Genomic DNA, 288,358 nt, shown 5'->3' on the forward strand with positions numbered 1-288,358 from the left:
GTAGAAAGCTGAAACTGGATCCTTTCCTTACTCCTTATATGAAAATTAATTCAAGATGGATTAGAGTCCTGACACAGTTCTAGTTTTGAATGTATCCTGACAGTGCCTGATGAATTCAGTCCATGCCACTGACATATAGGTTAAAAAGTATAAGAAGAACAAACATCATCATACATTGCAAAGAAATAATTTTGGATACCTACTATGCAATAGCTGCCGTATTTGGCAGTAAAAATAAATGGAGAAAGAAGACAAAGTTTTAGCACTAAATTAGAAATGTAAATACTACTTACAATAAAATTTGGTGAGTGCTAAACTCACTCATTGTATGCTCAGATGCAGTGGAAATCTTCACACTTTGTCCTGAGATATGCTGAAGACAACTGATAAATACATTTTTTTTTAAGGATCTGTCAAAGTGCTAAAATATATTTTGTATTTTTAAGATAAACATTATAAAGTTGTGATAGTTTCCCTATCTATAAAACATCTGATTGCTGATACAGAAGTACCCCATTAAATTGTTATAAAAACAATTAATGAAAATAATGGATATGATACAGTATCAATTAGGAAGAGATGCAATCAAAACATTTCTTATCAAAAGGTTTTTTTTTGCATTTGCACTGCTAACAGGTATTGCTATGGCAGCTCAATTATTTTGAAATATTCAGAGATTACACTCAAACGTCATACTATTGAAAATCAACATTTTCACTTTTATTATTTATCATACTTTTAATATAAAAATAACCCTTGAGATTCCTTTGTTCAATTTTTCCAAAAGATAATATTAGAAATTGTTGTCTATAGGTAAACAGAATATTCAAGAACAATGAGTTTAGGGAAAAAAATAAGGAAAACCATCCCCAAACCTCACCATCCTATACAGACAGTTCTTATCCCCATGTGTATATGTTGACTGGGTAAGGGTGAAGGGCAGAAAGAGGCTGGGGAAAGTAATTACAAAGTATATATTATAATACAAAAAATGAGATGTGGCTTCTAGAAATTTGAAATTTGAAAGCAAGTAAAAGTAAATCACTGTAGAGTCTTTAATATGAACTTTACATTTCAAACATGAAAGCTTCAAGAGGAGGATTCAAAATAACAACATTGAATCATAATAGTGTAAGGTTTTTTTAAACAAATTCTATAACCATTTATGATGGTGGTTCACTCACCTTCTCATAGGTTCTTCAGGGTGCAGGAAACTGACAAACAGGTAAGAGATAGTCATGCAAGTGATATGAGAAGAAAAAAGGGGTGGCACAAATGCTGATATAAATGTGTATAATTAAATGACTCACAGCAGGAAAAATGAGTAAACAATTTCCCAAAAAAGTACAAGAACAAAATATTCTAGACTCAGAGTGATAATTAGAAGTTTCACTGATTTACATACAGGTTGAAGCTGAGCATATTATAAACCTACCAAACAAAACTTTTATCTGTTCAGGGATCAAAGAATTCATTAGTCATGGTAAGACTCATGTTTAGAGAGTTTATAAACATTGGGTATCTTTCAAATGATTCAAACTGTTCAGTCTTCCTAAGAACATAAGAATATTTTGACTTACCATATATTTTAAACTATAAATAGCTCAGCAATCAATTTTTCAAATCAATATGTCTTGGGATTTAAGCACAGAATATTTGAGATTGAAGGAATACTGAGTAAAGCACTATATGGTAACACATTTTTGCACCTTTAATGTGGGAAATGGAGAATTTAAGGCAACTAACATTCCCGCCTTTGACAAAAATCCGTCTTAAAGTGGAAATTCCAGTTGAAAATTGCGGGCCAGGCGCGGTGGCTCAAGCCTGTAATCCCAGCACTTTGGGAGGCCGAGACAGGCGGATCACAAGGTCAGGAGATCGAGACCATCCTGGCTAACACGGTGAAACCCCGTCTCTACTAAAAACTACAAAAAAATAGCCGGGCGCCTGTAGTCCCAGCTACTCCAGAGGCTGAGCCAGGAGAATGGCATGAACCCAGGAGGCGGAGCTTGCAGTGAGCTGAGATGGAGCCGCTGCACTCCAGCCTGGGTGAAAGAGCGAGACTCCGTCTCAAAAAAAAAAAAAAAAAAAAAAAAAAAAAATTGGGTGTGCCTACAATTTTTTTTAATACTGAAGATAAAGATCTTTCAAAGAGTAGCTTTTCCTAGCCCAGCACATGTTTAATTATTATCAACAATAATTAAAGAGATTTTCCTCAAATATTGGCTTAGGGAAATCAGGATAGTGTTCAGAATGTTTAAACTCTCTGATATCACAACCTCAATATTTCAGTGACTTTATATAATCATAATGTTGTTTTTCTGTTTCCCACGTCTCACTCAGAGTAATCCAACAGTTATCTTTACTTAAACCATTTTCTTCCAAATGACAAGGATCCAATCTCTCTCCACTTTGTGACTCTACCTTCCTCATGCTCCTCAGTGTCCTGTCCAATTAGTCAGTAGACAGAAAAAGAATGGAAGATGGAATGTGGGAGGATTTCATGAGCTGGAGTTGAAAGTGGTATATATCATTTCTTCCCACACTCTTTTAGCTATAATCCAGTCATATGGTTTCATCTAATCCCAAAGGAGGATAGGGACTGTCACTGAGCTCTGTGTTTGGTGAACAGCCAGTAAATTGGGCAATTTATCTTTTCATAGATAAGGATTTCTATTTTCTGAGTTTATTTCTTATGGGAACAAAACAAGATTTTATACTCACTTTATCTAATGTCATCTGCTTTTCAGGCCCGTGTGTGTGTGCGCTGCGCGCGCGCACATGTGCGAGTTTAATAAAAACATTACTTTGCTAAAACACTCTAAAGCAGAAGTTTGTTTTCACTCTACCATTACTATCTTTTCAGCATCATCTTTCTGCTCAGGGTGCACATCTTTTTTGACTTCAGTACTTAGGCCAGAACACAGTGCTCCCATCACTATATCATACCCAGCTCTTCCTAGTATAAGAGTACTTTAAACTTCTTTCTGGATGTCTAGTCCTATTCAGAATGTACATGTCTGTTGTTGCATAGTTTTAAGTATCATCTTGTGAGTTGTTAATATGCTAAAGTATTAATGAGAAATAGTATAGGGTTTCTCAGAAAATGGTCCCTAAATCCACTACATCAGAATCACCTGAGGCATTTGTTAACTTTTGAAAATCTAAACCAGGAATTGAGAATTGCAATCTCCCAGAGATGACTGAAACCTGCGTTTAAAAAAACCACTTGCAAGTGGCTCTATTGCACGTCAAATTTTAAGAACTAAAAGCTCAGTGGTACTATCTTCCAAGATAACACATTTTGATTATTACAGTGACCTTCATATAATTTCATATAACCACATAACAAATGTTATATAGACCTCAACTGAGATCAAGTAAAACAAGTACACTGTTCTCCTCACAAAACTTAAATATTATTCAACTAAGACAAACACCCAAGAGACAAACATCTCTTGAATTCAAAGACAGCACGAAATGTGAATGCTGCTCCTAATACAAAATTTAAAAATGAACCAGGCTGTCATTTAGATTCTTTACAAATAAACAGGAAACTCAGGTAAAAAATAGCAAACAGCTGATAGCAATCAGAATTGCAACTAAGTTAGATGAGTTTCCTGTAGCTTCCAGGTGTCTTTTTAATGGAAATAAATGACTCCTTAAAAAATAAAGCAAAATAAATTAAATTACGAAGAGAAGGATGCCTGACAACAGTTTAGAATACATGTAAATGAATATATATTTTTAATATATTTGACACTTCAAGGTACCTAGCTAGATAAACTAAACCAAGTCATCAAACAGCTTTATAATCTATGTTTATAAGATAAAAATTAAGTTAACATTTTTACAGACAGTATTATTTTATTGAAAAGAACTTTAATTAAGATGTTTTTCTTAAATAACACCTTTCTTATCGGAGACTAAGTTTTCCAGAAATACATAAAATGCAATGCAAAGGCCCAAATCATTTCATTATTTAAATAGAAAACAAAAGGTATGCCTCGAGGGGCATGGAACCTCATGGTTTCAGTTTGTGTACTATACAAAATATATGCAGTACGTAATGATGATTGTTAGAATTACCTGAATATTTATTAGCCCTTCCTTTTTGTTGTGATAACATTTCTTTAACTACTTCTACTCTTTCATATCACCACTACCACCACCACCACTACTCTTCTGAGTCACCACAAATTCTGATGACTAAGGGAAGGAAGACGGCCCGTTTCTGGAGATTATTAGGAGGAGAGTTAAATTGTAAGGTGAATTCAGCCACTTCTGCTTTGCTATATAGAGTTAAGCTAGGTACTAGGGACACTGGGACGCAGAGGGATTGCGTCCCAGTGTCTTTTCTTAAGAGAAGAATGTTGCTATTACATAAATAAGTCAGGCCTAGTTGACACTAATATCCAAACCCTAAACCAGATTAAAACAGAACTAAAGAACTACAACACTCCCTTAACCCCAGGTCCACCTATATGGTTATTACCGGTAATGCAACAGATGCTCCCATTCCTCATCCCTATACTAATTCTCTGTCTTATCCTATGTTTTGCCCCCATTTTAATCAAATTTCTCCGAGCCAAAGTTCAAGAGATCACCCTTGTCGCCTTCAACCAGATGCTCCTACATCCCTACATCCAGGTGCCAACCATAGACCCTCATGACAACGCCCCCTGACAGCAGGAAGCAGCCGGACAGACGACACCCCCAATCATCATAATCAATAAAAGGTTGGACTGTCTGGACGGAGGGAGAGGGAAACAAAGAACAAAGATGGCTAAGATGGCGTACTTCCAGGTTCTTCATCACCAACTTTTCCCCGCGCTAGCGAAAATGTAGCCGGCGCCCAGGAAGGTGCAGATCAACTGGACATGCGCCAGGTGACATCAATCCGAAGAGACCGAGATTTACCTGGCCGCACCTACCTAATGCCCCTCGACCCGCTCGCATCACGCCTACCGCCCTCGCACTCCCAGGCCGACACAAAAGCTGCTCCCGGCAGGCGCAGGGCGGGAACTTCCTGGGCCCTCTTCCTACGCGGACCCAGGAACCTTCGCGGGAGAACGCCGGAGCAACTTCCTCGGCCTCCGCTGCCAGACACCGGTGAACCTCACTTCCTCTTTCTTTACATTGGCTATGTAATAAAGTTTCTTTTTACCTTGCCTACTTGCCTTTTCTCTGGCGCCTGCTAGGTGGTCGCATAAAACAAATCAATTATGATAACTGTATTTTTAAGTAGTGACTTATGTTTAACTAGAGGCATTTAAGCATTGAGAAATAGAAGCTCCATTCTGGTGCCACTCCAATGTTCCTTTAGTGTATCTAATTGCCTAAATGGATTTCAGCTCTTTAGCTGCTGTCATTATAGCAAGTTCCAATAATAAGCAATGGTTACTCAGGGAAATGTGTTTACTTTGGGAGGATGGAAGCATTTGCACTGCTTTCTAAATGTGAATTCTGCCCAGAACTCATAAATGTGCTCAGCGATGGTGTGACTTCTTTGATAGCTCTATTTCAATATACTAAATTGCACCTGGAGATTATTTGACAACGTAGGAAAGAAAACTTCAACAGGTTTCCATGGCTTCAGGGTGAAGACTCTGAATCCCTATAGTCATCAGGGTAAAGATAAAAAGTCCTTATGAACTCACTATTCCCATTTCCTCCTTTCCATCTTCTGCTCCAAACTCTGCTTGGCCACTTGCATTCCTGATTCTATCAGTCTCTCACTTCCTTTATTTCACTTATGTTTCCCCTGCTTAGTATTACAGATTACCCTTGGTGCTGCCAAAACATCCTGCTTCTTAGTCTTTGAAAATAATAAACATTGTTTTAATAGAATTATTTTTCATATTTTTTTTCCTTTCCTGACTCCAAGTTTAAACTCAGAGAAGGTAGGACTAGAGTTTTTTCTTTTTAAAAGATTGTTAGAACTTATGTTCAGCACATAGCTGACATTCAATAAATGTTTGATGAAATCTGCCTCTGGATAATTTCATCTATTTGAAGCTAAGCTTAAGAGGCAGCTCTTTGTAAAATATTCCCTAATACTATACAATGAACATTTACTAAGTAAGTATATTTAATGTTGAAGGTACTGATATATGTTCATTTGTGGATGCAAAGATGTTATGTCCCTGTGTACAGGAATTAGGAGAGCAAGTGGTTAATGGCAGGGTCTGAATCTGAAAAATACCATAATATCCTTCAAATAGTCACTTACTTCTTCCATCTTATTTCCATTCTCCCTGGCTACGTTATGTATGTATATATGTACAAAGTCATACTGAGAGACAGGACTAGCTGGATTTCCTAGGCTAACAATTTTTAAGTCTAGCTGGGGAAGGTGACTGCACCACCCTTTAAACACGAGGCTTGTAACTCAGCTCACACCCAACCAATTAGGTAGTAGAGAGCTCACTAAAATACCAATTAGGCTAAAAACAGGAGATAAAGAAATAATCAAATCATCTATCGCCTGAGAGCACAGAGGGAGGGACAGTGGGATATAAACCCCAGGTATTCGAGCTGGGAGTGGGCAGTCCCATTTGAGTCCCCTTCCATTGTATGGGAGCTGTTTTCACTCTATTAAATCTTGCAACTGCACACTCTTCTGGTTCCTGTTTGTTCCGGCTCCAGCTGAGCTTTGCTCACTGTCTACCACTGCTGAATGTGGCTGTTGCAGACTTGACGCTAACTTATACCCCTTGGGATCTGGCAGGGTGTCTGCTGCCCTCCTGATCCAGCGAGGCACCCATTGCTGCTCCTGATCGGGCTAAAGGCTCACCATTGTTCCTGCACAGCTAAGTGCCTGGGTTTGTCCTAATTGAGCCGGGTTCCACGGTTCTCTTCCGTGACCCACAGCTTCTAATAGAGTTATAACACTCACCACAAGCCCCAAGGTACCATTCCTTGGACTCCCTGAGGCCAAGAACCCCACGTCAGAGAACAAAAGGCCCACCACCATCTTGGGAGCCGCCAGCCACCATCTTGGGAGCTTGAAGAACAAAGACCCCCTGTAACAATACCATATACACAGACATGTTCTATATTTTTACGTTTGAATTTCTCTAGTGAATTTATCATTTCTTTCATTTTCCTCTTATTTCCCTGTTGAAAACATACTGAAACGAAGTTATGCTTTGTAATTATTAACAGAATTTTCAAGCTACAAATCCGCGTATCTTCCCCCAGTCTGTTATCTTTATGAAGTAAAAGAATGAACCTACCAGAGATAATGCTATATTTCAGTAAATAAATTATTTCAAATTACTTTTATCCATCCCTCATACATATGGAGACTGTGGACAGGCTTCTATCCCCAAAGAGAAGTATTTTTCCTCAAATGCCCATATAAAAATAAATTATTGTTCAATGATTAAGTATGAATATTTAATATTACTGCTTTTTAACTAGACTAATCAAATTGATATTTACTGTTTGGTTATTAAGATTAGACCCAGTTTTACAATAAAATTTCATATATTGGATAACCTGGAGAATCTACAGAATATTTTAAACAATTCATTTTTTCAGAAAACAAATTATTTCACTTCATATTATTTTTTATAGTACATATAAACAGAATATGTTTGCACTAAAGTATACTTTTTACATTTATTTTAAAGATTTTAGTGATAACCTTATCTAATAGTCCTATCACTTTCTGAAAGCAGGATCCTGAATTTCCTCTGGTTTCATCAAACATGATTTTAGGTGTATAGTAATCTACCCACGTAAACAATCAACTTCTACATTTGGGTATAATTACTACATAATGCATGATGAAATGAATTACACACACCTTGGATAGTGTTTCCTAAAGTTCATCTGACAATTTAAAATTTAGAAATGCATACAAACATGGCATCCAAAATCTAGTCTTTGTATACTACAGAGGTCTATGAAGGTTTTTTGCTTTTTCATAATTTTGATAAGTTATAAATTTAAGGACATAATGAATTTATGACAGTTTTAAATGGGTCTCAAAACAATCTAGGATAGTCAGGGTTTCAAGAGCAAATTGTATCAGTGGGGCATGTTTGTTAATTAATGAATTACAAACCCAAATAGGCAGTTCCTCACAGTCCAATGTTCTATCTATAAAAAGGGTCATTTAAAAACTGGACTGGGAATAATAATGAAATAAAATTATTTAATTTCACACTCTATTCATATCTCAGAACTTATACATAAAAGATACAAATAAAGAGGCTCAAAGAAGAGACATAAACATTCAATACAAGTTATGGAAATTCTATAAGACAGGAATGTGGTGTATTAACCTCAGAAAGGCTCTACAGTAGAAGAAAATTAACATTGTGTGAAAATAGTTATGGCATTTTCAGAGTTAGCAGAAACTTCTCAGAAGTTATCACTAACACACTTTGTAGATATTTTATTCCCTTTTGGAAAAACAAGCTCATAAAAACAATACTTCAATACAATACATACGCCTAGTATTGTAAGACTATATACTGGTAGCACAGGGAAGAAAGCCATTTATGTTTAGAGATGTTCAAAACCCTCACTGATCACTGCTGCAAAAAGTACAAGTTTAGCACTATAAGAGATAAAGAGCAGTGGAAAATCCCCATCTTGTTATGGCAGGGGAGAATATTAGAAATGAAACCTTAGTTTTATAAATTTCAAAACTGTACAGACAGAATGTGCAGTATTAGCTTTGTTGACACTATCCAGGATAATAAGAATATTTACCTGATAGGAATAAGTCACATAAATATAGAAGACCTTAATAATTTTAGGGGGGTACCTTTGAGCAAGTTTTATCTCACTCATGTTGTTTTTTAGAAACTCATCCTAGTAACCGGTTAGGTAAAAATGGTCAGAAATACTGAATGCAATGTGTTAAATGATTTTCAATGTTCAGAACTCCATCAGAAAAAAATAGTATTTTGGAAAAAATGGATGTAGTAGAAGTCATAATATAGAAGTAAAACGTTTTTTTGAGTGTTACCTCTGTGAAATCTCATACAAACCTCCAAGACACACTAAAAATCTGGAATACCTCATGTATGCATTGTGTTCCTTTTTCATTTTTGTCAACCATTTGCATTTTCACCAATGTCTGTGGATCTACCCTCTATCAGGATTTTTCTTGAACCTGTGGGTTTAGTGATGAACAAAAATGATAAAGTCTCTTTCCTGTAAGAACATATATAATGACTACGCATATACATAAGCCCTAATGTAACTAGTAAATTTTAAGGAACAATATTCACAAGTGTCATACCATTTGAAGCAAATGGAATAAAAGCACAGTAAAATTACAAAATTTGGTGCATTAAAAATAACAGAAAATTATCTTAAATCCATTGAGGAACTAAACACCATTCCCAATACGTTTGAGAGGCAACAGCAACAAAAGGGACCTCCTTGATTTAAAATAAAATCAATACTAAAATTATAATCTATTTAGAAATAATGAATGGCCTATGTATTAAAATATATGAATTATTCTCAGAGTGGTGGTCAAATTAAAATGTGAATATGTAAATGCATTTGTTGGAATATAAGAACATATATGTATTATCAAATATTAATTTTTAAAAATCCTACAAATATTAAAAAATAAAGCAGAAGGGAATAATAAAGACAAAAAATAATTAAAAGAACGTATTAAAAGCAACATTAAAGAAAATAATGCCAACACCTGTACTTTTGAAAGACATATATAGTAGAAAAGCCACCTCTGGGAAATACTAATAAGAAAAATAACAAACAACAGGAATGAAAAATGGGATAGCACATAGACATAAAAAACATTAAAAACATTCATTTTAACATTTCTAAGCGTTATATAGGTAATGCCCACAAGCTATTGACAGAAGTGAACACAAATTCTCTTGATGTTTGTATCAGGCCATAACGGTATAATTCAGGAAATATAGGCAGCTTGAAGTAAAACTACATGAACTATATTAAACAGGGAGTATGAGATAGGCCAAAAAAGTTATATATTAAGAACCTTTCCAAAAAAGAAAACGAAGTGTCCATATATTAAGATAATAAAAAATAAGCTCATATGTATACCTACTATATAGTCAAATACATTAAAAATTAAAAAAAAACAAATTTTAAAGCTCAAAATGTAAGCCAGAAGAAAATATCCAAAAGCGGTAGTAAATTGAGATCTAATACAACTTAATGAAATGAAAATCAAAGATCAAAAATTAAGAAATGGATGAAAAAACAATAGCTTGGGTATATAAAGTTAAAATAGACTTAGGAAAAGTATCTAGAATGCAATCTAAAGAGAAAGAGCAATGGTAACTACAAAAGAAAATTTGCATGACATGAAAAGTTAGAAAATTTAATTGATGTCTAACTGGCATCTTAGAAGAAGCTAATACAAAAGAGGTGTCTTTTTAAACAGATAAAGCTGAAAATATTCCAGAATTGTTGAAAGAGTGGCAATTTAGAAAGCGCAATTAATTGCAAGCCAAATGAATGAATAAATAAGAAAACCAGAGTCCCAAACTATTCACAATATAGTAAAAGTATAGAGCACTAAATACAGGTGTTATAAGCACCAAGTTCGTAAAAAAAATTTATAGGAAGGGCTTTTAAACTGACATTTGACTTCTCATCAAGGACCAAAACCAGATGACCAGAGAATCAGTGAGTTAATCTTCAGTGTGTTAAGTCAAATTACCTACCAAGTATTCTCTACACAATAAAAACATTGCTCAAGAATGAGGATGAAATAAAAATATTTTCATAGTAAAATTTAAAGCATTATACAGTTTACAAACTCTAAGGGAAATTCTGAGACATTTATTTCAGCTGGAAAAAGTATTCCACATGAAAGCTCTGAAATGTAAAAATAATGTGGGCAAAAATAGTAAATAAATTAGTAATAAAGCATTGACTGGATAAAATAATTTATGAATATACAGACAGGCTAGAAGTAATAAACTGGACAAAAATACCTCAATAGTTTAGAGTGGGATGATCTATCAATGGTTACAGCTGTTTAGGCTTCATTTATTAAGAAAAGGATCAAGAGTCTTTAATTCTTTACCTTACTTGAGACATTGCTAACTATGAAAGCTAAACTAGCAGGTCTAAATTAGACCTCTAAACAAAACAAACAACAAAACAAAGCATGAAAAAACAATAAAAAAAAAAAAGGCATGAAAGGGATAAAAAACCAAGAAAAAGCAAATAAAAAATCGACGCAACTAGAAAATCATAAAGACAAATGTGAAACTGAGTTTTTTTTTTTTAAATAACCCTTTAAATGCTGTATACAAGTGGTAAATATAAAGAAAGGTTGAAACTAAAAAAGGATTGAAATTCAAGAGAAAGGATGTCAAGCAAAGGGTAACCAAAAGAAGTGACAAAGATATATTAATATTAAAACTATTAGTCTTCAAGGCTAAACACGTTAGCCTATAGATGAAGTAGGCTACCACACAAAGGTAAGAGTTCAGTTCAGAAGAAAAATATAAATGTAAATTTACATATACCTTAATAAAGGAGCTGCAAAATATGTAAGAAAATGGAACTATAAAGAGAAATGAACAAATCCACTATCATAGTTGGAGACTTGAACACACCTCTCTCAGGTGATACTCAGACAACAAAAAATTAAGTATATAGAAGATATAAATTGAAACAAAATTACAAACGTAATCTCATAGAAAATACTATATACAATCTAAAATGCATTCTTTCCAAACCTATGTAAAATATTAAAAAAGATCACTACATCCAGGCTATAATTCACTCACCAAATTTCAAAGTTTGTTAAATAGATGACATTCTCTGACCAAATTAAACTTAGATTATCTTCCCACAATCAATAGAAGACCAAATTATTTTTCAAAGAAATTTATGAATCAACGAAATAATTATAACAGAATATAGAAAATGCTATGAATTGAATGATTGTGAAAATAAAGGAAGTCAGAATAAATGTATAGCTTTAAATATTTATTTGAGAAAACAAATATTCAAGTACATGAGTTGATCATCTGATAAAAATAAGAGTTTACAAAATAAGGGTTTACAAAAAAGGTACATCTTTTCCATCTGAAAACAGAAAGTAGGAAACGATCTATCACTAGAGGTCAATGAAACAAAACATACAATAGTGGATGACAAAAGGCAATCTCTGAATCTTTGAAAAGAATATAATTAATGAACATCTGAAACCAGTGATCAAGAAATGTTTTAGATAAGGCACAAAAAGACACTAAGAATGTTAACACCAGGCTATACAACCTAAAACAGTCAGATGAGCTCACTGTTACAGCTCTGGTTCACAGCAAGAACCTTAGCACAAAGAAAGGACTCAACAAACATTTGGATCCATGAATAAAATTTGGATTAGTGAATAAATTATCTTCCCACATATAACCACCTGGCTAAAGCAATCTCCTCCTCCTTGAATTAAATTCAGCATGTCTGCATCATAGGGGGAAACAACCCCTGAGGCCCAAGGCCAGTACCCCCTCCCCATCTGCACACCCTGTGTTCAAACCAGTCCCAGCTCCTGTCATGTTACTGGCTTCTGAGTATCTGTACTGATAGTTCTTCCTGCCAGCACATGAAGATGAACAAATATGCAACTGAGAGAGATCTAGGGCTTTTAATCCACAGATGCCAGTTCAGCAATCAGGCTGAACTCAGGAGTTCACAGTCTTTCCTGGAATGATGGTTAGGGGTGGTGAGGGAAGTCAGAGGCCTGGGGAAGAAGACAAGGGTTAGCTCTGGGTGGGCTGAGCAAGGGAATGAGGTGTTAAACTGTAACATAAGCGCTTTCCTGTTCCCACCATCCATCTGCTCCATGGGTAGCAGAGCTCAGATGCAGAGAGAAGCTTTCCCTCTTTCACACCTGCAGTCCAGGGACACCAAGGCCTAAGTTGGGTCTGACCTATTCTAGGATCTTTCTCCATGCTGTTGTCCTCCGGGAAGTCATGGCAAATTTGCATCTCCAGCAGGTTGTAGACTGAGAGCCTTGGAGAAATACAGTATAGACACTGGGTAAGACCAGTCTCCCAGCTTCTGTCTCCACCTGCCTGCCCATGCCCACCTGTTCCATCTCTCACTTACCTTGAAGGACACACCAGCATCTCTCCCCATAGTGTCTCCTGTACTCTGCTCCTGGGGTCGAGTCGGCTGCTGGGGTTTATCATCTGGAAGATTCTCTGCCTCAGCTTCAGCCTCAGGGAACAACAGCTTACCCTGCAGGGTATACAGAAGCTGGAGGAAGGTCTGGTACCTGTAAAGAGGAGGTAAGTGTGAAGGAAAGGAATCTCAGCTGGACCATTCTGAATCTGCAACCCATGCTCCCAACCTTACCTCTGCAGCTTGTCCTGCTCCTGTTCTGCCTGCTGCTTCAGGTTTCCAAGTTTCTGAAACACCCCCTCAAGCTCCTGCTGAGTCCCTGTCTTACGCTCCCTCACCTCTGCAGAAACCTTTGCCAGATGCTGCAGATGCTTCTCCTGCCAGGAGTGAGTGTGCAGACATTATGCATCAGATGTTGGGGTCTTAGAACCATCCCTCCAACCCCTCCAGCCTACACCCAGCTCAGGGCTCAGGCTCAATGATGAAAAAAGGGACTCTATTCACTTCAGAGTGGAGTAGGGGCCTAGAGAAAAGGAAAGATCAGAATGAGCTGTTCTAGGGTGAGGCATTCTTGGAGGGAAGGGGCACAAAGATGGTAACACTTATTTAACTTGCTATGTGCCAGGTAGTATTTTAAGCCCTTGCTGTAATGATCATTTAATCATCTTAATAACTCTCTAGAGTAGGTGGTATTATTGCCCCCATTTTAGATAAAGAAACAGAAAGTTAGGTGACTTGCCCAAGGTCATGCAGTGGTAAGTGGTGATACTGAGATTCAAGCCCATGTTGGTATTTATATTATAGTGCCTCAAAGAAGGAAGCAAAATGAAGGTTTTCTAGACAGGGGACACAGTCTATACGATGGCATGGTGGTGGAAGGGATATTCTCCTAGGAGGATGAACCTACCTGTTGTAGCTGCCACTGGTTCTGGGCTGCTCTGCGTTTCTCCATGGCCACTTGTTTCTGCAGATAAGCAAGGGAAAGGGACCAGGAGAAGAAGTCTATTTTTTCTGGCTGGAATTTTGGGAGATTGCAAGCTGGCACAACTCAGCTTGCTCACTCTTTCCCTCTTCCTATCTGACTGCCCTTCCCTCCCTGTACTCAGGACCCCTGGGTGTACCTTGGCCTGGAGCTGCTCAAAGGCTTCCTGGAGTTGTGTCCGCTTCCTCTGGGCTTCCTCCATCTGAGTCAGGGCCTTGGTGAGGCCAATTTTGATGGCCTCTACATGCTCCCTGTAGGTGGCCTTCAGCTCTTTCCATTGTTCCTTAGCTGCAATTGCCTTCTGTCCTGAGATGAGCCACCAGGAATGAGAACTTGAGTGAGGGTGGCCTGCTAGCCTGCCTCCTTGCAACACTGGGCCTCCTTCCCATCAGTCAAATAGGAGACCTATCTGAAATCCTCCTTCCTTCCCCACTCAGGCCAGATGCTACTCCAATCCCCTGCCTACTCACGGCTCGTGTCTTCAGAAGCCAAGGGGTCCAGACCCTTAGCAGTGTCCTTCTGAGCCAGGATGTTCTGCAGGAAGTCCACTACCTGAAGCTGACTGCAGAGCAGCTTGTCTTTCTTCTGGGAGTCCTGCTCAGGGGGAGGGCAGAGACAGGGAACGTCCTTACCTCCTTACAGGTTTCCTTAAAGTCTGCTCTCTGCTAATGCTGCCCTGTATCTCAATAAGAGAAGCCAGGACCAGATCCTGGCTTCTGAAAGGCTCGCTCTCATCTTATACATACCACCACAAACTCAACCAGGATCTTGGCTGGCAGTTCTGCCTCCTCCTGCAGGCCTACAGGTTCCAGGATGCCTGCCACCTCAGTCAGGACCCTGGAGGGGCAAGGAAACACAGGAAATGGCAGTTTCTTGTGATGCTAGTTCTACAGTTCTTGTGTGTACACAAATGTGGATGTGTATATCAGTATATATACTATTGAGAGTCTTGCCTTGACCAGAGTTTACACAAGGGCCTGAAGGGCCTACAGCCTGCAACCAGAATGGTGTGCACGGAGGGCATACAGTGGTAATACGTGCCCAAAGGAAAATCAGCAGGGTTAGTAGATAAGGAGTTTGAGAAAAATGCTGAGATTTTAAAAGGGAGTGTCTCACCGAAGAGAAACCATTTGAGTCAAGATGTGAAGGAAGCCAGGGAGATATGCATGGAAGGGTAAGAATGCTGGGCCTTGGGATCCCTTCTGGCAGTGAGCACCAGCCTTGGGGCAGGGTCTTGGAAAAGCTGAGAAAGGACTCAGGGCAGAGGGCTGGATGCCTGGCTCTACTCTAGGATTTTTCATTATTAGGGACTCGAGAAGTCTACGAGGGGCCAGGGAGGGGGATGAGAAGTGATTGGGAATGTGTCGTGTTGGGACAAGAAGACAGAAGTGAAACAGTCTCCTAGAGCATATCCTGTGGAGTATGTGGATGTGGGGAGCGGCGAACGGTCCCCCAAAGGCCGTACTCCTGGAGCAGGCAACAGTCACCTCAGGAACCTAAGACGGGACTGCTTAGGTTGGGTGAGGATCAATTCACGGCAGGGTCGAACCTCAAAAGCTGTATAGGGTCGAGGGCAGCAATCATTACATATAGGGGCCCACAAGGTCCTCCCAGGCCCGCCCCCAGCTGCCACTTGGCCGCAAACACTTACTCTAGGGCTACAGCTTCCGCCTCTGTCTCCGCCGCCTCCATCTTTCTAGGTGCCGCGTTCAGCCGCCTTCCCACAATCCCTAGGTATACTTTGAATTCACAGTAGACTTCGCGCCGGGGTAGGCGATTGGCTGCAGGGGTTAGTGGGCGGGCATTAACGACCATTCTGCGCTCTAATTGGCAGACGCAGATTCGCACGTTGGCGTGCCTCGCTGCTTGACGCAAGCGCGGTTATGGCTAGGCGCGCTCGGGTTCTGCGCCTGCGCGCTAGACCGTACGCAGTGCCAGAGACTGTAAGTGGGGTTTGAACTCGGCCGCGCGCTGTGAAGTTCTTGCTCTGCTCGAAAGAGGGAAAGCATTTCCTTGAGTTTGCGTTTTAGGGGACACTTACAGCATTGACACTTTATTTAAAATATTTACTACTGCTGTAGAAAAGAAAACCCCGAAAAACAGTGGGGCTGTTTCTAAGACGCTGGGAATCAGTAAAGAAGAATAGTGATCCGGGAGATACAGGAAGCAAGTGATCTGAGCTCAAAAAGCGAGCTGCTTTCAGAGATATTAACGTTTTATAGATGAGATGCAGGAGAGTGAACTCAAGCAGAGCCCAGCGGATTGCCTGCGTTGGCAAAATAGAACTGATATTCTTGGGAAACCAAGGTAGGTAATGTTCTTTGCAGAGTACGGGAGAAAGAGAATTGCTCAGAGAGAACTCGGTATTCATTCAGCTGAGTACTGAGCAGTATGTGTCTCAATAAACTAGCCAAAAGATTTTTAAAGGTATCAGGACATGGCCGGGCGCAGTGGCTCACGCCTGTAGTCCCAGCACTTTGGGAGGCCGAGGCAGGTGAATTACGAGGTCAGGAGTTCGAGACTAGCCTGGCCAACATAGTGAAACACCGTCTCTACTAAAAGTACAAAAAAAAATCAGCTGGGCTTGGTGGCGGGCGCCTGTAATCCCGGCTACTCGAGAGACCGAGGCAGGAGAATTGCTTGAACCCGGGAGGCTGAGGTTGCAGTTAGCCGAAATTGCGCCACTGCACTACAGCCCTGGTGACAGTGTGAGACTCCTTCTCAAAAAAAAAAAAAAAAAAAAAAAAGAAAAGAAAAAGAAAAATCTGGACATTACAGAGGGTCAGAAATAGTCACTATTTCCACTAACCAGGCTGGAAAACTTCATAGTCCATTGGACGTTGGATAGAGTACACAAAAAAAGTCTTAATTTGGTAGTTGTTTAGTAATTATTTAGTAGGCAGTAATTAGTCCTAGCTGATCAGTGCTCTAGTGCCATCTAACTCTTAAAAGTAAGACCCAAATGGATCAAACTTAACAAACCATGACAGATGACAAGACCAAACTTCAGTAGTATTTATAGAAATAGAAAAATGTTCACCAACCAGTTAAAGTGCAATTTACATATGTCATGCAATGAAAAATTACCAAGCTTGCAAAAAGAAAAAAAAAAAAAACACATAATGAGGAGAAAAATCAATTGCTGATCAGAACTGAAGTAATGTTAGAATCAACAGGCAAGGACATTAAAACAGTTATTGTAACTATATCCCCTATCTTCAAAAAGATTATCAGAACTATAATAAAAAAGATTAAGTGGTGGTAAAGATGTAAAGAAAGTGGAATTCTCATGTTGATGATGGGAATGTGAAATGGTGCATAGGCTTTGAACATAGGGTTACCATATGAGTCGAAGTTTCACTCCTAGTGATATATCTAAGACAAATAAAAACATGGAGACACAAAGTACACAAACATCCATAGCAGCATTATTCACAAAAGCTGAAAGGTAAAAACAACCCAAAGGCCCATTAACTGGTGAGTGAAAACACATACTTTCATTCAATGAATTATTAATCAGTAATAAAGAGAACTTTATTACATGCTAAATAACGGTTACTGCATGCTAAAATATGAATGAACATTGAAAATATAATAAGTGAAAGAAGCTAATTATAAAAGGACCACATAATATATTATTTCATTTATGTTAAATGTCTGGATTTGACAAATCTATAGCAACAGAAAGTGAATTTATATAGTGCTTGTCCAGGGCTGGGAATTGGTGGGAATAAGAGGTTGAGAGAGTATGGGGAGGGACTGCAAATGGATATAGTATTTCTTTTAAAGGGGTAAATAAAATGTTCTACAATTAGGTTATGGTGAAGGTTGCACAATTCTATACAGAAAACCACTAAATTTACACTTTACTGCTGTCATAAAAGCTGTTAAAAAAAAGTTAACCAAAGACACAAAGCTTGTAATAAAGACCTAAATCAAACTTGTAGAGATGAAAACTACAATGTGATAGATGGAATTAGATGGTGATAATAGTAGGTTACACATTGCAGAATGAAAGTGAAACATAGCTCTAGAGAAACTACCCAAAATGAATCACAGAATATTAAAAAATGAAAATAAAGTAACACGAACATATCAATGGTGAGCTGTGAGACAACTTCTAATAGCCTAATATACTTGAAAGTGAAGTCTCTGAGAGAGAGGCAAGGGGAGAGGACAAGAAAACATAAGTAATAAAGACCAAAAAGTTTGAAATGTGATGAAAAATGTAATTCATATATTCAAGAAGCTTCACAAATCTCAAAGAAATATTAAGAAAATGACATCAAGTTACACCATAATTCATAACCCAAAACCATTGATAAAAAATTCTAAAGTAATTAGGGGTGTTGGGGCACATGTTACATAGAAAGAAAGATCAGGATTACAGGAAATTTCTTTTTGGAACAATGCAAGCAAGACAATAGAGTAACATCTTTCAAGTACTGTAAGAATCAAAAAAGTCAACCTTGACTTCTATTTCTAGCAAACAGCTTTCAAAAATGAAGGCTAACTAGGTCGGGCGTGGTGACTCACGCTTATAATCCCAGCACTTTGGAAAGCCAAGGTGGGCGGATCACGAGGTCAGGAGATCGGAGATAGAGACTATTCTGGCTAACACAGTGAAACTGCACCCCCCTCCCCCGCCCATCTCCACTAAAAATACAACAGTTATCCAGGCGTGGTGGCGGGCACCTGTAGTCCCAGCTACTCAGGAGGCTGACTCAGTAGAATGGCATGAACCCCAACCCGGGAGGCGGAGGTTGCAGTGAGCCGAGATCATGCCACAGCACTCTAGCCTGGGCGACACAGCAAGACTTCGCCTCAAAAATAAAGAAATAAATAGAAATAAAAATAAAAATAAAAAGGCTAACTAAAGACATTCTTAAACACACAAGCATGGAAGGCAATTTTCAGCATAAGATCCCACACTACAAGAAACATGGAAGAAGTTTTTCAGGCAGAATGAAAATGGCATTAGCTTCAAATCTGAATGTATACAAAAGAGTGAAATGTGGTCCTGGCTACTTAGGAGTCTGAGGTGGGAAGATCACTTGAGCCCAGTTCAAAGCTGTGATGAGTTGGTCATGCCATTGCACTTCAGCCTGGGTAACAGAATGAGACCCTATCTTTAAAGAAAAAAAAATTGTGATGTGGGTTTTATAGCATATGTAAAAGTAAAATGGAGCACAAAGTGTGGGAGAGAAGAAATAAAAGTAAATTTATATGCTTGTACAGTTTCTCTGAAGGTTGTGTATCAGTTGAAGGTGAACTGATGAGTTAAAACTGTGCAGTAGACTCTGAAGCAATAGTGCCAACACACCTTAGAGGGGCTGCCAATGAGTCATTTCCTTGTGTGATTTCTTTCTAGTGCAGATAGAAATTGTGACCAATAGAATACAATAAAGGTGATGGGATGTCATTCTATTGATTAGGTTGTTTATTAGGCAGAGGGGATATCATTCCACTCATGCCTCCATTTTCATGTATAGCAGAAGCTTAGCAGACTGCATAAAAAAAGAGAGATTCTCCTTCTGGCCTGGAAGAAGCATGCAACCATGTTGTAAATTGCCTGTGGTAAGTATCACATGGCAAGGAACTGTGAGTGGCCTCTAGGACCTGTAAATAGACCTGAGCTGATAGCAATGAGTAGATGGGGCCCTCAGTCAAACAGCCCTGAGCAGATTACGTTTCTACAAACAATCATAAAATAACGCTACTCAGTTAACATCTTTATTGAAAACTTATGAGACCTTGAGCAGAATGCAAAACCTTGACCCAGTGAAACTGTCTTAAAATGTTGACTTATAGAAACTGTGAGATAATAAATGTGTTTTTTAAGATTCTAAATTGTGATTAATTTGTTACACAGCAATAGAAAACTATTATAAACTTATAAAACAAAGAATTGTAGCTAACAAATCAATAAAGGAGATAAAATAGAATATAAACAACTAATCCGAAAGAAGGCAGAAAAAGTGAAGACGAACAAAGAAAAAAATGAAGGGAATAGAAAACAAATAGCAAAATGATAGGGGTAAGCCTAAGCATATTTGTTATCACCATTAAATATAAATATCTTAACTATACCATTGAAAGAAAGAGATTATTAGATTGGATACAACAGCAAAATTATGTTAAGTACACTAAATATAAAGAAATAAAAGGATGGAAAAAATATTCCATGCTAATATTAGTTAGATGAATGCTGAATAATTATATATATTTATATAATATATATTTATCTATAGTATTTATATATTTATATAATACATATTTATATATAGTATTTATACATAGTTATATAAGGTATTTATATATGTATATGTATTTATATATGATATTTATATATGTATTTATATATAATATTTATATATATTTATATATAATATTTACTTTTTTTTTACGCAAAAGGCTATCACCAGAAGAAAGTGATATTATGATAAAGGGGTCAATTAATCATGTGAACTTAATCATAAGTGTTTTTGTACACCTAATATGAGACCATGAAAATACATGAATCAAAAACTGAACTGCAAGGAGAAATAGATAAATCCATAGTCATTGTTGAGATTTCAATAAGCCATTTACAATAATTTATAGAACACTGAACCTAACAGCAGAATATTCATGCTTTTCCAGTGTACACCCAACAGTGAAGTCCATATTATGGGTCATAAAATTAGCCTGAACAATTATAAATGAATAGTACAATACAAAATATTTAGGGTTTTTGTTTGTAAATGATCTAAATAGCCTCCTATATGCATTAAATGTGATGATGTATGCTAATATTGCAGTCTTTTTCTTTGACTTAATTAACTCCTAATTTATCTTTAGATTTCTGCTCAGATTTTTCAGACACGGTCTAGGTTTTTGCTCAGATTTTTCAGACACGATCAAACCTTCCTTCACCTATATGCCTATATCAGAACTCCTTACTATAGGCTCACAGAGCTCTACAGACTTTTTCTGTTGTCACGGTTGCATTTTACATCTGCTTGTAGAATTATTTGAGTGATATCTCTTCTTTTCTAATAAGCTTATTGAGGATAAAAGTTATTTTTTGTTAATAGTTGATAGTAATAATAATTTGTTCTATGCATATCAGGGACAATTTATGCAAGGCTACAGTAGGCCATTTTAAGGATATTGGTTTTATATAAACGTAGTAGAAATCTATTGAAAGTTTATTCATAATTAGATGGCAAGCCAGGTTTTAGTATTGCAAAGTTAAGCCTCAATCATGGGTGGAAAAATAAAAGGTTGAAAAATGTTATTATTCCAGTGGCCTTAGTAAAAGGTGAAAACATTTTTGGATTCTGTAGTAAGTAACTTGGCACTAAAGATACAAATAGCTCAATATATTTAGGTGAAATAATTCATAGGTTTTATCATTCATTGGATACGTTGGAGTTACTAAACTATGTATAAAATATGTTACTTCAGTTTCTGATAGTGCAACTGGATGAATTGTGATACAATTTATTTAAATAGTGATTTCTGGAAGATAATTCTATATAACAAATGACAGGAAGATCTTCAACTTGATTTTGTTGACTTACCTATTAGAAGTGTTTTAGCTGTTCATGTGTATATTTTTAAAAGACACTTGAATGTGTCTTGAATGGACAAGGAGGTTTAGGGCTTGGAAAAACGTGAGAACTGGAAATATATATTTGATCAACATAAATATATAGGCAATTGAAACTGTGGCCATCAGTGGCATTCTCTATGCTGACTATAGAGTGAAAAAGAAAAGAATGCTGGAATCGATATAGTTGAGTAACTGACATATTGTGGATTTGTAGAAAACAGATGAGTTTCTAGTATCAGAGAAGTACCTACAGTGACAGAAACATTAAATAAATTGAGATGTGTAATACAGAAAATTCTTAGAAGAATTTTCAGCAATTTTTCATTTGCCAACGTTTCAATGCTCTCCATTGCAATTTGTATTGTATGCATACTTCTGATTTAATGAAAAATATTTTTCCTATGCATTCCATAAAGAATCTTCTTGCTTGACTAGTAAGAGTTCTTTCTGCTTGATGTGTCTATTTTTTAACACTGTCTACCTGTTTTACATTTATGATACAGTAGAGAAATGACACTTGCTAAAATGCACATTTTGATTAAAGTGGCAGGGATTGGCTTTATGTGTGAGAGTTTAGATCCCTTTGATCTATTTATCACAAATTCCTATGAAGATACTATACTGCCTTTTGAATAGGATACTTTCCAAATATATCAATAACATCACTATTAACATCTAAATTTAAATAGTGTTTGGTTAAACTGAAGACCACACCGTTCAAGGATAACACAACAAATTGCAAGTCAAAATGACATGCTACAAGGTGAAGTTGGAAAATAGTACTTTAAACATACTGCATAAATTTGCCAACTCTGTTTCCCCCTCCACTTGGCTCTGATTGGGAGAGATCTGGCCTAAAATTCTAGTGAAAATAACAGTAGATCAATTAAAAAGTTTGAATCTAAGTCTTACTTCTTTCTGTGTCGTCCAATATGCAGCTTTTATTGTTTAGCACATACGAAATGACTCTGAAAATAGTTGTATTATCACTTAAATAGAATATCAACTATATTATTAAAATATATGAAGTGAGCATGGAGGCAAATTCATGTGAGATTTATAGAACATTAAGCAAATATAAATAAGCAGATAAAACATATCTTTGCATTTGTCTATAGGCAGAACTCCTCCAGTACTTAATGAAACATCAAAACCGACATCATACTTTTGGAATCTATTTCTATTGCATAGAAACTTCTGTTTGCTGTGTTTATCTTTCTCAGGATTGTTTTAGGAATCGAAGCTATATTTCCAGATCATCACTTCCCTGAGGCAAGATCATCTAAACGAGTCATGGAAACCCAATAAATAAAACATTATATAAAAATACATATGTATGTTAATATATACATATGTTCCCTCCCTCTCTCTCTCTACCCAATCTATATATATCTTTGCATGCATGTGAATATCTTACATTGTGAACATTATCTAAAATAATATCTTGAAATTCACTTAATTATCTCCTTGAATTTTAACACTAGCCTTTTTTTCTGAATAGAATCTCTGTTTGCTTCCTATGTCACATTTATTCACAGGTAGCTAAAATGTAATTTTATTGTGATGTTTATTAACTTAGAGGCTTAAACAATAATGGCTTAAATAAAGCACATGTGCTATAATGATTTCAAAGGATGCCTAAAAATGCACCTGTAGAAATCAGTTCACTTTGTATATGTATAGCAAAACATTATATTGTACACCTTAAATATATACAGTAAAATATTCCATGTGCTGTGTGTTATAATTGTCAAAAATATTTCTTCTACCTTCCTAAATGGAATATTTCTACATTTATATCACATCCATTAACTGATGGATGTTTTTCCACTATTTCTTAAATATTCTCCAAGCAGTCTTAAAACTTACATAATTTAACCTGCTGAATTTTTTTTAAAAGATAGTTTTGGTAATAGTAACTTTTGAAAACCATTTTTCCATAACTAGACAAAATGATAAAAATTTTATTTACAAAACAAACTTGGGCCAGGTGCGGTGACTCAGGCCTTTAATCCCAGCACTTTGGGAGGCCAAGGTAGGCGGATCACAAGGTCAGGAAATCGAGACCATCCTGGCGAACACAGTGAAACCCCGTCTCTACTAAAAATACAAAAAAATTAGCCAGGCGTGGTGGCGGGTGCCTGTAGTCCCAGCTACTTGGGAGGCTGAGGCAGGAAAATGGCATGAACCCAGGGGGTGGAGCTTGCAGTGAACGGAGATCACGTCACTGCACTCCAGCCTTGGTGACAGAGTGAGACTCATCTCAAAAAACAAACAAACAAACTTGATAAATATTTCTTTGGTTTGGGTGTTTGAATGCATTAAAGCAAGTTTTATATTTGATCACAACCTCTACACAGTAAACTTATATGGCAGATAATAAAAAAAGTGTTCATTAGGGACTCAGACTCTTGATGAGCAAAATACTTTTGCTTTAATAAACCAATGAATATTTTTTCTGATTTTATTGTGTGTTTTCAGTGTTGCTTTGGGAATAAGGAATCCCCATTATTTTACCTACATTTTAAAACAGTTTTATAAAAGTAGAAATTACATGCCTAAAATGTGTTGATTATAAGTATGAAATTTAGTGATTTATTACACTGATAGAATTTTGCAATCAGTTGTAAGACATTTCTAGCACCCTGGAGAGATCCATTTTGTCTCTTTGCAGTGAATTGCAGTTCCTACTCCCCGGTCCAGAAAAAACAATGATACAGTTTTTGTCTTTATAGACTGGCCTCTTATGCACATTCAGGAAGTAAACAATATGTAGGTTTTTGCATCTTTCTTCTTTCCCTTAGCACAATGTTTTTGAGGATCATCTATGTTGTAGTATACATCAATAATTTGTTCCTGTCTATTGATGAATATATTCCATTATGTGGATATACCAGATACAGTTTACTTGTTCACCAGTTGATAGAAATTGTATTGTTCCAGTTATTGACTTTTATAAATAATGCTGCTATGAACTTTCCCTTAAAAGTTTTTATGTGGGCTAGGAGCATGACTTATGACTGTAATCCCAGCTCTTTTGGAGGCTGAGACCAGAAGAGGCCAGGAGTTCAAGACCAGCCTGAGCAACATAGCAAGACTCTGTCTTTACAAAAAATACAACACTTAGCTGTGTGTGCTGGCATGCACCTGTAGTCCAAGCTACTTGGGAGGCTGATGCAGGAGGTTTGCTTGAGCCTAGAAATTCAAGGTTGCAGTGACCCCGATTGTGTGAGGTGGAAATTAAAGCAAGAAAGGAGAATGAAATTAGAAAGAATAAGGTTTCTGTATTCAGCTGACTCATCTGCAAGGCAGTGACAGGCAAAAGCTAGACCTAGGCAAAAGTTCTGATAACATTATCTAAGAAGCCAGGGCTCAAAGGAATGTGCTTTGGAGACTCTCCCAACACTCCCTTAACATAAGGAGAAGAAAAACAAATTTTCTCTAATGATATGAGTCAACCTATGAGTTTATGGATTCCTATTCTCTGTAACTAGTAACATCAAGTATTCTGTTGTATCTAAGTGGCAGAGAAGGTCATAGGAAGCCTGAGCAGGCCTGAACTACAGCCACCTAGGTGCCATAGCAAAAGTTATGAGATAAGCCCCTACAAGGCACTTGAGTAAAACCTGGATAACAGTCATCTAGGCCACATAGCAAGATGTCATATATAATCCTGAGTTATGCACCAGGCGCAATTTGATTAACTGTCTTTGTTCTGCTTCTACACACTTCTTTCATGCCACTACACTTCACACTACTGTAAGCTTGCTTCAAACTAGCCAACCTTTTTTAAGTGTGTATAAAAGCCAAGACCTGACTTTGTTCTTAGTCCAGTTTTTAGATGTTAAGTACACTAGGTCTGAGTGCACTCACTATAGCTCCTCCTTTATTCATCCCGTAATCTCTCTAGTCCTGATTCCTGCAACAGTGCACTGCCCTCCAACCTGGGTGACAAAACAAGTGCCTGTATGAAAAAGAAAAAAAAAAAAAGAGTGAACAGATGTTGACATTTCCCTTGAGTAGATAACTAGATATGGTATAGCTGAGTTGAAAGATAAATGTATGTTTTGACTTTTCACGGAAGTGCCAAGGTATTTTCTAAAGTGCTACCATTTTACAGCCCCACCTACTATATACGAGGGTTTCAATTTGTTCACGTCTTTACATGGTATGTTCAGTAATTTCGATTGTAAACATTCTAGTGGGTCTAAGGTGGTATTTCATTGTGATTTTATTGTGGATTTCCCCCCTGACTAATTATATTGGCCATATTTTCATATGTTTATTATCATCTGCCTATCCTCTTGAATGAAATATCCATTCAGATACTTTGCCCATTTTGCAAAAGGGGGGTTGTTTTCTTACTATTGAGTTGTAAGAGTTATTTCTACTCTACATAGAAGTATTTTTTAATCAGATACATCATTTGCAAAATGTTTTTCCCAGTCTGTGACTTGTTTTTTCATTTTCTGAAATGTCTTTTGGGCTATTAAGAACATTTTGCCAAACTGAAGTTATGGAATGTTTTTTCAGTATTTTCTTCTCAATTTTTTTTTTTTTTTTTTTTTTTTTAGTTTTAACTCTGACATTTAATATCTTTGAACTAATATTTGTGTATGGTATAAGGTGAAAGCCTAAATTCATCATTGTGTATGTGGATATTCAATTTCTGCAGCATACTTGTTGAAAGACTATTCTTTCCTCACTTAATTGCCTTGACCCTGGTTTTCAAAAATCAATGGGCCATATAAGTTACTGCAATTTCAAATCTTCTCTTCTAGACAGTTGTTTCCAACACAAAGAAATATCAAATGTTATAGGTGATGAATATCCTAAATATCCTGATTTCATTGTTACACATGTATCAGAATATCACAACCCCATACATATGTACAATTATTATGTATCAATAAAAATAAAATTTTAAAAATCAGTTGTCCATAAATGTATTTTGGTGTCTATAGTCTCAACTCTGATTCACTGATTAGTATTCCTCTTCTTTAGGCAGCACTGCATTGTTTTGATTATTGTTCCTTTACAGTACATTAAGAAATTGGGAAATGGGAGTTTTCCAACTTTTCCATTGACAAAAATATCTGGGTTATTCTGAGTAATTTGCATTTTCATATACATTTTAGGAAGGACTTGTCAATTTCTGCTAAAAGTCCTGCTGGGACTTTTTTTTTAGAGATTAAATTTAATTAGATTGGAAGATGTAAGTTACGGTTCTTTGTTTTTAAAATTTTTAATTTGCATTTTCACTTCTATATGTTATTTAAAAGCTTGGCTGCCAATAATTTTCAGATAATATTTAACATTCTTACTGCATAAGACACTGAACTAGTGTTACCCCCAAGTGTCCCCAGGAATTGTCTGGAATTGGTGAGACTGAATGCTAGGTTGTTAAGCTCTTCTTTATCCACATAAGTATCTAAAATACACATATACACATGGAAAAGTTAGACTTTTAGAAAAAAATGCATACTCAGATAACAATTTGACACAATAACCTCACTTTGTTTAAAAGGAAGTAGGCACAAAGTATAAATACTTTATTCTCAGTAAGATTATATTGACAGAACTAGATATTTTGCTATGAAACAATTAGGTGATTTTTTTTTCCTTAATACAAGTTTAAACAAAACTCTGTTCTGCAGATTTCAAGTACTAATTATCACAGTGCTTTGAAAAAGGCAACAGCAAGTACAAAACTGAGATGCATATTTTGTAAGTTCAGAAAAGGACCAGTTTCTCCTTTAACCTGGCATCTTATGGATTGCATGACCAAAATTCACATGTATCAATCCAACAGCACTATATTAGGCTTTCAAAAATGCATATTTTCTCATTTAGTTGCCGCAAAGAAAACTCTCTCAATTGACTTTTATTATTCCAAATCAATAGAAAGGAAACAGAAGCTCACTAAAGCTAACTTACTAAAGCCACAGAGCTGGGAAGTGGCAAGTATAAATCTGAGTCAAATCTGTGTCACATCAAAGTCTGCTGTATTACATGTGCCGATTGGAGTTAGACCCGAGAGGTTTTAGTAAAAATAGTCTGAAATACCCTTCCTCACAGCACTCCAATTACCAGTGTTTTCAATATTTTTTATTTTCAACCATATTTTCTAAACTTGTAGGAAATTTGACTGGGACAAAGAATGACCAAAGGCCAACCTTAGCTAAAGGAGGCATTTATTTATTTATTTATTTATTTATTTATTTATGTATGTATGTATGTATGTATGTATGTATGTATTTATTTTGATCAGAGAAAATGAACTTTCCCCTGAAGATGCTTATTGTCAGATTTCTTACAGCACAATTCATGGCAAAATGCAAAGAGCCTTGTCTTTGGAACAAGAGATTGAAGTTCAAATACCTAGCACATTTGTAACCTTGGATAATTTACTTAGTAATTCAGTTTTATTATTTATTACATCATGATTATAATGATGATAATTTTTTTTTTTTTTTGAGATGAAGTTTCACTCTTGTCATCCAGGCTGGAATGCAATGGCGCAATCTCGGCTTACTACAACCTCCACCTCCCAGATTCAAGCAATTTTCCTGCCTCAGCCTTCCAAGTAACTGGGATTACAGGCCCCTGTCACCAAACCTGGCAATTTTTTGTATTTTTAATATAGATGAGGTTTTGCCATGTTGGCCAGGCTGGTCTTGAAGTCCTGACCTCAGGTAATCCGCCTGCTTTGGCCTCCCAAACTGCTGGGATTACAGGTGTCAGCCCCCACACCCAGACTAGAATATTTCTTACGAGAAACCATAAAAGTTAATTTTTGAAAATGCCTCAACTTAAGTTTGACACATAGTGGATGTTATTAACATTTTTGTTTCTGTTTTCATCAGTTTCTTTTGCAGGTCATATTTACATAAAGCCAGAACATTAAAAACTACAGAAATCATTTGGGAATATGTTTTCATGTAAGAACTTAATAAATGCTAAAAAGTATACAAGGATTAGTTTTCCAATACACTATCTCTTTCAAATGCATTTTTACTATAATTTACAATCTTTACCTTTCACCGTTTCCTATTCATTTTTCGATGTCAACTTCCTTAGTAAACTTAAAACTCTAATTTATAGTTTCAGTAAAATAATAATTAAGAAATACCATTCTAGAAGCTTAAAATTTAGCTTAGAAAGCTGGTACTGCTCTTCTGTGAACTATGATTCTGAGAGTCACCAGTGGTGTTAGCTACTGCTGTACTTGCTGGAATTTTCAGATCAAGATACTGCATTTTGTTTTAGGAGGGATCTTCATGTTTAGCATTTAAATTGCAGATCACAAGGTAATTCTTGCCTTGGCTTGCTAGTTCCAGATGGATAGATTCTGACTTACACACTGTTCAATTCCCTATTTTAGTCTGTCATTTCTCTAACAATGCTCAGCATCCATGCAATTTGGACACAGACCATCAGAACTAAATTGCAATGCCCTCATGAGAAAGGGTTTCTCACTAGGAGCAAATGCACATGAAACCTTTTGGATTTTTTTCTAATCATGATTTAGCCCTACAGCTTCTTCCTTTTTGTTTTATGTTAGTAATAAACCAAAACACCATGAAAAATGCCTGAAAGCTAAAGGGATTATTTTAAAGTCGCAAACTTATTTTTACATACTTGTTGCACTTACAATCATGTTTGGATTGTTTCTATTGCCTCAGCCTGATTTTCAAGGGAGATCATTTCACCCTATCTATATAAACTCTTTCCATTTAAGAAGAGTTATCTATTATTCAGAGCTCAGGCTGAACACAAAGTTGATTTGGTTTGCCACTCAATAGCTATCAAGATTCACCCCAGGACAGCCAGTATTTCATAGGTGCACAAAGTGAGTGGTTTGGAAAAATCACTAAAATAACAAGGACAATCTGAGGATTATTCCCGATTTTACTCAAATCCATCTATTCTACAATATTGCAATGTTGCTATAGATGTTACTAATCCATTCGAAATTTTTTGTTTAAAAATGTTTATGAGGAAATGTCATAAATCCTTAGGTAACTTTGTATTGCCATTGAAGAAAATACATTAAAAAACAAATTATTTGTTGCCTTTTCCCCCATTCATATATCTCTCTATCTTATTAATACCATATGTCCAAAACCAATATAATTTGAACAATTAGTTTTCCAGGTAATTAAAATTTGTAAAATCATGGTGATTACAGTATTGGTTTTCATTATTTCATTGTCACAATGTGCTGTGCCATTTAAAAGTAGTGATATACTAGCATTTTTCTCAGTTCTTTTGTTGATTTTTAATATCTAGATACGAATTTTTATTGAGATATAGAAAGATATTTATTCCCTATGTTAAGATTTTAAATCAAAGATGCATTACAAATCCTCTACTCGTTAAAATTCTTCCAAGTATTATACTTTTACAATTATATTTGTCTGGGTTTCTATTGAAATTAAGCATTTTTTCTTAATTATGTTAATGATTTGTGTTTTTCTAGGAGCTAATAGGTCATCTATCTGGATATAGGCCTTCCTTAGGGAACAGTCTTAGCAGGAGAATTTAGGGACTATTAAAGATATCTGAAGTACATAAATAAAACCTTCTTTGTGAAATGTCTGATTAAATCTTTGCCAATTTTTTAAAATGGGGTTTGACTTTCTATTGTAATTATTATAATACCTACATGTATTTTTTATGTATTCTGGACACAAGACTGTTGTCAGATATACAGTTTGCAAAAATTTTTTCTTTGTCACAAACATTTTAATTTTCTTAATGATATCTTACCAAAAGAAAAATTTAAAAAAGTAGTTGTAGTCCATTATATCAAATATTCATTTTATGATTTTTACTTTTATGCATATCATCTTAGAAATATTTGTCTAAGCCAAGGCCACAAACATTTTTCTTAAATATTTCTGGCAGAAAGTTTATGTTTTTCACTCAAATATTTATATTTATGATCAATATCAAGTAAATTTTTGATGTAGCATGAGATAGATGTTGAGGCTCATTTTTAATATTACTATACAATTGTTTGAGCACCATTTTCTGAAATATATTTCACTTTTAGTTTGACATTTTAGTCAAAAATAACATTGACTATAAGTAGATGTATTTTTGGAGTTTCTCTTTTGTTTCATTTATGTATATATTCTTATGCTAATACTAGAGTCTTAATTACTGTATTTTTATATTAATTCTTGTAGTGGGTAAGTTTGTATCCTCTAGCTTTGTTCATTTTTCAAAATAGTTTTGGCTTTTTTTGTCATTTCCATTTCCATTTACAGTTTATAATTAACATAACATTTTACAACAGATTTCCTTAGTTTTGGTTTGAGTTTCCATTAAATCTATAAAGGTGGTGAGAATGGTCACCTTAACAGTTTTGAATTATCTAATTTATGAACATAGATAACTCTCAAATCATAAATATGTTCGTTGCCTTTTGTCTGCAACATGTTGTAGATAAAGTTGTACAGATTTATTTATATTTTATTTCTCTTTTAACTAGTTTTAATAATTCATATCCTTCAACACTTTTCTTTATTTTCTTTAAATTGTCAAAATTGTTAGAATAAAGTGTTCACAAGGGTTAAATTATAATCTTTCCATTTATTTTCTTATTAATTGATTGATTGAAATGGAGTTAGCACTTGTTGTCCAAGGTGGAGTACAATGGCACTATCTCAGCTCACTGCAACCTCCGCCTCCAGCTTCAAGTGATTCTCCTTCCTTAGCCTCCCGAGTAGCTGGGATTGCAGGCATGCACCACCAGGCCCGGCTAATTTTGTATTTTTGGTAGAGATATTTTCTCCATGTTGGTCAGGCTGGTCTCGAAGTCCCGACCTCCGGTGATCTGCCCGCCTTAGCCTCCCAAAGTGCTGGGATTACAGCACTGGACTTCGATTTCTTGAGTATCTGTAGTAATTTATCCTGGCCTTCAATTTCTTGAGTATCTGTAGTAATTTATCCTCTCTTATTTCTGGTATTCTCTTTCTCTGTCTCTCTGTCTCTGTCTCTGTATATATCTCTCTCTCTCCTTCTTTTTTTCTCTCTCTTTCTCCTTTCTTTCCTCTCTCTTTTTCTCTTAACTAGTTCAGCTTGAATTGTATTCATTTGTAGACTTTCTTTTTCAGAAATAACTTTGGGCTTATTGTTTCTCTATAAATGTTCTCTGTTTTCAATAACACTGATTTATGTTTGTATCTTTATTATTAATATTTCCTGGCATGTTTTATAAGTGCAAAATCGAAACTATTGGTTGATGATGTCATTCTATCATCCATATTTTATGTCATGTCATTCTACCAATTGTTGAAAACAGAATGGTGAAACTTCCCACTCTATTTGTGGATTTGTGTATTTCTCATTTCAGTTCTATCTGTATTTTTGTCACATAGGTTGAAGCCCTAGAGTTTGGTTCATTACACGTATAATATTGCTATATATTCTTATTGGTTTTTTTATTTTTAATTATAATGTAATGCCCATATTTTCTCCTAGTAATTTTTTTTGGTTCCAAGGCCTAACTTTATAATGCTAATGTAGGCACTGCTTCAATTTTTATTAATGTATGCAGAATATATTCTTTTTGCATAATTTTTCTTTTAATCTTTGTGTTGCTATTTTGAGTTTCTTAAAAAGAACATATAGTTGGTTATGGTTTTTTTAAATCTACTCTGTCAAATATTGTCTGTTAATGTGCATGTTTAGACACTTTAACATTTAGAGTATATTATGTGTATGTATTTGTTATATATCAGTTTACATAAATGAGGTTTGTTGATGTCTATGTATTATCAGTGATGGAATTTTGAGCTACATAATTCCATTTAGTTATTTTGTATAACTTGTATATTTGCTGAGATCTTCTGTTTTCATATGTTTCAAGAGAATTTGTAGTTGGTTTCTAAAGCAGTTTTATGATAGTGGTTTTAAAATTCTCCCCCAAATGACTCCAATTCATCTCCATATTGTCATTCCTTATCTTTCTCACTAAATTTTCGTTATCTTGCTTCTTAGTATAATGAGTGATGTTTTATTGTATCCTGGACATTTTGGTTATTCTGTTAGGTAATCCTTTTTTCTATCTAAGTCTTCTATTTTATCAGGAAGTTAGTTTAAGTTTAATGAAGTGTCAGTTCTGTTCTACTTCTGTGAGCTTTCATTCTCATAAAGTTTAGCTCCCAAACCCTTTCAATCTTATTCTTGGCTGCTCTATTTTCTCATGCTGCTGGAGCTCCTCCTGCTGAATACCCCCAACCAGTGCTATCTGCAGGATCACTGGGCAGTCTTCTGGGGTGAAGCTAGAAGCTACTGAATCTTGTCCTTTTATGCTACTGGGTGGAAGCCAAGGAGACACAGGGCTTTGCTATTGTTGTAGCTGTGAGCAGATGGGGCCACTCTCAGGGCCCTGGATCCAGAATAGGGATTGAATAACTTGGGCTTTACTTCTGCAGCTGCTGGGAGACCGTAACACCCACCTGGCCTGAGTCATGGAGCAAAGGCTGAGATGGCTGAGGATTCACTGTTTCACTGCTGTTAATGAATTTGATCATTAACAGAGGCCTCCTTTGTGGAAAATTCTTAGCAATCCCCATTAAGTCTCTTGGCTTCTACTCTGCCTGGCCTTTGGTCAGAAAGAGCAAGTTTTTCCCCTTTTTTATTCTATGCCTATTGGTTGTTCCTTGCTGCAGGCCTTTCCAATACCCGCAATATAGAGAAAATAAAAAGAAATCTCAGGGAACTCATCACATTATTATTTCTCAAGTCCTGTAGTCTCTAGCCTGTCTGCCTTCTTTTCAGCTTTCAGAATCCTTTTATTGTTGTCTATTAAATAATTTGCAGAGTATAGAATTATACTTAGAGAAGAGGAACAGAAAAAAGTGAATCAACACCGTCTTCTTTCTGAAACTTTATTTATAGCTGTCATTATAGCATATTTTTATATCATTCAAAATTAGCAGTTATCCTAGAACATAATAAGTGCTTGGAAAGTAAAATTATAAGTAAATGAATTAACAAGTTAAGTGGTTGCCTAAATAAAAGGAAAGAGGAAAGAAAGGACAGAAGAAGAAGTCATGAATGAAGAAAATAGAAAAGGAAAGGAAAGAAAGATTGCTGTTGTCAATGGACTATTCTAATAATATTATATACTGGAAAAGATACCAGCCTTACTTGTGTTACTAGCCAATTCATAATTTTGGTAACGAATTTAAGTTTTATAAACACATTTTTTAATTTATAAAAGAAAAGGCTCTGATGAAAATTTGTTGTCCCTTTCAGTCACGTATGTTCTGGGTCTTAAACAGTCTCTCTGAAAGCCGTAATTGATGCTCCATTTAAAAGTGGTTTGCTATTAAGCTTATGGTTGTAGCTTCTGAGGCAGCATGCAAGCCCTGTGACACAGCTGTGCACACTAGTAGGAAACAGCAGCAAGTCAATTGAATTGGTGTAAAACAATAGGGAATTCTGTACATTTTTTTCAAGAAATGGCACAGGTAGGGCATGAGTCAAAGAGGTTGAGCTGCCAAAAAATGAAAGGCTCAACAGAGCTTTCACCTGTGAGCAGCTGATCACACACTTTTGGTTTGCCAAATATGTTCACACATTGAGAGAAACCCACCCAGTGGCTATTATCTTTGAAAATCAAGGACAAATGTGTCATGGTTAATGCCTATCCAACTGTTAATGCAGTCTGTGCTTTTATTGGAACTTCTGTTCCCAGTTTAAAGGATATAACTAATACACTCTGCCTTGTTGATATTCCATTAGCACCTAACCTTTTTATGTTAGAAGTCACTAGGGATATGCTGAGGGTGCATATGTTTATTCTCTTGACCCCCAAACTTAACTAATGAACTTATATAAAGAGTGTTAAATTTTGGAATTTAGAATAAAATTGTCAGTAAAGAAAATGTATAAATGTGTCATTAAAACATTTTGCTACAGGCATAGCTATGTACACCGTCCTTCATAGATATATAGTATACTTCATGAGTATATATGACACCATGGTTGCTCTTCAGATGCAAGCTGGAAGACTGTTCAGGGTTAATATTTTGAGAGCTTTCTGTAATCCCTTCCCCAAACATAAGTAGAGCTTTCTAAAATGTAAATCTGATTTTATATTTTTATTGCTTTATTAAGTCTTTCCATGCATATTTATTAAACATCTGTTGTGTGCAACACACTATACTAATGTGGAGAATATGGTACAGAGTTTGAATAAAACAGATATAAAAGTTAGTCTATTAGGTGAATGCTTGAGAGACCAAACTCTCTAAACATTTTTTTAGTCCCTACATGATAATGACTGTTTATGCCTTTTAAAAATATTTTCCTATTTATTTTCCCCTCCTCACTTTCCCATTTTTCTCTACCTATATCCCCCTACCCTAAAGTAAAATTTGCTTTTGTTTGCCCTTAACCTTTCTCATATGCTCTTCCTTTTGACTGAAATATCATGTCATCAAAACCTGCATACTTATGTGAAAAATACCACTCATTTTCCATCCCTTGCTTTGATATCAGTTCTTCTGAAAGTTCTTTCCTGGTGATCCTGACAGCAATTGGACATGCTACTTCTCTATTTTCCCATACCACTCTCTATATACTGTCTTACAGTGGCTCTTATTATGCAGTTGTAAACAATATTATATGGACATATTTAGGTTTTCATGGATTTAGAACATTTTAAAACATGTCAATTGTGGTAAAATATGTAACATGAAATCTACCTTTTAAACTGTTTACATGTACAGTATATAATTGTTAACTATATGAACATGGTTGTATAGCAGGTCTGTAGATATTTTTCATCTTTCAGGACTCAAGCTCTATACTCACTGAACAGCAAATTCTCATTTCCCCTCTCCCCCTAACCCTAGGCAACCACAATCCCACTTTCTGTTTCTAAGAGTTTGAGACTTTAGATACCTTACATAAATGGAATCATTAAATATTTGTGTTTCTGTGACCATTTTATTTCACGTAGTATTATGTGTCAATGTTTATTCATATGATGATACATGAAAAGATTCAGTTTTTAAAAAGTAGATAATATACCACTGTGTGTCATTTTCTTTATCCATTCATCCATCAATAGACATTTAGATCCTTTTTAACTCTTGGCTACTGTGAATAATGCTGCAATGAACATGAAAGTGCAGATATATTCCATTCAAGGTTCTGATTTCAATTCTTTTGAACAAATATCTGGAAGTATGAAGGCTAAATCATATGGTAGCTCTACTTTTTAATTTCTTTGGAGAAACTCCATAATGTTTTCTATAGCTGCTGGACCAGTATGAATTCCCACTGACAGACTTCTAATTTCTCCACATCCTCATCAGCACTTGTTATTTATGACATTTTCCCTTTTGTATTTTATTTTTATAATGACCATACCTGTTAAGGTATGAGGTGATAAATTATTATGGTTTTATTTAGATTTCCATGATGATTAATGGTACTGAGCATCTTTTTATATGCTGATTGGCCATTTGTATTTCTTCTTTGGAGAAGTGTCTATTGAAATTCTTTGCCCATTTTTTAATTGAATCATTTGTTTTTGTGTTGGGTTATTGCAGCACTTCATGTATTTTGGTATTAATCCCTATATCAGATATTTGCATTCCATACATTGGCTTTTCACTCTGCTGACTGTTCTCTTATCAGTGCAGAAAACTTTTAAGTTTAATTTATTCCCAATTGTCTGTTTTGCTTTAGTTAATTGTGTTTTTGGTGTTATATCTAATAAATTATTGACATAACCAATGTTATAAAGATTTTCCCTTCCATTTTCTTCTAGCAATTTTAAAATTCCAGATCTTACACTTAAGTCTTTAATCCATTTTCATTTGACTTTTGTGTAGTTTTTAAGATAGTGGTCCACTTTTATTTTGCATGCGGATATCTAGTTTTTCCAACACCATTTGTTAAAGAGGCTATCATTTCCTCATCGTGTAGTTTTGGCACCTTTGTCCAGGATCATTTGATTGTATAGACTTGGGGTTATTTCTAGGAACTCTATTCTGTTTCATTGGTCTAAATTTCTGTCCTTATGCCAGTTTCACGTTGACTTGGTTACTTTAGTTTTGTAATAGGTTTTGAAGCCACAGACTGTGAGGCCTCCAGCTTAGTTCTTTCTCAAGATTTTTTTTTTTTTTTTTTGACTATTCAGGAACTTTTCTGGTTGCATATGAATTATAGAATTATTTTCTCTATTTCTGAAGAAAAAATGCTGTTGAGATTTTTATTGGGATAACATTCAATCTGTAGAAGACTTTGGGTTGTATGAAAATATTAACAAGATTAGATTTTGCAGTCCAAGAACATGAGGTGCCTTTCCATTTACTTGCATCTTCTATAATTTATTTTAGCAAAGTTTTGTAGTTTTCAGTGTACAAGTCTTTTACCTCCTTGGTTAAATTTATTCCAAAGTATTTTATAAATCTTGATACAATTATAAATGGAATTATTTCCTGAATTTTCTTTTCAAATTGTTTAGTTGGTGTAAATAAACACCACTCATTTTTGTGTTATTTTTACACTGTAGCTTTGCTGAATTTATTAGTTGTAACAATTTTTGTGTGGAATCATTAGGAATTTCTTCATATATGATTATGTTTTCTGTGAACAGAGATAATTTTATTCTTACTTTCTGATTTGGGTTTATTTATTTTTCTTGCCACATTTTTCTTCCAGTACTACGTTAAATAGAAGTGGTGATAGAGGGCACCCTTGTCTTATTCCCAACCTTAGAGGAAGAGCTGTATGTTTTGCACCGTTGAAGATGATGTTACTGTAGGATTTTCATATATGGCTTTTATTATGTTGAGGTTTTTCCTCATCTATTGATATAATCATGTGTTTTCATTTTTAATTCTGTTCATGTGCTAAATCACATTTATTGATTTGTGTACATTAAACTAAACTTGCATCCCAAGAATGAAGCCTACTTGGTCACAGCAAATTAACTTTTTCATGTGCAGTTTAATTTGGTTGGCTAATATTTTGTTAAGGATTTTTACATCTATGTTCATCAGGAATATTGGCCTATAGTTTCTATTGTTGTTGTTTGTGTCTTTGCCAGGTTTTTGTATCAGGGTGATGATGGCTTCATAGAATGAGTTAGGCAGTAGTCCCTCCATCTTGATTTTTGGGTAATAGTTTCAGTAGAATTGGTACCAGCTCTTCTTTGTATGTCTAACAGAATTTGACTGTGAATCCTTCTGATCTAGTACTTTTTTTTGGCCTGTAGAGTTTTTATTACTAGTTCAATTCCAGGCTTGATATTGGTCTGTTCTTTGGTTCAATTTTTTCCTGATTTAATCTTGGGAGATTGCACATTTCCAAAATTTATTCATTTTCTCTAGTTTTTCTAGTTTGTGTTCATAGAGGTGTTCATAATAGTCTCTGAGAAACTTTTGTATTTCTGTAGGATCAGTTGTAATGTCACCTTTGTCATTTCTGATTGTTCTTATTTGTATCTTCTCTTTTTTGTTAATCTAGCTAGAGGTCTATCAATCTTGTTTATCCTTTGAAAAATACAACTTTTGGTTTCATTGACTCTGTATGGATTTTCATTGACTCTTTGTATGGATAAAATCAGTTCTGCTCTGATTTTAATTATTGCTTTTTTTTTCCTAGCTTAGGGGTGAGTTTGTTGTTGTTTTTATAGTTCTTCTAGGTTTGATGTTAGATTGTTAATGTGACATCTTTCTACTTTTTGAGGTTAGCGTTAGTGCTATAAACATTCCTCTTAACACTGCTTCTCTGCATCCCAGAGATTTTGGTGTGTTGTGTCTCTGTTTTCATTTATTTCAAATATTTTTTTATTTCTGCTTTGATGTTATTTGTTGGCCTAAAAGTCACTCAGGAGCAAGTTGTTTAATTTCCATGTATTTGTGTGGTTTTGAGCCATCTTGATATTGATCACTATTTTTATTCCACTGTGGTTCCAGCGTATGGTTGGTATGATTTTCTTTTTTTCTAATTTACTGAGACTTGATTTATTGTCAAGCATGTGGTTGATCTTGGAGTAGGTTCTGTGTGCAGATGATAAAAATCTGTATAATGTGGTTGAGGAGCAGAACATTCTGTACATGTCTACTAGATCCAGTTTGTCAAGTTTCAATTTTGAGTCTAGAAATTTTGGTAGTTTCAGCCTCAATAATCTGTCTAACGCTGTCAGCAGGGTGTTAAAGTCCCTGATTATTATTGTGTGGCTACCTAATTCCTTTCATGGGCCTAGAAGTACATGTTTTATGAATCTGGGTACTCCAACATTGGGTACATATATATATTTATGATAATTAAGTCTTCTTATTCAATTGAAGTATTTTTCGTTATGTAATACCATTCTTTGTCCTTTTTTACTGTAGTTGATTTAAAGTCTGTTTTTTTCTGATACGAGAATAGTGACTCCTGCTCTTTTTTTTTTTTTTTTTTTTTTTTTCATTTGCATGGTAAATCTTTCTCCAATGCTTTACTTTCAGCCCATGTGTGTCATTACCTGTGAGATGGGTCTCTTGAAGAGAGCAATTAGATAGGTTTTGTTTTTTAATTCACCTTGCCACTCTGTGGCTTTTAAGTGGGGCATTTAGATTGTTCACATATTAGGTAATACTGATATGTGAGGTTTTAATCCTATCATAAAGTTGTTAGCTTGCTGCTTTGCAGTTTCTACTGTGTGGTGGCTTTACAGGGTCTTCAGGCTATGTACCTAGGTTTGTTTTTGTGGTAGTGGTTATTGTTCTTTTGTTTCCATGTTTAGAACTCCCTTAAGATTGTCCTGTAATACTCGACTTGGCATTGAAAACCTTTAGCACTTGCTTTTCTGGAAAAGATTTTTATTTCACCTTCTCCTATGAAGCTTACTTTGGCAGGATATGAAATTTTTGGTTGGAATTTCTTTTCTTTAAGAAGACTGAAAATAGGTCCCCAATTTTTCCTGGCCTGTAAGGTTTCTGCTGAGTTGGCCACTTTTAGCTTGATGGGATTCCTTTTGTATGTGATCTGAAATGTTTCCCTAGCTTCCTTTTAACAATTTTTCTATGTCAGCGACCTTGGATAGTCCAGTGACCATATGCCTTGATGGTGTTCCTTTTGTATAGTATCTCACAAAGTTTCTCTAGATTTCTTATATATGGATGTCTAACTCTGGCCAGATTAACGAAGTTTCCTTGAATTATTTCCTCAAATATGTTTTCTAGGTTGTTTAATTTTTCTCCTTCTCTCTTAGGAATGCCAATAATTTGTAGGTTTGGTCACTTTACTTGATCTCATGTTTCTCAGAAACCTTGTTCATTTTTAAAAATTCTTTTGAAGTATTAGCATATACCACTGAAAACTTACATATTTTACTACTTTTACTTTCGCTGCATCTCATGTATTTTGGTGTTCTGTTTCCAATTGGTTATCCCAAAATATTTTCTAATTTCACTTTTGATTTCTTCCTTGTCCCGTTGGTTGTTTGAGAGTGTGTTATTTAATTTCCACGTATGTGGCTTTTTTAGGATGATTTTTTGCTATCGATTTGTAGTTTCACTCGATTCTGGTTGGAAGATACATCTAGTATAATTTAAAACTTTTAAAATTTGTTAGAACTTGTTTCGTGACCTATCAAATAATTAATCCTGTAAAACGTTCTGTGTATGCTTGACAAGACTGTGTACTGTCTTGCTTTTCGGTAAAGTATTCTCTATATGTTCATAAGATTCATTTAGTCTATATTTTATTAATGTCCTCTGTTTCCTTATTGAATTTTTATCTATATGTTCATCAGTTTTTTAAAGTAGGGTTTAGAAATTGTCTATTATTTTTGTGTTGCTCTCTATTTCTCCCTTTAGTTCTGTCACTATTTAAAAATGCATATTTGGGTTCTCTGAGATTGGATACATATATATTTATAATTATTTTATTTTGCTAGTGAATGGACCATTTCATGATTATATAATGTTATTATTTGTGTTTTATGACAGTTTTTATTTAAGGTCTATTTTATCTGATATTAGTGTGCTCACTCACCCCGTACTCTTTTTGTTACTATTTTCATGGAATATTTTGTACCATTTTAATAGACTCCTTCTAAGTCTTTCATAATGCACATATTGTTCCACTTGATGGTATACCAGAAGTCCCACTTTGTATATGTGTATGTGTATATGTATGTATGTATTTATTTATTTTTGTACCTGTGACTGGATAATTTCAAATGACCTTTCTTTTAGCTTGCAGGTTTTTTCTTCTGCTTGATTAAGTCTGGGGTTGAAGCTCTCTATGAAATTTTTTATTTCAGTTATTGTGTTCTTAGGCTTTAAAATTTGTGATTTTTCAAAAACAAAATTTGTCTCTTGTTTGATATTCTCATTCATTGTTTGTTTGCTAAGCCCATTGGGCATCTCTACAACAGTTACTTTGAATTCTTTGTCAGGTAATTAATATGTCTCAATTTTTCTTAGGATCAGTTTCTGGAGATTCATTTCATTCCTTTAATTAGATCATGTTTTCTCTTTTACTGTATGCCTTGTAATTTTGTGTTGGGACCCACACATTTGAAATAACAGCCACCTCTTCCATTCTTTCTGGTTTCATACTAGGAAACACGTATGCAATCAGACTGGCTAAAGATGCTAGCAGCCTTTCCAGTCTTTTCTGGGAAGGTGTCTTCTCTGGGATTGTGCATGCAAATTAACAATTAGAAGTTTTCCTTTTTTCTTTTACAGGAGATTGTATTATCTTGGACCTCCTGGTGTCTATCTCTGGTATTGCAGGTTGTTTGACTAAGTCCAGCTGCTGAGCTGTTTTATACTCAGCATACCCCTAGGTATCTAAGGTATGCTTGTTCTGTCAGTGCTCTGAGTCAGGTGAGGCTGAAATCAGTCCCTCTCACAGCTCACTGTAAAACTATGCAATTAGATACATATTCCACTCTTTTCTTTCCCTCCCAGGGGAGAAGTCATTACTTAGTCTCTTAATCCTGAAGTAGTGAATTATGCTGGTTTTTGTCTGTGGTTTTTGTGTTGTTTTGTGTGGTTTTCATTGTGTTCTCATGCTATCTATCACAAGCCACTGAGCTCTCTTGTTCTGTATGGCCCAAGGCATTCAAGGTATGATGGTTATCCATCAGTGTTCTGAATCACATGAGACAGAAATTAGTCCCTCAGACAGCACACCAAAATCTGGAACATTCTACTCTTCCTTTTACTTTCTGAGAGAAGCCAGAAGTTGGTCTCTTTCTCCCAGTTATGCCAGACTTGGAGAGAAGCTGACATGGTCAAAATGGCTTTTCGTACCCATTTCGATGTGTTTGTTTTTGGTTTGGAGCTTGCATCACCCTGATTTCAAGAATTCTTATAAAGACTTTTTGGACCATATGTTGTTTTAAGTTGGAGTTTTGGTGGAGAAACAAGATTTATGGATTACTATTCAGCTATCTTGCTGACATCACTTCTGGGTTTTGATCATCTTGTGTAGCATAGGTATCATAGAGTTGGTATTCAACAAATATCTATAGAATCTGAATAAACTACTATCAGTTCAGGCTTATAATATTAAACTTGCTTCAAAATGTCATCAAAATGCTTAGCTTTGTGAAGACATCCATGGCCTTGGCAGAGTTGTTCATTTGTCTTCAAGACTGTGGGCTTCAGGGCATAGTGTCCATGTATATTCAACTAATAAAACAACAAAGCCGTAAGTGTAATGCTAATAGAATTTTCTCCAATGATGGACATGTTTATTTCTGCTATCCAAAAAGATTGCCAGAAGCCATATGTGGCTTGTGAGCACTTGAAATGTGGCTAGTGTGACTGATAGAATTTTAAATTTAACTTAAATCTAATTTTTTGAAAACCGAATTTTAAATAAGTACATGTGTCTAATCATTACCATGCTGGACAGTGCAACTCTAAAAAACTTGAAAGCCGTTATGTCTCTAAAAATGTATTTTGAAAGTACTTATGCTACAGCATTCTCTCTTTTCTCATTGTGAGAAGGAACCTACAGTCATGCCATATCATTGTATTGACTTGTCGATAGGTTTCTGCCTGCTACCAGACCCAGTTTTTCTTTTGTTTTGTTTTGTTTTCTTTATTCTTTTTTCTTTTTTTAATTTTGGACATTTTCTTGGCTGTATTTATGCATCCATAAAACAGGTAATGACTCAATTGTTAATGTTATTACTTCATGGTATTTAAAAATTATGTCAAACAAATAGTATGCATTTATTTAGATCAAATAATACTACAGATTTTAAAAAAGAAGTGAGATATTTTTCTAGCTACCACTTTATCCCACTCCTGAGTTATCCTCCTTTGAAACAACTACTTTGAACTTTTACAGCTATTTCTCCTAATATATTTTCCTTCGTACATGTAAAATATGATTAAACCTATTTTTCAGATTTAAAGAATATTCTGTATCCATGTATGGCAGATAAGGATCCAAATCTCTTTTATTACCCCACTGTCCACATACACACACACACACACACACACACTCTCTCTCTCTCTCTCTCTCTCTCTCTCACACACACACTCACATAATATAGTCATGTTGTAATGTTAGTCAAACTAAATTTTGGTAATGTACATGCATAAATTTATACAAATAATTTTTACAACTGAGGCAGGATTTGAGGGAGAAAATGCCTATCATTTACACTTGATTTTCTCCTTCATGTGAGCACTCCTGCTTCCTTTTTGCCTCTTCTTCCTGTTTTCCTAATCCAGAGAAGTTGGGGTTATCAATCTAATTAATGAATTTGGTAGAAACAACAGGAAGATCTGACTTATGCCTGTTTCTCTCATGTCTTCCCATTAAAAATTAACTTGCTTATGAATTACTAATTCTATAGAATTCAGCATTGGATCTTGATCAATTAAATGGGGGTCACACGCTTTGGCAAAGTTTTAGGATCTGGAAAACTTCTAACAGCTATACAGTGATATAATTTGGCTCTGTGTCCCCATCCAGACCTCATCTCAAATTGTAATCCCTGTATTTCCAGGGAGGGACCTGGTGGGAAGTGATTGATCATGGGGGCAGTTTCCCCCATGATAGTCTCATGATAGTGAGTAAGTTCTCATGAGATCTGATGGTATAAAAGTGTGTGGCTTTCTTCTCTCTCTCCCTCTCTCTCTCTCTCTGTCTCTCTCCTGTTGCCATGTAAGACATGCCTTGTTTATCCCTTTGCCCTCTGCCATGATTTTAAGTTTCTTGAGGCCTTTCCAGAAGCAGAAGCCTGTGCAGCCCACAGAATAGTGAGTTAATTAAACTTCTTTTCTTAATTTATAACCCTGTCTCAGGTATGTCTTTATAGAAGTGTGAGAATGAACCAATACACTGGCACACAGTGAGTTCCTAATATAAGTTACTAATGTTATTATCTGTGTATAAATTATACAATAAGAAGAACAGTTCAGATTTCTTTACATTATACTCTTCATGTTACTCAAAATGCCATGATAATTTTGGGCAGAAATGTATTAACATCATCCATTAAAATGGCTAGGATAAAAGATATGAACAGACACTTCTAAAAAGAAGACATTTATGCAGCCAACAAATATACGAAAAAATGCTCATCATCACTGGTCATTAGAGAACTGCAAATCAAAACCACTATGAGATACCATCTCATGCCAGTCAGAATGGTGATCATTAAAAAGTAAGGAAACAACAGATGCTGGAGAAGATGTAGAGAAATAGGAATGCTTTTACACTGTTGGGAGTGTAAATTAGTTCAACCATTGTGGAAGACAGTGTGGCAATTCCTCAAGGATCTAGAACTAGAAATACCATTTTACCCAGCCATCCCATTACTGGGTATATACCCAAAGGATTATAAGTCATGCTACTATAATGACACATGCACACATATGTTTATTGTGGCACTATTCACAATAGCAAAGACTTGGAACCACCCAAATGTTCATCCATGATAGACTGCATAAAGAAAATGTGGTATACACCATGGAATACTATGCGGCCATAAAAAAGGATGAGTTTATGTCCTTTGCGGGGACATGGATGAAGCTGGAAACCATAATTCTCAGCACACTAATGCAAGAACAGAAGACCAAATACTGCATGTTCTCACTTCTAAGTGGGAGTTGAACAATGAGAACACATAGACACAGGGAGGGGGACATCACACCCTGGGGTGGGCGGGCGGTTAAGGGAGGGATAGCATTAGGAGAAATACCTAATGTAGGTGATGGGTTGATGGTTGCAGCAAACCACCATGACACATGTATCCATATGTAACAAAATTGCACGTTCTGCACATGTACCCCATAACTTAAAGTATCATCATCATAATAATAAAACAATTTATACTGATTTAAAAAATGTTATCTCACACCAGATACAGAGAAAAAATGAGCAGCCTCCAATCCTATTTAGGAAGGAGGCAGGACATAAATAACAAAATATGGACTAAATGAAATATAACTTAAGCAATCTCCCTTGATACATTTTTCAACAAACCTGCAATCTATTAGGTAAAAAAAAATGACTGAGATGACTGATAGTAACATATATGTGGGTAGTCCAAGAGTACTGACCCTAAATTAGAGTTGTAGTCACTGCTATTATAAACAGTATTTTATAATAATTTTTTAAGTCCATACTGTTTTGGACTGAATTATCTCCCCCCAAAATGCATATGTTAAAGTCCTTAATCCCAAAATGACTGTACTTGGACATAGGGACTTTAAGGAGGTAATTGAGGTTAAATGGGTCCCTAATCCAGTAAGACTACTGTTCTTACAGTAATAATAATAAAAACTAGGAATACATGCACACAGAGAAAAGACCATGTGAAGACACAGCAAGAAGGTGGCAGTCTGCAAGCGTAGAAGAGTGATCCCAACAGAAAACAACTGTGGCAGCACCTTGATCTTGGACATTCAGGCTTCAGAAGAGTGGGAAAATAAATTTCTTTTGCTTAAGCCGCCCAAATCTGTGGCATTTTTTATCGCAGTCCAAGAAGATTAGTACACACATTTTATCAATTGGAAATATAACATGATTCCATAATTTTGAACCATCCAAAATTATTTAATCATTGTACTGGAGGTCACATTCCTTTATTTAATAATTGATTAGATCACTTTTACTCTTCCTAGACCATTTTTGTGTCATGCTTTATTTGTTCGTTGGGAATGAAATTTTGTTTCCTATTATAAATACTGGAATGCTTTTATCTCATTTCCCTGTCTAGAAAAATGAATCATGGACAGATATTAACACTAAACAATACTTTGGGCAAATAAAATCATTTGTGTTTTAAGAGTGAGGGCCATAAATTGCATTAATAACTTCACTCTATTAATCAGTGCCTCTTTTCATTATAAAATAAATACATGTACACACACATTAAATTACTCTCCTGAGGGAAGGAAAGACATTTGGATATGTGTTTGTGCATGTGGGGTAGTTATTAAACAAATTAAAAGAAGTATAACATTTTTAAATTTTAAAAATATATAATGCCATATTTAACAGTTATGAAACAATGCTATGTTTCTCATGAAAAATATATGTAAGTATACAAAAATGAATATAATAATTGCAGAATGAATAAAAAGGGAGAATAAGAAATGTATGTGAGCATTTCTCTTTCCTAAAAAGTTACACACAGAAATTCATTGTGTAATTAACCATTGCTGAATGACTGGATTTGTAATCCAGGGGATGTTCTCTGTATCACTAGTGAAAGTAAGTGGAGCTCGAACAATGTGAAACAAATTTGAAAAACCATAAGACTTAGTTTTTGGTTGCTATAACAAATTACTATAAACTGGGTAGTTTATAAACAACAACTTCTCACATTTCAAGAGGTTGACAAGTCCAAGATGAAGATGCAGTAGATTAGGTATCTGGTGAGGGCCTGCTTACTGGTTCTTGGACAGTGATCTTTTTGCCCCTGTTTTCACATGTTGGAAACTGGGAATGTGCTCCTTTAGTCCTTTTTTATAAAGGCACTAGTTCCATTCATGAGGCTCAGCTCTCATGACCTAATCATCTCCCAAAGGCCCCAAATTCCAAAGGAAATTCAATTTCCATTTCAGAGGCAAGAACCGGAGCTGTCAAGTGACTTAGATATGGGAACACAGCTAACAAGTCATCACTTAGGATTTAGAATGCCTGTTTTCTTTTTCCATGTTGCTGCTTATTTAGTGAGTGGTTTTTCCCACTTTATACTGTATTCATATGTAGTAACCCTATTTGTGAGCTTCGGGGAATAATTATGTGCTGAATAAACACTTATGCAAGTTTACATTAATCACATTATTTTTCAACTGTGTGTTCCATTCTTTCTCAAAAAAATAAAGATGGTACATTTTTATCAAATCTAAGTGACATGGTCAGTCATTAATTAGTAAAAAAAAAAATTCCCAAATGTACAAAATCCTTCCTTTTTAAAAATAGGATATTATTTCTACTTTACAAAGCTAATAGCTATAGCTTCTCTAGCGACAACTCCAACTGCCCAACATGCGGCAAAGTTATAATGAAAAGATAACTTTTAAAATGTACCTCATTAGTCTTTAGTATATATCTATGAAGGAGGTAACTGTTGGCTTAAAATGTGTATAGGATGAGAACTTGAAAAAATTAGAGGTAAAGTTAATATTCAAAATGTGACAGTTTATACATTAAATAGAGATTTGGGCTGGAAATAATCATTTGGAAATTATGTAGATTAAATTAAAAATATTTTATACAAAACATCTTTGCCAACATTCTCAGGTTTTTCATTTGTAATATTTTCTGAAAGAAACAAAATGAAGTAAAATGACTATAAATACTGGAGTAAAATAATTTTTTAGAAACATTGTAATAATTTCCATTATATTATACTAATTACTACCATAGTAATATCCACACTTTAAAAATTTTCCCATTTTGATAACTGAAAAATATTTTATTTTTGAAATTTACATTTACTTGAGGTAAATTACTTTCAACATATGATTTAATGCCCAAACTAGCATGAAAAGGAAAAGTAGAAAAAACATTTGCAAAGTTTCAAATATTTTTTTCTAATGCTTCAGTTTTTAGGAAGCTAACGGAAAATACATCCCACAAAAATGAGAAAGCAAATTACAAGAGAAGAAAAATTCTTAAAATATGAATCTCAACAAAAGATATTTGAATGGCAAATTTGGATAAATAAATAGACGATCTTCAGAAAAATGTCCAAGTCATAGTTGTCTCTCCTGTGCTATCACTCTTTCACTGTGAAAAGCCCCTGGGATTTAGAATCTTTCTAGAGTGGAAAGAGTTAGAGAAAAATCTTCAGTTGGCTGCAGAAATTTACAAATAAATGGGATTAATCCAAACTGTCAGATTTTTTTATGTTTGACAGAATGAAAATGTATTGTAAAAGCAATGCAGTTATAGTAATAAAGTTACATATTTCAATATTTGTGTTTATTTTCTAGAAAAATATATATCAGGTCCTATATTAGTGTTCTCCTGAGGAACAGAACTGTTTATATATATATACAAAGAGATTTATTATAAGAAACTAGACCACATGATTATGGAGGCTGGAAAGTCCAAAATCTGAAGTGTGAGCTGAACCAGCAGGCTTGAGACCTGGAAGAGCTGATGTTTCAGTTTCATCTGAAAACTGGCAAGCGGAAACCCAGGAAAGCTGATGTGTAGATGAAGCCTGAAGGCAGTCTGAGAAGCTAGTCTTTGTGTTCCATTTAAGCCTTTAGCTGATTGGATGAGGCCCATCCAAATTATGGAGGCCAGTCTGCTTACTCAAAGATCACCAAATTAAATGTTAATCTCTACCATCTCACACCAGTCAGAATGGCTATTATTAAAAAGTAAAAAGACAACAGATGCTGGTGAGGCTGGGGAGAAAATGACATGCTCATACACTGTTGGTTTAAATATTAGTTAATTCAGCCATTGTGGAAAGCAATGTGGAGATTTCTCAAAGAACTTAAACTAGAACTACCATTCGACTTAGCAATCCCATTGTTGGCTATAAACCCAAAGAAAACTAAATTGTTATACCATTAAGATACATACACTCATATGTTTATCACTACCCCATTCATAGTAGCAAAGACATGGAATTAAACTAAGTGCCCATCAATGGATATATTGGATAAAGAAAATGGGGTACATATACACCATGGAATACTATTCAGTCTTAAAAAGAATGATATCATGTCCTTTGCATTAAACGAATAGAGCTGGAGGCCATAATCCTAGGAGAATTAACACAGGAAAAGAAAATTACACAGTGCATGTTTTTATTTATAAATGAGAGTTAAACATTGAGCACTCATGGACATAAACATGAGAATAATAGACACTGCTGATTACCAGTGGGGAGAAGGAAGGAGGGAGATGGGGGTTGTAAAACTACCTATTTTACTATATGCACCATCTGGGTGCAATATACCTGTATAACAAACCTGCATGTGTACTCTGTGTATCTAAAATAATAGTTCAAATTTAAAAATTTATAAAAACATGAATAAATAAATAAATGTTTATCTCATCCAAATACACCCTCCGAATTGACAACTAAAATTATCATTGGTCCTTTGTTCAAATAATTGCATGGAATGTTTTCAGAGATGAAACATGGGTGATGCTAAAGCTGAGTCTTTTTTGTTGTTGTTTTTCTTTTTTTTTTTTTTGGTGCAGTGATGCAATCTTGGCTCAGTGCAACCTCCATCTCCTGGGCTCAAGGGATCCTCCTGTCTCAGCCTCTTCAGTAGCTGGGACTACAGGTGTGTGCCACCACATCCAGCTAAGTTTTGTATCTTTTTGTAGAGATAGGGTTTTGCCATGTTGCCCAGGCTGGTGTCAAACTCCTGGGCTCAAGCCTATACTGAAAGGTAGAAATTTATAAAGAAAGGGATAAGCATGAAAACACAGATCCTTTTAACTTCTAGGTTTGTGTTAGAACTACTTGTTAATGACAGTAACATTTCAGATTACATTGTGGGCTAGGCTCTTATTCTGGAATTATCCATATCCATTTTCAGTCACCAGGCTTGAGAGTCTGTAAGCAAAACTAACTTCATATGCAGTGAATATGAGGCACATGTTCCATCTTCTATTACCATAAAATTAATCTCTTTAGATTTGCCACAGTGGAGTTTCAAATCCTAAAATTGCACTCAGTAATACATAAAATTCTGCTTATAATTTCACCATCTTACATTTAGCTACAATTGGAAATGAGGCCTACTAGAAGTACATGATCAATTTAGTAAATTTATCTTTGCTTCCTTAGACAATTTCCTTTGAAATCAAACACTTGTGGAAATGTTGATTACTTGAATGGCATAAGAATGGCACATTTTTTTGAGTGCTTCATTTTTCTATTTCTCTCATTTTCACACAAAATACTTTAATCTTTCCTCAAGGGGGGAAAACTTTTATGCAATAAATGAGACAGGCTTTGAAACTTCAAAGCACTCATACATGTTTTCAGTGATTTTATGAAAAGCCTAATAGGTTTTCTTGATGCAGAATACAATTTTAAGAAACAAATAAAAATAAAATAAATAGCTAAATAAAATGAGAGAGTGAGAGAGCGAGAGAGAGAGAGAGAGGAAATTCTGCATCCCAGGAAACCCCACAGAGTTATCACCTTCTTGCCATGATATAAGATAACTTAGTAAGTGTCACATTGCAAGATAAAATTGAGCCATCATATATGGAACATCTTACTGATGTGACACCTGTCTCTTCACCTTGGGTGATTTGGCCCAAAAAAATCCATGTACAGAGCATTAAGACTGTACAGTAATTTCCTGTACTTGAGATCTGCATGTACTCAAAAGTATTAAACATGACCAATTTCTCTTTTCACCCTCTCAGTATCTTCTACTTTATAGTCTTATGTAAAGCTTCACAGTAAAGATAGCTAAAAGGTCATGCTCTGAGGAAGTGAGATCTGTGATAGAGACCTGAAAGACTCCCCAACATACCCTCCCTATACAAACACAGCCATGCAATGCCACTAATAGAGCTGAGCTATACTAGCAAATAGGAAGTTCAAATGTCACGTTCCCCCTGCCAGGAACACTCTTCTCATTTCTCACTTGACTTGTTCCTTTTTATCTTTCCAATCTCAAGACCTTCAAAAAAGGGCCTTTCTAGCTATTTTCATAGCATCTATAGGATGGTTAATTTTATATGTCAACCTGAATGGGCTACATGATGCCCAAATATTTGGTTAAACATTACTCTGGGTGTAAGTGTGAGGGTGATTCTGGATGAGATTAACATTTGAATCAGTAGACTGAATGAAGCAGATTGTCTTCTCCAATGTGAGTGGGCTTTACTTACCCAATCTGTTGCAGGCCTGAATGGAACAAAAGACGAGATAAGGGATAATTCATTCTCTCTGCCTGATTGTTTATGAGTTGAGACATCATCCTCACTTGTACTTGGACAGGAACTATGCTACTGGCTTGCTCTCCTGGGTCTACAGCTTATAGAGGGCAGATTGTGGGACCTCTCAGCCTTCATTACTGCATGAGCCCATTCCTGATAATCTCTCTCTCTCTCTACCCCAGTGAATGTGTGTGTGTGCACATATGTGTGTATACATACATATATATATAAAAAATTGTGTATATGTGTGTGTGTATGTGTGTGTGTGTATTGTCTCTGTGTATACACGTGTGTGTGTGTGTGTGTGTGTGTGTATATATATATATATATGGAGAACCCTGAGTAATATAACTTAGTTCTTTCATTCATAACACTTTTTGCAGATTATGACTATACATTTATTTGCATACATTTGTTTTGTTGATGTCTCTTTTTAGAATGTAAAATAAATCCAGTGAAGGCAAATATCTTGGCTCTTTAGCTTGCTACTGAATACCTAACATCCAGCACATTGCCTGGAACATAAAAGGTGCCAAATAAATTTGTGCTTATTACATAAATATATAAATAAATGAAATAAATGAAAAATGTGAAATATAGCTTTGTTTCCTCACATGTAGAGAAAGTAAATTGTATTTTTTTGGTATGTATTTAGCAAGCTTATATGGGGATCATCTTTAGAAATGCATAAAAAATAATATTTAAACCTCTAAACTCCATATAGATACTGGAGATTTTTCACATATGATTTCATCTACCAGGTTATTAAATCCAAACTGTAGCAGTGCAGTTTTAATGTCTAGGTATCACTTTCCTATTAATTTTTAGGCCGTCCAGTGGTTTTCTTTAATTGATTTAATATAATTTAAATTTCTCCTCACATTATTCTCTTCTAGTTTTTTTATAATTTCAAACATAGAGGGTGGCCATGAATTCATTTGCTTTCTTAGAGGGAACTGTGTCTCAGAGAAGTTGCAACCTGCCCGATACTACCTGTGTTAAATAACTGACAGAAAGAGTTCAATTTATGTGTCATGACTTCAGATCATTCTGTTAAATCATAGGTGGAATGCATAGCAAACAGGAGGGTCAATCATATTCCTTGAAAGTAAAATAGAATGGTTAGAACAATTTGATTTAAATGACTTTTTAAATTTACTTATTTAGTAATAGAAAACTCAGTGTCAGGTCGGGCGCAGTGGCTCACGCCTGTAATCCCAATACTTTAGGAGGCCGAGGTGGGCTGATCACCTGAGGTCAGGAATTCGAGATCACCCTGGCCAACAGGGCAAAACCCCGTCTCCATGAAACATACAAAAAAGGCGTGTTGGTGGGCACCTGTAATCCCAGCTACTTAGGAGGCCTGAGGCAGGAGAATCGCTTGAACTGGGAGGTGGAGGTTGCAGTGAGCCAAGATCATGCCACTGTACTGCAGCTTGGGTAACAGAGCGAGACTCCATCTCAAAACAAAACAAAACAAAAAAACTCATCAGTTTAATATATTATGCTTGTAGTGGAGTGAGAGGATAAAGACATATTTTATATATATATATATATATATATATAAAAGCATATATATATATAATATGTATAATTTATGCATATATAATTTCTTTATATATATAATTAAATTACCTTTACATAGAGTTTTTTCTGCCTCTGGGTTTCTGTGTAATCTAATGGTGCCTGGTCAATCTTTCACAGACAGTAATCTTAAGCAGAAGTGAGCTGCTTAGAGTACTTTGATACTCTTAGTGAAGCAGTTCATTATTTGTATTAAAGTAAATGTACCATAGACAGAATAATAACCTCCCAAAGATGTTCAAGTCTTAACCCAGAGCCTGTGAATATGTTTCCTTACATGGCAAAATGATTTTTCATATGTGATTACATTAAGGATCTTGAAATGAGAGACTACTCTGGATTACCCATGTGAGTCTAATGTAATCATAAGGATTTTTATAAGAGAAGCCCCAGAAGAAGACCATAGTCGGAGAGAAAATGTAAAGATGAAAGCAGAGGTCAGATATTTGAAGGTGCTATACTGCTGACATTGCACATGGAATATGGGATCATGAGCCAAGGAGTGCAGGCAACCTCCAGAAGCAGGAAGAAGAAAGAGTATGTATTTTCCTTGAAAGCCTCAGAAGGAACCCAACCTTGTTAACACCTTGATTTTATCTCTTTGAAACCCATTTAGGATGTCTGACCTCCAGAACCATAGAATAAGTTTGTGTTCTTTTAACCCATAATGTTAGTCATAATTGTCTTACAGCAATTTCATATGTCTCAGTCTATTTGGGTTGCTCTAACAAAATACCCTAAACTAGGCAATTTATAAACATGAGAAATGTATTTCTCACAGTTGAGAAATGTATTTCGCACAGTGTTGGATGGGAGGTCCAAGATCAAGGCACCAACAGATTCAGTGTCTGGTAATGACCTGCTCGCTGCTTCATAAATGGTGGCTTCTGTCTGTCTCCTTACATGGTGGAAGGGGGCAAGGCAGCTTTATGGTACCTCTTTCATAAGGACATTGATAAAACACAGTACATCCTCATGACCCAATTATCTCCCAAAGGCACACCTCCTAATATCATCACATTCATGATTATGTTTCAACATTATAAATTTTGGGGGAACATAAACATTTCATGTCATTGCAAGCAGCAACAGGACTCTTATACAAAGAGTCACCCTGCATTTCATGATACTTGAATTATGAGCTATGAACACTTTACAATGTGTTTCTTTACTTCCTCTAATCACTTCTCATAAAAATAGCAAGTACATAAACTGAAATCAAAAGAATAAGAAAACATTTATCAAACATTCAATAAATATTTACTGAGCAAAAACTAAATTTCAGGGACTTAAAGGTTGTGGAAATAAATGTAAGGGTAAACGATATTAAAACTATAAGGCTCTTTCAGAGCAGAGGCTGGAGAATGCAATTCATTATGGCTCTTTAGACACAACAGAGCTAAGAGTTATGGGATCAGATTCATGTGTTTCACATGGTGAAATCTGTGAAAGAGCTCAGAAGAGGTTATCTTTAGAAGTATCTATAATTCAAGTTAACAGCCTTCAAAGGTTTCAATAGCAGCTAAACCTCATTCATCATTTCAGGGAGAAATAAATCTACTTCAGTTCGTCTCACACAATTATTCCAAGGATTGCCTGTGAGTTGTCAATTTTTTCTTTGTGTGTATTAGCAAAGTTTTCTCTTTAGTTTTAGGATGGGTTATACAAAAGCATCCAAGAATGCCACTGCTTCTAGTTGGCCATCTTGGCTCCGCCCCTTCCTTGCACTTACACAAAAACTAACTCAAACTACTAGTTTGAATCACCAGCAAAATAGTGAAATAACTGATTTTATACAAGTCACATCAAGATCAGGCCAATTTTTAAAATAAGCAATCAGTTGTACAGTTTTAAAACCTTCATTGTTTGCTCATTGCTATATAGGTGTGTACTCTTGGAATATATACAAGTGTGTACTCTTAGGATATATCTGTCTCCTCATTGTGTCTCCAAAATTATTCATATGCTACTTGCAATAGTGCCTAACTTTAAAATGGCATGTATGATTATTTAGAAGATACACTTTGTTATTTGATTCTCTCAGTTTTTTTACAGAAATTATGAAAATAATTGTAATTTTTAAAACTTTTTCATCAGGGTACACTTCAAACTCATAAAAAAGTTGTTTCATCACCTTAAGAATTGTCAACTCAGGGCCAATCTTAATGCATCTGTACTTCTGTACTGATTCATTTTAAAGCAAATGTCTGCCATTTTTATCTGTAATTTACAATGATGAAAGTATGTAGCATGTATCTTCTAAAAGACAAGAATGTTTTAAATAGACATAGGAATAATCTAATATCTGAAAAAAGTTACTTAACTTCAAGTAATTTGTCAATAGAGATCTCAGAATTTGTGTATTACATGTAACCTTACCTAAGTGCTGAACGTTAGATTGTCTTCTATATTTATGAGAAAAATATTTTTAAAGAGATGGATCAGTTTTTTGGAAAGAATATTTCTTAGATGGTATACATTTCCATCAGAAAACACATAACATCTGGTTGTCTCTATTTATGTGTTGTTGACAGCCATTGATGATATTTCTAGGGGCCAATATGTTGTTGGAAGTTGGATTATGGAGATACTCTCTTTCTACCATTTCTCATAAAGTAATTGGCATAATTTTATAATTTTTTCTTATCAATTATTTATTTGAATTGAGGTACAGTTTTTATAGTAAGGAGAGATAACATCTTTGATTCTTTTCTTTTTTTACCCAGTATTTAATATCATGAGTTAGTTACCTATTACTCTCTAATTATAACCATTGATTATTTTTTGTTTGGTTTTGGTTTGTTCGGTTGGTGTTGGCTTTTGATATCATTATGTATGATCATATCACTGCACTACAGCCTGGGTGACAGAATTATGCTCTGTCTCAAAAAAAAAAAAAAAAAAAGAAAAAGAAAAAGAAAATTAAAATAATTTAATGTAGAGAATTAAATTGTAATAAGATACAACATAGTATTTTATTATGAATTTATTTTGATGACATTTTGTTATCATTTGAATTCATTTTGTTGAGGTACATTTATTATTCAGCTAGATTGAAAATATAAATTAATAAATATAAATAAAAATTACTAAAATACTAAATCTATTTTCTGATTTGTGAAAAGTCGAATAATATTAATTTTTTTCATGAATTTCTTTGTGGACTTCATTGTAATGGTTACTTCTGTTCATGATCTAGAAAACTGACTTCATCTTATAATTGCCATGGTTATCCTCTTTCCTCTGTTGAGACTTTATCCCTACATGGAACTCAGCATATTGTCTTGGATCCTCCCTTGCCATAATCAAAACCAAACCAAATCATTTGCCAGTCATGTAAGTTCTTTTCAGCCTTTACCTCTCCTTCCTCACTTTGATTTAACTCTGAAGGACTCAGAGGTGTTTCTGTACCTGCAGCTTTTAATGAAGAATTCAAAAACAGCAGGAGGTGTACTCATCATGTGTTGGAATGCCATATGACGTAGCTTGATGCCTGTACTCAAGTTAGACACTTACTCACGCATCCCTTAATATCTACCAACATATTTATTTTTTCTGACTTCATTAATTTCTTTATGTTCTTCAAAACTCAATTCCATCATTTTACTCTGCTGGAGAAGTTTATTCTCGGTTTTCTGCTAAGCTTAGAGCTTTTATTTATATATTTGCTCTCATTAATGCCTCTCATAAAAGAAAGACCTATCTATCTATACTTGTTTTATTGATTTGAATAATTAGAAAGACTATAAAGAACTTCCAAATTTGGGGTTTTATTTTCTTTTTCCCCTTCCATCTATTTGTACATATAGAGCAGACAGGTTTATAAGTTTATTTTTATGTAGATATGAATTTTAGCCACCCACACTTTAAAATTAGTTTGAAAGGTTGTACACCTGAGGGATGCAGTGGTTCATGGATGATGACTACAGTTTGTGTATGTTACTTTGTTTATGAGTGTGTGTATTTTGTCTTCTTTAGTGACTATTGCTTTGTGAAAACATAAATATTGTAAACAAAAGTTAAAAACATAAAATTATCTAGAATTTTGTAAGATTTTTATTTTGGAGCTTCTTTTCTGAATTCTCCTTTTGTTCTCTAAAGCTAAATGTAATATTCTGTTTTTCTAAGTTTTTAAATTAGGAGTTCTTAGAAGATATATTTTCAATAATTAATACACTTTAACTTTTTGTATACTAAACATACTATTTTGTAATCTATCACTATTCAGCAATTTTGTATATTTATATTTATGTTACTTATTTTGTTTAGCAACTTTTGCTAAATACTTATTGTTTTATATTGAGATTATCTCCAGATTTTTATTTATTATTATAATGGTGCATAGAATTCTTGCTTAAATATGAACTCATAATACAATAAAGAAGAGGAAAAATGAAGGAAAAAAATCTACCTGAAAAAAATTTAAGAGAGATAACCAACATTGAACACATTGTCGTTTTTTGGCCATTTGGGGTGGCATCATCACACAAGAGGCAAAGCCAAAGAATAGGATGAAAGTTCAGGTAAGCCATCCAGAGAAATGGACTACATAGAATTCAGGGGCTACAGCAAGACAGTGATTCAAGTCAGTTAAAAGGAAGAAAAACAATACAGGAGGTACAATGAAAATTTCAAAGGGCAGGCAGCAGAGCCTGTGCTGAATGGTTATATTCTTCATTTCATCAAAAACAAATGAGCTGCTTCTTAGAGAATAGGCTTCCCAAGTTCGAAAACCACAGCCTGCTATTCTCCCTCAAATCGCTACAAAAGGCAAATCCCAGTTAAGACTGTTGGGACCTAATTTGTTTCCTGATGTTTAAAGATGGTTCATAGATATCTGATATAATAAATGTGAGTGGAAATTTGAGTAAGATAGGAGGATGATTTCCTAACTGCTAAAGGAAAAAGAAAACAGTATTCCTTTTTCTTTTCTGTATTCTAAAAAAAAAAAAAGAAAAAGAAAAAAAATGGGATACATGTGCAAAACATGCAGGTTTGTTACCTAGGTCTACATGTGCCATGTGGTTTGCTGCATGTATTGACCCATCCTCTAAGTTCCCTCCATTCAACCCCAGCCTGCAACGGGCACTGGTACGTGTTTTTCCCCTCTGTGTGTCCATGTGTTCTCAACATTCAACTCCCACTTATGAGTGAGAACATGTGATGTTTGATTTTCTGTTCCTGTGTTAGTTTGCTGAGGATGATGGCTTCCAGCTTCATCTATGTCCCTGAAAAGTTCAGGATCTCATTCCTTCTCTCATTCCTTTTTATGACTGCATAGTATTCCATGCTGTGTATCTACCACTTTTTCTTTATCCAGTCTATCATTAATGGGCACTTGGATTGGTTCCAAGTCCTTGCTATTGTAAATAGTGCTGCAATAAACATACATGTGCATGTGTCTTTATAGTAAAATGATTTATATTCCTTTGGTTATATACCCAGTAATGGGATTGCTGGGTCAAATGGTATTTCTGGTTCTAGATCCTTGAGGAATCACCATACTGTCTTCCACAATGGTTGAACTAATTTTCATTCCCACCAACAGTGTAAAAGTATTCCTATTTCTCCACAGCCTCGCCAGCATCTGTTGTTTCCTAATTTTTTAATAATTGCCATTCTGACTGGCGTGAGATGGTATCTCACTGTGGTTTTGATTTGCATTTCTCTGATGAACAGTGATGTTGAGCTTTTTTCATATGTTTGTTGACTGTGTAAATGTCTTCTTTTGAGAAGCGTCTGTTCATATCCTTTGCCCATTTTTGGTGGGGTTGTTTGATTTTTTTCTTGTAAACATGTTTAAGTTTCTTGTAAATTCTGGATATCAGACCTGTGTCAGATGGGTAGATTGCAAAAATTTTCTCCCATTCTGTAGGTTGCCTATTCACTCTGATGATAGTTTCTTTTGCTGTGCAGAAACTCTTTAGTTTAATTAGATCTCATTTGTCAGTTTGGCTTTTGTTGCAATTGCTTTTGGCATTTTTGTCATGAAGTCTTTGCCCATTCCTGTGTCCTGAATGGTATTGCCTAGGTTTTCTTCTAGGGTTTATATGGTTTTGGGTTTTACATTTAGGTCTTTAAACCATCTTGAGTTAATTTTTGTGTAAGTGTAAGGAAGGGGCAGAGCCAAGATGGCCGACTAGAAGCAGTGGCATTCGGAGGCTCCCATGAAAAAAAAAACAAAAAACATAATAAACGTGTGAATCCTTCACCAGCAACGAAGGTGTCCAGGTTCTCTTATCAAAATTGACTAGGAAGCTGGCGTGACTCACGGAGAGAAGGAAGAACAGTGTGGTGCAGGGGCCCACTTGAGAGCGACAGGAGGAAGGGGAACCCCCTCCCCCCAGCCAAAGGAGGCAATGAGTGAGCATGCCACCCAGTTGGAGAAACTGTGTTTTTCACATAACTGTGCAACTCATGGATCGGAAGATCCCACTCTCAAACCCACGTCACCGGGGCCTAGTGTCCCAACCCTGGAATGTGCAGATTCTTACAGCCTCTTAGCTGGAATCTGCTTATGCCTAGGGAACTTCTGGCCAGGTGGGGTGACCAGTACCAGCAGCAGCTGCCTGCTGTCTAACCCATTTGAACTACTTGGGGGAGAGGCAGCAGTCAGCACTGGGACTGGCAACTGCCTAATAAGCTAAACTCCCTGGGTGGGGGAAGGGCAGCACCCATTTCTATAGCTCCAGGCTGCACTTTTCCCCTGGTGGAATCAGGGAGGCTGGATGGCTGGGTCCCAAGACTTTTCCCTACAGCCCAACACACTGGCTGTGGCAGTCTGCAGCCAGAATGCCTCTTCAGGCCTAAACCTGACCCATTCTTCCTCATTGTGTGTTGCTTCCCTGCAGTATCTCCAATAACTGCAGCTAGAGGCTCAGGGACAGAATTCAGATCTCCCTGGGCCTAAGCCCCTAGTGGAAGTGGTGGCTGCAGTCTCTACGGACCAGCAGATTTAGGCTCTCCTCCTGGTAGTTCTGAGGAATCCGGGCAGCCCAGACAAGTGAGTTTCTGCCTAGCAAAGCACAACCCCTCCACCAAGGAACAAAGGGTCCTGTTCTCCATGCCACCCTACTGGGTGAGACCTCCAACAGGATCTGCCAGACACCCTATGTGAGAGTGATCCTACTGGCATCAGGTGGGTGCCCCTTGAGGTCAGAGGTCCCCAAAAAAGGATCAGGCACCCATCTTTGCTGTTCTCCAGCCTCCTTGAGTGACATCTCCAGGGACTGGAGCAAATCAGATGAATAGGCCCTGAAGTGAACCCACAGCAAACTGCAGCAGCCCTACAGAAGAGGGACCTGACTATTGAAAGAAAAACGAGCAGAAAGCGGCAACAATGGCACCACCAGCAATAACAAAAAAGGCCTCCACAAAAAACCCATCCAAGGGTCAGCAGCCTCAAAGACCAAAACTAGACAAACTCATGAAAATGAGAAAGAATCAATGAAAAAATGCTGAAAACCCAAAAGGCTAGAATGTGTCTTTTTCTCCAAATGATCGCAATGTCTTTCCATCAAGGGAACAGAACTGGACAGGGGATCAGATGGGCGAATTGACAGAAGTAGGCTTCAGACAATGGGTATTCCTCAAAAAATTAGCCGGGCATGGTGGCACACGCCTGTGGTCCCAGCTACTTGGGAGGCTGAGGCAGGAAAATCACCTGAACTGGGGAGGCAGAGGTTGCAGTGATGAGATCACGCCACTGCACTCCAGCCTGGGCAACAGAGCGAGACTCCGTCTCAAAAAAAAAAAAAAAATTCCTTTTTCTTATTCAAAAATACAGCATAGTAAGAGTAAGAGGGACATTTTTTCTGTGTGTTTCAATTTTAATTGGGGCCCAAAAGCTAAAAGCAATTTTTCATGTAGTCTAAAGAGAAGTGTCTGATTATGCAAATAATTCATGCAAAGGAATTCAAAACAGGGTATGCAAAACAGTCCATATAGTACATCCCTAGATAAGTAAGATAGTTGGACAAGATTAGAGAGAAAGGGGAGCTTTCAGCTCCCACCATACCCCACATCCAAGCCATGAGAAAGCAGCTTCAAAAGAGCTATTTGGTGAACCTGATATGAGTCCTCTGGAGCTAGTAGAAGCTACAGGTTTGTGCCTGACTCTTGCCTTGAAAAGCTAAAGGGTATGAGGGTGGATGGAGTTGCCTCTGGTGGGGGATTGAGAAGAAAGGACGGTGGTGATCTGCACTTCCAAGTTGGATGAGTAAAAGTGCAAAGTTCCTGAGGGGACAGAAGAAAGCTGTGAGGCTTAAAGCATATTCAAAGTGACCCCAGCCAAGGGGATGACTGGCAGGGTATCATGTCTCCCCAAAATAGAGCTATTTTGAAACATATTGAAATAGAAATTGAGAGGGAAATCTAACAAGGTCAGTATAAGTTTGCACTTTGGCCTGTCTCATGGAAGTACTGAGAGGGGTCCTGAAGAACACATAGCACTAGTACTAGAATACAAAGTTATAGTCTTATAAGCCCTTTACACTTGTTACCTCTCCTCCCCTGCTTTGGTTCAACCCAAACAGTGCCAGAAGCAAGACAGGGAGTGGAGAAGAAGGATGCAGGAAGGAGGCAGAGTGTAGGCAGAAATATTATGCGACTGAGCGGCTCCTTCATCTTCAAGGTTTCCATATCAGGTTAATTAGCCAAATTCAATCTTGAACATTAAATCAACAAAGGTGTTAAAATTTTATTCGTATACCAAACGAGGCTTTTGAAAATGCCAAAAAATAAAAGGGGGAATGATTGTTCACCCCGAGAGCAAGATTGATACTCATGATACTCATTTCTTTTGTGTTATTAGTAGCAGTATAGGCTTTTTTTTTTTTTTTTTTTTTTTAATGAAGTCTTCTGTAGTGGCTGAAAAGTGCTCTACTATTCTAGCCACACCAGGAACTTCTCTGATATATTCTGGGTACCCCATACCCGAACCACGATTTTGCAACTACTGTTTTAGTGGTTGGTGTAGGAGGGACTCCCCAGCATCACAGTCCTGTTGATTGACTGGTTAGTGCCCTTGTTGAACATGTTATTAAATATTTAACTATTACCCAGACCAGAAAAATTGCCTGAAAAGCTGTAGGATCATGTGATAGAATGAAGAGAAACAATATTTATTTTGCTGATTGCATGACAGCAAATCCAGCTCATCTAAAAAATGGCTTTAACAGTAAAAATTACACATTATTGATTCTACATTATATCACCTGCTTTTAGGCATTAGGTAATATGTTTCCTAGCAGTTTTCTGGAGTAAGCATTTTCAAACCTATTTTACACATGAGAAAACTGGGGCTCAGAAAGTAAATTTTTCCAAGTTAACAAAACTAGTAAGTGGGTGAGCTTGATTTTCAAACACAAGTGTGCCTCCAAAGCCCATTCTTTGACTTTTCATATATTGCCACTGATTCAGTCTGCTGGATTTTTTGCTTCCATTTTTATTACTTGTGCATAATGAATTTTTTTCCTCTGGTTTGCTTTCCTTTACACTAATAAGAACTGCAAGAAAAGTGTTTCTTTTTACTTGATTGTGCTTTTTTTTTTTTTTTTTTTTTCCAATCTCAGCATTACTTTTAGGCAAACATGTATTGGAAATTAGTCTGGGAAAATCTGATGTGAAGGAAGTAAAACATTCTCCTTTTGTAAGTTTGTTTTTTCAAAGTGAACTTCTGTAGGGGTGGTTTTAATTTAACTTCATAGTAACCTACTTTTTTTGCAGAAACTAAGAAAGTTGAGAACATCATTAACAACCACATTATGAGGCTTATCAACCCTCAGTGTAAAATATGTAATAGGGTAGACATGAAATGTATGCTAATTATTATAGTTATAGCTATTCATTCTTGATATTGCTGAGAAAATGAGTTTCAAGTTTCCATTTTCAAATATTTCCTATTGCACAGAATGTTAAAAATATTTTCGTAGGTTACTATCTACTAAAATAATTTAGTTAAAATTATATTTCTTATTCTTGATTCACAAAATAAATATATTTTTAAAATAAGTGAACAAGCAAAGAAGCAATTATTGGCAACAATGAATGTAAAAAAATTTGCTTGTTCATTCTGTGTATAAAATCCTATCATCTGAAGGTGAAGAGACACATTTGGAAGCTACAAACACCAAGAACAAGGCTGGGGCAGTTGAAAATTAAAACCACACAGAAGGCCCAGTATGACATTTTAGATGTTAAATGGAATGCAATTCATTTTAGATTGGATGGCCATTGTAAATCCAGGTCACTGTGTGATCTGCTATTTATATTGAGATGAAGCAGAAATAATTTTTCTGCCTCAGCTTCTTGGTTTTTAATATAATGTTTCACAGATGTCTGACCTTTGCTTTTAATATGATAATGTGGCTTCCTCCCAACTAAGACCTAAAAGCTGATTGTCACAACAGAATTTGTTTTTAAAAGGAGAATTATACCAGATTGTGTACCAAAAGAAATGCTACGATTTTTCTTTTTAAATTCTTGATATATCAAATTTAGTTGTTCTCAGAGGTATTTCAAGATTAGTAGGCAAATATAAAAGATAGGTTTTGTCAAAGCAGAAATTATTATTATTAGCTTTTAGTTAGTTGATTGAGAGAAATGTTCAATTCTCCTTTGGAGGTACATTCATTCTTTATTACAGTTGTCACTTTGTCTTAGAGCTTTGTTGTATACACCATTGTTGTCACATGATGTCATTACTCCTTTTTTGTCAATGCTATTTCTATGTACCATCATTTGTATTCAAATTAAATGTTTTTTCTTGTTTTTAATATTTTTTTAAAAATTTACTTTTAAGTTATGTCGGTGCATAGTAGCTGTACATGTGTATGGGGTACATGAGATAGTTTGATAAAGGCATACAATGTGTAATAACCACATCAGGGTAAATGAGGTAACAATCACCTTAAACGTTTATCTTTTCTTTGTGTTAAAAACAATCTAATTATGCTCTTTTAGTTATTTTATAATGTACAATAAATTATTATTCACTATAGTCACCCTGTTATACTATCAAATACTAGATCTTGTTCATTCTATCTAACTATGTTTTTGTACTCATTCACTTTCACTTCTCCCTTTCGGAAACCCTTCCCAGTCTCCGGTAACCATCATTCTACTTTCTCTCTCCATGAGTTTAATTGTATTAATTTTTAACTCCCACAAATAAGTGATTAAATGAAAAGTTTGTATTTCTGTGCCAGACTCATTTCACTTTTTTCCTGTTTTCCTTTTAGTGAAGGTGTTTTTCTCTGGTGATGTATTTTAATTTCTTGCTTTTTATTGTTTGTGTATCTGTTACATGTTTTTTAATTTGAGGTTACCACGAGGCTTTCTAATAATGTCTTACAACCCATTATTTTATTTTATTATTTTATTTTTATTTTTTATTATACTTTAAGTTCTAGGGTACATGTGCATAATAACATGCGGGTTTGTTACATATGTATACTTGTGCCATGTTGGTGTGCTGCACCCATCAACTCATCAGCACCCATCAACTCGTCATTTACATCAGGTATAACTCCCAACGCAATCCCTCCCCCCTCCCCCCTCTCCATAATAGGCCCCGGCCCCAGGTGGGTTCCGAGATGCTGTCTGATAGCCAGAGTCTGGAATTGGAAACCCTAGGAATCTAACTGGTGCTATATTCTACTGTGGCTCAGTTGGCACCCAAGCCACAAGACAAAATTCTCCCCACTCTTTCCTACCCTTTTCACAAGTAGAGGAGTCTCTCTCCATGGCCAACACTGCCCCAGGCCCACAATGAGTACTGCCTAGATACCACCAATGTTCACTCAAGGCCCAAGGGCTCTTCAGTCAGCTTGTTGTAAATGCTGCCATGCCTGGGATTCTCCCTTCAGGGCAGTGGGCTCCCCTCTCACTCAGGGCAGGTCTAGAAATGCTGTCCACGAGGCAGGGATCCCAAGTGCCCTCTGGTTGCCTTAGCCTACTGTGGCCAAGCTGGTATCTAAACTGATTTTTGAAGGTGCTGTTTTGTTGGATTTTGTGTTCTTGTGAAGGTACTGTTGTTCAATTTGTTGTTTCTGTAGGGAGAATGATCAGTGAAAGCTTCCATTTTGGTCATCTTGCTCCACCTCCTCTCCTAATTGTTACTAGTTGTTTTCACACTCTTATCTACATCTCTAATTCAGATGACATTCTCTAATTCACTCTCTAATTCTACTCTCTAATTCAGATGACATTCTGAGCTTCATTGATATTTTTTCTAGCCTTTTCCTTATAAATTTCTGAATTTATGACAGCAGGAAGATGGACAAAGCCATTTTCTATTAGTTTGATGCTTTTTTCCAACTGGAACTAACCACTATCCTCACACAAATGAGTGAGAAGTTTTTGGAGTATCTTGAAATCTTTAAGAACATTTTTATTGTTGATAATTATATATTTGAACACTTACAGTGTTACTTACAGTATTACTTTTTGAGTGTGGTTCAATTATCTATTCTTGTTTCTCCATAATTACTTGTTAAATGTTTCTGGGCTGGGCATGGTGGCTCATGCTTATAATCTCAGCACTTTGAAGGCTGATGCAGAAGGATTGTTTGAGCTTAAAAGTTTGAGAGCAGCCTGGGAAACATGGCAAAACCCTGTCTCTACAAAAAATACAAAAATTAGTCGAGAATGGTGGTATGTGCCTGTAGTCCCAGCTACTTGGGAGGCTGAGGTTGAAGGATCTCTTGATCCTTCCTTGAGCCCAGGAGATCACGGCTGCAGTGAACTATGATTATGCCATTGCACTCCAGCCTGAGTGACAGAGTGAGAACCTGTCTCCAAAAGGAAAATAAATAAATAAGTTTCTGGTGCTAGGCAAGGATTGCAAGTCTTTACACTAGTTCTACAACTGTTAAGTCATCGTTTGCCATAAGTCAAAATTCTCGCCTTGATATTTGTTTTCCCATCCATTATTTTATGGGCAATTTCCTCTAAACCCATTATTGGTTATTTTAATCCCTTTCTTATCTATTCAGATGTATTTTGCCTTGACACTAGAAAATGTTTCCTTGCCTATAAAGATCTCTTCTTTTTCTTTTTATCCAATAGCGATTATAAAACTCAAAAGCCAGCTGTCATTGAAAAGTGGCCAGATCATACAGTTTTTCATTTTTCCTGCAGCCAGATGCTCTCAATTGACTCTTCCTAGAAGCCTGGATCTGCCAGTTCTTCAAGTCATTTGACTAAGTGGCCATTTCTGCACATCTCTCCTAGGACTTGGATTAACTGCCTCTTGTGTGCCCACCTTCTCCATTTCTAACTGGCTTCACACTTTTTCCTCCTGTCTGATATCTTAATGCTACCCTTCCCTTCTCCTGTAGTACCTGAATAGCTTTGATCTGCAAGATGCTCTGACATTTCTTCTGGCATAAATTCCAATCCTTATTTATGCTGATGTGTATGTCTTCCCCCTCCAATCTTACTCTTAGGAACTCTCTATTATTTCAGAACCCAAACAATATGTTGTACTAGCTATTCTGTTTCTTTTATCACAGATCCTCTTGACTGTCTTTTGTCCAGAATTTACTTAAATATATAAATGAAAGGTGCTGTTCCTTTTCAATATCTTCCTCTTTTATATTCCTCAGCCAAACTCGTCTGCATATTTTCATTTAAGCACTTCTTATTCTTAATGTTCTGTACTAAATTATCGTCATTTTTCTCTCACTGACTGATGATACGTCACCGTTTCTCATCAGCATTCATCCATCCCGTAATACTTCATCTTCGTACTTTGAGTTGGTTCACTTAATAACTAGATTGTCCCTGTGGTTTACATTCCAATTATTTCATCTCCATTTACTTAATGTTGTCTACATTTCACATTATTTCTCTCTGATTTTTTTTTTTTTTTGGTGTATGACAGATTTCCTTACTGCAGTATTTCTCTTCTCAAATTTATTTTACTTGAGAAGTAAAATATTCTTACTCTTCAGTAAAGTTTTTTTTTTTCACATTTTATATCAATTCTGCCTTTTATGTGAAATCTTATTAGCTGTTGTTTTATAACTCGTACTTGTTATGCAGATGACAATTATCATTATATATCTTCAAAACACCATGTAGGCACTTCTCTTCTAAATTCAATACAATTTGTAGAATCATGACATATGTTGGGGATGAAGATGCAAATAATTTAGTACTCCCCTAAGGGAGCTCATGGTACATTGGGATTACAAGAGAATAAACAACATATTTTGCTATATTTTAATGAGCATTTAGACCAGGGTTGTCCAATCTTTTGGCATCCCTGGGTCACATTGGAAGAACTGTCTTGGGCCACACATAAAATAGACTAACATTAACAATAGCTGATGGGCTAAAAAAATGCAAAAAAAAAAAAAAAATCTCATAATGTTTTAAGAAATTTTACAAATTTGTGTTGAGCTGCATTCAAAGCCATCCTGGGCCACATGTGGCCAATAGGCCACAGGTTAGAAAAACTTGGTTTAGACAGAGGTATGCAGAGTAGGCTGTGGGAACCCAGAAGAAAAGCATTTAATCCAGTCAGAGGGAAAAGTGAATTAGTTGGTTCCCTGAGGACAGAGTCTGTAAGTGCCTTGTTCACTGTTCTTTTCCTGTTCTAGTACTTCTGTATGCATATGGAGGGCACATATAAAATATTTAGTGAGGAAATGAGGAAGTAAAATGGCACATATGTAGATTTCTGGAATATGCTTAAGATGGCTGCAACATTACCAAATCAGGGATAGAAAAACCACTGAGGACTCAGGAAACCACAAGGAGTTGACATGATAGGTTTGTAGATGCAGGCAGTTCATCTCAAGATGAAGGCAGTTTAAAACTCATAGGTGATCAGAGGCCACTTAATGCTTTGAAGTAGGAAAATGACATGATCTGACATATGTTTTAGAAAAATAATTCTGACTGGCAATATGAAAAATAGATTTGAGTGGTAGAGAGTACAGAGGCGGGTGTGAGGAAGTCCTTTAGGTGTCACAGCTAAGACAGTGGTGATCCAATGGACTGGATGCAAAATCAGCAACAATCTCCCTCATCCTGAGTGGCACAATGAACTAGTAGAAAGGAAATGAACTTCTAGATTCGTTGTCCCTCTAAGTGACTTTTTCTGAATCAAAGAAGGTTTGACATATTATTTGGGAAATATGCCAGATGGAGATTCTATTTCCTCTCCTCTGTTCCAGATACCCAGACACTCCAAATTTCCATTTTACATACCGTACAGGTAAAAGAGACAGTAGTTGCTGTATTCAAGGGTAGGATTACATGTCTCTGAGATTTTTCTTCCCACTTCTAACTTGGGTAAATGCTGGTGTTTCACTTTCTTTTTTTAGAGGTAATCATGTCTAATCCCCACCCATTGTCCAAGGGGTCTTTTCACCAAGGCCTTTCCCATTTCTATCCAGCCATTTGATCTCACCAAACTTCATCGGTAGATTTCTACAAGAGGTTTTCATTATACTTGTGTCAATTAATAGAATTCTGCTAATCAACATCAATTGCTAATTTAAAATGAAATGAATATATTCAGAATTATCTACTCTAACTTAAACGTATGTTTCAGATAGTTATTCTATGTATAGTTGTTGCCAGCTATCAATTAAATGTTAATTAACTTCCAATCCTTCCAGATATTTAACTCCCTAAATTTGGAAGGGGGTTAGAGTATTGTAATATCTACCTTCAACTCTAACGCAGTGAACTCTGGACTACAGCTACTGTATGTGAGTGTAATTCTTCTCTCACCATAGAGACTCTGATAAGGTTCATTTATTTTCTCTTTAAAACTGTAGTAAGGCCGGGCGCGGTGGCTCAAGCCTGTAATCCCAGCACTTTGGGAGGCCGAGACGGGTGGATCACGAGGTCAGGAGATCGAGACCATCCTGGCTAACATGGTGAAACCCCGTCTCTACTAAAAAATACAAAAAACTAGCCGGGCGAGGTGGCGGGCGCCTGTAGTCCCAGCTACTCGGCAGGCTGAGGCAGGAGAATGGCATAAACCCGGGAGGCAGAGCTTGCAGTGAGTTGAGATCCGGCCACTGCACTCCAGCCCGGGCAACCGAGCGAGACTCCATCTCAAAAAAAAAAAAAAAAAAAAAAAAAAAAAAAAAAAAAAAAACTGTAGTAAAAGGAGTGGGGTATTCTTCAAAGGAAATAAACGAATAAATATGATATTTGTTATTAACAAACTGATGTTTGAACAATTCATCCAGACTGTAAGAATTAACTACTAACATAGCAATAAATCTCTCTTGACTGAATACTATATTTGCAAGGAATAGAAAAATCTATTTTATCACTGAAAATACATTTGGATGTAAGATCAACATAATTTTTGAATCAGCCATTTCCTTACTCTATCTCCAGAGAAGCTGAGATCAAAATTTACATATTATTAACTATTTAAAATAAATAAACCAAAAGAAAACTTTTGAGATTTGCTTCTGGGAAGATGGTGACAGAATTTCAGATACTTGAAAATGTAAATATTTGCTTTTATCTTCTTATAGAAATCCTAAGAGTATTCCATTTCTAGCCTGTTGTAAATAAAAAAAAAATATGCCACCAAGTTTTTCTCAAGAAAATATGCAACCATGTCTCTCTGTTTTCAGTGTGTTTCTTTTCAGCAAGTATAAACAAACAAACTTACTCTGATAGAAAATGCATGTGTTTTCTAATCAAACAAAGAAAGAAAGCTGAAAGTGCTGATGGGTGCCATCCGTGAATGGTTGTTAGGATGCTATGATATGCCTACTTGCGGGGAAAAACACAGATAATAAGGACAGGGAGAAACGCTACTAAGTTACAAATAGATTTCAGATTAAGATGCCACTCAGAATAGTTCTCAACATGCCACAAGCATTAGGACAATAGAATAGGTATACAAAGAGGAGACAATTGCCTCTCTCAATGGTACCCTTATATTTACTTTGCTCTGTGCAGTTTTCATTTACTAATGTTGTCTTAATGTCCCAACATAACTAAGCAATTGTCCCTCCTCTTTTCTTCTTTAAAAAATCTCACATTTAGACAAGTTCTATGATCACCTTAATTATGTATAATAATGCAGTAAAGTTACTTGATAACTTTAGCTTTACATCAATAACTCTGATATTCTAACCCTAAAATTTGATACCTAGCATGAAAGATAGTCACTTCAACAAAGTATTTGGTTTGAGAGGGTTAAATATTGTGCTATTCTGGAATATTGACTATTTAAGAAAAGGCACTTGAAAAACAGCAGGTGTAAGAAAAACACTTTGATCTTCAGACTGTTTCTTAAAAGCAGAAGATGAAATTACTGTGTGAAAGAAACCCTTTCTATACTTGACATATGTAGCATCCATGTCCTCAAGGACAAGAAGTTGAAATTAAGAGAATTCAGCACAGACTTTGCTAGAATAACTTATCTTTTAAACTTCCACATATTTTAGTCATGTTTTCACTGTTTAGTATTCTTTGTCCAATTTAGTATATAAGTAACTGACTCTGGTTCTTCTGATCTTCATTTCTTTATGAGGGTTCCCGAGCTTTATAAAACCTTTCTTATGTCATTGTAATTCTTGGACCCAACTAGAAACTGAAGAGGATAGAAGTGGAAGTTATCTGCCCGTATAGCCTCTTTTTGACCTCTCATTCAAACATGCTCTGGCATTCAATACTCTCAAATAAGGAACTCAGAATTACACTATCCATCTCACTATGAAAGTCCTCATGAATATTACTGCAAAATCTGAAGAATATCTTGAAAAGAACACACTGGGAAACAGCATACTTCTATAGATTTCAAGACATAGAAGGAAGGATAGCCAAAATGCATTTCAATGATCTTTTCCTTGGTCAACTCAAAGTATATTTATTTATATCTATAGTACTGAAAAAAAAGTACGGATACTTTTTGCTAAAATCGAGAGCTCACTAGGCCATTTAGTCTGCCATCTTCTCTCTTAAAATTTTCTCTAGTCCTAATTAGTTCTTCCTTTCAAGTGTTTCAGACTTCTAATTATAAGAGATGGCTTTCACCTCATTGTTGGCACTTTAAGGTTTCTGCACTATGACTCAAGTTGCAATTCTTTAAAAAAAATCCAAAAGGAACTTGCTAGCCAAAATTTCCTTTTCTTCTCTGAATTTCTAATTCTATTTCTACAGTAGACCACGAATGACATCCTAATCCCAGAGTATTAAAATATTAAGAAAACAAATATCTTCTGTTGCATTTTTCATTATCATTATTTTTGGTCTTCTGGATTTTCAAATCTTTATTCCAGTAAATGATAAATATATAAACTGCAACCTTAGTCATACAGATTTCTAAGCCATTGCTTGTTCTTGAATACCAATATCCGAACAAGCTCCCACTCTACCTCAGTGTCCAGTAAGTACAAATCAATATTTGTAACCATTGTTCTGCACATATCCTAGTGATACTGATGAATAATTCAAGGCTGAAGAAACTGTTTTTATATTTTCTAATTATATAATTTTATGTTATCTGCTGTCAAATCTATCTGGAAATACATGGGCAGCCTTAAAAATACTTGTGCTAAGAAAAGTTTCTTAAATAATTTGGCAATTATGTTTTCTGTGTTTACTTGTCTATTTTCACGGGCTCAGTAAGTGCGGCTAACAGCTTTCTAAAAATCCTTGCTTTAATATGTTATTTTATAGTTACATTAATGAATCAATATACAATTGAAATATTATAAAATCCATGAACAACCACATGGTTACCCACACAATTAATGTTACTTAAATATGTATATACACACGTGTGTGTGTGTGTGTGTGTGTGTGTGTGTGTTTGTGTGTGCAGGAAGTAGAGAAAGCTGGTGCTGGCTAAACCAGAAGCTAATAATTTTAAAATAAGTAATGGCAAAGTGTGTATTCATCCTGTTATTTCCTTTTAAACTCTTGTAAAAATCTTTTCCATCACAGCTCCTTAATTTTCTGTGCTCTCTTCCAAATAGTAAATAATATTATTTATGGATTGAGGCTGTTTGTGAATAGAGCATTATGTTGTGGGTCTGATACTGGAAGTCTGATTATAATACCTAAGATCAGGAAAGATGCATATTTAAAATCCGAACAGTAAACGGTCAATCTTTTCTTTAGGGAAAATGCTTCTAGTGCACACATGCATAGATTTACGAATTATTACAAAAGAAACATTAAGATATCAATTCTAGAAATTTTCATTGTGATGTATTACTCATCCTAATTTTTATTTTTCAAAGTCTTGCATGTCAAGTCTAAACAGAAAACATACGTTGTTAGGATGTATCATTTGTAGGAATGGGTAGAATTAGTAAAGAATCTGATATAACCTATACAGTTGAATAAAATATTTATACCAGCGATAGCAGTACGACAAAAGATTAATATGCTTTGAGCTTCAGTGACTCTAAGGAGAAATATATCAAGTTAGACTCTAAGCAAACGATTTTATAGCAGAAAATAATTTTGGGGAGATCAAAATTGCTACTGAATTAAAATTGCAAATTTTGCTAAATTATCTACTCCAGTTTGTACTCTAGTGTAAAATACTTAGATTTTCTTCTTTATTTTAACTTCACATCCAAGACACATCTACACAGAAGAACTATATATGAAAGTTCTTTTTCTTCAGATATGCCAATGTCTTTTTCACTTCAGGGTCTTTGCACATACTGTTATTTATCTTGAACACTCAGACCATTACATTACTACCTCCTTTTCATCATTTAGCTCAAGTGACACCTCCTGAGGTAGACCTTTCCTCATTACTCTATTAAACATTACTCTATTAAACTCTATTCCTCTTCACTCCTGTCAGAGAATATTAAATCTGCATTGCCTGAGAAAACTATGATGGCTTCCCCTGAGGCAGTTGTTATGCAAGATCATGCTGATTTTCCTTAGGACTCACCCTCACCACCATTTTTCCTTTTAGAATTATAACTAGACTCACATCACAGCAGTCCCCTAGAGGTGAGGTACAAAGTGTGACCTAGGAGGTACATTACACTCAAAGATAACTACTTGAGTTTTCTAATTTATCCATAAATAGTGAATATGTTTGAGAATGGATAGTGAAAATGTGGGATAGTGGTGGAAGGAATATGAAGTTAGGTCTGGCTGAATTTACTGATATAGGCTCTCTAAGCAGAGAACCTGCCAATTTAACGTGGCAACTTGAAGAGATAGGAAGAACTCTAACAATTTGATTGGTTGACTGAAACATAGGTCAAAATGGGATTCACAAATGGTATATAGCAATTTGGAAATGCTGGATCTGCCTTGGTTTAATGTAGACAAGGGGTTTGAAATGCTTACGAAGATGGGAATGTTAGAGTGAATTTGTGATTCAAGATATATTCACCCACACTGGAAGCGGCCAGAAGACATACCTTTCATCATGACTGTGGAAAATATATTTTTGAGGGGAAACCTAGCATCCTTAAAGAGTTTAGCGGTCACTCTTGTCTGTAGGAATGCCTTATAATGGGAATCACAGTCACTGAATTGGAAAACCTAAATGCAGTGGAAGTAACTGGATCCTGGGGGCAGCAGGGGCCAAGTTATGGTGTTCAACCACAAAGGCAAGGTGGGCTTGGACAGCAGAGTCAAAGCAGCAGTTAAAATAATCTGACTTTTGCAGAACTGTGGTCTCAGCTAGTTGATTTTGGTGTTCCTAGAAGTGAAATAGTTAGGAATCCTACTAAATTACTACTTAATCTGTGTAAGCAGAAAAGTTGTAGGTCAGGTGCACAAAAATCTAACCTGAATCATAGGGAGGGAGAGTCATAATCCATCAATTAATTCCAGATTTGAGCCAGTTGGCAGACCCAGAAGCCCTTAAATGAAGGGTAGGCTGGTATTCTTAGAAGAAACCCAGGTACGCTGCTAAAATTAATCGTTCTCCAAGTCTTCCTCAATAAACCTATGGTCTTCTACCAGAGTAACTCTACATTTGGAAAAAGAAAGTAATCAGATCTTTCATGGACTACTGGACACTGGCTCTGAACTGTCACTAATTCCAGGAGACCCAAGCAGTCACTAAGGTCCACAGTCAGAGTAGGGGCTTTGGGAAGTCAGGTGAGCAAAGATTTAGCTCATGTTTATCTTACTAGTGGATCCAGTGGCTTCCCAAACCCATCCTTTGGTTATTTATCCAGTTCTGAAATGCATAATTGGAATACATATATTCAGCAGCTGGCCGAATCTCCATATTGGTTTTCTTACCTGTGGACTGAGGACTATTACGGTAAAAAGGGCCACGTGGAAGCCTCTATAACTGCTTAGGAAACTAGGAAAACAAAAATGAAAAGAAACACAAATACAAAAGAAAAACTGCAATTCCTAAGGAATTGTCTAGATTAGTGCCACCATCAAGGATTTGAAAAATGTAGGGGTTGTGATCCCCACTACATACCTATGAGGCCTGTGGAGAAAAAAAAATAGTGGATCTTGGAGAATAACAGTGATTTTTGAAAACTCCAAGTGATGACTTTAATTGCTGCTGGTATACCAAATGTGGTTTCATTGCTTGAGCAAACTAACACATCTCCTGATCTTGGTATGCAGGTATTGATATTGCAAATAAATTTTTATCCATCCTTGTCAATTATAACCACCTGAAGTATTTTGCTTTCAGGAGACAAGACCAGCAATACACCTTAATGTTCCACCTAGACGTATATCAACTCTCCATCACTATGTCATAATTTAGTTTTCAAGCATCTTGATTGTCTTTCCCTTCCACAAGATATCACACTTGTACATTACATTATGTTGATTGGACTTAGAGACCGGAATTAGCCACCAATCTAGACTTATTGTTAAGACATTTGTGTGTCAGAGGATGGAAAATAAATGTGAAAAATATTCGGGAGGCTTCTACCTCAGTGAAATTTTTAGGGCACAAGTGGTATGGGGTATGTCAAGATATTCCTTTTAAGGTAAAGGATCAACTGTACCTGGCCCCTAAAACCAAAAAAAAAAAAAAAAAAAAAAAAAAAAAAAAAAAAAAAAAAAAAAAAAAGCACAATGACTACTGTGTCTTTTTGGACACTAAAGATAAAGATAATGTTTTTCTCATTTGGGTGTGTTACAGTAACTTATTTACCAGATGTCACCAAAAGCTGCAAGTTTGGGATGAGGCTCAAAATAAGAGAAAGGTCTATAGCAGATCCAGGTTGCTGTGTAAGCTCCTCTGACACTTGGGCCATTTAATTCAGCAGATCCAATAATATTTGAAGTATCAGAGACGTCTGGAGCATTTGGAAGGCCCTTAGGATTTTGGTAAATCCTAAGGTAAACCACAGTGACGCCTCTTAGGATTTTGGAGCAAAGCCCTTCCATCCTCTATGGATAATTACTACCATTTCGAGAAACAGCTATTGGCCTGCTACTGTAACTTAGTAGAGATTGGACATTTAATCATGGGCAACCAAGTTACCATGTGACCTGAGATGCCTGTTATCAACTGGGCATTGTGTGACTCACCAAGTCAGAAAATTAAGTGTGCACTGCTTTATTTATTTATTTATTTATTTATTTATTTATTTATTTATTTTTTGAGACGGAATCTCGCTCTGTCGCCCAGGCTGGAGGCAGTGGCCGGATCTCAGCTCACTGCAAGCTCCGCCTCCCGGGTTCACGCCATTCTCCTGCCTCAGCCTCCTGAGTAGCTGGGACTACAGGCGCCTGCCACCGCGCCAGGCTAATTTTTTGTATTTTTAGTAGAGACGGGGTTTCACCGTGTTCTCAATCTTCTGACCTTGTGATCCGCCCGCCTCGGCCTCCCAAAGTGCTGGGATTACAGGCGTGAGCCACCGCGCCCGGCCACCTCTTTATTAAGTAGAAGTGATATATACATGATTGGGTCCAAACAAGCCCTGAAGTCTCTACTAAGTTACATGAAGTAGCCTAAATGCTCATAATTCCTGTGCCTGCTACTCGTCCTTCTCTCTCCAATCTTATACCTGTGGCTTCATATAATCAGTTGACAGAGGAAAATAAAACTTGGACTTAATTTACAGATGATTCTGCACTATGTGGTAGTGCACACTACATGTCTACCACTCAAAAGTAGATATTTGCACACTATACCCCTTTTCTGGTACAACCTTTTAGGACAGTAGTGAAGGGAAACTCTCCCAGTGGACAGAACTTTGAGAAGTGCATCTGGTTAGTTCCTTTGCTTGGAAGGAGAAATGGCCAGACTAGTGATTCTATACTACTTCATGACCTTTGCCAGTGGTTTGCCTGGATGGTCGACCGGCAAGTGTATGATAGAAAAGTTGGTGACAAGAAAATTTAGGGAACAAGTATGTAGACAGACCTCTGTGAATGGGAGAACAATGTAATGTTTTGTCCTATGTGTATATTCACCAAAAGGTAGCATCATCAAAGGAATATTTCACTAATCAAGTGGATAGGATGAACTGTTTGGTTGAAACCATTCAGCCTCTTTCCCCAGTCACTCCCTTCATTGTCCATGAACAAAGCGGCCGTAGTTGTAGAGGTGGGGGTTACACATGGAATCAGCAATATGAACTTCCACTCACCAAGCCTGACCTGATTGCTCAGTCTAGCAGTGGCAGAGGACACATTGAGCCCTTGATAGAGTGCCATTCCTTGGAGTAATCAGCTGGCTGCCTGGGGACAGGCTGATTACATTGGACAAATTTCATCATGGAAGTAGAATTTTGTTCTTATAGTAATAGACACTTACTATGAATATGGATTGCCTTCCCTGCATGCAGTGCTTCTTCCCAAATTACGATGACAGACTTACAAATGCCTTATACACTATCACAATATACCACACACCATTGCTTGTAATCAAATAACTCACTCCCTAGCAATAGATGTCAGCAATGGGCCCATGCTTATGGGATCCAATGGTCTTACCATATTCCCCATGACCCTGAAGCAATTGGATTCATAGAATGGTGTAATAGCCTATTAAAAACTCTGCTGCAGCACCAGCTAGGTGGCAATATCTTGCAGAACTGGGACAAATTCTCCATAAAGCTATATATGTTCTGAATCAGCATTCAATATATGGTGCTGTTTTTACCGTAGCAGAATTCTTGGCTCCAGGAATCAAGGAGTGTAAATGAGAGTGACAGAATTCACTATTACCTATCGTAGTGACTCTGTAGTGAGATGGTTGCTTCCTGTTTTCATGACTTTATCATATAATATGAGATGTACTGACTTTGTTTCACAGTATTTAATGCTAATTTTATATCATCATAGTATTTAAGTTAGAGGATATCGAGAAGAGTGAACATTATTCAAGGACTTTGCTTCCCCTTTCTGGGAAGGAATTAGTGCAATTTTTGGTTGTATACAGGATAGTTGTATCCTCTCAGGCAAAATTATGACCTTGCTATTGTCTTTATTTGAAAATTAAATATGGTTTTAAAAGATACATATCGGTGCCATATTGACAAGGAATAAACTTATAATAGCTAATTTTATGTGTTGACTTGACTAAGCCATGGGGTGCCCAAATATGCAGACAAATATTATTGGTGTATCTGCAAGGATGTTCTAGATAAGATTGATATTTAAATTCATAGAGTGAGTAAAGCAGATTGTTCTCTCTGAAGTAGGTAGTCCTTACTCAGTCAATTGAAGACCTGAATAGCACAAAAAAGTTGATTAAGGGAGGACTCCTCTTGCTTGGCTACCTGAGTTGGGCTATTGGTCTTTTCTTGCTTTTATTTTTATTTTTTTATTTTAATTTTTTTATTATACTTTAAGTTCTAGGGTACATGAGCACAACGTGCAGATTTGTTACATACGTATACATGTGCCATTTTGGTGTGCTGCACCCATTAACTCGTCACTTACATTAGGTATATCTCCTAATGCTGTCCCTCCCCCCTCCCCCCTCCCCACAATAGGACCCGGTGTGTGATGTTCCCCTTCCTGTGTCCAAGTGATCTCATTGTTGAATTCCTACCTATGAGTGAGAACATGTGGTATTTGGTTTTCTGTTCTTGCGATAGTTTGCTGAGAATGATGGTTTCTAGCTGCATCCATATCCCTACAAAGGACACGAACTCATGGTTTTTTATGGCTACATAATACTCCATGGTGTATATGTGCCACATTTTCTTAATCCAGTCTGTCACTGATGGACATTTGGGTCGATTCTAAGTCTTTGCTATCGTGAATAGTGCCGCAATACACATAAATTCAAGTGGAAACATGAGCTTTTCTTGGATATTGAGCTTGCCAGCTTTTGGGCTGAAGCTTACACTATCAGTTCTCCTGGTTCTCATGTCTTTGGACTCAAACTGGAACTAAACTTCAGCTTTTCTGTGTCTCCAGCTTGCCAACTGCAGATATTGACACTTATCAGCCTCCATAATAATGTGAGCCAATTTCTTGTAATCTCTTTCTCTCTCAATATTGACATTCCATATAATAATGCATCAGATGCCTAAGTGCTTTGGATAGTCATAAGGCTTTTCTCCTATAGCTTCCTAATTAGAAATGCCTGCTGTTAGGAGTTTTCTTAGGCTTTCCAACTTGCTCCTTCCATTTTATAAGAATAATAGTCTATTTAGGAAGACTATTATCAAATCCCTCAATATTGAGAGAGAGAGAGACACACACACAGAGAGAGAGAGAGAGAGAGAGAGAGAGAGAGAACTATATACAGCTAAGATCGTCATGGAATGGACATGATGACTCTATTACTCAACGTTATCTAGAGAAACATATGATGAGAGAAAAATGATAAGAAATTGGCTCACACCATCCTTATAGAGGCTGAGAAGTCTCAATATCTGCAGTTGGCAAACTGGAGACACAGGATGTGGCACTCAAAGGTTAGCTTGCTGGGAAACACAGGGTTTGGGATTTGAATATGTAACAAACCTGCACATTGTGCACATGTACCCTAGAACTTAAAGTATAATTTAAAAAATAATAATAATTTGGAATTATACATAAAAAAAGAAAATTTAGAAACTGAAGCAACTTTTATTCTAATAGTTACATGCTCTCATTACTGATTCTCTCTATATATTTCTGATAATAATTGATTTAAATATCTTCTTATTCTCACCATACAAGTTTTTCATATTTTACTATTGGTAATGATTTTAACTACTACAGAAGTGGTCTATTGATCTATCTGCCTATTTATCTATGTCTCTATAAGTGCATAAATGTGTGTGGGGGAAGTGTATGTATATGTGTGCTTGTAAGTTCATGGATGAATTACAAAGTTTTCATATGTGCATTGCAGTTTAATCAGGAATTAGCAAATTTAATTTTGGACCTTTTAACCCCTCTATTACTATGAAAAGATCCACATTTTCATTTTCATGTATTCTCTTTCTCCCTCTCTGTCACACATGTGCGCGCGCGCACACACACACACACACACCATACTCTTAACAATTCTTCATTTGTGTAGATTTGTGTATTGCCCCCTTCTTGGTTTTGTGTCTGTAAACTATGTACTTAAATATTGAATTAATTTAATTGTGTTCCCCCTCTATAATTTCCATATATACTTAACCTTTGAACAACATAGGTTTGAACTGCATGGGTTCACAGATACATGGATTTTCTTCTGCCTCTGCCATCCCTGAGACATCAAGATCAATCCCTCCTCTTCTTGTGCCTCAGCCTCTTCAAGATGAAGATGGTGAGGATGAAGACTTTTATGATGATCTATTTCCATTCGGTGAATAGTGAAGATCTTATAATTCTCTTAATAATATTTTCTCTAGCTTACTTTATTGTGAGAATGAAGTGTATAATACATATAACATGTACAACATATGTTAATTGTTTATGTTATTGGAAAGGCTTCTGATCAACAGTAGACTATTATTACATTAACAGCAGTTGAAGTCAAAAGTGATACAGTGATTTTTGACTTCATAGGGATCAGCACCCTAACCACTGTGTTGTTCAAGGGTTAACTGAAAATGCACTGGATTGCATGAGCATAAGATAACAATGAGACCTTATTGCTTTCCAATTGAGGTAGGTGAATTTAAATTCTTCATAATATCTGCTGTTAATAGATTTGCCCAGTAAAGTTTTATATCAAATAAGTTCTAAGTTTCATTTCACATTTTTATCTCAGTTTCTAAATGTGCCATTATTACATTGGATTTAGGAGCAAAATCCATTATAATCTGTTCTAACAAGATCGATTTTTGGTAGTCTCTTAAACTTCCTATTGGGAGATTATGCTCCTTGAGGATAAGACTCATATTGTAACAATTTTCTATATCCTCCACAATGTTTTGCAGATTCAATAAGTATTTAATAAATTGAATTAAATTTGCCTATACTCTTACAAATCATGCTCTCATACATCAAACTTCTAATTCTCAATTCCTCTAAAACATAGAAAAAATTGTCAATATAAAAACACAAGAAATAAGATTTTAACCATTTCTGTCATTCAAAATATGATTCATTCTTTCTTATACAACTACCTTTGTCAGCATTCTTGCCATTGGACTGTCTAGCCCTTGAGTCTGTTATATCATGGCTTGTTGTTACAGAAGGTAAAGTTTGGAAAAAAGAAGCAGTTATGTAAAGCAATATTAGAAAATCCTTGAGTTTCCCTTAAAATCTTGTGTCTTCTACATGTTTTTTATTTCATATAGATTAAGTTTGAGAGTTGTGTAATAATTTCATGAGTGTATCAGAGAGCCCTTTGAAGGCCTATTTAATCCAACTAAGACTATTTTTTCCTTGTTTTAATACTATTAAACTTATTCTCTCTTTGATAATAAGTGAGGAAAGAGAGAAAGACATTCCATATAATACATCAGATGCCTAAGTGCTTTGGATAGTCATAAGCCTTTTCTCCTATAGCTTCCTAATTAGAAATGCCTGCTCTTTGAAGTTTTCTTAAGCTTTCCAACTTTCTCCTTCCATTTTATAAGAATAATAGTCTATTTAGGAAGACTATTATCAAATAAAAATCAGAATGATCAGTGGATACCTATTTTAGCCTTGGGATTTATATCACAATTCCCTAAGACTTTATATTTCCAGAAAAGAAATTCAAACTAAAGGTCACAATTACAATTATTATGGTAATTCTGATAAGATGTATATTTTAACTAAAAGAAGTTCCTACTTTTTTTTTTTCTTCTTCCTACTTTTCAATAATCCTTGGGACTGTAGTAGGAGTGTGCAAGACTCTTATGGTGTATTTTTAGTTTAAAATCTGAGTATATCTAATTACTACTTGCTAGATATTGTCCAAATTCACTTTTGAATCCAAGTGTTTTTACCCTCATATAATTTTTTTAAAGCAGTATTTGCTTATTTCTATTATGCTGTAACTATTGGAGCTACTAGGAGGTCTTTTAAATTTCACCAACAAGTAGGCAGAATGGGGACTAACTGAAGGGTTGATGGGCTTAAAGAAAATAAATAACCTAACAAAGCCACCAGGTTAGTGGCAAAACCAACAGTAGGAACCAAATCACTTTACTTGGGATTAGTGGATACCAAAATGTGCTTTCTCTGAAGCAGTACTTTACAAGGAAATATGAAAATCCACCTTTGTTGTCCTTCATCTAAAGGGAATAAAATTGTGTACTTTCCGTAATTTTAACCTTGTTATAACAGATGCTACATGAACTCAAGTGGAACTCTGACTGCCTTGAGAGCTGAATAAAATGCATCCCACCATCCATTGCTGCTGCATCAGGGCATTAAAAAGAGAGACAGAAGGAAGAGGAGAGAGAGGCACAAGTTCAACAGTGTGAGGGACTCGGACACAATGGGAGGGAGAAAGAAATAAATGTCTGAATGTCATTGAAAGAACAGACAATGAAGGCATATGTAAGAGGCCTGCTAAAGCTATGGGACTGCAGAAGCCTATTTGTAAGAAATACAATTTAGAATAGGGAACTTGCAATACAGTGCCTGACCTTTATTTCCTTTCTTGCCTCAAACTTGTCAAAACCTTTGATCGATTTTTCTATGAACATGAATTACTGCTACAATATTTAGTTTAACTACATGAATTTCTTAAAGCAGTAATACAGTGCTACAGCATAGCTTAACATTGTTTATGTAATATTGCTTATATTTAAGTCATTTCTAAGGGACCTATGCAAACACGGTCTGGAGATCTATTTATGATGTATTTCCAAGGCTAAAAACAAAAACATGCTATTAATGTATAAACAGTCAAAAAACCATGCATCGTGGTTTTACAGGGACTTCTATTTCTAAAGATGACTGTTGCATGAGGGTCTCTGCCTTTATGAAGGGAAATGTGTAGATTTTAACTAACTCTGTGTTATAATGTTTGTGTTTTGAAAAAGAAAATCATGTTTCTGCACTAAAAAATAAATTCCCAATCAAACCTTTAAACTTAACATTTAGAACAGGGACAGACACTTCTTTTGTTTCCTAAGTGTTCTGTTGTTCTTGCTGTTTAGTTTTAAATAATTTTTTAGAATTTTTATTGATGTATAATTAATATAAAAATTGTATACCTTTAATATATTCACCTTGATGAGTTTGGACATGTGTGCATACACCAATACCATCATCACAAACAAGGTATTGAACATACTTATTCCCTTCCAAAAATTTTCTTCTGTTATTTTTTAGTGGTGGTAGTATATTTTTAAGAATTCAGCCTTTGAGCAGGGTACTAAGGACCTTCAACAGCAAATGAGAAAGTAAATGAACTAAGTCCATATAAAGGGTTAGATCTCAGTGAGATAGTCAAGTTATGACCAAATCCTCAAGAGGCTTGTAAACTGACTGTGGGTTTCCAGTTTGATTATCCATAGATAAGCCTTCATTTGCTCATTCACCTATTCATTTATATATCCACTCATTCATTCTCAAGAAGAGATATTTGTCCATATCTCACTATGTGGATGAACAGGTGGTCAGTTCTCACTTCTTTTGCCGTTAAGTGTACTAAAATGTTCACCCTTGAGCTCCAGGATGATATTTTCTCTCACTTTGCTTCATTACCAAGGTGGCTATCAAGATTCCCTCCCCTACCTTTTTTTTTTTCCTTTTTTTAATGTTTAAGAGCTGGAGTTAATTTCTTGACTCTTTAGTAGCGCATGAAGATATATACCACTCAGGGCCTGTTGGATTAAACTGTTAAATTTGTCAGCTAGCTAATGTTTTCTCAGAACCAGACAAATTAAACAGATTGAATTGTTGAAATTATTTCAAAGATAAACAATCATAGAATGGAAATAAACTACAGAAAGTAGGGAACTTGAGTAACTAAATCTCCTAGGAAATATTTACAGCAGATGGTAAAGTATCTAGTCTCGTTGTTACAAATGAATTTCAAAGAATCTCAGAGCAGCTTTACAAAATTTTACTGCACTAACAAATGGCAGCCAACCTCTGTAGTGAACATAAAATACTCTACCATCCTTTCTACCTCCTTAAATTAAGCCAATTTATGCTTACATAGAAAATGTGTCTGTGGAAAATACTGCTTAGAATATGCAAGCACATTAATCTGGAAGCCACAAGAGAAGCTTGCTTCAGAAAACTTCTTAATATTTTTCTTGTAAGTTATTCTTTTACTCTGATCACATTACAATATTACCAACTTATCATAATGTATTTTCTTTACTCCCAGAGCAAGATAAGACTCTAGTTGTTGCTAGGAACTATGCGTTGTCTAAATATGTGTTCACATTCTCCAACAGTGATTCTGGAATCGTACCCACAAATGAGATCACTGCTGTCAGATCACTGGGATTAAGACTCAACCTCTCTACTACTACTAATTCTATCATTATTTTCTGCAATATTGGGTCATAGAAACAACAAAGAATATATTACTGGGTTAGACGTATGTATTTACTTATGCAATTAGTAATACAATTCTTCACTCATTCCTAGATTTGAATCCCAGGTGCTCTTCATAGCAGCTGTATAGTCTTGGACAAGTTGCTTAATCTCTGTACCTTGATTTCCTCATTTGTACTTCAATGTTCTTATGTGGTAAATGTAAAATTACTTAACTCAGCGCTATGATGTCAGTTTTATCTGAGATAATCCAGAAAAAAATACTTAGCACACATTTCCTAGCATTCAACATGCATAATAGGTACTCAAGAAAATTTCAGATCTCTGTACGTGATTAATATTTGAGTATTTAATATATTAAACACTCAAACTGACTATAATATCTGAAAATGCATGTCTTTATGTGACTGTACCTCTCATTGCACTTGGTATAGTGTTGTGAATATATTTGTCATCTGTATGTTCTTTCTACCATGCAGTTCTGCCACTCCAATTAGCATACTGTATTGGAAAACAATTGAGTGCTTGCTTTATGTTTTACTAAATTTATACGGAACTACGTTGATACTTCCTTGCCTTCAGATGCTGGGACTCACTGGCTGCTTTCTAGTTCTCAGGAGTCTCTACGTAACTCTGTCCTTTACACTTGCCCTGCACCATCATCCTCAGCCCTAGACAAAGCCAACATCATTTTTAAAAACCTTCAAATATGTCTGCAATTCACTGTATGAATGTTCTCATTCTATCAAAACTCTGGACCTCACTAACTCAATGGAGCAATATAGGATGATAAAGTAGTTTATATGAAAGTTACAGCAAGCTTGCTTTGGTTATTCATCCAAACATATGTTTTTAAAGGATGAGGCTTTTATCTGAAACAAATAAAATTATAATTGAAATTTCAAATAATGTGACTAATAGGTTATGAATTCATTTCCAAATATAGAAATAATTAAAACACTGGGGCTATAGAAAAGTGAGTGCTGTATCTATTATTTTCTTACATTAATTTTACCCTAGCTGCCAGAATTTAGTATTTTTAATATCAACTAAGAGATTTAAGGCTATTATAATTTTCCTATTTTGATTTTCCTCTTCTATTTATAACTCACTTAAAGTAATTTGATAGTATACACTGTGATGTGTCCCCATATATCAAACATTTAAAAAATGTATTTGGAACCAAAGCAAAGATAGACTTTACTAATACCACAGAGGTATAATCTGCTGCTATTTCTTGATCAGAAGTAAACAAGTTGACTTCAAATCAGTTGATCTAATTTCCTTCACTGTTCATTCAATGGTATTTTTTGATTATTACAGAATATATTGAATTCAATAACAATAAGTCCTTTTCTTTTTTTTTTTTCAGAAATGGTTTCTCTCTGTTGCTGAGGCTAGAGTGCAGTAGCATAATCTCAATTCACTGCAGCCTCTGCCTCCTGGGCTCAAGAAATCCTTCTACCTCAGCCTCCTGAGTAGCTGGGACTACAGGTGAGCACCACCATGTCCACCTGTATAATTTTTGTATTTTTTTTTTTTTTTTTTGATGGGATTTCACTGCGTTGCCTAGACTGGTCTCAAACTCCTGGGCTTATACCATTCTCCCCCCTCAGCCTCCCAAAATTCTGGGATTATAGGTGTAAGCCACTGCACCCGGCTGAGAAGACTTTTTATTATAAGTTGTTCCTATTGTTTTATTTATTTGGTTTGCTTGTTGGTTTTCAAGGTAAGTTTGACATATAAGGTGGTATAATGTTTAAAAGTCAAGTTATAGAGATAGCTTGATTGAAGTTCAAATTCAGAGCCAAGTTACTTAGACTCTCTAATGACCTGCTTTTTCCCTTATAAAATTAAAATAAAGTGGATAGCCACTTCATAGGTTTGTAATAAGAATTAATATAATAATGCTGTCACACAGTTGCAAAGAGACACTAAAGCTTGGCCCTGTCAAAAAAATTAGCTATTGCCATTAGAATTGTTCTCCTTAATACCTAAGGCATTTGCTGACAATCAGGTTACTCATCATGTCCTTCCAGGAAAATAAATAAATAAATAAATGTTTAAAACTTAGGAACTACTTTTAAAATTTAATTTTCAGACCTGACATAACACAGCTGAGGATGAAAGATGGTAGCTGACTGGGGACAGATGTAGAGATAATTAATGGTATAATAGTGTGAGAATGTGAATGATAGGATATGATATTACTCATACAGATTGTAAATACATGTCAAAATTATATTTATCGTTCATTTAAGTAAAATTCAACCTTGTTTTCTTCAAAGAAGAAATTATACCTTTCACTCTACCTGTTTAACTCTGGAAAATTTTACAAATTGAGCATGCCATTTTTCAGTATGAATTCCTGTATTTCAGCTACCCTGCTAACTTTGCCTTTGGCATGATGAGCAGAAAAAAAAAAAAAAAAAAGAAAAAAAAGAAACAGAATAATTAGTTCTGGAATATGAAAAGTGTCCATGAAGAGGAGTAGTCTTGAGAAGTAGGGAACAGGATGAAGTCATTAGGGGACAGAAGGGTAGGAGGGAGTGTGACCAGACAAGCACTGAACTCTGCATGCACACATAGCAGTCTAAAATAGTCATCTAGCATACAGACTCTAGGTCAAGATAGCCAAGATGAATTGCAACTTCTCCACAAGCAACATGACTTTGGGTAAAATATTTAACTTTTCTGTGTCTTAGTTTCTTCAACTGATAAATAAAAATGATGGTCATATCTACTTCATAAAATTGTGATAACTAAACTGATTAATACATGTAATGAATAGTGTGTGGCATTTAGCTTAACAATAAGACATTTCATGAAAATATTAGCTACTTTTGTTAGCTAGCAGCTCACAATTGTGCCTAAAGCTGACCGCATATCTAGGATTAAGTTTTGAAAGAAATTCATCATCATCAGAAGTAGGTCTGGAAGTTATAAAGGAAAGCTTAAAGAAACAGAAATATGTGCAACACCTATTTTCAAAGAATCTATCTGAAAGCCAACACTGAGCCCAGGGAGATGACACATGTCCCCTTTGGGCATGTAATTCAGTTCCCTGATGGTCAGTATACTGTCGTTGTTACAAAGGTCCCAAGGCAAACTAATAATTGTGATCCCACTCAATAGTCATGTTCACTTACTTTATAGGTACATTTGTGGCATATTTTAAAATGTGAGGTTGAGTGCATTTCACTTAAAAACCAAAGGCATATAATGACAATATGTTATGGAGGAAAAATTGTTGGTTTTTGTAAATAGGCAGATCTTGTTTTTATTCTAGCTCCATCACTTACTAACTTTGTGATATGGACAATTTATATCCTATCTGAGCCTGTGTTTCCTCTACAGTATGAGATAATTTCTACTTTGAAGTATTGTTATGAGGGTGAAATATAAATTATTTTCTTGTTTATGATGTTGGTATATACTACTTCCATGCATGATAGTTAATTTTATGAATAAGATTTTAATAGTAAGCCATAGAAAAATATAATGTAAGACTGATTCTTAGAATCTATCAAAACAGGTTGTAAAAATGACTTAAAGAAACATCTAGCATGGCAGTGACTAACATTTTGAAAAGCTTTATTTTTCCATTGAGAACCATAGCCCAACACAATGTCTGTGCTTCAGTGTTCCTCTTGTCAGGAAGGATAATATCTGTGATGCATCGACTAACTCTAATGAAAATTTTTATTCTTAAGACACAAAATATTTCCCAGCACAGTACATAAGGTCTTTGTGCTCATGTCAGCATTGGAGATAAATTTCTGGGAAAGAAGTAGAGAAATTGCTCATTTCTATAGACATCAAAACACCAAAGTAAAAGTGAAAATAAAGGAACACAAAAGACTTTTTCTTTTTAAATGCCTAAGCTGAAAAGTATACCTACCAGGAAACATCCAACTCACGAATTACTTTAAATATGTTTTCGAAACAGTGTGCTTGTTTTATAACAACAGATTCATGCTATTTACCTGATATTCCCCAGTGGTTGCTCTGTGGAGCTCAGTACCATCCTTGGAGACCATAGGCAATAAAAAGCATTTCTTCTGCACCAGTAAGACAAAAACAAACTGACTACTTCTCACATAAGCCTTGGAGGGCTTCCCTCAGTGGGCTTAGTGATCAGCAAATCATGTCAAATAAGCCTGTTTGTTATTTTTGACATAATAGTGTTCCTGGCAGGCAGTACTTAAGAATTCCCAGGTTATTAGCCTTAACATAAATTCAATATACTCTCTTTTATTAAAAGTCAAGCTGTTTATTCACAGTAGTTCTTAGGTCTACATTTCATTTTACACATATATGTGGATGTAATAGCTTTTTCCTTAGAACTTTTAAGAAACAGAATGCAGTAAAAGTCCTATATTTATATTTTCTATGTGCCAAGAACAGATAACCATCATTAATGTGAACCAAATTTGAATTGAGGAGCTGAAATTAGGAGGAATTGCAAAACACCTGAAATAAATGTTCAAGTAATGAAGGGGAAAGTTTACTTTAGAATTAGTGTATCAAAAATGAGAAAATTGGCTGGGCACCCTGGCTCACACCTGTAATCCCAGCACTTTGGGAGGCTGAGGCATGTGGATCACCTGAGGTCAGGAGTTCGAGACCTGCCTGGCCAGCATGGTGAAACCCTGTCTCTACTAAAAATGCAAAAATTAGCTGGACATGGTGGCACATGCCTGTGGTTCCAGCTACTCGGGAGGCTGAGACAGGATAATTGCTTGAACCCAGAAGGCGGAGGTTGCAGTGAGCTGAGATCATGCCACTGCACTCCAACGTGGGCAGCAGAGTGGGACTCCATAAAAAGAAAAAAAGTAAAAAAATAAATAAATAAATAAAATTTTTAAAAAGTCATTACTGTGTTTATTTTTTAAAAAATAATAGTTTCAAAATGTATACATGTAAAATGTAACTGGGAATACTTTGTATCTATTTGTAGCCCAAGATTAAGTTTATTCTCAATTGCTAGGAGGTTTGCACAATAGAGTACATATTTACTTTAATCTGTATGACAAAAAGCCTCATTGTCATTGTGACTATGTCATCATTATCACATTCGAATCTCCTGATTATAACCTGCACAGATGGTTTATCTACAGGGCTCTGGGATAAGAAACTTGCTGTCAGTCTACAGAGGAAGCCGTTTTCACTTCCAGATAGTTCTGAATATTTGAAAGTATTGGTGATTTAGAGTCAAATTATGTCTTGCTGTAACATCCATAATTTCTGAACTTACATTTGAGATAAACCAAGATTAGACTAAACCATGCCTTCAAATGACAGACTATCAAAAATATGATGCAGTTTATGTACCAAAACTATCCTATCTTGCCATTTTCCTCCATTATTTAGGAAAAACATGGCCCTAGTTTTTTTAGCCACACTTGACAATATTATTTTAAACCACTATGTCATTTGGATGTCCTATATTTGAACACTCTTTAGTGTCTTCCTGTTAAAATATGGATAAAAACTGCATGTCCAGTATAGCATACCTGGAGAAAAACGTAGCTCTCATTAACCTTGTCCAGACATTAAACTTATAAGAGAAAATCTTTATTTTCCTTGTAGCCAAATTACTCCGCTAGATTGTTTTTAGGCATGATTAATAAACCTTTACTGTAAACAGAAAGAGTCTAAGATTTTAGGTTTTGTGGGCCATATAATCTCTATACAACTATTCGTCTCTGCTGTTGCAGTGAGACAACGTTTATAGACAATACACAAAAGAATGAGTGTGTCCATGCTGCAATAAAACTTTATTTCCAAAACCAGTCTGTTGGCTGGATAAGGATTGCAGGCCATAATTTGCCAACCCTTGGTTTACAGCCTAGCTAGATAAACACTGCTTGTTGTAGTAAAAGCTTGCTTTTTAAAGCATATATCTCTCATCCTAGTATTGTCATTATGTGTGTGTGTGGTTTATTGTTAAATATGTAATATTTAAGGGTCTTTCCTATTTAATTCTATTGACTAAAAGTTGCTTCATAATTATAATGCACAGACTCTATATAGGTTTTTATTTTGCCATTCAACCTATTAGATAATCTTTATAATTCTGTTTTATTTTTCATATGTTTGACAGATGAACATGTCTACAGCACTGATGAAAATGTTACCAGAATATAAACAAAAATGAAATTTTCAGGTTAAAACCATTTTATTTGTTAGTAATATATATCTATTAACCATTAAATAATTTACCAAATTATTCCATTACCTGATCCATATTGCTTCTTCTTGTCCAAAAGAATATAGTAAGGTACATTACCAAATACGTACTTCTGACTTTAGTGGGCATTTAATGTATTATTAGAGGATCCTGATATCTGTATTTTTTAAAGAAATTACATTCATTCCTAATGATTATACTTTCTTCATCTAACACTATAATATTAACAACATTTGGAAAAAAGTCTAATAATTAACAGTAGACTTACAGAGCATTTTTCAATAATTTTCTAAAATTATCTGCAAAATGTGGCCAGAATCACTGTAAAATTCACGTCTGAGCTTATGGAAGCCAACTTTATTCCACTCTAAAATGACAAAATTTTATATTTTTAATTTTATCTTTTAAAGTGTTTTGACATAAGGGTAGTGGAAGACCTTACTACAGGTAGCTTAGATAGTAACAGATTTGTCATCTCAGTTAACACAAAGGCCATAGATGGGGCAGATCTACAGGATGCAAAACCTTTCCTTTTTCTCACCTCATAGTAGCCATATGTCTACTGCAATTCTCTGGTTTCATGTGCTTACAAAATGCCCTTTAGTTAAAAATAAAAAGAAAGAGAAAGAGAGAAAGAAAGAGAAAGAAGAAGGAAAAACATAGAGAAAGAAAATAATTTATTCATGTGTTTATTTAAATTAAGAAAGACGTGCATTTTCCTAGACCTCCCTGTGATGACTAATTTCATGTGTCAGTTTTACTGGGCTAAGGGTTGCTCACATAGCTGATAAAACATTATTTCTGAGAGTATCTGTGTTTCCAGAGAAATTAGCATTTGAATGGGTAGACTGAGTAAAGAAGATCATCCTCACCAAAATCTGTGGGCATCCTTCAATCTATTCAGAGCCTAAATAGAACAAAAAGGCAGAGGAAGGTTGAATTTAATCTGTCTTCTTGAGCTGGTACGTCCATCTTCTCTTGTCCTCCAATATTGGAACACCTGTTTTTCAAGCTTTTTGGCTTAGGTTGAACTATATCATCAACTGGGCCTCCATCTTGCAGGCAGGAGATTGTGGAACTTCTCAGTCTCAACATCCTTGTGAGCCAATTCCTCCCAAGAATTATCTTCCTCTAGCTATCTCTGTCTCTATCTCATCTGCACCTATACCTGTCTCATCTATATCTATCTCTACTATCTGTATCTTTATCTCCTCTATCTCTATGTCTACCCCTATGTCTACATCTATCTTAGTTATCTATCTCAGTTATGGTTCTGTTTCTCCATAGAGCCTTAACAAATATAGTCCCCTAATAGGCCTTATCTTACAACTCACTTGTTAGCTTATCATGGTTATAACCAAGTTCATCACTTCAAAGGAATATTAAATTATATATATATATATAAATTATATATATATATATATATATATATATAATTACACTAAGATTTAGCTAGCCAGCCTCCTCAAGCCAAAGCTGGCCCCCCACCTCACTTAGTATAGCAAGCAAATTAAATGTAGATTATACATTTTTTATTCATTGAAAAAGACCCAAAGAATAACTTATCATGACATGCTAAAATTATATTAAATTTAAATTTTGATATACAAATAAAATTTTATTAGAATACAATTATATTTATTCATTTACTTTTACATTCTTTGTCTATGGCTACTTGTACACTAATGCAGTAGAGTTTGTTAGTTGAGACAGAAACTGGCTGACAAAGACCAACATTTTTACAATATGACCCTTTACAAAAAAAAAAAATTGACCCTTGGTTTAGACTGATCAATAATCCTATGGGAGGATTTTATTGATTTCCTTTGTAGCCAACCAAGCACTTTTTTTTTCTTGGCTAGGATAAATTTAGAACATCTATGTTTCCTTAAAATAGGCTCATATACTTGAAAGTCTGATTATCTCATAACTATATATTTTTTCTCTGCTGTTAAAATTTGAGGTCATTCTCTTCAGAAATAAAGAGAGTAATGAAATAGAAACTAAGCAGTCCCATTTTTCTTTTGTCATTTATGAGGGCCTATACCACCTAGTGGTGGTTTAGTATGTATTAACAACCATTTCACTAAGAAAAACTGCTGTATTTTTAGTTTGCTTAATTTAGTGATGTTGAATATTTCCTCCTATGACCAATTTTGGCCTATGAACATGATTTTCTTTTAATTCAAAGTTGGGAGGAGATGAGCACTGTGTGCTTCTATGAGGAGTTCCATCTGGTTCAAACATAAACACTATTAATATCACTTTGCTCTAGATATGTGATTCTCCTTGATAATGCTTCTTGCATTACCACAGTATAAAAGTTACAATCCTTATTATTTTTAAAAACTCAATTTGTATAGGACTCTTGATAATATTTTAATATATACACATTTTATAATGATTTTTATTGATACTATTGTTTCTTCTTTTATACATTTTTTGTTGTCCTTTTTGTTTATTTATATAGTCAGTTTTCACATTAAATGGGAGAAAAACTGGCATTGCTCAATTCACACCTAGGGAAATTCTGTGTGCCAGATATATTATATTTCTTTCAATGCTCTAAACAATGTTGTGAGGTAAGTGTTATCTCAGATTTGCACATGAAGAAACATATTCCCAGATTAATAAATTGTCCAGTTTCACACAGGGAATAAATTGGAGCACAGGAGTTCTATATAGATAGATTTGTATGACTTCACAGAGTGAAATGGACAGATAACAATTCACTTTCCAGGGCAAATCGCAGGACAATGGATATCAGAAGAAATGATGAGACCAGGATAACATTGGATGTTTTGTATATAAAAACCTAATTTGGGCAACAAAAAAGAATATAAAGCCACTGAAGCAAAATATATGTTACCAAATTTAAAAGAAAATATGCTATTGGTAGGTCATGGCTACATTATATAAAACATTTCATTTCACATAAAGTATTAACACTACACTATGACTATGAGTTAATATTAAAAAAATTGACCACATAGGAAATAGGAGAAAAAAGTAACAACACTGTGGAAAGCAAAGGAAATGACTGCAAGATGCAGCTATCACCACCATCTCTACAAGGAGGCCACATGGGGCCTCCTCAGAAACTTAGATGAACAAAAGGAAGAGACTGGAGTTTTCAAAATTTGTAAACTCAGAGTAAAAGCCTTCCTGAGCTGAGGCTAGACTTCTGAGGAAGAGATATATTCCAACTGCTGCTATTACCTCTGAAGAGGCACTTTCCGGGTCTCTGAAAAAACTGGTAAACTGAAACAGTTACTGCTTCTAGGGCAAGGGGATGTTCTTGGGAAAATATCGGCAAGGACAGCAACAAACTGGAAAAGGAGATATATTCTTCCATGCTCTTGCCTTTCTGTGTTTCTCTAGTACCTCCCAATAGCAGAACCTAGCAGGATCCCACTTGAAGGAACCTGGAAAACGTAGCTTGCTAATCCCCATCACAGCATCAGAGCAAATTTATTGCAGAGAATTGTGGCTAAAGATCAAGATTATTAGTAAATCAATTTTCTTACCTAATTTTTAATCTGTATTGATTTCTTATAACATAAATATCTGTGATTATAGAGATCTCAGTATTTTCTTTGTCTTCTGTAGCAGCATTTCAATCTTTTTTGAAGTTCTACCTCTCTTTCACACCATGTGAGAGCAATTGACCTAATCATCATGGGCAGTGGTTATAATATGTCTCAACCTGTCCAAAATAAAGATGCTACCCCATTAACCATATGGTTTATTTTGTAATATGGTCATGATTTAACCTAGTCTAATGAGAAACTTAACTAGAAAATTTGTTGAACTTATTGAGTAAAATAATGTTCATTTTCTGAAAAAGTAGCTTAGCTAGTAAGATACAAGCTCACTGCTACTAGTGGCCATCTTGATGTGGAACAATAATGAGAATATTTCTTCAGGTAATCCTGCAAGAAATGTATGCAAAACAGAAAAGAGAAAGTTACAATGAGAAATTTCTTACATACTGTATTCAGTAAAGCCTGAGGGTAGCTCTAAATCTAGATACTTAATAAGAATACTATTGACAATAAATAATACTCGTATAGCAAATACTATGTGCTAAGCATTATTTCATGTACTTTATAAGATTAATGTATCTAATACAAGGACTCTATGAGATAGATATTATTGTCCGATTTTATATATAAGAAAACTGAAGTAAAGATAAAGTGACTTGTCCAAAGTCACATAGCTAGTTAATAACATAACTAAAATAAATGCTCTTTCCCACATTAGTATATAGTCTGATATGCTTCAGTTATGAGAATCAATGCTTTTCATTTTAATTTATGACCACTGAGTTTTGTTGTATTTGTTTTTTACAACCTGCAAATAAAATGCCCTGACAAATTATATTCTCTCAGACAATCATCTTTCTTTTGTTTGCAATCAACATTTTATATGTATTCACTTATTATGTATCACTCCTTTGATTTCTCAAAATTTATTTAGGGGTATATAAATATTTTGCTACTACTGGAATTACCCAAAATTTAAGGTTAAATTTTCAAACATGCCATTGCCCTCATCATACTGTAGCAAGAATTAGTAATCAATGATACACTAAGGACTAAAGTCAAGTCCTAGAAAAATCTCATAGTTAAAATATCAAATAATATTAAGTGATACAATTTGGTCCCAAGTACATATTTCTAAAGAAAATATATTTTTCTTATGAAAAGTTCTACAATATTTGATAAATCGAGATATTCCATTTCCATCAGTTGAGAATATGGTTTCTTGTGTTTTACTATTCCTGGCACATCAAGTTTTTCCTCACATTAAGATAAGAAATGTTTCAGCATGTGCTTATTTTGTTTTTGAATAGAATGGTGCATGGCTGTTTCAGCTCTCATAATTTTTTAAGCCATTAATTTTATCTCAGGCCTTTTTTGCATTCCATACCTTCCTGCATACCAATTAGGCATGCAAATTTCTCTTAAAATCACATTTCCTTACCAGTCCAAATCAATTCATTCTTCCCCATCATACATATTCCTCTTCTATTACCTCAGAAACAAGTTAATAAAATACTTTACTTTTATCATTTATTTCTGATTGTAAAGTAAGGATACAATAGATTTAGATCCTCATTTTAGCCATCACTTAATCACGATCATGTAAACTCTAAGAGTTCAATGGTTTCAATGCCTATCTCTGTCACTTGCATGGATTCAAATAGAGGTAATTCAAAAGTATTCACGTAAACTATATCAAGCACAAACTTAGTTTTTTTTTCTATTATATTAGATTGTATGTCAACTATGAACATTTGGTGAGGACCAGTACTTTCATATCAAAGCTACCACTATGAAGAGATGAAATCTGAACCCCAGGGATGAGACAGGAAGATACCAGGATATGGTCACTCCATACTGTTCTCAAAATATTTACATCCCTACCCTGTATTCCATCATATACTTTATTCCCCATTGCTAAGAGTTTATAAATCAGTGAAAAGAGATGCCCTTTTCCCAGGATCACCCAAGGAATCTTGGGCTCCTCAGTCAAAAAGTACTTTGAAGTCTCAGTACAGATTAAAGACTGAATAAATGACTGTGCCTGTATTCCAAGATTCCACTAAAATGAAAGTAAATATACAAAAATGGTATAAATCTTCAATTCAGAAGAGAATGGAAGGGAATCATCAATACAGTAAGATACTGGTAAATATCTGATAGGCAGAAAGAATAGTGATACCCAATAAAGCGGTCCAGAGACATGCTTAGCCTAGAGTATATGTTAAGTAAGATATAACTAAAAAGGATCTAGTAAAAAAACCAGAGTGTCTTATCAGCCAATAGCTAGCTAATAAGGAGAGTAGAAATTAAAAATTTAAATTTGAGGCTGCACAAACCACTATGGCACATGTTTACTTATGTAACAAACCAGTACATCCTGCACATGTACCACTGAACTTAAAATTTGGAAAAAAATTAAAAATAAAAGTAAGTAAATATAGCTATATATAGAAGATATAAAGGAACACACAACACACACACACACACACACACACACACAAATACATACTAAAATGTTAGAATTTCTGTATACCTAGCTGGATAAAAAGAAGTACAGAGCTTTCCAGTTTCTGGCTGTTGGTAACCCTCATCATTAGTGAAGCTGAAACAATAAAAAGCTCCAGACTGAATATAGAGTTGTCAACTATCTTTTTTTTTCTCCATAAACAAAGAACAAAACTTGGTGGAAAAAAGTCTCTAAACTAAATTGTATACACAGAAACATCTGAATGTATATTCAATCTATAAAGCAAGAATTGGGTGTTAAGAAAAAAAAATAACTGAACACAAAGAACTTTCCAGAAACTGTAAAAATTGCCTTAAAATATTTCAAAAACAGTAGTAGATAACAGTATCGTTAAAAGGTAGAAAATCATATAAAATATAAATGAATGATCAATTCAGAAGGTTCAATGTAAAACTAAAACGTGTCATTTGGCAAAGAGAAAACATAAGTAGAAATCATAACAAAAATACATAAAATTACTAAAACCAAAGTGCATGAGTTTTCAGACTGAATATGTCCCTCAAATGATCAAGACAAAAACTCCTACCCAATCAAAAATTTGAGAAATTACAGAATATTAAGCATAAAAAGAAGCCCCCGAACAGTTCCAGAGAGAAAAACTGGGAATTTCACCTTGAGTAATTTTTGAATGAGTTTATATGGACCACACTTCTCATAAGAATAACTAAATAGTCTGGGTAGATTAAAATATACATGTATTCTGTGTGCTAAATGAATAGCAGGATATTAGATCAAATTTTAACATAAAATAAAACAAGTCAATAATGAAATGGCATACAACCCACAGAGATAGGTAAAACTTGAGGAGGCATTTTACAAAAGAAGAAACGCAGATGGCAATGAACATATAAAAAGAGGCTTCACTTCATAGATAATTAAGAACTCAATATTACAAATCCAGTAATTTTAAAGTATGCCTGCATATTCTTCAATATATCTCCCAGTGAGAGGGATCTATATTCCTACTTTTCCATCTGGGCTGGTTTGTGATTTATGCGATGGAATGTGACAAAAGTGATGCTATGTATTTTCTAGGCTAGGTAATAAAATGCCAGGAAGTTTTCACTTTGTTTACTGATACACTAGCTCTCAGTGTCTTTAGCTTTCATGTAAGAAGTTGGAGTAAACCTGAGAGTACCATGCTGTGAGGAATTCCAAGCTACACAAAGGAAAGAACACTCAAAGGAACCCTGGCCAACTCCCAACTGTGCCTAACATTTGTGTTATTTCAGCACAGATGCCTTACATATGTGTGAAGAAATGTTCACATGATTATAGCCCTAAGGTGTTCAATTCATGGTGGGCTCATTGAGTCTTTTCAACTAAGTTTTCAGCCATCGTGGAGCAGAGATAAGACATCCCCAGTGAGCTCTAAATTCCTGAACCCCAAATGTTTGAGCATAATAAAATACTTATTGATATATGATGCTAAACTTTGGAGTGGTTTGCTTTGAACTGATAAAGAGAACAGAATTTGGTAACTGAAAGAAGTTTGCTGCCAAAACAAAATGTAAAACATAGAGTGCTGATTATTGGACTGGGCCTTAGTGAAGCATAATGAAGTTTAAGGAGGCTGTTGGTAAAGTTCTGAAGTAAAATGTAGACAATAACTATGGAATTCTAAGGAAATGGGAGCCCTTGTCAAGTTGTGGAAGATATTTATTTGTGGTGATGTGGAAAATAAGAGAAAGTACAGTAGTCCGTTGGTATCCATGGGAGACTGTTTCAAGGTATCTCCCACCATGTGGATACCAAGAACCTGCTGATGCTAAAGTCCCTTAAATAAAATGGTGTAGTATTTGTGCATAATCTGTGCATATCCTCCATATACTTTAAATCATTTTTAGATTGCTTATAATACCTAACACATTAAATACTATGTAAATAGCTATTATACTATATTGTTTAGGGAATAATGAAAATAAAATATATGTACATGTTCAGTGCAGGCACAATCATCCACTTTTTCCTCAATATTTTTGTTCCATGTTTGGTTGAACCTATGGATGTGGAACCTATAAATATGGAGGGTCGACTGTACTTAATAATGTTGCCGACTTAGCTAAAGATATTTTTGAATAGAATGTTGATAATGCAATCTGGTTTATTCTATCTTTCTATAATAAAATGAAATAATACATAAATTAATTAAAGAAAAAAGTATTTATATTTCAGGTAGAATTTAGAGAAAAAATATATAGTACCCAGAACAGTTAGCCATTACAGGGTTCTCAAAGTAAGAAAGGACAGTAGAATTCTTAATTGCCATTAATGAGAGGATCAAAGACTGTATACTGCAGACTAGTTAATTGTAATTAAGTTTTCAAATGGCAATCAAAAAGTTAATTCTCAGTTTCAACACAAACTGAAAATTAATACTCAGTTTCACACAATGTTATATCGGGCTTTGCTTAATGTTATAATGTATTTTTTGAAAAATATTATAGCTCTAAGCCACTGGAGCAGGTTTCCATTTTGATAGCCCAGCCCACACCAGACTGCATCCTGCCCTGGGGCCCAATATCCTCTGAATCTCCACATTCCTGGAGTCCCACTGACATCATCCTCCTACAGCTGGCACCACTGCTGGCCACTGCCACTCAGGCCAAAGTACAAGCCAGTGGCAATGACTCTGCTGTTCCCAGTAGTGTAGCCACCACACATTTACAAGCACCCTGAGGACAGGCTACTTTGCCCACAGCTGCCATCTGGGAGCAAAGCACCCTATGCCTATGCTATGGCTGCTGTCACTGAAAGCTACCCCACCCTTCCTAGTAGCAGGACAAAAGCACAGCCACTGTATTCCCAACCTGAGAATTTCACCAGGATCCTAGGATTACCAGGTCCATAACTACACCATGGGTAGCACCTGCAAGGAGACCTGAGAACTGATCCAGCTGGCTCAGCTTTGCTCCCCAACACTGGTCCCCACACATGCTGTCTGAGGGACTGGGAATAGCCCAGCCATGTCTAGCTTCATTGGCACATGAAAAATCCTCCTGGATCCATAAGGTTGAGCCCATCCAACCTGGCAATACCACTACAGTTGGAACCAACCCAAATGTACCACATATGGGCCTGCATACTGGCCTAATCCTCTTGTTGCAGCCACCACTAACATCAGTTTGAATTGCATGGAAGCCAGAGGGTTGTCCCACCAGTGCTATTGCCAGCTTTTATACCATGCTCACTGCCCAAGGGTCCAAGTACCCACTCACTAGCCCAGCCCAACACTGCGACTACTGGCACCTACACAAACCTCCTTACAGTCCAAGAAAGGACCTACCTAATCCTATTACAACTGTGCCAGCATATGCCACCACACAGCACAAGGAAAGTCACATTTAACCTGCTGCTGCCATCACTGGGAACCAACGACTGGCCCATCTGGCATCCTCATCCCCAGGAAAACTTCACCACAGCTTCCACTAATAACCATAACCTAAGACGATGAATACATCACAAACACCACTAATGCTCTTTACAGCTGAAGAAATCATGCAGAGACTACGTTACTGCACACACAAAGACTCAAAACCAAAGGGCCCTAACCAACAAATGGTACATACAACTTCAGGGAAAAATGCTTCACAATGAAAGCATGTTCTGAAAATTGAAAAAGCGATTGTTACAACAGATATGCATATATCAACATAAGGACACAAGAAAAGTTAAAAAGCAAGGAAATACGACACCTCCAAAGAACACAATAATTTTCCAGCATAACAAAAATTCATAAGGTTCAGTGAAAATAAACCTTATGAAATCTTAGAATGAATATTCAAAATCATGATTTTTTAAGTGTAGTGAGATACAAGAGAACGAAGACAAACAATACAAACAAATGAGAAAAAACAATTCAGGTTACTGAAAAATTACCAAAGAGATAGATATCACACAAAAAAGAAGTAAACAGAACTTCCGGAGCTGAAGAATTCCTTGAATGAAATACAAAGTATATTCAAAAGCATTAATAATAGACTAAATCAAGCAGAAAACAAAATACCAGAATTTGAAGGCATGACTTTTGAAATAACTCGGTCATACAAAAATTTTTTAAAAAGGATAAAACAGTATGAACATAGCCTGTGGGATATATGTGGCACCAGAAAGTGGCCAAATGTTACAGGTTTTGGTGTCCCAAAAAGTGAAGCAAACATGGAAGGGATAGACAAGTTATTCAATGAAATAATCCCTGAAAACTTCCCAAGCCTAGCATTACATTTAGACATCCCACTTATATGTGGGAGCTAAAAAAGTTAATCTCATAAAGATAAAGAGGTTAATGATAGATGTCAGAGGTTGAGAAGGGTGTATGGGTGGAGGCGGTGATGAATAGAGATTATTTAGTGGGTATAAACATGTTGCTAGATAGAAGAAATAATTTCCAATGTTCAATATCACAGTAGGATGACTATAGTTAACAACAATGTATTGTATATTTCAAAATAGCTGTAAGAGGGAACTTGAAATGTTCCCAACACATAGAAATGATGCATACCCATGAAGTGATGGATACCCCAAATACTCTGACTCGATGATTATACATTCTACACATGTAACAAAATATCATATATGGGCATGCATACTTATAAGTATGCATACATATCATGTATCATGTAAAAATTTAAAAAATTATCACTGTTATAATATAGATGACCAAATACAAAATACATATAGATAAACTCTAAGAACTATATTTAAATATAAGAAAGCTAAAATAATTACATGTAGGTGAATATTCAGTTAAACAGTTAAAAAAAGAAGTAGGAGGCGGGGGAAAAGAAAAAGGTAAAGATGGTTGTAGAGGAGAAAGGAGGAGAAGGAGGACGTTTGCTTTACTTAAACAGGAAAATGATAAACTATCATGAAACTATCATAAATTGTGCACTTATTTCAATCAAGTGCTGTTTTAAGCATTTTAGCACATGGTATATTTAATATTCACATTAATTCAAACAGTGCATATTCTTAGTCAACATTTTAAGGAATTAATTTTTCCATGGCCATCTCTATAATAAGTGGTGAAGCCAATATTGGAATCTAAAACAAATACTGAGAGGTCTATAGGAGTCCATTTGCCTGGGATAGTGTGAATTTTTTCCTGAGAGCTGAAATTGCAAATACTAGTCATAATGGCTTGAGTAATAGCCCTTTGGAAGTAGTTTATTATAATAAAATAGGGCAATAGTTGGGTTGTATTTAAAATGTATATACTGTATTTGATTATATTTTAAATTACATAATTTGTGTTTTAAAGAAAATATGTATCTTAATGTAGTGTATGTAATTAGTTGATAGAAAATGTTTTGTCATGGACTAAGTAATATTTGTCATGGTTCAAAATGTATTGAGAAAAGCAACCAAAATACAGAGAAAAATGCTACAAATTATCAACAGTTGAATGGATCCATATACTCCAATTCACAACTCAGGAATTTAGGAATGGGTTGTGCATTAAAGAAAGGAAAAACTCAAAAAGGGAAGGACTAACATGTCTATCAAGGTGACTGTTAATAGCTTGCATGTGAATACTTTCTTAGGTAGCTCAGGAGTGTTTTCTAAGAGCAGTGTCTATAAACCAAGTACTCATGAGTCCATAAGGTACAAATTAGAATTCTCACATAAAAACATCCCTTGTTTATAAATAGAGAACCTCATTCTCTTAAGGGCCTTTATGAGTTGGCTTTGTTGCTACCAACAAGCCTACAAGTTGGATTACTTTTCCTGATCCTTCTATAAAAAAGCAAGATGGGACCCACTGACAAGGAGCAGAATGGGGCAATAGATATTTTAAGAAACCAAAAGAAGTAATCCCTGAGGTAATGAACCTTAGGTGGTGCACAATTGTTTTTGAACAGGTAGAATTATATTTAGCATAAATGGATTCTTCCTCTGTAAAGCAGAACCAGAAACGATGTGGAATAAATAATTGCAGGGATTCAATGCTAGAAATGGCTGCATTGAGTGTTATATTTTATTCATCATTGATGGAACTAAATGAAATGGAATGGTGCTAAGTCAGAAATATTTTTCAGGTATTTTCCCCTAGGGATAAGCTTGTATCAAATCATGTTGAAGTCTCTTTCAGGTCTAAATTATTTGATACTAATAGTTGTGGAAAAGAGCAGTAAAAAAAATTCAATAAATAATAATTAACTATTGAACAATGTGGTTGATAGAGAAACTGCCAGTTAGTTAAACATGTGTTCTAATGAAATAACTGCTTTATATAAATATATTGACAAGAGACCTTGTAACATTATTTGTAATACAGAAACAATTTCTCCTTTAGCTATGATTCAGTAGAGAACTATTAAGTAGAAAGAATTGAACAGCATGTAATGTTTCTGTAACAATAGGGGTAATTAGGGAAAACGAAAGACAGATGTACGAGATTAATCAAATTACCAAAACAATCACCTCAGGAAAACATGCACACAAACAACAAAGTTAGTGGATATTTACTAATAATAGCATTATACAGCTATTCTATATGTACATTCCAACTTTAATATAAAAAGAACAATTAAGTACGGTTCCCTCATCATTAAACAGCTTTAGCTTTATATATGCATCATATGATTTCTATTAAAGCTGTATCCGCTGTTTATCATTTCAACAAATTAGGACTTGGGATGGCAATCTGACTGGACAGGAGATTCAGAATTATCATTTTTATTGTTTTAATTTATTTTCTAATAATCAGTACTCTTTCTACCTCTTTTAAGATCAGTGTTGTTAATTATCATAACCTAGAAATCATTGTCACTTGAACTCTGATTTTCTGCATAGAGGTGAACAAAGAATATGTCAGTTTTGTATGCGCCTGTGGTTATTTTTACTACTTTATTTTTTATTTTTTTGCTTTATGGACTCTCCTCCAACTTTAAACATTTTTGTATCTATTTCCATGACTTCCAAGAATCAGTCCTTAAATTTATATGTTATGTCTGTATTTATTTCCTAAATTACTGATTTCTTCTTTTAAGTGTAGGTTTTTTCCCCAATATATTGGAATGCTTCTAAAATTAATTTATTTTCATTACATATACACATCTATATACATATAGATATATAAAGGACATTGTTATATAGCACATATGTGCACATAGCATAAAATTATGTTAAATTGAAATTTAACATAAATATGTTCTTATTATTACTATTACTATTTTGAGACGGAATCTTGCTCTATCGCCAAGGCTGGAGTGAAACGGCAAGATCTCAGCTCACTGCAGTCTCTGCCTCCTGAGTTCAAGTGATTCTCATGTCTCAGCCTCCCGAGTATCTGGGATTACAAGTGAGCAACAATACTCCCAGCTAATTTTGAATTTTTGGTAGAGACGGGGCTTCCCCATATTGTCCAGACTGGTCTCGAACTCCTGACCTCAAGTGATCCACCCACCTCAGCCTCCCAAAGTGCGGAGATTACAGTTGTGAGCCACTGTGCCCAACCACTATCTCATTATTTTGATACATTGATACAGCCCATTTACATTAATTGTTATTATAGGCATGTTATATCCTAGTTATACTTGAATATTTTACATTGTAGTTTTAAGTATTTTGTTTCACTTAAGTATGCTATTACATTTTATCTATTTCATGGCTTTTTTTTGTTTTTTAAAAATAATATGATACCCATTTTTGTTTTACTGGTTAGTTTGTAACTATAATTTGAATCTTTTATCTTCCTAATACTGTCTATATTAGAAAGTAGCTCTCTATACTTATGTCTTTTCTTTATGTTAAATAATTGCTTCTTTGAAAAACTTGCTACTATAAATTATTTAAGATTTATTTTGACAAATTATTTCCAAATTAATAATATTAATTTAAAAATAATCATATGTAATTGAGGTAGTTGGTCTATAATACCCATAGCTGCATTATGTATTACTGGTAGTATCCACTTTACAGTCTTATAAATTGCATTAATTTGGCTTTGTCAGGTTATTAATGGGGCATTTTTTTCCTTCACTTTAAGAGTAAAATGTGATATTAACTCAGAAGTAACACAAAAGTGGGGTTATAGCCTGGCTTGGTAATATGCTACCTCTGTGATCTTGAATTTGTCACACTAGTCACAACCTTCAATATTAGATGTGTTGAAAATAATATCAGCTACTTTATAGGGTTGTTAAAATTATAACATAATGCTGGTAAGTGATATGCATAGCTATGCATATGGTATATATTTTGTTCTCAGAGGATGGCTATTATTTTAATAACTTTACTGCTATTTTTATGCTATTGCCTTTATCACTATTATTTTTTATGTCATTCACTATTTGTCTTTCTTGTCTTGAGAAATATTATGCTCCTTATTCTGTCAGGCTATCATATTGGGATTCTTTTTATTGATTGCTACAATTTATTATAACATTATCAAAATTTTTACATTTACAACACACACTTTTTTCTCCTCCCTTTTAATTTCATTTGGCTATTGTCTGAACCACATGTTAAAATTTTATATAAGCTATTAGACTAATGTTTACATTTTTCTTTTTTATTATCTTAAGATCATATGCACATTTATAAAATCTCATCATTTAAACAGCCCGTAAAAATCTCCCACTCCATACACAAAAATCTGTTTCACTAGGTATATGTTGTCCGAGATAAAGAGACAGAGGGCAGGCAAGGTCGCTCACGCCTGTAATCCCAGCACTTTGGGAGGCTGAGATAGGGAGATCATTTGAGGTCAGGAGTTGAGACCAGCCTGACCAACATGGTAAAACCCTGTCTCTACTAAAAATACAAAAATTAGCCGGGCATGGTGGCAGGCAACTGTAATCCCAGCTACTCAGGAGGTTGAGGCAGGAGAATCGCTTGAAACAGGGAGGTGGAGGTTGAAGTGAGCCAAGATCACACCACTGCACTCCAGCCTGGATGACAAAGTTAGACTTCATCTAAATAAAATAAAATAAAATAAAATCCAAAAATTTAAAAAAGAGACTGTTCGAGCCTTCTTTACAGTAAGGTGGCTCTATGACTATGTTGTAACAAATGGTATATGTCTAGAAATTATATATCAGTATACAAATTATAACCACTTAAGAAAAAGAGTATGTTGTTCCTTCTCATCAATCACTGCCTTTTGGCTGAAAGGCAGATTTGAAGGTGGGAGCCTTATTGGGCTGCAAAATAAAACTGCATACTGAGAATGGGAGAGCAACAAAATAGGAACCCATGTCTCTGATGACCGTGGAGCTGACTTCTCCTAAATTTTACAGATAAAAATAAATATTTATCTTGTTTAACTACTTTCATTTGGGGGCTCTTTAAACAGAAACTACCACGGTCTAATGTAAGAATAGCTACATCTATTTAGGTGTTAAAGAGTTCATATAGGATTGTAAGGAATTATCTGCAGATAATTTTCTGCTAGCATAAGTTTGGGGGCCTAGGAGTTGATTTAGAAATGAAGAAATCATAGAATTTAGGGATAAGCCTTTGTTTTATTTATAAATAAAATCCCCTCAAGTCTTAGTAGGCTTCTTCTGGTTATTTTGCTTTAATCATTTCTGTGTTCAAGATCCCAAGCCAAACATCTCCTTTAGACATAGTTTAGACACTGAAAGTTCATTTTATTTTATTTGTTGCCTATTCTACTTTTTCCCTCAACTTAACAGACGTTAGCTCAAGGCCATCTGAAATAAAGAAAAAAGGTTGGAGTGGGAAGACACACATTTTTCCATATAATAAGCTGATCTCCTGGCTACAATTAGAGCTGTACTTCTTGCAAGCTCTCTTTCTATCTCTACATTATTATAGCCTCTCAAGAATTTATCAATTCTGAGAACACACTAATTTTTTGTATGTCCTGTTGTGTGTCATCCAATATGTCTAGAATTTCTTCTATTATACTTCAGATTGTCATTTCATAATTATCTAGCATGTCACCTCCTGAGAAGCCTGGTCTGAGTCCTCCAGAAGTATTAGGAGATGTTAACATACTATGTAAGGAAGTGAACTTTAGAGACAAGCAGCCTGAATTTTAATTCCAGTTCTGGCACATGTGTGACCAAGCTATAATCTCTGTATCTTACTTTCCTCTCTTACAAAATATGGTTGAATCTAATATTACCTATAGAAGAAGGCTGAATTAGATAATGCATGAAGTAAATTGTTGAACACAGATTGTGTATGTATATATGCGTGGGGGATACGTATACATGTGTGTGTATACATGTGTTTATATACATATGTGTGTTTATGTGTGTGTGTATTTCTCATGCTTAAAATGTTGGATATTTTGGGCAACTAATTAGAAACTCCAGTCTATGGACTTTCATAAATATACATATATATTATCTAGCAATTCTCAAATTATGTTATATATGTTGTAGTTATATGACTATATAGTTTTTTGCTCACTAGTCTATTAGAGTTGCACATGGTGATAGAAGGGAGACACTCAATAATTATTCAATTGTTGAATGTATGAAGGTAGCATAGCAATCAAAGTTAACTCTCAACTCATGGATTTTCCAATGCTGGGATAGGCATCCCTTTATGGTTGCATAAGCAGACATACATTTGTTTACTTTTCTTAGAGATTTATCTTTGGCTAGAGAATAGGGAGATAAAGTGAAAATAAAGCAAAGTAGTTAGATTTACTTATTCTTACATGAAAAATTCTCATTCTTCATATCATCATATTGAAAGTTATAAAATATTCATGAATTTGAATTTGGTTAGCAATACTTCATTGTATCTCTGCTACTCTTCGAAGACCACCTAGCTGGAGAAGCTGTCGGTTTATGTCAGCAGGGAGCAACCTCATCATACTGATCTGCTCAATGCATGTCAAGCAATTTGGCCTTTTATCAAATAAATATTCTAGAAAATAGCAAGCAATATTATTATAATCAGTTAAGGATGTAACCAACAAGGAAGGTGAAAACTATTCCTGAAGTTAACACCAATTATGACACAAAAATGCACTAATCTTAAAACAAAGTTAAATTTCATATTCTCATAATTAAAACCCCCACCCTTCAAAAACGTAATTAAATAAATAAGAAAACTCAAGCAAGATGGTCAACTAGACGCAGCCAGGAACAGCTTCTCTCACCTAAAGACACTAGACCATCAAGTAGACTGACACACACTGAACAGATCTTCAGAAAGGAGGCTTTAAGAGTGAAGAGAGGGGCCGGGTGCAGTGGCTCATGCCTGTAATCCCAGCACTTTGGGAGGCTGAGGCGGGCGGATCACGATGCTAGGAGATCGAGACCATCCTGGCTAACACGGTGAAACCCCATCTCTACTACAAATACAGAAATTAGCCGGGTGTGGTGGCAGGAGCCTGTAGTCCCAGCTACTGGCGAGGCTGAGACAGGAGAATGCCGTGAACCCGGGAGGCGGAGCTTGCAGTGAGCCGAGTTTCTGCCACTGCACTCCAGCCTGGGAGACAGAGCGAGACTCTGCCTCAAAAAAAAAAAAAAAAAAAAAAAAAAAAAAAAAAAAAAAAAAAAAAGGGTGAAGACAGGGAAGACACAGATCCTGGGCTTAAAGGAGAGGAAACTGGAAATCCTGCACAGAGTTGCTGAGTGCCAGGATTTGTTCCTGGCCCTGAGTTGCTTGTAGGAAAGGGGTGAGTGAAATAGGCATAGGAGTGGCAAACTCTTACTATGAACCTCCAGCATCCTAGCTGTGGGAGACCCCATGACCCAGACAAACATCTGAGTTAGCAGGGAGAACTGAATGGAGAGTGTGCAGAGACAGAACTCCAGACTGCATGGAGCCTGGAGGGTTTGGCATGGCATAATGGCTTCAGTGGAACATGGCCATGGGCGCCCAAACCTGAAAGTGCGCCATATTTCTCTAGGCAACTCCAACTTTTGTTGGCTGCTAGATCTGAACAGAGAAGGGTTGTCTTGGAAGTAGGATAGGGCCAGTCTTATCTGAGCACCCCAGTATCTGCTGGCGTCTCCCAGGGCCTCTATCTACCTGGCTGCACCTTCTTATAGTGCAGTGTCAGCTGCTCAACTGAAGCACTTGCTAAGGCCCATTGACATCTACAGTTCTTTCACCAGCAAATCTCACCTAATCCTCAGAGAGCTTTTGTTAATAGACCCCTGACAGTGCACACCCATCCACAGTCTCTGCCTGCTGGTGCGCACCTGCCCACAGTCTTTCCTTGCTGGCATGTAGTAACCAGCAGCCTCCCGCTTCCACCTCCCCGGCATGCATGCATATGTGAACTCCCCAGCACCCCACCAGCGCACACACAAGCTGGGCCCACTATTGCCCCACTAGAACACATTTACTAGGACCCCCCACTGAAATGTTGTTGTCAGCAGACTGGGAACACGTTGGCCCCAGCAGTGCTGCAGATGCTGAACCTCAAAGGGTCAGAACAAAAAGCTGCAGTCCTGTTTCTAGCTCACTAGGCACATTGCCCAGGAGTGCTGAGCTGAGCATTGGCCCACTGAAAGCATCCAGAAATGAAGCCAGTCAACTAAACCCAACTTATACCACAGTCAAATCCTCAAGGGCATCAAATAATATAAAAGCAAAAATCCCAATTCAAAAAACAACAGATTTAAATATTAAAGGAACATCAATCCACACAGATGAGAAAGGACCAGCACAAGAACTCTGGCAACTCTAAAAGATAGAGTGTCTTCTTTCCTCCAGATGACCACACTAGCTCCCCAGGAATGATTCTTAACAAAGCTGAAATAGCTGAAATGACTGACACAGAATTCAGAATCTGGATGGTAAGGAAGCCAAACCTACTGAAATTATTGCAAGAAATCAAAGAGGAAGGAGTCGTCCCTAAGTCATTCTATGAGGTCGGCATCATTCTAATACCAAAAGCTGTCAGAGATACAATAGCAAAAGAAAACTACAGGCCAGTATTCCTAATGCACATAGGTGCAAAAGTCCTCAATCAAATACTAGCAAAACAAATTCAGCAGTTCACCATGATCAAGTAGGTTTTATTCCTGGGAGTCAAGGTTGTTTCAACATAGGTAAGTCAATAAATGATTCATCACATAAACAGAACTGAAAACAAAAACCGTATGATAATCTCAATAGCCACAGAAAAGGCTTTCAATACAGTTCAACATCTTCAGGTTAAAAACCCTCAACAAACTAGGCATCAAAGGAATATACCTCAAAATATTAACATCTGTTAATGACAAATTCACAACCAATACTGTAATGAATGGGCAAAAGCTGGAAGCATTCACATTGAGAACTGGAACAAGACAAGATGCCCGCTGTCACTCCTCCTGTTTAACATAGTACTAGAAGTCCTAGCCAGAGCAATCAGGCAAGAGAAAGAAATAAAATGCATCCAAATTGGAAGAAAGAAAGTCAAACTCTCTTCCCAGATGATATGATTCCATACTTAGAAAATTCCATAGTCTCTGCCCAAAAGCTACTAGAACTGATAAACTCAGTAAAGGTTCAGGATGTGAAATCAATGTACAGATGTCAGTAGCATTTCTATACACCAATGATGTCCAAACTGGAAGCCAAATCAAGAATGCAATCCCATTTGCCATAGTCACATAAATAATAAAATACTTAGGAATATAGCTAACCAGGGAGGTAAAACATCTCTACAGTGAGAATTATAAAACACTGCTGAAAGAAATCAAAGATGATACAAACAATTGGAAAAACATTCCATAGTCATGGATAGGAAGAATCAATATTGTTAAAATCAAAGTTGTTAAAGACAATTTACAGATTCAATGCTATTTTTATCAAACTACCAAAATCATTTTTCACAGAATTGGAATAAAACTATTTTAAAATTCGTATAGAACCAAGAGAGAGTCCAAGTAACCTAAAGAACCATAAGCAGAGGATGAAGCCAGAGGCATCTCACTACCCAACTTCAAAGTATACTACAAGACTGTAGTAACCAAAACAACACGGTACTGGTACAAAAACAGACATACAGACCAAAGGAACACCTTAGAGACCCAGAAGTGAAGCTGCACACCTGCAATCATCTGATCTTCAATAAGGTCAACAATCACAAACAATAGGGAAAGGATTCCTTATTTAATAAATATTTCTGGGGTAACTGTCTAGCCATAAGCAGAGGATTGAAACTGGACCACTTGCTTTCACCATATACAGAACTCAACTCAAGATGAATTTAAGACTTCCTTTGTAGCACACTGGATTTTATTTATTTATTTATTTATTTATTTATTTTTTTTATTATTATACTTTAAGTTCTAGGGTACATGTGCATAACGTGCAGGTTTGTTACATATGTATACTTATGCCATGTTGGTGTGCTGCACCCATCAACTCGTCAGCACCCATCAATTCATCATTTATATCATGTGTAACTCCCCAATGCAATCCCTCCCTCCTCCCCCCTCCCCCCTCCCCATGATAGGCCCCAGTGCGTGATGTTCCCCTTCCCGAGTCCAAGTGATCTCATTGTACCATATGACCCAGCCATCCCACTACTGGGTATATACCCAAAGGATTATAAATTATTCTACTACAAAGACACATGTACACGTATGTTTATTGCGGCACTATTCACAATAGCAAAGACTTGGAATCAACCCAAATGTCCATCTGTGACAGACTGGATTAAGAAAATGTGGCACATATACACCATGGAATACTATGCAGCCATAAAAAAGGATGAGTTTGCGTCCTTTGTAGGGACATGGATGCAGCTGGAAACCATCATTCTTAGCAAACTATCACAAGAACAGAAAACCAAACACCGCATGTTCTCACTCATAGGTGGGAACTGAACAATTAGCACACTGGATTTTAAAGCTTTCTGTCTCTTAATAGGTACCCTTTTCTGCTTCCTGTTTTATTATTTTATTTTCTATTAATATTCCATTGCTTTTTCCCTTCTGATTTTGTGAGAACTTGCTATAGTCTAGTAGCCCTTCTCTACAATCTAGTAATAATATGATTATTTAGAAAGATGAGTTCTAGCTATTCTTCTTGGCTATTTGGGTAGCTAAACAGAAATTTACAACATACATACATACACAATGGTACTATTTTTTTTCCCAGAAAAAGCTGTGACTTTTTTCCTTTGTTAATTGAAGAGGAAAATCCCTATTTTTATATATGTCTCAAACAAATTAAATGCAGTTTGTATTTGGATAATTTGCAGAGACAATATTTTATCAAGATCTCCTGAACAGGAAACAACTCTTAAAAATTTTAGTCTCATAAATGGGCTGCAAATTTATCTTGCACTTCATTTTAATGCAAACCTTCATTCAAATCTAATATGCATAAGACACAGTTTTAATAGTGTAGTTCCCCAAGCCAAAATACATAGTGTCTCTACATTCAAAAAATTCAGTAATATGATCTCAACCATTACATTGTGTTGATAATTATTTTCCTGCTGTTTTCCATATAAACCTGAATAAGCTGTCTCTCCTCCTTTCTTGCCTGATCTATCCCGTTCACTCTGCCTAGAGCACTCTTTTTCCATCTCCTGTTTACCTGTGCAATCCTCCCTTTCGTTGTCAACTCAATGCCTTAGTTCTCTAAGTACTTTCTTAATCCTAAAGCCTGGAAAGGAATATACCTAAACAGCTAAGGTTATAAATGTGATATGGGTACCCAGAAGTACTTCTGTCACTCCTTTATTAGAAGCTTATTTTCTAAATTTTCAAACCCAAATGTAGGCGTCCCACTTTACTTTAAAAATAGAAAAGTCAGTAGGCTTGAAAAAAGCAGCCAATCAGTGTGAGAGGTGAGCAATAGGTGAATGGCCTCACAAATACAATCCATTTTTTAAAACACACCATGTTCTGTTTCTGTCTGAACAATCGCATATCCCATCCCAATCAAGTAGAAATAAATATTACTGCTAAATTATGAATATGATAACTGCAGAGAACTATTCATTATCTATTGTCTGGCATCTTCTGTGTTTTACTCAAAGATAATTTTTAAAAATCAAACCAACCTTGTGAAAAATATACAGGATATCTAAATGTATTGTAGTCACTTTTTAAAAGTCACATAAAAAGAGAGCTACCATTAAATCTTCAAAACAATTAAAACATATGTTGGAATGTAAAAAGTACCAGTATTTTAGTCTGAGAGGAGTGTTTTTGTCAAGAATGAGCTCCTGACTGATAAAGAAAAATTGTTTCTGGGTTATTTCAACATCACTAGAGCCCTAAATACAAATTAAAAAAAAAGTTATTCTAATTATATTTAAATAACTTTCATAGACAGCTTAAATCCTAACTTCTTTGGGTAGGTTTCTGAGGAGTGCGTTCTCTAAAGATGCCCCTTACATTCATTTACATTTTAACTTGTAGCCATTTTATACCTCCACATGATGGCAGGCCTTTGCAAGAAACCACTCTAAATGTTTCATGTACCAAATGGGGGTGAGTAAAATTCCCTAGTTTATGAATGTGATACCTGCATATGCAGCCACAAAAATAATGAATGAGATTTGATTATTCTAATATAATTTCTAAGATGAAAATTTTAGACCCATTCAAAATGAAAGTACATATACATAAAATATTTTGTATATAAATTCAGGTGATTCCTATGCTTTAAGAAGCCATGGGATACTCACCATGATGACTTTAAAACAAATGGTCCCAAGTTTCTTCGTATTCTTCCCTTTGAGAGATGGAGGTCAATGTCAATCTCCCTAAATCTAGGTGGCCTATAATTTATTTGTAGCCAAAAGAACCTGGCAGGAGTGACAATGCATGGCTAGCTCATAATAGTTGATTTATCTTTCACTTTATTTGCTGGAAAATTTGTACTTGAAGTCCTGAACCTCTGCCTAAGAAGCCCATCTAATGCAAAACCACCATACTGTGAGAAAGCCAGTCCACATGGAGAGGCCATCTGTAGCTTCTCTGGTTGGCAGTCCTGGTCTTCGAGTCCTCCTCGTCTTGGTGCCAGGCATAGGAATGAATAAATCCTCACACGTTTCCAGCCTTGAGCGATCAAGAAACTTCTAGGTTTTGAACATTTTCAGCAGAAGAATCATGGGGCAGAGATAAGGAGCTCCTGTTGTATCATTTCTAACTTTCTAACCAGCATACCCATGAACAAATATGCAATGGGCTTTTGTTCATTTGTTTGTTTTGCTTTGTTATTTGTTTGTTTTTCTATCTAACTAAATTTGGGATAATTTGCTATGTAGAAATGCTAATAACATCAACCTGTGCTAAAAAGCTTATGTCTACAGAGAACAGGACTCTAGAAACACAGAGTTTGGCTGAACTCAGCTGGTCACCTAAGGGATTGAGAACAGAAACATTTTTGATATTCTGTCTATGCCTGGAAATGCAGCTTTATGAAAATGAACTAAAATTTTAAAAACTCGGTTCACCAAGTTAGCATGTGACAGCCTCAACTGTGACCTTTTAAAAGATATACAGAAATTCCAAATAAAAAGACATAAAAAGATCATTAAAAGCAAAAAAAAAAAAAAAAAAAAAAAGTAGTACAGTTAATCTTCAGAGATCATACATTTGGAAATCCCTTTCCCAGTGATCATATTATTTCACCTCCTAGATTTGGCACTTAGCCAAGATATTTTCCTTGTACTGATCAGGATACATTAGGCTTGGGTGTGAAACTATATTAATCATTACTGTCTTTGTGGCATAACATAAAAAGGTTCATGTATTTTCATAATGGATATTTAATGCATGTCTGGTGGTTTTGGAGGGTAGGGAAATTTTTCTGTTTAGTCATTCCATAATCAGACGGAAAGGACTCTTTCATCTTCTAGTAGCTCCATCATTGAAGACATGCATCTCTGCATTTGGATGAGAAAATATAAAAAAGAACTTAAGAATTATGTGAGATATTTTAGGGGCCAAGCTTGAAAGAATCTTAGAAAATATTTGCATATATATTTTTGGAATCCCCAGATAAAGTCTAAAATTTGACTATAAAACAAGCTGGAAATATAACCTTTCTGTATACCCAAAAAAATAGAAAAATAGTTCATGCATTTGGATGAGCACCTAACAATGACTTGTCAAATCCTGCTGAAAGCTAAATTCTGATATTTTATTAATTTTTTTACTCTACATCTCTTTTGGGTGTCTGGCAAATCTGACTCTAGACAATATTCATTTTTGGACCTTTTGTGATATGAATGGCCTATTATATTAAGGGTTAGGTGATAATTAAATTCAAAGAACAAAACAAAATTTATCAGAAATTATGGGAGATAAGTTTAAAAATAAAAACACTATATTCTTTGATTCAAAGTAAAAATTTCACCCCATTTGGTATATTTTTTGACCAAAGGACATAAGGGAAAGACAAGAAGTGTAATTCATTGTATCATAAAGGTAATATGGCAGGGCACGGTGGCTCACACCTGTAATCCCAACACTTTGGGAGGCTGAGGCGGGTGGATCACCTGGGGTCAGGAGATAGAGACTAGGCTGGCCAACATAGTGAAACCCCATCTCTACTAAAACTACCAAAATTAGCCAGGCGTGGTGGCAGGCACCTGCAATCCCAGCTACTTGGGAGGCTGAGATGGGAGAATCAGTTAAACCTGGGGACGAAGGTTGCAGTGAACCAAGACCGTGCCTTTGCACTCTAGCCTGAGCAACAGGAGTGAAACTCTGTCTCAATCAATCCATCAATCAATAAAAATAAACAAATAAAGGTGTAATACATTTGGGCAAACACAAAGTGAAGCAATTAGCACAAAAGCAGTTTTTTTGTCACTTTAATATGTAAATTCTGTGTTCTAAGACAGTACAATTCGTGATATTCTAAAGTCTCTATTTTTAGCATGGAAAATGATACACAATTAATTCTTCTGGTTAAACGTGTATTTAATTATTTCTAAGAGTATTATTTCTCAACAAAATCAAAGTAATTACTGATTGGTCTGTTGGAAATGACCAAGCAAACAAACACTCTGGATGGATCTACAACTATGTAATAATCCCATTCATCAAAATTATTAACATCATTTTTCCCTACAGAAATGTTCTTAGTGCAGTAAAGATGTTGTTTATTCTTCAGAACTATTCGCTTAACAAGAGTGTAGTGACAATTGGTATTTAAATAATATCAAAACACATGAATAATAACAGATAAATTACCCAGTCATAATTTTTTTCTTTCTTCTAAGAGTAGCTCCTATTGAAATAATCATCACTCAGATAAAAATTATATAATCTGGAAAAGATGTTAAAAAAGAGAGCAACAATATGAAGGAACTGGAGAGAAACTTAAAGCAGGCAGAAACTGGAGGGAGATGGAGCCTGAAGAAAGGAATTGGACCAATTTATACTTGTGGTTGTCACTTTTTGCCAAAAAACACTTGGCAGGCTAGGAGGTGAGAGACAGTGAGTAGCGGTGTATTCATACAAAAAGTTATAGTCTTTCTAGCCTTAGGAATCAGAGAATAGATTTTAGTACTTCTTGCTTGGCTGGAAAGTGATAGAGGATATAAGATTTGTGGTTACAAGCTTTTTCGCCTGAAAGAACATACCTAGCTTTGGGAGTTGTGGGAGTGAGGAAGGCCACTATACCAGGAATATAGAATATTAAGTAAATGTTCATGATTATCAATATTATTAATATTATATTATTGGTTCCATTTATCTATCATGAAATGTCAGCCAGGCATTGATAGACATTTAAAAGAGATAAGTTACATACAAAAATATTTATAATGTAGTAGGGCAGAATATAATGCTAATTTTTATTTTTGAACATAATACAAAACAGATACAGAAAATCCCAAAAAACAAATTTATAGCTTAATGATTATTAAAATGTGTAGTCATTCTTGTAGCCACCACCCAGTAAAAACAGAACTCCACCAGATACCAACGGAACTTAAAGTACTTACATCCCAAGTACAAGCCCTGCCTCCTCACGTAAATAACCATCATCTGACTTTCAAAGTCACCACTACCTTGTATTTATTTCATAGTTTATTATCTTTTAAGCCCCTTTATTTTACACATCTCCCCTCAACCATTATTTTCCCTTACATTTAATCTGTTAAAGAACCCAGAGCATTTGATGTATAAAAGTTTACAGAGAAACATCTTCTGTGTTCTCTGCAAATTGGGAGCTGAAAGCATAAATGTGGCCAGACTATTGCATTCTTTTATCAAGAGAAATCTAGTGTCTGCTCTCTCTTTTTTTGATGTTAGCTGTTGTTCAAGCGTCATACCTACATCTATTATTTCATTTGGATTTGCAGAATAGTGATATTCTAAGTCTTTCAAAGATAAACCATATTGGAGATCAGTTAAACAGTGAGAACACATTTTATTCAGTAATATGCTATCGCAGTAGAGAAAAGAGTCCAGCATGACCTGAATTCAACTTTGATTTTTATACATGTGACTGGGCATTTTAAAGATAGAATGAAGGAATGAGGAGGTGGGAGAAAGAGAAGAGGTGCTCAATAGTCAGGAATGTTAAGCATTCTTAAAAGCCAAGGCAGGAAGTGGGCATTGATCTGTGTGAAATTCATCTGGATTTGCTAACTGGCACTTATTGATGTTATGTTTTTACCACCTTAAACGCCAGAGTCTGGGAGCCGGGGTCCCAATCTTCAGGTACTAATTGGAATAAACTTTAATTTTTTTTTTCCAGCCTTTGAGGAAGACTGGTGTCATCCTAGAGTTGCGGCCCTGAGCTTTTAGAAACTGTTCGTGTTTTGTTCTAGTCTTTATAGGCCAAGACTGAGGGTTAGTCGAGAAATGGTTCAGAGGAGCCTGGCTTGAGTCAGGTGAAGGAGAAACTCTTTGTCATCTCTTTTCACTTATTAGTAAATGTAAAGGAACAATTCTCCTAATATGCTATTTGATTATCCAGTGGTACCAAATTCATATAAAAAGGGAAGAGCTTTATCTTTCAAGTATAGGTTTTCTAGATAAAGAATTTTTCTTAATTATCTTTCAAATTATAATAATCCACTTCATTTGAGGTTTCACTTTCTGTGGTCTGTTACCTGGTCAGCCATGGTCTGAAAATATTAAATGGAAAATTCCAGAAATAAACAATTCATAAGTTTTAAATTGTGTGTTGTTCTGAGTGGTGCAGTGAAATCTAGCACCATCCCACTCAGGCCCACTAAGAGGCAAATCATCTCTTCGCCCAGCATATCTAGGCTGTATATGCTACTATTCCATTAGTTACATAGTAATCCTCTTACTTATCAGGTAAGCTGTTGTGGTATCACAGTGCTTGTGTTCATGTAGCTCTTATTTTGCTCAATAATGGTCCCAAAGTGCAAGAGTAATGTTGGCATATCCCTATAACTATCCTGTTTTATTATTGTTATTGTTTGTCTTTATGCCTAATTTATGCATTAAGCTTTACCATAAGTATGTGGGCCTATGAAAAAGCAGTATATATGAGGTTTGATACTATCCACAATTTCAGGCATCCAGCAGGTCTTGGAACATGTCCTTTGCAAATAAGAAGTGACAATTGTCATTTAAAAAATATATTATTGTGAATTCACTCATTTAAATCTCTTTGGTGGGTTTCAATAAATTTTTATCATCATCCTTTTTGAATATTAAATTGTTCCAATTTTTTTCCAATAGGTTCTTCTTAGAGTTATAAATTCTTTGTGTAAATTGATATGTGGATTATACACATAAAGATTAAAAGTAGTATTTGGGTTTTGTTTTTGAAAAATAGCCAGGTTGTTCTGTACCCAAACAAAAAACATTTAAATCATTAAAATACACTGTTAACTCTTTATGCTGTGTGTGTGTTTGTACATATGTGTGCATACATGTGTTTGTGTATGCATATTTGTTGATGAGTATATGTGCACATGCATATGTGTTCCTGTATTTGTGCTTGGAGAAACTGGTCTCTCTTTCCAGAATTATCTGCCACTGACCTCAGTGTGGCTTTATTATATTTCTTTCCTTTGAATGTTTTAAATATTCATTCCAAGATCTTCTGACCTAAACTTCTGCTACCAGGAAAGTTAATGATGATTTAATTTCCTTCCCCTTATAAATAACTACCTAGTTATTATATTTGGCTAGTCATCTAGAGAAAATAATTGAAATTCCAGTAGCTTGTATTACAGTGAGATTGGTTTTCTGTTTTGATATTTTCAAGTACTGTATATGATATGATCATTCTACATGTAGTTTCGCATCATTCTATATATAGTTTTATATACTTTTAGGAAGCTTCTAAGTTTTTGTTTATTTCTAGTTTGTTCTATTTTGTGAAATTGCTTTTCTGTTTCAGAGACTCCTATTATTCATATGTTAGATATCTTTCCTCCAATCTAATTTTTATCACTTTCTTTTAAATGTGTGTTAACAAAATTTTTTTTCTTTATTTTATTTTACTTTCGTGCCTTATAACCTTCTGTTTTTCTTGCGGCATTAGCTGTTGTTCATTCACTCAAGTGTTTCTTGTGTTTTACAGTTTGTTTATGAAATGATTTATTTTTCTCTTCTAATTATTGCCCTAGCTATATCACTTCAAATGTGTGTGTCTTCTACTTTTGATATATGATAGCTTCTATGTGTTACCTTTATTTTTAATGTTTCTTTAGTTTGTTTTGAAATAAAAATTACAGTTTTGAGGTTTGCTCTGATCATGTCTTTTCTGCCATGCTTTTATTTTTCATATAATTTTTTATTGTAATGATCTGGTATTGTATTTGATTTTTCTGCTGCTTAATTTTTTGTAATGAATTTTCCTGAATGTTTAGAAGAATATGTGATTTAGAGTAACTTTCCTAACAGAGCTAGATCCCTCTTCTGTTGTTTTATTGTAAAATAAAACAAACAAACAAACAACAACAACAAAAACAATGGTATCTTGTTTTTGAGATTTCCTGACTCTGTCCTATTTCCCTACTTTCATTTGCAACTTCTGTTTCCACCATCTTTTCCCCCATACACTCAATTTTGATTCCATTATTGACAATTTCTCTTCAGTTTTGACCCTAAACTGGAAGGGAACTTTGGTAAGTCAGTTTAGAGAGTTAACAAGCAAGAACTACTCTAGCCTTCAGTATTACCATGTGTCTTGTTAGAGTCATTTGTTATCAGAAATGATAAATATTTTCACCTCTTTAGTTTTGGCTGATTTTCTCAGACTGGTCTGTCCAACCTTCTAGTGATTGCCTTATTGATAATTTGGAATCCTCCACATCTCAGGATCCCCAGATTCCCTGCTGTTTCCTGTCATTTATTTTAAGCAGATGCAGGTACGAGCCTCTTTGTTGCCCTTTGTATTTTATATTTTTATTTGTGTTTTGGACATAGTAGAGATATCTTGACACCTCTGTTGTAGATGTTTCTATTTGGTTTTGGTTCTGATATACAAATGTCCTCTCTGTCTTTATAGAGGTATTCAAATGAGATGTGAAATCTATGCTGACACTGCCATCTTTCCCTCTAGAAAGTGTATCAGTACTAATCAGCAAATGCCTGTCCTAGTGCTTGGCTTATAGAGACTTAATAAGATATTTATTGACTCCGCAAATGGAATTGATGTATAAAATCATTGATATACAAATAACTTTCTAAGTATTTGGTTACAAAACCACTTTCTCCTCTATGTTACTTGAATAGGAGATGGTGAGTCTCACCCTGTCATCATTCTGATTTACTGTAGGATGACTATGCAATTTGTTTTACAAAACAAATGTACTTGGGTGTGAACTAGAATACTTGTAATAACTGTACTGGGGTAACAGGTCAAAATAAACAAACAAGGACATATCGTCACTCTATTTATACTTAAGTCTTTTTCCTTAACCTGTTCAAAGAAGATCACATATACTCCCCAAGAGCACAATAGTCACCTCTCCAAATGTGAAGGTTTCTTATCTTACAATTAAAATTCATTAAAATACATTAATTAATTTGGAAGCACAGGGAGCAATAAATTCCCAAGTGTGGTGATAAGACAGACTAATAGGGATAGATTATATTAGGTTTTAAGATTTACATTTAATTTCAAATTTTGTCAAATACCACATGTGGAACAATACCATCTACAAGAAATATATCAAAATAAGAATAAGAAATAGGTCCTATGAATAGTGACTATTGACCTGTTCCTGAGACACACTTAGGCAAGGCAGAATGAGAAGACTGGCAAAGACCGACTATATATGTAGAATATAACTGAAAAACTAATTGTGCTCCATCATCTATTTTACTGACAAGGAAATACCTAGTGGAGGTGTAGTGCTAATATCAGAACTCAATCTGTTAGAATAAATATTTTAGAAATCATCGATCCAAGCAAAAATATACAGTCCCAAATTATCAATGTAGTGCCTGGACTGTCTACTATCTCATATGAACATTTATGTTCGTAAGTAAATGTTCATAAAGTAAATAACATTTATGTTATTCTAACGTGTTTCTGTGCTTTTTAGCTCATTAAATAGTTGCTATTATATATTTAATTTTATCTCTAAGAAAATATATAATACTTGATAACAATTTCTTTACCAAAAACTCAACAAAGAATATTTCTAAAAATACAAATTTTAAAAATCAGCTTTCAGCAACTATAATTTAAATTCACCTAAATAATTTAATGATGAAAATCCTACCTATATTAAGTACTAAGATCTGAAGACTTAATTTGTAGCAAGAACCTCATAGAAAAAATTTATTCTTGAATTTGTAGTCTTAAGCAAATGAAAATAATGAACATGTACACTGTTTTCCTTTCTAGATTTATATTTTCTTGAAGTTAAAATATACACAAGTACTAAAACAGTAGGCATTGCTCCTTATTTTACACTTTTATCTTGGATTATGTAGATACTCTTTCATGATATTATTTGTAAATTTAGACCACCTATGTATCCTTCCAGGGTATATTTTATGGACAATACTTGATTGTATTATTTTTCTTATGTAGAAAGAAAAATAATATGCCTTACTGGCATAATTATGTCAATATTATCATGATAAATAATTTGGAAAAAATATATCTATATATGCATATATAGAGAATTTCTAGGACTCTGTAACTTTCTCCTTTTGTTTTTCTTTTGATAAATTCAATCTGACTTTCTTCTTCAAGAAACTCTGCTGTACAGTGTGCTACATCTTAGCTTTGCTCTTTGAAGCTTCTTTCACGTTACTAGGCCACAAACCAGTGTTTTGCATTCATTTATCCCTACTGGCATAGTGAAGTGCTCACAAATGGGCTCCTCAATCTTAATCAGAATGTTTTGGAGCTCAGCCAGAATCACCCACATGAAGCCCTTTGGCCATAAGAGGCTGTGATGACCACTCATCCTCCTTTTCACTCATGACTGTGAAATGGATAGGTTGTCCAAAAACAGAGTTTGCCATCATATCTGTATCATTTAAAAGTGATATATCTATTGCTATAATGTGTGTGTATGTGGCAGGGGACTTCTACTCCGTGTATGACCTTTTAATTATTGTAGGAAAATTATTGCACTCCCAACTGTTGGCCAGGTGGCTTAATTATACTAAATTAGCTTTATTCTTAGAGTTTATTTACTCATGGCATTTGAATATTGTGGTGGAAGAACCCTTCCTGTAATCAAAAACATTTTACTTTGTTCTATGAAGCCTACAAGGGACAGGGGAAGCAGTAGAATTCTCCTTTTACAATGTAGGAATTCACAACAATATTTAGATTAGCTCATCCAAGTACAACGAGATCTTTGATATAACAAAACAAGAGTTTTCCTATTGTCTATGAATATCACCTGATAATAAAAAGCCAAAGTCAACAATGACAATAGACTTATTCTCTACCATACCTATCAACACAAATATATACACTCAGATATGCACACAGTCTCATATACTCTCATATACTCTGGAATAATTATGTCAATACTATCATGATAACAAATAATATATTATTCAATTATGTATATAATTATATATAACAAATTATATATGTGTATATATATCTCTCCCCAAATCATTTCTCATATATATATATAATATACAGAAAGAGAGATATTTCAGGACTCTATAATTTTCTCCTTTGGTACTGTTTGGCTTACAAAGACTTAATAAAATATTTATTGAATCCACAACATAATTGATGTATACATTAATTCACATACAAATAATTGTCTAATAGTTAAAAGCAAACTGTCTCCTAACAGCACATCTCTGTTAGTTATATATTGCTGTTTCAAAAGTTCCACAGAACTTAGAGCTGTATAACAAACGCTTACTATCTCATAGTTTCTTTGGATTGGGAATCTGGAAATGTACGGAACTTCTTCCTTCGGATTTCTCACATGCTTAAATTGAGGTGGTGGCTGTATGATAGTGACTCCACAGCTTATCTGGGAAAGGATTCATTCCCAAGATGAAATGGTCATTGGCAGTATTTAATTTCTTACTGGCTGTTGGACTGAGATCCTCAGTTCTTAGCTTGCTCTTGGATAAAGGCTGACCAAAATTACTTGCCAGGCAGGTTCTCCAACACGACAGCTTGTATCAAGTCAAGAAGGCAAAAGAGTTTGCTAGCAATATGAGATCATAATCCTTTGTAACATAATCATAGAAGAGAAGGGATATTGCATCAACCTTTTCATGTTCTATGCTTAAAGAAATCTACTAGGTTCAACCCAACCTCAAGGGGGTGGGGAGTTACACAAGGGTGTGATTATCTGGAGGTAGAGATCACAGGGGCGGTTTTATTTTTAATTTTTAAGGCAATAGAGTTTTACTAGACCCTCTTTTGGAATTAAAAAGGAAAATATTAGGCTCCCACATTTTTAAGCGTTAAAATTTAGACCAGCGGAGGGGGCGTCCAAGATGGCTGAATAGGAACAGCTCCAGCCTCCAGCTCCCAGCATGAGCGACACAGAAGACAGGTGATTTCTGCATTTTCAACTGAGGTACCGGGTGTACCTCACTGGGGTGTGTCAGACAGTTGGTGCTGGTCAGCTAGTGCAGCCCGACCAGTGAGAGCTGAAGCAGGGCCAGGCATCACCTCACCTGGCAAGTGCAAGGGGGAAGGGAATTCCTTTTCCTAGCCAAGGGAAACTGAAACACACAACACCTGGAAAATCGGGTAACTCCCACCATAATACTGCACTTTACCAAGGGTCTTAGCAAACAGCACACCAAGAGATTATATCCCACACCTGGCCTGGAGGGTCTCACGCCCACAGAACCTCCCTCATTGCTAGCACAGCAGTCTGAGATCTAACTGCAAGGTGGCAGCAAAGCTGGGGTAGGGGCCCCCGCCATTGCTGAGGCTTAAGTAGGTAAACAGAGCTGTTGGGAAGCTCGAACTGGGTGGAGCCCACTGCAGCTCAAGGAGGCCTGCCTGCCTCTGTAGACTCCACCTTTGGGGACAGGGCATAGCTAAACAAAAAGCAGCAGAAACCTCTGCAGATGTATATGTCCATGTCTGACAGCTTTGAAGAGAGCAGTGTTTCTCCCACCACACAGGCTGAGATCTGAGAATGGACAGACTGCCTGCTCAAGTGGGTCCGTGACCCCTGAGAAGCCTAACTGGGAGATATCCCCTACTAGGTGCAGATGGACACCTCATACCTCACACAGCTGGTTACAACTCTGAGACAAAGCTTCCAGAGCAAGAATCAGACAGCAACACTCGCTGTTCAGCAGTATTCTATCTTCTGCAGCTTCTGCTGCTAATACCCAGGCAAACAGGGTCTGGAGTGTACCTCAAGCAAACTCCAACAGACCTGCAGCTGAAGGTCCTGACTGTTAGAAGGAAAACTAACTAACAGAAAGGACACCCACACCAAAACCCCATCAGTGCGTCACCATCATCAAAGACCAAAGGAAGATAAAACCACAAAGATGGGGAAAAAGCAGTGCAGAAAAGCTGGAAATTCAAAAAATCAGAGTGCATCTCCCCCTCCAAAGGAACACAGCTCATCACCAGCAATGGAACAAAGCTGGACAGATAATGACTTTGACAAGTTGAGAGAAGAAGGCTTCAGTCGATCAAACTTCTCAGAGCTAAAGGAGGAACTACGTACCTGGCACAAATAAACTAAAAACTTTGAAAAAAGAATGGAAGAAGGGACAACTAGAATAACCAATGCAGAGAAGTCCATAAATGAACTGATAGAGATGAAAACCATGACACGAGAACCCCATGACAAATGCACAAGCTTCAGTAACGGACTTGATCAACTGGAAGAAAGAGTATCAGTGATTGAAGATCAAATGAATGAAATGAAGCAAGAAGAGAAGTTTAGAGAAAAAAGAGTAAAAAGAAATGAACAAAGCCTCCAAGTAATACGGGATTATGTGAAAAAGACCAAATCTACGTCTGATTGGTGTGCCTGAAAGTGATGGGGAGAATGGAACCAAGCTGGAAAACACTCTGCAGGGTATCATGCACGAGAATTTCCCTAACCTAGTAAGGCAGGCCAACATTCAAATTTGGGAAATACAGAGAAATCCACAAAGATACTCCTCGAGAAGAGCAACTCCAAGACACATAATTGTCAGATTCACCAAAGTTGAAATGAAGGAAAAAATGTTAAGGGCAGCCAGAGAGAAAGGTAGGGCTACAAACAAAGGGACGCCCATCAGACTAACACCAGATCTCCTGGCAGAAACTCCACAAGCCAGAAGAGAGTGGGGGCCAATATTCCACATTCTTAAAGAAAATAATTTTCAATGCAGAATTTCACATCCAGCCAAACTAAGTTTCATAAGTGAAGGAGAAATAAAATCCTTCAGACAAACAAATGCTTAGAGATTTTGTCACCACCAGGCCTGCCCTACAAGAGATCCTGAGTGAAGCACTAAACATGGAAAGGAACAACAGGTACCAGCCATTACAAAAACATGCCAAAATGTAAAGATCATCGATGCTAGGAAGAAACTGCATCAACTAATGAGCAAAATAACCAGCTAATATCATAATGACAGGATCAATTTCACACATAACAATATTAACCATAAATGTAAATGGACTAAATGGTCCAATTAAAGGACACAGACTGACAAATTCGATAAAGAGTCAAGACCCATCACACATGCAGAGACACACATAGGCTCAAAATAAAGGGATGGAGGAAGATGTACCAAGCAAATGGAAAACAAAAAAAAGCAGGGGTTGCAATCATAGTCTCTGGTAAAACAGACTTTAAACCATCAAAGATCAAAAGAGACAAAGGAGGACATTACATAATGGCAAAGGGATCAATTAATAAGGAAGAGATAACTATCTTAAATATATATGCACCCAATACAGGAGGACCCAGATTCATAAACCAAGTCCTTAGAGACTTACAAAGAGACTTAGATTCCCATACAATAATAATGCCAGACTTTAACACCCCACTGTCAACATTAGACAGATAAATGAGACAGAAAGTTAACAAGGATATCCAGGAATTGAACTCAACTGTGCACCATGCGGACCTAATAGGCATCTACAGAACTCACCACCCCAAATCAACAGAATATACATTCTTCTCAGCACCACATCGCACTTATTCCAAAATTGACCACATAGTTGGAAGTAAAGCACTCCTCAGCAAATGTAAAAGAACAGAAATTATAATAAACTGTTTCTCAGACAACAGTGCAATCAAACTAGAACTCAGGACTAAGAAACTCAATCAAAACCGCTCAACTACATGGAAACTGAACAACCTGCTCCTGAATGACTACTGGGTACATAACAAAATGAAGACACAAATAAAGATGTTCTTTGAAACTAATGAGAACAAAGACACAACATACCAGAATCTCTGGGACACATTTAAAGCAGTGTGTAGAGGGAAATTTATAGTACTAAATGCCCACAAGAGAAAGCTGGAAAGATCTAAAATTGACACTCTAACATCCCAATTAAAAGAACTAGAGAAGCAAGAACAAACAAATTCAAAAGCTAGCAGAAAGCAAGAAATAACTAAGATCAGAGCAGAACTGAAGGAGATAGAGACACAAGTAACCTTCCAAAAAATCAATGAATCCAGGAGCTGTTTTTTTGAAAAGATAAACAAAATTGATAGACTGCTAGCAAGACTAATAAAGAAGAAAAGAGAAATAATCAAATAGATGCAATAAAAAATGATAAAGGGGATATCACCACTGACCCCACAGAAATACAAACTACCATCAGAGAATACTATAAACACCTCTACGCAAATAAACTAGAAAACCTAGAAGAAATGGATAATTTCCTGGACACTTACACTCTTCCAAGACTAAACTAGGAGGAAGTTGAATCCCTGGATAGACCAATAGTAGGCTCTGAAATTGAGGCAATAATTAATAGCCTACCAACAAAAACAAGTCCAGAACCAGATGTATTCACATCCGAATTCTACCAGAGGTACAAGGAGGAGCTGGTACCATTCCTTCTAAAACTATTCCAATCAATAGAAAAAGAGGGAATCCTCCCTAACTCATTTTATGAGGCCAGCATCATCCTGATACCAAAGCCTGGCAGAGACACACACACAAAAAGAGAATTTTAGACCAATATCCCTAATGAACATCGATGCAAAAATCCTTAATAAAATACAGGCAAACTGAATCCAGCAGCACATCAAAAAGCTTATCCACCATGATCAAGTGGGCTTCATCCATGGGATTCAAGGCTGGTTCAACATACACAAATCAAAAAACGTAATCCAGCATATAAACAGAACCAAAGACAAAAACCACATGATTATCTCAGTAGATGTAGAAAAGGCCTTTGATAAAATTCAACAGCCCTTCATGCTAAAAACTCTCAATAAATTCGGTATTGATGGAACGTATCTCAAAATAATAAGAGCTATTTATGACAAACACACAGCCAATATCATACTGAATGGGCAAAAACTGGAAGCATTCCCTTTGAAAACAGGCACAAGACAGGGATGCCCTCTCTCGCCACTCCTATTCAACATAGTGTTGGAAGTTCTGACTAGGACAATCAGGCAAGAGAAAGAGATAAAGGGTATTCAGTTACGAAAAGAAGAAGTCAAATTGTCCCTGTTTGCAGATGACATGATTGTATACATAGAAAACCCCATTGTCTCAGCCCCAAATGTCCTTAAGCTGATAAGCAACTTCAGCAAATTCTCAGGATACAAAATCAATGTGCAAAAATTACAAACATTCTTATACACCAGTAACAGACAGAGAGCCAAATCATGACTGAACTCCCATTCACAATTGCTTCAAAGAGAATAAAATACCTAGGAATCCAACTTACAAGGGACGTAAAGGACCTCTTCAAGGAGAACTATAAACCATAGTTCAGTGAAATAAAAGAGGACACAAATAAATGGAAGAACATACCATGCTCATGGATAGGAAGAATCAATATCGTGAAAATGTCCATACTGCCCAAGGTAATTTATAGATTCAATGCCATCCCCATTAAGCTACCAATGATTTTCTTCACAGAATTGGAAAAAACTACTTTAAAGTTCATATGGAACCAAAAAAGACCCCGCATTGCCAAGACAATCCTAAGTCAAAAGAACAAAGCTGGAGGCATCATGCTACCTAACTTCACGCTATACTACAAGGCTACAGTAACCAAAACAGCATGGTACTGGTACCAAAAAAGAGACCTATAACAAAGGAACAGAACAGAGCCCTCAGAAATAGTACCACACATGTACAGCCATCTGATCTTTGGCAAACATGATAAAAACAAGAAATGGGGAAAGAATTCCCTATTTAATAAATGGTGCTGGGAAAATTGGCTAGCTGTAAGTAGAAAGCTGAAACTAGATCCTTTCCTTACTCCTTATACGAAAATTAATTCAAGATGGATTAGAGACTTAAATGTTAGACCTAAAACCATAAAAACCCTAGAAGAAAACCTAGGTAATACCATTCAGAACATAGGCATGGGCAAGGACTTTATGTCTAAAACACCAAAAGCAACAGCAACCAAAGCCAAAATAGACAAATGGGGTCTAATTAAACTAAAAAGCTTCTGCACAGCAGAAGAAACTACCATCAGAGTGAACAGGCAACCTACAGAATGGGAGAAAAATTTTGCAATCTACTCATCTGACAAAGGGTTAATATCCAGAACCTACAAAGAACTCAATCAAATTTACAAGAAAAACAACCCCATCATAAAGTGGGCAAAGGATATGAACAGACACTTCTCAAAAGAAGACATTCATACAGCCAACAGACACATGAAAAAATGTTCATCATCACTCACCATCAGAGAAATGCAAATCAAAACCACAATGAGATACCACCTCACACCAGTTAGAATGGCAATCATTAAAAAATCAGGAAACAACAAGTGCTGGAGAGGATGTGGAGAAATAGGAATGCTTTTACACTGTTGGTGGGACTGTAAACTAGTTCAACCATTGTGGAAAACAGTGTGGCGATTCCTCAAGGTTCCAGAACTAGAAATACCATTTGAGCCATCATCCCATTCCTGGGTATATACCCAAAGGATTATAAATCATGCTGCACACATATGTTTATTGCGGCTCTATTCACAATAGCAAAGACTTGAAGTCAACCCAAATGTCCATCAGTGACAGACTCGATCAAGAAAATGTGGCACATATGCACCATGGAATACTATGCAGCCATGAAAAAGGATGAGTTCGTGTCCTTTGCTGGGAATGGATGCAGCTGGAAACCATCATTCTCAGCAAACTATCGCAAGAACAGAAAACCAAACACCGCATGTTCTCACTCATAGGTGGGAACTGAACAATGAGATCACTTGGACACGGGAAAGGGAACATCTCACACCGGGGTCTATTGTGGGGAGGGGGCAATGGGAGGGATAGCATTAGGAGATATACCTAATGTAAATGACGAGTTAATGGGTGCAGCACACCAACATGGCACATGTATACATATGTAACAAACCTGCATGTTGTGCACATGTACCCTAGAACTTAAAGTATAATAAAAAAAAAAAGAAACCTAGTAAGATGCTGTATTCTTAAATTTTACATAAAAATTTCCGTTAAAATAAAATAAAATTTAGACAACTGTCTCGGCCTGAGTAGTGTCATTGCTTAGATACAGTGAATATGGAGACCCCCAGGGACTGAACCTCATAAGACGATAAAGGTCTAGTCCTGGTCCTTTCACTAATAGGCTGTGTGACCTTGAACAAATGGTTCCAACTATATGACTCAATTTCCTCATGATTAAAAAAAAAAAAGCCGGTCGCGGTGGCTCAAGCCTGTAATCCTAGCACTTTGGGAGGCCGAGACGGGCGGATCACGAGGTCAGGAGATCGAGACTATCCTGGCTAACATGGTGAAACCCCGTCTCTACTAAAAAATACAAAAAACTAGCCAGGCGAGGTGGCGGGTGCCTGTAGTCCCAGCTACTGGGGAGGCTGAGACAGGAGAATGGCATGAACCTGGGAGGCGGAGCTTGCAATGAGCTGAGATCCAGCCACTGCACTCCAGCCCGGGCAACAGAGCGAGACTCCGTCTCAATAAAAGAAAAATTAAACAATAAAAAATTAAAAAAAAATAAAAAAAAAAAAGGAAAGAATTGTTCTTGACCTTCCCGAGGTACTAGTATATGGAGATAGTACATGCACCCAGAAAGATTGATGAGGATGTAGAGAAACTGATACCCTCATACACTACTAGTGGGAATGTTAAGTGACATAGTTGCTGTCGAAAAAGTTGCTGTTGATGTAGAGAAATTGAAACCCTCATCCACTGCTAGTGGGAATGTAAAATAGCATAGTTGCTGTGGTCAAAGGTCTGGCAGTTCCCCAAAAAGTTAAACACAGAGTTACTATATGACCTAGCAATTTCATGCCTATGTATTAGGTTGGTGTAAAAGTAATTGTGGTTTCTACCATTAAAAGTAATGGCAAAACCACAATTACTTTTGCACCAACTTTTTCCCCAAAGAAATGAAGAAATACATTCACATAAAACTTGTACAAATTCATAGCATCATTATTCTTAATAGCCAGAAAATAGAAACACTCCAAATGTTAATCAACTGATGAATGGATAAAAAAAAATGGGGTCTATTCATCCATACAATGAAATATTGCTCAGCCATAAAAATGAATGAAGAACCATGCTTAACTAGGATGACTCTATAAAACATTATGCTTAGTGAAAGAAGTCAGTCACAAAAGACTGTGTTGTATTGTTTCATATATATGAAAAGTCCAGAAGAGCTCAATCTTATTTAGAAAGTAGATTCATGATTGCCTAGAACTAGGGGATCTGGGGATGGGGGAAGTAGGGGAATGATAACTAAAGAGTCCGAAGTTTCTTTTGGGATGATGGCACTGTTGTAAAATTGATTGTAATTCTGTGAATTGATTGTGGTTCTGTGAATTTACTGAAAATCATAGAATTGTACACTAGAAATGAGTAAACTATATGGTATGTTAATTATGTCTCAATAAAACTATTATTAACCTCCTCTCCCCTTTCTAGGGGAGGTTTTAGAGATCTGTTTTTCACACTGATTAAAGGAAAGTACTTGCTAAGAGCTGGACAAGTCAGTTCTGTAATCATTAACTCATTACCCATTTTGACTAATTGAATTTTCAGAACCTGATACTGAGATGGAGTTTACGAAGTAAAATGTTCATTAAAGGGATGCATCAGACTGGAGCTAAAGAGCTGTGACTATGGAATATAAAATTAACTTTTGATTGTATTCTATTCTATCCGGCCCTTTCATATGGAGTAAGACTTTTGATGTGGTCACTTGAAATGCATAGATATCTAATAGTGAAATTCAAGTGTGTTTTGTTTCTTAAATTTCTGATAAAAGACTCAACTTCAACACAAAAATTCCAGAACCAATTGAAATTAAATATAGGCAAATAAATAACTGTTTTCCTTCACTTCTTCATAAGTATCTTCATTAGTTCTTCATTAATATCTCTCCCCTTGTCTAATTGGAATGTTGTTTTTAATTTTAATAGTCCCTTATGAAACTCAGTATTGTTGTCTCAGATATGGAGGTTATAACCCTGGCACATGCTAGTATTATGAGAAAAAATTAAATGAAACAATAAATGCGGAATGTCTGGGTCAGAGCAGGTGCTTTTATTAATACAGGAAGGATAGCGACAGATACCTCAGTGATTTGTTGAGGTTCAATGCCATTTTAGCGATAATCTGAAACACCTTTTTAGTCTGTTTCAGTATACAGAGACAGGAAAACAGTCACATACAGAATATACCTGGAAAAATTGCCAACTCTATCTCTGAGTTAGGTAGAGAAAGAACTTCCTAGATTGTTTTTAATACTACAATACAGGAAGCAGACTAGCTTATAAATATATTATTGAATAAAGAAAATATATCTCCTTTACATACAAAATATCTTTTATCTTTTTAAGATCCAATAATAACATAGGCTTCAGTAATGTAAACTGTGTTATATTTTGAAATATCTAAGCTACATTTCTCTATAATAGTATCTTTTATTACATTTTCCTGAAACTGCATGCCAAATTATTTAAACTTAAGGCAGCATATGAAAGACAGCATTTGCCTAGCACTATTCTTTTTCTCCAGAGATAAGGATAAAATGATATGTGATGGTCTATTTTATGCTTATTCTAGTATAAAAGCACTAAAATATGAAAGTAGAAAAAAGAAAGCAATATTTGATCACTTTTCCCTGGCATGCCCACCACCTTATGGTATTGATAAAACTGAAAAACCCCAAAAGTTATACCAGTCTTTGTTTTTATGTTGACCTTTAAAAAGCTGTGAAACTGAACTCTACTTCTAACAAAGTAGTCCTAAATATGAAGGAAATTTTTTAATATGTCAAATTGTCCTACTGATATTTATACTTAGAAAATATACAATGTAGAATAAAGATAATTAATGCTATTATTTCCTCTTCATTGCCTTCTGCTAAAGTGTATACCATTACGTGACATTTTAACACAATTATTCACAATAAAATGTGATGATTTCCATTCAAAATTATAACCAAATTGACATCATTAAAATTAACCAAATGAGCCCACTACCTGTACATCTGTTGGTAAAAGTAAAGGGAATTGACAAGATCTCGAAGAAGTCAATCACTGTGAAAGTCATGCTACTGCCCTTCCATTATTACTTTTTCCACACTGGCATCCATTAAGTCATTCCATATTTGATGTGTATATTATATCTACTACACACTGTGCTTGACACTGGATGGGAAGCAAAGATTAGGTTTTATAACTTCACCTCACCTCACCTCATCCATTCATGAAGACTGGAGAAGAATTTAACACTGGAATATCATACAGCATAATATAATTGCCATTGAAGAGTTTATAGAAATGATACTTGGGATTCCAAAAGAGTAAAACAATCCATTGCAAGAATTAGAAAGTTTTTGTGGAGAAGATAGGATTTAGACTGGACTTGGAATGAGTAGAGAGAGTTTCAGTTTCTGGGGAAAAGATGATAGGCAGTTTAGCAGAAAAGGAGTAAGCAAAAGCATGGAGTGCATGTTGTGGTTTGCTTAGGAACTAGCATGCATCTTACAGAGCAGAACCATAGGAAACAAGACCAAGTATGGGTGCGGGAAGGCAAGATAATTGGTTTCAAGTATCTTTCTCAAAGTAGTGGGAAATCAGAATAAATAACTCAATTTACAAAAACAAGAGAGCCCTGTAAAGTTTTGTTAATAGGAGAATGTTGATTTTGGTAAACAGCCTCCAAGATACCTCACAATGATTCAAGCTTACTGGCATACATACAATTTTATGGTGCCCTCCCCAACTTCGTAGCGTACTACAATTTTGTCTTTGTAACTAACTGAATATGGCAGAAGTGACATACACCCCCTCCAATATTAGATTATAAAACATACTATGATTTCAATTTGCTCTTTCTCTTTCATTTTTTGTCTCCCTCGCTCTTCCCTCATACTTGGGAAGCCATGTCATAAACCCTATGGAGAGGCACACATGATAAAGAACAGAAGCCTCCTGCCAACAGTCATGCAGTTAAGACTGAAAGCACAACTTCTAGCTGCAATCAAGTCTGACACACTATAGCCCACTTAACACCTTAACTGCAACCACATGAGAGACCCTGAACTATAACTGCCCTGCAAAATTTCTCCCAGATTTCTGAGTCTCAGAAACTATATGAATAATAAATGTGTGTTGTTTTTAGGGTGACAAATTTGAAGATTATTTGTTATGCAACAATAAACGACTACCACAAAGGTGGATGAATTTAACACTATTAAGTTACTCATATGGCAGTAGAATTCTGGGTAGATTAAGAGAGAAAGCCACAATAAATGAGAAGACCAATGTTAGTAATGTACTATGTGCTTATTATACATTTCTTCATTTAGTGACCCAGATAATCTTTTAAGAGATATGCTATTTCTATTTTATTTTATTTTGCACTATTACTTTTTTTTAACTTTTATTTTGGGTTCAGGGATACATGTGCAGGTTTGCTACATGGGTAAACTACATGTCATGAGGGTTTGGTGTAGAGATTATTTCATCATCAGGAAATAAGCATAGTACCTAGTAGATAGGTTTTCAATCCTCACCCTCTTCCCATCCTCCACCTTCAAGTAGGCCCTGCTGTCTTTTGTTTCTTCTTTGTGTTCATACGTACTCAATGTTTAGTTGCCACTTATAAGGGAGGACACGTGATGATTAGTTTTCTGTTCCTGTGTTAGTTTGCTTTGAATAATGGCCTCCAGCTCCATCCATGTTGCTGCAAAAACATGATCTCATTCTTTTTTATGGTTGTGTTGTATTACATGGTGTATATGTACCACATTTTCTTTATGCAGTCTACCATTGATGGGCATCTTTGCTATTGTGAATATAACTGCAATAAACATACACATGCATGTATCTTTAAAGTAGAATGATTTATATTATTTGGGGTATATTCTTCCTAATGGGATTGCTGGCTCAAAAGGTAATCCTGTTTTAAGTTCTGTGAGAGATCACCAAACTGTTTTCCACAATGGCTGAACAAATTTACGTTCCCACAAGCAGGATATATGCATTCTCTTTCCTCTGCAACCTCACCAGCGTCTGCTTTTTTTTTTTTTTTTTTTTTTTTTTTTAGTAGTCATTTTGACTGATGTGAGGTGGTATCTCATTGTGGTTTTGATTTGCATTTTTCTAATGATTAGTGATGGTGAGAATTTTTTCATATGCTTGTTGGCCACGTGTATGTCTTCTTTTGAAAACTGATTATGGGATTTCTGGGTTGAATGGTAATTCTGTTTTAAGATCCTTGAGAAATTACCAAACTGCTTTCCACAATGGCTGAACAAATTTACATTCCCAGAATGTCCTTATGTCCAGAATGGTATTTCCTAGGTTATCTTCCAGGGATTTTATAGTTGTAGGTTTTATATACCTCTTGAATTGATTTTTGTATATGGTGAAAGGAAGGGGTCCCATTTCAATTTTCTGCATATGGCTAGCCAGTTATCCCAGAATCACTTATTGAATGGGGAGTGCTTTCCCCATTGCTTGTGCCTGAACCATCAAAGATCAGGATGGTTGTAGGTGTGTGACATCATTTCGTGGCTCTTTTGTCTGCTTTTGTACCACTACCAGGCTGTTTTGGTTACTGTAGCTTTACAGTACAGTTTGAAGTCAGGTAATGTGATGCTTCCAGTGTTGTTCTTTTTCTTCTGGATTGCCTTTGTTATTTGGGTTCATTTTTGGTTTCATATAAATTTTAAAATAGACATTTCTAGTTTTGTGAAGAATCCTATTGTTAGTTTAATAGGAATTGCATTAAATCTAAAATTGCTTTGGTAAGTATGCCCATTTTAACAATATTGATTCTTTCTATCCATGATCATACAATGTTTTTCTATTTGTTTGTGTCAACTCTGACCTCTATGATCAGTGTTCTGTAATTCTGATTGTAGAGTATTTCATCTCCCTTGTTAGCTGTATTGATAGGTATTTTATTCTTTTTTGTGGCTATTGCTAATGGGATTACATTATTGATTGGCTCTCAGCTTGATGTTGGTGTACAGGAATGCTACTGATTTTTGTACATTGGTATTATATTCTGAAACTTTGGTGAAGTTTTCTATCAGATCAGGGAGCTTTCGGGCAGAGACTATGAAGTTCTCTAAGTAAAGAATCATATTTTCTGCAGGGCTGCATGTTCTAACTCTGGGGAGGTGGTATTGGTCCCCTGGCTTTGTTCGCTGGCCCCTCATGGTTAGGAACCTTTCTAACTCTGTGGAGCTGGCACTGGTCCCCAAGTGTGGTTCTCTGACCCTCAAGGTTGGGAACCTGCTGTGCTGGCAGGATCTAGGTGTTCCAAGACTGTTGGCCACAGCACTACAATGAGTTGTACAAGCCAAAACACTTCATTGAGCAGTGGCAGTGAGATCCATGTTTGTTTGCTTATATCAACAACAGTGGCAGCGTGGTGGGGTGTACACTCATTGGCTAGGGTAGGGCACTGGTCGGCCAGGGGCTGCCAGCCTCTTTGTGGGCATTGACAGCAGCAGTGACAGTGCTGGAGGAGGGACGGGACTGGAGTCACTGGGGTTCGTGTGAACATTTGCACCTGCAGCTTTATTTTATATTTCTATCTTATAAAAACTTAAATCTTTAAGCCACTTGCCCAAGATCACATAGCTACTAAGTAATGAGTCAAAATTTAAACTTTTACCTGTCTATATAAATAAAAATTGGTTGAATGAATGAACAACTCCATGGGTAGACATTTTATGAATTGTTTAATTTCCTTGTAGTACTTTTTCTTACGTTAAAGAAAATTTGGAAAAATTCCAAATTAATCTTAAGAACACTCTTGTTTTGGGACTTTTCTCATAAACAGAATCAAAGAAAAGTTCCCACAGAAATATATAATTTGTCATGCTTCACTGGTATAGATAGAGTTAAACATTTCATAGTACAAGTATCTGTAAACTCTATGTTTAAAGTACCCTGTCTGGACTATTATGTATGAGTGATTTCTGGGAAGTGCTTGCTTCTGACCTCTTTTGAGGTTTCAAGCAGTAATACCCATTAAAAAACAAAGTTTAAACTCTGGAACTTGGATTCACTTCAATATAGTTAAAATATCGTAGCCATGAGATCCAAGCAAGAGTGGAATAATCACTCGACTAGAGGAAAAGAGAAATGAGAAAAAAGCAACAGCAGCAAACAACAGTAACATCAAAAAAGCTCAATTTATAGCATAAACATGCAGCTAAAAAATACTAAGATAAACCATAATACTTCAGTGTGATACAACAACAGATTTTTTAAAGGTGTATTTTAAGAGGCAATATAGCTTCACGACTAAGAGCACAGATGTCATAACAGACCTGCCCCTTGTGGACACATGACGTTGGGTGGTTACTTATCCTACATGCAACATCTTGAAATGGGGGTGATAATTATTCTTAATGCATAGTGTTGTTAAGAAAATTAAATGTCAAAATATGCATAGTGTTTTAAAGAGTGGCTAGCATTACCTATTAAAAACATATTTATCATTACTAGTATTTTTTTTTTAACTTCTAAGTCACCAGATCCTAATAGGAATGTAAAAAATATGCAAAATTATAGCAGGAAGGAGAGTAGGGAGGCAGCATTTTTCAGGGGAGCTCTGTTGTTTTTGCCTTAGGTAACATAAGTGCAAATGATGCTTGAGGGATATACAGATTTGTATGATAATAAATTTCCTCCAAAGAAGAAAATAGCAAGTCTACCAGTTAGATTTTATAAATGCCCATCAATGATAATCAGTATATCAGTATAACTCCAAGAAAAAAGATGAAGCAATTGTCCGTTCAATTTCACACTGTAGGTACCTCACTTGGTTTACCCTACTTCTGGCCTTTTGATATAAAGATGCAAAGAAAACACATAGTGGATCTCTGGGAATTCCCAACTGTTAGAACATCCTGCTGTTCTCTAAAGGAGCTGTGAAAACAAATCCTTGTGAATAATTTCCTGCCCTGGTGTTTTCTGTACATTTTAAGGTTTATTTCAGGAATTTGTGGAAATTGAAAAAATGACAGTTGGTACATGCTGCTTACATTATATTTTAAGAAATCTTCCCCGCTTTTGCGACATTTGCTAGACATAATGGTTCTAAATATAACTGCCTGGACAAAGTGTTGAACTGCAGAGGTAACACACATGAGAATAATACTGCTACTCTAGACAGACTTCTCCCATTCTCCTATATTTTTTCATTAGTGATTTCCTTCAAAGTGTTACTGATCGGTAATATCCAGTCTTGACTGCGAGGTATATATTTGTCTTAAATGTCATAAATTATTGGAGAGGAAATTTTATTTTATGTAATACAAATAGCATTTTGTTCTATAGTTAAAACCAAATATATTGTGCTATTTCAACATTTTTATTAGGAAATCACCTTTTGAAGAACTGTTCAATCTAAAGGGACATAAAAAACTGAATGTTGCTTCACATGATAACTGTAAAACCAAAGAGCAAGTAAAAGAGGTAGGCAAACCTTGAAGAAATATAAGGAGACACTTTCTAAAATTGGAGTTTGTAAGCAATAAGAGTAAAATTAGCTACCTTTTGCCAAACACATGCAATGCACCAAATACTGTGTTAAGAGCTTTGTTATCTTATTCCAACAATTCAGAAACCTACATCATATGTATTAATTCTCTTTTTGTAAGAGTATTTTTCTCTTACAAGTGGAAAAAAGTTAAGACTTAAAGTAAATTATGTTTCTCCAAAGGCTTATTCTTTACATACTATATGCAGGGTGCTACCAAAGCCACTGGGACAATGCACAACTTTATCTCCTAGAGCTTAGATATACTATATTAGATACATGGGGGTGAGAGGTGGGGAGGTCACTGACAACCAAAAAGAAAATTGATGACAAGAAAGTGGAGCTTCATAAGATCAGTATGAAGAAATAATGGAAAGAAAGAAATCCTGGGTTGAAGCTGGGCATTCCCAAGGCAGATGAATGATGAAGAAAGAATTTAAAAATTAAAAAAAGAACATCTATTATTTTTTGATTTCTACAACAAAAGTGTTAATTGCAAGCATTGATTCAAAGACTGCACATGGCACCACACTAAGTATTTTGCAAGCATTATTTCAGAAACATCATACCCTGTTGGTAGGTACTATTATTATTCTCACTTTACCAGTGAAAAAGCTGAGGTTTTTTATACAAGCTACACATCCAGCCTACCCAGTTAGTAAGTGATGAAGTCTAGGTCAAAGCCAGGTCTATTCGTTTACAGTGCTTATCTATGCAGTCAATATCAAGCTATATTCATTCTATTATTTTATATTCTTGCATTATTTTGATTCTCACAAAAACCTTATTAGATACACATTGATGAACGCAAAACCTAAGACTCAGAAAGGTTAAGGAACAACTCTAGGTCACATGTCTAGTATTCAAACCCAAATCTGATTATATTGATGGTCTATGGTACATGAAATATGCACTAAAAATTAAGTACTTTTAAAGCAAAAATTTCCCAAACAAAAGTACCTAATCTTTGTTATTTGGTGAAAGAATACTGTCAGTTTTAAACCACATAAAATACATTTTTGAGATGCTTCCAATACTGAACAGTTGTTTTTTTCTCACTAAGATCATTTTATATTTATCATCTGAGAGCTTATTGATGAGTTCAATGAGAACATCATTTACGAAATGAGATAATTGGTGAACATTTAGTTATTTTTATTCCAAAAGAAAAAAATATAATTAAAAGACTTACGCAGCAAATTATAACATGTTTCTCAAATTGATTTCATATTAATTATATTAATGATTTCCGTCTGAGAGCCTGACAGAGACTATCAACTCTGAATGGGCTTATCCTGCGTATTTCATATTGATCATTGTAATAAATATATCATTCCATTGCAAGAGCTAGCATCAGTGCTAATCAGAATGTCACCGAGAATAAAAATAGGAAATGAAGAGATTATACTTGAGCAAAATGACAAGATTCAGCTGAGATCATAAGAATCAATGAATAGTAGTAGAAGACAGATAACACCCTTTGTTATTCTTGTAGGTGAGGATTTTTCTTGTATTCATCAGATGGATTTTTTTTTCTTTCTTTTTTGGAACATGGAAGGATTGGAGAAGTTTGTACAGCTCACTCTGCTGTGGCTGACAAATGGATCGAGAATTATCTTCCTATACCAGGATGTCAATTGGCTTAGACCGTCTCTATTAATAGCAGTAAGTCTGGCCAGAGATTGATGTAAACACTTCACCCAACATTTCCTTTACTTCTGCTTTTCTTATAGGTGTAGGACTTTTTTCCTTTCCTTGTTTTTGTAGTTAAATTAAAATATTAAGTTATATATTTCAAAATGAGGATATATTATATATAACTTTAAAGTTCTTTTAAACAATTTAAAAATAAGGTTTAAAACAGAAAATAAGAGAAAGGGATTTTCTTTATAAATTAATATTACCATATCCTAATGCATCCAGGTTGTCATTTTCCCTCCTACAACTGTGGCAGACATGTAATGGACTTTTGTACTCATTTTCTTTTGAGGCTGGGCAAGGTAGTCTCTTCCAAATTACTAACACTGGCTTATGATGGTAAATGAGATCCATTTACCATCCATGCTCAAAGCGGTGCTGTTGTATTCAAAACACATACTTGTCCTGACATAATTACATAGCAAAATTTTGGGTTGTGAAATCTTAAGGTGAAAAACAGATTACCAGTGAAATTTGAAAATCATATAGAATCACTAACTTTTTTTTTTTTTTTTTTTTTTTTTTTTTTTTTTTAATGGAGTCTCACTCTGTAGCCCAGGTTGGAGTGCAGTGGTGTGATCTTGGCTCACTGCAACCTCTGACTCCTGGGTTCAAGTGAGAATCACTAACTTTTTATATCAGCTCAGAAGGTTTTCTTTTCTACATGCCAAACTAAACAAGTCTTATGACCCTTCCTATTGCTGAAACATAGATTCAAAGACAAAACCAAGAAACCAAACAAGATAGAGAAGCCTAGGTAGCTGCAGCAAACATTTTTCATGAGTATTCCATATACTGTAGGCATTCAATGGCTCACTATCAACTATTTGGGCTGCTGAGGAATGAGAGGATATTTGAAAAGCAATATCTTCCAAAGAAGTCAATTATCAAATGCTTAATATTAAAAGTAAGAAAATGTATAAAATGTAAGACTCTGTAATAACTACCTGAAGCAAAAATGGACTTACAGATACACAAGGCAACAAACTATACTCCTACTAGAGTAGTTGAGGAAAATCAAGTGTAGCAGCAACAAAAACAGGCACCAATATCAGAAATGCCAATTTAAAAAATAATTTTTATAAATGGAGAGGTAAAAATGTATATACTTCTCCTTTCAAGAGTAAATTTAGCCTTTTCAGCAACTATCATTATTTTTCCTTCCTTTATAACTTTCTGTGTTATAAAAGACCATGGAATGTCATGGCCTCTACGTGATTGTCACAATCAGATTCTGCAGTTCAGACTGAGCAAGTACAAGTCAACAATTCCTCATGAACAATGATTATTTGAAACTGTATCTTACACAAATACCAGTAAAGGTAGAATTGGTATAACAAACTGGTGGAAACTAAATTAGATAGAGAAATATGAAATTAGAATGAGAGTCTTGAAACCTGAAACCTGAGCAAATACAAAAAAATTCTAGGTCTTTCTACAATTCCTAGTAATAGAAAGTCCTTTGGTTTCTTTCTTGTCATTTTAATTTAGAAAATATAACACTTGCAGTTATTAGTACTGACTCAGGAAAAACACTAAAATGATTTGAAACCTAGCTTCTCTTAAAATTTCTATGATTTTAGGTGAATTATTCAAATTTTCTGATTTTTAATTTATTTAGTTTTAGTGTGAGAAATAATAGTGCTTAACTCATAAGGTTGTTACAAGGGTTACATGAGGTTAAGTATGGCACATGCTGAGCAAAATATCTGGCATATAATAAATGCTCAATAAATGTTAGCTGATAGAGATGTTAATACTTCTGTGCACAACTTTCACTAGCTTCTCCTCATTCTGTCTGATCCTACATCCTCTCCCTCCTCATCCTCTTAGCTCTTGGAGTCCTGAATCTCTCCCATAATTGTAATGCATTTTCAATCTTTTCTTCTGTCCTTGGTTTTCTCTGGTGACTCGGGCTCCCTTTGACATCTGTTTGTTTTGTGCCTTGTTCCACATTCAATCTCTCCTAGTTGCACACTGTTCCCAGATTGTCAACTACCCACATAGCTCCACTCCCTCCCTAGCAGGAATAGCCTATGTCTTCTCTTTCCCTACCTTGTGTGTGTATGGACATGGCCCTGATCCATGTCCATAGAACCTAGAACACAGATTATTTCATAGAAAGAACCACCAGGAAGACAGAGGAGGCTACGTATGGTGTAACAACTTAGTTAAAACAGAAAAAAAAATATTGAACTATGTTATAATAGCAACTGCAGCAATAAAATTTAAACCTGAAAATAGCAAATGTTAATTTGTCTCTTGCTTGAGTTTCGTGGCCATCTTGGGATGGCAGAGGACTCTGCTTGATATTGTTCTAATCAAGGATTAGATTAGGGTGGCAGAGGGCTCTGCTTTATAGTGTTCTAATCAAGGATCCCGGCTGATAAAACATTCATATTTGGAACTTTAATTGTTTCCATGTTTAGAGTAAAGGAACTGCAGACTGGTGCTGTTCCTATTCAGCCAGCTGGACCCCTTCCTTACACCTTTTACAAAAATCAACTCAAGATAGATCAAAGACTTAAACGTAAGTCCTAGGACCATAAAAATCCTAGAAGAAAACTGGGCAATACCATTCAGGACATAGGCATGGGCAAAGACTTCATGTCTAAAACACCAAAAGCAATGGCAACAAAAGCCAAAATTGACAAATAGGATCCAATTAAACTAAAGAGTTTCTCCACAGCACAAGATACTATCATCAGAGAGAACAGGCAATCTACAGAATGGGAGAAAAATTTTACAATCTATCCATCTGACAAAGGGCTAATATCCAGAATCTACAAAGAACTTAACAAATTTACAAGAAAAAAACAACCCCATCGAAAAGTGGTCAAAGGATATGAACAGACATTTCTCAAAAGAAGACATTTATGCAGCCAGTAAACATGGAAAAATGCTCATCATCACTGGTGATTAGAGAAATGCAAATCAAAAACCACAATGAAATACCATCTCATGCCAGTTAGAATGGCGATCATTAAAAAGTCAGGAAACAACAGATGCTGGAGAGGTTGTGGAAAAATAGGAATGCTTTTACACTGTTGGTGGGAGTGTAAATTGGTTCAACCGTTGTGGAAGACAGCGTGGCAGTTCCTCAGGGATCTATAATTGGAAATACCATTTGACCCAGCAATCCCATTACTGGGCGTATACCCAAAGGATAATAAATCATTCTACTATATCGACACATGCACATGTATGTTTATTGTGGCACTATTCACAATAGCAAAGACTTGGAACCAACCCAAATGTCCATCAATGATAGACTAGATTAAGAAAATGTGGCACATATATACCGTGGAATACTATGCAGCCATAAAAAAGGATGAGTTCATCTCCTTTGCAGAGACATGGATGAAGCTGGAAACCATCATTCTCAACACACTATCACAAGATCATAAAACCAAACACCACATGTTCTCACTCATAAGTGAGAGTTGAACAATGAGAACACATGAACACAGGGAGGGGAACATCACTCACTGGGCCTGTCGGGAGGTGGGGGATCAGGGGAGGGATAACATTAGGAGAAATACCTAATGTAGGTGACGGGTTAATGTGTGCAGCAAACCACCAGGGCACATGTATATCTATGTAACAAAACTGCACGTTCTGCACATGTAATCTAAAACTTAAAGTGTATATATATATATACACACACATACATATGTACACACACACACACACACACATATATATATATATATATATATATATCTCAGAGTAAAGGAGCATTCCTCACATACAAGTAACACAAGACATTCCATCTTACATTTTATTAGTGAGAGCAAGTCGCAAGTCTGTGCCTAACTCCAAGGAATCTCAGAAGTTCTATCCTACTATTTGTCTAGAATAATAGTAAACAGCACTAATAACTACAAAATTACTAGCCAATATAATATACTATGACTCCTGAGAGCATAAAATGTATTTTATGAATCTTTATATTCACTTCCTCAAACAAAAACTTTGCCATGGTTACTATACAATAAATGCTTTGGTAATGACTAGATAAATGATCTCATATATTGGATCATAAAAATGAATCCAAAGTTTTATTATGCTAACAGATGCAATATATAATGTTAATAGCATTAACAGTTTTAGAAGAGCTTATTTACCCGGAATGTTTATGTACACATTCATTTTGCTTTGTAAATTAAAACAAATTAAAATTCTTCAAGTCTAACCCTGAGATTATTAATGATTTTTTCTGAATTATTGTACCATATAGTGTAATATAAAGCACTCTTGGGACTTTGCCAGAGTTTGCCATTGAGATCTTCCTCCAAAATTACTCTAGCTTTAAATTGCTTAACTTACTATTGGAGAACATTCATATCCAAAGCTGTTAATCATGAGCACTATAGTAATATGAAAGCATTTAATGTTTTTTCCCTCTGTGGGAGATTAGGTGTCATGTTATCATACCATAATCATTACTTTGAGTGCATATTTTAATCCTCTTCTCTCCACCAATACACAACTCCTTCTAGGTTTGTAACATAACCTCTGTGTGCCTATTTCCATTTCTGGGGGAAGTTATTGTTATTGAATTTCTACTATGGCTTAATTTAGTGGTTTTAGACTCATACTTGACCTGATAGAATGAGTCATGAATGAACAGAAACATGGTGAAAATGTCATATGTGAATGTTGCAAATAATTAAGACTCAGTATTAATGAAGGGGAATTACTGTGCTATGCTATGAAAAGAAGCTTCGTGATTTAGAAATCCTGAGTATTGCTAAGTTATTATAAGAAAATAAGAACTGCAATGACAGAGAAAAACCAAAGTACTTTTTAAAAAATTGTGTTACTAAAACACTTTATAGAAAATAAAAAATAGGCCGGGCGCGGTGGCTCAAGCCTGTAATCCCAGCACTTTGGGAGGCCGAGACGGGCGGATCACGAGGTCAGGAGATCGAGACCATCCTGGCTAATACGGTGAAACCCCGTCTCTACTAAAAAATACAAAAAAAAAACTAGCCGGGCGACGAGGCGGGCGCCTGTAGTCCCAGCTACTCGGGAGGCTGAGACAGGAGAATGGCGTGAACCCGGGAGGCGGAGCTTGCAGTGACCTGAGAGCCGGCCACTGCACTCCAGCCTGGGCAGCAGAGCAAGACTCCGTCTCAAAAAAAAAAAAAAAAAAAAGAAAATAAAAAATAAACACTTTTTAAATGCAAACTTTCTATGATCATCTCCATGTTCTAACCCTTTATTTTGATGACTTAATAGTTAAACATGATATACTTCTCACTTAAACAAAATTTCATTCTCCCTTCTGAGTAATTAGGTTACAAACAAAGCAAACAAAGCCAGCTAAACCATGAAAAAGTCTTACTATTCTGTCTCTTCACAACACTCTTTTTAAGCATTTGGAGGTAAGAAAAAGCTTTGCACAAGAAAAACTGGAAAATAAAATGTTTACTTTTACCCTATTGCTTCCTCTTCCTCATTTATCTAATACTGGGTTCCTTCTTTTTCATTACTCTATAAAGTCCTGCATTCTGCTCATCTGCCACCAAAAAAAAAAAAAAAGTTACTTTTCCCATTAACATTTCCTCTTTTTTTCCTTTCTGTAGATTCTACTTCCCAAATTTGTCCAAAAGTTTAAAGATTGTTTGATGGCTGTTTTCAGCTGTTACTCTGTCCATACACGAATTTTACTAGGAAAATTTGCCATGTTAGTCTAAATATAAAAAGGATAAAGACATGTTCAATTGTGAATTTTTGTAATTGCCTGATTTCTAAGGATGAGGCTTCCTACTTGCAGGGTAAAACCCAGAAACTTTCACAATTATGAAGAATCTGGGAAGCAGAGAAAAAGGAACACTGAACAAGGCAGAAGCTACCTGGGTCTGTATAATAAAGAGCTAAGCCAGAGAGAAACGAGGTAAGACACAAGGAATTATGGAGAAGCTTATAGCAGAGCAGTTGCTGTGAAATATTGAGAGAGAGAGAGAGAGAAAAGCAGAAAAGAGAGAGAAAAAGGAGAAAGTATCAGAAATCAAAGAGGGGATATCACTACAGATCCTTAAAGCATTAAAATATAATAATGAAACAACTGTGAACAACTATGGCAACAATTTTTCCATGGCATTTCTGTGGATACATATCTAAATATGTATATACATATCTAGCTGTACTATATTTTTAGCTGTCCTAGAAAGCTACAAATATTTCTTCTCAATGGTTGTACCTTTTTATGCTTCTATCAGCTGCATGTGAAAGGTTTATTTGCCACACATCATTACCAAAACTTAGTGTTGTTCATCTGTCTAATTTTACCCTTTCTGATGAATGTGTCCAGATATAGCATGGTGACTTTAATTTGTGTTTCTCTTATATTAATGACTTTGAGAGCCGCTTCATATATTTATTGGTAATTTGGATATCCTCTTCTGGCCTCTTGCTCATTGTCTGTTAGAGTGACTGTCTTTTCCCTCTTGATTTGTAGAAGTTTTTTTTTTTTTTTTAATGGTCATGTTACAAGTCCTTTGCTAATTATATTCAGTATTTTAAATATTTTCTAACTCTGTAAATTGCCTTCATATTCTCCAAATTGTGTCTTTTGATGAAAAGAAGTTTCTAATTTTAGTATACTTTATCAATGATTTTATTTATAGTTACTATTTTTTATATCCTGTTTAGGAAAGTTATGCCTATCCTAAAGTCATGATAGTGGTAGAGTTCTTTTTTTTACAGCCAAAAAACATATTGAATTGATTTTTGTTTATCATTATGAGAAAGGGGCTGTTAATATTTTGTTTCATCTTGACAATATTATTCCTTTTTGACTGCTCTGCAGGGCCACCATCATGACAAATTGTGTCCACATACATATAAAATTGTTTCTGGACTCTGTAATCTGTGCCACTGGTCTATGTTTCTATCCTTGCACAATTGTCATAGCACTTTTTAAAACCATATGTTTATATTAAGCTTTGTGTTGGGTAGTTTAAGTGCTCTAACTTTTTTCTCTTCAAAACTATGTTGATTATTATTTCTATATTTTTATATAAATTTAAGAATTAGCATTTCAGTTTCTTTTAAAAAAAAACTAGGGATTTTTCTTGGAACTGCAGTTAGCTTATAAATTGTGTTTGGGGAAAGCAAATCTTTTTGATGATACTAAACCTTCAAACCCAAAAATGTTACATATTTTCCCTATTTATTTAGATTTCTCTAATTTCAAATAATTAATCATAATAGTGGCCTAACATCTCCTTTAGTAAAGTCATTCCAGATATTTAATAAGAAATTAGTACAACTTGCTAGAAAAGCGAAATTATTGCTGAGGCATAAAGTATGAATAAGAGCCAGCTTGACAATAGACGGCATTGGAGGGGTGATCTGTGGTAGATATTCAAGCAGCTGATAGGACTTGAAAACAAGACAGACTGCAGAAAATTGGGAAACACAATGCAAAGTTTTATTATAAACGAATGGTTTTAAAAAGTACTATGATAATTGTGCAAAGATAGAAACACAGAACAGTGACACAGACTAGAGAGTTCAGAAACAATCTTATACATATGTGGACACAATTTGTCATGATAATGGCCCCGCAGAGCAGTCAAAAAATAATTGGGAAACTGGGAGGGCTTTACTATGACTGAAAAAGTAGCTTAATATGATTGATTATACTAATATGTGTTATTTGGATACAGCTATTTGGATATTTACTATTATTGCTTGACATGAAAAGCATTTACTAGAAAACATGATAACAATCCTTATCTCACGCCTGTAATCCCAACACTTTGGGAGGCCGAGATGGGTGGATTATGAGGTCAGGAGATCGAAACCATCCTGGCTAACATGGTGAAACCCCGTCTCTACTAAAAATACAAAAAATTAGCCAGGCGTGGTGGTGGGCGCCTGTAGTCCCAGCTACTGGAGAGGATGAGGCAGGAGAATGGTGTGAACCCGGGAGGCGGAGCTTGCAGTGAGCCGAGATCGCGCCACTGCACTCCAGCCTGGGCAACAGAGCAAGACGCCACCTCAAAAAAACAAAAACAAAAACAAAAACAAAAAAACAGAAAACAACAATCCTTATTTTTCTCAACGTAACAAGTTATTCAGTGAGAAACTGTTGTTGCTAAGTGATGTATTTAGGCAATTTCTTCCCATAAAACTCCTGAATGTACCATCGTATTACTGTTTTAAGTTAAATAGTAAATTCATGAGTCCCTATATACTTAATGTATTTCCCCACTTTCTCTTACTAAGAGACAGACAGTGAAACTTTGGGTCTCACGATAAGAGACTCTCTAACTTAACACCTTATAATGTGTAAATACCATACGATACAGCATTTGCAAATAAATTTTAAAATACATAGAACACATTAAGAGATTTCAACTTAACTGATTTATTGTATTAAATGTAATAGTGAGAAAAATGTTAAACCCTTGCTCTGAAGCAGATGTGCCTTATGTTACACAACTGCTCATTTCTTCATTATTTTGAAAAACAGGCAATAATACATATCTGTGAAATAAGAGCAACTGATAAACAAATGAATGTAGGGGCAGCGGGACAAGAACAAAGTTCCAAAGGAATAAACCTTTTGGAAATGTAGTGTAAAATCCTTGCCTTTGTCTTCAGTGTGAACACAAAGTTGCAGGAATCAAAATCACATAAATGAGTAGAAGGCATGAAAAATGTTGGTGATAAAAGATACAAACATGGGGAAGGCAAGTTTGAGGTATTTTAGACTGGTAATATTTTAGAAGAAAGACTATAAAAGATGCAAATAATTTGCCATATATATTGAGAATGAAACTTAAAATGTCTTAGTAGAATGATATATATGGAATATAGACTGCTACTGAAACAAAGTCCACTTACCATTATTTTTTAATCAGCATTTGGTATTGTGATATAAAGGTTCTATCACAGCGTGGTAGTAGCTTGAATTCATATAAGTCAACATTCATTGAAAGCTATTACGGTTGTTTAAGATTTTGTGAATTGCTGGAGCAGCTGACATTCTGTTCTCATCAAATACTTGAAGCAGGTGGCAGTATGGTTTGATAAAATTACATAAACTTGGGGTAAGCAGACCAGGGTTCCAAAACCAGTTCTCATTCATATTAGTTGTTTGGCCTTAGGCAAACTACATGGATTCTCCCAGTTTTCTTGTGAAATGAGAAAGTTCCTTTTAAACCTGTGAATGTATAATTTTTAAAACCTGATTGCAAATTGTATCTGTTTGTTCATGTAATGCAAGTACAGTTAGCAGGCTAAGAAATTAGTTATAATCTAGAGCTACTCTCTTTACAAACATGTAGAGGCCCTTTTCTGTGGAGGGGATTTCAGAGGACAGAACTATGAGAAAATCACACATTTGGAGCAGCAAGCTGCCTTGCTGAGAATGATTTAACTGTCACCTGTGCTACCTGATAAGATTTAGTTGAAGACTAAGGTAGCCCTTCTAATTTCAAAATCCTCTCTCATTGTCAAAAGTTAGTGTTTGCAGCATTTCATCAGTTAAGCCCAGCTCTCTCATAATTAGCAAGGCTGCCGATGGATGCCCATACAGGACACCTTCGTTTGCTTATTCCAGCCTAACACGCTGGGTATACACAAAGTCTGCTGGAGCCTGAGGTCCTTCCCAGGAAGTTAAGTGGAACCATCTTCATTCTGCTAGCCTATCTTTCACAACAGGCACATGCTGATTAAATGTTATTTCCATTTTATTTTTACTTCCTTCTCACCTTGCTGGTTCTATTTTACGGTTAAATCAACTTCACTGCCTTAGAAATTTTTATTAAAAACTAATCACAAAAATAAATTCTTCCAGGGTCACTTTTTAAATTTTTAGCCTACTCTGAGATGTGACAAATAATATTTTTAATACCAGTTATTTTATGTAAATAGTATTCCAGCTGTAGGTTTTTTATAATCAGAAAAGATTTAGCAATATTCAGAGTTCAGTTTATAATGCTAGTGTTTCTTAACCATTTTCCACCATTCTCAAAACAGTATATAGACAGTCACCAATTTAATTAAAAATCCAATTTAGGAGAAACATTGAAAGTAGAAAGATCATCAGAATATAAGCCATTGAGGAAGCTAATGAAAATAAAATAAATCTTAAATAGAAAAAAGAAAGCCATGCAAAGAAATTTCACATTATCAGTAGAGCTGAGATCAGCTGATTAGCTGATCTTGACAGCTTACCTCATGAGTACTGACTCAGGATTTTTCACAAGGTACTTGAAATTGTTTTCATTTCTACATAAAAGATACAAATCAATTATCTTTATGCATCTGGATTTATAAAACACACTACTGGAATTATTGAACTTATTAGTCTCAGAAAAAAATTCATAATCAAATGCGCTTCAAACTATCATTTGTTGAAGATTAGCCACCTTTGAGATAGCTTTCAATAAATTTTTGAAAATGCCTGTAGGTGTCACAGAGAGCAGTTAAGGAAAAGGAGAAAGGAAAACAGGTTACATGTGCAATTTCACATTACCCAGCCATAACATTTTTTTTTTTTTTTTTTTTTTACTTATGAAATACGTCCTTGCTGAGGATGCATATTTTTGTAGTTGTTCTCTGTAAAGGAGAAATCTAAGATTCTATTAGCTATACATGAATACCTTCCTACACAACCTTGTCCATTTCTTTCTTACCTTTTAAATTCTCAGGGCAATGACAAACTCAGTGCGGGCTTTGGCAGTGTTCCACATAGCTCTTTCATTTTAGCATAGTTATTTGACTTTCTACTTATGAAAATAAGAAAAGACTAACATTTGTAACTAAAAGCATTAATTACAGTATTTTTATGAGACAATAATTATACTAGATGATAAATAGTGGCCATGACATAAATCATATATCAAAAAATGTTATTGCATTCTATTTTTAAAGACTTTTGAATGCTATGAGAAAATGTTCATTAAATCTTAAATAAGACAATGGTGTACAATAATATGAACCTATTATCATAATATTATATACATGTGTAATATATTTTTATGAAACAGAGTATATATTAGAAAAATTAAAATAAAATTATTAATTATAGCTATACTTTGATCTTATGAGTAATATGGGATTTTAAAATTGCATTTTCTAAGATTTCTACAATTTTATATATTAATTTTACAACTGCAAAGAAAAGAAAGCAATAAGCATCTCTGAGGCACTGGATAAGCCAGGTTTTTCAAGTCTCTACCCAGTATGTTGAGATTTTATCTATGTCAGCTTTTGGAGAAATTTTTAAAAATACAGATTCTAGAGCTCCTAGCACAGGCTCATTTTAGCAATGATTACTGGCAACCAGTATTTAAGTAAAAACGTCCTGGAGATTCTGGGATTAGCCAGATATAGGAAAGCCAAGTCTAAGTAGCAAAGGCAGATGCTTAATGACCAAATCATTGAGAAGCATTGCCGGCAGATGCCTGAGATAAGGTCTATTAGAAATGGGTCTTTTATGGTTCTATACAAATTTTAAAATCGTGTTTTCTAGTTCTGTGAAGAATTTCATTGGTAGTTTGATAATAATAACATTGAACCTGTAGATTGCTTTGGACAGTATAACCATTTTAATGAAATTGATTCATCCTATCCATAAGCATTGGATGTTTCTCCATTTGTTTGTGTCCTTTCTGACTTCTTTGAATGGTGTTTTAAAATTTTCATTGTAGAGATCTTTCTCCTCCCTGGTTAGCTGTGTTCCTAGATATTTTATTCTTTTTGTGGCAATTGTGAATGTGATTGCTTTCCTGATTAGGCTCTTGGTTTGGCTGTTGGTGGTGTATAGGAATGCTAGTGATTTTTTTACATTGATTGTGTATCCTGAAACTTTGCTGAAGTTGCTTATCAGCTGAAGGAGCTTTTGGGCCAAGACTACGGGGTTTTCTAGATATAGAATCATGTCATCTGCAAATAGGGATAGTTTGACTTCCTCTATTCCTATTTTGATGCCCTTTATTTCTTTTTCTTGCTTGATTGCTCCAGCTAGCACTTCCTAGATTATGTTGAATAGGAGTGGTGAGAGAGGGCCTCTTATTTTGTGCCGGTTTTCAAGGGGAATCCTTCCAACTTTTGCCCATTCAGTATGAGGTTGGCTGTCGGTTTGTCATAGATGGCTCTTATTATTTTGAGGTATGTTCCTTCAATACCTAGTTTATTGAGAGTTAGTAACATTAATAGGCTGTTATCTTTAGCAAACTAATGGAGGAATAGAAAAGAAAATACAAATCGGAGCTAAATGATGAGAACTCATGGTCACAAAGAAGGGAACAACAGACACTGGCGTCTACTTAAAAGTGGAGGGTAGGAGGAGGGAGAAGAACAGGAAACAAAATTATTAGGTACTGAACGATGCACCTGGGTGATGAAATAGTTTGTACAACAAACGCCATGACATGAATTCACTTATGTAAAAACCTTCACTTGGACCACCTAAAATAAAAGTGTTTTTTTTTTTTTTTTTAATATATATACTTTAAGTTCTAGGGTATATGTGCACAACATGCAGGTTTGTTACATATGTATACTTGTGCCATGTTGGTGTGCTGTACCCATTAATTCGTCATTTACATTAGGTATATCTCCTAATGCTATCCCTCCCCCTGCCCGCTCCCCACAATAGGCCCCAGTGTGTGATGTTCCCCTTCCTGTGTCCAAGTGTTCTTGTTGTTCTGTTCCCACCCTTGAGTGAGAACATGTGGTGTTTGGTTTTCTGTTCTTGTGATAGTTTGCTGAGAATGATGGTTTCCAGCTGCATCCATGTCCCTACAAAGGACATGAACTCATCATTTTTTATGGCTGCATAGTATTCCATGGTGTATATGTTCCACATTTTCTTAAGGCAGTCTATCAATGATGGACATTTGGGTTGATTCCAATTCTTTGCTATTGTAAATAGTGCTGCAATAAACATACGTGTGCATGTATCTTTATAGCAGCCTGCTTTATAATCCTTTGGGTATATACACAGTAATGGGATAGCTGGGTCAAATGGTATTTCTAGTTCTAGATCCTGAGGAATTGCCACACTGTTTTCCACAATGGTTGAACTAGTTTACAGTCCCACCAACAGTGTAAAAGTGTTTCTATTTCTCCACATCCTCTCCAGCACCTGTTGTTTCCTGACTTTTTAATGATCACCATTCTAACTGGTGTGATATGGTATCTCATTGTGGTTTTGATTTGCATTTCTCTGATGGCCAGAGATGATGAGCATTATTTCATGTGTCTGCTGGCTGTATACATGTCTTCTTTTGAGAAGTGTCTGTTAATATCCTTTGCCCACTTTTTTATTTTTTATTTTTTATTTTATTTTATTTTATTTTATTTTATTTTATTTTATTTTATTTTATTTTATTTTATTTTATTTTATTTTTTTCTTGTAAATTTGTTTGAGTTCTTTGTAGATTCTGGATATGAGCCCTTGGTCAGATGAGTAGATTGCAAAAATTTTCTCCCATTCTGTAGGTTGCCTGTTCACTCTGATGGTAATTTCTTTTGCTGTGCAGAAGCTCTTTAGTTTAATTAGATCCCATTTGTCTATTTTGGCTTTGGTTGCCATTGCTTTTGGTGTTTTAGACATGAAGTCCTTGCCAATGCCTATGTCCTGAGTGGTATTGCCTAGGTTTTCTTCTAGGGTTTATATGGTTTTAGGTCTAACATTTAAGTCTCTAATCCATCTTGAATTAATTTTTGTATAAGATGTAAGGAAGGGATCCAGTTTCAGCTTTCTACTTATGGCTATCCAGTTTTCCCAGCACCGTTTATTAAATAGGAAATCCTTTCCCCATTTCTTGTTTTTGTCGTGTTTGTCAAAGATCAGATGGTTGTAGTTGTGGGTACTATTTCTGAGGGCTCCGTTCTGTTCTATTGGTCTATATCTCTGTTTTGGTACCAGTACCATGCTGTTTTGGTTACTGTAGCCTTGTAGTATAGTTTGAAGTCAGGTAGTGTGATGTCTCCAGCTTTGTTCTTTTGGCTTAGGATTGTCTTGGCAATGCAGGCTCTTTTTTGGTTCCATATGAACTTTAGAGTAGTTTTTTCCAATTCTGTGAAGAAAGTCATTGGTAGCTTAATGGGGATGGCATTGAATCTATAAATTACCTTGGGCAGTGTGGCCATTTTCACGATATTGGTTCTTCCTATCCATGAGCATGGAATGTTCTTCCATTTGTTTGTGTCCTCTTCTATTTCATTGAGCAGTGGTTTGTAGTTCTCCTTGAAGAGGTCCTTTACATCCCTTGTAAATTGGATTCCTAGGTATTTTATTCTCTTTGAAGCTATTGTGAATGGGAGTTCATTCATGATTTGGCTCTCTGTTTGTCTGTTATTGGTGTATAAGAATGCTTGTGATTTTAGCACATTGATTTTGTATCCTGAGACTTTGCTGAAGTTGCTTATCAGCTTAAGGAAATCCTTAAAAAAAAATCAGTGAATCCAGGAGCTGGGTTTTTGAAAAGATCAACAAAATTGATAGACTGCTAGCAAGATTAATAAAGAAGAAAAGAGAAAGAATCAAATAGACACAATAAAAAATGATAAAGGGGATATCACTACCAATCCAACAGAAATACCAACGACCATCAGAGAATCTTATAAAAACCTCTACGCAAATAAACTAGAAAACCTAGAAGAAATGGATAAATTCCTGGACACATACACTCTTCCAAAACTAAACCAGGAAGAAGTTGAATCCCTGAATAGACCAATAACCAGGCTCTGATATTGTGGCAATAATTAATAGCCTACCAAACAAAAAAAGTCCAGGACCAGATGTATTCACAGCCGAATTCTACCAGAGGTACAAGGAGGAGCTGGTACCATTCCTTCTGAAACTATTCCAATCAATAGAAAAAGAGAGAATCCTCCCTAATACATTTTATGAGGCCAACATCATCCTGATTCCAAAGCCTGGCAGAGACACAACAGAAAAAGAGAATTTTAGACCAATATCCTTGATGAACATCAATGCAAAAATCCTCAGTAAAATACTGGGAAATCGTATCCAGCAGCACATCAAAAAGCTTATCCACCATGATCAGGTGGGCTTTATCCCTGGGATGCAAGGCTGGTTCAACATTCACAAATCAATAAATGTAATCCAGCATATAAACAGAACCAAACACAAAAACCACATGATTATCTCAATAGATGCAGAAAAGTTCTTTGACAAAATTCAACAGCCCTTCATGCTAAAAACTTTCAATAAATTCGGTATTGATGGAACTTATCTTAAAATAATAAGAGCTATTAATGACAAACTCACAGCCAATATCATACTGAATGGGTAAAAGCTGGAAGCATTCCCTTTGAAAACTGGCACAAGACAGGGATGCCCTCTCTCACCACTCCTATTCAACATAGTGTTGGAAATTCTGCCCAAGGCAATCAGGCAAGAGAAAGAAATAAAGGGTATTCAATTAGGAAAAGAGGAAGTCAAATTGTCCCTGTTTGCAGATGACATGATTGTATATTTAGAAAACCCCATCGTCTCAACCCAAAATCTCCTTAAGCTGATAAGAAACTTCAGCAAAGTCTCAGGATACAAAAATTTAAATGATACCAATTTCCCTTTCTCCTAAACAATGCATCTTTTTACATGCAATGTATTAAGAAGTGCTGTCATGCTCTCCCCTTGTCTATGCAAATAATCAGAAACTATTTATAGATCATTTGTTCCAGGAAGATGACAGATCAAGGTTTAAATTTTAAATATGTGAGTAGCAGCAAAGTACTGTTTTCATTAGGCTAAATGGGAATTTTCAAAGTACAATCACATAAACAGGAATTTAAAATTTCTATTAAATTACAAAAATATTAGGTCATAAAGCAATAATAGGAAGAAGAATGCTAATATTAAATACATGTGTACAAAATATTAAATATATGTTTACAAAAATTTCTAAGAAAGGTTCACTTATATATCCATTTATTAATTTATTCCTGAATATTGATTGAATGTTTTATGTGTTCTATGTGTAGAGACCTACACAGGTTAATCATGATAAATAAAGCAGGCAATATCCTTACGCTCAAGGAAATTATAATGCAGCAGAAATAACAGATTCTTTAAAATATCACAAGTAAATAATGATAAAATATAATGAGTGCAAGGAAGGAAAAGCACTACTTATTAGAAATTTCAAGAGGAAGACCAAATTTAGGTTGAAAGTAAACAAAGTTTCCTAAATAAATTAGTAGGAATTACTTTTTAAAATATCAGGAATGTATGTGTGCATGTGTGTATTTCAGGCAAGAGAATAAATACTCATTTAAGACAGAAATTATTGTATTGCCTGAAAACCCAGATGTGAGTCTGACCATTTGGAAAAACTGAAATAATAAACAAAACAAAACAGAATAGTGAAGTTGGACCATCGCAAGAGACAAGAGGGACACAATAATAATGGTGTAGGCAGTTACCATACTGTGGCAAAATCTCATGGAATTTTAAATATATTTTCTCAATGTGGTAAGAAGCCATTGAAGATTTTTATGTAAGGATGATTTGACAGAACTCGCTAAACAATAATCAAATAATTTAGTGACTCATTCAAACCAATAGCAATCTAAAAACTATACTACTACCTCAAAAACACTTCTCTCTATGGCGGGGCACCAACCCTAACCCAGAGAACAACCATGACATCTGTTTGTACCAGAAAGCTTTCTGGGTTTAACTTATCAACTACATCTGTAAACTGCATACTGATCTCTGGCCCTGGGGAGAGTTCTGCAGAAAAGCAGACTGTTAGCAAACATCTACAAATTCAGCTTTCTCAAAAAGCCTTTTTATAATAACTATTAGTCACAAAAGTCTGCTTGGTTGTCATTTCTTCTCCTACCTGTTTTAGGAGACCCTGAAATCAACCCTCTCAGAAAATACTGAGAACACTCGATGGTATCAGAAAAATTTTGAATGTCTTTGAGAACAGGTAGATGACACAGTCTCTACAACTAGTTCTTCCAGTGAATGTTGTCTGTGGAAAAACTACCTTATTATTTAAACTTTTGCAAAATAAATGCCATACACAGGTGTCCCCATCTCACTCTTAGTCCATAGTAAAACAACTGTAAAACACGGTTTGCATGTGTTTGCTGCTGAGTGGTATGTCCACCTGCTTCAGCACCAGTAGCATTTGCAGACCCAACAGGCTCCCATCATTTTGTAGTCTTATCATTTTTAATACCATCTGGCAGCGTTTTTGCTGAAATAATTTTCTTGAAAACTTGGGCAGGGGGTGGTCTTCACTGGGTTTTGATGGTGTTCACATCATTATACAAAGGCCACATCTACATTTGTTTTTCATGATAATCCTTTCTCGATGTTTGGGTTATTTTGAGATGGCAGAAGTGCCCCCGAATTCCTAGAGGTCTTATAGTTTGATTGACAGGATTTGTGAAGCACACACTTCACCTCTTGAAAGGGTCCTCTGTGACTGAATACTGTGACCTTTTGATCTTTCTCAGGTTTGAGACAAAGGTTGTATAGGTACACCCATTTTTCTATGCCACATTTGTGGAAACAATTTCTTAATTTTAGCAGCCTTTGCCATAAGGAGAAACCAAGAATTTTCAAAACCATCAGTCCTTAGGTCCTTTTGATTTAATAATTCTTCCCTTAATTAACCTCTCTTCTTTCTCATTTTATTATAAGCAGCAAGAAGCAATCAGGATGATACTTGCAACGTTTTGCTGAGGAATTTCTTCAGCTGTATAACAAGTTCAACACTTACAAGTTCTGCTTTTCACGTAACTTCAGGGGACAATTTTACTAAGCTTTCTGCTACTGTTTAACAAGGATGTCCTTTTCTCTAGTTTTCAAAATATGTCCATCCATAACTTCAGAGTACTCATCAGCAGTATCCTCCAGGTCCAAATTTTCACCAGCCACTTGTTCAAGGTAATATGGGCTTTCTCTATCATTCTACTCAAAATTACTTAAGTATTTGTTTAAAAAGTACCCATATCCCAGCATCAAAATATATGTTAATTTTATATTGCTGCATAATAAATACCACAAAATTAACAGCTTAAAAATACATCTATTATCTCACAGTTTCTTTGGATTTTGAGTCAGAGCACAGCTTAACTGGGTCTTCTGCTTCAGGCTTTCACAAGTCTGCAATCAAAGTGCCAGCAGGGACTACAGTTTCACGTGAGACAGCCGGTTATGTTTTAAACTCACACGATTGTTTGTGATCCTAACAGTTGTAAGACTGAGGCCCTTAGATCCGAGAGTTAAGTCACAGTTCTTTGTTGTGGTTGCCTCCCATAATATGGTGGTTTTCTTCATCAAGCCAATAAAGAGAGCAAGTCTGCTATAAGGATGGAGAATTATAAAGTGTCATGTAGTCATGAAAGTCTGTACCATTATTTTTTCCATACTCTATTAGTTAGGAACATGTCCTGGGTTCCTCCCACACTGAAAAGGAAGGGGTTATAAAAGGACAGGAAAACCAGGTGGTGGAGATCATAAGGACCACCTTAAATTGGTCCACCACACAGCTGTAGCATGTAAGTGTTAATAGCTCTTTTTTTAAAAAATAAGGAAAACAAGAGAATAAAACACTCAAGTACTTGTAAGCATAGTTATGAAAAGGTCTCATTTTGTCTGATTCAAAAACACATACTGATATGGTTTGGCTGTGTCCCCACCCAAATCTCATTTTGAATTGTAACTCCCACATTTTCCATGTGTCATGGGAAGGACCCAGTAAGGGGGTAATTGAATCATGGGAGCAGGTCTTTCTCATGCTGTTCTCATGATAGTGAATACGTCTCAGAAGATCTGATGGTTTTATACAGAGGAGTTACCCTGAACGGGCTCTTTTTTTGCCTGCTGCAATTCATGTAAGACGTGACTTGTTCCTCCTTACCTTCCACCGTGATTGTGAGGCCTTCCCAGCCACATGGAACTGTAACTTTATTAAACCTCTTTCTTTTGTAAATTGCCCACTCTTGGGGATATCTTTATCAGCAGTGTGAGAACAGACTAATATAGTAAATTTGTACCAGTAGAGTGGAGTGCTGCTGAAAAAATACTCAAAAATGTGGAGGCAACTTTGGAGCTGGGTAACAGGCAGAGTTTGAAACAGTCTGGAGGGCTCAAAAGAAGACAGGAAGATGTGGGAGAGTTTGTAACTTCCTAGAGACTTGTTGAATGACTTTGCCCGAAATGTTGAATAATGATATGGAAAATAAAGTCCAAGATGAGATGATCTCAGATAGAAATGAGGAACTTGTTGCGAACTGGAGCAAAGGTGACTCTGATATGTTTTAGCAAAGAGACTGGCAGCATTTTGCCCCTGCCCTAGAGATATGCAGAACTTTGAACTTGAGAGAGATGATTTAGAGTATCTGCAGAAGAAATTTCTAAGCAGCAAAGCATTCAAGAACTGACTTGGGTGTTGTTAAAGGCGTTCAGTTTTAAAAGAGAAACAGAGCATGGAAGTTCGAAAAATTTGCAGCCTGATAATGGGATAGGAAAGAAAATCTCATTTTCTGAGGATAAATTCAAACCAGCTGAAGATATTTGCATAGGAAACAAGGAGTCAAATGTTAATCACCAAGATAATGGGGAAAATGTCTCCAGAGAACCAGAGCACCAGAGCATGTGAGAGACCTTTGTGTCAGCCCCTCCTATCACAGGCCCAGAGACTTAGGAGGAAAACATAGTTTTGTGGACAGGGCCCAGGATTCCTCTGCTGTGGGCAGTCTAGAGACTTGGTGTCCTGCATCCCAGCTACTCCAGTAGTGATTACAAGGGTCCACGGTACAGCTCAGGCCATGGATTAAAAGGGTGCAAGCCTCAAGTCTTAGCAGCTTCTATATAGTGTTGAGCCTGCTGGTGCACAGAAGTCAAGAATTGGGGTTTGGAAACTTCCACCTAGGTTTCAGAGGATATATGGAAACACCTGGATATCCAGGCAAAATTTACTGCAGGGGAAGGGCACTCATGGAGAACCTCTGCTAGGGCAGTGCTAAAGGGAAATGTGGGGTGGGAGCTCCCACACAGAGCCCCCACTGGGGCACTGTCTAGTGGAGCTGTGAGAAGAGGGCCAGCATCCTCTAGACCCCAGAATAGTAGATCTGCCAACAGCTTGCACCATGCCCCTGGAAAAACCACAGACACTTAACGCCAATGCATGAAAGCAGCCAAGAGGGAGGCTATACCCTGCAAAGCCACAGAGACAGACCTGCCCAAGACCGTAGGGACCCACCTTTTGCATCTGTGTGACCCCGATGCCAGACAGGGAGTCAAAGGATATCATTTTGGAACATTAAGATTTGACTGCCCTGTTGGATTTTGGACTTTCACGGGGTCTGTAACCCCTTTGTTTTGATCAGTTTCTTCCATTTGGAATGGCTGTATTTAGCCAATACCTGTACCCTCATTGTATCTAGGAAGTAACTAGCTTGCTTTAGATTTTACAGGCTCATAGGCAGTGTGATGGTTAATACTGAGTGTCACCTTGATTGGATTGAAGGATGAAAAGTATTGATTCTGGTTGTGTCTGTGAGGGTGTTGCCAAAGGAGATTAACCATTTGAGTCAGTGGGCTGGGAAAGGCAGACCCACCCTTAATTTGGGTGCGCACATTCTAGTCAGCTGCCAGGGTTATCGGAATAAAAGCAGGCAGAAGAAAGTGAAAAGATCAGACTGGCTTTCCCTCCCAGCCTACATCTTTCACCCATGCTGGATAGCCTACATCTTTCACCCATGCTGGATACTTCCTGCCCTTGAACATCGGACTCCAAGTTCTTCAGCTTTGGGACTCAGCCTGGCTTCCTTCCTCCTCACCTTGCAGATGGCCTATTGTGGGAACTTGTGATAATATAAGTTAACACTCCTTAATGAATTCCCCTTTATTAACAGGATAGATATACATCTATCCTTTTAGTTCTGTCCTTCTAGAGAATCCTAATACAGGTGGAAGGGACTTGCCTTGTCTCAGATGAGACATTCGACTGTGGACTTTTGAGTTAAGGCTGAAATGAGTTAAGACTTTGAGGGACTGTTGGGATGGCATGATTGGTTTTGATATGTGAGGATATGAGATTTGGGAGGGGCCAGGGGCAGAATCATATGGTTTGGCTGTTTCCTCACCCTAATCTCACCTTGAATCGTAACTCCCACAGTTTTCACATGTGGTGGGAGGGACCCAGTGGGATGTAATTATATCACAAGGGCGAGTCTTTCCTGTGCTGTTCTCATGATGGTGAATGAATCTCACAAGATCTGATGGTTTTATACAAAGACGTTCCCCTCCACAAACTCTCTTTTTGTCTACTGCCATCCATGTAAGATGTGACTTGTTCCTCCTTCCCTTCTACCATTATTATGAGGCCTCCCCAGTCACGTGGAGTTATACGTCCATTAAACTTCTTTCTTTTGTAAATTGCCCAGTGTTGGGTATGTATCAGCAGCATGAGAACAGACTAATATACATATGTTTAAATTACTTCACTTAATCTCATGAATAGTTTGACTACCTTGAATACCAAGATTTAACAATGTAAAGTGACTAAAATAATACTTTTATGGGCCGGGCGCGGTGGCTCAAGCCTGTAATCCCAGCACTTTGGGAGGCCGAGACGGGCGGATCACGAGGTCAGGAGATCGAGACCATCCTGACTAACACGATGAAACCCCGTCTCTACTAAAAAATACAAAAAACTAGCCGGGCGAGGTGGCGGGCACCTGTAGTCCCAGCTACTCGGCAGGCTGAGGCAGGAGAATGGCGTGAACCCGGGAGGCGGAGCTTGCAGTGAGCTGAGATCCGGCCACTGCACTCCAGCCTGGGAGACAGAGCAACACTCCGTCTCAAAAAAAAAAAATAATAATAATAATAATAATACTTTTATGAAGCTACTCTGAGTATTAAATGAGATCAATTCTATGCCTGGTCAGAAAAGAGCTCATTAAATGCTAATAATTATGATGATTATCATAATTTAAAAGTGTTCTCAAATTCTATATCAAGACTTAGCAAAGTCTTGCTACAGGCATGACTTTCCTATATTATATCTAAGATCAACTTTGAGTTCATTATTACTCTATGGTCTTCTTTCATAGGAGATCCTGGCTTCCTTTCACTATATGAGAGGATAAAGTGGAGACTTACTATTTTATTCTTCACTCCCAGAGTTCCAAGGAAAGGGACCCTCACTAAGAATGTGAGCAAGATGTGGTAGAAGAGTGTGGCCTGATAACAATTTACAGAATACTCCTTCCATGATTATATCCCCCTATTCTATTTGTTCTAAACACTTTAGATGCTAAACTACCTTGAGAGTCAAGTACAAGAAAGGCCACAGATAAAATATTCTATCTTCCAAAGCTTTCAATATACATTTTAGTTTCTAATAGAGTCTGAATTAAGATTAGCAATAAACTCTCAGCTGGAAGCTGTTATATAGCTGGAAAATAGTGTTTACTTTAAATCCAAAGTCCTTACGGATTAAGAGATATCCATCAGAGTTCATTTTATAGTAATTTAGTCAAATGTTGAAATTAGTCTAAATTAATTAATTTTATTAAAAATCATTTAACAATAAGCCTTCAATATCTACTATATGAAAAGTATTTGTTGAATCTAAGAGGATAAATAGATCTGAATCATCGGTCCTGGCTTTAAGAAGTTGAAGTTCAAATAAGTTGGAAATTGAATGCATATGAATAACTCTAATATAAAATAGATGAGATTAATACCATAAAATATTATAGTTAAAATGCTACTGGAGTTCAGGGAGGAAGGTGAGGTTCCTACTGGGCAGGACATTTCACTAAAAAGATGGTATTTAAGCTGTGCAATAAAGAATAGGTAAATACATTATAGCATATAACAATAAAGAATAAAATTGCCAATAGAGTGGACTTACAAACCAATTCTGAGTGGGAGAAGGACAGATTGTATACAGAGAGAAGCAAGTAGTTCAATTTGACTGTAATTTAGACTGTGAAAATAAGAATTGGAAAATACAGGAAGAATGGGGATATCTTAAAGAGGCATTCATTTCCAGATTCAGGTACTCAAAACATAATCTATAGAAGAAAGGAATTCATTTGAGTTTTTTTATTTTTTTATTTGTTTTCTTTTTAGCATGTCTGATGGAATTAAAGGTCTGCAAAGCAAGACAAATTTGACAATGAGATTCAGAATGAATTGGAGGTCATAAATGGTGATGCAGAAACCCACTGAAAACAAAACAAAACAAAACAAAAACAAAAACAAAAACCAAATCTTTTAATAGCTTATATGAGAATTAGAGGACCCCAAATTAGACAATAGCAGCAGAAATGACAAGATGGCAAGCAATTTTAACAATATAAAAGAGACAAAATAAAGAGGGTTAAAAAAAAGAAATTCAAGAATGATTTCAATAAGGTAAACCTGAGTGACTGGCAGGTATGTTATGATCTTATCTGAAATCGTGAAATCAGGGAAACTAACTGAGTTAAGTCCTGTTTTAATTTTTTTTCCAGGCAAACGAGGCTATGTATTCCATATCACACAGGTGTAGTTTGAGTTCATGTCATACAGAGCTCTGCTGATATGCTTGGGCTATTCTATGTGGTGGGGCAGAAGCCTTCGGGAGCAGTCTTATTGAGGCTTAGTTACAGAAAAGAAAACTGAAGCAGTGAGTGTATGAGACTAAATGAGACTGAAAGTGATCACTATGGGAGCAATGATGAAAAGAGAGAAAAAAATGGCAAGGAATAAAACTTGGAAAATCTCCATATTTAAGAAGTGGAAGAATGTAAGCAAGACAGTAATAAGAGAAGAAAAAACACGCAAATTTAATACAGAAGGAAAAGACCTTTAGGAGTGGCCAGCAGGTACAAGAAATGAACAATCATGTGAACACAAGTATTGGTATACAAAAGATAAAAAAGTTAAGGTTTTTGGTTGGTTTCTGTTTTTTTTTTTTTTTTTTTTTTTTTTTTTTTTTTCTTATTCTGTTGATGCACTAAAGGATTTCAAAATGCAATGAACCATGAGTGTATTTATCTATTAATATATTCAAGTAATCTGCTTTGGAATAGCTGAGTAACCCTAGGGATATATAATTCTTTCAAATCATACATACATATATAAGAGAATGGTCTTTAAGTATATATAAATCAATGTCTATGTTATTTACAAGTTCTTGTGTATTCTAATAGTCTCTTTACTTTCCTATATACACAGTCATATAATCTGCAAGTGAATATACATTTAATCCTTCTACCACACAATTTACATTTTTTTGCCATGGCATTGGCTAGAACCTGCTAAACAGTTTTGAATAGCAATGAGGATAGCAACCAGCTAAGACCTCTTTCTGCTTTGAGGGAGAATAGTCTAGCAAGTAATTGTGACACATAACATTAATAAAGGATTTTTTTTCTGTAGAAAACTACCGTATTTTAGTAAATTTTCTTCTAGATACATGTATGTTTTCTAAAAACTCACAATCCTTCCTTTGGAATTCCTTAATATTATTCTGTAGAATTATATAGCAAGATAAACATTTTATGCATTTTAGTAGGTTTATTTTTCCCTTCACTCTTGACATTACTTCATGATATTTCTCTTATTTAAGCAGGAGCGAAGTTGTTCTCTGCTTGCAGCTTCAGAGAAAGGAGGACACATCAGAATGTGAAAATCAATACAGTCAATGCCATGCCCATGGGTTTTAAAAGTCTAAACCTTGAAGGACCCAGGGCATAAACAATAGATTTTAAAAAATAGATGAAGAGGCAAACTGCCTCACTGCCATATTAAATAAAAACTTGCGGGAAGAAAAAAAGTCATAAACTTGAGAGGGAACACTGAATTATGTTCCTGTATCCTGACTTATCCCCATCCCTAGTCCAACTTGTATATTTGTGAAGAGGGAGAGGAGGCTGCAGGGCAGCAGGACATTGGGGTTCTGATCATTCCAGAGTAGAGGATATTTGTTTTTGGCCTTTCTTGAGAGAGCAGTGGAACTCTAGATGTCCCCTTTGCCAGGCTGCAGACACAGCATGTAGGTGGTAGGTTGTGAGATAGCCTCCAAAGGTCAATGCCACCAAATGTCAGGCCCTGGTGTCATCCCACTCCCTTGAACATGGGCAAATGGAATTTTCCTTCGGTCAAATGGAATATGGCACAATTAATGGCATGTCATTTCTGAAACTGTGGTTTCCACCTTGCCATCATTCTCTTTTCTTTTTCTGTTTCATCAAATTAGAGAAAGTTTGCTATCATGTGATGAGTGGTCCTGTGGAGAAATTCATGGGGAAAGAAACTGGTCTCTGGCTAAGGTCAGCCAACAACCGCATAAGATGGCTTGAGATAATTGCAGTCCTGGATAACACCTTGCTTGTAACCTTGTAAGAAAACTTGAGCCAGAGAAACAGGCCTGAATTCCCGAATCAACGTTGATACATGTGTTGTCATTTTAATCCTACAGTTTTGACCTGATTTTTTTTTTAAAGCAATAGAAAACTCATATTGAGAGCACTATGTAGGGTGATTCTGCAGATTTGAGACTGCTTCTCAACCCAGTTCAGTGATAGTAGAATAATACCGTATTTACCTGTCAATAGCCCTGAGAATGTACAGAGTCTTTAAAAGCTGCGTAAATTTCATTTAGATCCAGAGTAACATGAGAGCAATTAATGTAACCAAATATTTTCTGACTCTTGAGAGGAGAATGACATTTACTGAAAGGAAGCTGAAACTTCAGAGACTGTGTACTAGGTTAAAAAAAAAAAAAAAAAAAAAAAAAAAAAAAAAAAAAAAAAAAAAGATTATCTACCAGTTAGTTATTTTGAGTAAAAAACAGGGCAAGATGGCATAATCCATATATCCAAGGATTTAGTGTATTATGATAACAAAAACCAGATATTACCCCTCCTCTGTAAGCACCGTGACACACAGAGTGCTGACTCTGCTCTCCACCTCCAAGAACTTAGAACTGAAATGATTCAGATTAAATTTTTACCATCAAGTAGAATGTAAATAATGAAACATGTTCAAGGCAATTAAAAAACCCACAAATGAATAAATAGATGTAAGTTACATTTCACACATATTAGAATTTGTTCACTGAGATTCAAACTACAATAATAAAATATTTTCTCCTATAATTTGTAAATAAAATAAACTGTATTAATAGTTCAATGATGTTGAATTATCCTTACATTACTCAAATGAAGCTGACTTTGTCCTTACCTGCCTTTGAAAAATTATCATTTTGAACCCCCAAAACAATAACTACATGAATTATAAAATAATTATAAATAATTTCAGCAAGGAAAATACAGGGCCTTTATCTTAACCTGGTTTCTGTTGCTTATAACAGAATACTTGAATTGAAACTAAGTAATTTATAAAGAAAATAAATTTATTTCTTACAGTTATGAAGGCTGAGAAGCCCAAAGTCAAGAGATGAGGGCCTGGTGAGGGCTTTCCTACTGATGGGGACTCTGCAGTGTTCTGAGCTGACACAGGGTATCACATGGAGAGAGGAATACTCATTCTATATCAGGTCTCTCTTTCTCCCCTTATAAAGCCAGTAATGCCACTCTCATAATAAGCCATTAATGAATGGATTAATGAATGGATTAATCTATTCATGAAGGCAGAGCCTAATAGTCTCTTAAAAGCCTCACCTCTCAATACTGTCATATTTCAACATAAGTTTTGGAGGGGACCAATATTCAAGCCACAGCAGTCTCTATTTTAAAAAGTCGGGTTTTCAAATGTCCATCTGTGACAGTCTGGATTAAGAAAATGTGGCACATATACACCATGGAATATTATGCAGCCATAAAAAAGGATGAGTTTGCGTCCTTTGTAGGGTCATGGATGCAGCTGGAAACCGCCATTCTTAGCAAACTATCACAAGAACAGAAAACCAAACACCTCATGTTCTCACTCATAGGTGGGAACTGAACAATGACATCACTTGGACTCGGGAAGGGGAACATCACACATCGGGGCCTATCATGGGGAGGGGGGAGGGGGGAGGGATTGCATTGGGAGTTATACCTGATGTAAATGACGAGTTGATGGGTGCTGACGAGTTGATGGGTGCAGCACACCAACATGGCACAAGTATACATATGTAACAAACCTGCACGTTATGCACATGTACCCTAGAACTTAAAGTATAATTTAAAAAAAAAAAAAGTCGGGTTTTTTTTTTGTTTCTTTTTTTTCCCCCCTTTTAGACAGGGTCTTTTTATGTTGCCCATATTGGACTAGAATTCCTGGTCCAATAAAATTTATATTGGTATAATTTTAGGTTCACATGCAGTTATAAGAAATAATAGGAATATATCTTATATACCATTTACTTTACCATATTCCCCTAAATATAACATTGTACAAAAGTATAGTACAATATCACAAGCAAGAGATCGACTTTGATACAATCCACCAGTCTTACTAAGGTTTCTCCTCTTTTACTTTTACTTGAATGTATGCATGTGTATTTAGTCCTATAGACTTTTATGACATGTGTACACAGATTAATGTATCCACAAACACAATCAAAATTCATTTTCACCAGCAATGTATGAGTGACACTATTTCTCCTCATCCTCATCAGCATTAATTTTTAAATTATTATTATTTTCGTCATTCTGAGAAGGGTGCAGTGATAGCTCCTTGTGACTTTAATTTACATTTCTCTGATGGCTAATGATCCTGAACACCATTTCATGCGACGATTTACTATCTGTATATCTTATTCATTGAAAGGTATGGCCGTGTCTTTTGCTCATTTTCTAATGAAAATTTGTGGTTCTTTTACTATGGAGTTTTGAGAATTCCTTGTGTATTCCAGCCACTAATCCTATGTTGGATATGTGGTTTGCAAATATTTCTCCAAATCTGCTTTTTTTCTTTTTGTTTTCTTCATATGGTCTTTCCTGGTGTTGTCAGAAAGTCTCCCTTTTATATGGGGGAAAAAACGACCTTACCTCTGCTACCTTCTCTTATTAGGTTTGGGTAAGGAAGTACAGGACTTTAACTGCCTCCTTCTGTTGGGTGGGAGGACATAAAACACCGTGCTGCTGTGATTTCCCCCAAGTCCTTCCTTAGGTCTCAACCAGTATTCCTTCCTCTCAAAATCTCTTAAAGTTCACCTGTGATTGCCTCTTCCACTATTTCCAGTGTTTATAGTTGTACTATATGAGGACAAACAGAGAAACATCATCTCTGGACTAGAACTATAAGCATTTTTGAAGAATATAAAACATGAACCAAAAAACTAGATGAACAAGGACATGAAAGAGTGGCAACAATAAATATTGAATGATTATGGGCAGAAAAATAAGTGGTATATCAAGAGAGGAAATCAATTGGGGAAAGTAGAACTGGGAACATTATGGGCATATAATATTTTAAAGATAACTTCCCTCTCAAACCAGGATTTTTCTGAACCATTGCCAACATTCCATCACAAGACATGGAAGATGCTATCTATATGGAAATTGTAGAACTTTGGCAGCCAAATAGGACCCATTTCCTTTGTTTTCAACATGAGTTATACAACATTTAGGGGTCCATGGTTTTAGGAGAACATTTCCTGCAATGACAAAATTACAGAAAAATTTCTATTCTGTAGTTGCTGAAGTATCTGCTACACAGTGACATGTACTACTTTCATATTCAAGGAAACATAATGCTAAATTGTTATTCCTCCTCTGTCACCTAATATATAGGAATAATAAAACATCCAAAATTATCTTGATTGGCTATTGTAGTATTAATAAACTCTTAGTGAACAACATGCTATTAACAATTTAAAATTACAATTTGAATAGAGTTTTCTATGAAGATAATAATTGAGTAACTACCAGTTTGGAAATGTTATTAATATTTTCCCTATAAGGAAAAAAGAGATATAGGTAAAAATAGAATTGTAAATGGCAATTCGTTATTGTTTACTAGAACTCTGAATCAGACTGAAAACTGTAAAAATCTATGTGTGTTCTGAAGTATGAAAAATTATTAAGGACTTCTGAGACTCAGCCAAATACAGCATTGGAATTGTTACATAATAGATTTATAAATTGTAGATTATAGAAATAATCTATCTACTTTCCAAAGACCTAAGGAGGAAAGCATAACTTGTTCATTCATAATAGCATTAGCTAATATTTATAGTGAATTCCATGAGTGCTCAGTGCTATCCTAAGCATAATTTTACATACATTTATTCATTTACTTCTATTAACTATATAAGGGGGTTACTTGTCATTCTTTACATTTCCATTTGTGATTACTGAGGCCTAGAATGAATAATCTTCCCAAATCCTAAATATTGTTGCTAGACTACAAAGGGATTTAGGGAACCAATAAACCATATAGAATTATTTTTAGTCAGGCGCAGAGTCTCATGCCTGTAATCCCAGCACTTTGGGAAGCCAAGGTGGCAGGACTACCTGAAGTCAGGAGTTCATGACCAGCCTGGCTAATGTGGTGAAACCGTGTCACTACTAATAATGCAAAAAAATTAGCTGGGCATGGTGGCAGGCACCTGTAATCCCAACTACTCAGGAGGATGAGGCAGGAGAATCACTTGAACCCAGGAAGTGAGGTTGCAGTGAACCAAGATCATGCCATTGCGCTCCAGCCTGGGCAACAAGAGCGAAACTTCGTCTGAAAAACTTCTTTGCTATTAGAACTAAAAGTAATTTTTAATTTACCTGGTGAAATTTTATTTATTTATATATTTATTTATTTATTTACTTGTCTGTTTGTTTGTTTTTTAAATATCTTGTTACATACTGTATTAGTTCATTTTCATGCTGCTGATAAAGACATACCCAAAACTGGGAACAAAAAGTGGTATAATTGGACTTACAGTTCACATGGCTCAGGGGGCCTCATAAACCTATCAGATCTTGTGAGACTTATTCACTATCATAAGAATAGCATGGGAAAGACCAGCCCTATGATTCAATTACCTCCCCCTCGGTCCCTCCCTCAACACGTGGGAATTCTGGGAGATACAATTCAAGTTGAGATTTGGGTGAGGAAACAGCTAAATCATATCATTTCAACCTTGGCCCCTCCAAATCTCATATCCTCACATTTAAAAACCAATCATGCCTTCCCAACTGTCCCCCAAAGTCTTAACTTATTTCAGATTAACCCAAAAGTCCACTGTCCAATGTCTTATATGAGACAAGGCAAGTCCCTTCCACCTATGAGTCTGTAAAATCAAAAGCAAGCTAGTTACTTCCTAGACACAACGGGTGTGTGGGTATTGTGTAAATGAACCTATTCCAAATGGGAGAAATTGACCCAAAAAAAGGGCATATAGGGCCTGTGCAAGTCTGAAATCCAGTGGGGCAGTCAAATTTTAGAGCTCCAAAATGATCTTCTTTGACTCCAAGTCTCACATCCAGGTCACACTGATGCAAGAGGTGGGTTTCCATGGTCTTGGGCAGCTCCGCCCCTGTGGCTTTTCAGGGTACAGTCTCCCTCCTTGCTGCTTTCATGGGCTGTCATTGAGTGCAGCTTTTTCAGGCACATGGTGCAAGCTGCCACTGGATCTGCCATTCTGGGGTCTGGAGGATGGTGGCCCTTTTCTCATGACTCCACTAGGCAGTGCCTCAGTGGGAATTCTGGGTGGGGGCTCCAGTCTCACATTTCCCTTCCACACTGCCCTAACAGAGGTTCTGTGTGAGAGCCCCACCCCTGCAGCAAACTTTTGCCTAGGCATCCAGGTGTTTCTATACATCTTCTGAAATCCAGGTGGAGGTTCCCACACCTCAATTCTTGACTTCTGTGCACCTGCAGGCTCAGCACCACAGGGAAGCTGCCAAAACTTGGGTCTTCCACCCTCTGAAGCCACAGCCCAAGCTCTACAATGGCCCCTTTCAGCCATGGCTGGAGCATCTGGGACACAGGGCACTAAGTTTCCAGGCTGCACAAAGCATGCAGAACCTGGGTTCAACTGAAAAAACACTTTTTATTCCTGGGTCTCTGGGACTGTGATGGGAGGGGCTGCCATGAATGTTTCTGACATGGCCTGGAGACATTGTCCCCATGGTCTTGGGGATTAACATTAGGCTCCTTGTTACTTATACAAATTTCTGCAGTGGGCTTGAATTTCTCCTCAAAAATAGGTTTTTCTTTTCTACTGCATCGTGAGGCTGCAAATTTTCTGAACTTTTATGCTCTGTTTCCTTTTTAAAAGGGAATGCTTTCAACAGCACCCAAGTAAACTTTTGAGTGCTTTGATGCTTAGAAATTTCTCCAGCCAGATACACTAAATCATCTCTCTCAATTTCAAAGTTCCACAAATCTCTAGGGCAGGGGAAATATGCCACCAGTCTTTTTGCTAACACCTAGCAAGAATCACCTTTGCTTTCATTCCCAAAAAGTCTCTCATCTCTATCTGAGACTACCTCAGCCTGGACCTTATTCTTTATATCACTATCAGCATTTTTGTCAAAGCCATTCAACAAGTATGTAGGGGGTTCCAAACTCTCCCATTTTCCTGTCTTCTTCTGAGCCCTCCAAACTGTTCCAGCTTCTACCTGTTACTCAGTTCCAAAGTCACTTCCACATTTTCAGGTATCTTTTCAGCAATGGCCCGCTCTACTAGTATCAACTTACTGTATTAGTTCGTTTCCATGCTGCTGATAAGACATACTTGAAACTGGGAACAAAAACATGTTTAATTGGATGTTCATTTCCGCATGGTTGTGGATGCCTTGGAATCACGACAGGAGGCAAAAGGCACTTCTTACATGGTGGTGACAAGAGAAAAATGAGGAAGAAGCAAAAGCAGAAACCCCTGATAAACCTGTCAGATCTCATGAGACTTATTCACTATCACCTGCATAGCACATGAAGACCAGCCCCTATGATTCAGTTACCTCCCCCCGGGTCCCTCCCACAATATGTGGGAATTCTGGGAGATACAATTCAAGTTGAGATTTGAGTGGGAACACAGCCAAACCATATCATATACCAATCTGGTGAAAATTTAAAGTTAATACAATGTTCAACAGATACCAGATTATTAATTTGTTCATATATAAGTATATGGATTTATTTCATTACATGCATAAATCAACTATTTTGTTGGCTTCATTATGCAACTCACATATACTTTCTTTTTTTTCTTGAGATGGAGTCACGCTCTGTCGTCCAGACTGGAGTGCAGTGGCTCAATCTTGGCTCACTGCAAGCTCCGCCTCCCGGGTTCACGCCATTCTCCTGCCTCAGCCTCCCGAGTAGCTGGGATTACAGGCGCCTGCCACCTCGCCCGGCCAATTTTTTGTATTTTTAGTGGAGACGGGGCTTCACTGTGTTAGCCAGAATGGTCTGGATCTCCTGACCTCGTGATCCGCCCGCTTCGGCCTCCCAAAGTTCTGGGATTACAGGCGTGAGCCACCGCGCCCGGCCGCATATACTTTCAAAGTGACTTTTCCTGATGTTCACTCTTTCCCTATTTTATTGGCCACAGAACTACTCAAATCAGAGTGGTTTCTAAACATCCCTTGCTAATAAACCCCTTCTAAAATATTAACACATTTACAGATTCTCTCATTTACACCTCCCATGCAAATACAATCATAGAATTACATGTGTTGATACGGTTTCAGATGGTATGCTAATCCCCTAATGCTGCTACCAGATTAAAGAAAAAATCTCCATTTTCTTTTCTATTTTCTAATTTGTATCAGTCAGGTAACTCAAGTCACCAAATTTGTACATTACCAACTAAACACCTATTTGATGTTTAATGGCTAATCTGACATCCACCTGGTGTGGATATAGTTGTGCAAGTTCTAAATATTTTAATTGGTTGTCTTAACTGATATTCTACAATGACCCTGGTCATTAAAAGTTCATGGTATGTGTTCCATTAATTATGGTATTCTTCCTCTTTATTTTGTAGGCTTTGATAGGTGTATCTCATGAATAAGTTATGATAATTATGAACTGAAGAAATGTTGATATTATTACTAAAAAAGTGTCATTACTTAAAAAAGGAACCCTTTCAGTGCTGTCTTCAAGCGTGAAATTATTCCTCCAACCAAAACGGTTTGTGAACAGGACTGTCATGGTCTCTGTATGCTGAGGATGCCAGTCAGACAAAAACGCCCAGATGCTAATAGAACAGAGAGATCGCTCAAGGCTAAAGAGCTGAAGCCTTATGCAGATGTGTTTGAGATCAGCAGGAAGGCAATCTGCCAGTATTCCAAAAAATCCATTGAAAGAAAGGTAATTCTTCTTTGGAAATTAATTTTAAAAGATACTGTACTAAAACCGTTATATTGGTGTTCTGAATTATGACAAATTATCAAGATCTGTGAAGACCCAGGCAAATTCTGCAATACAACAGTAATATTCTGCCTCTAATAAGGACATAGGAAAAAGAAGCAGATAACTTAGGTAAGATTGTATTGAACCCAACAATATAGGGTACACAAGAGGAAAGAGAAGATAACTAGTTCTGGTGAGAACTGTTTCCTTAGTCACACAGGTTAAGAGTTATCATGAAAACCTTGGTGAGGAGGAACTGAAGACTGATGCCAAAATTTACTATATATCCTTGATAGGTCAGTAAAATGTAGATCATTGTTTTAATATAGAATTATCACCTTACTCTTCATAAATTCTTTACACATATTCTCAAAATCCAAAATTATAATTTTTTTCAAGTACTATCATGGGTAGAAGACAGCATCAAATATAGATAATAGGATTTAGTACCCAAATATGGACATTAGATAAGCACCTTATTTGCGAAATTATGTCTCAAAAAACCTTTATTCTTTATGCTTTGCTATATTTTGAAGTCTGCCTGAGTTGTGTGTTGAGTGTTGTATGTGGTAGGTATTTCCCCCTTTTCATACTAAGTTTATGCCATACAACATTGCTAGGTATTAAGACACACAAAAATACTCTCACTTTTTCTGAGTATATATTACATGTAAACACACATATGAACATGTGTTTGACAGTCCTTGACTTACAAAATCACTGTTCAGTGGTAGGTAGGCCTATGTAAACCTTCCCCTAACGTTCAAGGAAGCTGAGAAGTGGAAGAAAGAGGCTAGCAAATCCAGTTTCTTAGGAAGAAACATTTAATAGGGAATTATAAACGGAAGCCACGTATGTGTCTCATGGAGCAGTAAGACAAGATGGTGGATCAATGCACCGTAATCCCACAGACCCAGAGTTTATATATTAACACCAAAGGGAAAGGATGATTCAGAATGCATGTGTAGGACAATTGGAGTATGGTAACATCAAGGTTGTTTGACCTAAGGGAAAGATTTACAGCAAGTACCTGCTCTTACACAAATAACACTAGATAAATTAGAAAACATAGAGGCCTTCCTGGAATTGGGGCTCATCAGAAGTCAATGTGGTAGATTAGCATCCAAGATGGGGTTGCCTTAGCCTCTACTACTGAGCATTTTTTTTCCTACCAATTAATATTATATTATTATTTACTAAGGTTAAGCTAACCAGCACTCAAACATATATCACCAAACCAATTTTGGGGGAATTAGAATACTACACTGAAAAGAACACATACAAAAAAAATCAAAAATTAACAATGACAAAAACAAAGCAGAAAAACTAGTGCACATTAGTGAGTGGACATCTCTAAAGAATCTAAACATCACTGCCTTTACCTTCTTAGCAAAATGGTCTTATATAAAACCAAAGTGAGTTTAATGGCCTTATATTTATAATCATTTTCCTCAGCATTTGTTTGTATCTTTTAAAGAATTAACATATTTTTCTCTCTCTCTAAAAAAAAGAATCTCCCTTGCATTTGCATCACGGCATATTATGGCTTCACTTAATGGGTTTAGTAGCTGCATGAATTTAAGTGTTTGTATCAACTGGGGTCTAACGGTGGAAAATTCAATCAAATTTCAGTGAAGTAATCAAGTTCTACTGCTGTCATAGTTTCAGCATATTCCCAGTTGCACAATTATTCCAATTGACTCTAAAATGCAGGAACAAAACACCTCCATTTTGTAGCAATACATCAGTGGTTAATCAAAAGGAAAGGTGTTATTTTTCAGTCCTTTGAAAAATTATAGTTATTCTTTGGTTAAGCTTTCTATTAATGTAGAAAGCACAATAACTTCAGTTAACAAATGACACTTCTTATAACACCAGACTCTTAGTTTATTGTATTTTTTCTTTTAAATAAAAAAAAAACTAAAATGTGCCTTTTCAGACAATATATGATCAGTCCACTCTAGATTACATATTTACAAACAGGTGATGTAAATAGTCCAACTCTCACTATTCTGAGAATAGGAATCTACTTCTTCTGTTGCTTTATAAGTGTTTTATTTGCAGATTGAAAGTACTGTGAATAAGAATATTAATAGCCTAACTGTAATAAGAATTTTAATAATAACTACATTAAAAATTACATATATAATAATACATACATAATGTGTATCCCATGCCAGGTACTATTCTAAATATCAATTTAATTCATTACCAATTTAATTCTGACAACAATTCCATTACATAGATAATTATAGAATTGCTATTTTACAGATGAGAGGCCCAGAAAGTCAAAATAATTTGCCCCAGGACAAACAGCTCATGAGAAGCAAAACCAGGATTTAACCTAGGCAATCTAATGCTGTTCTGATGTAAAACATGTATTTGTTCAGCTTCTTTCTTCCTGTGAAAGTTAATTCCATATTACTCTACTATTAGAATACCATCAATTTGAGCCATTGTATTCCTAAGAGCTTTTCAAGAAAAGGTAATAACAAATAGGCTAGCAAATTTTCTTTGATGTCAAATATGAAATGCACATTGATTTCAGAGAATTTAGAATATTGTTAAAAATGAGCAAATATAAAAGGCATAAGTCATTTTTATGTGTCATGTTCTTGAGGGTAAGAATATTAAGAAAAGTGTGGTCTATTTTCTGTTTGAGAAATATTAAATTTGTTTGCACATATTGAAGAGGGCAGATTTCAAATATGAAGGAGAAAGAGAAGGAAGATAAAAATAAAAGATGAAAATTTCTCATTACAAGGCTTTCCATTCTCATAATGGAATATTGTGATGAAGCTGGACAGCATGAAGATGATATACCATGTATTTGAGATCAAAAACAAGCAGTGATAGCACTAATATCATTTGAGGCTGTGCTGGTGACAAATGGAAAGCTATAATAAAAAAAAAACCCTTGGATATACTTTTAACATGACTAAATGAAGTATTAGATTTCTACACACTATTTTGTCTTGTTGTCCATAGACTCTTTTTAAAAAAATAAAATTAAGCCAATATTTTCCTGTGAATTCTGTAGGCTTTCTATAATACCACCCCAGGGAACAAAGTTTTTGCTGAAGAATCTTAACTTCTGAGTCTAAACCTTCTGCCAAGATGCAGTCATTGTTTGGAAAATTAGTACTCAGGGAATATGTAGTGGACATCTGTTGACTTATTCTACTTAACACCCGTTTTCTCCTTCTTCTGTTAGAAGCAACTCCCACCTTAACTCTGCCTAATTACACACAGAAGCACACCTGCATACATGTTTCTTTAGAACTGCTTCTCCCTATTTAATTCCATGTCATTCTAGTAGAACTTCTAATCACAGTATCATATGCAAAGGTCATGGTGAACGGCCCCAATGATTGGGTTTATTACAAAAGCTGGCTGCTCTTTTTCAGGTTTACATATGTTGAATTGGAAAAAAAAGTTTCTCCTCTATGAGACTGCTAAACTATAGTAATACAAGCTTGGAGTTAACCATAGATATTTTCTCCCATCCTCCCACTTCATATGGAGGCAGAAAGAAAGAGTGCATTGCTTCCCTTAATTCTTGTGGTTTTGCATTATATGAATTAATAAATTTCCTTTTTAAAAAAATCACTTGGGTTTCTGTCACTTTTAAATAAAAGGAGGAAAGGGAGGAGAGATATGTGTTCCAATGACAGGTTATTGTAACTTCCCTGGACAATAGTGGTATTTTAATGACTATTAAATAGTTTCCTGATTAATGTACAGTCATAACAATAACATTGGGAAATATGTTAAAATCACATTTACAACCACAACAAAAATAAACCCGTGAACTAATTTGCAACATAACAAAATATGAGAGTTAAATCACTATTCTCTATCACTCTTTTTTTAAAATTATACTTTATGTTCTAGGGTACATGTGCACAACGTGCAGTTTTGTTACATATGTATACATGTGCCATGTTTGTGTGCTGCACCCATTAACTCGTCATTTACATTAGGTATATCTTCTAATGCTATCCCTCCCCGTGACAGACTGGATTAAGAAAATGTGGCACTCTTCTTTATCTACAGTTTCATGTGTTTCATTTCCAAAAAAAAAAAAAAAAAAGATTCTATGAATTCTACAAAATTTCAGGCATTTTCTACTATTCTGCAAACAGTGGAAAAATTTTTAGTGATACATCTTAACAATTTTTTACATCTCTACTCGAGTGCAGGTTTGAGTAGAGCATCTTAATATTTACTAAAAAATATGGGGTTAGAAAGGGCTTGAGGGATCCTAGAGCCATTCTAGCTAAAAAATCTTTTAATAAAATAGCCAGACTTAATCTGGCATTCCTGCCAACAAACACCTGAGATTAAGCTTTAGAAGTCTGTACAACTCAGGTTACACTACAGACCTTCCCAATCTTCAGGAACTGCCCCTAGGAATGTGAATTTTGATAAAGACCTCTGTCATTCTGATGTTCACCTCTGATTAAGAACATCATTCATGCATATATTGATTTTCTCTGTCATGTGCCTCAGTAAACGGACTATACTCTGAGACTAGGGATCCCTTGCAATCAACATTGGGTAATATGGGACTGGCACAAAGAGGCACTTAATAAATGTTTGTATCATAAATAAGTCAAGCTGCTTTAAGTTCTTTAATTTATCGAACAGAAAACATCTGAATTCCTTGTGTCACAACTTGTTTCTTCCTGTATATTAAAAAACTGGTTTTTAGGATACTGTGTCTTCTTTTCAACTACTTGTTTTATTAAGATCACATGTTAAAATTTAAGACTAGAAATGTACCATTCAACATACTTGTAGTACTCACCCACAACTGTGCAAGAAGCTGGTAGAGCGGGGTACAGGAATCCTGAACTTAGAATCATTATTGGTGTCCTACATAAGCCAATCTGTTTTGACCTAGATATACTCCATAAAGCACAGCAAAAACTGAGCATTTCCTAACCATAGCCTCAGCCCTTAGAGAATGATGATAGAATAATATCCCCAAATAAATTACAAATCTGCCCCAAATTGAAGAGGCATATGCTGGATATTTGAAATAAATGAGATCACAAAGGTGCAGCCATATATTTGAGGATGAATGGGAATACAATTTTTTTTTTTAATGTAACTGGCTATGATGGAGGTCAGTTTGCTTGATTTGTGGGAAAATAACACTCTTCTTATTGCAGAAACTGTATTTCACTTAATGCAGGTACATTTTTAACTTGCACAAAGAAGTAGGACAATACATAGTTGGGTATTTTGTTTTTCAATACCCATTCCCCCCTTTACCACCTTTTTTTTCCCCCCTTTAGAGAAAGACTGTTCTCTCATCCTCTGTCTGTGTCTTTGGACTATAAATCATACCACTTACTGATATGAGGATAAACACATGATTATTAAGATTGGCAAATTGGAATGCCTCTACTCCTGACCACAATAATTGGTTTGGAAATGAGCATGTAGCCTAAACTATCTCAATAAGAATCAGCCTCCAGTTTCAATTTTTTTTTTTTTTTTTTTAATTTTAGAGATGGGACCTCACTATGTTCCCCAGGCTAGTCTTGAATTCCTGGCTTCAAACACTCCTGCTACCTTGACCTTCCAAAGTGTTGAGATTACAGGCATGAGCCACTACGCCTGGCCAGCCCTACCTTTTGTCAGTACTGATGGTAAAGAAACATCACATTATTCTCTGGTATAATATAAGGCTGGAGCTTCTTCTGAGTTGTTAGTCACTACAGGGAAAACTGCTTGAGGAGAATGAAAATTGTACAGAGAAAAGTACAACTAATAGGGAAGAGAGAGGAGAGAGACAAGAGGAAACATATTCGTGGAGAGACAGACAAAGAGAGACAGATTAAAAGAAAGAAATGATGTGCTAATGACATTGTTTGAGGCTCTGTTTCCAAAGGTGCCTCAGGAGACCTCCTTCTCTTCCTTTGAGCTTCTTATTTATGTAATAAACTCCTTTGCTGGTTTGGGAAAAATTGAGCCAATATTTCATGATTTGCTCCAATAAAAATCCTACCAAAACCAGATTGGCCAAGTGTTTTTAAAATTAAGCTTGAGACAATCATGAGTTGAGTTTGAGGGTTAGACTGGATCTAACAGGGGCTCAGGATCTGTCTCCACCTCCTTGGCTTGTGAGATCATAGAAACAATTACAAATTCCTAAAGAAGACAAACTTGCTTGTACACACACACACACACACACACACACACACACACACACACACACAGTAATGCCTAAACATTCTTTACAAAAAGAAAAGTATTTCACCCAATCAGAGATTAGTCAAGATATTAGTCAAATTAACGTCTTGGGGAGAGTGAGGTAAGGGGAACTTATGGCTTCAGCTTGGTTTTCCAGAAGTACCAAGGAAGGATGAATTTTTCATTCAAACTAAAACACTTCTCAGAGTCAAAAAACACACCAGTAATAATGACATCAGGACAACAAGGATGAATTAGAACTATCCTGGAGAAATCAAGGCATATTTATTCTATACAAAAGGAATGAAATTGAAGAGTGGAGAAAACACCATTTTTAGTCCAAAAGTCTCAAGGTGAAATAATTAATTTGTCTTTAATTTTATTTGGCATATTACTTTAAAACTCAGAATTCGTTTTTGTATTTTAAAAATTGAGTTATATCTTTTATCTTAAATGAGGTTGTTTTGAAACTCAATAGACATATTCAGTTTTAAAACTACTGAGCTTTCTTTTCGTAATTTAAATCTAATTTTCATAGAAGAAAAGGACCACAAAGACCTTATATAGCTGAAGTGAGACAGAAAAAAAAAAAAAAAAAGGATCAAAAGTACAAAAAGTGGCCAAGAGTATCTGTATATACTTAGCACTGAGTTTATTTATTGGCTGGAGGTCATCCTAGGACTTTCTTGAAGACTGAGGGCACCACCTGGAGGTAACATGGGTACATTGTTATGTATTGGCACAGATACTATAAGCCTTTGTAACAAGAACAATTTTGTGAGCATTTCCATCAAGAGAATTGATCACTGGGGATCTGGCAGCCTGCCTAGCTTATTATCCGGAGTAAACTCTGGCCCTGCTCTGATCCATTTAAATATTATGTCACCTTATAAAAAATTCTTGCAAACAAACCTTCAAGGATTTTGAGTTCTACTTAATTCATTAAAAAACAGCCTGGTGTAGACAAGGATTCAGAGATCTTTAAACATTAGTCCCAGGTCAATGACCACGGAGCTGTGTGATCTTGAGTAAATCACCTTATTTCTGAAATGTGTTTTCCTAAATTGAGGGACCTGTATTGGTGTAGCTGAGCTATTAAGAGCAATTATTCAGCAGTCACATATGAATTCAAACTGTGGATCCACCATACACCTGTGGAAAATTATCTACTCTGTTAAATCTTTGGTTTATCATCTGAAAAATGAGAAGAACATTAGTAACTATCTCATAAAGTTATTGAGGGGATAACATGAGATGCTGCACTTATCACAGCACCTGGTATATATGAAGGACTCAGTAGCTTTAAAAAAAATTCCCATGACTCCATTGCTGCTCCAAGCAGCAATATTGTAATATTAAACCTAGTGCTAAAAATAAATAACTTTAAAGCTAAAGTAAGTGAGATGTATCATTTATACAGCAATTGTATTTTCCAAAGTTTGCTGTACCAATATACATCCTATCCTAAATGCTTGAAATACAACATTAACATCCCTCTATTTAGAGATAAGAGTCTAAATTTGCTCTCCTTTTTAATCGTGTAGACCAATATAGTATAGAGGAACTAATGCTAGATGACTTCCAAGGCTAGGTCTGAGAAGGCCATACATATTTCATCTGGTTCTCTCAGAACAAGCTTTATGGAACCTCTGAGCCAACAAGTAAAAAGTCTGGTTACCTGAATCATCCATGCTGCTGATAACCCATGGAAAAAAACAACATGAAGACTGTACTGTCCAAGGAACCCTAATTATTCTATTGTTCCAATCACCGACTATTTTGGCTCTCCTACCATCAACTATTAGACATGTGAGTGAGCTTTCAGGTGACTTTAGCCTCTGTTTTTGAATCATCGTACTTGAGACTCTGTGAAAGAGAGGCAAGCTACACCTGTGAAATATTTCCCAAATTGAAGATACGTGAACAAACTAAAATATTGATATTTTAAGCCACTAATATTTAGAGTGGGTTGTTATGTAGTCATAGTAACCAGAATATCTAGGAGTTTAAATGTATCATTTATATGCTCATTAACAAGAAAAAATTTCAGGCTCCTAAATTTAGAAATCTAGCTCATTTTTCATCACTTATTCCTTTAATTGTGTGGTAAAGATGTGTAGACTATAAGACCCGGCACCCCTATGGATAAACATCTAGTGGTAGAGCAATCACAGTTAAACATATGAGCTCAAAAAAGCATCCAAGGAAGGCTTGCCTGCTTCTAATTTTTTTCTGTGTCTTTATTCCATACTGATTAGTCTTGACAATAGAAATGATTTCAAACACCGTGTTCATTTTAAGTACAAAATATCCAAATGGACATATATGTTTACTTTCTTCCTATACAGTTCTTTAGACCAATGTTGTTTACTCAAAGTTACGAAGTTTTCTTTCTTTTTTTTTTTTCAAACACAGATGTCATTTTTATTTTCTAAAATAAATACAGTGTTCCTGGTTCAGTAACATTAATTTCATCAGGAGCTATTATTCCTCATATGATTTCATTATTTGGGCTGTTTTATCTTATTATTAATATTGAAAATTATTTGAAATCCAATGCAAATTTTATAGCTACTTATCCTGGCTCAACAATTTATAAGATCAAATTCAGGTACTTAGAAATTTTGTTCTTGAGGTTCTTACCCACCAGCTTCATCAAATCAGCATTGACTGCATATGTCACAGGTAAAGCATTGAATCTTTGCATGCATGACCTTCCACAGCACATCAGTCTCATTTCAAAGGACAGAATAGAAAATATGTATTAATAAAGAATATACGTTTTATCTTTGTTGTTAAATTCCCCTGTTGAACACATCTAGTGATCACAAATTAATATTTTAAAATTTAAAATGTAAATTAAAGGGTAAAATGCTAGTGCTTTGCAACAAACTTTTAAAAATTAAACCTACAGGTTGTCTCAGAAGAGTAGAGGAGAAGCTAATCAAATATGATGCACTATTTATTTCAGTAAGTCATATTTGGAAGAAGAAGACAAGTTCTGAAACAAACAATCTAAGTCATGTCAAGAAGGCTTTCTAAGCTCCTCTCATTTTGATTCTATTTCAATTATTTTTACTATTTCTTTTAAAGCTAATAGTTTCTAAATATATAATGCAGATTATTAAAAACAGTTTACTTTTGTGTCTTTCTGCTTGTGAACTATTGGACATCTAACCTAAATTCTATAGAGACCTAGAAAAATGAAACTATGGTGTCAGAGAAAAATCAAAATGATCAGGAAAGTGGAGGAAACGTAATTTAAGTAGAGGCCATGGAGAGTTAAGTTTCTGGAGAAAACAAACAAACACTGATAAAAAGTTGTATTCCAAGGCTATGAAGTTATAACAATATAAATTAAATCATATTCAATTTATATGTACTGTTATGTACTGTGAAAGCTTTAAAGTAAGCCAGTTGATATTTAAACTTTTTCTAGATGGTATGACATTAGTAAGTGCACAATTTAGGGTTCACTAATGTTCTGAGACAGTCTTCTGGTTCTAATGCTGAAACTAATTAAAAGTCTAATCTAAAGTTATTTAACCTTGCTAAATCCCATAATGTATACCAATTTATAGGGGGCTTGTATTTGGGCATATTTTACCAGGATTAAAGGAGGGACTGTAAGGGGAATCTGAATTCCCTAATATTTTGTGGACATATAATATGGTGGTGAAGAAGGCCCTCACCAGAGCCTGACCATGCTGACAGCTGGATCTTGGACTTCTCACCTCCAAAACTAAAACACAATAAAGGCTCATGCCTATGTTGCCCCTGCCCCTTCTGCCCCCTGACTATCCTTAGTGTTCTCCCAGGTGGCCCTAAGTGGGGAGCTGTGCCTCCTGTTTGTAGTAATGACACTGGTTTCCAGTACAAAGGAGTCCATGGATAAGCCACCCACTATCCCTGAGAGAAGGAAGCATAGCTATTCACATGGAAGAATGATTTTTCCTTGTTCTGAATTCTTAAAGCAGATTTTTCAAGTGAAATATTAAAAATCGTTCCTACCATGGCCAAAAACAAAATAACTTGATTACATCTTCAAGGTGTCTGTGATTCCCAAAAGCTTAAGAACTACGTAATTAAGCAATTTAATAATCTCTTTTAGGACAAAGATTGGACATCTCAAATCTATCAGTTAAATTCAGACTATGTATGGCTACAGAGTATTCTGATTTTAAGCTAAATAATGCAGTTAAATTCATTGATACAGAGTTGAGTCATGAGTAAAAATTAGAGATTTTCAAGAATTTACTGACAACTTCTCTAACTGATGTAAATGAAAGGAAATGTACCATTCCACAATCTAGCTCATGGTGGTATGCCATGAAACTTTCGGTCCAGCCACTCATCCACTCTGATTGTAAAAGACAATGAATATTGAAGGCTTGGATAAAAATAGTATAAAATATGAATAATGTTCAGCACCTTGTAATAATTTCAGTGGCTGCGAAATTTTTATCAGGAGGTTCACCTATACTTATAAAGGTGTTCAGGGTCACTGGGGTGCTGTCTTCCTTCATAGACACTGATCCCTGTGTGACTATTGAGATAAACATTGCCTTTAAGAGCTTTTATGGCTCTTTGATGAATCTCTAATTTCAGTGATGTGTCCAAGCTGCTACCTGGTGACTAGTTCTGAAGGTAAGGAATGCTGCAAAAGTAATGCTAATTGGCAAATAAAACACACAAATTTACCAAACGTTGATTTATAAAGAATTGATATTGCAGCATTTGGACATTTTTTTTTCAAGTATTATCTGATGCTGTTGTTCAAAGCAAAACTTGCAAGAAAAAAACAGGCAAGGAAAATTTTATTTATGGTTATTACAATAGAGATAAAGGTAAGAACTCGAGGTTCAATTTTGATGAAAAAAAGAACAGGAGAGTTTTTAAAAGCTAGGGTCAGGGAATCATAGACCATCTGAGTTTGTTAATTGTCTTTATCCAAAGGAAAAGTAAACTTTCTTTTAAATTTGTGACAGCATCTAGTTTTATAACTTGGAGCAAGGCAACCACCACAGTTAGAATTCTACTCTCCCCCAGAGACTGGGATATAGGTACACTGTCTTTCTTGATGATTACATTCCAATGAGATGACTCTCAGGTCCTTGAGAAAAACATCCTTGGGTTGTAAAATTGGCAGTAGGCTTTTAAGAAGATTTACATCTCAAAGAGGCAGAGAAAATTTCAAAAGTAAATGCTCTAAGAAAAGGAAGGTCAGGGCCTAGAGTCAGGAAGAAGCCTGCCTAAAAGTTTAGTGAAGCTGAGGGAAACACTAAGGTCACTACCAAACTTTCAAATGCACTTCACTTTCTTCATATGTCACAGAGTACCTGTCAATTGCAGAATCACTGACTGTACCATGCTGCCAATAAGAAGTGACCATTTCAGCTAAGTCATTCAAAAAATGACATCTACCAAGACTAAGATTTTTTTAAAGGAGGTTATATGAAATTTATGTTCTACAATTTAGAGTAGATTTTCTTCCTGCCAGAAATTTATCTTAGAATTTTCTTCAGGTATTTATGTTGTTGTCCATTTTTAGTTGTCCATTTCCTATTGTTTCTACAGTATATTTTAAATTAGTGCATGAATGTAGTCTAATTGTTATTTTAGTGTATTGTATTTATCAGAAAAAGGGCAGTCATTTCTCTTGACATTTTGTACAGAGCACCTATATGCTTACATATATTTTGTCTTGATTATAGTGTGTGATCTGCTCAATCAGCAAAATGCTCAGAATTGTCCATTGCTACACTTTAGAGTCCATCATCTCTTGAGTGCACTGTTTCTGGGGCTTCCTTATTCATCCATTATCTATATCACTCACCCTGTGCCAAGAGCAATTATGAAACATGTTCTCTAGCCAACAACCTTGGTGGGAAAATAACCCCTTGACAGTGAATCTCTACCTTAGTGGCAGTAAGAAGGTGACTTTTCTCATTTCAACAATTAAAGGGACTTTATAACAGTCACATTTTCTCCCAGATGTACTGAACAAGGGTACTGAAAGAAAACATTTAGTGAGAGAAAATAAAGCATGAGAGATGCAGTTTTACCTACAAAGGGAATAGTAATATTCTAGTCCACTTCTTCACAGCCCTGAACTTCAGATTATATTATTACCACTCCCAAGCAAAGAAGGAGGCCCTCATTGTTCAAATCCTAACTTCAAAACTATGACGTTAAAACTCTGCAGGCATTACTCTGATTACATTGACAAAGCTGTATTTTCTTGACTCCCAACACTTAAACACTCTTTTGTAAATTTCGTTGCCCAGAAACAGATTCTGAAACAGATACTGGCATGTGGAGGTTTACTGGGGATGGATTTCAGAAGTACAAGTCTATAAAGCAGTGAGAGAATCAGAATTGAGTAGAGGGAGGAGTTGAACTACTGTGGTATATTTTCAGCAGCGATCTTGACAGAACTCAGAGAAATTCTAAACCTGGATGGCCTTCAGAGATGCCTTAGATTGAGGCAAGGGAGTCTGGGCTTTGGGCTCTCTTATTGATGAGTGCTTGAATGTTGACTATCATAGGAGGGATTGATTGAGGTGACTTTGAGCAAACAGCTGGCTTCCTTCGGGAAATTTATGAGGGCCTATGTGCTACAAGTGAGGAGCAGCTACCACTTTCAGCTCTCATGGGAATTAAGTCCTCAGTACTGAAAGGGGATCTGAGTGACACAGCACAGCATCCTCTTTAGTCTAAGATTTGTACATCTTTGATTGACTTGCTTGATATAATACATTTATGCAAACTGGGAATAGTTTCACTAGAATTATGTTTTTTTTTTCTTTTCTTTCTTTCCTTCTTCTTTTTTTTTTTTTTTTTTTTTTTTTTTTTTTTTTTTTTGACAGGGTGTCTCTCTGTTGTCAGGCTGGAGTGTAGTGACACATCGCCACTTATTGTAGTTTTGACCTCCTGTGATCAAGTGATCCTCCTACCTTAGCTTCCCAAGTACTGATGTCTTGTATCCTAGAAAAACTTGCCAATCATTGGAGCAAAGTAAAACTTCAGCAGCTGCAAATGAAATTCAGCATCTTTCTCCTATAGTACCCATTCTAGATTCCCCTCACCTTCCATTAGTGCATCTGCTCATATAGTAGCTTACTCCACCACCCCTAAGAAATCTACACCTCTGATCTTCATGCTCTTTTTCTTCACCTTCAAAAGTATGGAGGGCTGTGCAAGAGATCCTGCACTGGATCATCTTGGTGCCAATTGTATACTTCACTGTCCCCAGTAGGTATTAACAGATTTACCTCCTTGTAATGTTCTTCTCGATCTCTTGGCACAAGGAATACAAAGTTATTAGGTGTTTGTCATAACCTACAGTTTAATGTGAAACTTACTGTGCCCCTGATATAATGACTTCCCTTCTGGAACGAAGACCACTGGACTAGGGTCTTGAGTAAAAGAAGTATAATTTTACTAAGTGCAATACCAGAAGTCATGGTAAGTGATAAGTTGCGAGGTCTCTTGAGGTCTGATCTCTGGAAATGCCAGGACATCATTTCTGCCACATTTTTAGTCAAAGCCTGTCACGGGTCATCCCATATTCAATGTGATGCAAAATAGGAGGTACCTGTTAGTGATGAGATAAACAAAGCCACATTGTAAGAGAGCATGGAAGGAACTGTAGCATCTTTTAGAGTACTCTATCACATTTAACCATTCAGATGATATATGTTGAACTAAAGCAAGGGACTTTGTAGCCATATCATCCAGTCATTAGATGTGAGCTGCAGATGTGATTATGTTATGTTATATGGAAAAGATGAATGAAAAAAGTGAAGGGATATTTTATATTTGATTAAAATTAACTTTTAAAAACAATTTTTTAAAGTTGTTTTTAATGTTTATGCATACGTAATAGTTATACATATTTATGAAGTGCATGTGAGATTTTGATACAGTATACAATATTTAATTATCAAATCTTGTAAATGAGGTATCCATCACTACCAACATTTATCATATCTTTGGGGTGAGAACATGTTAAACCTTCTAACTAATTTGAAATATAAAATAGTTAATTATAGTCACCCTATTGTTCTACTAAACACTAAATCTTATTCCAACCTTCCAAGTGTATTTTTGTAACCATTAACCAACTTCCCCCTATTTCCTCCCTCCCCACTACCATTTCCAGCCTCGGGTAACCGTAATTCTTCTCTCTACCTCCATGAGTTCAATATTTTTAGCTTTCACATATGAGTGAGAATGTGTCTATTTGTCTTTCTGTACCTGGCTTATTTCATTTAATATAATGTCCTCCAGTTTCATCCACGTTTCTAAAACGGCATGATTTCATTTTGTTGGCTAAAGTATTGAATTATGTATATAATGTATATATACCACATTCTTTTAATTTATTCACTGATTGATGGACGTAGGTTGATTCCATATCATGGATATTGTGAAATTGTGTTTCAAATAACATGAAAGTAAAGACGTCTCTTTGATATATTGATTTTCTTTTTTTGGTTATATACCTTTCTTTTTTTTTTTTTTTTGGTTATATATAGCAGGGGGTTGGCTGGGTCATGTGGTAGTTTTATTTTATGTTTTTGAGGAAACACCATATTGCTTTCCATAATGGCTGCACTACTTTACATTCGCCCCAACAGTGTGTGAAGGCTTCCGTTTCACTGCATCTTTTTCCAACATTTATCTTTTGACTTTTGACAATAGCCATTTTAACTGGGGTGAAATAATTTCTCATTGTTGTTTTGATTTGCATTTCTCTGATGTTAGTGATGTTGAGCATTTTTTTCACATACCTGTTGACTTTTAATGATTTAACTTTTAATCAGTCAAAAGAGATTTTCCTGAATGGGCCTGATCTATTCAGGTCAGCTTATAAAAGAACGTCTAAAACTTTCCTGAAGTCAGAGATTTGAAGAATCAGAGACTTTTTCTCTTCATTCCTGACTCTGAAGAACAAGCTGCCATTAATTCTCTAGCCAAAGGAAATGCATTTTGTCAGCAACTTAAAAGAGCCTAGAAATAGACCCTTCTCTTGTAGAATGTCAGATAAAAGCTTACCAGGGGTAACACCTTGCTTTTAGGCTTGTGAGACCCTTAGCAGAGAATCCAAATAAGGTGGACACAGACTGCCTAACCAGGGAAACTGTGAGATAATAAAGAGGTATTGTTTTAAGCCAAAAAAAGTGTGTTAATTTGTTATATAGCAATAGAAAAATCAATAAAAGTGGCATCAGTAACTGTAAGATAAATATATAAAATTTAGATGCCATAAATTTATTACAATGAACAGTATGCCTTTCACTATAGATATTTTAAGATATTGATATAGTCATAAAACTTGAAAGATGGTGCAATTTATCTAGTTCAAGTATTTCTTCCTGTATACAAAGCAATCAATACCAAAAAATTAAATGAAGTGTCTATAGATAAATTATTGGTAAAATTAGGATTTTAGCATGTATCCATTAATAATTATTTCCACTCTGCCTATAACATCATGTTTGCTGTCTATGTGAGAATGCACTTGAATTATCCTTAAAATGGTGAGCCCACTAAAATTATTTTATTATGTGTTTCTTTAGAGGTAATGTTTTCATTACTCTGGTATCCGTTAAACATTCAACTTGTTTGAGTGTTTACTGAGTGCAAGCCATTAAATGAATTCCACTAAAATACACAAGAATATGTAAGTCACAGTATCTTCTATTTCAGGAAGTTTAAATTTATCTGGTGATATGGTTTGGCTGTGTCCCCACCCATATCTCACCTTGAATTGTAATAATCCCCATGTGTCAAGGGCAGAGCCATGTGGAGATATTTGAATCATGGAGGTGGTTTCCCCCATGCTGTTCTGGTAGTAGTGAATAAGTCTCATCACTATCTGATGGTTTTACAAGTGACAGTTCCCTGAATAAGCTCTTTCTTGCCTGCTGCCATGTAATACATTACTTCACTCCTCCTTTGCCTTCCATCATGATTGTGAAGCCTCCTCAGCCATGTGGAACTGTGAGTCCATTAAACCTCTTTTTCTTTACAAATTACACAGTCTCAGGTATGTTTTTATTGGTAGCATGAAAACAGACAAATACAGTAAATTGGTACCAGTGGTGGTGTGCTGCTGTAAAGATACCCAGAAATGTGGAAGAGACTTTGGAACTGTGTAACAGACAGAGGTTGGAACAGTTTGGAGGGCTTAGAAGAAAATAGGAAAATGTGGGAAAGCTTGGAACTTTCTAGAGATTTGGAGGGCTCAGAGGACAAGAAGATGTGGGAAAGTTTGGAACTTCCTAGAGATTTGTTAAATGACTGACCAAATTGCTGATGGTGATATGGATAATGAGGTCCAGGCTGTGGTAATCTCAGATGGAGATGAGGAACTTGTTGGGAACTAGAGTAAAGGTCACTCTCACTATGCAAAGAGACTGGTGGCATAGTGCCCCTGCCCTAGAAATCTGTGGAACTTTGAACTTAAGAGAGATGATTAAGGTATCTGGGGAAAGAAGGAGACCTAGGAAGACAAAATGGTTTCCTGGGCAAGCTCCAGGACCCCCTTGCTGTGTGCAGGCTAGGCTACTTGGTGCTATGCGTTCCAGCCACTCCAACTGAGGCCAAAAGGAGCAAAGGTTCAGCTCGGGCTGCGTCTTCAGAGGGTGCAAGCCCCAAGCTTTGGCAGCTTTCATGTGGTGTTGAGTCTGCGGGTGCACAGAAGTCAAGAATTGAGGTTTAGGAACCTCCACCTAGATTTCAGAGGATGTATGGAAACACCTGGGTGTATAGGCAGAAGTTTGCTGCAGAGACCAGGACCCTCATGGAGAACCTTTGCTAGGGCAGTGCAGAAGGAAAATGTGGGGTTGGAGCTCTTACACGGAGTCCCCATTGGTACACTGCCTAATGGAGCTGTGAAAACAGGGCTACTGTCCTCCAGACCCCAGAATGGTAGATCCACTGGCATCTTGCACTATGCACCTGGAAAAGCCACAGACACTCAATGCCAGCCGAGCTAAGCAGCTGGGACGGGAGCTATACCCTGCAATGCTACAGGAGTGTAGTTACCAAGGCCATGGGAGCCCACCTGTTGCATCAGCATGACCTGGATATGAGACATGAAATCAAAGGAGATCACTTTGAAACCTAAAGTCTCATTGGCAGAAGGGACTTGCCTTGTTTCAAATGAGACTTTGGACTGTGGAATCTTGAGTTAATGCTGAAATGAGTTAGAACTTTGAGAGACTGTTGGGAAGATATGATTGGTTTTGAAATGTGAGGACACGAGATCTGGGAGAGGCCAGGGGCAGAATGATATATTTTGGCTCTATCCCCACCCAAATCTCACCTTATATTATGATAATCCCCACGTGTCAAAGGTGGGGCCAGTTGGAGATAAGTGCATCATGGGGGCAGTTTCCACCATATTGTTCTCATGGCAGTGAATAAATCTCACGAGATCTGATTATAAATGGGTGTTCCCCTACACAAGCTCTCTCTTGCTTTCCACCATTTAAGACATGACTTTGCTCCTCTTTTGCCTTCTGCCATGATTGTGAGGCCTCCCCAGCCATGTGGAACTGTGAGTCAATTAAACCTCTCTTCTTTATAAATTACCTAGTCTCGGGTATGTCTTTATTAGCAGCATGCGAGCAGACTAATACAGCTGCTATCAAATAATATGTCTGCCTTATGATTTTTATTCTATTGTCTTTTTCTGGCTACAACTAAAGGGATTGTGAAAGATCATTTGAGTATAACTTAAGTAAACAAGACATGTACACTCACAGTCATTCTTATGACATGAGCTTGTTACAAATGGCATGCTGTTTATTATTGTATCTATTGCTAATCTCCTCCATCTCACCCCTATTAAAAAATCTGGTGGAAAAACAGTTTATGTTCTTAAGTAAATACAAAAATTGACAAAAAATATTCTTTATTTTCTGAATATTTCTCTGTGTTCTATAATTTTGTTTTCCCTTCTCTCTGCTCTTTCTAGTTTATTTTTTCTTGTAGAGTTAATGGGTAATTTTTTTTCTAAATATCATGAAAATTACTGACATTTTATTTTCTAATTTTGGAAATTTGGTATAGAAATACTTAGATCATATTTATGATAGAACAATGAAGTAGTATTTAATTTATATACACATTTTCTCAATTTTCTTACCTGTGTTTTTGTCATATTAGCTCGAATCATCAGACATTATTATTAATCATAGCCTGTTTAAAATAAACTTGTTTTATTCATTCCACTACAGTATCCCAAAGATACAAAGGTTGTTTTTTACAATTAGCAGGCATAAGGGCATAAAGAGAAGAGAGATGTTGGAAAATTCACTTAGAAGAACAAGGCCAAATGATAAAAATCATTGAAATATATGTGACGTATACATACTCAACTCAGTTTAGTGAATGAGATTGCTACCATCATTGTTTTCATTTTCGAATGAAATATAACAAAATGAAAAGTCTAAACCAGTTCAAATTAAATTATAGTAGACCCACCTCATCTGTGGAGGTGGGTCTTACCCATGGGTCCCTGAAACTGTGGAGAGTACCAATCCCTGTATATACAATGTTGTTTTCTATACATATATACCTATGATAGTTTAATTTATGAATGAGTAACAGTAAGACATTAACAACAACAATAATAAAATAGAACAATTATAACAGTATGCTAGCATCACTACTCTTGTGCTTTGGGACAATTATTAAGTAGAATCAGAGTTACTTGAACACAGCACTGATACAACTACAGTCAATCAGAAAACTAAGGTGGCTACTAAGTGTCTCAGAGGTGAGTAGCATTTACATTGTGGGTATGCTGCAGCAGGAAATGATTCACGTTTCCAGCAGAACAAAGTGGAATGATGGGAACTGCCATCATGCTACTCAGAGTGGTGCACACTTTGAAAATTTATGAATTGTTTCTGAAATTCTGTATAAATTTATTTCTGGAATATTCCACTTAATATTTTTAGAGCATGGTTGACTGCAGTTAACTGCAACCACAGAAAACAAAACCACAGATTAGAGGAAATGATTGTACAAACATGGCAAAGTAGGTATTCAAAATAATTAGTTACATAACTGCTAGGCCTTATCCTTACTGTATGTAATAAACTAAATTTCACCTCATTGGAAAAATAAAGGCCTATGAAACATGTAACCCAAAAAGTAACTGAGGCAGATTGCAATTGATTGGAGGTTTATTTTGCCAAGGTTGAAGATGCACCCAGGAAAAAGAAACACAAATTAGAGTGGGATCTCTGACCTACTTTTTCCAAAGATGGTTATGGAAAAAGTTTGCTGCAGAGACCAGGACCCTCATGGAGAACCTTTGCTAGGGCAGTGCAGAAGGAAAATGTGGGGTTGGAGCTCTTACACAGAGTCCCCATTGGTACACTGCCTAATGGAGCTGTGAAAACAGGGCTACTGTCCTCCAGACCCCAGAATGGTAGATCCACTGGCATCTTGCACTATGCACCTGGAAAAGCCACAGACACTCAATGCCAGCCGAGCTAAGCAGCTGGGACGGGGGCTATACCCTGCAATGCTACAGGAGTGTAGTTACCAAGGCCATGGGAGCCCACCTGTTGCTTTTTCCAAAGATGGTTATGGAAACTTCAATGAAAGGTTAAAAGCAAGCAGTAAGTGAAGAAGAAAAAATAAAGGAGAGAGGGTAGGCAATGAGGTAAGTGTTTATATTATTGTGAGACTTTGATTAGTGCTCAATCTACATTTTGCATGTGAAAAAGAAGGGATTAAAGACAAAAGTCAGTTATGCTCTTGTCTTATACTCAGTAAATCTACATTTTGCATAAGATAAACTAAGCATGTAAGATTACAGGTATCTGCTTGTGAGCAAAAGGAAGGTAGTTTTTTTGTGTGACTTGGTTCCCAAGCTAAATTTTGCCCTTGACATAGCGAATTTGGAATACCAAGATTTTTTTTTTTTTTTTAATTTCACAAACGTCACTATCTTAAACATTATGTATAGATTCAAAATGCTTAATTCATACATCAGGTATGTAACATATCACCTTCTAGGTTATATTTTGGAATACTTGACAAGCTAAATAAATATACAAATATACAGAAAATTACTAGTGTAGTTAAATTCTAAGCAAGTTCTCATTGAGGAGCTTATGCTAATAATTTCAGTACAATGGGATATATATAATGATACCAGCAGCATAGATTTAGAATTAAAATAAAGAAATTAGTATTAACATTGATTAAAATATACAAAGGGAGCCAGGACAAGCTTCAGAGAAGTGATCAGAGAAAAAAAGTTCGAAGCTATCAGTTTTATGTCCTATGATCATGAGAACTGATATAACAAGCTATTCCACATTGATAACAGATTTTTCCTTTAGGCATAAGGACCTTTGACACAGGGGAGTGGGGAACACACCTGAATTATACCGATATATACAATAAAATATTGTACAAAATATACAATAAAATATCTCATCAGAGTTTATTATTATAGAAACAGAATGATTTGAATGAACATTGTTTCATTCTTTTCCATGAAATTACTAACAAGATGAAACACGATATAAAAAATAACAAATAAGATTGGAAATTGTTCTAATATCAAAGTTGTTTATTTTATTTTCTAAAACTGTTGAATACCAGTAAATTGACCAGTTTCAATTAAAGCAAAAATAAATAAAATATTTTTATTATCTAGGATGATTTTTTAAAAATAGTACCAATTTTAACATTGAATCAGTTTTGATTTCATTAAACATTATTTGTCAAACTGGATTGTGTTCTATCCCTCTGTTTCTTCTCAGAGGCTACTGTCTTCAGATATGTTTTACCACCCACGTGATCCAAAGATAGAAGCACCAAGATTTTCTGTAATAAGTGGAAAATAATGTGCCCATAAGTCTATTTCTCTGTACCTGGTCCCTTATCAATAATATGAATTTTACATTAGAAATTGTTTTATAAAGTTGTTTGAGTCTTCCTAAATTATAATGCTCTTTTTAATGTTTACCAAAATCATCACCAAGAATAGTCACCTTCCAAAATTCATTGGTCCGACAAAAACACAGTAGAGTGAAGGGCCTGCTCCCATCAGAGCTTGCAGATAGCTGAACATGTGCAGGTTTTCAGATGAGAATCAGTCGCATGCAGAAAGGGTGGTGCATCCCAACTCCACTGGGACAGAAGCTCCTGTGCTCAGTACCTTTCTAGACCTTGCCCTATGTATGCCTTCATTTGACTGCTTATTAATGCTGCAGTGCAGTGGCCGGATCTCAGCTCACTGCAAGCTCCGCCTCCTGGGTTCACGCCATTCTCCTGCCTCAGCCTCCCGAGTGATTTGCTTTCCAGGAAGCTGATTTGCTTTCTAGGCTCACCAGGGCGAGTACTAAAGGACCGGCGAGTACTAAAGGACCAGCGAGTAGGCAAGGCTAGGAGCAAAACTGCAAATTTATTTTTTGGTCAGCCAGCTTTGTGGGGAAGGGGTGAGGTCCGTAGGTCTCCGGCAGGGGAGGCCGGGGGAGTCACCCGGTGGGGCTCTCCGGCAAGGTTCCTAAAGCAGTCCTACAGGACTGGGGGCCTGAGGAAGGTCACGCAGCGCGCCCACGGGAGCGGCTTTTATGTCCTGGGCCTGGGAGTGGGAGCGCAGTGGGCGGGACATAGGCGGGTCGGGGGCGGGTGGTAGGCGGGCCAAGCGGGTTCCGGTTTTTCTCCGTCGGAGGTGGGGTTGCGCCTGTGCAGTGGACCTGAGTCTTTCCCGGTGTGGGAAAGCTGACGGTGAAGAACCCGGAACTGCGCCATCTTGCCTCCGTTCGTCCAAACACCAAGTAGCTGGGACTACCGGCGCCCGCCACTTCGCCCGGCTAGTTTTTTGTATTCTTTTTTTAGTAGAGAAGGGGTTTCACCGGGTTAGCCAGGATGGTCTGATCTCCTGACCTCGTGATCAGCCCCGTCTCTACTTAAAATACAAAAATTAGCTGGGGCTGGGCCCGGTGGCTCAAGCCTGTAATCCCAGCACTTTGGGAGGCCGAGACGGGCGGATCACTAGGTCAGGAGATCGAGACCATCCTGGCTAACACAGTGACACCCCGTCTCTACTAAAAATACAAAAAAAAAAATTAGCCGGGCGTGGTGGCGGGCGCCTGTAGTCCCAGCTACAAGGGAGGCTGAGGCAGGAGAATGGCATGAACCCGGGAGGTGGAGCTTGCAGTGAGCGGGATGGCTCCACTGTATTCCAGCCTGGGCGACAGAGTGAGACTCCGTCTCAAAAAAAAAAAAAAAAAATTATAATAAGCTGGTTGATGTGAAAAAATTAGATTTTATGAACTGATTAATGTAAAGAAGTAAAAATTGTTAATATTATGTAAATTAGCCTTAATTTGTCATGTGAGAGCACAATGTTCTTAAATAAATTAAAGAGACTTCCTAAATATTTCCAAAGTAGTTCAACAATTGAAGTATCTGTAAACACACAATCCAGGATGGTTGATCTTTCCATATATGCACAAACTTCATAATAATGATGGAAAAATGAATTATTTTAAATTGGAAAACGTATAAGATTTCAAAAAGTTTTTGTACATCTGAAAATAATTGGTAAAGAACTAAAATATCAGCTAGAACCCGGGCCCTTACACTGTATGAATTTAAAATAGATTCGTCTCTCAGTGATGAATTTGTTCCATTTTTTAAATGTTTGTAGTCTCGTTTGTGTAGCCTACTGGGCAAGTGTGCACTGTAAGTGAATATGACATATGGCAACACATTATAGTATTGTCTCTCACTCTGAGATAAAATGTTCTGAAATCTACATATTATAAATAAAATAAGTATATATATTATATATGCGCATACATTGTACATATATAATAAATATACATATATACACATAATTACACATATATAATAAATACAAGTTCATATATAATATGTAAATATTGTATACATAATACATACATATACAATATTGTATACAATATTATGTATGTACTATATATATTATGTATTATACATTATACATAATATACTATACATATATTATACATATATTACATATTATACATATATTACATTATTATACATTATACATTATACATATTATACATTATACATATATATGTATTATGTAATATTGGAGATGTATGTATAATACATAATATTGTGTACACATAATATATAATACATATGTGTATATATAATAATATACATCATATACAACGTATATTATATATAATATATTATGTATATATGTATATATAATGCATACATTACAAAAAGTATATGCATATTATATATGTTTATATGTATACTATATACATTAATATATGGCACTATTACAACTTCTTTATTCCCTACTTGGAAACCATTGAGAAGAGGAAATTTCTTTCTACTTGTTACCATCATTCAAGAGAACAGCAAAGTATATATTGAAATAGGTAAAATAGACTTTCTGATACTAAATATGTACACGGTATGTCTATTTCCTTTTCTGCTCTTTGTTATGTGACCCTCCTGTCTATCCCAAGTGTGAGTTTTCTTGTATTTTCACTTTCCCAAATTTATTTCTTCCTCTACTTAAGCACTATATGGATGTATCATTATATGTAATCATTTCCCCTCAGTGGTTTTATTTTTTTTAGTTTATTAAGGGCATAAGTTATACATTTCAAAAGATATATAAGCAAGCCTAGTGACTAAAATTTAATTAGTACCATGCCAAAATTTATTTACTTCTTTGAGAAAATAATGAAGTCTTCAAATGGTACATTTTAGCTGATGTCATAGCCTTACAATAAATGCGTGAAGATTTTGCCATTAGACTAGGAGGAAATGCAGCCAGTGTTGACCTGAATATAAAAATATTTTCACTTTACTTCTAAGGACAAAGTAATATTAAATAGTTATAATTAATATTATAACTGTATTTTAGCATAGATTTGTAATTGATGCAAAACCATTAACTTTTCCTTAAGTAGATATAAGTAAACAATTGTTAGGTACTTAATATTGGAGATGTATTTCCATCTGCAAGAGTAATGAAGTGATTACTTAACAGAAAGGAGCATTACTAGCCTGAGTAACAGTAGAATGTTTTCTTGAGATGTAGTAGTTTCAGTTATAGTTTCATAAATTTTTCATTTTTTTATAAAAATACAATTCAAGACCACATTGTTATTTCATCATATGCTATTATTTTCTTAAATGATTTTTATGATTTTATACTATTTACAAAAATTCAAATGACACAAACATACTGACATCCAACCAATTTTTGCCTTTGGCTCTAATTTAATATTTTTGCTGAATATTAATTTTTATACTTAAAAACTATAAATTTTGCAGGTATTTCTTCTAATGTGAGTAAAGCGTTCTGCCCAATTAATATTTTTCCCTAATAGTCTGGGCAGTAACTTCGTATAAGTGAACAAGGCAACTGTGGTATTTCTCTCCAACTTCTTTTAGCATCTTTCTCTTTATTTGGGATAAACTTCAGAACATATCAATCTTATCACTAAAAAACACTAATAAAGAGAGCAAAAAATTGTGCTTGTGTAACTGTATTTTACAGTAGCTCTAAAGAATCTGAAGAGATTGACACTGTAATTCTGAAAATAAGTACAGTTCAGCTGACTAGTGCCTAAACTATTAGTCATTAAAATAAGAAAGAGACATATTTAGAGAAGTCTTACTAATTTGCTGATATTCAAATACCCAAGGCATATACACAACAGATTAACTGCTCTGTTTTATGCATCATAAAATATTGCATTTCTTTTTTAAACATGTAGACTATATGAAAATTGTGATTTCTTACAAAAATTGTAGTGGTAAAAAGTATATTTCATATATGTATTTATCTCTCTGTCCATCTACCTGTACTCAAAAAAATGGGTTTATTCAACAATATTTTCTGAAATATGTCATCAAATTCATATTAGGTAGTCACTGGCCTATGTGAATCAAATAGAAATTTGTGACAAATATGTAGATAAATGTTGATGTCACATTTAAATTCATATTTAAATGGATACTACTAATGTATTTTCTAAATGATAATGAATTAACATTACAGGTTGTGAAAGAAAGCAAGCTAAAGATGTGGTATAATTATTTATAAGGCTGTGGGAATTAAAATAGATCAAAAAATAATCTGGATTTTTACAAATTCCTAAAACCCACACATTACTTTATATTCATTTTCTTTTGTTACCTGTCAAAGTTCAGCATGAAACTCATTAAAAGCAAAGAAGCACTTTGCATCTTTTCTAGTGACATGAAAAAGGCTATAAAAATTTAATACTGCGGCACAATTTTATTTAACAGTCATCTACATTTTGGTTGTAAGTAAAAATGCTTTCAAGTGTATTAATATAGGGGAAGATAATTTTCCTAAACATATTTTGTTTAATTGTAATTCTGTGTTCAATAGCATAAGATAAATGGAGAACTTGTTATTTTCCTACTAAATAAGGGTTATGTACTTCAGTGGATATCTGTTGGTGTGTGTTTGTGTGTTGCATTTGTGTATATCTTTATGATAAGTAGTAAAATCAGGGCATTGCTTGATAAATCATTATACCTGAGCCCAATTACCTGTTAATGGTGAGACATATAAACATAGTTTTCATGTAGGTTTTGTTTCTAACTTTGCCATTCCTGACTCTCCAATTCCACTTCTTCTCTTTTTTTGCCATTTTCTTTTCTTTTACCTCAATTTTCTGTTGAATAGTAACTCCAACACAGGATCTGGAACCACAGTATCTAGATGATCTGAGGTGACTCTGCTTGAAGAATATCATGTAAGTGAGAAATTTGTTTTCCAATAGACCAAAACTTTAGTATGTGTCATTTTTAAATGTAAATCAAATTGTGTCTGGGACAGGTTTCAATCAATTTAGAAGTTTATTTTGCCAAAGTTAAGCACATGCCTGGAAAAAATAAAGGAGCACAAAAACTACAGGAACAATCTGGTCCCTGCCTTTTTTCGAAGACGATTTTGAGGACCTCAATATTTAAAGGGGAAAAGCAGGCTGGAAGGGAAAGAGGAAGGTATGGTACCGTACTGAGTCCATGTGTTGTTGCAAGAGAAAAGGAGCAGACACAGGAAGTAAATTATGTATTTGTCTTGCATTCAGTAAATTGACACTTGATATAAGGTAAAGTGAACATAGAGTAAGCTACCTGCAGACAGATATATCTGGCCTTTTATCTGTAGCTATCTGCTTAGGAAGAAAGAAAAGCCAATTTCTTGCATGACTCAGCTTTCAGCCTAAGTTTTTGCTTTTGGCATGGTAAATTGGGATCCTGAGATCTTCTTTTCTTTTCACAGTAATAAATTAAAATGTGTTTTCCTCCTTCTCAAAAAGTCCTGCACCAAATAACGTTAGTGGATAACTTGAGGAAAATAAATATATCAAATAGAAAATTAACATAATATAGTTATTTAAAAAATAGACTGTGGAATTATATATGGTTTTGGGTTCTGGTTCTTCTCACTAATGGTGATTTGCCATCAACCCTACTACTTATCCTCTCAAAGCTTCAGCTCTATCTGTATAAAGTGAAAATTATTCCTTTATTCAATAAACACTTTACAGCTTTAAATGGTAAAACTATGGTAGAATCTACAATAACCAATTTCTACTTCATTGAAGAGATTACACAATAGAACCAATATCCTACTTACTCATGATCAGTCCTTTCATAGGCTAATCTCTAGTAAATGCTCTCAATTCAGCTATCATAGGTCAATTTCATCTACTTTAAAATCTGTTTACACTTACCGTATTTGTGATTATAGTTACAACACTTGAGTGAATATAATTGTATCTGTTATTTATCGCCATGATAATGTTGCATAATGAGCAACTTAAAACATTAATGGTATAAAATAATAAATTCTCATTTGATTCATGTATATGTGGGGTTTAACTGTGACTGAACTTGGTTGGGCTTTCTGGCTCAATCAAGCATTTGCAGTCAATTAACAGTTGGCTTATAGCTGTCCTCAAGCCAGTGGTTGGCTGACTGTCAGCTAGTCTAGAATGGCCACAGATGGCATAATTTGGGCAATATTGCCCTGCCTCATGTCTATCTTTCATCTTCCTCCTGGCTACCTTGGGCATGGTTATGGCCGAGTTGCACATGAAAACAATAGTATGCAAGTGCCTCTTCAAGTCTCTGTTTGTGTCATATCTGCTGACATCACACTGGCCAAAGAAAATTATATAACCCACTAAGAAATAAGAACAAGGGAGCAATAACAGTTTTTACAACAAAAGGAATGGATACAGGTATAGGTGAAGAACTGGGGCTACTTTTACAAACTACTATGGTTTATGGTCTAATAGCAGTTATTTTCCTGCCTTCAAAATATCCAGATCCTAACTCAGGATACTCATAGTCTCATCCAATCGTAGAATCAAGCTCAGAGTACAGAATCATAGGAACTATATCAAGTCTGAATGTGACACCCCCAATGTGGAGAGTTATGAACTCAATAGACAATGATGAAATAGGAATAGTATAAATACAGAACAAATTATCATGCAAAAGAGGAATGAATTGAAAACATTTAGCAGTCATTAGCTCTAATGTCTTGTGGGGTAAATGTTGCCATGTTCCTCTCATTATGGGATGGGAAATGTTGTTTAAACCCTGGTTCTTCTCCATTCCCCTGTACATTGTTCTGCAGCACTCTTGAATCTCTTTGTTGGAACGGAGTTTCTTTGCAACATCATCCTCTTTGTTTATTTCTTTAAAAAGTATTAGTAAATATGCCTTTTACTTAATTTTCTCAATCTACTGTCTTTCCATAAAATGATGAGAAGCTTTCATAAATCTTAACCAATCTTAGTCTCTTAACATAGACTCATTGTGCTTCTATATCAAAGTCTCAAAAATTCTTGACTATTAAAAAATGCTCTCAAGTTCTAATCAATGTGACAAAAGTTAACACAAGAGTTCTTTCCAAGACTCTTTCTCTAGATTGAATCACTACTAATTTTCACATGGTAATATACTGTAGAAAACACCCTTAATATTTCTTTTTTTTCAACTTTTATTTCAGGTTCAGGGGTACGTGTGCAGATTTGTTACATGGGAAATTTGCGTGTCCTGAGGTTTAGTGTAGAGATTATTTCATCACCTGGTAATGAGTATAGTACCTGATAGGTAGTCTTTCTATCACCACCCCCTCCCATTCTCCACCCTCAAGTGGGCCCAGGTGTCTATTGTTCCCTTCTTTGTGTTCACGTGTACTCAATGTTTAGCTTCCACTCTTGTGTGAGAATATGTACTATTTGGTTTTCTCTTCCCGTGTTAATTAACTTAGGATAATGGCCTCCAGCTCCATCCATATTCCAGCTCCATCCACATTCGTTAATGTGATCTCAATCTTTTTTATGGCTGCATAGTATTTCATGGTAAATATATACTCTATTTTCTTTTTACTCAATCTGCCATTGATGGGGATCTAGGTGGATTTCATTTCTTTGCTTTTTTTTTTTTTTTTTTTTTTTTTTCTTGATACAGAGTTTGCTTTTGTTACCCAGGCTAGAGTGCAATGGTATGATCTCAGCTCAGCACAACCTTCACCTTCTGGGTTTGAGCAATTCTCCAGCCTCAGCCTCCCTAGTAGCTGGGATTATAGGCATGCACCACCATGCCTAGGTAATTTTGTATTTTTAGTAGAGATGGGGTTTCACCATGTTGGTCAGGCTGGTTGTGAACTCCCGACCTCAGGTGATCTGTGCACCTCGGCCTCCCAAAGTGATGGGATTACAGGTGTGAGCCACCGTGCCCGGCCTTCTTTGCTATTTTGAATAGTGCTGTGATTAGCATGCATGCATGTGTCTTTATGGTAGAACAAATCAATTTATAATCCTTTGAGTATATATCCAGTAATAGGATGGCTGGGTCAAATAGTATTTGTGTTTTAAGTTCTTTGAGATACCTCCAAACTATTTTCCACAGTAGCTGAACTAATTTACATTTCCACTAGGAATGTATAAGCATTCCCCTTTCTCTACAACATTACGAGCATCTGTTATTTTTTAACTTTTTAAAGTCATTCTGACTGGTGTCAGATGGTATCTTATAGTTATTTTGATTTGCATTTCTCTAATGACTAGTGATGTTGAGCAGTTTCTCATATGTTTGTTGGCCATGTGTGTATGTCTTTTGAGAAGTGTCTGTTCATATCCCATTTTTAATGGGATTGTTTGGTTTTGGCTTAATTTGTTTAAGTTCTTTAGAGATTCTGGATTTTAGATCTTTGTTGGATGCATAGTTTGCAAAATTTTCTTCCATTCTGTAGGTTCTGTTTACTCTTTTGAGAGTGTATTTTGTTCTATAGAAGCTCTATAATTTAATTAAGTCTCTTTTGTTAATTTTTGTTTTTGTTGCAATTGCTTTTGGAGTCTTCAGCGTTAAGTCTTTGCCAGGGCCTGTGGTATTTCTTAGGTTTTCTTCTAAGGTTTTTATAGTTTTAGGTTTTGGTATCAGAATGATATCATTCTGATACCAAAACCTGGCAGAGACACAACAAAAACAAAACTTCAAACAAAACTTCAGGCCAATATCTCTGATGACCATAAATGCAAAAATCACCCACTGCCCAAACTCTAGCAAATGCTTAATATTTCTAGAGCCTATTGTATACAACTGAAATGTCCTACGTGGCACTGTGGTAATTCTTTCAAAGGTCTTTTTTATTTATTTATTTATTTATTTTTATTATACTTTAAGTTCTAGGGTACATGTGCATAACGTGCAGGTTTGTTACATATGTATACTTGTGCCATGTTGGTGTGCTGCACCCATCAACTCGTCAGCACCCATCTTAACAAAAAGTGTCATATCTAAACCTTTGGTTCTATTGTTAGTCTGAGGCTATGTCTTAGTTGGATATATTTTGTTATTGTTAAAGGCTAAATTAGAGAAACAGTTTTAATTATCATTCTAGTAAATCCCTGAATCTCTGTATTCCCTCTAAATTCTGCTTATAAACTGGCCATGTTTTTTCTTAGACTGTATCATTCTTTTATAAACTTACAGAGATTTTGTGAAAGCAAACCTATATATTATTCTGCTTGGAAAACTGTTTACTTAGGTAGTGAAGTTTACTAGGTAGTTTTGTATTTTTGAAGTTGCTACAGGTGACTAGAAAACCATAATGTTCCACTCCACTTGACTAAATTTTAGATAGGTATCTTTCTGACTCTTGACCCCCGTTCTCCTTTACCTTGCAATATTTATTTTAGCAAATTTGGAATTCAAAATTATTTCTGCGTTCCTTTGATATATAAATCTGTTATAAAGCTTCTTGCCAGTTTGACAATCCGAGAATGTCTTTCTCAGTGATCTACTAGCCATCCTTTGAAATTTAATCATTAAGGAAAGTAGAGCCCATATATCCCAGTTTTTGTGGAAGAGTAGAAACCTGATGTCAGTGGTTTCCTCTCTCCCTGTTGTAGAACTACCTGCTGTCTTGAAGATAGAAGAAAGAGTACTTCTTTTGATAAAGACAATTAGCAAACACAGGTGGCTCACTATCCCCCACCCCAACTCTTAGCAACTCTCTGGCTATTTGGTCTGTGCTCTCTTCCCTATTGGTGGTAAGAGTATCAGAATAAAATCAACTTATTTTGGGGCATCTTGTCAGGTGCAAGTTTTTCTTTAACAGAGGTTAGAGTTTTCACAAACATTTAGCCACCACAGAATGTGATTCGTCATTTTATAGTCTCTTCGAATAGTTTTCTCACATTTTTCCTTCTACTTCACCATTTTTTCTTGCTTTTGGGTACCACTCAGGCATAATGTTTATGCAATTTTTTAGGTTTTATTTGTTTATTTTAATTGCCATTTGCTTTTGGCACTAAACTCTTCATCAACTGTATAGGACCACATTAATGATGGGTGAAAAACCACCTTGCAACCTCGTGGTATTTAACAATCAAGGTTTATTCGTTTCATGGTTCACTAGGGTTCAGCTGAATTGGGCTGCTCTTGGCTAAATCTGGCTGAGCTCATTCATGTTTCTGTAATCAGCTCTGGTTTGGCCAGGCAGTTCTGTAAAGACTGTTGGCTTACATCACATATGTAGAGGTCAGCTGTTTGTCAGATTATTTAGAAAGACCTCGACGTGTACTACAGAGACAATGTGTCCATGTGTCTTCCATTTTCTATCAGGCTAACTTTAGGCATGTTTCCACAGCCATTGCAGAGGTATGCAGAGGTGGTGCAGGCAAATCTTGGAAGCACTTCAATTTTTATTTTTTAGTTTTGCCTGTCACAACTGCTTATATGTCATATGACAAAGGAAAATACATGGTTGAATCCAGAATTAGAGTGGGAAACCTCTACAGGATTGCATTGTGTAAGGCAGGAATGTAGGGATTGGTGGAAATTGGGATATCAACATAATAAATCTAGCACAACAGTACAAATCGATAAAATATGTATTATAAAAAAGACCAGATAAATGTTTCTTTGAATGCTGTGAAAGATTTAATAAAGATAATTTCCAAATAAAGATTATCTATTGAATTAAATAAAAAAGACAATTATAAAACATTGAGAATATGTATATAAACTTGAAGGAGACTTTTCTCATAGCAATTCCCAAATGACTTTCCATTCTTAATCATTTTATAGAGATTAAAAATGGCCATCAAGGAAGGTGACTTATGGATACGACTGACCTGGGGAAAAAACAAGGGAAAATCTAATTAGCAGACCCATATTGAATGAAATATTTTAGTAATATATCCAAAAAGTGGTGAATAAGTGATCTAGTTTTAAATATAATTTTTATGATGTAGGGTTTTTTAAAAAATTGTAGTTTGTTTAAATTAATTTTTATCTGCATGCATAAATGCATATGTGTCCTTATTTTACTTATGAAGAGAGCTTCTACTGTGAAGTGTTAAGTACTGTGCTGGCATGTGATATGGACTCACTACACTGTGTGTTAGATTCTGAGAGTAATGTTTCTTTAAGATATCCACTGTCCTTCAGCACATTTAGGAGATTACTACAGATTTTCCTTTGTAAATTTTGATATAAAATTTTTGTGCATGTGTTTACCTAAATGTGTAATCCTGTTCCTTAAATTTCTTTTCATTTAAATTCCCAACCCTTTTTGCTTAGTAATTACGTCTCAAATTTAATCCCAGATCCTAATGTTACTTCAGTCTCTACCTTCAACCACTTGTAACTGCTTTCTCTTCAGCTTTCATAGTGTAGTTGGAGCTCTTTTATGTTATTGGACTCTTTATTTCTCCTTATATTTTCATATGTCTCTGATGTTTATAAATTGAATGATTAGGAAAGACCTGATCTCTTGCCTAGTGTAATCAGGGCTTGGATAAAATAGCAATTCAACATAGCAGAGCATTGATGTGACCAGGTGGCTATATTGCATGTCCTATAGCTGATCACATGAAATGGAGGTTTATAGGAAATCAACTTCCTTTCCTGGAAGGCACCTTGGAGTAGAGCAGCTTGAACTTAATGCTGACCTTTCTGGTCTCTTCATTGATCCCAAAAGGTGCCCTCTAAGCAAACTATCTCTTCTTTCAGCAATTCTGTATAATTTCTAATGGGGCTGGCTGAGATGTTATTTACTGATTTTGCTGAAGGAAAAGATTGTAAGGATACTACTGCCAAGGTAAAGATCATGTCTTTCTGAGGTAAACTGTGATGGCCATGTGTAAAAAAGAAAAACAATAAAAACAGCGGGCTGTCTCTTGATGGCAATGTTTTAGCTACACAGACATTCACAGCTACAATATGAGAGCTAAAGCAAGGCTTACCTGAACCTGCAGCATTATTTTCAAGTGGCTTCCAATTATCTCTGGCAAAGTCAGCTGCATGACTTGCTCAGCCTTGTGCCTCAGATCCGTTGTTGACCGTCAATTTCATTGGGAGGCACTACAGCTCTAATAGGCAAAGCAATGTTGCTGATACAAACTGCAATAGCTATTTGATCTTCTGAGGTAGATTTAGCTTGTTGGCAGATACAGGGAGAGTTACAAAGATAAGACTACCAAGAAGCACCAAATAAAATAAAGTAAACTGGGTAATATTTCTCCCATGAAGACTCACTTTCAAGAGAGTATGCAGCTTACCCTCCTTCCCACAATTTTAAATGCTCTCTTCTTTCTAGGTGAGACATTTTCTAAAAAAGGTTTATTAATCTCTGCACTATTGACATTTTGGGCCAGAACATAATTTTCTTTTTGTCATGATATGCTATTATAGGATGTTTAGCAGCATTCCTGGCCTCCGTTCAGATCCAGTAACAGCCCCTCTTATTATAACCAAGGTGTCCCCTGACATTGCCAAGTGTCCCTTCAGTGGAGACAAAAATCACCACCAGTTGAGAACCAGTATTCTAGAAACATTCTTACCATACCCTGTAGCCATTATAGTAACGCCACAGCAGGGTTCAAGAGGTCATTTAATTACCACCAGATTATCTCACCCTCAGGGTCAAAAAGTAGTCATGAAATACTAATTTGCACTAGCACTAAGTTTACAAAAATTAGCACATTACCTATGGTAGAATTATGGCGATGGGACCCTTGTAGCACAGGACTTAGATAATTGGCCATCAACAACCAGGCAGAAGAAAGCAACAACTTCATGTTAGTGTTTCCTCAGCCCTACCATGTGTAAGCCACATTTATAGGCGAAATGAGGAAGTCAGGATAGAAGAAAAAAAATAAAGATTCAGGGGACATCTGATCCCATGGGTACGTGTTCTATTTCTAGCCCTAGGTCCCTGTATCACAGTTGTGTTACTCCTGTCATTTTCCCACTCATAAACTACTGGGATAACAGGCAGCTGAAAACAGATGGATTACCCTATAAGTAGTTTTTTCTATGTTTTTCTCCCCAAAGTGGAATACATTTGAAGGTGAGAGGTGGTATTATTAATACTTATTCTGAGACAACAGGTATAAATACTATGTTCCTGGAAAGGATGTTGTGGATGCCCCTATCCAGTAAGGGAAAGCAGGCAGGCCCAGCCTTTCATAATTGGCTTCCCCAAACTAGGCTAGGCCCGAAGGATCCTGTTTTACACTTCTCTAAGGTCGGTAAGAGGATGCAAAGACAAGCCATCTGATCCCATGGGTACCTGTTCTTACTTATTAGATGCTTTTTCCTCTCTCTAAGGATATTATTGAAATATACATTTTTTTGTTTCTTCTTTCTCCTCCAAGTTATTTTTTTCCCCTTTTGTTTCATCTCTGACTTTGATATAGTAGCTCAATTAATAGTGTGGGGAGTTTTGTCTGTCCTTATTTATGGGAGGGTCAGTTAAAAGTTAATTGGAGAGTCTATGCCTATTTCTGGGTAAATTGTGGAATTTACTAGTATTGTTTGTTCATTAGGGAACACTTATGTTACTTCATGTAAGATTGTTTTTTACCCTTTGGGTGGTGATATCCTAGCCTCATCCACAATCAATGATATAATACTATATTCTAATACCTGCATGTTATAAGTCTGGCTGCTATCTTTCCAGAAACCAAGTGAAGAGAGAGGGTGGGGACACAATCTTTACAAGGTACATTTAGATCAGTTTTTCCCCTGTTTTTATTATTTTTCATTTTCCAAGACATTTTTTGCCTTTCTGTTATCTTTTTTCTTTGAAAAATATGTTTTATAAAAAGTCATTTTCTGTCACTAATGAGATTTGGTGAATATGGAAGTAAAAGCATCATTTCAATCCACCTTATTTATTCAGAAATCTTAACCTGATTTTCTTAAGGAAGAAGACACATTACAATAAATAAGAAATTAGAAGATTAAACTCTTGGTATTATAACAGTATCCCTCAGAAAGCCATCAGAACTGCATCCAGATGTTTTTTACTACAGTGCCAAGTTACAAAATGAGGATCTGTGATCAATTCAAGATGCTAACCTTCCAGTGAATCTCTATTAATACAAGTCTATCTATTAGTCTGAAAGATTTCCCAGAAACCCTAGTAAAATCAAACAGTCAGTAGATCTTTTTTTTTTTCCAACACAAGTAAGCTCAACAGAGAGAAAAGCTTCAGTTACAGGAAGAGTGATTAAATCTCAGACCATTTGTATCACTACCTTGTAACTCATGAGGCACCAGCTGTTGACTCCAGTTTTATTGCTCATAAATGGAAGGGTATACATTAATATCCCTGCAGTATAAAATGCTCCCAAAGGTAGAGCAGAACTATCAGCGAATACATTTACATGAATTTCAAACATTTTTTATTCAGTGTACGCAGACACTTTCTGTGTATTATGTCTGACATATATTTTAAAATAATTTGATGTCTTGGTCAATGCTAATGCTTTTAAGCTGTGCATTTTATATTCTAAAATATTGTATTGGTAAGTTTCTAGCTACAGGAAAGAGAACATGAAACTGGTCTTCAGTTGTTCAGTATTTAAACAAAAACTTTTTTTCTTTCAAATTATTCCTTTGATTTTAAGAAAGCATAACTCATTTATTCAATCTTTAGACCACACGTGTCAGATATTTCAAGTTATACTTTTCTCTACTCTGTCATGTTAAACAACAATACTCCAATTAAGTATGGTGAAATATTAGAAGTGTGCTCCTGTTCTTACTTTTCCTCTGATAGGCTCTGACTGTTTGCATAAATAAACCATATAAATAAAAATGATGCCAAACAAAGGTATTTCTACTGCTTAAGTAAGTTACAGGCAGTGGGAAAGTAGGAAGTCTCCATTAACCAAAAGCCTGAGGCTGATCAATCACAGGTTCCTGTTCTTTGCAGGGACATGGATGAAAGTGGAAACCATCATCCTCAGCAAACTAACACAGGAACAGAAAACCAAACACTGCATGTTCTCACTCATAAGTGGGAGTTAACAATGAGAATGCATGAATGCAGGGAAGGAAACATCACACAGTGGGGCCTGTTGGGGGGTTGGGGGAAAGGGAAGGGAGAGCATTAGGACAAATACCTAATGCATGTGGGGCTTAAAATTTAGATGATGGGTTGATAGGTGCAGCACACCACGATGGCACATGTATACCTATGTAAGGAATCTGCACGTTTCAGCAGGATTCCTCTTTCTTTTATTAGAGCACACGTGTAGTATAAATACATTTTATTTTGAGTAACAATTAAAAGGATCAAATAATAATAAAATATAATCTACAGATATAATATGTGCTCTTTAAAAGTTATGTGACCTAGTGCCATTGCAAAAATGAACAAGTTCTTTTGGCATTGTATGATATCAATTCTGTTGAAATTATCCTTAATCAAGATGTAAAATATTAAGTGTTTTGATTTTTTAAACTTTGCTCTCTCCAAATATTGCTAAGAGACATCATTTCTAATGTTTCTAAACTAAGTAAATATACAGTTAGAAATCACTCTTCACTTAGAAAATCCAGACTGATATATATGATATGCCTAGTCTCTAGCACCAGCACAATATCAGTCTGGGCAATGAAAAAGAAAGCCTGAAAAAAAAATATGCATCTATAGGAATTCCAGACCTCAAAATGTATGTGCAAAAAAAGATAATATTGTTTAAAAAGGTGTCAGCATCTGATTTCCTGTAATAATTTAGTGAGTTAATTGTTTTATTTCACCTGAAAATAATGATGACATAAACCTCCTTTCTTAATTTTTAATCACATTTAAATTGTTTCTGATTTTAGCATAACCATGCTCTTCAACAAACTTATGTTTCATCCTTAACTGATTAAGACTTGAGGGATTCTTCTTGTCCGCATTGCATCAGTCCATTCTATTATCTCTTTAAAATTTCTACAGGTCAAAAAATATTTTGCATCCCTCATAAAAGTAATTTTACATTTAAATGCAATTCATTCTGCTGAAAACTAACCCTTGAATAAAGAGTGATTTTATCCTGATTGTAAATATAGGGCTACAGAATTTTGTCAATTACGTACCTTAAAGCATTTAAATTAAATGAAATACAATGCTGCATAATACTATCCATCTACTCATAGTAAGATTATCTTTAATATTTTTTTTTTACCAAACTAAGCCCAATTTTTGTTTCAAAATGTTTTAGTGCCAATAATATGGGGGGAAAAGGAAAAGAACATAGTCTTCCAGAATAGATTATATCATATAAATATACATAAGCTGCTGAAATGTAGATTTTATAGAGAAATATAGATCTTATGCTATTACGAACATAAATTTACTTATATCAATTTTAGCTTCGTGTTTAAATAAATAATTTAAAACAATTTATTACTCTGCTACCCATTTAATTGACCTCTTTCCTATTGCTTACATCAAATTATATGCATTAAAAATGATAACTGTTATTTAATTTGTCATGATAATTGAATTACAGACAATGTTCCCCACCACAAGGATCAAGATTAGTTTTATAGATCATATATTTATAGATTTAATTTGATCATGATTGTAAAAAATGTTTGCAAGCAATTGACAGCAGAAAAACTCAGGGCAAATAAATCATCCTGAAATAATTTTGGCAAAGCTTTATTTTTTCCTAAATATTATTTTTCTCTTATAGAAACTGTTATCTTTGTTTGCAAAGAAAGGGTACTCATTTACACAGGTGCCTTTATGAGGATCATTTGAGACCTAAGTGGACAGAAAACCATCCCAGTAACTTCACAGTTCAGTCTTTTGAAGAATAAAAATGTCATTTAAGATACAATAGAGTTTCAAGATCTCTATTCTGACAGTTTCTCTGATTACTCAAAGTTCTAGCATTAGTTCCTTTAGAAGAAAACATTCATTGATCACTATTCTTGTGACCCACTACTGTGGATATTCAGTCACTTTTTGTCTCTAATCTATATATATCTTTGATGAGTAAAATTTTGGCACAAATAGTGAGGATTTATCATCTTATTATTCTCATCGAGTCCTTAAAATTCTTACTGGAGGTTGTGGTATGCCATCCCAAACCTCTTGTAGTACTTATATCCCCAGCTTCTGACCGTATTGGAAGCTAACAATGCTCAGCCGAATCCGTCTCCGGGAATTGTCATCAGTCAGGAAGATGTAATTTTTCCTGAGTCATTCCTTTCCAATCCCACTCTAACGATTGGTCTCTGCAGTGGTACAAAGGTCTGACTTTCTTCCTTAGGGAATAATTCCATTCTAAGTCTATAGCACCCTGTTAGATTAACTGAGGCTGTTCGTCTTGCTGCATCTCATTTCAGCTCCTCTCTGTGTCCCATTATACTTCTTTCTTACAGATGTTGGTCCAGCACAAAAATCTCCTCATAGAGTCTATTTCCTAGAGAAGCCAATATAAGACCTTTGGTACTAGGAGTGCTCCAAGGTGGTAGATATTAAGGTGAGACTTTGGACATAGATCACCCACCAGCAGGCTGGTAATGAGGACATTATTATTGCTGAGGCAGGAAACATACTGGCAGGTGCAATGTCTTAATTTTTTTTGAGAAATATGGGTGAAATATTAATGATAAAAACTAAGATACTCAATGGTGTTGTTGGAGCAAACAATGGATCATAAATAGATAGTGAAAGGCTGAAGATAATCATATTTTAGGTAAAGTGTGAACATCATAGGAATTATATTTATGAAAAAACTACAGAGTGTGTAGCTTTTTTTTTTATCCGGGATAAGATCTATGCAAACAGCTACCGCAGATGCTGAAATAAGAGAGGATGAAACAGAAAGTTAGATTAAATTATGGCCTCAATTATACAGTAACCTGCAAATGAATCTGGCAAATGTGTTATTTTCCATCCTTATAACAAAGGAGGACCAGAAGCATTTCACAATCTCATGAGATAGAAAACAGTGCATATGTATGATATTAATCCAGGATTAGTTGGATTAATATCTCCTGCCCTCTGTCATAATATAGTCTCAATTGATATGGACAATCTATGTAATCCACTAAATATCACATTAGTCAATAAGCAAGAATTGACAAGCAAATTGGAGGTAAGATTTGGTAAAACACGTTTGCACCAGAACACGGGAGATGTAAATTTTTTAAATTCAAGGCTTTGCCTTCATTATTATTATTAGTAGTATTTTTGGCAATCCAGGTGTCTAGAGGATGTGGGGACATACGCTCTGAAGTAAAAGAGAAATCATTGCATTTACATGTCATACCAATAAAAAAGAAATGACGCATCTGAGTCTTCCTCTGGTTCTGGAGGCAAGCAGCAGCATATTTCACACTTGTAAATAATACTGTACCACTTTTACATAAAAGACATAAAAGATTATCAGGTTTGAGTAGGACTCAAAATAGGAAAGGGCTTTGAGATCCAGATAATGATTCTAACAGCCCTGTCAGTTGATCAATATAACTCAACAGACATTAGAAATGTAACTTTTGTTTTTAGAATATTCTTTGTGAAGTTTATGGTAACCCTAGTATGAAAATCATGGTTTTGAACTTGTTGACTAATGGACCAGCTTTTGAAATATGTAACAAGTAATTGTACAGTGTACAAAAATATCTCTGATATGCTACAGGCCTGGCAGAGACAGAGAGTATGACTGAAGGACAGGAAGCGACCATGGGATCAGGACTGCCCCATCATAAGCGAGGTTCAATCGCAGTCAACAAGTCAAAGGTAGAGCTGGCCCTACAAGAATCTATTTTATGGTGGAAGTGGTATGTTTAAGATCAGATGCAAGCAGAAGAGGACACAAATACACTGTATGAGTAGGTAGCCCCCATGTCATCCACTACTATCATGCTGGAGCTTCTTCCTCAGTTCAAATCTATGTCTCCATTGGGTTTCCTTATGAGTAACAAATAAAGAAGGAAAAAGGTAAAGATTGCTTAATAGATGGGTTGCTCATCATAGAGTGCAAACTGATAAAGGACTGCTGCTGCACTAAAGCTAAAATCAGAAGTAGTCTTGAAGATCAATAGTTAGGAAAAAATCCTCCCAATAGGCACCATTTCACCCACTTTGTATAGAAAGAGCAGGACAAGGTAAAAACATAGTCTGACTAATGAAAATGGTGAATAGCTTGGCTGGTTATTCCATAAACCTAGAAAAAAAAGGAATATTTAACATAGGAAGAAACAAGCTGATTAACTTATAGACGTGATCATAAAATGTGAGGATCTTTGAATCCCATGCTAATGTTCCCTAAATAGAATTCACTATGGAAGAGGCACTAAATAATCAAATAGACAGAATTACTAAGTCAGTTGACATCCTCTAGCATCTGCTATCAGCCTGTCTAGTTCTAGTACAATGGATGCATGCACTGAGTAATCATAGAGTCAGGGACAAAGGCTAAACATAGTCCCCAAACATGAGCTTTCATTTACCAAGGCTGATTTATCTAGTTACGGTTGCATGACTATTCTGCCAGCCATAGGCCAATGCTGAATTCCTGACCTAAAATCATACTTTGAAGGAACCAATTTCTTGGAGGAAGGTTGCTCATATCAGGTTCATTCCACTTGAAAGACAAAGTGATTTGTGTTGATTACAACTGATTTCCATTATGGACATGAGTTTGCATTTGTTGGCTGCAGAACTTTGGTGAGAACTTCTCTATCCAAGAACTACAGAGTGTTTTGATCTATTGATATAGGATTCTGTATAATATCATATTGAAACAAGGGATACACTACATAAAACATAAGATGAAGCCCTGAATACATAATCAAATCCACTGAGTAAGTAACTAGTAAAGAACATCAATACTTGCCAACCTTCCCCCAAGTGTGAGAAGTCAGAGCTTAGCACCAGAGTATATTTATTGGACTTCATGGCTTGTTCCAATGCTGGATGTGGTCCAAATGAGGGATTTCTGTTATGTTTGAGTATCTGCAATAATCATGGGCAATATTATGACTTCAGGACTACAATACTGTGAACCATATTAGTCTAAGGTAAATGACATGGAGAGATAGCTTTCTATTTCTTTCTCTTTTTAACCACTGAATAACATTCTTGACTAGTGTTGCCATCTACTCAGCTATGATCAGAGACTACTTCAAATTGCTCAACATTGCTTTGCAAAAGAAATTCCACCTAGCAGCAACAGGAGTTTTCCAGTTCTGCTTCTGCATAGGTGGCCCTGAGAGGAACACTTATGTTGTAGCATGCTTTGGTATGTTTTGAAAAGTGAATTGGGGAAAAGTGGGAGGGGTCTCTTGCTCACTTTCCAGAGGTGACCTCTGGAAAGGTCTTTGGTTAAAACCAGAGTCTTTGGTTAAAACCATGGCTAGTGGTCTTTCTGAAACAACTAATTACACAATGACAGACCTTTATGCCTTTTTCAAACATGTAGAAATATATAATCAGGAACTAGGAATGCAACCAAGGGCACTTGGAAGGGTAATATGCCATATGATGCCAAATATTGATACATACTGGAGACAGAGAAATACTAGGCTGAAGAGGCAAGTTCTTTGGCAAAGGCCTCACCTTCAGGCCTGGAGACCTGTGGCCCTAAATGGGAACAGGCATTTCTGTTTTTGTGCCCCAAAACTTGCCTTTTGCCCTGCCATGTCCCATATCCTATACCCATATAAACCCTGAACCCCAGGCTCCAGGAGCAAATGAGCAGATGAGAAGATGGTGAGACAAGCAGATGAATGGCAGAATGGCTAAACAGAGAAAGAGAGAAGAGGAGGAATGTTTGAACACTGAGAGGAGTTCAGCTGGGGTTGTTGGAGAGGAGTTTGACTTCCAGATGGCCAAACTCCAGGGAAAGATCACCTTCCTACTCCATCCCCACTGTTGGCTCCCCATCTATCCTGCTGAGAGCCACCTCCAACACTCAGTGAAACAGAAAATCCCCCGCATTCATTCTTCAAATCTGTGTGTGTCCTGATTCTTCTGGGACGCTGGACGAGAGCTCAGGATACAGAAAGATGTCACACTGGCTCTCTGCCCTTGCAAAAAGGCAGAGGATCCACTGAGTTGGATTAATGCTGAAGCCATCTGTGGACAGCAAGGCTAAAACAGCACACTGTAACACATTCCCACTTGGGCTCCTGCACCTGTCCATCTGCGTGCTCCCCTTCCCATAAGGTGTTTCAGCAGTGGTGGCCAATGAAGAAATAAGCCACACCCCTGCCAAACATCCTGTGAGGGGTTCGGGGAACTCTCCTATTTCAGTATGGGTTTGGTGGTAAAAAGGCAATTGCAGAGAGTCAAGTTGATGGCTTGGCACTATCACTACTAATAAAATAATACTGTACTTTTCACAGTCTGGTGCAGAGAACACTAAAGATTCTGTATTTCTGAACATATTTCAGCACTGTAATAAAAGTACCAGAAATAAAATTCTTGGTAAACAATATGCTAAAATCTATTGAACCCAATTATACAATTACCCATAACGTTGCAGACACACTACAGGTTTGGCACTAAAAAGGACAAGGAAACTGTTGAGTTTTGAAGAGTTTGAGCAAAATAACTTACTTTTATCAGTGAAATGTGAGTGTTAATGACTGCGTTGGAAAACTTTTGTGAGACCTGAAACCATAAATCTCTTAAAAGAAAACAGGATAAATGCTACTTGACATTAGTCTTGGCAATGAATTTTTTTTTTTTTTTTTTTTTTTTTTTTTTACATATGACACAAAAAACACAGGTAATGAAGGCAAAATAAACAAGTGAGATTGCTTCAAACTAAAAAGCTTCTGCACAGCAAAGGAAACAATCAATGAAATGAAGAGGCAATGTACAGAATGGAAAGAAATATTTTCAAACTGTTTATCTGACAAATGGTTGATATCCAAAATATATAAAGAATTCCTACAACTTAAAAGTAAAAGAAAATAAATAAGCTGATTAAAAATGGGCAAAGAGCCTGAATAGACACTTCTCTAGAGAAGACATAAAAATGACCAAAAGACATATGACAAAAAGAATAAAAAACATCAACACTGATTACTGGGGAACTATAAATCAAAGCCACAATGAGATGTCACCTCACACTTTTTAGGACAACCAATATTTAAAAAAAATAAAATAAGTATTGGTGAGGATGTGGAGAAAATAGAATCCATGTGCACTGTTGATAGAAAAGCATACTGGTACAGCTTTTATGGAAAACAGTATGAATTCTTCTTAAAGAATTAAAAATAAAACTACTGTATGATCCAGCAATCCTACTTCTGGATATTCATTTAAAGGAAATGAAATCAAGATCTTGAAGAAATCTGCACTCTCATGTTCATCACAGCACTATTTACAATAGTCAAAATATGAAAAAAAACCTAACCACCAACAGATGAATGGATAAAGAATATGTGATATATACACACATTGAAATACTATTCATTCTTAAAAAGAAGGAAATCCTGTCATTTACAACAGCATGGATGGACCTGAAGGACATTATGCTATGTAAAATAAGTCAATTTCAGAAAGACAATTACTATATGGAATCTAAAATTGTCAAATTCATAGAAGCAGTGAGTGAAGTGGTGGTTGACAAGAGCTGGAGTGAGGGGGAAATGGGTAGATGATGAAAAAAAAGTGTAAGCAGTTTCCGTATGCAAGGTAAGCAAGTTCTGGAAATCTACACAGTATAGTCCCTATAGCTAACAATACTGATTTATGTACTTAAAATTTGCTAAGGGGGCAGATTTGTATTAGGTTTTTTAGCCATTCGCACATACACATACATACACAGCACACACACACAAAATAACAAAGGAGGTGAGAGAAAACTTTGGGAGGTGATGGTAGGTGTATGACCTTGATGTTGGTTATGGTTTCATGGTGTATATGTATCTCCAAACTGATCGAGTTTTATACATTAAATATGCACAGATTTTTGCATGACAATCATACTTCAATAAAGTACTTTGAAAAAGTAAAATATTTATAAAGTTTAAAAAGATAGTTATAAGTTAAAGTACATTAGTCCTCTTACACTGGGAAATGTGCTAACAAATCCTTTCTCTTTATTGACAAATTTAATCTTATAATAACTTTCTAACTCCATTCCCCTGGAACCTGATTATAAAAGGAAGTGTCATCTTTGTTACAAGGCAATATTGATTATTTTAAAATGAACCCCAATTGGTAAAGTTTATCTGGATTGAGAGCACTATAAAAAATAAAATACCCAGTTGAGAGCTTTATGTTAGAATCTCCTTAGTAACACTGGAATAGAGAATATTCCTTAAAAAGATCCCTTAGTATCTATGTCTGTGGGATTGCTATAATAACTTTTTGTTCTTATTTGGAACATGGACCTCTAGGCCAAGGTGACTCTACATCACACCCAACTGAGTCTCATTTACTAACTATTGAACTATAACATAAGGTGCCATAATATAACCCCAGGACTGCTCTATGGGCGGCTCTGAGTACTTCCACTAAGGAGAAATTCCTGCTGTTGCCCTGCTGTTGTGTTCTGTTTTTTTCATCATGTATTATTCTGAATAAACCTGCTACTAAGTGTGGCCTACCCAAATCTCATGAGTCTGAATGTTTAAATAAGGCTAAAATGAACCCCCTCCTATTAAGTATTGCATTCCTTTTCCAAATCATGCTGTGAATAGAAATAAGGATGTAATTTCTTGCATTGCAAGGTGACATGGGCTGGTGTCAACAGAAAGAACTACAGTAGCATGCTTCTTGAGAATGTTTCAGTCAATGAAGAACTGCTTATATGACTGTGGTCTCATAAGGTTATACTGGACCTGAAAAATTACTCTCACCTAGTGACGATGTAGCTGCTGCTAGGCTGTAGCTCAATTACTTTATTTTAGAAAATAAATTTAGTGTAGCCTAAGTTTATAGTGTTTGTAAAGTCTACAGTAGTGTACAGTAATTCTCTGTACGTTTACATTTACTCACCACTCACTCACTGACTCACCCAGAGCAACCTCTGGTTCTGCAAGCTTCATTCATGGAAGTACTGTATATAGGTGTGCCATTTTTAGAATCTTTTATACTCACTTTTACAGTAAGCACACTGTAAAAAGATACTGTACTTTTACAGTATAAATGGCACACCTGTATACAGTATAAAGATTCTAAAAATGGCATACCTATATATGGTACTTCCTGGGGTTATATTATGGCACCTTATGCTATAGTTCAACAGTTACAAAATGAGACTCAGTTGGGTAGAATATAGAATCACCTTTGCCTAGAAGCCTATGTTCCAAATAAGAACCAAAATTAATTACAATCTATGCTTGCATACATGAATACTACTGTGTTCCAATTACGTACAGTATTCAGTATACTAATGTGCTATACAGGTTTGCAGCCTAGGAGCAATTGGCTATACTGTAGGACCTAGGCCTTTAGTAGGCTATACCATCTAGGTTTGTGTAAGTACACTATTTGGTTCACATAATGATGATATCATCTAAAGACACATTTCTCAGAATGCATCCACATTGGTGTATATATATGACTTATAAGTAAACCTAAGGGTAAATTTTCAACAATTGCCTGCTGAATTTGTACAGCAAAGTTGAAGTGCGATGGGCCTCTTATATTCTTTAAGAAACTCTTCCCTTAGTTAAGAGTTTTATATCGGTTATTGCAAAAATCCTACAGTAAGGTGTTCTACATACCTAAAATCAATGGTACACAAAACTTTGGGCATTTTATTGTAATTGAAGACCCAAGTAAAATTAGAAGAGAAACTTTCAACCACTGTGTATTAGTCCATTTTCACACTGGTATAAATACTACCCAAAACTGGATAATTTATAAAGAAAAGAGGTTTAACTGACTCACTTCCTGGGGAGATCTCAGGAAGCTTACAGTCATGGCAGAAGGGAAAGCAGGCACCTTCTTCTCAAGGTAGCAGGAGAGAGACAATGTGTGGAAGAGCAACTGGCAAACACTTGTGAAATCATCAGATCTCATGAAAACTCACTCACTATCATGAGAATAGCATGGGGAAAACAGCCCTCATGATCCAGTCACCTCCCACCGGGTCCCTCCCTTGACACATGGATATTATGGGGATTACACTTTGAGATGAGAATTCAGTGGGGACACAGAGCCAAACCATATCATTCTGCCTCTGGCGCCTCCCAAATCTCACATCCTTTTTAGATTTCAAAACCAATCATGCCTTTCCAACAGTCCCCCAAAATCTTTTCCTTTTACTTCTTTTTTTTTTATTTTTTTAATTTATTCTACTTTAAGTTCCAGGATACATGTGCAGAATGTGCAGGTTTGTTACATAGGTATACATGTGCCATAGTGGTTTGCTGCACCTATTAACCCATCATGTAAGTTTTACGCCCCACATGCATTAGGTATTTTTTCTAATGCTCTCCTTCCCCCTGCCCCTCACCTCCCGAGAGACCCCGGTGTGTGTTTTCCCTCCCTGTGTCTGTGAGTTCTCATTATTCGACTCCCACTTATGAGTGAGAACATGAGGTTTTTGGTTTTCTGTTCCTGTATTAGTTTGCTGAGGATGGTGCATTCCAGCTTCATCCATGTTCCTGCAAAGGACATGATCTTATTCTTTTTTTATGGCTGCATAGTATTCCATGGTGTATGCATTCCAGCTTCATCCATGTCCCTGCAGAGGACATGATCTTATTCTTTTTTTATGGCTGTATAGTATTCCATGGTGTATATGTACCACATATTTTTATCCAGTTTATCATTGATGGGCATTTTGGTTGATTCAATATATTTTCTATTGCAAAGAGGCTGCAATAAACATACGTGTATGTGTGTCTTTATAGCAGAATGATATATATTCCTTTCGGTATATACCAGATAATGGGATTGCTGGGTCAAATGGTATTTCTGGTTCTAGATGCTTGAGGAATCACCACACTGTTTTCCACAGTAGTTGAACTAATTTACATTCCCACCAACAGTGTAAAAGTGATCCTATTTCTCCACAGCCTCAACAGCATGTATTGTTTCTTGACTTTTTAATAATCACTCTTCTGACTGGCATGAGATGGTATGTTGTTTTGTTTTTCATTTCTCTAATGATCAATGATGCTGAGCTTTTCTTCATATGTTTGTTTGGCTGCATCAATGTCTTCTTTTGAGAAGTGTCTGTTCATATTTTTTGCCCACCATTTGATGTTTTTTTTTTTTTTTTTTTTTTTTTTTCTTCCTTTTAAATTTAAGTTCCTTGTCGATTCTGGATATTGCACCTGCCAGATGGGTAGATTGCAAAAATTTTCTATAATTCTGTAGGTTGTCTGTTCACTCTGATGCTAGTTTCTTTTGCTGTGTGGAGGCTTTTTTGTTTAATTAGATCTTATTTGTCAATTTTGGGTTTTGTTGCAGTTACTTTTGGTGTTTTCATCATGAAGTCTTTATCCATGCCTATGTCCTGAATGGTATTGCTCAGGTTTTCTGCTAGGATTTTTATGGTTTGGTGTTTTACATTTAAGTCTTTAATCTATCTTGAGATAATTTTTGTATAAGATATAAGGAAGGGTCCAGTTTCTGTTTTCTGCATATGGCTAGCCAGTTTTCTTATCACCATTTTTTAAATAGGAAATCCATTTGCCACTGCTTGTTTTTGTCTGGTTTGTGAAAGATCAGATGGTTGTAGATGTGCAGTCTTGTTTCTCAGTGTCTGTTCTGTTTCATTGGTCTGCATTTCTGTTTCCCCAGAGTCTTAACTCATTGCAGCATTAACTCAGAAGTCCAAGTTCAAAGTCTCATCTGAGACAAGGCAAGTCTCCTCTGCCTGGGAGCCTGTAAAATCAAAAGCAAGTTAGTTACTTCCAAGGTACAATGGGGGGACAAGCATTGGATAAATGCTACCATTTTAAATGGGAGAAATTGGCCAAAACAAAGGGGCTACAAGCCCCATGTAAGTCTGAAATCCTACGGAACAGTCATTAATTCTTAAAGCTCCAATATAATCTCCTTTAACTCCATGTCCCACATCCAGGGCATGCTGATACAAAAGGTGGGCTCCCATGGCCTTGGGCAGCTGAGCCCCTGTAGCTTTGCAGGTACATTCCCCCATTACCCAGTTGCTTTCATGGCTGTCATTGAGTGTCTGCAGCTCTTCCAGGCATACAGTGTAAGCTGTTGGTGTATCTACCATTCTGGGATCTGGAGGATGGTGGCCCTCTTCTGGTACCTCCTTTAGGCAGTGTCCCAGTGTGAACTCTGTGTGGGGGCTTCGACCACATATTTCCTTTCTTCACTGCCATAGCAGAAGTTCTCCATGAAGGCTCCACCCCTGCAGCAAGCTTCTGCTTGAACATCCAGGTATTTCCATACATCCTCTGAAATCTAGGCGGAGGTTTCCAAAGCTCTGTTGTCTTTTGTGCACCTGTAGGCCCAACACCACATAGAAACCACCAAGGTTTGGGGCTTACACCTTCTGAAAAGTGACCTGAACTAGACCTTGGCCCCTTTTAGCCACAGTTGGAGGTGGAGGGGCTGGGAGACAGGATACCAAGCCCAAAATCCCAAAGCTAATCTCTACATTTGTGTACTAGATTTCAACTTCTGGCCTCTCTCCTTCACAGTCATATTTCCTATTTTACTAATTATTCCTATTAGCATAACAACTTTTTGGAATATTTTTCATCTTCAAAAAAGAAAAAAAAAAAAAATTTTTTTCACCTTAAATCCCAGAACAGCTACTGCTCAATTTCTACATTCCCCTTAAGAGTAAAATTTTGTGAATGGCTACAACTAGCTAAGGACCACTGAGCCAACTGATATTCTCTTTACTATCTCAGAAACTGTTCATGACCTCCTAAGTTTCCTGTGGCAGTGGGGGCATTATCTGTCATACCTTATCTGTCATACCTAATCTGTCATACCTAATCTGTCACATCTAATCTACCACTTCTTCTATATATTTGCTTCTGATGTAGGAGTCTGGTTTCCATATGGCTGTGATTTCTCCTGTTCCCAATATTTCCTGTATGGGTACCCAGGTGGCATGGCAGCTGAACTAAAACTAGGCTAAACTGACCTCTTGCTGTTAAAACTATCCTTTTCTTTCATGGGTTTTGTCTTTTCTCGTCAGTGGACTCCAGAAATCATCCTCCCTAAAATGAGAAAAATCTCTTTCACATCCCACTCTGCCACTACCATAAAATAATACTACCATATGTTCCAAATATCTTAAAGATTTGAGTGATATGAGTCATCCCAGAGTTATAATCTCCTCCTCTGTGTACAAGGTCCTTAGTAGTGAAACAATGAATATACTTCATATTATTATATTTTAAATAGTTGCTTCTCTATTATATGGACTCATTATTGTTTGATTAAGCTAATGTATCTTGTCTTCCCTGAAGATAAAGTGCTTTGTATGAGCCCTTATGTAAATTGATAGCTAGGGCCTCCTGTATGAAAGCTTGCACTTATCTGATTTTAAGGGTATTAAAGTTTAGCTATAAATCTCTCTGTGTGTTGTGCTTGTTCATAGGTGTATTTTAGACTTGTAACCTATGGTCACAGTATATCTGTGCCTTATGGAATGTTTGGTATAGTGAAATGTTGGCAGAAGATGCTGATGATGATAACAATTTAACATATTTTATTCTCAACTGGACAAAACAAATATAAGTGTGTATGTGTATGAACTCAACAAACCACCTCCTTTCTCTGTCTCTCTTTCTCTCCCCTTCTCCACCCTGATACCTTTCTCTAAGTTTGTATTGTAGAGAAAATGCTGAAACATCTGAAGGAAAACTGAAAACTTAGTCTTCATTACTCAGTGTTGTAAGGATTATACTCATGTCCCATCAGTAGAATGAGCTTAAGGAAAATAAAATAACGTGACAGACACACTAGAAAAATAAGGCACTGATATATTAGTCATCTCTCAGTTCTGGGACTGAACAGAGAAATTCTTTTTGCTTTCTCAACAAAATAAAAGCATACTTCTTCATGATAAATCCCCCAAAACTCAATTTGTCTTTTAATATTATTGAGATACAAAGTTAAACACATATTATTATTTCAAAACTGAAAGCAATTAAACCTAGATGTTATTTTGCTATTGAATTAAATAAGTTTTCCATACACATCCTTTTCAGAAGATTCTACTTGGCCAAAATGAGTACATTTTGATGTGCTCTAGCCTGTCTTTATCTATAACAGTAAGACAAAGCAAGGAAGAGAGAGATATAGACAGAGAGTAATATTGAAGAGAAAGATAAAAGAAATTTTTTGAGTAGGGAAACCTATGAATGGTAAAAGAAGTTTTGGAGTAGGAAGATCTATTAATGAAAAGTGTCAAGAAGAGGGGACAAGGGAGCATGCAGATAATCCAAATCAGAGGACTGATCAGAGCATTTTGTAGAGATGTAAAGGTAATGATACTAAGAAACATAGCATAATGTACACAATTTTAAAGTGCTTATTAGAGAACATCAAGATATCCCATGAAAAATCATGGTAGCATCATTATAATATTGTGATTACGTCTCCAGAGTTGGTTCCTTCCAGTGGGCTCTTAGTCTCATTGACTTTAAGAATGAAGCTGCAGACCTTCACGGTGAGTATTACAGCTCTTAAAAATGGTGTGTTCAGAGTTTGTTCCTTCAGATGTGTCTGGAGTTTCTTCCTTCTGGTGGGTTCGTGGTCTTGTTAACTTCAAGAATGAAGCCATGGACCTTTGCAGTGAGTGTTACAGCTCTTAAAGGTTGTGAAGACCCAAAAAGTGAGCAGCAGAAAGATTTATTGTGAAGAATGAAAGAACAAAGCTTCCACAGTGTGGAAGGGGTCCCGAGCAGGTTGCCACTGCTGGTTGGGGTGGCCAGATTTTATTCCCTTATTTGTTCCCACCTACATCCTGCTGATTGGTCCATCTTGCAGAATGCTGATTGGCCCATTTTACAGAGTGCTGATTGGTGCATTTACAATCCTTTAGCTAGACACGGAACGCTCATTGGTGCATTTTTACAGAGTGCTGATTGGTGTGTTTACAACCCTTTAGCTAGACACAGAGTGCTAATTGGTGCATTTTTACAGAATGCTGATTGGTACATTTACAATCCTTTAGCTAGACAGAAAAGTTCTCCAAGTCTCCACTCGACCCAGGAAGTCCAGCTGGGTTCAGCTCTCAATCTCCCTTCTAATCAGGACACCCCAACTGCTCTTGGGAATTGGGTGATGACCATTGTAGCTACTTCCTGCTGGATAGGGGCAAAGAAGGGGCCCTGCAGTTGTAGTGTCCTCCAGATGGGAAGTCGTTAGGCCAAAGGGCCAGTGTGTTGGTTCAGGTGTACTTGGTAGAAGTTGTTAGTTTAGCTCATTTGGGATTCCATTTGTAAGACCTTCTGTAGCTTGATGGCCTCAATCCTAGGGTAAACAAATCTGACAAAGAAGTTAAAAATACAGGGTCCGAAGGTGAGTAATAACAAGATGGCTGTCATGGAACATAGAAAGGGGAGAAGCCACGTTACCCAACTTCAGAGGTTCATATAAGAGTTTGAAAGGCATTGTCTGACTTTAGAAGCCTTTTCTTGAGAGTCCTCCTTTCTCAGCCATGTGGAGGTCTAGGCCTTGGTGGTTTTGGAGAGTCACTGCTCCCAAAAAGTCTATTTGGGATTGTAGAGTAAGGATAGATTTTGTTATTTCTTGAAAACTCTATGAGAAATCCTTTGAGAGTCTGTGGTAGTAAGATAATGAAGTAGATAAACCTGCTATTCTGATTCCTGCAGCAGTGGCCATTCCTAACCCTATAAGTAGGGGTATTCATTGTATGGCTCTGTGCTGATGCTTGAGCTTTGAGGGGCACTGATAGGGTCTGATTTCCTGGGACAATGTTAATACAGGGACTTAGGAAGACTAAGGTGCAGGTGCCAGTCCAGTTAGTGGGGAGGCAGATATAGGTTGAGGTTCCACATAAGAAGAATATGCCTTGGCTGGGTGGGCAGAACTGGTTGTGTATGTTAAAAAGGTGTGTCAGTTTGTTGTTTTCATTTTCCCATACTCCTAGAGTACCTTCCAAGGTAACTCTGGTGAGAGGCTGGAAAGAGGTGTTGGGAGCAAACTGAGTGGCTCCCTGTGTTTTATTTTTCCATTGGATTAAAAACCATTTTGTATCTACTAGGAACCATTTGAAAGAGTGATTGAAAGAGGGGATGAGAAGGCATTCACTAGTGATGGGGCGCTGCTGCAGGTGGTCCAGGGTGAATGGTTATGCAGGACATGCTTTTGCCATTACAAAACCTGGACTGTTTGTTAAGCAGGGAGGAGGTGATGATTTTTGGAGTTCCTGAGAAGCAGACAAGCCATCTGATTGGAGCTGTTTGGGTGACTCGGAAGTTACTATGATCAGTTGGGGCTTGAAGTTGTAGGTTGTAATTACACTGATGGAGTCTTCTAGCCTGATTTGGACTGGGTGGGCATTTTTCGCTCTTCTGAATTGTCCTTCCAATGCCCAGACTTCAGGGTTGATTCCCTCCTCAAGCAGGGGACTACAAATGGGTAACTTGTTCCCCATATTCTTGTAGATAATGGCTCCAGCTTTGGCTAATACTTCCCTCCCTAATAAGGCTGCGGGACTTTCAGGCATAACAAGAAAGACATGTGAAAAGAGCAAAGTCTCCCAATTACAACTGAGCGGGTGGGAGAAATACCTGGTTATGGGCCGTCCCAGGATTCCTCAGATGGTAACGGACCTTGAGGACAGATGTCCAGGACAGGACATTAACATAAAGAAAGCTGTGCCAGTGTCCAGGAGGAAGTCAATTTCATAGCCCTTCAATGATTAAACATATGAGGGGCTCAGTGAGGGTGATGACATAAGCTGGCGCTTGCCCCAGGCACCATCAGTCCTGTTGTTGGATCATCTGGTTGGGGGCTTCTAGCCCAGAGGACCTTTGTCCTCTGGAGCAGTGCACCTTCCAGTGATTGCCTCAGCATAGTGGACATGGGCGAGGGGGCAGTATGTTTCTTGTTGGACAATCTTTTTTAAAGCGTCCTTGCAAACCACACTGGTAACAATTCATACCAGGTGATTGACCTGCTCCATTTTCTGTCCTCACTGAACCACGAAGGTTTGTTTGTCTGAGAGCCATGACTAAGGCTATGGCCTTTCTCTGATCTTGCTTTTCCTTTTCGGCCTGTCCCTCTTGGTCCCTATTGTAGAACACCGAGGTTGCCAGGTTTAATAATGCCTCCAGATTTTGTTCAGGACCCAGGGCTCTCTTTTGGAGCTTTCTCATATCTGTGGCTAATTGGGTAACAAACTTATCTTTTAGGATTAATTGACCCTTGAGGGAGTCGGGTGACAGGGGAGTATATTTTCTTAAGGCATCCCATAGCCGCTCAAGTAAGGCAGAAGGATTTTCTTCCTTTCCCTGAGTTATAGTAGACATCATTGAATAATTCATGGGCTTTTTCCTAATTCTCCTTAGTCCTACTAGAACACAGGTCAACAGATGTTTGCAACTCCAGTCCCCATGATCTGAGTTGAGGTCCCAGTGGGGATCCATACTGGGGAGGGCTTGCTGACCGGTAGGGAATTTGTCCCTTTCTTTGGCTGTCATTCTATCATTTACTTGACTAATATACCAGGTATCTCCCAACTCTTGGGCTGCAGCTAAAGCTGCATTCTTTTCATTAAAGGCCAGGGTTTGATCTAACAACAGCACGACATCTTTCCAAGTGAGATTGAAGGTTTGCTATAGACCCTGTAGGACATCTATGTACCTATCCTGATCATCTGAAAACTTCCCCAGGTCTACCTTGATCTGTTTTGAATCAGAGAGGGAGAAGGGGACATGTACCCAGGTTGGGCCAAATTCCCCTCCCCCTAAAGCTTAAAGGGAACATAACCAATAGCCCAGGGGGGTGGGGTAGGTTGTGGTCCCCTGGAGATTTCTTTGCTTGTTTTCTTTTTGACAGAGGAGATTAGAGGAAGCTTATCATTAATAAGAAGGGGAGGCTAGGATACGGGGGTAAGCTGAGAGGTCTTCTTGTGGGATGTAAATTGCAAGCTTTGCATAGTTGTGGATTCTCCTTCATTGAAAAGAAAACTTGGACATAAGGTATTTCACTCCATTTGCCTTCTCTCTTACAAAAAAGGTCAAGAGGCAGGATAGTATTGTAATTTATATTTTCCTCAGGTGGCCGTTTTTCCCCATCAGAGAGAGAATATTGGGGCCAGCGCATAGAGCAGGAAAAAAAAAAAAAAAATGAGCCCCTTCTTTTCCATGGTTTGTAGGTCAAGTTGGTTCAAATGGCTTAGTATACATTTCAGGGGTGATCCTCATGCCTGAGTGTTTCCCATCTGAAACAAACACCCCGTGGTTTTTGTTTGTTTGTTTGTTTTCCCCTCCCCACCCAAGAGCCCGCAAATGTCTGTGGACCTTGCTGATCGAAATAGTTGTGCTCACCAAAGCAGCAGCAGAAATCCCTCTTGCCCAAGAGCCTGCAAAAGTCCCTGGACCCTGATGACCAGAATAGTTGCACTCACTGACACAGCAGCAAAAACTCCTCTTGCCCAAGAACCCACAACGGTCCCAGGACCCTGTTGATTGGAATGGTTGTGCTCACTGATGCAGCAGCAGAAACCCTACTTTTCCTCTTAGACCACAAAGAGGAACAAGGAAGGTCGGATTTAGTGGCTCTTACTGACACATTCTGTTAGAGTCCTAAGCATGCTCCTGTTTGTATTGGGACCTTATCCCTGTCCTATAAAGATGTTATACCCCAAAAATGAAGTGGAAGACCATACCCTGAGGGAGGGAACGGATATCCAAGGTTGGAAGAGTGACACCTTTGTCCTCACTTTTCATCATATGAATAGGAAAAATATCATTTCTGAGGCTCCCCATATCCTAGCTTCAGGAATAGCGTTTGTTAGCCCTGCTAGTCTGAGGAGGGATTCTGAAATTCCGGATAGTTCTCCCCCACCAATAGGGCTTTGGACAAAAATCATGTCTTTCTCCCTGGTGAGTCTGGGTGCCTAAAGAAGGGAACCGAGTCCTGAAGTTTATACTAGAAATCATTCTTACAGGAGAAACTAGAAAAGCACGAGAGACAGGGAGTGGTTTTTAGAAGCAGAACTAGCCTCGGAGAAGAGAGGTGAGAGGAAGTTTGTCTGACAGGCATTAGGAACCAGGAGGCAAGGATCTGGACAGATAGGATAGATGGGAGAGTATCACTTGGGCGACATGATTTGAGAGTTCCACTCATGGCTACAGGGTCAACCAACTTTTTGTCAGGACCCCAGAGCTGAATGGCTTTCCTAGTCGCTTTTAGCTGGCCGACAGTTGCCTGGCATTTAGCCCCAAATTCTAAGGAAAAATAGGACAGAATAGCGAGTGAAAGGGGTCTGATGGTACTCACTGCTTGGTGATAGTCCCATCTGGGTTGACAAGATGTGTCTGGAGTTGGTTCCTTCCAGTGGGTTCTTGGTCTCGCTGATTTCAAGAATGAATCCTCAGACCTTCACAGTGAGTGTTACAGTTCTTAAAGATGGTATGTCCAGAGTTCCTTACTTCTGGTAGGTTCATGGTCTCACTGACCTCAAGAATGAAGCCATGGATCTTTGTGGCGAGTGTTACAGCTGTTAAAGATGGTGCAGACCCTGAGAGTGAACAGCAGCAAGATTTATTGTGAAGAGCGAAAGAACAAAGCTTCCACAGCATGGAAGGGAACCCGAGCAGGTTGTCGCTGCTAGCTGCGGTGGCCAGCTTTTATTCCCTTATTTGTCCCCACCCATGTCCTGCTGATTGGTCCATATTGCAGAGTGCTGATTGGTCCATTTTACAGAGTGCTGATTGGTGCATTTACTATCCTTCAGCTAGACACAGAGCGCTGATTGGTGCATTTTTACAGAGTTCTGGTTGGTGCATTTACAATCCTTTAGCTAGACAGGAAAGTTCTCCAAGTCCCCACTCGACCCAGGAAGTCCAGCTGACTTCACTTCTGTATTATATACGTAAGCATATACCCTATCTACATCTAGGAAATTATAATAGACACATTAGGTATGTATATAAAGCCTGCTTTCCCATAACTCACAAATCTTTACTTAACCCCAGAGCTTTAACAGAAATGGTTCTTCACATTTGCTCATTCACTGTGTCTCATTTCACTTTTCTTTATTAAAGATTCTGTCTTTGAAGACTGCTCTTTTGAAATCAAATTTAAATGAAGTGAAATATTCTTGATAGCATATATTCCAACAGAGAAGTGATTTTTTAAATTCATTATTTTTTTGTAGAGGTGGGATCTTGCTATGTTGCCTAGGTTGGCCTCAAACTCCTGGCCTCAATAGGTCCTCTCACCTCTGCCTCCCAAAGTGTAGGAATTAGAGGCATGAGCCGCTGTGTGTGACCAGAAGTTATTATTTAAACCAAATATTCTAAGATCAATTAGATAAGATGTGAAACCTATAAAAATTGAAGTTATAAGTTATTACATTGAAAATTTTTGACAAATAAAGTGAATCAATATATTGTGTAAAATTAATCAACTATTTGACCTAGTGGAAAAGAGATTTTTAGAATTTAACAATCCTTGGTTCAAACCTTAGCTCTGCCACTAATTGGATAGTTTCTAACCCTTTTTAAACTCTTGTTAGTTTTATCATCATATTCATCACTATAAATTCTCATTTTTTTCAGATGTCTACAAGTTAAAACACTTTCATATTCTAGGGCCAAAGACAATTAAAGACAATTTCAAAAATAATATTTATATAGTATCTGATGTTCTTATCAATTAGTAAAAATACAGAGGGAGGAAAACCTTTTCTTTATTTACAATTGTCACTCCACTGCAGATGCTGAGGAATCTATAACAGTTGCATGGCCAGTTCTAGTATTTAAAAATAATGAGAAACCTACCAGGAACAAAAAACAATGAACCCAGGACAAACGTGAGGACAAGCTTTAAACCTGCAAGGACTATTATGCTTCAAAATGGTGAGACAGTAGCTATTGAGGCCTAGTCACAAAATCCATCTTTTTACACTGACAGTTGTACATGCCCCTCTTATCTATAAATTGGGGATAATGATGCTGCCATGGAAAATGCATTTCAAAGACACTATGGTAACTCAACATATCATTATGCTATTACATTTGACTCACTGGCCTGATTACTGATATATGCAGTGTCAAAAACAGTTTTCTCATCTTGTTGCTAAATGAAAAATGAAAAATAAATATATTGGTATTAGCATTCTCTACCAGTTCTGAAGTTGTCACATTTAACTGAGTCAACATTTCATCATCAAACCTATTTAAATCCTTTTATCAAATAAGTGACCAATATTACAGAAACTGCTTTGTCCTTGCCTTTTAAGATTCTCTCATAAACAGGGCAATTAAATAGGCAGTTATTATTTTGGTCTTTTTGTTCTGATATGTCTTACTGAAAGGAATGTATATTCCATTATTTTCTCAGTTTTATAAATATAAGATGTCTCCAAACTCTGTATGTAAATTATCCTCATTATGAATGTGTCAGTTTTTTGAATCTGACTTGTTTTTCTTCATGCATGCTGTATTAGGCTCTTCTGGCATTGCTGTAAAGAAATATCTGAGAAGGGTAATTTATGAAGAAAAGAGGTTTAATTGTCTCATGATTCTGCAGGTAATACAGGAAACATAGCAGCATTTGCTTCTGGGAAGGCCTCAGGAAGCTAACAATCATTGCAGAAGACAAAGAGGTAGCAGGCACATCACATGGCAAAAGCAAAGGCGAGAGAGAGAGATGCCACACACTTTTAGACAGAGAGATATCATGAGAAGTCACTCACTACTGTGAGGACAGTACCAAGGGGATGGTACTAAACCATTCATGAGAAATCCACCCCCATGATCTAATCACCTCCCACTAGGCTCCACCTCCAGTACGGGGGATTACAATTCAACAAGAGATTTGGGTGGGGACAATATCCAAAGTATATTACATGCCTTGTTTATGTTCTAATTCAGAGCCTCTCTTTATATATCTCCCCAGTTTTGATCCCATATCTTAAGCTAGCCAGGTCCATTTGCATAAATTATGGGTGAATTTATGAAGAGTGCCTCAGTTTTTACACCTTACGTACTCTGATGTTCTGCTTCTTTCTTTCTTCTTATCTGCCATTGATATTTTTCTTGGAGATGATCATGATAGTTTTGTCTTCTTGCATGATTTAGACTTGTGAGCTAATCTTGGTTTTCCCAGATTTCTTTCTTCAGTATTCTAAAAAAAAAAAAAAAAAAAAAAAAAAAGAAAGAAAGAAAGAAAGAAAGAAATTAGCTCTGTCTTCCTTTGGTAAATTTCCCTTTCTTAAATTTAAATATTAGAATGTAAGCCAGAGACACCATTTGCTCAGCACTCTTTACCATGACCATAGAGGACGATGAAAAAGTCCAAAGTACTTTTTTCTTTGCTAGGAAGTTCCTTCCCTCTGTATTTGCTTACACAAACCCACCATATTTTTCCAGTGCATTTAGTTTGTCTTCAACCACAGAACCACTGTGATGGTGATCCTAGCATAAAGCTAACCAATCAACACTCTGCCCAGACTAAAATGTTATGCAAAGCTTTCAGACCAAGTACAAACTCTTGAACATGGCTAATCAGCTCTTCATTATCTACCTCCTGTTTATCTTACCAGTTGATGATAAGGTATTAGGGCTTGAAGTATTATTACACTTTATGCAATTGCTTGAATGGTTACTTTCTTTTACATTTTTGTGTTTTTGCCAGTAATTCAAAGACATAACAAAGTTTTTTTAGAACTACCATTTATTAGTTGAAGGCTCTATACTTGGGAAATTGTGCTTGGTGCCATGATAAAAATAACCACTGATAAGACACAAATTCACCTCCAGAGGAAGAAGCTACCTTTGTGTTATGATGCACCATGCCCAAAACAAATCATAAATAATGGGTAAAATTTTGATAAGTAGACAAGGGAGAAAGGTCATTCCTAGAGTGATACAAAATAGCATGAGCTCTGATTTCAGAATTTCTGATCCAATTGTTCTAGGATTGGTTGAGGTCTAAGAATTTGCATCTCTAACAAGTTATTGGGTGATATGGATGTGTTGATTGGAGAAGACCATGGGTTTCAAAGAGAAAACATAGAGTCATCATGGTTGAACCGAGAATAATGTAGTAGTTAATAGGCAGTATTCTTTAAATAAACAGTAAAGGAACAGACCATAAGTAACCCAAGTAATAGAAAACAGGGCTGAAAGGAAAGAAGGCACACCTTTCCCTTCCCCAGCCTTGTAAGCTAGATTCCATACTGGATACAATCTATTTGAATTTATATTTTTTACCATAGTTGTTTGAAGAAGATTCATGGTATTTGAGAATTTTTTTTAAATGCATATGTTTAGTTTATAGTTTTTTAACAGAGAAACATGACACTCTTTTAGAATAATAATGTGAATATTTTTAACTTTTAAATAAAATGTTCTAAAGCAGGAAAGGATATTATGGCAAACTTCTTTATTTTAAGGGTAGAAAAATAAAGGTCAATATGTATACATTATTTGATGAAATCACTTTGCTATATAAAGAAATAAAATTTAAGATTTAAGGTTTTTTTACACTTCCACCAACAGTGTAAAAGCATTCCTATTTCTCCACATCCTCTCCAGCATCTGTTGTTTCTTGACTTTTTAGTGATCCCCATTCTAACTGGCAAGAGATGGTATCTCATTGTGGTTTTGATTTGCATTTCTCTAATGACCAGTGATGATGAGCTTTTTTTGCATATGTTTGTTGGCCACATAAATGTCTTCTTTTGAGAAGTGTCTGTTCATATGCTTTGCCCAGTTTTTGATGGGGTTGTTTTTTTCTTGTAAATTTAAGTTCCTTGTAGATTCCCAAGAAATAAGAAAGCTTTTACACTGTTGGTGGGAATGTAAATTAGTTCAACCATTGTGGAAGACAGTGTGGTGATTTCTCAAGGATCTAGAAACAGAAATACCATTTGACCCAGCAATCCCATTACTGGGTATATACCCATAGAATTATAAATCACTCTACTGTAAAGACACATGCACATGTATGTTTATTGCAGCACTATTCACAATAACAAAGCCTTGGAACCAACCTAAATGTCCGTCAATGATAGACTGGATAAAGAAAATGTGGCACATATACATAATGAAATACTATGCAGCCATAAAAAAGGATAAGTTCATGTTCTTTGCAGGGACATGGATGAAGCTGGAAACCATCATTCTCAGAAAACTAACACAGGAACAATCAAACACCACATGTTCTCATAAGTGGGAGTTGAACAATGAGAATACACAGACACAGGGAGGGGAACATCACACACCGGGGCCTGTCTGGGGGTGGGGGACTAGGGGAGGGATAGCATTAGGAGAAATACCTAATGTAGACGATGGGTTGATGGGTTCACCCATCAACCACCATAGCATGTGCATACCTATGTAACAAACCTGCACGTTCTGCACATGTATCACAGAATATATATATACACACACACACGCGTGCACACACACGCGCACACACACACACGTGTGTGTTTCTCCTGATGCAGTATGAATTTGAGTATAAGATGGTTTATAAACTATTTATAATTTTACCTGATGCTACTGGTTGAAGCTGAGACTCCCATTATTTCTACACATTTTTAATCCACCTACTTAAAACTTGAAGTTCTTATTTACTCATTTTCTTCTCTTCTAAAACTACTGATAAATTTGGCTTTTGCATAATTTTAAGTTCAGCTGTCAGTATTATTAAGACCACTACTAATGCTCAAATAAAGAACACAAAATGTAAACAATGAAACATTATATTATAAATAACTGTAGAAAGTTGACTTTTGTTCTTGTAAAGCAAATTGTCAGAGTGCACAAACAGATTCATTATTTTGTGATTTACTAGTTATATCTCATCCATCCTTCTATAGTATCATGAATGAGTACCTACTGCAGATTGAGGCAGGTGTAATTTTTTTAAATGTCATTCTTTTATCTGTGATTTAAAAAAGGAATAATAATATCTTTTGGCAAGTTTCCACTTAACTCTGAAGTACATAGAGGTTTTAATTCTTTTGAGACATAAAATCAATATAAACTGACCTTGAAAAATGAGAGAAACTCCTTAAAAGTAGTGATAAGATTTAGTATAGGGCTTCAGTTAGAAAGTATCCAAGATGCTATGGAACCAATAATCAACTTTTAGAGACATGAATGCTTAAACATTACAATGAAGTCAACTTTGCAAAGCACATACAATATAATATATGAAAACATCAATGACATAATATTTTAATTATTATATGAAATATATGATTTATTAAAACAGTGGTTCTCCAAAATCTTCGTTAACAATATATACTGGATATTTTCTTTTGCTTTCCAGATTCACTCTCCACCCTTCTTTAAAATCCTCTGTGCTCCAACAGACAAACCACTATGAACTATATCAGTGGACTCTCTTGCCTCGTGACCTTAGTTAAAATAAAAAGAGTCACTTTCAGGAGATGGACACTAGTCAGAGAGTGAGGGTGGGATATTTGTTTTCAAAATTCCTTCCCTGCTGATTTGCTATTTCTCTATCAAGTTTCTGCTCTGAACAGGAGGCCATTCCTATACAGTTGTCCTCTCTGGATCTTGAAAATTACTCTTGTTCACATCCCAAATTGTTGTACGTGTTTCCACCATTGGTAGAACTTGTAGCACTATATTCTGTGGTGTTCCTAAATAAGATGTTAGTTAATTCTACTCTAGCTGCCTAACTTGAGGGTGATGTTTCCTATCAGAACATTGCTACTTCAACCATCCTCAACCCATAATAAAACCAATTCATAATAACATAAATACTAATAGTAACATTTTGTATCAATATAAATATTTAATAAATAGTAAGAGATGAGTATGAATTTAACATATGACTTCAGATTACTAAATAACTACCTGTGAATTTAAAAAATACACACATACTTAAAGTATGATTGCTTTGACATTATGTTACAACAAATTCACAGCTAGCAAATTACTAGTGAAGTTTTATTCCTTAAGAACTTTAAAATAATTTTGTGTATATCCATGTTAATGAAAGGTTAACATAGTTACTAATAATTATAGTTTGAAAATACTGTTGCTGAAAAGATATATCTCTATACACTATAGGAATAAACAACTATCCATATGAGGTAAATATAGTTAATATTACCTAATAATTATTTGTAATTTTGTAAAACAGAAGACAGCAATTGAAAACCACAACCAGTTCAAGATTTATGATACAGTGAAAACACATTACTGAAGTCACAATTGCAGGAGGTGCAAACATAATCATGAGTAGAAATTTAGCATTTTATAGCAATCAGATTTCTTACTAAAGTGTCACAAGAATTCTGATAAGATAGAAAATATAATTTATTCATATCATATTTACATTATTCTTACTGATTCATTTACTAAGTTACCAGTAAGTAGCTTTGAAACATATGTTTAAATGAAATTCTATAGTGGTACATATTGGTAATTAGAATCTAGACATATGGGTTAATGTTACATATTTTCAAGAATTATTCCAGGTGATTTTCATATACTACACATTGAAAAAAATTATCATACTTTTAATTTGACAATGGAATAAACATAAAGTATTTTTATGAGATTTCTAATTAACAAGTTTTCATTACATGTGCAGCATTAGTGTTATGTATTATTTTTATAAAAACTTAGTTTTACACTTAATAAGAGAATCAGTATTTGTATTTGACATATGTATAGATATTTTTTAAAACACAGCTACTCCAGAAAAACCCTTAATATTCTTAGCAAAGTCTACTCATTTTGAATTAAAATAGTAAAATTTGCCTGAATGGTTAGACAAAAATATAATTGAAGGCCATATTGTAAAGTCATTTTAGCATCTGCAAAGTGTTGTGGCCAAATTTACACACATGCTTGCATTTGCATACACAGACACACACATATAATAACCTCCCTGCATATACACCAGGTACAGTAATTTAAAATTGAGACAACTGGAAGCAGAATTTTAAGGAAACTCAAAAGGCAATGTCCCTTTCAAGATGAACTCAGAGAACAGTCTGAAAGTTGTGGCAATGCAGGGAGTACTGACTCTTGCAAAGATTTTAAGAACAATATCCTGTGCACTCATAATTTTTCCTTCTCAAGGCAAAGTAGCAACTACGTCGTGAAAGTAGCAAGTACTTCATGAAATGTGCTACAGGAGGGGATCTTATTAGGACAGATAATTCCATAAGTAATAACCACACTTTATTCAGTAAGAGTCCTGATACTGTTGTGTCCAATTAACGTGTCTCATCATTTCATACTCCAAGTACTAGATAAACCCCAGACCCTGGTTGCCCAGGCCAAACCCCCGAATCTAAATCTGTATACTGCATGACTGAGGCTGGGGATGGGGTAGGGAGATACTCAGTTTTCACCATTCCTATCTGTTCTAAATAACCACTCTCCCCACTCCCAGAAACACTGTGTCTCTCAAATGACAACCATTTCATTTGCATTTGATGTCTTCAGCTCTCTGTGCCAGTAGTTTTTCATAAGGCCACATCTCAGCTGATCGATCAATTTAGAGGGTGAGATGCACAGGACGTCCCAAATGGCTGACATCTTCTTGCCTCCATGATGGTCTTAGGGCCTCCCTTCCCCATAGACTCTCTCTCCAAATTGTATCTCCAGTAGAACATCCAGATTTTTTTCATGGTAGTTCAGGGCTCCCCATAGTGCAAATGTGAAATCTTACATGTTGTCTTTTGTCTTAGGCAGAGAATTGGGACAGTATTGCTCTCCCCATACCCGAATAGTTCAAACAAGTCACAGGCCCAGCCTAGATACAAGGGAAGGTGAATTCTTAGGTTGTGAATGTCAAGAGATGTGATCACTGGGAACCATCAGCATAACAGACTTCCAAACACACCGCCAAACCGTCTAGTTAGCTAGATTTACCAAGTTCTACAAATGAACTCTGAATTTAAAAATATTTTAGTTTGACACACCCATTCTAACACTGTCAATGGAAACAAAAGAAATACAGTATCATTATGCAAACATATGGCCATTCAATGCCATCTTCCATTAATGAATTTGAGAGTGATCAGAGAGGAGGGAGTAGATATTAACCATCCTGCCTGAGTTCATTTTCAATTCTATTTCAAGATTAGACTCCAACAATACTATTAATATTTAATAATACTCCAAACATAACTTTATGGTGCCAAATTGACACACTCTTAATATAAAAGGACCCAGATTTACAGTGATGGTCAAGAAATGAGATTTATAATCTCTAAATATATGTAAAAGTTAGGATCATTACTACATAGTAATTTACTAAAATAGTTGCCAGTGAAATAAAATGAATACAGTAATAAAAATAATTAGACAGGGGATCCTTGAATTTGTTTAACTAAACGATGTGATGTAGAATCTTGATAGAAATCAAACTCCTAAAATCATAGTTTCCTTTTCACTTATTAAAGAAAAGAATACCATTGGAACAACTAATGTTCCTTTTCCTACAATGTAAATTGCACTTTTATTTTTGGGTTGATATCAGCTAGCTTTAGATATGGTGGACTTTACATTGAAATATGTGAAACAAGTCAAATCTTATACATCAGTCAGTTCCCTGAGAAAGGAGCACCTGGATTATGAAGACAGGTTTTATGACAGACCTCTTGAGGTTTACCACTAAGAACAAAGCTAGTGACTGACTGGATAGGCCAGTGAGGTACTGCCTGGCTATATAGTAAGGGCAAGAGAAATAATGTTCTTAGAGGAGTCTCACTTGGAATCCAGAAAGGAGTATGGTGAGGTGAAGGGAAAAATGGGGAAATAGCGATGCTGTTTGATAACTGTCTTCACATAATTATTGTCACATCTGCCACAGACCTTCTGTTTAAGTTTGGCTTTAATGCAGCTCAAATCCCCTATAGCCCGGCCTCTTTATGCTTGTCTGACAGACAGTCTTGTGAGTCACGTCTTTGCAATTTGTTTGGCTCTAACACTTAAATGGGCAAGTGGCAAAACCCAGGAGGGCCACACAGTGCTCTGAAGACTTTTGACAGAGGATCCTTGCATCCTCATTTCTGTTAGAGATCTTTAACATGAAATAGTGTAGTTCATAGTAAGATCAGAAAATTTCACTTTTTTATTAAAAAAATCTGCTTTCATGAACTCTCATGGATCAGTCCTAACACAATGACTCCTTAGTAGCCTAAAAGAGACTAGATTCTTTGTTCTACTGTGCCCTTGTCAATAAGCAATGCCATTTACAAACTAATGTATAAATAAATAGAATCTAAACATGAACAGAAGGGGTGAAAAGGAGTTGAATTTCAGGACTTGGGTCAATATTTTTTTCTGTTTATTTCTTTACCAAGCACTATAATTCCATTGTACATATAAATGGGTCGTATTGGTGGATTACCTCTAAGAAAGACAAACAACAAAACAAAACAAAGCAAACACAAAAACAAGTAGAGTAGTTAACAGTCTGTTAACTAAAGTTTTAACTCTCAAGTGGATCAATAAACTCCCAAGCCTTAGGAATAACTGTGCTTACAAAAACGTTCACATTCTCATCATCACATAATCAATACAGTACATAAGCTGGTTGAAAAATCTGTTTCTGCCTATTTCCTTTCTTCCTACTCTGACTCCAGTGAAGGGCCCACTTCAGTGAGCTCAGCCATTGATCTTTCTATCTCTCATCCATTTCCCTTGTCACTGAATAGGCATAATTTTAAGATACATGTAGACACACACAACTTCCAGAGAATAAAATATACAAATACACACACCCACACACACACATATATAATTTTATTATATATACAATTATATCTGCAAATACACACATATATAATTGTGTATGTTATCAGGTTTCTTACCTGATATGAAATGTGTTACTTAAAAAAGTAAGTACACAATTATTGTCTCTTCATTTAAAAGTTTAACCCATAATTTTTCTGCCTTATTTCATTCAGGGGAATAAGGGACAAGAGATTTTGTCATTCTCTTCATTCTCTCTTGAAGTATTCCCTAAGGTAGAAGAGCAAATCGACATGTATAAACAAGTCACTATGCTGTAAGTCAGCACTCTTTCAAAGCACATTCTGTCTCTTTCTGGCTCCACTTTCACGTGCTGCGAGTATTTAAGGCAGACTGGCTGTCCCAATCCCTTTAGTGAACTGGATAAGTTGAGTTATATTCTCTCTAGGAATCTGGTCTTATTTCTCTCATTCTTTCTCCATAGGTACACACAATTATTCCTTTACAAACATATAGAATGGGAAAGAAGGAATAGGAATAATTTAGTCTAAAATCTAAACTGTGATTTCTAACTCAATCATAAAAGTTATCATGAAAATACCAAGCTGGTGATCAACAACCAGTATTTTATTATTGTTTGACTTCCCTGGAAGGAGGAGTAAATTACATATATAAGCTCTAACAATGTTGGCTTTATGTAAATTTTATTAACTTCCATTTAAATAACATTCCAATAAAATTACTTAAAAATAATGATACAGAGATGGATGTATGGCAGGTAGTCTAGGTTACATTCTAGCAAGCATTTCTGCACTTCCTGCTTCTTAAAAGCCCTCAAGTTATGTTACTTATCAATTTGTGTCCATTCCCAGCTCCAAAAGTAGAGGAGGACATAAACAATCAGAATATTCCACTGCCCTGGCCAAGGGTGGCTACAGGATAGACATGAATCTAAGATATTTCAATAAGTGTGAGTATTAGGACTTTGAGAGAGAATACTGGTACAAAGATACCCATGTCCAGAAGCTCATGGTAATCATCTTACAACTGCAAGCACAGCCCCCTTTGCTAAAGTTCATATTGCAGAGTCAAGGCAAAGAGACATAAAGTAACTGAGCTATTGGGGACATTATTGAGTTGTTGAATCACGTCAAATACACCTCTAGGCTTTTCATGTATTTTGTATCTCTATCTATCTCTGTATCTACATTGCTTAACAGTTTGAGTCAACTTTTCTGTTATTTAACCAAGGCTATATAACTCATATAGCATTTTTATGTTTTTCAGAGGAGATTTTATAAAACAACATCTCAAATATTTTTGAGTCAGCATTTGTCTTTTCTCCCTATATTGCTCTCCTCCTACTTACATCTGTATTTCCCCAATGAGAACTGCAAGTGTATTATGTGGCTCTAACTGTGGCCATGGGAAGATTAAACCCGATCAACCTGAATGATATTTTTTCCTAATTGGAAATAAAGAGAGTTAATGGTAGTAGAAACTGAGAAGTACGAAGCTCAAGAGCTCTTGATAGTTGTGCTTCCCACTACGTAGATGAAACTGCTCACTGCTTGCAGAGCAATAAAGTGAAGTGAATACAAAGATAATTGCAAAGCTGAGGGAGGAGTGGTGAGCCCTCACAGAATCAAATCTATGTATTGACTGGTCCATGGGTTCCAATGACATCACCATTCTTCCCAGAGATGAGAGCAAAACAATTCTCATTTTGGGATTACGTTTCCATCATTTGAAACTGCAAAACTATTGACAAATATATTTTAAAGAATTTAAAAGATAATTATCTTTGTAATTATTCATTTCTTTCTTTTATTTCAATAGCTTTAGGGGTATAAGTGATTATTGGTTACATGGATGAATTGTATAGTGGTGAAGTCTGAGATTTTACTGAACTGGTCATCTGAGTAGTGTACGTTGTACCCAATGCATAGTTTCTTACCCCTCATCTCCCTTCCACTCTCCCCCTTCTCAGTCTCCAGTGTCCATTATATTACTCTGTATGCCTTTGTGTACCCAGTTTAGCTCCTACTTATGTAAGTGAGAACGTGAGAACATACAGTATGTGGGTTTCCATTCCTGAGTAACTTCATTTAAAATAATGGCCTCCAGCTACATCCAGGTTGCTGCAAAAGATTTTAAAAAGAGATTATTTTGTTCTTTCTTATGGCTGATCAGTATTCCTATATATAATATATAAATAAGAAATATGAATATATATGAATATATATTGAATATATGTAATGCATATGTATATAATATGTATACATTATATATAATACACATATATACATATACAGTATATATATTTTTTATTTACCCACACACACAACACATTTACTTTGTCAACTCTTGAAGATATATGTGACCTGTACTCAAGTCTCCCAGCAGCAGGTACCAGCACCAGTTCTGATGGCAAGGGAGTGACATAGACTCTGAGATTCTCTGGGTATAAGTAGCCTTAGTTTGTGGACTTTATCCAATGCCAGTTGTAGTAGTTAAGAACCGGTCATGTAGACAGACTCTGGACCTCCTGGTTAGCCAGCGTGATGCAGGCAATGATGATAGCTGAGGTCACACACAAATTTTCTCCTTCCTTGGCATTTTGTTATTGTGCCTGTGGATGCTGCAATGGACTGTGTCAGCTGGTCCCCAGACAAGAAATGGCCCTTGCAAAAGAACGCCAACTGTGGTAGTAGCAGGAGGATTTGTGTCACCTTATGCTACCTCAGGGAGGTACTCTGCTCTCTCAGGCAATGGACAGGGCCATAGAACTCCCCAAAGTTTCTGCCCTTTGTGTTAAGTAAGTTACCAGGAAGAATGAAGGGGCAAAGTCAGCCAGGGTTGAGTCAAGCAAGTTCATGCTCTGAATGCCCATGTGCTGGTACAAGCACCAGCCCCAGTGGGAATCAAAGGTCAGTCTTCTAGCCACAGGAAGGAGTGCAGCTGCCCCTCATGCATAGAAGAGTCCATATAGGGAGTGGAGAGTAGCAGGTGGCAGTAAGCTCCATCCAGCTTCCATGCACTTGGCAAGGCACGTCTCACACACACAGTGTTCCACTAGCAACAGCCAGCTAGGTTTCAAGGCAGTCTGTGCCCAGAACTTAATACTGACCCGGGCCATATTCCTTTCCCACTGAGACAGAAACTGTGGCTTTGAGGCCATGGCCTTTGTGGTCCCCTCACAAAGCACGGCATCCAGCTCCTGTGTCTGTGGCTACAACATACTTCCCACTCATCGCTTCGTTCTGGCTAAGTTAGTTTGTCCCTGCTTGAGATTATATAACGCATCTCAGTTGTGAGCTTCCTTAATCCTGAGTTAGCCACCTTCCATGAGGTCCCCTGTGAGGTAGGATCAGGAATGGCTGGCTACCTTCCATCCTTGCTGGAGTCTGGGAGAGCAAAGCATGGCCCAATGTTGTTCCTTCTCATACACTCCCTACTGCTCATTAAATCGGTTCCAATGCTGGGTAGGGTTAAGGCCTTCCTTGTTGGCCTGGATTGCCAAATTCCCCAGTGGGAGTGCATATCCCAGAGGCAGTTTCTCCTCCTCTTATGCTCTGGGGACTTACAGTATTCCACCTGTCTCACAGTGTAAACTGCAGCCTGCCACTTCCTTCAGGAGGACTGTGGTTTCTTTCAGTTTTCCCATTAAGTTCCTGTGTTGCTTCTTGAAAAACGAGTTCACAGCATGAGCCCCTACACGTTATTTTGTATTGCCAAGTGGGAGAGGCATACTCACAGTGTTTCCAATCTGCCATGCTGAGGAAAAAAAATGTAATTCCTCTCTTTTCAAGTCACTGAAATATGATACCCCCAATTTACATTAGAAACTTCTCTCCTTTCTTTTAGTATAATTATTTAAATACTTAGATAATAACTTTTATGTATCCATACAGCTTTTTATTCCTCACATTTAGGGAAACAAATACATTTATATAAAGTAAATACTCATTCTCTAAATTTAATCTCAGGATTTTAAAACAAGTTGTAAAGTACTCAAGAGATATTCTTGTTATCTACAACATCAGCAGAAAACTCTGAAGTGAGTTACAAATTTGCAGGTGCAATAAGACAATCGATCACTATTCTGCACATAAACATCAAATGTTTTCCAAATGCCAGGTAAAAGCTTTTGTATAAAAAGGAATGTATACAAGAATGCTTTGCTGTGAGCACTGCATATAAAAGCATGAATAGCTTGGCAGAAAATCACAGAAAATAGGCTAACACTTGGAAAAAGAGTGTTTTGGAGAGTGGATGTTTATTTACCTAATTCAGTTCCGCTTCTTAGACTTCTCAGACTGAAAAATAAAACAACCTTGATACAACATCTAATAGCCATTTAAATATCCAGTGGGGGAAGTGATTCTTATTCCTTCTTGTCACTTGCATATTCATCATATTTTAGAATTTTATTTTTTTCAAGAAATGACGAGTGTATATTTCTTGACCAAATATTTATATTGCACATGTATGCTTTTTTTATATCCACATTATTTGTCCACACTGAGTGAATGGCTCAATAGAGTGAGTTTTGAGTACATAATTTACCATAAAAATTATTGAATAATGCAGAAACAAATGTAAAAACTGTTCTAGAATTCAGAAAATTAATGTAATACTTTAGTCTTTGGGAAAAATGATTAATCTTTTAAGCACTTTTTGGGAAAAAATTCTGAGACTAAAATCAAAATTTACCCTCACTAACTGTACAATTTGAAAACTGAAGCCAACATAATTTCCTGTCTCTATGTTGGACAATATTGGAACAGGGAATACTTTCCAATTAATAGGTTAACTAATATTGAGAATAAGCAAAGTCAACTTAGCTATTTGAGAAAATGCTTTCTTCTAAAAGATAAGACTGTGAACCAACTAAAATAGCTTATTTAATAGGACAAATTGGTTGCTTGTCAATAATTGCTTCAAGACCCTTGCTTACTATGGCAAGTAATCTAAAACTTTTATGTTATAAACTACAATTTCAACCAACTGTCTTGTAAAACTTTGTTTAAAATCACAAAACCCAGGTTCCAGTATCTTACAAATGATTTTCTTTGGTGTTTCACTTCTGTATAACACCACTAAGAAAACAAAATCCAGGTGATTTTCTTGTACTGCAGTAGGACTAATAAATTTAACTTTGCTTATTCAACATTGTTGTTGCTGTTGTTTGGTTTGTTGGTTAGTTGATCTGGCTTTTGAGATTTTGCTTGTTGACAAACCTGGAGATGTCATTGATATCCAATACAAATACCCTTGCTACTATGGCTGAAGTCCTCAACTGAGAAAAGCATAGTCCTCTGTGGTGACTTAATCCTCATGCTTGGGAGTCACTTCCTTAGGGCTGAGGTCTTTCTTAGACATCTGTTTAAATATGACAGTGAGGTAGTCCTCATTCAGTCTGAACTCAAATTCATTTCTTTTTTTATTTTGTAGCTCAAACTATATTTTGCTTTGTAGGAAACAGAAACCTTTAGGAATACTTTAATCTTATTTAAAAACTGTTCTCAGTGAAAAAATGCCTTCTTACTAACCTTCTTGTCTGTTCTTATCACTTTATGTCTTGAGTCTTTAAGAAAAAGTCAAAAGAAAGATGAGTCCATATTTAAGAAAATCTAAAGGACAGATGAATTAAGAAATCCTTATCTGAATGGCATACTTGGGTAAACTTTGCCTTTGGTCATATTTTCAAAAAAAAAGTTAAGCATTTTTTATTTTTTTATTTTTTTATTTTATCTCTTTATGTCTCTGGGAATAGCTTTGTTCCAACCCTCAGAACTGGAGGATTTGTCAGGTTGGAGATGACTGGTCTTAGGCCAGTTCTTGAAAAAAGAAGGTATGTTAGTCTGTTTTCAGGCTGCTGATAAAGACAAACTGGAAACTGGGTAATTTATACAGGAAAAAGAGTTTAATAGACTTACAGTTCTATGTGACTGGGGAGGTCTCACAATCATGGCAGAAAGCAAGGAGGAGCCGGTCGTGTCTTACATGGATGGCAGCAGGCAAAGAAAGAGCTTGTGCAGGGAACCTGCCCCTTACGAAACCATCAGATCTCATGATACTCTCTCACCTTCATGAGAACAGCATGGGAAAGACCTGCCTCTGTGATTCAATTACCTCCCACTGGGTCCCTCCCACAACACATGGGGATTCAAGATGATATTTGGGAGGGGACACAGCCAAACCACATCAGGAGGTTTGCTTATGCAAACAGTTACTAATCTGTTACTAATCTGTTACTTACAGTTACTAATCTCTTGTAAGGTATTGATCACCTGCTTGATTCTCCAGGAATAAAAGAACTTTTAAACTCTAGTTTATATTTCTGTAACTAGCATTATTTTTACTAAGAACAAAAAGAAATTGTCACTTTAAAATATCTTTTAACATAAATGAGATCTTTTACATGAAATATGAATTACCACAATTATGAAAGAAACACTCATAAGATTACCATTTGTCTAGAAGTATACTTTCTTCAACGTGGGAGGCCACTCTCAGTTTCTGTACTTTGGAAATTAAAACAGTAACACTTTTTATTCTTACGGCTTAATGAAATTTTCGAGTGCCTAAAGTTTATTTCTTGCACTGGCTATTGGCCATAATAATTCTTTCTCCCTTTCTCTTTGTCTCTCCTTGTATGTGTGACACAATATTTTCCCAAATTAATATCACCTTCCCTCTTTATTAGGGAATATGAATGGGCCTTTAATAGGTTTTGCTTCACATTCCCCCTTTACCCTTCTTTATACTTTCTCCACTCTCTTGGGAAATTCTGAAGATTAATTATTTATTAAATATTGTTTATTACATGAACATTTTAGTAATTACAATCATAGTAAATAGAACATTTTAGAAATTCTACTCTGGTTAAATAGTCATAATTTATAAAAAAAAAAAAAAAGTAAAAAAGTATTTGTTTCTTTTGTGTTTGACCCCTACATCTGAAAAAGAATAGTTTAATTTGTAGCTTGGGCAAGGGTCTTGGTGCCTAGATAAGCAGAAATGTTAGACATATAGAAGTTTCAGAGGGGATACCAGAATGTTAAACTTGGAGATATGGATACAGAGATTGCTTTATACTAAAGAGTTGATGTAATATTCCTCATACATAAATGATGCTTTAGAAAAATTAGAGTGAATTAATTGTAATGCTCTTTCTTGTTTATCACAATTTAAAAATGATTTTAAAACAATATTTTACTTTGTATAACATTTGATTTGGATTTCAGACTAAATTTTAAATGTATCTTTTAAAAAGTTACCTTTAAAAGTTTGTTTTATTGATCCAATGAATAAAATTTGTGAAAGTAGTAAAAAGTGTAACTTGAGGCCGGGCGCGGTGGCTCAAGCCTGTAATCCCAGCACTTTGGGAGGCCGAGACGGGCGGATCACGAGGTCAGGAGATCGAGACCATCCTGGCCAACACGGTGAAACCCCGTCTCTACTAAAAAAAATACAAAAACTAGCCGGGCGAGGTGGCGGGCGCCTGTAGTCCCAGCTCCTCGGGAGGCTGAGGCAGGAGAACGGCGTAAACCCGGGAGGCGGAGCTTGCAGTGAGCTGAGATTTGGCCACTGCACTCCAGTCCGGGCGACAGAGCGAGACTCCGCCTCAAAAACAAACAAACAAACAAAAAAAAGTGTAACTTGATATTCTTTGGTTTTCTATCTGCTAATATTTTCTTTTATCCAGAAAGAATAATGCATGTTAACTTATTTAAAATGGTAATTAATATCAATGGTGTCCTTAAGGAGAAGGCTATTACAGAGTTGTTGCTTCTCTCTCATACTATTTAGATAAACTGTCTTTAGACTTGGTTCACAGGAAAGAATAATTGGGGCGCTTTCAGATAATGAACCTTCCTAGTAATTCCTACTTATTTTATTATTTCTATTGAATAAATACAATAAAATGATTATAATTAAACATCTTCTTCTCCATACATTCATCCTCAAAGTGAAATTCCAGACAATTAAGTAGAGGCCTAATGTTACTGATTTGGAAAGAATCTTCTACTTAGCTATGAAAAAGTTGCTAACTACTAGCTTGTGGACCAACTGATCCATATATTATAATTGGTTACACAATGTTTTCAAATATTGAAAATTGTGCTGGGCGCGGTGGCTCAGGCCTGTACACTTTGGGAGGCCGAGGCGGGCGGATCACGAGGTCAGGAGATAGAGACCATCCTGGCTAACACGGTGAAACCCCGTCTCTACTAAACAAAATACCAAAAATTAGTCGGGCGTAGGGGAGGCCGCCTGTAGTCCCAGCTACTGGGGAGGCTAAGGCAGGAGAATGGCGTGAAGTCGGGAAGCAGAGGCGGAGCTTGCAGTGAGCAGAGATCGCGCCACTGCACTCCAGCCTGGGTGACAGAGCCAGACTCTGTCTCAAAAAAAAAAAAAAAGAAAAAGAAAAAACTTATAAAAATAATTCCTGATTATTTAAAGAAATCTGTTGATCTTGCATGCCATTGAGAAATAGTCGGCTGAAGCTGAGTATATAGTAATAATTGATAATATACTGAATATTTGCTATAAATAAGACACTACTTTGAGCGCTTTACATATAATTTAAGTTTTACAATTGCACAAAAATAAATATTACTAATAGATCAATTGATAAAGGAAACTAAGATATAGAAAGTATTAACAGCTTTCTTATGGCCATATAGCTAGTAACTGTCAAGATTTAGTGGAGGAATTCTGACTTCAGAGTTTGTCCTCTTAACCACCCTGCTATACTGCTTCCTTAAGTCTATGTAAATGTTTTTCAGTTGGCCAGTCTCTAGCTGTAGGGTAAGACAGTAGTCCCTGTCTCTTCTAGGTTACCTTCATGACTGCTTAGGTTTTGAAGTTTATTATTATTGATCAACTTTGAATAAAGTGAAATATATAAATCCATAGACACAGAAAAAGCTCAATTAAATGAAGAAAGAAAAAAAAAGACTATAAGTAAGGAAGTTCCTATTTCTATTGTACTTACAAATACAGTACCTACAAATATTTCTATAGCACTTACAAAGTACTGTGACTTCCCATTAATGGTAGAAAGTTCTAGCTTAACAGTCAACCTCTAGTTCAGAATTACCATGTGACTTTCTTATCTTATTTAATTTGCCACAACTAATCTCTGTAGATAATTTCTTCATGGACAGATAATTTTTTCTCATTTCCTTGTTGCTTTCAAGTTGCAACTAAATTTTTTTAAGTAAAGAATATTTCAGTAAATTGTAATGCAAAAATGTTTACTTATTTGTAAAAGATCTTTTCCATATCCCTATATTTCTATATAGTATAAACAAAAGAAATGACATGAGTTAAGATGCAACATAGCCCCTGTGTTTACTTTAAAATCTTTTGCTAAGACAATATTTTAACTATAGTTATTTATTGTTATTCGTAGTAATTATGCTTTACAAAGTCACCACAAACACAATTAACAAATACTGAACCATTGCTTCCATGTAAATACAGAGTTAGATACCTGTGAGGCTCTTGAAATAACATTTTTGTCAACTGATAAATGCATATTATGTATTACGTGGTTTCTGTTTAAAGATAACTTATTTAATATTTTTTTATAGTACTCCTGTTGTCTTTATTATTTATTTATTTATTTATTTATTTATTTATTTTGTGAATTTCCATAGGTTATTGGGGAACAGGAGGTGTTTGGTTAAATGAGTAAGTTCTTCAGCGGTGATTTGTGAGATTTTGGTGCACCCATCACACAAGCAGTAATCTTTTATCCCTCACCCCCTTCCCATCCCTGCCCACTGAGTCCAGAAAATCTATTGTGTCATACTTATGTCTTTGCATCCTCATAGCTTAGCTCCCACTTATGAGTGGGAATACACAAAGTATGGTTTTTCATTCACTTAGAATAACAGTCTTCAACCTCATCCAGGTTGCTGCGGAATGCCATTAATTCCTTTTTATGGCTGAGTAGTATTCATATATATATATCACAGTTTCTGTATCCACTTATTGATTGATGGACATTTGGGTTGGTTCCACATTTTTGCATTTGCGAATTGTGCAAATGCACAACTTGAAATTATTATATGAAATTAAAACAAATTATATGAAATTATAACATGAGTGTGAAATTATTTTTTTTCGTATAATGACTTCTTTTCCTCTGGGTAGATACGTAATAATGGGATTGCTGGATCAAATGATGTTCCTACTTTTAGTGTTTTGAGAGATCTCTACATGATTTTCCATAATGGTTGTAGTAGTTTACATTCCCACCAGCAGTGTAAAAGTGTTCCCTGTTCCTTGCATCCACGCCAATATCTATTATTTATTGATTTTTTTTTTATTATGGCCATTCTTGCAGGAGTAAGGTGGTATCACATTGTGCTTTTCATTTATATTTCTCTGATAATTGGTGATGTTGAGCATGTTTTAATATGTTTGCTGGCCATTTGTATATCTTCTTTTAAGAATTGTCTATTCTTTTTCTTTGCCCACTTTCTGATGGAATTGTTTTTTCTTGCTAATTTGTTTGAACTTGTTGTAGATTCTGGATATTAGTCCTTTGTCAGATGTATAGATTGTGAATATTTTCTCCCACTCTGTGGGTTGCCTGTTTACTATGCTTGAAAATGGACAAAGCACTATCACTCATGATTAAATGAAGTTTCAATACCATATTTTCTCCAAAACCAATAGTACAGCCTTCTTTCACTTAGTAATACCAGACAGCACCTTAGTGCTACAGTTGCGGGTCATCTTAAACAGCAAAATCACCAAAAAAAAAAAGAGAGAGAATTAAAATGAAAAAAATGATATTAAATAGACTATGAAAATTACATTGTTTGAAGTATGTAAGCAAAACCAGAAGGCAAAGCATCACTACGTTCAACCTCATGTGGGACTGTGTGCATCAGGTGACATACATTTTTCAGTGCTCTGCACATATCTGCAAAAAACCTTGAAAGTACTGTAAGTATTGACTTTGGGGTTGCCAATAAATTTTGGTAAGTAGACAAATTTGCAAATTCAGAGTTCATTAATAATGAAAATTTATTTATTTTACAAATTAACCTTTTAAATTCAAATAGTGATATCAGAGAAAACAGTCACTAAAGACATTTTTGTGCATTTTATTCACTTGAATTAGTAATGATATAATTCATTTTTATTACACATTAAAATAGGGGTTGGGAACACTGTTCTCATGACTACTGGCTGTAGCCCATCTGCATATATCTAGGCCACTGGAGACTTTCATAGAGTTCTTTCACATTATATTGTTTCACACAATAGTCCCTCCTCCTAACTTATTTAGCCCAGACCATTTGGTGTTTATCCTTTGCCTCATATTATTCTTGATTTATTCATTTACCTGAATCTTATCTTTTCACCATTGTCTAAGCTTCTTGGGGTAATAGACTTGTTTTTAAAGAACATTTAATGAAGCGTTTGGCCGAACTGTTCATTGATCCCACTATATGGTGTAGTGTTCCTCTTTTTTCACATTCTTCTAGATTTTTCTATCTCAAGCAACCTGTGTTCCTGTTATTGTCTATTTCCATCGTCTGCCCACTCATTTCCACATTTTCAAAAGTGTATTCATTTTTCCAAATCTAAAAGTACAAACGAAATACTGTTCTTAGTGTTCCCCAGTAACACCCTCAGGTTTACAGGTCCCTTAAAGAAACTCACAGAACTCAGAAAAGCTGTTATACTCGTATTTATGGTTTGTGACAATGAATGGGTATAGCATAAAATCAACAAAGGAAAAGGGTATAATGGATAGAGTCCAGGAGAGACTTGCTATTTGTTTCTGGCTGTTCTTTCCAAGGGGAGTAGTATGAATCACACTGAATTCTCTCAGCAATAATGTGTGATAACATACTTGCAGCATTGCCAACCAGGGAAGCTTATCCAAGTCTTAGTGTTCAATGTTTTATTGTGGGGTGGGAGAGAGGGTGCGTGTAGACATGTTGTGCCCACGTGGCTGACTTATTTACATAATCTTCAGCCTTTCCAGATTGCAAACTGATATGGTACTGTATGGTCCAATGTCTTTACCATACATCACATTGTTACCATAAACCTGGCTAATAATCTGACTTAGCCCAAAGCCCCAGATAAACAAAGAGAAGATATTCTAAGGGCTTATCTTCTAGATCCAGTTAAGGGTCAGACCTTTCTTTGGAATATGAAGATTTCAAAGAATCCAGGCTTGCTGAGTTAGTCTTTTACTATACACACGTAACGTACTCCATGAACCCTCCCACAACATCTCCAAACAGAAATAAATTATTCCACCTCTGAAGTCATACAGCACTTTATTTCTTTCTTCCATATCAGTTGTTTCCTTGTTGTAATGTAATTTGTTAAACTGAGGCTGTTATATGTCTAACTTGTGGAAGAAAAGAAAACAGCTAACTAATTGAACACGTTTTGATTTTCTGAGCATGCCTGTAGAGTAAGAACGAAATCTTAGTCTTTCTCATCTAGAATATTACAGGGAGAGAGGGTGATGAGGACTGTTCATAGAGAAGGGAATCAATATTAAAGACTTGACAGGTACTAAGGCAGGAATACTGGCTAATTGGGAAGTTTAAGCTGCTTTGTCTTCCCAACTAAATTTGAATAAAATCCACATTAATTACAGTTCTTTTGAGAGGGGGGAGGAAAAACTACAACCTTCTGAGTAAGATAGGGTAGGGGTAATAATAATAAGCTAAGACTGCCGACCACGTTGATGCTACATGTAATGGTTCAAACAAGCTTATCTTCCCTCTGTAGATTCTTAATTCTGGACAGCAGACTCATGTTTGAAGGAATGTTTAATTTCTTACGCACACTATTAGTAAGGGCTCTCTAGAGTGACAGAACTAATAGGATAGATGTATATATAAAAGGGAGTTTATTAAGGATTTTTGACTTGCACAATCACAAGGTGAGGTTCCACAATAGGCCATCTGAAAGCTGAGGAGCAGGGAATTCAGTCTGAGTTCCAAAATCCTAAAAGCAGGGAAGCTGAAAATGCAGCCTTCAGTTTGTGGCTGAAGATCCAAGAATCTCAAAGATGAAGAACTTGGAGTCTGATGTTCAAGGTCAGGAAGCATCCAGCATGGGAGGAAGATGTAGGCTGGAAGACTAAGCCAGTCTAGTCTTTCCATGTTCTTCTGCCTGCTTTTATTCTGGCCACACTGGCACTGATTAGATTGTGCCCACCCAGATTGAAAGTGGGTCTGCCTTTCCCAGTCTACTGACCCAAATGTTAATCTCCTTTGGCAACACCCTCACCGACAACCCAGGAACAATACTTCACAACCTTCAATCCAATCGAACTGACAGTCAATATTAACCATCACATATACTTAGCATATTTTTCAGTACACAACTTAATACCTAATTTTTTGTGTACTTAGCATGTGTTAGAAACTATTCTAATATTCTAAATACTTTATATGCGTTATATCACTTAATCTTGTGAGGTAGGGTTTTTTGGTTTTTTTGTTTTGTTTTGTTTTGTTTTAGGGCATGGTACATATTTACAAATCCCACATCAAAACGTCACTTCTGCTTCACACCATGTATTCCATTTAGAACAGGAATTATGCTCAAATAATAAAGTGATCAGCAGTGAGTATTCTCTTCATTTCAGGTCACTCCCAAAGATGACTGTCATCAATTCATCAGATAGAATTTTTAGAAATCAATACACTGAGATAATTTAAGCAAGCTACTCAAAATCCAAAACCAGTAAGAGGCAGAGCACATATTTAAACTCATGTGATTTGGCACCAGAGCTCATAATCTTAACTTTAAGTAATACTGAGTCCTCTAATAGAACACCAGTTGCTGTATTAGTACAATGAATTAATATTTAGTATTTATCAAAAATCTGCTCAAACGTTGATATTTGGGTTGATTCCTGACCATTTCTGATGAAGTCATAAGGAAAATTTAAGTCTTCACTGTAGAATACTTTTATGTTAAAGATGAAACATTGGGCTAGAATGAGTTACTGGTTTGACTCAGAATCTGAGCATATATTGTCCTTATTAGAGTTCAAATTTCAGCTTAAACAAATAGAATACATTCACCCTTTCCTTGTGGTCAACAAAAAGTCAAACGAGCAGTGAAAACTAAGTCATGATTCAGTGTGCAGCTGAAACAAGAGACCTTCAGAAGGACCACCATTTTTCTGAATACTATCAATACTAATCTAGAAGTCAAAGTGGATTATTTGACTGTTTGATGCTGCTGGAGAACAACTGGTGGTAAACTCTGAAACATAGAAAATAGGTATAAATTATCTTCTTCCTTTTATAGTTGTTGCATACTTAAATATTTGTGAGGAATAAAAGATCAGAGCCGAATGCACCCAACAGACAAAAGAAATCAATTCAAGAATGTAATGAAGCAAATACAAAGAAAGCAAAACAATTGATAGGAAGCAGGGAAGATTTGTTTTAGGTCTGCGGGACCAAAGTAATCAAAAAGAAAATAGCTCAGCTGGAAACAAAGGTGCTTTGTTTCTCCTGATTGAGTTGTCTGGTCAATAATAGACGTGGAAAACAGAGGAGAAGACCAAACATCTTGTTTGATCCTACATTTGGTAAGGTGTGCATAAAAGTGGCAAATATAGTTTCCTAACAAGGACGAGACTATAAAGAAAACAAGCCCTAAATCTTAAAATCTTAGGATACTAGACTCAAAGAAAACTTAGAACTCATTTGACTCATGCTGTTTTTGATAGTTATCAATCTCCTGATCAAATGTTTTCTCATATGTCCATGCTCATTAATAATTCTATTATAAACAGTTTTTAAAATATTATCTAAGATCAAAGTGCTGACAATTTCCAAATATTATTTTTTTCATAAAAATAAATGGCACAAGTTCAGAGAAGAGACAAACTTTGAAGATTCACAATCTGACCCATATAAGAAAAGAGCTCACAGGATATTTTTCAAAATAGAGTTAGGGGTTACAAGCGCAGTTTTGTTTCATGGATACCTGCATAGTGGTGAAATCTGGGCTTTTACCTGAATAATGAACATTGTACACAATAGCTAGTTTTTTAACCCTCATATTCCGCTCACCCTCCCACCTTTTAGAGTTTCCAGTGTCTATTATTTCGCTCAAAGAGGAGATATTATTATTGTTACTGATCAGACAGTGCATTCTTGCTTGTGCCTCCTAAGAATGTGATAATGTAGAAGCTAGAAATTTGAGGAGAATGCCAAATGATCTGCTTTAACTCTGAAGATCTTCTAGATAAAGCAGACTTACAGGACAATCTTCTCCACCCAGAAATCTCTGCTCTAATGAAAGGAATAAAGCAAGATAGTAGGTTGGTGAAAAAGTAATTGCAGTTTTGCCATTACTTGTGCACCAACCTAATAGTTCTTATCCAATCACTTACTATGACTGCTTAAATAATAAGGTAGGCAGTCCTTGCTGTAGGATCAATAGTAATCTGCCAGCTTTAGTACTGAGTGAAAACCACTGCCTTTTCTAGCTCTCATGTAATCTGCTTTCCCCACTCAATTGGACCAAACAACTCTGATTTTAACTTCTATTACTGAAACTGTGACCTTCCACATGGCTTGAACATCTGAACATTAAGTCCTACGTTGTAAACATAACCACATTATTTACGGTTCCTGTCCATTATGAGTAGTAAGTACATGAAAGCAAAACACAGTTTGCTTGTTGGACTGCAAGTTTTCCCTTGTGGAAAACTGTGGTCTAAAAAGTTGGCCATTCTTGACCTGAGATTGGTAACTCCTAACTTGAAGCAATACATAATCTGGTCCTGATAATTTTTGAGTAAATGGAATAACTTCCTATTTTTTTTTTTTTTTTTTTTTTTTTTTTTTTTTTTGAGACGGGGTTTCCCTCTGTCGCCCAGGCTGGAGTGCAGTAGTGAGATCTTGGCTCACTGCAAGCTCTGCCTCCCAGGTTCACACCATCCTCCTGCCTCAGTCTCCCGAGCTCCCGAGTAGCTGGCACCCACCACTATGCCCAGCTATTTTTTGTATTTTTAGTAGAGACAGGGTTTCACTGTATTAGCCAGGATGGTCTCGATTTATTGATCTTGTGATCCGCCTGCCTCGGCCTCCCTAGGTGCTGGGATTACAGGCATGAGACACTGCGTCTGGCCCTAACTTCCCTTAATTATAGTGATAATTAGACAATTCAATAAATGAGAGCAGTACTTCAGAACTGAAGAGTTGGAAACCGCAGAACCTTTGAGGTACCACAGAGTAAACACAAGTATGCATGGTGCTTTACTAAAAAATGCAGATTTAAAGTCCCTGGTTTGTACCTATTGAATACAATTATTCAAAGTCATTTTCAATAATTCACTTTCATATGCATGTTTCCGTATTTTGCCATTATCCCTGCTGTAAGCAGGACATAGCAGATTGTGAATTACCATAATGGAAAAATATTCTCTTCTATGAGTTAAACTAATTAAATCAACATATAGACAATGGTAAAGGAACAGCTTAATATATACAGTTTTACTTCCATCAATCCATCTAAAGCATGTACACAGATAATGAAGGAGTTCAGCAGGACAAAAGTAGATGGCAACAGTGAACAGGGCTTAATGTTGAATGTAGGAGATAGGACCACATTGGTCACCAAAATGTTTCCACAGGTATATGGCAGAGAGATTTCTTCAGGCTTCTCCATGGTCTGAGTTAAAATATATCCAGTTATCCTTTGTCTTCATTGTCACTCCTCTCATATCAGCTAAATTTTTGATTACTAATAGATATCATGGCTATCTTAATTTGAAGGTAGGAAGTCCTCTAGGAAGCACTATGACATTCTTCCCATTTAAAGCACATATGCTGCTCTGTAAATATGTGAACTGGGATGACTATAAATAAGCATTATCCATCAGCCTCGTGTGAATCTATCACTAAGCATCTGACTGTCCCTGGGTGAGTTGGTTTCTGACATAAAAGAATGAGGAGAGTAGAAGATGCACCACAGCCATGGCAGCTAGTTGTCAGACTTCCCTCCTGTCATACTATGGACCACACATTATTCTTCAAAACATTTGTAATTAGCCTCCAACTGCCAATTTAAATCATTTTTCTTTGTATGTGACAATAGACAGTAATACAGTCATCTTCAGTATCTGTGGTGGATTGGTTCCAGGGCCCCTGTGGATACTAAAATCCAGGGAAGCTCCAATCCCTTATATAAAATGATACAGTACCTGCATGTAATCTATGCACATTTTCCATCATACTTTAAATCATTGCTAGATTGTGCATAATACCTAATACATTGCAAATGCTATGTAAATAGCTGTTATACTGTGTTGTTTAGAAAATAATATCAATTTTTAAAAGTCTTTACCTGTACAATGTAGTCCCATTTTTTTCCAAATATTTTTTATTTGTGGTTGGTTGAATCTATGGATGCAGAACCCACAAATACCAAAGGCTAACTGCATTTAAGATATAGCATAATAAGTGGTATATTTTTCCTCTCTCATTTTCAGTTTCTTTATAAGAAAAATGGGGCTAATAACAGTACTCACCTCATAGGATAATTCAAAGGTAAGTGAGAGATAGATGTAGCACTTAGAAGAGTGCTTGATGATGCATTAAGTATGCAACTAATTTTAGTTATAATTATTATGTTATATGACAATTACTATTGTTCCACTATGATATGGGGTCAGGCAATTCAGAGTAATGCTACCTTAACAGAATATATGAAAAGAGCCAGAAAGTGGGAGCTTAAGCTAAGCATTGGTTTCATGCTACTAATTCATTGGTTCTCTTACTTGACTCCTAGATACCAGATCTTTTGCCTGCTGCTCCTGACATCTGATAGTGACTCAATATTCAGGAGCTAGCCTGCTTATTATTTCCCAAGAAATGAACATCCTATAATAATCTCTAATTTACAAACTTAGAATTTTGACTATTGTTTAGATATCTTAGTCTTGGCTTTGTTGCTCCTACTTGATGTTGTCAAGATAGTTGGAGGATAATGGGTTAACCAGGTCAATGATAAATCTTTACTTTTGGAGAATAAATAGGAAAGTCTTTAATTTATTCTTTGTAAAATCCACTATCTCCTTTTACTGATATGTTTAATACCTCTTCACTATTCATCAAGAATACTTTGGAAAGGTTCCATAGCTTTTCTTTAATTTTCATCTTGCCAAATCTCTTTCCCCCCGCTCTGATTAGCACAGGGTTGGAGATTTTCTTACTGGCTTTTATGGTATCCATTTGGGTTGGCTCTAAGTAAGAAAATACTTGAGTGTTTTTTTCCTCCCTGAAGATACTTGTTTCTTGCCAAACTTTGGATTAGTAATTTGCCTTTCAACATCAGCTTTCAGGTCATTTTAAGAAAACATAAATTTTCAATTTGTTCAGCATTTTTCTTCTTGTAAGGATAGGAAAGAGTTCATCCCAGATCTTTAGATCACCATATTAACATATAAAATTATGTCTTACCTTTTATTTAGTCTCTCTTTGTAATGTATAGCATCACTAAAAGAATATGGTATTTACATATGAAAACACATATAGGCCAATGAAACAGAACTGAAAATTCAGAAATAGCCCAACTGCATTTGAGAATTTAATACACAATAAAGTTGTCAACTCAAATTTATGGGAAAAAGATGCACTGTCAATAATTAGTGTTAGAATAAGTAACGAAACAGAAAATAATAATATAATCAAAGCACAATTTTGTCCTCCTCATGCATTTGAATAAATTCCAAGTAGATTTAGAGATTTGCATTTAAAAAAAAAAGAAAAAACTGCCACTTTGGAAGGCTGAGGCAGGCGGATCACGAGGTCAGGAGATCGAGACCATCCTGACTAACACAGTGAAACCCCGTCTCTACTAAAAATACAAAAAAAATTAGCCAGGCGTGGTGACGGGCGCCTGTAGTCCCAGCTACTTGGGAGGCTGAGGCCGGAGAATGGCATGAACCAGGGAGGCGGAGCTTGCAGTGAGCCGAGATCGCACCACTGCACTCCAACCTGGGTGACAGAGTGAGACTCCATCTCAAAAAATAAACAAACAAACAAAAAAAAACAAAAACAAACAAACAAACAAAAAACAAAAAAAACTGCGTAAAGTAAAATTTTCACAAAATAGGATAAAAATCCCTGAGGGAAACCCTATATAAGCTGGGAGTTTAAAAAACTTGTAATTATGGCTAAAAATAAGATATAATGATGGAGAAAGGTGAACAGATGTTATTATAAACCCAATTTAGCTTAATAATTGTGATAGATAGATAATGGAAGCCAATTCACAGGATTAAACCTAAGAGAAATGTTTGGAAACTAAAATTTTTGAGGACTCTGAAAATATTCAAGATAATTGAGGTAAATAGTAGTGGAAAATGTAATTAGAAAGAGACCTAATAAGTTTTAATAAGCAATTAGAAAGATTTAAGCCTTGAAGTAGTAGTATAGAAATCTGCAGCAGATTATATGCAATTTCAGCTTCATATGTAGCTCTACTAAAGTGGGAAGAACAAAATGAAGAAAAACTTGTTAAAATATGAATTTATCGGGAGGCTGAGGCAGGAGAATGGCGTGAACCCGGGAGGCGGAGCTTGCAGTGAGCTGAGATCCGGCCACTGCACTCCAGCCCCGGCGACAGAGTGAGACTCCGTCTCAAAAAAAAAAAAAAAAAAAAGAATTTATCTTTTATTTCATTTTCTTTGCAATTTATTGTCATTCTTTGAGACAGGTTCTTGCTCTGTCACCCAGGCTGGAGTACCATGGCACAATGTTGGCTCATCACAGCCTCCACCTCCTGGGCTCAAGTGATTCTCCCAACTCAGCCTCCCAAGTACTTGGGACTACAGGCATGCACCACCACACCCTACTAATTTTTTTTTTTTTTTTTTTTTTTTAGAGAGATGCAGTCTCACTGTGTTGCCCAGGCTGGTCTTGAACTCCTGGACTCAAGCAATCCTCTTGCCTCTGCCTCCCAGAGTCCTGGGATTAAAGGTGTGAGCCACTGTGCCTGGCTAAAACACGGATTCTAAAAGGTTAAAATAAAATAAACAAACATGCCTTTCTTACAAAAATGACGGGGAGAGTGTGTTTCAAAGATTTACTTAAGTAATTCATTTATGGAACACTTAGAAGGAAATGTTGGTTCAAAAGAGTGTAGGAAAAATAAAGTTATTAATATTGAAATAATAATGCCAAAATCAATCCAATACTGGGTAATGTTCCACAAGGCAACAAAACTGTGAACTTTGGGAATTATCTTTTCTTAAGGCATGAATTATTATTATTATTATTATTTTTTTTGAGACGGAGTCTCGCTCTGTCGCCCAGGCTGGAGTGCAGTGGCCGGTTCTCAGCTCACTGCAAGCTCCGCCTCCCGGGTTCACGCCATTCTCCTGCCTCAGCCTCCCGAGTAGCTGGGACTACAGGCGCCCACCACCTCACCCGGCTAGTTTTTTGTATTTTTAGTAGAGACGGGGTTTCACCATGTTAGCCAGGATGGTCTCGATCTCCTGACCTCGTGATCCGCCCGTCTCGGCCTCCCAAAGTGCTGGGATTACAGGCTTGAGCCACCGCGCCCGGCCTGAATTATTTGTATCTCTACAGGACCAAATCCATTTTATTTACTATTTCACAAATATTATTTGCGCCATTATCACTTTTCTACAAGTTAATATCAACTTTTACAGAATTGTAAAATATCCTATACAAAAACAAATGTAAGTTAAGGAAAACTGCATAACCACAGATAAATTAATCTTTGAGTGGGACTGTTAGACCTACCCACTAAGCTCTAGTAAGACACTGAAAGGATACTCCATTATAATTTTGCTTATTTCCAAATTTTTGAAATTTGTGTTTTTTAAACAATCTATTTCAAGCATGAAAAATAATCAATAAATATGTAAACACTGTATCTGTTTTTCTACACTCCAAGCTTTAGGGTCTTTTCAAGATGCAGCTCTTTGACCTATTTATATTTTAAGATATTGAATAGTATCAGTCTAATTATTGCTCTTGTGTATTTTGGCTTCTTCAAAAAATGATCATTTACAAGATAATTTAAAATTTGGAAAACAGATAAGTATTTTAAAATTATATTTACATCTCCCTAGCATTTATTACTTTCAATATTATACTAAGAACCTGTATTTTTTATTTTAATATATTTTTCACAAGATCATATAAAATGTAATAGCATTTTGGGAAAAATACAAAGCACACCAAAGTCATAATACAGGATTTATTGCCTTTAATAAAAGTATTAACTACACTAATAGAATCATATTATTGCAGAGTTAATGCATCTCTTATGAGCATCACACCAAAATACTTTATACTCAATAGAATGCTTAAATGCCTTAAGCACAGGAAAGATATTCAAAATGATAGCAGCTCTTTTAAAGGGCATACTTGTGAGGGGAAGAAGGGCAATGACTAAATATAGTTTAAAAATTTCCACTTTAAGTTAAGGACATGAAGATAAAGAAAATGTTGTGACTTTCTATCAAGTATGTAGAGGCTTAACATGTATATGTACACATTAAACATTTCATCAGTCTATATATGTGTATATAGTATATAATAGTAGTAGACTACTATATACATATGTATATAGACTGACCAAGTGTTCTGTAGCACTAATACGCCAAGACAAAAAGGAATAAGATTCAGGTAAAAACATCTTAATTATTCATTAGCTAAAATCCTAAATAAAAGAAGGAATGCATATTAATAGAGTGATTTGTATTTGTTGTTGTTGTTGTTGTTCTTGTTATGGCAGCAATTTTTAAAATAATAAAGATGACAAAGTACAAGCTAGGTTTGTTTAATCTATTTCATTGGTTATAATCAAACTTCAAATATCTCATTTTCAGTTTCTAGAGAACCAAGACATAGGGCCAAGCAGCTGGAAAGCGTATCATTGATCAAAGGAGGAATGTAAATACCTATTTGGGAGCAAAATATTTCCATTTTCCTAACAGACTTGTTTTTTCCCATCTCTTGGAAAACAGTATCTTCTCATCCTTGGCATAAACTTTCTCCAGGTCAAGATCAGAGAACGGACCTATAGAAAAAGTAGTCCTACCAAAAGACTTTCCTTTGCCTTCATAACTTCCTCTTTAGACCACCAAAGTTAGGGGTTTCTGCAGGGAAACTGATAGCCAAAATTGTATATATTTAACTCCAGCACTATACTTTTACATTAAAAAGGATGGATTTATTTGATCATTAAGCAATATTATTATTAGCTAAAGAAACATACACACACAGACACACACGCTTGCATACACACACATGCACACACACATCAAGTTTAGAAAAATGTGCAAAACAAGTTTTTGGGGTAGGCTTATTCATATTTTTCAAAACATACTGAATTCGTATTGGATGAAAGGCTTAGTAATAGTATCTGTAATCTGTTTATCCCCTTCCCCAGCTCTTCAGTTATTAAGATGGATTGTCAGCAATTCATTTTTATTAGCTTCCAATCTGGATGGCTCTGCTACTAGTGCATGCAGGTTTATATATGTATAGTTATGCATGTGTCATTGAACATTTGGGTACGGTTGTATAGATGTGTAGGTATTTGACTCTATGGTTATATGTGGAGATGGGGGAGTTTTGGGGGTATGGGTGCGGGGAGGGAATGGGAAGTCCTATAGATGCTCCACTCTAGGTTGGTCCTTCACTTGAAATGCTATCTTTGCTTCACTCTCCCAGAAACATTCAATAGTAAGACAATCAAGGACATTATATCTATGCATATCAAAAACTTCAGCTAAGATCCCCAAAATTAGATTTTACTTCACAATTTCTGTCATAAAAGCCACCTCCACCTCTTAGAATTTTGCTATTTCCAAAATCATTTTCATTTTTCTCTTCCTCAAGTGTTCTTGGTGAATTTTGTAGCCACATAAGACAGTTACCAGTGAACCTACAGAGTAAGCAAGGAACAGCAAATGTAGAATTGAATGATGACTTCTCTGTAGGAATGGAGTTTGAATGTGTTCTAAAAGGTAGCCAAGTAGACCCAGAAGGGGCAGCCCATTATCCTTTCCATATGAGCAAGATGGGGATAATAATTGATTTTAGGGCTATTGGTGCATACTTTGGTTCAAACTGTCTGATTTTAAAGCATTTTAGAATTTATATCCCATAGGTATAGAAACATCAACAGAATGCCTGACTTGAGGAAAATATCAACTAGAAATTGGCAAAAGGAGAGTGAAGCCTCTATCTTTTACAGCTTGTTGGTTTCCCGTTTCTTTTTTCACATTTATAATTTTATTTTTTTATTATTTATTTTGTGGGTACATAGTAGGTTTATACATTCATGGAGTACATGAAATGTTTTGATAGACATGGAATAAATACTTGAGGAGATGGATACCCCATTCTCCGTGATGCTTGCTTTCCCTTTCTAGGTGAACTTACCCTATGAAAACATTGAATATCTTATTTTTTTATCTCTTCTACTTTATGAATTCAGTCTATCTAGTAAACACACTCATATCAATATGTTAGAAACCATCAACACAAAACACATTACTGAAAGCAGAATTTCAGTGCCTACCTGTATGCTCTTTTTGAACATAAATGACGTATTTGCCATGGATGAGGTTACTTGTGCAGAAGAATCCCTTTTTAATTTGAAATAATATCTTCATCCTTTTGAGATAGAAAAAAAAATTTTTTAAATGAGATTTTTGTTACTTGAATTTTTTTAACTAGAATTTTCCCATTATCTTGCTCCCATATTGGACAGGCATAGATTAGGTGAGTCAATCTGTCAGGGTTTGAATCCAGGCTGCTGCTTCTACTGTCCCTGTGACTTTGAGTACAAAATTATTTAATTAGAAGTCATTTAAACTTTTTTTCTCAGCTTTCCTCAATGTAGAATGGATCTATAATAATGTCCTTCAACATAGGGTTATTATGAGAATTAAATGTGACAATATTTGCAAAGAGCTTAGGACTCTGCCAAAAATATAGTGAAATGTATATAAGGGATTGATTAATAAAGCTTCAAATGACTGACTTGGAGCTGGCTAATTGTCAAAAATTTTATAAATTTTGATGGTAAAAATACATTAGCATCGCAATGTAAAACAAAAGGAAACTGTCTCAATAACTTCATTTAAAGAATGCTCTTCCTATCAAACTACTAAAACTAAAATAAGAAATTGTGTATAATGCTGCTAAACTTCAACAGAGCATTGGAGTGGGAATCCAGAGGCTGGTGACTAGTACAGTATTGATACTGGCTTAAAGGGGTAGGGTAGTGATGGGCGTCCCTGGTAAGGGCTCCACCCTCAGTCCTGTGCCCACGGACCTAAGAAAGGACAGACACTTCTGTTTCCCGGCCCAAATACTGCATTTTCCAAGACCACCCTGGCCCACCATGCCCTCATCCTGTGCCTACAAAAACCCCGAGAATCTAGTGGGAACAGACACAAGTGGATGGACAACAAGAGGAACACGCTGACAGAGGCCAGCATGCCATCGATGGTGGAACAAAGTGGACTCCGAGGGAAATTCGGCCTAGGACAGTGGGAGGAGTGCCCGGCCACTGAGCGGCAGGATTCCAGGGGACGACCACCTTCTGGCTCCCATCTATCTGCTGAGAGCTTCCACCACTCAATAAAACCTTGCATTCATATTCCAAGCCCACGTGTGATCCAATTTTTCTGCTACACTAGGGAAGGAACCCTGGGATACAGAAAGCCCTCTGTCCTTGCAATAAGACAGAAGGTCTAATTGAACTTATTAACACAAGCTACCTGCAGATGGCAAAGCTGAAAGAGCACACGGTAACACACGCCCACTGGGGTTTCAGAAGCTGTAAACACTTAACCCTGGACACTGCACTTGGGGTCGGAGCCTACAATCCTTAAGACCTACCCATCTGCCTGCTCCCCCTAGGAGTTTGAGCTGCAGAGCACCTAAGAAGCAAGCCACACTTCCATTGCACACTCTGCAAGCGGGATAAGGGAAAACTCCTCCCGTTTCAGTATTGCTGCTGATCATCTAAGCTGCTCAGTAAGCCTTTTCAGCTTGCTAGATTTCAGCTGCTTTATCCTTAAAAGGACAGTTATTCTTTTGAGAAAGTAAAAATTTTTATAAGGCTAAATCATATAGAAATTACAGAAACTTTATTCTAAATATAACTTTAGAAAGCACATCATCCACACCAGTCTCCCCCATCCAAAATTAGAAGAAGAAAATCTAGAAAGAGAAAATAATTTGCCACAATTACCTGTAATACCATCTCTCCCCACCCCACCGTGGGAGTGACACAGTTAATATTCACAACCCAGACTCTTGAGGTGGATTGCTGGCATCACTAGTTCATTCAAGAACATCTGAATCTAAGTTCATTATACAATGCTGTGCTTGTGGAAGGTCCACTTTTCTAACATCCATCCAAAGAGAACTTTAAAATGTTTAACTGGTAGAGGGTTTATGTTAAGGAAATAAAAACAGGGTTGCTACATGTACACAAAATGAAAAAGGAATATATTCTAGGAACCTAGTTTGGAATTAGATTAGTAAGATTTGCATTCAAATGAGGGTAGCTGGATTTTTCTCAGTGCTTTCATTATTTCCTCACCAACTTAAGGTCTAATACATATAGAAACTGCTGGATATTAAGGAGTTTCCTGTAGCTCCAAATTGCCTGTCATCAAATCAAAGCAGTTTTTACATAAGCAGATTGCCTTACAAGTGAAACTTTAAAGCATGATCTTTTGTTTAAATAACCTAGTAGATGAGCTAGTTTTTATGTAATTATTTGTACAATCGATAAATGTTTAAAAAATACATGTTTAAGTTTTAAAGGCAAGGAGTAGGAAAATAAGCTAGATTTAATTTAGTCTTGTAGTCTTTTACTTTCAGATTTAACTGTAGTTCAAAATTATCTATCTAAAAATTTGTTTTTCTGTTTGATAAATTGATCAAGACATATTGAGCAAGAATAAATTGATGTACTATGTGGAAAGCTTACATCACTAATATGTAAACAAGTGGATTGCGACTCAGTCAGAGTTCAGATTCTGTTTTCATAACTTATTAATTCTATGCCTTTGAATGAATCACTTTACCTACCTTTGTCACAATTTCCTTGTATGAAAAATGGGGATATTTCTAGAAATATTACAAGGGATAATGCATGCATATGAAACACCTATGAAGATCTGTGTCAGACATTTCATAACTCTCAAAAAAATGTTATCTATTATGTATACATGCATTACACTTTTTAATAAGATGTCAATATATTCACAGAAATTATAATTTAACTATTAATTTTAAAATGTTTACTAAATATCTACAATATTTTATTTTCTAAAAGTTATATGAACTTGCTCTTTGTTGGAGGGTCATGTGTCTGTGGCTGTGATTCCAATAACTACTAGTCTGCTTGTAATAGCCATTCTGATAGATGTGAACAGTGTTGTGTATATATACATATTTGTTCTATTTAGCTATGGAATAAATTCAATTACTATTATTTCTACACATACTCTTTCTTGATTTTGTTTCCCATATTATTCAGGTGGCTTTTGCACTGAGAGCAAACACAGCTGCCAGCGTGGTCCACTCTTGCAGATGCAGCCCAGAGTATTTGTCTTCTGATGGGCCGGTGGTTAAAGGAGTAAGAGGAAGAGAATCTTTGAAGGGGCAAAATGGTAAGGTACTGGCTTCATCACCACCTACAGAATTCAGTACTTTTCATCCTAGCCTACTGGGAACATTAACTTGGGCACTTGTATGTATGTGCACACACGCACCTACCCATGAATGCAACACTCTGTCATAGTGATCTAAGGGAAATTACGTTTTGTAAGGAAAAGACTACAGCAATTTTAGAATATTATTTGAGTCGATTACAATATTTTCTTTCCTTTTCTTCCTTTAAGTGATCAGAAAGTAGTTGAATTAGTTGATATCATAGTAGAGCTGGAATAAAACATTGAAGCAGAGTTAGCTTTAACAGCAAATAGGATAAATGGATATCTGTGTGATATAAAAGACAAAATGAAGAATTATTTTTCACAATTCAGTTAGCATTATAACGGAAATTCCATCATCACAGTCTCATTCTCTGAATTTCCAGGAATAATCAAAATGTATAGGTTCTTTAAATGGTAGAATGTGAAACCATTCTTCATATTTTTAGTGTGGGCAAGTTCAAGAAAAAAGTTTATTGTCATGAGATCAAGCTTTGTAGCAATGACAAACAAGATTAAGACTTTTGAGAAGCAAATGTACCACTAAAGTCAAAGTCTGCCACTTCTAGATTACTTATAAAGGTTAGTTTCATAAGACACATAATGAGACCTATTGGGAATCTAGAATTCATGGAAGAGGGGCTTGTAGTAAGAAGAGAATTTCTGAAGGGTAGAGAAAACTAGCCATCGCCCAACTTTGCCATCTCTATCACTTACCTTTATGTATAGGCTACTGCCTTTATATACAGTCTTTGTGTGTAAACTAAACATATAAGTATGGGGATATATTGTCCATATCTTTTTAGCAATCATAAAGTCAGGCACATGATCTCTGATACCATTCAAGAGCAAGTGTAGAAAGGGAATTATTATCATCATAAGAATAAAGTGTTGCTACTACCTTCACCCTGAGAGGTAAAACAGCTTGAATTGTCTTTCTTGAGAATTATTTCAAACACCTCTTGAAACATTAATGATTTAATGTCTGACATAATAAAACTAATAAATGTCTGTGTTGGGAACTAGGAGGACTCAGGGAGCTGCTTTTTCCGAAAAGTTAACATGTCTCCTTAGTAAGACTTTATGTTTCATTGGGTTTACCCACATCACTGAGGCTTTGGAAAACATTTGCACATTCACTAATAATAGATGATTTTAGCTTAATTATTTTCAGTCTTTTTTTCACTTTCTTACTGACACTCCACTCACACCAGTAATTGAAACTAGAGTTCTAAAGGCTTTATTTCTGATACAGGCTAAGAGAAATCAAAGGACAATGAAACTTAAGGCTTACAAGCAAGGAACCAAAGTATTCAAGGTTGAATTACTCGTTATTTTCACACACATGTATGTAATTGAAGAAGATATTAACTTAAAACTTTACCAATTTACATTAAAAGAGAAAACATCTTTTAAAATGTAGTACCTATTTAATCATTATCTAAAGACTGGCCTGGTTTTTATGACTACAAATTTTATTATTCTGAAAGTCAACATATCAAACACTAGTGAATTTAAACAATTTATCATATGGTATTTCCTTCTGATAAGTCTCTTCCATATTTCTTTATTTTGAAACAAAATTTTTGGCATTTCAGCTAGCTATTACTTATTTATATTCTTTGATTATAACAAAGTTTTTTTCTTATTTGGATTTATTTGCTAATTTATGAAACTCATGAGCCAAAAACCAAATATTGGATTATACAGAGCACCTGAAAATTTTTCTCTTATTGATCTAAAAGTCAATTAATTAGAAAGGATTTCATTCCTGGATTATTTTTGAAATACAATGTAGCTCTTTCTCTCTAAAAAGGCACTTGAATGACAGAATCAGAGAGGTGGGTAACACCAGTCATGTTCAGACAAGACCTACTTGGCTAGGATATATTCAGTGGCCTGTCAAGGTAATTCCTTTTCAGTGGGAAATCTGAAAAGAGACAGGAAGTGATCACAAAGGAGATATTCTTCAAGTAATGTTGAAGAGCCTTCCAAGCTATGAGATAGAACTTTTATCCTCAAAATCAATATCCTCCCAAGCCAACAAAACAGAATTTTTACCTTGGTTTCTCAGATTTAAAACAACCATCATTCCAGTGTTTTTCTTTCTTCTTCTGTTTTCTTATTTCTCCCTTTTTATGTGACTTTTCAGTCCAGACCATAATATTCAAATGTTTAAATCTCTTAAAAACTTTTATTTTTTTCCTTTTGAATGAAATTTGTGTTTGTTTGTTTTTACAGTAATGCATTTTGTAACCTATTGGCAAAGCAAAACTGTAGTATCAATAAGGGGAAAATGTGTTTCTGGATTTCAGGGAAGAAAATTTAACTGTACTCAACCGCAGTGGCCAGATCTCAGCTCACTGCAAGCTCCGCCTCCCGGGTTTATGCCATTCTCCCGCCTCAGCCTCCCGAGTAGCTGGGACTACAGGCGCCCGCCACCTCGCCCGGCTAGTTTTTTGTATTTTTTAGTAGAGACGGGGTTTCACCGTGTTCGCCAGGATGGTCTCGATCTCCTGACCTCGTGATCCGCCCGTCTCGGCCTCCCAAAGTGCTGGGATTACAGGCTTGAGCCACCGCGCCCGGCCTTTTTTTTTTTTTCAAGGGTATATTATTAGCTTGAGAATGATCTTAGTTCTTGGCTTCTCTCCCTTTTCATGGATATGCTTACCTTTGGACCACTGTAATAGCCTAAAGATATCACATTATAAATGGAAGGATAAAAATGATTAAATATCCTCAACCAAAAGAAGGCAAGAACATAAATTAAGACCTAAAAGGTTTCTAACTTCTGGTAAAGGCAAAATGGGTGATATTAGAATAACCCTTATGACTATAAACATGATAAAACACTGGACAAAACTTGTATAAATCAAATGCAACACCTGTGTAAATGTAACGTAATAAAACATTGCTACTGTTGTAAATAACGTAATTACGTCACTCTGTTATTATTATTGTTTCAAAGCATTTTAATGGTATCAAAGGCAAACCAAAACTGAAGGGATTTTGACCCTAGAAAGCAAGATTTTTACTCATACAAGGTGAGATTTATGTTTATACAGTTTTTCTTCTGAAGGAACTGTTTTTTCCGGCCACAAATTAAACTCACTTAGAAAGCTATAATCCTGGCCGGGCGCGGTGGCTCAAGCCTGTAATCCCAGCACTTTGGGAGGCCGAGACGGGTGGATCACGAGGTCAGGAGATCGAGACCATCCTGGCTAACATGGTGAAACCCCGTCTCTACTAAAAATATACAAAAATCTAGCCGGGCGAGGTGGCGGGCTCCTGTAGTCCCAGCTACTCGGGAGGCTGAGGCAGGAGAATGGCGTAAACCCGGGAGGCGGAGCTTGCAGTGAGCTGAGATCCGGCCACTGCACTCCAGCCCCGGCGACAGAGCGAGACTCCGTCTCAAAAAAAAAAAAAAAAAAAAAAAAAAAAAAAAAAAAAAAAAAAAGAAAGCTATAATCCTTTTTACCTGAGGAATTAGAGAGAAGCTAGATTTTGGGGTTTCCCATAGTGATAAGGTATTCCTAATATCTTTGCTCAAAATCTATTTAAAACCTTAACTCTATGTTAATTCACCCATGCATGAGATGAGACTTTGGAGATTTCAGGACAAAAGCACAACTGTCTAACTGAAAAACGTGAGCAGAGGTATGTGCCAATGGCTAATGCAGTAGGACACAATTTGCAATTTGATTCCTTTCATGCTAGAGGCTCATTAAATTCTTACCACTTTCTGTCACTGTCATAGATAGGCTAACTTCAGTGATAAAGACTAATTCTGTGGACTAAGAAATTTTGCCAGAACTAAGAACAAAACCATAGTTAACCTGTCCTAACAATTTAGTGAAATCTACCTTTTGAAATATAAATGTAATCCCAGTAATGTAAGTGCCTGAGAGGAAAAAAATCAACATGTTTGAAAAGCAATAAAATAATTCAACGTGTATATACTATGCACAATGTCTAAAATACAACAGCATTTCTAGACATGTATAGCATCAGGGAAAGATAAATTATGTCAGCAGGAAATCCAGTCAGTAATACAAAATCCACAGACAAAGTGCATATTGGAATTAATAGATAAGGCCGTTGAACCACCTATGCTAAATATTCAAGAAAGTAATATAATGGACTGATATGCTGGAAAAAAGATGAGTGATTTTAGGAGGTACCTGAAAACTATGTCAAATAAAAAACCAAAATCAGTGCTTACAATTGAAAAAATTACGTATACAAATGGTTTAAATAAATGGCAACTTGAATTAAAAAAAGAAAGGACCAGAAAATTTGAAGAAAAACAAATATAGGAATAATTCAAGCAGAAGCACAGATGTAAAATAAATATAATAAAAATGAATTCAATAATTCAATGAATTTAATTAAATTCAGAGATTCAGTGACCATTTTTAAGTGGCTGAATCTACATGTAATTGCAGTATCAGAAGGACAGATTAGGGAGAAGTTTGGACTGGAAAAATTTTAAAAATATTCTTCAGTGACTTAAAATATTGATTAGAAGAGTCAACTCCAAAGTAGGATAAATAGAGAATACACACACACACATACACACCCCACACACATGCACGCACACACATATTGTATACACATATACCCTGAGGTAAATGATCGTCAAATTGCTCAAAAACAAGGATAAATAAAAATTATTAAAAGCAATCAGAGAAAAACAAATGATATGTCAGTAGTATAAAATGCAAACAGAATCAATGTCTAAATGGAAACAACAGGAGCCAGAAGACAATGGAAAAACACCTTTAGAAAAGTACACAAGAGCAAGACAAGCTGTTAACCTAGTGGAGCTGCAGAAGGCACACTAAAGGCATGTTGATACAAACCAAAGTTTACATAATTTATTTTCAGTTTTTTCCTGACAAAAATGTTAGGGTACATTTTTCAAGTTTGAGGAAATAATTACGTTATGGATATTTGGTAAGAAAACAGAGTCTTAGAAACGATGATTTGTGGATATGTATAAAAATACTTTTTCATAAGTTCTTTAAGATTCAATTGGATGTTTAAAGAAGAATAGTTTTACTGTGGAGTTTAAAGGTTATTTACAAATAAAATATATGACAATAGCCCAAAGTGGAAGAGTTTTTAAGTTGGATTAGAATTGTATAAGATTCTTATATTTTTGTGAAATGAAATATTATTAATCCAATTTAGAGTGTAAAAAGGTAAAAACGCATATTAAAATCCCTGAAAAAATCAATAGCAATACAAAAACTATAGCCAAGCAACATGAACAAAGACTTCATGACTAAAACACCCAAAGCAATGGCAACAAAAGCCAAAATTGACAAATGGGATCTAATTAAACTAAAGAGCTTCTGCATAGCAAAATAAACTATCATCAAAGTGAACAGACAGGCTACAGAATGGGAGAAAAATTCTGCAATTTATCCATCTGAAAAAGGCTAATATCCAGAATCTGCAAAGAATATAAACAAATTTACAAGCAAAAAACAAATAAACCCATCAAAAAATGGGTGAAGGATATGAACAGACACGTCTCAAAAGAAGACATTTATGTGGCCAACAGACATATGAAAAAAAGCTCATCATCACTGGTCATTAGAAAAATGCAAATCAAAACCACAGTGAGATACCATCTCACACCAGTTAGAATGGCGATCATTAAAGTCAGGAAACAACAGACGCTGGAGAGGATGTGGAGAAATAGGAATGCTTTTACACTGTTGGTGGAAGTGTAAATTAGTTCAACCACTGTGGAAGACAATGTGGCAATTCCTCAAGGATCTGGAATCAAAAATACTATTAGACCCAGCAATCCCATTACTGAGTATATACCCAAAGGATTATAAATCATTCTACTACAAAGACACATGCACACGTATGTTTATTGCAGCAGTGTTCACAATAGCATAGACTTGGAACCAACCCAAATGCCCGTCAATAATAGTCTGAATAAAGAAAATGTGGCACATATATACCATGGAATACTATGTAGCCATAAAAAAGGATGAGTTCATGTCCTTTGCAGGGACATGGATGAAGCTGGAAACCATCATTCTCAGCAAACTAACACAAGAACAGAAAACCAAACACCACATATTCTCACTCATAAGTGGGAGTTGAACAATGAGAACACATGGACACATGGCGGGGAACATCACACACCAAGCCCTGTAATGGGGTAGGGGGTTAGAGGAGGGATAGCATTAGGAGAAATACCTAATGTAGATGATGGGTTGATGGTTGCAGCAAACCACCATGGCATATATATACCTATGTAACAAACCTGCATGTCCTGCACATGTAGGCCACAACTTAAAGTACAATGAAAGCTAACTAACCAAATAAATAAAGTAATAGAATAATTTTGTATAATACATAAGTTTTTATACACAGGTGAAGAATAAAGAGAAAATGATCCCAAAAGAAAAAATTTAGCATTATGATATAATTAATTCAAAAATAACAATACTTACTTTAAATGTAAATGGACTCTACATTCCATTTGAAAGGTTGAAATTGCCAGACAATGTAAAATAAAAAATCAAGAAATAAATTGATGCTGTTCACAAACGATTCACTTTAATTATTAATGGTAGTTCAGTGACTTGAACTAAAGAAGAAAGATTGTAGTTTATTCACTTATTCCTTCTGTTGCTTCGGCAAATCATTTTATTTACCTATGCTTCCATTTCCTTATTCGGCCAAGAAATATAAAATGCCTTGCTTATTGTAAGGCAACATTTATGGAGATACTCTGATGCAACAGAAAAAGCCTAGGACTTACAACTGGACGTAGATTGCAATCTTAGAACTTTACTATTTAAAAAAAAAATAAAGCTGTGGTAACTCCTTTAACTTCTTTGAGATTCAGTTTTTTCTGTAAGAATAGCAAGAGTATTGGATGATATTCCATGCAATGGGGAAATTTCTCTATGAAAAATCTTTGAAAGATTTAAGATTATTGAAAATAATTGTCATGGAAATGTTAATCACTCTTCTTGCCCAATCACGCTCTGTAAGGACATTGCCTATTCAGAGTCCTAATACAAGCTAAAGATACATGTGGCATAGGAAGCCATTTAAAGGTAATTTATCTCCCTTGCCACTATTTTAAAAATCTAAGTTATGTGGTCTGCTGACTCATTAGAACTCAATATTGATAAACTCTTTATAAACCTATTACCTAGTACTGATGTTTAAAAAGTAGGTGGCAGTAATGAAATACAAAGAAGACATATGAGTTGTAGCTCAGAGACCTTAATGGTCAGGTTCTATGAAGATCTCAAACTTCTACTACTGCTTTTTTCTAGATATCCCCTTGTTGCAGAGCTGAACTCTAGCATTAGTATCTACAAATACTACACTTTGTATTTTTTTTAATTTTATAAAAATTTTCCTTACTCTTCTATGCATATTGTTAAAGTAAACTCACTTTATCAGAGCTAGCATGAGTAGGTCTCTATCCTTGGCCACCAATACTGCACAAACAAAATAGTGATGCAAAAAGTAAGTTATGAATGGATTGATTGCCAAAATTATTTATAATGCATGTTGTAAGGATCACTCACAATATCATTTAAAGCCAGTAATTCTCAAATATTTTTCATGTACTACTTATTCCCTTGATAATTGTGTACTTCATTAGACTACTTTCAAAATGGAAAGTAAAAAGCACATTTTTATATATCTATGAGAATGGGGTAGAACATCCAACAATCATAAAGGAAATCCTTTAAATCAGCAGTTAAAGACTCTAAATGTCCAAATACAATTCTGGTTTGAGAATTGTAAAAAACCAAAACTTGAGATTCCTGTGTTCCTTATCTATTACTGGAAGTTGAAGATATGCTCACTGTAGAGTCAAATTAAATGGATAATAGGAAAATTGGTGGAACTGACAAGTTTGATGAGTAGAAAAAGAAATAAAACCTCATTATTGAGAAAGTAAAACTGAACAAGAAATCTCAGCAAAAAGTGAAAAGAAAAATTTGATTGTAAAATCACTTAGCTTAAAGTAAAAAAGAATGACAGAAAGCACTAATATATTCATATTATTTATGTTTATTATGATTTTTTTTTGTAAGAAGAAATAGGAAAACGGTGAACTGTCCTCACAAAAAGAAAGTGGCTGAGTAAAATAAAGTGTATCTACTTAACCCATAGTTTTTAATGTGGAAGCAAGCATGTGGTAAAAATAATGTAGAATTAGAAGACAGATAAATCCACATCATACCTAGATATGTTATTGACAATGTAGGCAATCACTTTTCCTTTTGAAATTTAATGAAAATTTGGGAACGATACCTACAACAAAGAATTGTGCATGTACAATATGAATTAGTGTATTGGAAGTAAATTATCCCAGGAATCAAACCTGGGTTCTGAATTTAGCTTAATTTGTGTAAGCTATGGAAACTTGAGTAGATTACTTAATTTCTCTGAATCTCAAATTCTTCATATGTAATATAACCTTAGCTATAATTAATTTTAAGTATGTAATATGCTATTCTATGAACATAACATATATATTATAAAGCAATATTCAAGTTTACATTGTATTTATTATTGTTGTTGTTAGTACATCACTGCCCTCAGTGCATTGGAAATTTCCTGTGAGTAGAAAGAATACCTGTCATTTTCGTATTGGTCAAGATGCATGGAAGATTATATTGTAATCTTTTAGGAAATGGAAAATGGAAGCAACAATGAGACAAATATTTGAAATACTTTACATATTTTTCTTTTGTTTGTCAATCTTTTTCTTTTGAGATAATTGTAGCTTCATGTGTCAGTTTTAATAAATAATGGAGAAATATTCCATGTGTCCTTTTTCTAGATCATCTCAATGTTACTATCTTTCAAAATCCTAGAACAATATCTTCACCAGAATGTTGACATTGATACAGCCAAGATACACAGTATTTCCATTACCAAATTCTCTTACTTCTATGTCTTAGTTACATCTACTTTTGTCTTTAAACCTTTGCAAGAATTAATCTGTTACCTTTTGATATAAATTTGTCATTTCAATCATATTATATAAATGGAAGTATAAAGCTTTAATCTTTTGGAATTGGATTTTTTTTTTTCACTCAGAATAATTGCCTGAAGATTTATCTAGGCTGCTGCATTTCTGTAGTTCATTTCCTTTCATTTCTCAGCAGTATTCCATGGTATGGATGTAGTACAGATAGTTTTACCATGAAGGACATTCAGATGGTTTCCCTTTTTGAGCTAGCATGAAGAAATCTTTTATGACTATTCATGTACAGATATTTGTGTGAACATAAATTCTCATTTCTATTAAACAAATGCCTATTTGAGTATAATTCTCGGTCATATCGTATTTGCGTATTTAGTTTTCTTAGTGACCTGCCAAACCTTATCAAGAAAGTTTTAAAACATGGCAGCAATGTGTGAGTGGTCTAGAATTGCCCTGGCTTTGCTGCATTTTGTGTTGCCACTATTTTTTTTTTTTAATTTTAGTCATTGTCAAAGATGTGTAGTGGTATCTCATTGTGTTTTCAATTTGCATTTCCATAATAGCTAATGGTGTTGAGCCTCTTTTCATGTGCTTATTTTCCATTTTCAAATGGTCTCCAGTTAAATTTCTCTTTAAGTTTTGTTTTGTCTTGTTTTATCTGTTTTCTAAGTGGATCATTAGTTTACAAAATAAAACACTATGGCGTTTTCAGTGTTCTTAATATATTTTAGATACTATTCTTTTATCAGACATGTAGTTTCCAAATTATTTTTCCACTCTGGAGCTTGTATTTTATTTTCTCTCAACAGGATATTTTGCATCACAAAATATTTTAATTTTATTGTATTTCATTTTAGTAGGGTTCTCGCTATGTTTTCCAGGCTGGTCTCGAACTCATGGGCTCAAGTGATCCTCCCACCTCGACTTCCAAAAGTTCTAGAATTACACTGTGTGTGGCCTAGATTTTAATGTAATCAAGCCTATTTTATCATTTTTTTTTCACTTATGGATCATCCATTTACTGTCAAAGCTAAGAAATAATCGCCTAGCTTTCAATTTCAAATATTTTATTCCATCAATTTTTGAAGTTTTATAATTTTACATTTAAGTTCATGTTTCATATTAATTTTTACATAAAGTATGTGTTTTAGATCAAAGAAATCAAAGTTCTTTTGCTTTGCTTTTAGATGTCCACTTGCTCTTTTCATTTTTGAAAAGGCTATTGCTCCTTCACTAAGTTGCTTTTACAATTTTATTAAAATCCTTTATGAACAGTTAGGTGGACCAGTTTTCATGATTTCTAATCTGTTCTATTTATCCATGTGTCTATTGTTCTGCAAATACTAGGTAGCCTATAAGCCTAATATATTGTTACTGTAGCTATGTATTAGTCTTGAAATGAGGTAGAATGGTTCTTTGTACTTAGTTTATCATTTTTTTTTTTTGACAGAGTCTTGCTCTGTCACCCAGGCTGGAGTGCAGTGGCATGATTTCGACTCACTGCAACCTCCGCCACCCGGTTTCAAACGATTCTCCTGCCTCAGCCTCCTGAGTAGCTGGGACTAGAGGCGCCCACCACTACACCTGGGTAATTTTTGTATTTTTAGTAGAGACAGGGTTTTGCCATATTAGCTAGGCTGGTCTAGAACTCATGACCTCAGGTGATCCACCCTTCTCTGCCTTCCAAAGTGCTGGGAATACAGTCGTGAGCCATCGCACCCGGCCCAGTTCATCTTTTAAATATTTTTTTAGCTATCCGATTCCTTGACATTTCCACATACATTTTTAAATTATCTTGTCCATATCTACAAAAAATTCTTTCTGGGATTTTGATAGGAATTATGTTAAAACTATATGAAAATTTGGGAAAAAATGCTGTCTTTACTGAGTATTTCAATTCATGAAAAAAATAAAACTTTCCATTCATTTTTATCTTCTTTGATTTCATTCGTCACTTTTAAAATATTTTTCAGCATACAAGTTTTATAAATGTGTTGTTAGCTTTGCATTTAAGCATTTTTAAGGGGACAAGAGAGGTGATTATAAGTGGTATTATATTTCTTTAAATTTTGGAGCCTAAGTGTTTGTTGCTTTTTGTATGATTTCTTTTTGTAAATTCCTAGAGATTTCCAATATAGACAACAATGTCACCTGCCAATAGAGACAGTTTATTTCTGCTTCCCTGATTTGTATGCCTTTCATTTCCTATTCTTGATTTATGGCACTGACTATACCTTGCAGCATATGTTGAATATAAGTAGTGAGAACAGACATCTTTTTCTTGTTTCTAATATTAGAGGGGAAGCATTCAGGCTTTCACCCTTCAATGTAATATTAGCTATACATATTTTGTCGATGTACTTAATGAAGTTGAGTAAGTTATCCTCTATTCTTCTGAGCATTTTTGTCATAAGTGTTAATTCTGTGAAATGTTTTTCTGCATTGAACAATATTTTCATATGTATTTTCTTCATTAGGCTTCTAATATATTGAATTACCAAATATTGAACCAGTCTTGAAACCTTGTCATGACAGACTTGAATACAGCTTATACATATATATTTTTTTACATACTGATGAATTCTATTTGCTAACTTTTGTTAAGGATAGTTACATCTCTATTCATAAGAGATATTGGTTCATAGTTTTATTTATTGCAATCTTTTGGGTATTGGTATAGTGATAATAGCTTCATAATCATAACTGATAACTATTTACTCCTCTTCTACTTTGTAGAAGGTTGAGTAGATTTGGTTTGAATCTTCTTTAAAATTTGATAAATTATTCTAATCTAGAATGATTATACATGTGATAATAGGTTAGAATTGGAGACACAAATATGTACTAATGTTTTGCTAAATAAAGACGCAAATAAGGCCCGGGGGTGACTCACCCTGTAATCCCAGCACTTTGGGAGGCCGAGATGGGCAGATCATGAGGTCAGGAGATCAAGACCGTCCTGGCTAACATGGTGAAATCCCGTTTCTACTGAAAATACAAAAAATAAGCCGGTCATGGTGGTGGGCACCTGTAGTCCCAGCTACTCGGGAGGCTGAGGCAGGAGAATGTCATGAACTCGGGAGGCGGAGCTTGCAGTGAGCAAGATGGCGCCACTGCACTCCAGCCTGGGCGACAGAGTGAGACTCCGTCTCAAAAAAAAAAAAAAAAAAAAAAAAAAAAAAGGATGCAAATGACTACATAAAAATCACATATGTTTCTGTCAAGTGTTAGGGCCTGGAAAATATGTTACCCAGTAGCAATAACCATACCTGGCATCAGAATCATGCTCCAATAGAAGGAATCAGGGTTTCTTGGAAAAATGATTGATTCTAAAATTGAGAAAGGAAATATACAAGGTAAACCTAGAGCGTGCTGTAGTACCAGAAACCAAGGAAATGTTAAAAGCTAACAGTCCCCACACTGATGGGGGTTTGTTAAAAGGACATAGGTGCTAACTGAAGAAGTATCAATAAGCCAAGCCATAAAAGAATTGATCTGTAGAATACTTAGGGCAGCACTGGAGTATAATTCGAAAGTATGTAATAAATATCCATGAGCCTATACCAATATAGATAAATAACTGAGTAGATAAACAAATGAGGGAGAAGTGATAAGTAAACTGTGCAGAACTTCACATAATTGGTGTAGATACTCTATCCTCAAAGAAGTGAGCATAAGTCCCCACACCATAAGTGTGAACTGTGCATTGAGACTTTCATCCATAGAGTATAGTGAAGAATCGTAGAAAAATGAATCATATAAAAACCATTACTGTAACAAAGTGATCCTGGTCAACAATGATAGTGATAAATCACGTTGATAGTGTAGACCTGTGAAATTATGTGGTGAAAATGGCAACTTTACCAGTGTGATTTTTGTTTGAAAAAGCCATAATCCCACTATGAGCATTAAAAAAAAAAAAAAAAGACGAATTTCACAAGAGAGAAATTCTACAAAATGCCTGACTCTCAATCTTTCTATTGAGAAAGGAGTCTTAAATAGGTAACCCTTTAGAAGAGATAAAACTGCAAGTTAAGTGGAAATTAAATTTTCAGACACTAATAGTGGGATTCCTTGGGAATAGGTTTGCTTAGATCTTAGAGGAGAGATCAAGAAAAGGTGAGGAAAAGAATCCCTGTAGATAAGAAGTTATGAGTCAGAGAGGAAAAATTGGGAGCACCAAAGATAAAACCTTAAGAAATATATCATTTTCTACAGGTCTCATCTTGACTATTCCTGTTCTTTCTTATTTTGGTGGGGAAGGCTTTTTCTGGGGACCCCAGTTTAATAATTAGGATAGAAAGAGAAAGTAATATTCACAAAATACAGAAAAGAGAACTTACCTAATTCACACTTTGTGAGCAAAGATTTGTATCTAAATTTTTATTAAACACTGAATTGTTAGTTTACTTGTGAGGTTTTTGTTATAGAAATTTTTAAATAACATGCATTACATAATCAAATAAGCATCTTCTTTTTGAATATTATTATACTTTAAGTTCTGGGATATATGTGCAGAATGTGCAGGTTTGTTACATAGGTATACACATGACATGTTGGTTTGCTGCACCCATCAATCTGTCATCTACATTAGGTATTTCTCCTAATGCTATTCCTCCCTTAGACCCCTACCCCTTGACAGGCCCCGGTGTGTCATATTCCCCTCCCTGTGCCCATGTGTTCTCATTGTTCAGCTCCCACTTATTAGTGAGAACATGTGGTGTTTGGTTTTCTTTTCTTGTGATAGTTTGCTGAGAATGATGGTTTCCAGCTGCATCCATGTCCCTGCAAAGGACATGAACTCATCCTTTTTTATGGCTGCATAGTATTCCATGGTGTATATGTGCCACATTTCCTTTATCTAGTCTATCATTGATGGGCATTTGGGTTGGTTCTAAGTCTTTTCTATTGTGAACAGTGCCACAACAAACATACGTGTGCGTATGTCTTTATAGTAGAATGATTTATAATCCTTTGGGTATATACCCAGTAATGGGATTGCAAAATGAGCATCATCTTTCAAAAGCAGTCTACATGTGAAATTTTACACTAATTTTTACTGCTATACATGATGTTTAGAACTTTTAGATTTTGATTTAATTCAAAGCAACATTTTTTGAATTTTTTTTCCCCAAACTCATGTATTTCCTTTTATCACCATTTCTTATTGTTCCTTTGGAACTGAGAGTTTTATTTTTATTTTTATTTTTTTATTTACTTTGTTTTTTAATTACACTTTAAGTTCTAGGGTACATGTGCACCACATGCAGGTTTGTTACGTATGTATACATGTGCCATGTTGGTGTGCTGCATCCATTAACTTATCATTTACATTAAGTATATCTCCTAATGCTATCTCTCCCCCTCCCCCCACCCCACAACAGGCCCCGGTGTGTCATGTTCCCCTTCCTGTTCCCAAGTGTTCTTGTTGTTTTGTTCCCACCCATGAGTGAGAACATGTGGTGTCTGGTTTTCTGTTCTTGTGATAGTTTGCTGAGAATGACGGTTTCCAGCTGCATCCATGTCCCTACAAAGGACACGAACTCATCCTTTTTTATGGCTGCATATTATTCCATGGTGTATATGTGCTACATTTTCTTAATCCAGTCTGTCATTGATGGACATTTGGTTTGGTTCCAAGTCTTTGCTATTGTGAATAGTGCCACAGTAAACATACGTGTGCATGTGTCTTTATAGCAGCATGATTTATAATCCTTTGGGTATATACTCAGTAATGGGATGGCTGAGTCAAATGATATCTAGTTCTAGATCCTTGAGGAATCGCCACACTGTTTTCCACAATGGTTGAACTAGTTTACAGTCCCACCAACAGTGTAAAAGTGTTCCTAATTCTCCACATCCTCTCCAGCACCTGTTGTTTCCTAACTTTTTAATCATTGCCATTCTAACTGGTGTGAGATGGTATCTCATTGTTGTTTTGATTTGCATTTCTCTGATGGCGAGTGATGATGAGCATTTTTTCATGTGTCTGTTGGCTGCATAAATGTCTTCTTTTGAGAAGCGTCTGTTCATATACTTTGCCCACTTTTTGATGGGGTGGTTTGTTTTTTTTCTTGTAAATTTGTTTGAGTTCCTTGTAGGTTCTGGATACTAGCCCTTTGTCAGATGAGTAGATTGCAAAAATTTTCTCCCATTCTGTAGGTTGCCTCTTCACTCTGATTGTAGTTTCTTTTGCTGTGCAGAAGCTCTTTAGTTTAATTAGATCCCATTTGTCAAATTTGGCTTTTGTTGCCATTGCTTTTGGTGTTGTAGACATGAAGTCCTTGCCCATGCCTATGTCCTGAGTGGTATTGCCTAGGTTTTCTTCTAGGGTTTTCATGGTTTCAGGTCTAACATTTAAGTCTCGAATCCATCTTGAATTAATTTTTGTATAAGGTGTAAGGAAGGGATCCAATTTCAGCTTCCTACTTATGGCTAGCCAGTTTTCCCAGCACCATTTACTAAATAGGGAATCCTTTCCCCCTTTCTTGTTTTTGTCAGGTTTGTCAAAGATCAGATGGTTGTAGATGTGTGGTGTTATTTCTGAGGGCTCTATTCTGTTTCATTGGTCTATATCTTTGTTTTGGCACCAGTACCATGCTTCTTTCAACATTTAAGATTTCTATTGTTCCTTCAGAGTGCAACTGCTGTATGAATTCACCATTAATTGGGTTTCTTGTTTTATATTTTTTCTTTAATTTTCACAGACACATATGTCTGCAGATCTCACACATTTGTAATTAAATGAACTGAGTCTACGGCAAAAATCCCTGTCTTGGAGAAAGATGGCATGGGTTCACATCTTGGATTTACTGTGTATTAACATTGTGCAATTTAGTAGCATATTCCACTTTATGCTTCAAACTTTTCTTCTGTAAACTGGCAATGATAATAGCAAAATTTTCACAAAGGGTTGTAGTGAAAAATTAAGAGAGCGGATACATAAAATACCACTGAGAGAAATTTCTACAATATTATAAACACTCAATACATGTCAAGCATGACTATTACTATATTATTAGGTGTAATGGCATTTTTAACATCTCTTTTAATATGCACTGAAAATGATAATGAGTAATATTGACTAAGTTCCAGTCACTAGGAAGAAGACACCATGTCTCATGCATTTTCATGCTGTTATTCATGTTCTCTTACTTAATTAGTCATTCAAAATTGTCGATATTTTAAATCACAAGTGAGGATTACAGATGAGGATCCCATATATCATAAAAGGTTAAAAATATCAAACAGAACTACTTTCTTAAAAGAATTTAAGAGATAGACAGTTTCCATATGTTTTCAAATTTTCACTCTTCTTTTACACAAAATTTGCTAATAAGCCTCAGATTTTCATTTTCTCTTAATTTTGATGCATTTATATTTTAAGATTTATCTATCTATCTATCTATCTATCTATCTATCTATCTATCTAGTTTTCTATATAGCTAGGCAATACAACAGGAGAAATAAAAACTATGAAAGTAACAGCAATAAACTGTTTCTAGATGGTCAGGATTCCTACAAGTTATTTTCAAGCATTGTGTCAGTTAATCTAGCAATCCTCTCTTAGGCAATTATCAATTATTTATTAATATTTATATACAAGGAAACGGAGTCCTAGAAAGTAAGTTATTTATCAGCATGCTCGTAACTGGAAAGTGCCAAAGCCAGGATTCAAAGCCAAACTCTTTAATACCAAAACCCAAATTCTTAACCATTAGACAAATCTAAGTCTTTAAATTAAAGAATCGAGCAGAGTTCCTATACATTCTACCTCTGGTAGTGTTATAAAAAACTGTTCTAGGGTTTCACCTAAGCACTAGATGAAAAAGTCACCAAAAACAAGACCTTCTCCTTTAGAATACCTTATAAAGGACAAGAAGTTGTTCAATTTAGGTTATGCTCTATCAGTCCTTTAAAAAAGTATTTCCTGTGTTCAATTCAGTGGAATTGCACGTGTAATTGCACTAAAAAGTACAGGATATAAAAAGTACTCTAAAGTTCTTATTGCCCTAAAACAACAAACCACGTTTTTATAGGATCACACTTGTCACTTGCAGGAGAAATTTCCAGTCCTTTATCTGTTCTTGCTGTGATAGCAGCTCTTTATTGTTTCAGTGTTTCAGAAAACGATCTGTAGCCTGAAGGAAAAATTTAAAAAGGAAAAAAGAAAAAGTAGTCAAATCTCTTTCCAATCTCTTCATTACAATGGTACTTTGCTTCAAAGTAAGGTGTAACTATTGAAATAAGATCATTGTAACCCTGAGACGTATCTTTGACAGAGTCAGCATTATTAAGGAAACTGAATTTTTTGTAGAGAATGAGACATATTAGTAAATAATAGGGTTTTTTTTTTTTTTTTTTTTTTTTTTTTTTTTTTTTTTACAGAAGTATAGAAAGAGTAGATGATAACACAGCTGACTTGAAAATTTAATGATTCATTTATTGGAAGTACTATCTTCATTTTGAAGACTGTTGTGAATTTTTCTACTTCATAGCCAAAAGAAAAGTTGGCAATATTCCTCCTCTGCAAAAATTAACGTCACTCCAGTCTCTATCCAAAAGTTGAATTGCTCTTATCACTGATGGCAATTTCTGAATATCAACTATTGCATTAAATATTGAATTATTACACAGATCACACATTCCTTTCGGTTCTGCTGTATCCATAAATAAACATTAGCCCTCAGAAATTATAATCTAATATTCAAGAAAAATAGAGATTTCCAGTATCTGAAAGTTCTTCTCAATGAAATCATACCTCTGGTTCTATCACCATCTGACCCCAAAATCACATTTTCAATGACCAGTCATGAAGCTGTGCCATGATTAAAGCAATGTTTTACCGGGTCCCCAAGGTGAATATGTTTGTCTCAGACACTCAACATATTGCTGCTTTGGTTTCATTACCTCTCTCTCAAGCAGTTTCACTTTCATTACAGCTAATAATACAAGCTCAAAACAACTATCTTTAGCTATTATCTCCTCATTTTTCTCCTTGATCATACACTTTGACAATTCCCTAGGGGATAATATTATATCTCCAGATTTCAATAGTTGTATTTATCCCCTGTTATTTACCTCAGAGATTTCACTACTATAATTCCTAAGTGGGTTGACCGGCCCACACCACAGTGATTGGTCCTATAGAGTCAAACAAGGGAACCTAGACAATTCCTCACTCTACTCTATGGCAGAAACAGCTGTGGTTCTGAGATTGTATTGGCAACCAGACTCATGAGACACAAATAAGTTTAATCTAATGCTATATTTATTTAGCTTTATAAAAAGGATAAAAGCAAGGAGATACAGAAGGCACAGCATGTTCATCTCATCAGGAAATTTTCGAGCTACCAAGTATAGAATGTCTTCTATCCCCTTAATTCACCCAGAGCTTCACAGAAAAAAGCCAATGAGTGTGTTGGTCATCTTAAAACAGAGAAGCAAGAGCCCCCTTTCCCATCAATGTTTTATACCATTTTAGGCATGCAGAGCCAAGCCAGCATGCTAACTTACAAATCTTCAACCAGCTGTGTTCCAATCGAAGCAGACAATACACAGCCAGTTTATCTTAATGTGGCTGTTTTCAAGGAAACAATGCTGTAGAGACCAAGCTAAGTTTTAGATAGGCCTGCATCAACGATATCTTGATGTTAGTATTTCATTAACCGATCTTCATCTGTATCTTTCAGCAAAGGACTCTGTGGATTAACTCTCTTTCCCTTTTAGTGTATACAGAACTCAGAATGATTCCCTTAAAGTTAAATGTTGTATCACTGTTACATCTTTTCTGCTTCATAGTGCCAATACAAAAGTAGATTTGCACTTCTCACTTTCAGATTAATCCCAAATGGCCAGAGGCATCATAGAACAATGTAGTGAGGACTGGCAACATGATTTGCAGAGTCCTTTATTCAAAACACAGGAGAAACATGACATTTAGGATACTAAGATTAAAATATTTTTTGACCTCTCATGTTTATTTACATGCTGTTGATGTTGCTATAATAAAAATTAACACTTTCAGTTATTGGCATGAATTTTACCATTCATTTTTCTGTTGGGCAATACAAATTGCAAACGCTGATAATTGAATATTTGTCATGTGCATGGAATCACTGAAATCACACAAACGGTAGTTTCTGGCTCATATATATGTGTGTGTGTGTGTGTGTGTGTGTATACACATATGTATACACATGTATATATGTAATTTTAAATATATAATTCTTACAAGAACTGTAATAAGAAAAACCTGGAATTGAAAAAAAAAAAGAGGGGGCGCCTGTAGTCCCAGCTACTCGGGAGGCCGAGGCAGGAGAATGGCATAAACCCGGGAGGCGGAGCTTGCAGTGAGCTAAGATCCGGCCACTGCATTCCAGCCTGGGCAACAGAGCAAGACTCTGTCTCAAAAATAAAAATAAAAAAATAAAAAAAAGAAAAACAAAACCTTCCTCCAAACAGGGAGGGAGCTGAGAGATAAAAGAATGACTCAGAAAAGTCCAGTTTGGAGAGTAAATGAGTTTATTAGGACTGAAATACGAGGTGCTCCTGGATGACAGCAGGACAGCTTTGGGGATCTCTAAGCTGCTTTTAAGCTAATTTTCTGCTCTTTGCCTACTGCATGTGTGTGTATGTGATGGGACTTTATCTGAGTTTCTCAGCTATTCTTCAAGATATTTGGGTTCTCAGAGACACCTGCTCCTTGGCTCATTGCCCAGAGTTTAGGTTTTAGGCAGCAAATATTCACCCTTAAGTAACCTTGTGGGGGACCCATCACACTACAATCCACCCTGTCCCCAGCTCTTACATTCTTTCTGCCAATCTTATGTGAGAGGCAATGAGTGAGGTACTAGGTGAAAAACTATACAAGTCTATAATGTATAGCCATAACTCTTACATGCAGGCTACACCCCCAGTACACACAACAGCATAAAAAGCAGAATGTGACTAAAATTAGGATGCCTGTTAACAAAATATAACTCCAATGAGTAGGAAAGGTGTGGTGTAACAAATTGAGAGTGAGTCAAAGAAACCTAATCAGGCTATATCATAGATCTGAGTTGACAAATGATCTAAAGCATCTGTGACATTATTTTCTTCATCAGGAATATAGGCACAACAGTAATGCCGATAAGGGCACCTGCTGTTGGGTCTCCATTGTGTTGGCGATCAAGCCTCCAGATGGATGCAATCCACAAGAAGCCTGGGTGCATTATTGGTGCTGTTGACTTCTGTCTGGAGAATGGCATTGTATTTATTTAAGGCATACCATTATTATTTGATAGGAGGAGATATTCATATACCCAATAATTGGACTGATTTTTGACTGCTTCTGTAGTCACAGCCCAGACAAGGAAGACATTACCAGTTGCCATGGGTAGCAGGAACAAAAGCTTATAGGCACAAACACAAGTATCTAGTAGGGACCATCATGGGCGTATCCGTTTCTTATAACATTATTAATGCTGTATTTTTTCTCATTGGCCCTATAAAAGGCCACTTATAGGCTCCAGGTCTGGCTTACAGTGCCATACACATGGCTTCCCTCTTTAGGATTGGGCATAATAGCCAAATGGTAAGTTTTCAGCCTTGCCCACACTATCCCACTCTGACTGCTCCTGCAAGTATTGGTGCTGCTGCATGTTGATATCTTAAGGCTCTCACATCACCATCAAGGAGCACAGCTGGGATCACCTCCCTCTGGCAGTCTTTGTGGTACCCTCTGGTGCCACAAACTGACCAAATATGGGGCCACTTTCCAGCTCAACTTCAGGTCCACACAGCCTTCACCACTTGACAGATCCACTGGTGTTCTCAGGAGCATAGTCTGACCATCTATTTCAGAGCATGGCTTAGAGCATCAGAAGTAACCCTGAGGCTTGTGGGGCCTGTTTTACAGGCCATCCATTCATAGGGAGTGATGCCATGAGTGGTAGTGAGTGATCCATTCAAAGTCTGCATGACTTCAGTGAGATTCTTGGTCCAGGACCTTAAAGAGCAAGCCTGGGATAGTGCATGCAAATTGGGTTTTTAGCAGGGCTTTTTTTATTTTTTCCCATGAGGCCAGTACATGTTGGGTTATATAATAAGTGGAACCTCCAGTCTGTGAAATGGAGGCTCTGATCACTCTCTATCCTTGGCATACCATACATGACACTAATAGTGGTAAGACACTTGATGGTCTCCAGATGAGTGGCACATCTTACTGGGAAGACCTGTAGCAGCCCCACTGTTGTGTCCACTCAAGTTAGACCCATCAGTGTACCAGGCCCTAGCCGATATTGACAGGGCTCCCTATATATGGTGGTTGGCCTAGTTGATGTCTCCATTGTTATGCCTGCCCCTTCCATTTGTTGAAAGTGAATGTGTCCCAGCACCTCCTGTAGTGTCTCACTTAAAAAAAACAGTGGATGAGACATCCCTTTATTGTAGGTAGATGTGCTGTGTTTGCAGGATATATGACTGTACCACCTCAGAGGTGAGCCCAAGCTCACCTTGTCTAGGAGGTCTTCCGTTCACCCTTTTATGGGATAGGCAGTTTTTACTGTGACATTCTGCTTTATTTCTGGTGATAGCCTCTGTTTAGTGCAATATCCTAAACATGGTCAATAGCTGCCACTCTAGAATTGTATAATGATATTCTCCCTCTTTCGATAATTGAGACCAAAACCATACGTGTAAATTCCCACTGGCTGCTTTTGCTACAAACCCCAATTCATCCCTGTAGCATCTCTAGTGACTTCTGATACAAAAGGGTGCTGTGGCAGTGGTCTTCTGGTGCTTACACTTGGTTTACCAATAATTTTATTTTGTGAAATGTCTCTTGTTCCATGTGTGCAGAGTCCCATTTTTATCTGTTTTTACTAGAGTGCATAATGGGCAGAGGGTTTGTGCCAAATTAGAAATGAATATCCTCCAGTGTCCCAGTAAACCTAGGAAAATCTTTAGTTGCTTTACTGCCTGAGGAACAGGTTGCTGTGTTTTCTTATTAATGACACCTCTGGGTATATTTCTCATCTTACTCAACCTGGTAACTCTCAGGAATTTGATTGCTATGACAGGCCTCTATAACTTTTATGGGTTGACTTCCCATCCCCTGTCCTTTAGGCCATACACGGAGGTTTAGAGGGCAGTCTCCAGATCTGTAAGAGACTCTGAGATTAGCATGTTGGCATTAACATCTTGAAGCAGAAAGACTGAGGCAGGTGAAGAGAGTCTAGCCGGGTTTCATGCAGCTGTACTGTGACAGATGTTGGGGCTGTGTCGGTACCTTGTGGTAGTACCTGGAATGCCCATTGTTGGTCTTCCTAAGTGAAGGCAAACTGGTTTTGTGAATCTTTTACTAAAGAAATCCTGGAAAAGCTGTTAGCCAAGCAAACACAGAATGAATGATTTCCAGCTTAAGGACAACTTGCTCTAGCAGTTGAGCAATATTAGGTATAGCTGCATGTACAGACGGCATCACTTTATTCAGCTTATTTAGTCTACCATCATTCTCCAACCACCATTTAGCTTCTTCACAAACCACACAGAGCTGTTGTAGAAGCTCTGGGCCAGGCTATTTATAATTTACGTAATTCCTGACGGAGCTAGTGAAAGTGTACAAGCCTGTTTGGTCCACCCCCTTTTTGTTCTTTGATTACTTTCCGAACTAATTTATTGCTTTCATGCAGTTCACTGAGGTCCACCAATGCATCACTCATATCATAGATTCTATTTCCTGTTAATGGGCTCAGAAGTGCAACCAGTGCCCTATATCAAAACATTTGTTTTTTTTTAATTTGGAAATGACTTAGACATTTAATGAGGACCTAAAATAATTTTAAGATTTTAAACTGCACAAACATTTCATCTGCAAGCATTTATTTCACTTTATTTGCTCAATGTATTCATTTTAGCAGTTTGTCTAGATTATTCATGAGAACCAACACATTAAATATAGCTAATAATTATTCCAAGTTGCTTCCGTGTTAACCATTTTCATAGCTTATGAATATCAGGTATTTCTCTAAGCAAGAAGGTTAAAGCTAAACATGTGGACATTTCTGCTGAGAACTCAGAAAATTCAGCTGTTTTCATTAAACCAACATTATTGAATGAGTCTTGCTTATCAAAAAATCACACAAAGATCACTCTGTTTTTGGCTAGGTTTACAGTCTTATAACCTTCATTTCAAACCCTAACACCTTAAAGTGTCGAAGTAAATCTAAAGCTTATCCAGTCAGTAAACTCAGACAAAAATATCTGCTGACACTTATGAACACATTTCTATTTTTATTTTGCCAATAATCTTATCTCTAGCTTATTTGCAAAAGATTATTGAATTCACATGAACTTGAAATAATTTGGACTTAGTTAATTTTAGAGCACTAATGTATTTTTCATCCAACTTGGTAGCATGCTAGAGACAACATAGAACGTAATACATGTATATACACATAAACGTGTTTAAACATACACATCCACACACCAAGATCCAATAGCTTTTATCTCAAAATTTTAGCCATGAGAAATTATCACAAACTCATTATTTTATAAAAGACAGCTGAATTCAAACTATTTTTGACAAAATTGGGACCTGTTCATACATCTAAACTTTATTTG

The 288,358-nt window shown here is 35.9% G+C and overlaps 1 protein-coding gene and 1 non-coding gene across 5 annotated transcripts; both read right to left on the bottom strand.

Annotated features, from left to right (window-relative positions):
• Positions 1–11,946: 11,946 nt before the first annotated feature.
• On the bottom strand, positions 11,947–15,838 carry ZWINT (ZW10 interacting kinetochore protein). 4 transcript variants are annotated; one of them, XM_030941366.1, is made up of 9 exons: positions 15,738–15,838; positions 14,833–14,923; positions 14,557–14,680; positions 14,226–14,392; positions 14,012–14,068; positions 13,443–13,481; positions 13,090–13,221; positions 12,911–12,993; positions 11,947–12,721 (listed from the first exon to the last, which is right to left on the bottom strand). In XM_030941366.1, exons 1-8 carry the CDS (start codon positions 15,776–15,778, stop codon positions 12,952–12,954), a joined length of 693 nt encoding a protein of 230 aa, XP_030797226.1. In that variant the 5' UTR covers positions 15,779–15,838; the 3' UTR covers positions 11,947–12,721; positions 12,911–12,951. The 4 variants fall into 4 exon arrangements, with proteins under 4 accessions (XP_030797226.1, XP_010378576.2, XP_010378578.2 ...); XM_010380274.2 differs by having other exon boundaries at positions 13,090–13,258; positions 13,339–13,481; XM_010380276.2 differs by having other exon boundaries at positions 11,947–12,993.
• Positions 15,839–251,627: 235,789 nt separating this feature from the next.
• On the bottom strand, positions 251,628–251,695 carry LOC115900620. Its single transcript, XR_004060287.1, has one exon. It is a non-coding gene; the product is annotated as a small nucleolar RNA SNORD2 (small nucleolar RNA).
• Between the last annotated feature and the right edge of the window lie 36,663 nt (positions 251,696–288,358).

Source organism: Rhinopithecus roxellana, chromosome 11 (genome assembly GCF_007565055.1).
Source record: "Rhinopithecus roxellana isolate Shanxi Qingling chromosome 11, ASM756505v1, whole genome shotgun sequence".
Classification (NCBI taxonomy): domain Eukaryota; kingdom Metazoa; phylum Chordata; class Mammalia; order Primates; family Cercopithecidae; genus Rhinopithecus; species Rhinopithecus roxellana.

Excerpts from the sequence above, each read along its gene's own strand:
- ZWINT (XM_010380274.2), bottom strand. The coding sequence starts at position 15,778 with ATGGAGGCGGCGGAGACAGAGGCGGAAGCTGTAGCCCTAGA. Across the intron at positions 14,924-15,737 it reads GCGGAAGCTGTAGCCCTAGA|GGTCCTGACTGAGGTGGCAG; the intron begins GTAAGTGTTTGC and ends TTGCCCCTCCAG. Across the intron at positions 14,393-14,556 it reads GGCTTCTGAAGACACGAGCC|GACAGAAGGCAATTGCAGCT; the intron begins GTGAGTAGGCAG and ends GGCTCATCTCAG.